The 288,358-nt window shown below is 39.0% G+C and overlaps 4 protein-coding genes and 2 pseudogenes across 10 annotated transcripts; 2 read left to right on the forward strand and 4 right to left on the reverse strand.

Moving 5' to 3' along the window:
* The first annotated feature begins 36,584 nt into the window (after nt 1-36,584).
* Nucleotides 36,585-58,597, forward strand: IVNS1ABP (influenza virus NS1A binding protein). Its single transcript, XM_053608245.1, has 15 exons — nt 36,585-36,974; nt 42,992-43,215; nt 44,662-44,790; nt 45,001-45,170; nt 45,456-45,531; nt 46,780-46,953; nt 47,250-47,375; nt 48,934-49,041; nt 53,740-53,869; nt 54,431-54,655; nt 55,070-55,191; nt 55,284-55,410; nt 55,486-55,617; nt 55,757-55,930; nt 58,053-58,597. The coding sequence occupies exons 3-15, from the start codon at nt 44,680-44,682 to the stop codon at nt 58,304-58,306; spliced, it is 1,929 nt and encodes a 642-aa protein (XP_053464220.1). The 5' UTR covers nt 36,585-36,974; nt 42,992-43,215; nt 44,662-44,679; the 3' UTR covers nt 58,307-58,597.
* A 5,884-nt stretch (nt 58,598-64,481) lies between these two features.
* On the reverse strand, nt 64,482-172,858 carry SWT1 (SWT1 RNA endoribonuclease homolog). Of its 6 annotated transcripts, none has more exons than XM_053608240.1 (19): nt 172,595-172,856; nt 166,939-167,028; nt 165,177-165,254; nt 163,704-163,762; nt 158,081-158,813; nt 151,299-151,358; nt 149,350-149,479; nt 147,770-147,871; nt 147,174-147,362; nt 142,814-142,907; nt 139,287-139,432; nt 137,132-137,295; nt 135,816-135,954; nt 131,455-131,603; nt 118,293-118,480; nt 104,932-105,063; nt 84,744-84,810; nt 79,539-79,603; nt 64,482-66,917 (listed from the first exon to the last, which is right to left on the reverse strand). In XM_053608240.1, the coding sequence occupies exons 1-19, from the start codon at nt 172,673-172,675 to the stop codon at nt 66,788-66,790; spliced, it is 2,796 nt and encodes a 931-aa protein (XP_053464215.1). In that variant the 5' UTR covers nt 172,676-172,856; the 3' UTR covers nt 64,482-66,787. The 6 variants fall into 6 exon arrangements, 5 of the variants coding, with proteins under 5 accessions (XP_053464215.1, XP_053464217.1, XP_053464216.1 ...); XM_053608242.1 differs by having other exon boundaries at nt 65,940-66,917; nt 158,348-158,813; nt 172,595-172,855; XM_053608241.1 differs by lacking the exon at nt 165,177-165,254 and having other exon boundaries at nt 65,940-66,917.
* On the reverse strand, nt 106,910-107,794 carry LOC128595604 (PRELI domain containing protein 3B-like; annotated as a pseudogene).
* A 245-nt stretch (nt 172,859-173,103) lies between the features above and the next one.
* TRMT1L (tRNA methyltransferase 1 like) lies at nt 173,104-213,547 on the forward strand. Its single transcript, XM_053608246.1, has 15 exons — nt 173,104-173,615; nt 178,054-178,164; nt 180,028-180,141; nt 184,141-184,205; nt 187,827-187,956; nt 189,882-190,005; nt 190,479-190,558; nt 192,179-192,431; nt 193,153-193,365; nt 194,832-195,022; nt 197,434-197,512; nt 208,393-208,559; nt 209,491-209,553; nt 212,263-212,389; nt 212,473-213,547. The coding sequence occupies exons 1-15, from the start codon at nt 173,375-173,377 to the stop codon at nt 212,723-212,725; spliced, it is 2,211 nt and encodes a 736-aa protein (XP_053464221.1). The 5' UTR covers nt 173,104-173,374; the 3' UTR covers nt 212,726-213,547.
* A 19,950-nt stretch (nt 213,548-233,497) lies between these two features.
* On the reverse strand, nt 233,498-281,743 carry RNF2 (ring finger protein 2). 2 transcript variants are annotated; one of them, XM_053607253.1, is made up of 7 exons: nt 281,430-281,743; nt 252,304-252,392; nt 250,319-250,479; nt 248,957-249,172; nt 237,697-237,969; nt 235,791-235,962; nt 233,498-235,431 (listed from the first exon to the last, which is right to left on the reverse strand). In XM_053607253.1, exons 2-7 carry the CDS (start codon nt 252,388-252,390, stop codon nt 235,330-235,332), a joined length of 1,011 nt encoding a protein of 336 aa, XP_053463228.1. In that variant the 5' UTR covers nt 252,391-252,392; nt 281,430-281,743; the 3' UTR covers nt 233,498-235,329. The 2 variants fall into 2 exon arrangements, with proteins under 2 accessions (XP_053463228.1, XP_053463229.1); XM_053607254.1 differs by lacking the exon at nt 281,430-281,743 and adding an exon at nt 253,365-253,382.
* On the reverse strand, nt 270,666-278,579 carry LOC128596440 (adenosine 3'-phospho 5'-phosphosulfate transporter 1-like; annotated as a pseudogene).
* Nucleotides 281,744-288,358: the final 6,615 nt, after the last annotated feature.

The raw sequence follows: 288,358 nt of genomic DNA on the forward strand, positions 1-288,358 counted from the left end.
AAAAGGCAAAGAGCCAACATCCCTAAAAAGAAAAGATCCAGGCCATCATCCTTCAGACAAAAAGGAAGACGTCAATTACATTAAATGCAAAACAATATTTAAGTGTTTCTTATAGTAGGATTATCTACACAAAACATCGTGACATGACTAATAGGAGCCCTTTGTTTTCTTATGCAAAAAAAAATATATGTAGGGTGGTGCCTGTGGCTCAGTGAGTAGGGCGCCGGCCCCATATGCCGAGGGTGGCGGGTTCAAACCCAGCCCCGGCCAAACTGCAACAACAAAAAAAAATAGCCGGGTGTTATGGCGGGTGCCTGTAGTCCCAGCTGCTTGGGAGGCTGAGGTAAGAGAATTGTGTAAGCCCAAGAGTTAGAGGTTGCTGTGAGCCATGTGACATCATGGCACTCTACCCAAGGATGGTACAGTGAGACTCTGTCTCTACAAAAAATATATATATATATATATATATATATGTATATGTATATTTATGAGGCTATATGCTATAATATTCAAAAGTATAGGAGCTGACTCGGTAAGACTTGAAGACTCAGCTCTAACACTAATTGGGAGACCTTACGCAAGTTACTTAATCTAAGTCTTGGTTTACTAACAGTACCTATTTCACAGAGTCGTGATGATGGGGTAAATGGAAGAATGGACCAGGCACAGTGGCTCATGCCTGTAATCCTAGCAGTCTGGGCGAGGCCAAGGTGGGTGGATTCCTTGAGCTCAGGAGTTCCAGACCAGCCTAAGCAAGAGTGAGATCTCATCTCTACTAAAAACAGAAAAAACTAGCCAGGTGTTGTGGTGGGTACCTGTATTCCCAGCTACCTGGGAGGCTGAGGCAGGAGAATTGCCTGAACCCAGGAGTTTGAGGTTGCTCTGAGCTATGACACCACAGCACCTACATAGGATGACAGAGTGAGACTATGTCTCAAAACAACGGAAGAATGGATGTAAAGTTCTTAGCACAGTGGATGGCACAATATTAGCTTTTGTTCTAAGTAAGCTTTTATTTATTTGTTTTAACAGAAATATTTTCTATTTTAAAAAGTGCATTTTAACACAAACATCCCAGGTTGGCAACTAACTTTTAATAATTGAAAAATCAGAATTTTATTTAGCTATAGTCCATGGATCAACAGAGGACACCTAAGCAATAATAATCTAGAACTCCCAAGAGAGTTCCTAATGTTACCTAGCCCTTCAATGGCAGTGCTGTCATCATCAGGAGCCGTCTCCTCCCAGAGTGAACCTCTTCCAAGAAATGCTTTTGTATTAAGAAGCTGTTTTCTCACCAGCAAGAAATGATTTGATTATCGTCTAGTGGAATGAGAAGAGCACTCATGTGATCAAGGCTAATGCCTACAAAACACTTTCTTTATAAAATCCAAAGCCCATCAGGATTTACCTTTGACATTTTTGTCTTCACCCATTGACAATTCAACATCAGACAATCTCTGGACAGAGAATGGAGGTGGCATGGTAGAAGATGTGTGGAAAATACACACACACACACACACAACACACACACACACACACACACACACTGAGAACATATGTAGCCCACAAAGACCAAAATATTTTCCATCGGGCCTTCTACAGGAAGAGTTTGTCAACCCCAGCTTTGAAATCTGAATGCTAGACTTTGAGAGCCTTTACGTTAAAGAATCCAAACTTGCAAGCAATCAGATCAAAACCTTGGTTCCTACGTAACTAATGATGTGAATTCTTCTAGACGTGAGTCTGCAATAATAAATAGAAAAGGACATTTTCTTTCTTGCATCTGTTCGCTTAGATTATTATGGGGCAATTGGTTTTGTGGCACAGAGGTGTCATACACTCAGAATCATGCATCATGGTTTGCTTTAACCACTGGGATTGGAACTGAGAGCTGGAACAGGAACGTTCCTAAAGCCAGCAGTCCTCCGGGTCGCGCAGCACGAGATTCACCACTCGGCAATAATATCCCCAGTCAGGAAAACACCTTAAAGGCTCTGAAAGTTGGGAATTTTTCTATGGGCTTGGCACCAAAACTCATTTTTGTGGAAAAACCTGAGTGCAACTGAAGTGGGCTATTAGCTGTCTTTAACCCACTCAGGATGGCAATGCACACCTTCCTCTGCAGAAGGGGCTCTTCCCTAGGGGCTGCTGAGTGTGCAATGGATAAGTCTTCACACACCACCTTCTAAAACCTGAACAAAAAACATCTGAATTCTGAACATGGCTATTCCAAAAGGTTTTCACTAAGGAATTGTGCACCTATATTCCATTTGATTATGATGACAGCAAACAGGGGACCATGCAAGTGCCACTACTCTGAAACCAGCAAATTGTTTATTCTACAACACTCCCCCATAATACCCGCTTCAAATTTTTAGTGTTTGCAAGTACTGTAAGCCTACTTAAACAACTGAAAACACTGTCCTAATAAGAGGTTTCTCTTTTAAGAGGATTGTGTACAAAGTAGTAACATTGGGGTTACAAACACTATGACTATAAACATAATTGTATTTAAAGCTTTACACACTTCTCTGTCTCCATTCTTACCACTGCTAATTTCAATGAATTTAATTCAAAAAATCATTTTTTGAGACTCTACAGTGTCAGGCACTAAGGTAAACATATTGGTAAACACATATTTTCTTTGATAAGAAAACAATGATTTGAAAGTGGATATACAAAATTCACCTATTTATTCAACAAACAAATTTACTGAGTATCTTCTACAAATCAAGCACTATTCTGGCTACCAAGGATAGAGAGTGAACAGAGAATAAAGCAGAAAGAAATTCTCTATCATCGCGAAATTTACATCCTAGTCAAGGAAACAGATAACAAGCAAAATAAGAAAGTAAAATAAATTCATTAATATAAAGCAGAGAGGAACATAGCAAGTGCCAGAGTGGGGGACACCGTTATAGACAGGGAAGGCCTCGTTAATGAGATGTCATTTGAGAAAACTGATAGAAAGGAGGAAGAGCCATGTCAATAATGGAAAGGAGGATTCCAGGCAGAGGGAACAGCAAGGGTCCTGCGGTAGGAGGGTGCCTGGCCATGCTGGAGGAATACAAAGGAGGCTGGTGTGGCTGGAGTACAGTAAAAAAAAAAAAAGATGAAGTACCAGAAGGCAAGGTCAAGGAGGTAGGAGGGGGTCACATAGGACCTTGGAGGCCGCTGTCAAGACTGGATTTTAGTCTGAATGAAATGCAGAGCCTTTGAGGGTTTTGAGCACTTCAGTGACCACTATGATATTTTTGAAGTTCCTTTCTGCTATGGAAACATTGAGCAAGGAAGAACATCCGGTAAAAGGATTCCCCTAAGCTAAGAGGTCGGCAAAGCCTCCTGGAAGAAGGGGCACTTCGGCCTGAAGAACTTACTCACCAAGGGAAATTAGTTCTGAAGAAAAGGAAGAAGCGTTCTCCATACAAGAGGACCAGCTAAGGGAAGGGAGAACAGAGCAAAGGGGAGCCTTTTAAAGCCACAATAAGATCTTGTATTTTATCTAAAGGTAACAAGTATAAAATTATTGAAAGGTTTTAAGCAAGAGAATGATGTAATCTGTCCAAGGTTTCATAGAGACGATTCCGGTTGCTATTTGTAAAATGGGACATGCAGGGTTTTTAAACTGCAGGTCATACCTCATCAACCCACCAACTAGCTGTGTTGTTTTTAAATGAAATAGAAAATGTCACAGGTTGTAAGGGTAAGCATAGCTGCAGGAAACTTGACCCCTTATATATACTTTATATCTAAAGTTTAAAAACTACTTGTATGAAAGAAAGGACATATAGAAGGAGACAGCAGTAGAAATATTGTGCTGTAATCTTAGCAAAGGTATTGCTGGTTGCTGAGACTAAAGAGGGAAGAAACAGGAGGGCCCAGGAGAACCTCCAGAGCCCTACCTAACAGGTGCAGGGCAAAGGGAATGTCCGAGGCAATTTCAAAAACTGGATGGATGGTGGCAACATTACTGAAATTGAGAAGATGGAGGGAGGAGATGAGAAGTTAGGTTTGCAGCATGTTGCCTGTAAGGCCTCACAATGGACATTTTCAGCGTAGAACAGTATCCATGGGTAATGAGATATGGAAGTGGTCGGCACTAACCATGAAAAAAAATTTCGAAAGATTTCATGACAAGTCATTCCATAATATGTTATAATCATCCCATGTAATATTTTGGGACAAACTTATACTAAAAATAAATGGTTGTTTATGTGGAATTCACATTTATCTGGAATTCTATTTATCTGGCAATCTTAATTAGTGTTCAAGTCCCCTGAGAACCAAGGCAAACGCACCAGTTAGTACACAACGACAGCAATCCAGGCAAGAGGTAAGAGAGAGAGCTCTAAAAGTAGTGTTTCATAAGGAATTCTTTGCATGACTAGTAAAAGTGCAAATTCTCAAATGTAAATTTGAATCATTGACCTTTGAATTAATTCTAAGCACAATGACATGTACAGAGTCCCTCTCTGTGAGGATCAGGATGTGGACCTGTGTCCTGCAGCATGTGGCTGACTCCAGCTGTGTGGCCCAGACACACATGGGCCCCACTGCCTACCACTTCCACTGGGGCCGTGGTTGCTCACAGAACGCATCGCCCTAGAGAGCAAGTTGAGAGTCAACACCAAGTCCGGCTGCCCTGAAAGGACTTATCTGTGGGAAGAAAGTTTGTTTACACTTTTCACATCAACAGAATTTGTTTACAGTGCTGAACTTGACATAAAAACAAAAACCGAATGGTCCTACTGTTGATAAAACTTTTACTTCTGAAAAATGTTTAAACCGCATAGATTTTCAATATGCAGACACTTGATTTTAGTAATTTGGCTTAACAAAAAAGCCACCGAAAAACAAAAGTAATGCAATATATCAAAACTCTTTCAAAATACATAATATTTTCTTCTTTCAGGCCAGCTGTGCCCTTACTCCCCTGAAGTTTCATGTAATATACACTATAAATGGAACTCCATGACCTTGATCTATCAGCAAACACCAAAGCTCATTGTGCCTGGGCTCTGACTCCAGGTGGATCCGAGGGAAGGAAAGAGCAAACAAGTGTACGCAAACCTACACATTCTCACGGGGGACTGGCAGGTCCCAGAAGGAGAGCTTCCTGGGTTTTGCCCACTGAAGCTCCATGAGCAGAAATGTCTATCACGGCACAAGAATTTTTTAAAACCAGTAAAGAGATGTGTAATAGAAACACAATTAAAGAAACATGAGCAACATCTGTGATTTAATCATATGACATCTTCAACGCTCAGATTCAAATGTAACTTTAATGAGGGCAATAACACTAGTCTCTGTTCTGTCTGCCAACATGACTTGCAAAAAGAAGCAGGAAGAGCCCAGTGTAACCAGTTTGAGGGAATGCTGAAAGTATTCAAAGATTTTTATTTTTAAGTGTATATCATAGGCAACTTGGTAACCAATGGCAGCCATTTCAATTCTTTCATTCATTCAATAAATATCTATTAAAAGACAAGAAAGTGCCAGGTACTGTGTGGGGCCCTGTCCTTCCAGAACAGAAAAGGCCATTCAGATTTGGGAGGCACAGAAAATGATTCCCCCAAATATGAGGAATATGACAATGTGCTATGATTACACCTGCGACTAGCCAGTACACTCCAGCCTGGGCAACCTAGGAAGACTCTGAAAAGTAGAGAGTTAGAGTATAATTAGATATTATTTCTTTGTTTTATTCAAGTGGATAGAGCTAGTAATCTATTTGAATAAAACAAAGAAATAGTATCTAATTATACTCTAATATAGGGCTCAGAATCAAAGACTCACTGATAATGATCTTCTTTCTCAAAGCACAAGGAGGACTTGCAGTGGGAAAAAGAAACACAAGTTTAAGACTCCTCCCTAGGAATCTCATCACATAACCAGGGAAGATGAACCTCAACCACCAGAGAAGAAAAAAGACTAGACGTTGTCACTGGGCCCAGACAGACTTTGCATTTTTTCTTCTGAGAGCAGCTCAGAGATTCTCCAGGGGATTTTATCCGCCTAATAAGATAGCCTTGCTCCTAGCTACTTCCACCTCTCGCCTTTCCATCCCTTGCTCCATCCAGCTTCCAAAGAGAGTCGCTTACAAAATAATGTCTGCCTATGAAGAGAGTAGTAAGTCTCCACCATTTGGCCCCTCTTTGAGTTTCATACTTTGTGGATGGCTTCCCTGTTTACGCATGTTAAGTAAACTTTGTATGCTCTTTTCTCCTATCAATCTTCCTCGTGTTACTTCATTTTCAGCAAACCTTCAGTGGGCGGAGAGGAAGTTTTCCCTCTGGCTCTATAGTATATAAACCAGAAGAACTATACTGCAGAAGTCCATGTTTTAAGAAAGTAGCCCTAGATGTTGTTAAACAAAACTGATGGGAGACCACAGTTTTGGATTGAGATTCTGTGTGAGGCTCAACAGACCAAACAAAAATGGAGTCACTCGTGCTGAAGTTCCATATCACCAAACCAAAACTAAGTTATTTATCTGATGTCTGAGAAATCAGGGGAGAGACAGAGAGAGAGAGAATAGCCAGATTCCCACATGGGGCAGGTTTAGCCCACGTGATAAGGAAATCTGCTTTAACTCTTACCAAGGAAGTAACTTGAAGTGATCTAAAGTTAACTGACAAGTCCAAGTTTCATTATTATGTTGTTTCCTTATTCCTGCTCAAGCTACCTTATAAAAATTGGTTGTTCTGGCTTGCCTAGCTTAATACCTCTCTATTTTTAGATGAGATGCTACCTGATTTATGAGTTGCAAATAGAAGCCAATTTGTTGAAATGTTGTCTTTTGCCAATGCTATCTTAAAGTCAGTATAGTAAAGACCACTGAACCGTACATTTTAAAAGGTTAATCCTATGTGAGTTATATTTCTATTTTTAAGAAGTCGTAAATAATAAAATGAGGTACAGTAGCACATACCTGTAATCCATCCGCTCAGGAGGCTGAGGCAGGAGGATCACCTGAGCACAGGAATTTGAGGTTATAATGTGCTATGATCACACCTGTGACTAGCCAGTACACTCCAGCCTGGGCAACCTAGGAAGACTCCAAAAAGTAGGGAGTTAGAGTATAATCAGATACTATTTCTTTATTGTATTCAAGTGGATAGAGCTAGTAAAACTAATAATTTTTAATTAACATAAAAACTAGAAATTGTCAAGTTAGCCTAAGATACTACCAAAAAACAAACTGTATAGTTAAAATTTTTAAAACACAAAAAGAGAGTGTCTTAATTTTAAAGGAAAAATGAATTTCTAACTAAAAAAACAAGTAAAATCACCGATTCCAGCTAACAGAACAGAAAAACAATAGGTAGAGTGATTCTCTAAAATGAACTTTTTCTGGATTCTTAGGCAACTCTTTTAAAAGGCAAATGTTTTTCAAAATACTTTGGAATAATCTGGAAAGAATTTATCTTTTTTCAAAATAAGGGCTATTTGGGTGGCGCCTGTGGCTCAGTGAGTAGGGCTCCGGCCCCATATACCAAGGGTGGCGGGTTCAAACCCAGCCCCGGATGAACTTCAACCAAAAAATAGCTGGGCATTGTGGCAGGCGCCTGTAGTCCCAGCTGCTCGGGAGGCTGAGGCAGGAGAATTGCGAAAGCCCAAGAGCTGGAGGTTGCTATGAGTCCTGTGACAGCATGGCACTCTACTGAGGGTGGTAAAGTGAGACTCTGTCTCTACAAAAATAAATAAATAAATAAATAAGGGCTATTTCAGAATTCTTAGATTTTTTTGTCCATTATTTAGCAAATTTTTAAAAACTAGAAAATCATTTTATGAATTACCAAGCCTATGATTTATGAATTACCACATCAAAATTGTATCATGTTATGCATGTCTCTCCAAGTAAATTGAAATGTTCATGAAGTTACCTAGCCCTCCTGGAGTATTAAAGAAAAAATTATTCATGACACTTACTAGGGACAGTAAGGAAGATTTTATTCAAGGGTGCTACTACAAGAAGGTTTTGTAGTAGGGGATAGAGATCAGGCTCAACTCCAAATACAACAAGAAAAACTGGGAATTTATAGCCAAGGAGCAGAGTGGATAGAAAAAAATATGACTAAGAGGAAGCATGAGGAATAAAGGGGAGTTGTGGCTAAACTGACCTAATAGGATTCTTGCTAAAGGCAGGTCAGGGTGGTCAGGGGTCTTCAAACTATGGCCCGCGGGCCACATGCGGCCCGCCAAGGACATTTATCCGGCCTGCCAGGTGTTTTTGCCACAGCTGCCTGTCTTGCTTAGCAGCCGACTTGTCCCGAGCCACAGTGGGCATGTGTGGAATGTGTGCCAACTCTCCAACTCCACTCCTTTTCTCTGTCCCTCCCCACCCCTCCTTCTCTCTGTCTCTCCCTACTGGGTGTTTTTGCCCTTCTGCTTAGCAGCCCACTAGTCCCAGCCCACAGTGCACATGTGTGGAATGTGCCCCACACTCTCCGACTCCTCATCTCAGTCTCTGGTGTAATCAGAGTCACCAGGTTGCCTGTGCAGAGCCTGCTGCTGCCTAAGGACCAAGGTAAGAACAAGTTAGGATTTATGGGTTTTTTTTTTTTGAAGTTAGGAGGTATTTTCTTTTTTTATTTTGCAGTTAGTAGGGCCTTTTTTTTGCAGCGAAGGGGGGGCCTTTTTTTCTGAAGTTAGGAGGTCTTTTTTTTGCAGATAGGGAGCGCCTTTTTTTTTTTTGAAGTTACGAGAGCCTTTTTTTAAAGTTGGTTAGTTGGTTGGGGGAGGTTTTTAGGGGGGGTGCATCACAGTGATAACGCAAATTGTCAGTGCTCAGAGCTAATGCAAATGGTCAGAGCTCAGAGGTAATGCAAATAGTGCTCAGTGTTAATGCAAATTGTTAGTGCTCAGTATTAATGCAAATTGTCAGCTGTCAGTGTTATTGCAAATGGTCGGCAGTGTTAATGCAAATGGACAGTGCTCAGTGTTATTGCATGGGGGCCCCAAACTGGTAATCTGCCTAGGGCCCCATAGGAACTTAATCCGGCTCTGCAGACAGCTGAGAAGTAGGAAACCCAATTTAATTGCCAGTAAGTGCATTTATATTCTGATTGCTATTCAGTTGTGTGTGATGTTGTATGTTGTGTGCTGTGTAAGCCCCGGCTCACACTGTTGCAATCTCTAAGCAGCCATACAAGCATATGGCTGAACGCACATTAGATTCAGAAGAAAAAAGGCATACATGCCTTCTTTTTTCCTGCAGTGGAATCTTATTGCATGGGTGAGAAGACCCACGCGATCAGATTCCTGTGCGAGTTCACAGATTGCAGTGCAGTTCTCATAGGGTAGTGTGAACTGGAAAGGTGGTAGAGGAACCAGCTCTGTAATCATGCCTGTTCCCCTACCGCACCAGTGTGAGCCTGAGGTAAAAGCAGAGTTCCACCATATGGGCACTGGTGAGGCTAAAATGATGTGGACTGGCAAGGCTGCATTGATGGACACTGATCAGAGTGCATTGATAGGCAGCGCAGTGTATATGTCTCTGTGTGGGCAAAGTTATTGCTGGTATATTGTTTTGGAGCGCTATATATATATGTATGTATGTATTTTACTAATAGCCATTTGGAATTCCTAGGAAACAATGATATCAAGAAAGTGAAAAATTGACTCAGAGTGTAGGATAGTCAAAGAATAGTGGACTTATGATTACTTTTTCATGCAGTACAAGGAAAGAGCTGTGTATTTGATATGCCAGAATATAGTGTCTGTGTTCATAGAATACAATTTGCATCGACACTATCAAACTCAATATAAAGATAAATATGATTGGTTGGTTGGAGAAGTGAGAAAAGATAAAATACTAAAACTGAAATATACATTGACAACTCAGCAAAATACTTTTCTGAAGCAGAAACAGCTAAATACTTCATCACTGTGAGCAAGTTTTCAAGTTGCCAAGCTAACAGCGTGCACTGGCAGACCATTCGTGGAGGGAGAATTTGTTTTTATTTTTATTTTTTTTTTATTGTAGAGACAGAGTCTCACAGTACCGCCCTTGGGTAGAGTGCCATGGCGTCACACGGCTCACAGCAACCTCTAACTCTTGGGCTTACACGATTCTCTTGCCTCAGCCTCCCAAGCAGCTGGGACTACAGGTGCCCGCCACAACACCCAGCTATTTTTCTGTTGCAGTTTGGCCAGGGCTGGGTCCGAACCCACCACCTTCGGCATATGGGGCCGGCGCCCTACTCACTGAGCCACAGGCGCCGCCCGAGGGAGAATTTGTTAAAGAATGCCTTCTTTTTGTTGCCAAAGAGATGTGTCCAGAGAAGGCTGATTTATTTAGTACAGTGAGTCTTTCAGGACCCTCAACTACATAAAGCATTGAAGAAATGGGAGACAATTTGCATCAGCATTTGCAAAACTCCGCAAAAAAACTTTCCTATTTTTCCTTGGCGCTCGACAAAAGTAATGATGTTTGTGATTCTGCACAACTTCTAATTTTTATTTGTGGGATGAATGACTATTTGAAGTCACAGAAGAGCTTGCTGCACTGCAAAGCATCAAAGGAACAACTACAGGACAGGATATCTATGAAAAGGTTTGCCAAACTGTGAATAGTTTGGAGCTGGACTGGGCAAAACTAGCCAGTGTGACAACTGATGGTGCTCCTAGCATGGTGGGGTCTAAGAAAGGAGTAATTGCTCACATTAACCAAGAGATGGACAAACATAACCATTCTCATCCAATAGCCATACACTGTCTCATCCACCAACAAGCACTGTGTAGTAAATCACTGAAGTGGGACTCTGTTATGAAAACTGTGGTATCTTGTGTTAACTTCATTAGAGGTAATGCACTAAACCACAGACAATTTCAGGAATTTCTGTCTGAGCTAAATGTTGCCTGTGAAGATGTTCTGTACCACACGGAAGTCCATTGGCTGAGTCAAGGGAGAGTTTTGAAACATTTCTATGACTTACTTCCACAGATTACAGCTTTTCTGCTTTCAAAAAACAAAGAAGTACCAAAGCTCAATGATGCTGAATGGAAATGGCACCTTGCCTTTCTGACAGATGTAACAGAGCTACTCAACAGTTTCAATGTGCAACTTCAAGGAAAGGGGAAGCTCATCTGTGATATGTAATCACATGTGAAAGCATTTGAAGTAAAATTAGGCCTCCTCATCAAACAAGTGAAGGAGGAAAATTTTTGCCATCTCCCCACAACTCAAAATCTGTTAGCGGAAAATCCATTGGTTGCATTCCCAAATAAAACACGTGTGGATTCACTGGAAAAGTTGCAAAAGGATTTCCAATTTAGATTTAAAGAGCTTCATCTCCATGAACAGGACATACAGCTTTTCCATAACCCATTTTCTATTGACATTGAACATGTGGATACAATTTACCAAATGGAACTGGCTGAACTGCAGAATTGTGACTCTCTGAAAGACGCATTTAAGTCAAGTAACCTTCCTAATTTCTATGCATCTCTCCCCTCTGAGACATATCCTAATCTCAGGAACCATGCGCTCAAAATGGCAACCATCTTTGGCAGCACTTATGTCTGTGAACAGACTTTTTCCAGAATGAAACATCTGAAATCTCCAACCAGATCTAGACTAACTGATGTACACTTGCATCACTTGTTACGACTAGCAGTGACAATTATGGAAGCGAACATTGACCATCTCATTAGCCAAAAGCAGGCCCATAGTTCCCATTGAAATACTGGTAAGTTTGTTGATTTAACTTTACTTGTTCTGCATTTTAAATATTGTATTTGTTCCCATTTTGTTTGTTTTTTTTTTACTTCAAAATAAGATATATGCAGTGTGCATAGGAATTTGTTCATAGTATTTTTGTTTTGTTTTTTAATTATAGTCCGGCCCTCCAACGGTCTGAGGGACAGTGAACTGGCCCCCTGTTTAAAAAGTTTGAGGACCCCTGACCTAGGGGATGGTGGAGTATGAGGACTGGATCAGATTATGGAGGGATCAGATACTGAGGGGAGAGAATCTGCTAAAGTGATTTAGCAGGACCCTTGCTAAACGATGGGGCCTGGAGCCTGACAACAATTCAGCTCAGCAAAGACTCTGAACCCCAAATATAGCTCTAGAGGAAGTTCCGTTTCTCTCCATAAGTATCCACAAGTAGGAAATGCTCTACAAAGGCTGAGGTTTCCTTTGAAATCCTCCTCTTCACTCACACATTCAGCTGACCACATCTCATGTAACTAAGAAAGCCTTTGTGGGAGGCACAAAAGTCAATCTAGGCATTAAGAATACCCCAGTCTGGCTCTTGAGTCTGCTGCAATAGGACTTTGGATAACACAGTTGATTACTGTAACACGGTCTTCAGAAGACAGATGGGTAAATTGCCTGGTACTTTGCAGATACTCAACAAACTTGAAGACCTAAGCTAAGAACTACAAGCAGACCTGCTGGGCATGCCCCAGATTCAACTAGCGGAAGTAAGGGAGTCTGAGGCACTGGTCTTCAAATGGGGTACCCCTAACCCTGGGGTAAATAAAGACTGTCCAGGGGTTCACAGGCAGGGATAGCTTTAACAGAATCAAGGTCACATCCTCAACTCCCATGCGTGCATTCATAACGCGGCTCTACTGAAGAGAATGCTATCATGGCCTGCGGTTCCCTTTCCCACATCCTCTTTCCCAAGCAAAGGCCCTGCACCCACTTTATAAGAGGAAGTGAAAGCAAAATTTTCTGTGTGCTTGCTCCAGGGATAAAACACCTTTTAGCCATGAAACAGAGAGATTGGGGTCAATGGAAATTTTAGGAGAGGGAAAGCAAAGTTAAGAAAACCACAGCCAGGCACCAGCCAGGCTTTCTCTCATTCTCCCTCATTCTCCACCCCTGTCACTTACATTCAGAAGTGAGATTGCACAGACATGCACTTAATTACATTTATTCGCAGTTTAAAAAAAATGAAGTCAGCTTTTTCCTGAAACAATCATCTTAATTTGGTCATACAGTTTACTTGCTCACTTTATGAACACTGCTGACCTGAATGAGGCAAACTTGGAACCCAATGATTTTGAGAAAAATGTATTTAAAGCCTAAAGATAATACTTTGTTGTTGTTTTAGATGGGATCTTGGATTGTACCCAAGGCTGGAGTACAGTGGCAGAATCATAGTCCTCTGTAGTCTCAAAACTCCTGAGTCGAACGATCCTTCCACTTGAGCCTCTCAAAGTGCTGATATTATGAGTGTGAGCCACCACACCCAGCCAATATTGTTAAACAATAATCATCAGAGGCCATGGCTTTGGACTAAATCTCTGCGCTAGACCCCAACAGATCAGACTAAAAATCAGAATGGAGTCACCCATGCTAAAGTTCCCTGTCACCAAATCCAAACTATGTTGTTACCTGACATTTCAAGAAATTAGAAGACAGATGTTCCCAAACAGGCCAGCTTAAATCTTTAATTGCCCTAAAAATAAACTTATTTTTGCATTAATCTTTACACGAAAGAAGTAACTGAAGGGAGCTGATGTTTTGTTTTGTTGAGACAGAGTCTCACTCTGTTGCCTTCGGTAGAGTGCCGTGATCATACTCATATCAACCTCAAACTCTTGGACTCAAGCAGCCCTCTTGCCTCAGACTTCCAAGTAGCTGGGATTACAGGTACCCACCATGATGCCCAGCTAGTTATTCTATTTTTAGTAGAGATAGGGTCTCCCTCTTGCTCGCTGGTCTTAAACTCCTGAGCTCAAGCAATCCACCCACCTCAGCCTCCCAAAGTGCTGGGATTACAGGCATGAACCACCACGCTCAAGTCTAGGAACCTGATGTTAACTAATTAACTATTTTTCTATTTCCCTGTCCCGACTTAGAAGAAAAGTAGCTTTGGAATGACTAACATATTCTTGTTTACTTCTGCTTTTTTTAGCCATTCCCTGTCTACAAAGCCAATCCTTTCTGCTCAGCTCATTGGAATATTTATTTTATTTTATAGAATGAAGTGTTACCCAATTCTAGAAGCCAACCCTTCTAGAATTGGGTAAGACTATAATTCTATAAGGCCAATTGAGATCTTTAAACTAAATTTGTTATGATTTTATCCTTTGACATTATAAAACAGATCCTTTGCACAAAATGTTCATGTTGACTTGAAAATGTGCAAAGAAATGCAAAGTTTTATAAGTCGTTTAAAACTTTTGAGATTGGGTGGCACCTGTGGCTCAGTGGGTAGGGGGATGGCCCCATATACCAAGGGTGGCAAGTTTGAACCTGGCCCCGGCCAAACTGCAACAACAACAAAAAAATAGCCAGGCATTGTGGCAGGCGCCTGTAGTCCCAGCTGCTCGGGAGGCTGAGGCAAGAGAATTGCCTAAGCCCAGGAATTGGATGTTGCTGTGAGCTGTGATGCTACGGCACTCTACCGAGGGTGACAAAGTGAGACTCTGTCTCTAAAAAAAAAACAAAAAAACTTTTGAGATCAAAAAGTTTGAAGACTATTGATCTAAGGAGTTTTACCTAAGTAAGGAAAGGTCTACGGTGGCTTATACACATGATTTAATGACAAACACGGCCTTCTTAAGGAAAAATATTTTTGAATGTGGTTGGATTATTCCTAGCCCAATCCTTGGGAACTTTGGTCCACCCCTGGAGAAAAGAGGCCTGCAGTAGTGCTAGTAAATAACATGGAGCCACATCACCCAGACATCTGTGGGAAATGGTTCAAAGCAGCACCGTTGTAAGGCAGACTGACACAAACAAGGGGCAGAGGCACTCTCTTCATCACGGTGCCCTTCTTAAGTTCTCTTCATCATGGTTCCCTTCTTAAGAGCCAATGAACACAAGAAATATCTGAAACCAGACAGGGTAGCCAGAGACCACAGACATTCCAAATCATTTATCCAACAAACCTTGGGAACTTCCTGCAACAGTTGGGAGGGGTAGGGGATGGGGATCCAGCTTCCTTTATTTCATATGACCTGTAGAATCGGCACATCCCACTGCTGTTCTTGAGAGCTCATTGTTTGGGGTCTGGGGAAATGCAGATTAACACTTCAGATAAAATGTCTAGAATCCATAAACTGGAAACGCCTTTCTTCGCTGTCTCCACCTCTAGTCTCCCGCTCTCCCCAATCAAATACATGAAGAAACTGAGGCCCAGCAAAGTTGAGCTGTCAAAGATTCTGAATCAGTACTTGGTCAAACCTTGGAAGGGAACACAGATCTTTCCATTTGCATCTTTACTCAGCTCTCCTTTTTGCAAGTCCTGAATTTTAGCCACAGACCAGACACTACTGCAAATAGACTGTGTCAGAAGGGCATTACTTTATATTTTTCCCAAGTTGTTTTTATGTTGTTTGGCCAAGAAGCAGAACTGGCTTGAATTCAGGCAGCCAGCTGGGTGTGAAGCTGTGACTATTGCTGACTCACAGGTGCATCACTCCTTCTGGGCAGTAGTTCACCTACTAACAGTACAAGCATACTAGGAGATGATGGGCCAGGATTGGTTTAGATGCTGTGTGATCAACAAGGATACAACATTAGTATTTTTTCCTCCTTCACTCCCAGTAAAGTATCCCTCTCTCTCATATGGTCACCCATTATGAGACTTTGGGGATCCCCACAGGTAAAAGAGCCCACATTTGCTAAAGGAAAATAAAATTCTTTGCTCTTCATATTGGGAACTTTAGTAAGGATTTAATTCAAGATGAATGAAAAACTTAAATGTAAGGCATGAACCACAAAAATTCTATAAGAAAATGTACAGAAGAACCCCTCCAGACATTGGCCAAGGCAAAGTATTTATGACTAAGACCCCAAAGGCAAATACAGCAACAACAAAAATAAATAAATGAGATTTAATTAAATTAAAAGACTTCTGTGCAGCTAAGGAAATAATCAATGGAGAATATAGACAACCTACAGAATGAGATAAAATTTTCTCAAACTATATATCTGACAAAGGGCTAATATCCAGAAACTATAAAAAAACTCAAACAAACGAGCAAGCAAAATGTAAACAAGCCTATTTAAAAGTGGGAAAAAGACATGGACAGAAGTTTATCAAAAGAAGATAGACAAATGGTCAAGAACCATACGAAAAAATGCTCAACATTGTCATTCATCAATGAATACAAATTAAAACCACAATGAATGGTCATTATTAGAAGGTTTAAAAAAAAAAGATACTGGCATGGATGCAGAGAAAAAGGAGTGCTTATATACTTTTGGTCAGACTGCAAATTAAATTAGTATAACCTCTGTAAAAAACACTATGGAGATTCCTCAAAGAAATAAAAATATACTTACTATTTGACCCAACAATCCCTCTGTTGGGTATCTACCCACAGGCAAAGAAGTCATTTTATCAAAAAGACACCTGCACTCACATGTTTATCACAGTACAATTCACAATTACAAAGATATGGTATCAATCTAAGTGTCCACCCAGTCATGAGTAGGTAAAGAAAATGTGAGATACATATAGATGTGCGTATACACACACATACATACAGATCTATACACCATACAGTACATCAGCCATAACAAGGAATGAAATAATGTCTTTTGCAGCAACTTGATGGAACTGGAGATCATTAACCTAAGTGAAATATCTCAAGAATGGAAAAACAAACCCCACAAATGCTCACTAATAATTGGGAGGTAAACGATGGATGCGCATGGCACAAAGAGATATCAAAGAAACTGGAAACCAAGAAGAGGAAGGCAGGGGAGGGAGGTGATGGGTAAAAACTTACCTGTCAGGTACAACGAACACTTTTCTGGTGACAGACAAACTATAAACCCCAACTTAAGTGTTATACAAGTTATCCACATAACAAAAATATTTGTACCCCCTTAATGTTTTGAAATTTTAAAAAAGTCTTTATAGTCCTGCTTGGCAAAGTACAGTTATTAATATGAATTTGATATAGTCCCAGGAAAGATTAACTATATATTAATAGTCTCCAGCAGAAATTTTTATATAGACACTTTACAAAATTTGAAGACTTAATACTTCATGTGCTAAAAGAGATTTGTACTTCTTTGTCAAGGACTCTTTTTTATTTATTTATGTATTTTTTTGCAGTTTTGGCCAGGGCAGGCTCGAACCCACCACCCACGGCATATGGGGCCAGCGCCCTACTCCTTGAGCCACGGGCACCGCCAAAGGACTCCTTTCTATGAGGTCCCACATTGGAACACATTTCCGCAAAGCTCACATTTCTAATCTACATCAATGAAAACATGGCTCCTTTGTATACCAGTTTATTTTAGAACTTTAAGGTTATAGTCTAAATCATTTTTGTAATAACCTGTATTTCTTAAATTGTTGTTTCTGACCCAATCCTGCTCACTGGTACTATTCATGAGCTAACATGGCTCCAAGAATAACTTAGGGAAGACATGGCAACTACATGGATAGGGAGCTTCACTCTCACTTCTCCCACATAAGGCTGATTTGAGACTTGGTCTCAATGCTTCTCAACCTAATACTCTAAGCAACACCACCCACTAATTGTAAATGACATCTGAATATCAAATTGAAATCTGTTGCAATCCTAGGATTAGATTAACTCACTAGAAAATCTAGTTTTTTGTTGTTGTTTGTTTTTTTGAGACAGAGTATCACTATGTCACCCTCAATAGAGTGCTGTAGCATCACAGCTCACAGCAACCTCAAACTCTTGGGCTTAAGTGATTCTCTTGCCTCAGCCTGCCAAGTACCTGGGACTACAGGCGCCCGCCACAACGCCCAGCTGTTTTTGCTGTTATTGTTGCAGTTGTCATTTTTGTTTAGCTGGCCTGGGGCCAGGTTCGAACCCACCAGCCTGGGTGTATGTGGCCAGTGCCCTACTCACTGAGCAATGGGCACCCCCCACTTTGTTTTTAAGAGATGGGATCTCAGCTGGGAGTGGTGGCTTACGCTTGTAACCCTAGCCCTCTGGGAGGCTGAGGCGGGTGGATCACTTGAGCTTAGGAGTTTCAGACCAGCCTGAGCAAGAGCAAGACCCATTGCTACTAAAAAAAAATATATATATATAGAGAGAGAGAGAGAGAGAAAAACTAGACAGGCTTTATGGCTGGCACCTGTAGTCCCAGCTACTTGACAGGCTTAGGAAAGAGCATCACTTGAGCCTAGGAGTTTGAGGTTGATGTGAGCTATGACACCACAGCACTCTACCCAGGGTGACTGAGACTCTGTCTAAAAAAAGGGGGGGGGTCTCTCTATTTTTCCCAGGCTGGCCTTGACCACCTCCTGAAGCTCAAGCTATCCTCTCACTTCAGCCTCCGAAATAGCTGGGATTATAAGACTTTGAGTTTTTAGAGCATTCCAAATCTTATTCCTGGCACTCCAACGTAACATTCCCAATGGCTATGTCATGAGATGACTCCAAAATTCTCTCTCTCTTTGAACTACACATTAGAATATAATTATCCTTTCTGAATTTTGACTTGTATTAGGAAATATCTTCAGTGGGGAGTTAAGGGACAGCTTATCTGCTCCTTATTTTCTTTTAATTCTTTGAAAGGAATACACCTGTAATTTCCCAAATTTTCCACTAATTTGGCCTTTAGGATTTTAGTTGAATATGAGTTTAAGGCAGTCCATTGCATCTAATGGACTCTGAAAAATGTTCACTTTTCAGTTATTATTAAATACTGACTGACAGACTTGAGAACTTTAAGATTATTCACTTTAACAGAAAAGCACTATGGAAAAGCAATTCCAAATCTTAAACACTTTTTAGGATTTTAGAAGCTAATGGGAGACTCTTATAGTTAGTAACAAAATCAAATGCATCTGTTTCAGTATTTTACCACACGTGTTCTTTAGAACAGAAGAACATGTGTTCCCTCTACCAAAGGGATCCTGTAATCAATTAAGTTTGGAAACTCTGAATCCAATGTTTCACTCAAATATTCACAGGGAGCATTAGATGTTAAATGTAAAAAAAAAAAAAGTCCTGCAATAAATAGGCCTATTCAGTTGTGCTAAAGCTAAACTTTTAGAGAGCACTAAAACTTCATTTTCTGTTCATTTCTTAATAGATGAAGAAACTCTTCCCAAGAGCACACCAGAAATATAACTTAAGGTGTGAAAGAAAATGACCACCCCTTGTAAAGAATCTTCAGTTCATGTGAAGAGCCTACCTGTTCCTTCACAATTTCTGCCTCATTCCCCACAAGGTCAAGTTCTTTATCTTATCAAACTCTTTCTTGTAACGATCCAATCCTTGCATTTCATCTTTTCCCTCTTATAGTTGTGGATATGGGAACTCATCAGCTTTCTGTTTATGAAAACCCTCCACCATGGCCTTTTTTAAAGCAAATACAATAATGTTCCTCCCTAGATTAATTAGTTCCTCATTGCCATCAAGACGATCCAAATTCTAAGGACTAATGTAAGGCACTTGCTTTCCACCGTGGTGGGTGGTTTTTAGTTTGTTTTTTTTTTTACAGACAGGATTTCCCTATGTTGTCCAGGCTCTTTGTCAACTCAACTCCTGGGCTCAAGGGATCCTCCCAGCACAGCATAGCTGGGATGACAGGCCCACACCACAGCCCCAGCTTCACCAGTCTCTCTTTTGTTATCCAGCCTGCTCCCTCCTTACCCTCTTCCTATCATTTTACTTGGGAATCCTCAGACAGTTTTATTTTGCATGTGGTCTCTAAAATGCCTTCCTGTATGTGCCAGGAAAGCTCATGTTCATTTTCAATTCTCAGGTCAAACTCACCTTCTCTGGAAGCTTCCCAGGTCACTGGCCTCATAGGCTCACCTGCTCTTCTTCCAGGCTCCCACAGCATTTAGAACCTATTTCCTTTCCCAGCAATTATAGCCATTTATTTCAATATCGAACTCCTACTCCTTACCACAGTACCTGGCATATAGTAAGCATGTGATAAACGTTCACTTAAGGAATTAAACAACCAGACATAAGACTTTGAGGTTGGCATTTCCTTTTTCAAAAAAGGAATCACCATGCCTTTCCTTACTTACCCTAAATCTGTTCCTGTTTTTCCCAGGAAACTCTGGTTTCTCTGTATTCCTATCAGAAGGAGGAAACCCCCCAAACTGGACTCTATGCAGTATTTTATGACATCCGGAGCCTCAAATTTCTTTCCCATGGCTGAAGCTACAATGAATTTGATTTCACAACTCATATCAAATGTTGATATTTCTGCCAAAGAGCACTTTATTTTTAAAAATAAAAGTAGGAAATTAAAGAACTTTGGACAAGGAAAGCCACTCTTACCAGAGGTGGACCCGCAGTGATTATCTCCTATCACCTGCAGCAGCTCCCCTGCCCAGCTTCGCGCATGACGTGCTCAGACAAGACCTTTAAGCAGTGTCCTTCCAACAAGGGTGGATGCTGCATCCTACTAAAATCCTGTGATAATAGACCAATACAAAGGTGAAAAGCACCTTTCTTTTCTGGTTAAAACCAAGTTCCTTATACATGATCAGGTCAATAGGAATAAATTCATCAAGGTAATTAGAGGGTGCTTAGGGCTCAGTGGTAATCAAGCCTTGTTCCTGTAGACACAGCTTGGTGAGTAGCATGTTTCCATGCTAATTTCTCAAGTGTATGAAAGTGAGAGGGTGAAGATGGATTCCTGTATATGATAATAGGCCTCTCAGGAGACATTTGGAATGAAATTGTCAGTGTAAAATAGAAAAAAAAATGCATATAATCTAGAATTTTCCAAGCCCTTACCAAGAAAAAAAGGGATGCTACTGAGATTGATCAGTTCATTTAAGCACAGATCATCACAAGAGTAGTGTTCCCACCTGAGAGTTTCAGGGGTTGTTTTTGCATTTCAAGCACCAAAACTGAGTTCCAAATGAGCACATTCAACTTTGAAAAACTATAGTATTTAATCTAGGCTATCTTGTTTTCAAATTTTATAAGTTTAAAAATAAAATACTTTGCACTGGAGGCTGCCAGTGAAGTAGACCTTCCAGTTATTTTAATGCTTTTTCCCTGATAGGAACTTGCAATTTCAGCTATAACTTAAAGGCATTCAGAGAGAGACACTCAGTCTTCTCTTAAGATTCATAGAATCTGCCACCTTTTTCAAGGGTTTTCAACCCTTTTTTAGAGGGTTTCCACTTAACTAGGGAAATCTCCCGAAGGATCTTTAAGTAGAAGTTGTCAAGCATAACCTGCCAAAACACATTGGCCATAAGAGCTTGCCCAAAGCAGAGTAAATGAAGGTGTACCGGAAAACAACCCTGATTATGAACTGCTGGGCATGGTGGCTCATGCCCGTAATCCTAGCACTCTGGGAGGCTGAGGTCGGTGGATTGCCTGAGCTCACAGGTTCGAGACCAGCTTGATCAAACGTGAGACACCCCCCCCCCTCTAAAAACTAGCCAGGCGTTGTGGCAGTTGCCTTTAGTCCCAGCTACTTGGGAGGCTGAGGCAAGAGAATCTCTTGAGCCCAAGAGCTTGAGGTTGCTGTGAGTTGTGATGCCAGAGCACCCTACGGTAACAAGTGAGACTCTGTCTCAAAAGAAAAAAAAAAGTCCCCTATTCCTAATAGAGATATACCAAAAGTTAATGCTCTTGCAGTATCAGAAATTTCTTATTTGGTTTGTCCTCTAGACAGTTACAGAGAAAAACACCATTGCTCAATAGAAACCCGGAATAATTTACCATTTTGGCCTAGTTTCTTAAAAAGCCCTAGAGAAAAAAAAAGGGGGGCATTTCTTGTTTTATTTTTTCCCCTAATCCAAGAGATCAAACTAGTACCTGCTTTGGTAAATAAAGAAGCAGTACTATCAGTCCCATTCTTTAGGACAGCAGTAGAAACTACCAAATACTAAAACGAAAAGTGTTAAAATTCAGATGTGCTCCTTTCTACCTCTTGGTGTAAAGTTGTAGATGACCCATGTTTTATGTTAAGCATGTGACTAAAATATGTTATCAGAAAGCATTTCAAACCCAGTTACAACCTAAGACTAGGGGGAAGGGGGAAAGGGAGGGGAGGGGGGAGGAGGGTAGAGGGAAGGGGATTGGTGGGATTACACCAGCGGTGCATCTTACAAGGGTATATGTGAAACTTGGTAAACGGTCTGTGAAGCTAGTGAATGATGCCCCATGATCATATCAATGTACACAGCTATGATTCAATAAAAAAAAAAAGAAAGCGGGCGGCGCCTGTGGCTCAAGGAGTAGGGCGCCGGTCCCATATGCCGGAGGTGGCGGGTTCAAACCCAGCCTCCGCCAAAAAAAAGCATTTCAGTTTTTACTGTTAGGTCAAAGAACCATCAACATTGTCCCACTCATGAGAGTTATGAAGAGAACAGCAAAAGGAAACATATACTTGTTACAAATATAAATCCCAAGATTTAAACATCTTTCGAGTCCAAAGTAGAATAAACTACCAATGTTTCCTGTATCTGCGTGTGATTCATTACTTCACTACTTACTATTCTCTTGGGAGTATCACTGAAGGATCACAGTTAATACACCCATGGATGTTGTACTTGTATGTGTTTTTGGGTTGGGGGGGGTTTTGAGACAGAGTCTCACTATGTCACCCTCAGTAGAGTGCTGTTGCGTTATAGCTCACAGCAACCTCCAACTCTTGGGCTTAAGCAATTCTCTTACCTCAGCCTCCCACGTAGCTGGGACTACAGGTGCCCACCAAGGCTATTTTTTGTTGCTGTTGTTTAGCTCGCCTGGGCCAGGTTTGAACCCACCACCTTTGGTGTATGTGGCTGGCACCGTAACCACTGTGCTACAGGCACTGAGCCTTGTATGTGTATTTGTACGTGTAAGGAATGCTTATATTTCTTAATGAAAGTTAGTGACTGCATATGAGCCCTTGACGGGTCATTAAGGGGTTGGTCATGTCCTCGCTCTGCTGCATGCCATCCATCCACACGTCTAACTTTTCATATGTACTATATTTTTATATTATGTAAATTCTTAATAAGCCTCCTTATTTAGATTATAAACATCAGCATATCTACGCTCTTATAACTACTGTGTGATTGATAAGATTCCTATAAGAAATGCTGCTTTTTTTAAAGGTCACACTGAGCGGCAACCCATAGTCCATATTGGTGGGTGGTCACATTATTTATAGGTTCTTTAAAGCAAGTGCATTTTAAATGAACTAAGGTGAGAAAAGGCACAACTAAAAACTGTTAAAAAGGTTCTAAAGTTATAACTCTGGTGGATGGGCAGCACCTGTGGCTCGGTGAGTAGGGCACCGGCCCCATATACCCAGGGTGGTGAATTTGAACCCAGCCCCGGCCAAACTGAAACAAAAAATAGCTGGGCATTGTGGCAGGTGCCTGTAGTCCCAGCTACTTGGGAGACTGAGGCAAGAGAATTGCCTAAGCCCAAGAGCTGGAGGTTGCTGTGAGCTGTGACTCCACAGTACTCTACTGAGGGCGAGAAAGTGAAATTCTGTCTCTAAAAAAAAAAGAAAAGAAAAAGAACTCTAGTGGATGTATAAAATTGCAATATCAGGGATAATTTGTGCTTTCTTCCAGAAAATTAATTTTCCCAATAATAGCATTGCTAAGAATTCTCAAAGATGGAAACCACTTTGGGCTATATGAGGTCGGACAGTTAAGTTCATGAACTCACCCTGGAAAAAGTGCTTTGAAGGGTAAACTAGATGCTGGCATCAGTGCACAGCTTCCCGAAGGGAGTGCTTTGATAGTGACTGTAACAACACTCAGCAGTGAGGGCATTTTTTCTAGGGTGAGTTCAATTAAGTTAATTGTCTGAATTCGTATGTTGTTATTTTATAAATCTTATTAGGGGAATATGTTTCAGGTGCTACAGGGAATACAGTCTTTTGGATGTTAAAGGACCTCTAGGTCCCTTAAAACATCTTTAGTACTTCTGGAGTTAGGCATGTAACTCATATTTGAACAAAAAAGATTAATCACATACTTTCTTTAAAGACTGACTAGTGAAAATGATGAGTAAAAGTAATGTAAGCCTACTATTTTAGTCCATTATGGAAAACAAATAAGAAAATATCTCCTTCAACTATATACAGAACAGTAGAACTCAGAATCCCAAACACAACCAGGTATCCAAATATAACATTGCCAGGCAGGCAAAGTGGCCCATGCCTATAATCCTAGCACTCTAGAAGGCTGAGGTGGGTGGATGCTTGAGCTCAGGGGTTCAAGACCAGCCTGAGCAAGAATGAGACCCCATCTCTACAAAAAATAGCGAAGCTAGCTGGGCATGGTGGCACATGCCTGTAGTCCAGCTACTTGGGAGGCTGAGGCAAGAGGATCACTTGAGCCCAAGAGTTTGAGGTTGCTGTGAGCTATAATGATGCCATGGCACTCTACCCAGGGTAAACAGAATGAGACTCTGTCTCAAAAAAAAAAAAAAAAAACAAGAATGGACCAAATATAACATCACTGAATCTGTCAAAAGTTATTAACAATATTTCTTACATTGTTCCTGGTGTTTGGAATAGGGCATTAATCAATTCTTTCAATTATCAGCACTCACTGGAAAAAGTCCATCTTGAGAAAATATGCCAACATAGTCGTTCTGTTAACAATACACAGGTAACAGTTTAAGGTGAGAAATGGCACAGCAACAGCCAGGACTGCTGGGTTGCACATGATGGAAAGCCAAATGACCTCGCTTAAGAAAAAAAAAAGGAAACTGACTCATGGAAGTAGAAGTCTAGGCACTGGCTTCAGTCAAGGCAGGATCCTGGGACAGTATCACCTCTCTAGGTTCTGGTGATCTCTCAGCCCCACTTTCCTCTTTGCTGCTTCACTCCGAGGCAGGTGTTCTCCATCTAACGGCTCCAGCGACACAAGGCATCTATCTTTCAGGTTCCTATCTAAAAGATTGCTTCTAATTGGACCCATTTTGGTCACATATGCGTCGATGAATATTCATTGTGGCTAAAGGGTACCAGTCCAAGAAGGAGGAGCAGTGAACATAGACAGAAACAACGGATTTCCACCATAACTGCCTAACAAATTTTATCTCGCTTTGGAGCAATAAAAATAAATATGGAGGTTCCCATTTCTTTTTTTTTTTTTTTTTGAGACAGAGCCTCAAGGTGTCACCCTGGGTAGATGCTATGGCATCACAGCTCACAGCAACCTCCAACTCCTGGGCTCAAGTGATTCTCCTGCCTCCGCCTCCCAAGTAGCTGGGACTACAGGCGCCGCCACAATGCCCGGCTATTTTTTGATTGTAGTTGTCATTGTTGTTTGGCGGGCCTGGGCTGGATTCGAACCTGCCAGCTCTGGTGTATGTGGCTGGCGCTTTAGCCACTTGAGCTACAAGGCGCTGAGCCAAGTTTCCCATTTCTTACAAGTTAGGCATCCTGAACTCATAGAGCCATGTGCTTTATCATAATGGTCACCTCAAACTCAAGTGTTCTTTTTGTGACAATTACACATGCTAGATTGTGAGAAGGTCCTTATTTAACAACACGTTGAAGTTTTACTTGTCTTTATAGTTTAACTTAAGTCTTAAAGCTGAGAATAAGAGACAATTATCCCCATATTCTATTTTTTTCTTTTTTTAATTGAGACAGAGTCTCACTTTGCTGTGAGCTATGATTCCTAGGTAGAGTGCCAGGGCGTTATAGCTCACAGCAACCTCAAACTCTTGGGCTCAAGCAATTCTCTTGCCTCAGACTCCCTAGTAGCTAGGACTACAGGCGCCCACCACAACACCCAGGTATTTTTTCTTTGTTTAGCAGGTCTGGGAAGGTTTGAACCCTCTAGTCCTAGAGCATGTGGCCAGCGCCCTAACCACTGAGTATGGGCGCCCCATATCCCCATATTCTAAAGAGACACATTCATGTCACTTAGTAAAAAACAAACAAACAAACAAACAAAAACAACAAAAACCACAGATCAGTCTGTGTTATCTATGAAAACCTCACCTCCAGCTTCTACGTGACAAGGCCAAAACGTGAAGCAATTGAAGAAAGGCAAGGAGAAGAATTCAAAGTAATAGTGTTTTGGCCTTTTTTCAGCCCTTCCCATTGAGAAGAGAAGGTTGTATTACCTCCCAATCTCCCATAAAGATGGGGGATATCTGCAGAAGGGGAGACAGATAACTTACTTCTCAGTTGAAGTGTAATTTATCAGATGGCGAGATGAAGGAAAAAAGCAGAGTAAAGAGTGACGTGCACATGTGCCACTTGAGATAGGGTAATCAGGGAAGGCCTCCCTGATAAGGTGACATTGGAGCAGAGGCCTAAAAGTGAATGAGCATGCCGTGCAGAGAGCTGGGGTCGGGAGAGTGTTTTAAGCAGAGAGAACAATAAATCTAAAGGTATTTGATGGGAACAGGTTTAATATATTCTGGATAGAAAGAAAGCCAGTGGGACTGGAGTGAAGTAAGCAACAGGGAAAGGGGTAGGAATGCAGGGGTGGCATTCCTAACTCTATTAGAATAGAGTTGCCATCTATCACCATGGGTTAAAGTAAGAGTGTGAGAAAGATCACATCCGCTAGGCCCACTGTGGGTACCTGAGCCTCAGAAGATGGGGCAGGCTAAGAGAAACTCTGAAATAGCTGTGAGATTAAAGTTTCGGTTTAGACGGAACTATACTTGTCTTTTAATACCTGAAAGTGAGCTTTAAATATCCAAAAGGCCTAAAAATTTATGGGCTCTGAGAGGTCATCTCATAAAGGGCAAAAGTAAGACAGTTTGTGAATGTTTGAAGGTTAGAAAAAGCGAAACTCATTCCCTGTTTATACTGCACAGATTCTACCCCATTCAATACACTGGTTACTTTCTAAAAGAATCACAAACTTGACAAACCATCTGTGAACATCACTGTATTCAGCACAATGTTTCACACATAATAGACACAGTAAATATCTGCTATTATCCATCAAGTATGCTAATATGCTATTTTGAAAAATAAAAACAGTGCAGCACAAGATCAATGGTCAGATACAAAAGAGCTGAGGAAGGACCTGATTTTTTTTTTTTTTACATTGCCATGCTCAATTTCAATAGGACCTGATCTTTTAAATTGCATAATTCAAAATTGGATGTTATAGACGTTTCCATTTTTGGTTTAAACAGGATGAAACTTTGTTTCCTTTTCACATAGAGGATAATTGCCTCTTACTATTTCACATGTCTCCAGCTTGGCAGTCCAGAGCAGGTATGGCAGTTCAAAGGTCACTGGGAACTAGACTCTTCCTACCTCTCTGACCTGGTCATCCTTGGTAGCCACTTCATGGTCCAAAATGGCAATTTGAAATCAACCCATCAAATCTGCATCTCAGCCAGCGGGAAGAAAGAAGGCACTGTGAAGAATACTTCTATGAGTTCCTCACACAATGCTTCAGTTTACCAAAACCAGCTGCCTGGGAGGTAGTAATGGTGGGCATGGAGTTTCTAAGAAGGAAAAGGAGAATGCATCAAAGACATGGGCAATTAGCTCTTTCTGACTCACTTGGTTTCTGTTAGAGATCTATTCCTGGCGTAAGGTTGATGCTGTTTATCAAAAAGAGTTACTCCATTTTTTTATTTCTATTATACAAATGCATGACTAGGTCTTTATTCACTCAAAGTAGACTTTGAAATGTAGACTGGGATGTAAATATGAACAGGATGGCATGTGTCCTCCGGAGCCTAGCATACATAGGCAATACAGAGAAGTGAACAGTACCTTCCCTAGTGTGTGATTAATGCCGCAAAGAGGGGAGATGTCTCAGATGCTTTGTGAGTTCACAGGAGGGACAAACAGGCCATTTCCATTGGCAGGCCAAGGAAAGTTGCCTGGGGGAAGTGGGTGTATACTCTCTGGCCTGGAGGATGAGTAGGAATTAACCTGGCGGGGGATTCTTCGGTAAGTGCTATAGGTAAGTGCTAAGGGCATTGCTGTATTAAGGAACAGAAGGGATCTGTGTGGCTGCAGAGGACTATAAAGGATGACATTTGCTAGGGCCAGCTCTTACTTTGTTGTATAGACACACACAGGGAAGGACTTTATTCCCCACTGTGATTCGGGTCATGGGCTTCTCTCAATTTTCTAGAAAATGTAAATGGGGAAAATAAGGATTAATTTTGTTACAGAAAAAAAAGTTATATAAAAATTTCAGGAGCTGCAACATAGTGACACTTTTTCTATCAGTTCATTTGGAACAAACACAAGAGGTGGTGTAGTCTTTCATTTACACATATATATTCTTTTAATTTATTTTTTATTTCAAATTAATGTGAGGGTACAAATTGTTACGTTACATTGTTTTCACTTCCTGGTATACACACATATTCTTAAAAGTTTTTAATTCATGCTAAGTGCCATAACCGTTCAATAACTTAAGTTTCATTCTTTATACCACTCTAAATATAATGATCATGATTCTTTGGTATTTTTGAGGATTTTCTCAACTTACAGTCAGTTAGATTTTTTGCTGTTTGCCCTAAAAGAAATTCAGGCTAATTATAAGGTATATCTCTTTTACTGTGCCTTTGCCGGAGAGTACGTGACATTTTAAACCTAGTGAGACCAGTAAGAATTGCTGCAACATTAAGAGATTAGCTAGAAATTTCTATGTATAGTATTGATAATGTGGTCAATTAATAAAGCTAATTTCTCAATAAGCAATCCAGTACCTTTAAAAGTCTATGTATACATGTTAAAAGGATTTTCTTTTTCATTATTATTTAATATGCAAATTGGATATCCATAAATTCATTCCAGAGAGTAAAATTAATACAATTTTTATAATTCAGAAGATCTTAAATCATGTAAGACATTACAAATTATTGAAAAAAGCATTTTAAAATTTCACAAGATTCCCTTAATAGCAAAGAAAATGTTAGTAGTTTACATTGAGAAGAAAATTCTTCCCGAATTTCCTATTCAGCTGACATAAAGAAAATTACTCCCCATAGTTCAGTTAGCTGGATATGTACAAAAACACTAGGCTAGGAATTATGGTCAGATGAGAAATGAATCATGGGGTGGGCCTGTGGCTCAGTGAATAGGGTGCCGGCCCCATATACTGAGGGTGGTGGGTTCAAACCCGGCCCCAGCCAAACTGCAACAACAAAAAAAAAAACAAAAGAATCATGGTCTTTATCCACAGAGAGCTACAAAGCAGAATACTTACCTTTTCTATTCCCACAACAGTATGGGTTTCCATGTTCCCCTCAGGAACATTCCTTGAGTCTGGACTTGATCATGAACCTGGGTGAGGGGAAGGAGGGACTGAGAATCCGATACCCTTCAGCATATTCAGGATCTCTTTGAAAAAGATAAAATTAACCAAGAAGATTCAACTTGTTCTAAGTCACTTGAGGTATCTTTATTCCCTCTAATGTTTGATATTAGGCTCAATCCACCCTCCTTTCTTATTTTCCTAGTCCTCTATCACTCTGGCTTCCTCCACCACTTAATCTTCATTATTTGGAAACACCAATTCAACAGAAGGGGCCACAAGAGGCACATGGGATTATGACATTCAGTCACCCAACACTTCTAAATGTCTGAGGGCAGAGGAACAACCCATTTAAGAGACTTAGTTGCTGCTATCTACTCAAAGATTCCAATCATTCAATTCTTAAATTAGCAAGTACAAAACTAACCGGGGTGAATGAATTGTCAAATGAGTAGTACAAGTCATGTGTCAGGGTTTGGAGAGCTGAAAGAAAAGTTATATATGCTGAAGCAGGGGGAAGCCTTAAAATAAACAACAAATATTCCCTCATAACACTATGTGTCAGGTACATAAATTCTGTGAGGAAGGTTTTGTTTTTCTGTTTTTTTTTTTGAGACAGAGTCTTACTATGTCACCCTAGGTAGAGTGCTGTAGCATCACAGCTCACAGTAACCTCAAACTCTTGGGCTTAAGCGATTCTCTTGCCTCAGCCTCCCAAGTAGCTGGGACTACAGGTGCCCACCACAATACCCGGGTATTTTGTAGTTGTAGTTGGCCTGGGCTGGATTTGAACCCACCAGCTCCGGTGTATGTGACTGGCGCCCTAGCTGCTGAGCTACAGGCGCCAAGCCTGTGAGGTAGTTTTTATTGTTCCCATTTTGAAGATTAGAAGTCACTAAGAAGAGAAGAGATTTACCTTAGACTGTTGAATAAAGAGGCCAAATTAGGAATCATGCCTTGAAGTCTAGCACTCTTTCTATTGTACTAGCCTGCTTCTTGGAAGGGGCAAGGTACTGACTGGATCCTGAAGTACAGGTAGGAGGTAGATATTGAGAAAAGTGTCAAAGTAGGAGAAGGAGGTGGGGCACAGCGGCTCACATTTGTCATCTTAGCACTCTGGGAGGCCGAGGCAGGTGGATTGCTTGAGCTCAGGAGTTCAAGACAAGCCTGAGCAAGGGCAAGACCCCATCTCTACTAAAAATAGAAAAATTAGTCAGCCATAGTGGCAGGTGACTATAGTCCCAGCTACTTGGGAGGCAGAGGGAGGATCACTTAAACCCAGGAGTTTGAGGTTGCTGTGAGCTGGGCAGATTCTATAACAAGATAGCTTGGGTAACAGAATTGAGGTTCTGTCTCAAAAAATAAAAAAAAAAGTAAAACATTTAGAAGAGAGGGAGGAGAGAGGAGAATTGAGTGCTCTCACCCAACAGGCACACCTCCTGGGTAAGGGGAACAACTACAACTTGGACTCTACCTAACAAAACACAAACAATGCAACCTAATTGTCTATACTATATATTAATCTTTTTTTTTTTTTTTTTTTGTGAGACAGAGTCTCAAGCTATCACCCTGGGTAGAGAGCCGTGGCATCATAGCTCACAGCAACCTCAAACTCCTGGGCTTAAGTGATTCTCTTGCCTCAGCCTCCCAAGTAGCTGGGACTACAGGCGCCTGCCACAATGCCAGGCTATTTTTTTTGTTGCAATTGTCATTGTTGTTTAGCAGGCTGGATTTGAATCCACCAACTGTGGTGTATGTGGCTGGCACCCTAGCCACTGAGCTACAGGCACCAATCCTATATATTAATCTTTAAAAAAAGGTGGGAGAAAGATGATTGGGGCATGATGACCCAATAGGGAATCCTGGTAGCGTATGTCATCACCCATAGTTTTTCTTTCACATTTTTGTCTCCAGTAAGACATTAGAGAAGAGATGATTGGGAAAGAAAAGATTTCACTTAATCTAACCCCAAGGGCACTAATTTGGGGGGAAGCATGGCAAGAAGGCGTTACTCAGAAAGGGTAGAAACCTTTAGATAAGAACATTGTGACTTTTTGTCTTCAACAGTTAGAATGCCCAGTTCACTAGAATCTTGTAAAATTTCATCATTTTCTCATTGTACTTCACTTTAGTCTTTTTTAGACTAAAGGAAACATTATAGAAAGGAGAACTGATTCTACAACCCGTATGCTCTATTTTTTCTGCTTTTTTCTTTGCAGTAGTCTCCTTACTTCCTATGCTAAGGGATCAGTTTACACTACCAACAGTTGGTTAGCTAGTCCAGATGAACTGTATCATGTAACTTTTATTTACCAAGTATCAGGTTTTAAATGTGATCACAATAGATCTTTCTAGACTGAACCAGATAGATTATGCTATATGGTACTGCACTTTTGTTTATACCTTCGGTTTTAGTGATTACATAAAAAAAACTCTGCTTAGTATAAATGCTTATTTCATGCTTTGCTTTCTCAGCAATCAAGTTGTTTTTTTCCTTTTATGGATGAAGGCTTTCAGAAAGACTAGGCTGCCCATAAGAGTTCAAGAACTAAATATAACATGTCCAAAGAGGTAACAGGCTTAAAAGCTATACAGTGTCGCAGGAAGAATGTCTGAAGGACATGAGCAGTTTTAATTCGTAAGGAGCTGTTGAAAGAGAAAGAAACTGTTAGGTAATTCTGGTTGTTAGAAGAGGAGGCTAGAGTTAGTCTCCAAAATTTTAGCATTGATGACTTTAGAAAACCAGCAAAATGTCATTAGCAAAACAGTCTGCTTGGATAATGCGATAGCCAGTAGGGATAATTTAGCACTAAAGCATTCTGAGGAATGTATTTGGAGAGTTTTACATGAGATCCTTGTTAGTTATTTTTTTTGTTTGTTTGTTTTTTTGATCTGAAGTTTGCCTACACGATATATAGTCTCTATAGAAGTATTACCAGCATATAGAAGATGATTCCCTTGAAAGGCAATACTTATAAAGGAAACAATATTTTAGAAAAGCAACAAGTTCTCGATTTGTTATGCATTGCAATATATAATAATTTCCAATGACCTACTTCAGTGGAAGTGAGCATGGAAGTTTTAAGATGTTTTCTAGGCTTCTTGTGCCTTTATGACCCTACCATTTTCTTGTTTCTGCTCTAAAGACTCCATTTATATACCCATGCATATTTTTTTTTTTTTAAGACAGAGCCTCACGCTGTCGCCCTGGGTAGAGTGCTATGCCATCACAGCTCACAGCAACCTACAACTCCTGGTTTTTTTTTTTTTTTGTAGAGACAGAGTCTCACTTTATGGCCCTCGGTAGAGTGCCGTGGCCTCACACAGCTCACAGCAACCTCCAACTCCTGGGCTTAAGAGATTCTCTTGCCTCAGTCTCCCGAGTAGCTGGGACTACAGGCGCTCGCCACAACGCCCGGCTATTTTTTGGTTGCAGTTTGGCCGGGGCCGGGTTTGAACCCACCACCCTCGGTATATGGGGCCGGCGCCTTACTGACTGAGCCACAGGCACGGCCCCACCTCCTGGGTTTTAAGCAATTCTCTTGCCTCAGCCTCCCAAGTAGCTGGGACCAAAGGAACCTGCCACAATGCCCAGCTACTTTTTAGTTGTAGTTGTCATTATTGTTTGGCAGGCCCGGCTGGATTCGAACCCGCCAGCTCTGCTTATATGTGGCTGGCACCTTAGCCGCTTGAGCCACAGGTGCTAAGCCCCTAAGCATATTTCAAGGGCCAAAAGGAAAAAAGAGAAAGGAATTGAGAGAACAGCAGCATTGATTGTAAAGGATGAGAGGAATATATGAAACAGGCAAGTCAGTCATTCAGAGTACAGGAGAAACTAGTGGTCCGGAGGAAGCCAAGCCAAGTCAAGCCATAGATTGGCAACAGCTTTCATTAGGCAAAGGACATATAGAAAATGGAGACAGTTGATCCAAAATAATATAATGTCTCTTACTGGATTAAAATTTCAAAAATTTTTTTAAATAATGTAATGTGGCACTGAAGTTTTAAAATATAAATAAGGTTCCATCTTAAAATTAATGTTAAGACTGAATTGCTAAGCAATAATATATAATTAAATTTACTTATAAATAGCATGGTTAATAAATAAAAGATGACTCATACACACATATCTGGGGAGAAATGGAGCATGTTCATATGCCTAGAAAGTGCTTTTTTTAAATCTCCAGTAGTCTTCAAACTTTGGTGTGGGTTTTGTTATTGATACAATAAAGTTTCCCAATCTTGGCAGTTTTGAAATTTCAGCTAGGACCATTTTCTGTTGTGGGAGACTGTCCCAAACTCTAAGATGTTTGGCAGCCTTCCAGGCTCACTAGACACCAGTAGCACCCCTTCCCCCGTCGTGTTTCCAGGTATTGCCAAATGTCCTTCGGGAACAATCACTCTCTCCTTTGAAAATCACTAGTCTAGGGTAAAATTCAGAGACTTGCCTTTCTAGTAAGAATACCTAGGTGATTCTAATAAATACGGTCAATGGACCACATTTGAGAAACACAGAACTAAAGTGTTATGAGTTGAACTCTGTTCCCCAAAATTTGTAGGTTAAAGTCCTAACCCTCAGTACCTTAAAATCTAACCCTCTTTGGGAACAGAATAATTGCAGACTTAGCTAACACGAGGTCATTTTGGAGTAAGGATGGATCCCTAATTCGTTTTGACTGACGTCCATATGAAAAGGGAAATTGTGGATAACAGACACATGCAGGAAGAAAACCATGTAAAGAAAGGAGTGATGCTGCCACAAGGCAAGAACTACAAGTTAGGAGAGAATCCTGGTACAGCTCCTTCCCTAGAGCCTTCAGGGTGGAACATTGGGGTGCCAACACCTTAATGTCAGACTTCTAAATTATTACGCTGAGAAACAATAATTTCTGTTACTTAAGCCACTCAGTTTGTGGCACTTTGTTATAGTAGCCCTAGCAAATGAATACATCAAGAAAAAACAAAACACAAGTCAGAGTTTAGGATGGGGACATTTGAAGAAGGATCAGGAAGAAAAATGAAAAGATGGCAAACTGGTCCCTATTCCCAATTTATCTTTCTCATAGTCTGAGAAAGACATATGGAGCCTAAATAGGCACTCAAGAAATTGGTAATTTTTTCATGAAGCACTCTTCAGATATATCTTGTCTAATTTGAATAGTGTATTCCCCCTTATCTTTGGAGGGATATGTTCCAAGACTCCCGGTCCTAAAACCACAGAAATACTGAATCTTACATACACTATGGTATTTCTATATGGATAGGAATCCATATGTACCTATGATATAGTTTAATTTATATATGTGTTGCCAAAGCGAGCACGATATGGTTTAATTTATAAATTAGACACAGAGGTTAATAATAAAATAGAACAATTATAATATACTGTAATAAAAGTTATGAGTATATTCTCTCATAACATCTTAAACTGTACTCATTCTTGTCATGTGTAAGATGATAAAATGCCTATGTGATGAAATGAAGTGAGGTAAATGACATAAGTATTGTGACATAAATGGAAAATTCCAGAAATAAATAATTCCTAAGTTTTAAATTTTCATGCAGTTCTGGATAGCACAGTCACACTCCATCCCTGCCCGGATTGTCTTTAGTCAGCAGCTATCTCAGATCCAGTAGCGTGGTGAAGCAGTGCACATGTTTAAATAATTCTTATTTTACTTAGTAATGGTCTGAAAGTGCAAGAGTAATGATATGAAATTTGCAGACCTTGGTTGACCAAGGAAATTGAAACCTCAGAAAGTGAAACCTCAGGTTTAAGGGAGGACTAACATAGTATATTAAGAGCAAAACCTCATAATTTGTTACTTTAAAGTGTTGAAATTACCCACCATCTTCTGTTTTCAAGCTTTAGCTGGTATTAAATAGCAACTGGATAGAGTTGCCTGGAAGACAAATGGAATGCATAAATTATGCCATTATTCATAGAGAAGGTAATATGTAAGTGTGAAATTCCATACAAAGCAAAAATGCACTGACTGTGATCACACTGTAGCTTTAAGTGTTGACTGTTTCAGGTCACAAAGGCACTGTTTAGAGAACAGCAAGTGAGACTATGTGTCCAGCAGGCTACACAGTCATGTGCCTACTACCCAAAGGGGGCAGTTCACACATTCTCACTGGAAGGATTAAAAGAGCTTAAAAGGTATGAACTCTAACAGTTTCATTTGTAATGAAGGTGAACACTGTTGGCAAATATTAGTCTTTTTTTTCCTTGAGAAAGATAAAAGATCTTACTACCAGGGTTCTTAGTTCCTGTTTCCTCCTACAATTGAAGGGAATGAAAGGAAACAAGTCTCCTTGTCTCAAGATTTTAGAATAAAAAGTTGTAAAGCTCCTAGTGCAGTGAAGCCCTCCCCCGATTTATTTTTCCTACTCCCATAAGCATAAACTGGTTAATGACAAAGAATGGTAGGAGGAGCCCTCAAAGAGCTACAATGTCTATAATTAAGTCAAGTGATCAAACACAGACAAGGTTAAAACGCCTAAGTGCCCTTTACAAATCAGGATAAGCTAACAGAACGTTAACCTGGACGCCTCTGCCAAACTCTAATTTGGATATAATTTTACCTCACTAAATCCCTTCACCTTCAATCAAGGAAATATTCCAGTGCCCTTCAGAGTCACAGGAAGTTGCTGCCAGATCCCAGCTTAAATTAACAGATTTGTCTCCTGGTGGACAACGTGGTGGAGGTGTATAATTAGGTTTGGCACCTGGTCTAAAAGGCCCCAGGAGCTTAGGATAGAGACTACCAATTCTCAAGTCTATTTTGTTTTTTCTCCGAAAGAGGGCAAGACCAGTAAAGAACAGACTGTGTCTCTGAGAGGAAGAGCTGCAGGCAGACAACATAGATACCCAGGGGGTGAAAAGTAGAATCGGTTTTTATGGCAACGCTGATAGTATTATGCCTTCTCCGACTTCTCCAATTTTTTTTGCCCCAAATTATTGAATCCTCTCACCCAAACCAGGCTAAAGGAGGGGGTAGTTTTTCAATCCCTTTGAGTGCCTCTCTTCTTCCTCACAATCTCCACGCTTCCTCCTCGCACACTGCTATTACCCACCCACCGCCCCAAAGGTAAGGGCCAATGCCTAAATACAGACTCTTAAGGTCCAGTGTGGGCAGCTCCGGTCTAGGGCTGTTGCCCAGAAGAAAGTCTGACGCCGAGAAATCTAATCTCCCACGTCTGATCTCTGTAGCTATTGTGCCTCTAGGGGAAGGCAGAACAGGTGAGGGCGGCTGGAAGGAACCAGTTCCGCGACAGTCCGAGAGAGCCAAGTGAGGGTACCGCGCGCGGGAGGGAGGGCACCACCGGAGCGCCACCTCTCTCCCCGGATCACCTTGCGCTGACCTAGCAGAACCGGGAAGGAAGGAACCTCAGCCGGCGAGGACGGGCTGGGCGGGCGGGGGCGGGGCCTCGATCCGGATTTTTCTGGCGCTCGCCTGTGATTTGCCAACGAATTCGAGCCGGAAGCGGGCTGGGAGGTGTAGGCGGCGGCGGCGGCGGCGCACGTGGTGACGTGCGAGGGGGTGCGGCGCGAGCGGTTGGCGGCGGCGGAGGCAGTGTGTCCCGGTCGCGTGTGGAGGTCGGTCGCTCGGAGCTGCTGGGGGCACTTTCTCCGCCTGCTGCTGCGACGAGCGAACAAGCCAGCGAGCCAGCGACCGAGTTCCCGCGAATTCTCGGTGGCGCTCCGCCCTCGTCGCTGCCTCCCCTCACTGGCCGCTAGTCCTCCCGCTCGATCGCTTCCTCCCTCCGTTGCCTCGAGGCGCTTTCCGTTGGGCCGATTCCCGCCCGCTTCCTCCGCTCCCCGTCGAAACTCTAGAGATGAATTTTTCCATCTCTTCAGGGATGAGCCAGGTAATAAGTGCTGGTTCTACAGACCGTAGATCAGGGGCTGGCACGGGCGGTCGGGAAAAGGGGGAAGGCGCGAAGCGGCGTCTGGGTCTCCAGGGAGGATGCCCCGAGCCGCCGTCGCTCTTTGGGACGAGAAGGTGGCGCCGCGCTGGGCCCGAGTGCCAGGCGCTGCCATGGTTGCCGAGTTGCGTTGGCGGCCGAGGGAGGGTGCCGGCCGCCTCGGAGAGCGCGGAGACTCAAGTCCCTTTTCTACACCGGGGCGGGGGAGGTAGGGTGGTAGGAACCAGAGGTTTTTTGCTTGAGGGATCCTTGGAAGCCACCGGGGGCGCCACCGGGCGGGGGTGACCCGCCAAAAGGAGGGCGCGGGACCCAGGGTTTTCGCAGTCAGGGACCGACGCCTCGCAGTGGGTTTGCCTGGGATCTGTTTTCTCCTCTGGGAGACCTCCCGGGATCTGTCGCGTGTAGGCGGGCAGTCAGCCCCGGGCCTGCAGTGGGGTGGTACCGAGTCCCAGATCGCCGTGGGCCGCGGGGTCCTTTGTTCCCCGCTCCACGTTGCCCGCTTTTCTTGCCAAGCGCGGGGAGAAGGGGGGCGGGAGGAGGGAACGGCTGCCCTGACGTGTCGGCGCTGAATGACTGTGGGGCCGGCCAATCCCGGGCGGTGCTGTGCGGGCGCCGGGCGCCTGGCCTCCCAGCCTTCGAAACGGGCTCTGGCCTGGCAGTACAAGGAGGAAGGCCTGGGGCTGCAGCACTGGCCAGTGACTTCTGGGCATTCTTTTTTACTAAAGAAGTAGGTGGCGAGGTTTGCTCTTTTTTCGTTTTGACCCGCTTTTTTACTAGGGGTCTCTGGTGATAATCGGAAGGTATCAATATCAGGTTAGGGTTGAACGTAGGGGAGAACTTGAACTACTACTTTAGAACTGTGGCACCCCCTCCCCAATACGTAGTAGACAAATCTGTTGGTTTGAGACAGCTGACATTTCAAACAAGGAGCAGTCAGATGGCTTAAAGGGCGCTTTCCTAATGCCTATTGTCAAGGACGGCAAGTTAGAACATCAAGCTCTTCTTTGAGTTCTTATGTATTATGATCTGTCTAGTAATACGTGACAACTCTAAAAGCCTGGTATTATTAACAGTTGTTTGCACAAGTACAGCATAAATTAGACTACCAACAAGACATATTTTCTTTTAATAATTCTAATACCAGCAGTTGGTTTAGGAATAAAAAATACTGATGAATATTTTTAGGCTGAATCCTCTTGAAACTTCTGTCCTTCAGGATGCTAAAGGAGCAGTTGTGTTTGTACGTCTGGACATGAGATAAACTGACTTTAGAATTGGACTGAAACCAGTATCATTTATTAGTTGAGATAAACTGTACTTGAGCCAGTAACCAGAGACAGACCGGGAATGGTTTTCCTCTGTATTTTCATAATAGATGAAATCTCTAATTAATATTGATTTCTATAGTCTTTGTCTTAATTTATAATTACGTATTTTTAACTTTTCCTCCCATAACAAAGCATTTCAAATTTTGGTCATAGTATCTTTTGGAAGGTGGGGTTTTGTTTTTCTTGCTTAAAGGATATGTTAGATGGCAATTTAATGTGTTTTTGCAAATAAATTTTTTATTTTAAGATCTTCCTGTTAGGGAGATAACTTTTTTTTTTTTTTTTTTTTGAGACAGGGTCTCACTCTCTTGCTTGGGCTAAAGTGCAGTGGCATCTGGAACCTCACACTCTTGGGCTCAAATGATCCTCTTGCCTCAGTCTCCTGAGTAGCTGGGATTACAAGCACCCACCACCATGCCCAGCTAACTGTTTACTTTTTGTAGAGACAGGGTCTCACTATTATTGCCTAGGCTGGTCTCAAACTACTGACCTCAAGCGACCTTACCCCCGGCCCCCAGTCTCAGCCTCCCAAAGGGCTAAGATTTACAGGCCCTATTAGTGAAACAGGGTAATCATTGATTGTAAGGTGAAGTACCTCTAAAAAATAATTTCATCGACTTTTTAGCAGTATGATCGTACAGTTAAATCCTACAAGTAGAAATTCTTAAAGGTTAAGGGTCTTCCCACCATGTTTTCTGCTAATATAACATTGATGTGTATTATGAATAAGGTGATTTCTGGGTTTGTTAGAACTATAAAAAAAAAAAATGCTTATTTTATAAACTTAAGTTACCACCTTGGTGAATGATTTTATACCAGTACCTAGATCGGTATTCTTAGCACTTTCCATATTACCCTGAATGCCTAACAGGTACCTCAACTAGAACATCACAAACCAAATTCTTACTTTCCTTTCTTCCTGTCTGTCTGCCTGCAGCAAATAGAAAATGACTGTGTTACACTTCTTGGAATCCTAAATTAAGATATACATTTGAATAATACAAGCTAAAGTATCTTAAGTCTTCACTCTCTTAGTGACTTAACTGAACAGTTTCCTCTTACCCATCCCCCATGTCTGTTATAATGGCCTATCCTTCCTTCCTTAAATCCTTCATCTGTTCCCCATACGCAGCACTGTTTAAACGTTGGAATTAGTTTCTCTTCCTCTCCTACTGTTTACCATGTGAATCTGCAAATCTACAAAAATTCTACTGAAATGAAATAGCTGTACTTTCTGGAATAAATTTCCTGTCATACCTTTTTTTCCCTTTTGTTCAGGTGTTTTCACTGCTTGATTTATCTGTTTTCCTGGCTTGCCTGGGAAGTGTTTAAAGGATAGGGAATTGAATTAACTCCATTGTGTTAACAGCATTCCAATTCACTGTGCCTGCCATATGTTTGGTGCCACAAGTGTTTGTTTTGTAATGAAAGAATTACAAAACCATGAGGTAAAAGCTTGGCGCGAATAAATGAGTTTGGTGAGTTTTGATGTATATAAATGGATGGTGATAGTGATTTTCTTAGAGGGGATATTGGTAAGCTGAAACAACATCTGGTTTTAAAAAAAATCTGTTGATTTATTTTGCATTATGAAGTCTCTCCTTTTAAAATGGAGTGAATTGCTATTTTGTGGGAATTGACTGTCCTCAAAAGATTGCCTTTACGCTTAAATATTTGTAATTTGTTTTGAAATTTTAAGGATGCTTTGAAAGTTTAATGATAACATTTTAACTTGTTATTAATGAAAGCCAGAGAATTTGCAAGAGGCCATATTTTTCCTACCTATCTTATAACTGTGTTAAGATTGGTTGAATTGTATTTCACTTAAGCTAATCTTTCTGGGGTACAGTAACTTGTGAACTTCTGGGTGTTAACTAAAGCAGTTTAATTACTCATTTATGAACTGTCTATCTCCTTTTTCTTGATCTAACCATACAATGGAAATATTGTATTTATCAGAGCATACTGTATTTGATCCCAGTTTTAAATAAAGGGGGATTAATTGGAAGTATATTTTAAATACCAAACAAAATTCTAAGGTTTTTTTTTTTTTTTTTTTTTTTTTTTTTGTGTGTGTGTTTTTGGCCGGGGCTGGGCATACGGGACTGGCGCCCTACTCACTGAGCCACAGGCGCCGCCCCAAAATTCTTAAGTTTTATACTCTTATAAGACTCTGCGATATTTGGGCTTTTGGTTTATATTTTCAAAGAAAATATCATGTCCATTTTTTTCATTCCTCTAGTTACTGTGCTTGAGTTTCATAGACCACATAAGATCCTCCAAGAATTTCAGGGGTAGTTTTGAAATCTCTTGATTTGCCCAAGCTTACTATTATGGAAGTGATTGTGAACTTTTAAAAACATAGATTTGTTGTTATGAGTTGACCTGACTCCCTCACAACTTAAGGGAGGTCGGAAGTAAGAACATAAGTGTATGAGGGCAGTAATTGAATAAAATAAGTTCACATTAACTATTAATGTCATTTGGACTTGGGCTATTTTTTAAAATTAAGTAGGGTTGTACTAATCAGTAGACAGATGTTAAAGAGATGAGGTTCTCATTAAGACCTCGATGAACTAAATGTAGTAGGACTCATTCTATCCCAGGTTGCTCCAAAAATTCTCCAGTATATTCTCCCAAAGGACATGGAAGGATTCTTTTTCTTTTCTTTTTTCTTTAAAGAGACAGTCTTGCTCTGTTGCCCAGGTTGGAGTGCAGTGGCTTGATCATAGCTCACTGCAGGCTGAAATGCCTGGGCTCAAGCCATCCTCCCGCCCCAGCCTCCTGAGTAGCTGGGATTGTAGGCTCCTGCCCAGCTATTTTTTGGGTTCTTCAGGATGGTGTGTTCATGCTGTATATATTTGTGTGTATTTAGGAGAACATTTGTTTTCTAATTTCTTAGGAAGAACTCAGTTAACCAATCTATATAAAAATGTAGATCTGAGGAAATCAGTATTATGTAACTGTTTGATATATCGGTAGTTCAGTGCAGAAGTAAGCATCTGCAACAATCTCAAGCTGAGTTGAAATACTTGAGTTTCCTTGAAATGAAATGTAAATGTTGGAGGCCTATGAGATCAGCTCTTACAAATTTTGTCAATATGTTGAACTTAATACAATTGGTTTGGTACATCAGAACTGAACGGGCTTACATTGGAGTGTGTGGTAAGTGTTATTCACTTTGGCATAATTGTTAGATTTAGAACTTTGGGTTTGCTTGATGCATGAGGCAAATCCAGGTAATTTTAAGATATCCATGAAAATTGATATATTTGCAGATATTTCAAATGCACATATTTCAAGTAATTTCTTATTTATTTCTGGTTTCCAGAATTAACAGTGGTGTAACAGGAGTTCAGGTGATCAAAAAATGAGTGTCATATGAATGATACTAGTAATTGATGACATTCGAAAATGAGGGGGAAAGACTAGGTAGGAATACTGATTACCTTGAAGATTCAGTTTGAACCAGACATTCTGTTGGTACCTATTACTCTGTAGGAGAAAAATGGTCAGGCAAAGCACAGATATTATTTTCCCTTTTGTTTATTTAGTTTTGTTTCAACAAATTATTCATCTTCAAGTTCAAGTTCCTGGGTTAGTTCTGGTAGGGGTAAATGGGTTTGGATGCAAAAGATGAACAAGATAGACAGGCTTTGCCTTTATGGGGTGTTGAATCAAGGAAGATAATCAGGTACATAGAAGCATAGCACAGAGTATACGGGCTGGAATAGCATACCTACCTTTCAGAGAGGATTCTGTGTGTGGAGGATGAGGAGAAACTGCTTACCAAAGGGAGGATTTCCAGGAGGCCTTATGGTGGAGCCTATTTCATCTGGCAAAGGTTGGGTTAAGGGCATTCAAGGTAGCAAGAACAACTTGAACAAAGTTGTAGAGACAGGGAAGTAGAGAGCACATTTTGAGTATCTCTGGTTTGTAACATATGTGTGTCTGGGAATAACACCTTTAAGTCACTTGCTAGCTCCAAATAACAGATCTCACATGTTTGTATGTTAGTTGGAATTTAATAGTAATGATGGTGTGGCGCCTGTGGCTCAGTGGGTAGGGCACTGGACCCATATACCAAGGGTGGTGGGTTCAAACCCAGCCCCAGCTACTCGGGAGGCTGAGGCAAGAGAATCGCCTAAGCCCAAGAGTTGGAGTTTGCTATGAGCTGTGTGATGCTACAGCACCCTACCAAGGGCAGTAAAGTGAGACTCTGTCTCTATAAAAAAAAAAAAAAAGACCAAAAAGAAAATTTAATAGTAATGAATATTGAGGTAACAGTTATTTATGTTTGTTCTGCGATTCTTAAACTGTAAGTCATTAGCTCCTGCCCCCAGGTGAGGTTTTCTCTTTTTATTGTTTGCGATTCATTGAGGTTTTTTTTTCTTTAACATTTTTTATATCTGGATAAGGTTTTTAAAAAGTATTTTATCACCTACATAGTTGCAAGTTAACTTTAAAAAGTTTATGTATAGTTACATTTGTATTTTATGTAGTGTGAATATTTTTGCCATTATCCTCAAAATCAAAGATCAGGACTTGTTTTGCATGATCTGCTCTACCTAGTTGAGTAACAGTCTTTAATCATTCTGAATATCTAACTTAAATTTGTCATTGTTACTACAGATTATGATGTACCATTATCACAGAAGAAATTTGTGTCTATAGCTTTTAAGGACTTGATTACATCATTTTCAAGCCTGATAGTTTTGGAATCCACAATTGGAGCTTAAGACACATCTGCTTTTACTCTGACCACCTGTCTTTGTACCTTGACAAACTGCTGCGTTTTAACACTCCTTTGTCTCAGGATTAAGGGTTCTCAGAAACATTCGTCACCAATATAGTAGGTAAGTGAATCTTTAGTGCACAGTCCAGTATTGCTTTATTGTTTTTTAGAAGACTGCTAGTACATGAACAGTTTCATAATTTTTAAAAAGGCAGAGAACCTGTAATCCCAGCTACTTGGAAGGCTGAGGCAAGAGAATCACTTAAGCCCAAGAGTTTGAGGTTGCTGTGAGCTGTGACGCCATGGCACTCTACCGAGGGCAATGTAGTGAGACTCTGTTTCAAAAAAAAAGAGAAGCCAGTAACTATTTGATATGAATATGAAAAATATTTTCCTTTCTATGGTTTGACTTTAAATATATCAGTGACTTCAAACTGAAATATATTACTGCTTTTTAATGATATATGTAGTTACGGTGATATGCAGAATTTTTTAAAGTTATGTAATCTTATAAGTGATTTATAATACATGAAACTTACAAAGGGAACAGACCATAAGTTTATCTTTTTAAATTTCTTTACCTTATATACATATACATATGTGTTATATTTCAAAGCATTTAAAAAATCAGTTAGCAGATACAATGAGACTTACTTATCAGACTTACTTGTGTTTTAGGCAAGAGAAGAAAAAGGCAATTTTCTACATCTAAATTGTGATTGTATATAATTTTGAAAGATAGAGTCAAATAGGGGCTCTTTAAGGAAACTGAAAAAGGGTAGGATTGAGATAAATACGTTTTTCTCATTTGTGAGTAAAGGAATGACAGGAGCCCCAATCCAAGGAAACCTGTAAGTGATGGTTACTTTACATCCTTAGGTTGCTCATTGTATGAGTTTGGACAGGACAGAATTTCATTTCCTTGCCTTCAGAATGAATGTGCTAATAGGCATGGAAACCTGGTCAGAATTGTCAAGATACCACTACTGTATGAATCCTTAAAAAGACTTAGGACTGGCTGGGTGGCTCAATCCCGTAATCCTAGCACTCTGGGAGGCTGAGACAAGTGGATTGCTTGAGCTCACAAGTTCGAGACCAGCCTGAGCAAGAGTGAGACCCCCATCTCTACTAAAAAAAAAAAAATAGAAAAACTAGCCGTATTTTGTGACAGATGCCTATAGTTCCAACTACTTGGGAGGCTGAGGCAAGAGAATCCCTTGAGCCCAGGAATTTGAGGTTGCTATGAGTTACAGCCATGGCACTCTAGCTAGGGGCAACAGAGTGTGGCTCTGTCTCAAAAAAAAAAAAAAAAAAAGACTTAGGATCAAAGTATGGGAGTACCAAGACTTGTACATTCAATACCAGTGTTGTTTTCAGCTAAGTTTTTGTGAAATAGCATTTTTTTTTTTAAGTACATACAAGGTCTCACTATGTTACCCAGGTTGGTCTCAAACTCCTGGCCTCAAGGATAAAATTTTACATGTTATTTATGGGATGGAATTTGAGAATAAAATTTTACTCTAAAAAAAGCCACCATTAGCAAGTAAAATTTTTTTCTGCTTTTTAGCCACATTTAAAAGGAAAAATGATTCCCAATGGATATTTGATGTTTGAAGATGAAAATTTTATTGAGTCTTCTGTTGCCAAATTAAATGCCCTGAGGAAAAGTGGTCAGTTCTGTGATGTTCGACTTCAGGTATTTAAAACTTAATTGGAAATCTATAGTATTTACTTTTTGTTACTAAAAGATAATTATCTTTTTCATAGGGATTTAATGAAATGACTTTTAAAAAGAAGCTTAACCTAGAAATATGGAATACAAGAGTCTGATGTAATTAGCTAGAGAAGTACATAATCCACAATACTTGTGATTTTACAAGCACGTTTTTATTCTTTATAATTTTAGGTCTGTGGCCATGAGATGCTAGCACACAGAGCAGTATTGGCTTGCTGCAGTCCCTATTTATTTGAAATATTTAATAGTGATAGTGATCCTCATGGAATTTCCCATGTTAAATTTGATGATCTCAATCCAGAAGCTGTTGAAGTCTTGCTGAATTATGCCTACACTGCTCAGTAAGTACTTAGAAGTAGACCACATCAGAAAATTCCTGATCTCTCTAAATACATTAAATTAAGTATCTGTTTTAAAGTTCTAGTATCATAAATAATAAAGAATTTTTTTTTTTATTTTTTTTTTATTAAATCATAACTGTATACAATGATATGATTATGGGGCATCATACACTCACTTCATAAACCATTTGACACATTTTTATCACAGTGGTTAACATAGCCTTTCCGGCGTTATCTCAGTTACTGTGCCAAAACATTTACATTCTACATAATTTTTTTTAATAGGTTGAAAGCTGATAAGGAATTAGTAAAAGATGTTTATTCTGCAGCAAAAAAGCTGAAAATGGACCGAGTGAAGCAGGTAGAGTATTATAAATAATATTCAAGGAATTACTGTTATTTATGGAGACTTACTTTGTGTGATCAGAATATAGAATTTGTCACAAAATATTCTGTTAGTCTCAAGAACTTGAAAATACCCCGTCTCTCCCCTCAGAAGTTAATGTGTTACTTGAACTGTTTGGCTGTAATAAGGTAGCAAGATGGCACTATCACTCAGAAAGATAATTTGAGCTAATGTCTCTTTCAACAGTCTTCTCTGGATGAGAGGCTGTGTCAGTCTCTGATAGCATGAATTAAAATATTCATCTGTTCTGTAAAGAGGGCTTTGAGTGAAAAAAAGAGAGCAAAAAAAATTTTTTTTTAATTCATCTGGGTGTTTTATTCCTCTTCAGTTCTTAATGATTCATCTGTTTTTATCAAGAGTGAGTCACATAATTTATATCGCCAGTTCTCTGGTCTCTTACATTTCCTGGGTTCCTCTTCAAAGTATTCCTTCTGGAATTTAATACCAGTGGGAAGTACTTAATAATTCATAGGAAAAAGGGCATTTAATTCTCAAATTGGGGGGGAGGGGTTAGTAAACTGTAGGCCACAGGGCAGCTGTTTTTGTAAAAAGTTTTATTGGAACACATCCATGTGCATTCGTTTGCATATGATCTGGCTGCTTTCTAGCTATGGTGACAGAGTTGAGTAGTTGAGTTAAGACAATATATCCCATAAGCCTAAAATACTTAATATATCTGGCCCTTTAAGAAAAAGTTTGGTTCATTGGCCCTCTCTCTGCTCAAAAATCCTTTATGATTTATAGCACATATCCCTGAGTTTAGCATTCCAGGTTCTTCCCAATATGGTTGCTCAGTTTCCAGAATTGTTCCTAGTTGTCTTATTTTTCTCCAGCCAAAGTAAATTAATTGTAACATCTTTACTATGTGCTCTCTGCATTCAACATCATGACCCTTCCTATAGAGCCCAGTTCAGATATTTCCTTTCACAAAGCCTTACTGAATTATTCTAGTTGAAAACTTTTCTGAACCTACAAGGCATTTCAGTTTGTCGCATCTCTTCTTAAACAGCTTATACGTTTGTGCAGCATTCTTTGGTGTTTATCATTTGTGTGTTTGTTTTTCCCACGATTTAATTTGTTGTATTAAGACAAGTGACTGTTGAGGCATCGTTATATCTTCCCATGGTGTTTATACATTGAACTTTAAGTACTTTTTGAATAAAATATATATAATTACTGGCACTCATGTATTTCTTTTCCAAGGTTTGTGGTGATTATTTACTATCCAGAATGGACGTTACCAGCTGCATCTCTTACCGAAATTTTGCAAGTTGTATGGGAGACTCCCGTTTGTTGAATAAGGTCGATGCTTATATTCAGGAGCATTTATTACAAATTTCAGAAGAGGAGGAGTTTCTTAAGCTTCCAAGACTAAAGGTAAGGAGTGTACCTGTGTACAGATTTATACTATCTGGTTTAAATCTTTGTCCATGTGTCAAGCCAGTAATGGTTATGAAAACAATAATATGTTGAAATTAGAGGGTAGTTGTTAGCACATAATGTGTTTCTACCTACCAGTTTGTTAATTTTCTTTGTTTTTGGTTACTGGTTTCCCTACAAATTGGAGGGAATGTATGGAATGCAATTTGGCATCTATGACAACTTTATTGTGAAATTGAGAATTAGAAGCTTAACACTGATGTGTTTTATTGTTTTTTTTTTTCTCAATTCAGTTGGAGGTAATGCTTGAAGATAATGTTTGCTTACCCAGCAATGGCAAATTGTATACAAAGGTAATCAACTGGGTGCAGCGTAGCATCTGGGAAAACGGAGACAGTCTGGAAGAGCTGATGGAAGAGGTTAGTTTTAGAGTAAATGGGATTCAGCAGTTCTTAAAAATTATTTTGCTATAACATGAAGGATTCCCTTTCACTTTTATTTTATAACCATGACCCTAAAGAATTTAAATTTTGCTATAGGTACCCCTAAGCTGAGAAACAGGGGGGGTGTCCAGGTGAGCTGAATGAACTGTTCAGTTTGGTCTTCTGCTTTTCTTTTTTTATTTCTTTGCTTATTATGTGCTATTAACTTTCTTTAAAGTAGCATGTAATTTGCTGTAGAAATGGGAGGTGGTACTGAGATTTTCTGTAGATTCTTAATTTTTCTTCACAGGTTTTTGCTTTAAATTTGACAAGTAGGTAAAAGCTTCTAATGGTTGTTCCTCCCCATTGATTTATCTCCCCATAGGTTTATTAACAAAACTAGGATACCCAAGACTGAAGAAACAAGAAGAACCTCAAGTGTATTGACACGTACAGAAGCAGCAGTCCTGCCCCAGTTCTCCTAAGAAAAATCCGCTGTGGGCAGAGAACGATGATGATTTAATGGTGTTTACTCCTTTACAGGATTCTCATCTTTAAAGCTTTGTGTTTTTCAATGATGTTGTTCATACATTTAGTCACTCACTTAATTTGAGCTATTTTTAAAAATACATAAGACAAAATCTGTGGAAAAATGGTGGAAATTAAAACTATGCATGTGGAGCAGTAGTGTAACCTTGAGTTTGTCACTCCACTTAAGCCTTTCAGAGTCTCTAAAGGCTTACCAAATCCATGAGGCCTATAAAAACACTGTCACTTTATGTTCTAAAAAGCCTAACGGATCTCTAAATTCCATTATGATTTCCCACTTGAAAATCAGATGCTGGATTCCTGTAGAGTTTTCAGCACTTTGGATTGTCAATCCACAACCTAAATTAAGGCCCAGCCTTTTCTGTTTATCAAAAGGAGGCATGGCTCCCGACGCAGTGCCCTTGTCTGTTCTTAGTGGGCCGCAGATTGTTTACTGAAAACTTTATGTAAAAATAAAGGATTGCTCCATCATAAAAAAAAAGAAGAAAAGAAAATTTGATGCATTAGCTATGCACTTGCATCTGTCAAGGGAGATATCTCTACAGCTTACCTGAATTTTTGCATTTGTTCTTTTGAAGTTTTTCTTGACATTGCCTACAGGAGGGAAATATTTATGCAAATCAGACCACTTCATCTTCAGACATATAAACTATGTTCAGTTTCTACTGTAAATATGTATATTCTTTAAGAGTCTATATATTGTACTAGTGCCCTTTTTCTTAGTGCTATAATAGAAGCTGTGAAAAAAGTGAAGATTTCTTTCAAGCCAATGAAGCCACGGACCCTTCGGCCAGTAGTGGAAGATTTTGCATTTGATTTGGTTTTTGGTTTTTAAATTTTTACCACCATGACGTGTTTTTCTTTACTTCGGGATCCTGCCAGAGTAACATGTAAAGAAGCACAAGAAGCACACTGGAGGTTACCTTGAGGCGTTTGTGTAATCTGCTTACTAGTGGAGTAGCCATGGTGACCGTAGCCACATGGGTGTTCTGTTGCTGTTTTGCAGGTTCAAACCTTGTACTACTCAGCTGATCACAAGCTGCTTGATGGGAACCTACTAGATGGACAGGCTGAGGTGTTTGGCAGTGATGATGACCACATTCAGTTTGTGCAGGTACACATTGCACAGTCTGAGGTAACCTCAGGTTAAAATTTGACTAGAGAATTTTACAGCATACTTAAATTTTCCTTTAATAAAGGAAAGTAGACCAATTTCATTGGTGTAACTGGACAAAAACACATTTTTGGGAGAAAGCAAGCTTACCTTAGAGTTACTAGTATTTTTCCCCATGAAAGGAAGTTAACAAATTAGTAAGCTCTGTGTAGATTTTTTTTTTTTCTAAGTAGGATTTACAAGTAGTAAGAAAAAGGGCCAGGAAGATGAAACAATGTAGAAATTATGTTATTGTAGTAAGATTGTGAAAAAAATAGTAGTTGTCTGCAACAGGCATAACTAATAGACCCACTTTTTTTTTTTTTAAGTGCAAAGGAACTTAATAAATTATTGGTGGCTATGAAAGAAATTTTGAGTATTTCTTTAATCACTGGGCTTTCTGATTTCAAATTAGAAATTGTGTAATTAAGATGGACTATATACAATGTAATAAATTTTAAAGTAGTTGATAATATTTTACAACCTGATCTAGATATTTCTTGAACAAAATGAATTAAAACGTGAGTTCCATTGCACCAATTGAGTTACCTGGCCTTTTATGAAATCGAATTTATTTTTTTCCCTATGTTTAGTGGGGTAAATATACATATTCAGACACATTACCAACAATTTATACAGAACAAACATCTCAGGTATAAACTTTTTTAGTTTATGGACAAATACAGAAACATTTGAATGTTACATATGAATCGTAAGTACCACATAGAACCCAGGTCAAGAAGAGATTTCTAACATCCTTACAGATTTCCTTGTGCCCTTTCTCAGTCACTGCCCTACACTGGCCCCAAAGAAACATTCCAACTTTCTGACAAAGTCAACAAATTTGCCTGTGTTAGACAAATTTATATAAATAGTCATGTAGTATTTGGCTTTTAACTCAGTATTATATTTGTAAGCGATAAGCTATAAAGTAGTCAAGAGTCAACCCATATTAAGGGGTGTTTTTTCCTAAAAATGAGAAGGTAGATGGTAGATTCAGTCATTGCCTATTTAGTTATGTTATCAGGGCAGAGGTTGAGTACCTGAGTTGCAGTCCATAATGTTCAGTCTGGGGTCACAAATGTGTGAGAGACAGTTTCTGCTTATAAGACAGTTTTTCTTATAAGCATCTTGTAAGAGAAATAATACAGACTTTTAAGAGGTATCTACAAAAGGCCTAAAAAGGAGGGCATAGTGGAGATGAAAGAAAACCAAGGATATTTCACAGAGGTGGAAACTTGAATAGTCTCTAGATTTAGAGGCATTTGTCTGGTACAGAGAGGGAGTAGCAGAGAATATCTGCAAGGATGATATTCTTGGAAAGGCAAGTCAGAAGACTAGAAAATTAGGTAAATGCTACTTGAATGGGGCTCCTACTTTATCCTACAGACAGTGGGGAAGCCTTTTCAGGATTTTTTTTTTTTTTACTATGATAAAAGTAGGATGATATGAACAGATACATTCTACAACTTTAGTAATGAAAAACTAGGAAACAGTGTTAACTATTAGAGCTCTAACTTCAATAGTCTCCGGATTAGGAATCTCAACTAATTTGTGATTTATTTTTCAAAATTTTTAGTAGACTCTAACCATGTTGTAAAAGCTACTTTGGAAGTAAAATAAAGTTTGAAGGAAACGGTTAAATCCTTCTCTGGGAGAAGGGATAATCTCTATACTGCTTGTAAGGGAGTTAACCAACATTTCTCTGTTAGGTGTGCTACCTTCAGAGTTATAGTGCCTTTCTCTTCCACATTTTCCTCTCAATTTTAGTTTGCACATTACAACTTTCTTACTGCAGTACAGTCTCAATGTAAGCATTGTTCATTTGTGATACTTTGGACCCCTTCCTCCCACAGAATGGGATACGGTTTCATATACCTTGTAATGCCTAGTAGCAGATAAAGTTAGGTATCTCTTATTTTTTATTCCTAGTATTTTTATATTGTAACACATTATATCATAGTATAAAAAAAGTGGGGTTTATTCGGAAATCCTAATCTCTTACAAAAATATTTTGTTTGTATATATTTACGGAGTATGAGTGCAATTTTGCTACATTGGTCTATTGCATTGTGATCAAGTCAAGCCCTTCAGTGCATCCATCACTGTAGAAACACGTTGTACCCCAAGCAACTTCCCATCATCTCTCCCCAACTTCCAACTCTCCCTTGTCCATCATCCCACCCTCTGATTCCATGTGTACATATTATTTAGCTAACACTTGTAAGAACAGGTGGTATTGTCTTTCTGTGTCTGAGTTGTTTCACTTAGATATTGGCCTCTACTTCCATCCATGTTGCTGCAAAAGACATGATGTATTCTTTTTGTAGGTGAATAGTATTCCCTTGTGTATATATACGTTTTCTTTTTCCAATCCTCTGCTGATGGACACTTATGCTGATTCTACATCTTTGATATTGTGCATAATGCTGTGATAAACATATATAAGTACGGCATCATTTTTATATACTGACTTTTTCTTTGGATAGATCCCTAGTAGTGGGATTGCTGAATCATACAGTAGTTCTATTTTTAGTTCTTTGAGAATTCTCTGTTTTCCATAGAGGTTGCACTAATTTACATTTCTACTAACAGTATATAAACGTTCTCTGTTCTCTGCATCATTGCCAGTATCGTTTTTTGTTTTGGGTTTTTTGTTTTTTGGGGTTTTTTGTCTTTTAAAAGAATATTTTAGCTGTATTGCCTCAGGCAGTGCATATCTTCTGAGTTTTAATATTTTTATCTATAAAATAGGTAGATAATAACACATTCACTGGATTAAAAGAGATGATGTGAATAAAGTACCTAATATACTTCAGTACATAATAAATACCTAAATAGAATTAAATGATCATCATTGACATTCATTGCTTTTTCTCAAAATAGCCTGCCTGTACACATTTTTGCTATGACCACACTGGCTGAATGGCCTGGCCAGGTGTGGGGAACTTGTGGCCTCCACCCAGACCCCGAGTACAGTCCCTCAACTGAATCCAGAACAATAAAGAACAAGTCCCTTTATTAAAAGGATTTGTTCTGTAAAATTTGGGTTCAGTCAAAAGGCTGGAGTTAAAGACCTAACCTTTGGTATTTTTTTTTTGTAGAGACAGAGTCTCACTTTATGGCCCTCGGTAGAGTGCCGTGGCCTCACACAGCTCACAGCAACCTCCAACTCCTGGGCTTAAGCAATTCCCTTGCCTCAGCCTCCCAAGTAGCTGGGACTACAGGCGCCCGCCACAACGCCTGGCTGTTTTTTTGGTTGCAGTTTGGCCGGGGCCGGGTTTGAACCCGCCACCCTCGGTATATGGGGCTGGCGCCCTACCGACTGAGCCACAGGCACCGCCCCACCTTTGGTATTTTTTTTTAATAGCTTCAAGTAACTACCACAATCCTTTTTCTCTATTATTTGTTATATGGCTTTTTGCTTCCATTAGCAACAGAAATTTCCAGTCGAAATCTTACCTATCCATGTGATGTGGCCCTCTAGAACAGTAAGTGGATAAGTGTACTAGGCCAGCTACGAAAGGTGGTACCGGTTCATTTGGCAGTTCTCAGAGGTTTTGACTTCCTTGGTTCTACACACCCTTGGGAAGTGCTAAGGGCTAAAGTTACTGGAAGGAGGCCATCAAAGAAAACTTACACATGAGAACACACATATGTGATTCTCTCACAGATGTGTTTGAAAATGGACAGCTTTGTTTTTCTCTTAGTCTTCTATACCACTTTTGCAAATATTTGGTTCTTTTAGTAATGTTTCATTTCTGATTGCTATTTTTTATTTTTGTGTTTTGATGTAGTTTTGTCTGGAAATACCTATAAGGTAGCCCTAGAGTATTACCTTTTAAGTGTTTCTTTAATCACTATTTTTTCCTGTTAAGTACTTTGAGAGTGACTGGATGACTGCTCAATTTTTATTGGCATCCTATGAAGGATACCTATACATAAGATTTAGTCAGGTTTGACAGTTTTGTGGAGACAGTGGGTTTAAAATGTATTTTCTGTTAATTCATGCCATTTTAAAATGTTAACATCTTTTGGAAGATTGTATACTAAATGTAAGAATCTGTGCACTTATGTGGATTATAGGGTTTTTTTTTTCATTTCTTTGAGATACCGTTCTGATGCTTGATTTGCACTATGATTTTCACATTATTTAAATGGAATTTTTTCTGACCTGGATTTTTTTTTTTTTTTAAAGAGAGAGAGTCTCACTTTGTCACCCTCAGCAGAGTGCTGTGGCATCACAGCTCACAGCAACCTCCAACTCCTGGGCTTAGGCAATTCTCTTGCCTCAGCCTCCCTAATAGCTGGGACTATAGGCGCCCACCACAACACCCGGCTATTTTTTGTTGCAGTTTGGCTGGGGCCAGTGCCCTACCTGCTGAGCCACAGGCACTGCCCTGACCTGGCTTTCCGTATGGGTGTAGTTGTTTAATTTTTAAGTGGAGACAGAAGTACGTCAGTAATTCTGTCAGTTGGAAAGTGGTGGTTTGTGTCAAATGTGGTGTTCTATAAACATCACAAATAAATGAAGGATATTCAGTGTTTTTGCAGTGAGGGTTGAAAGATAACTCAGTGCTGTGGAAAAGCTCAGGAACAAAAAGGTACAGCAGGTGTGGTCTTTGGCTAGGTTTCTGTAGCTACCTTTTGATTTTGCAGAAAAAGCCACCACGTGAGAATGGCCATAAGCAGTTAAGTAGCAGTTCTACTGGATGTCTCTCTTCTCCAAATGCTACAGTACAGAGTCCTAAGCATGAGTGGAAAATTGTTGCTTCGGAAAAGACTTCAAGTAAGTATATAACATTTGCCAGATTATCTTTTTTTTTTTTTTTTCATTTATTTATTTATTTTTTGCAGTTTTTGGCCGGGGCTGGGTTTGAACCTACCACCTCTGGCATATGGGGCTGGCGCCTTACTCCTTTAAGTCACAGGCGCCGCCCTATTTATTATTTTTTGAGACAGAGTCTCACTATGTCCCCCTCGATAGAGTGCATCACAGCTCACAGCAACTCCTGGGCATGAGCAATTCTCGTGCCTCAGCCTCCCAAGTATCTGGGGCTACGGGCGCCCGCCATAATGCCTGGCTATTTTTTGTTATAGCTTTCGTTGTTTTAGCTGGCCTGGGCTGTGTTCAAACCTACCAACCTTGGATGTGGCTGGCGCTGAGCCATATTTATTTTTAGAATAAATAAAAATACTTTTAAATTGACTATTTGTGGAAAAATCTTGGAAGCTGTTAAACTTAGAAAATAATAGATTGTTCCAGTATGGCATCTGGAGACTGGAGTCCAGGTCAGCAACCAGAAGTGATGGTAATTACATCTTAAACATGGAACTCTTATGCTTACAGATAACACTTACTTGTGCCTGGCTGTGCTGGATGGCATATTCTGTGTCATTTTCCTTCATGGGCGAAACAGCCCACAGAGCTCACCAACAAATACTCCAAAACTAAGTAAGAGCTTAAGCTTTGAGATGCAGCCAAATGACCTAGTAGAAAAGCCCATGTCACCTATGCAATATGCACGATCTGGTCTGGGAACAGCAGAAATGAATGGCAAACTCATAGCTGCAGGTAAGAACAAAAGGATGAATGATTTATCTGAAGCATTCAATTGGCTAACCTTGTAAATGGGTATTTATTTACACTGCATTTTACATGCAAACTTTGGAAGAATGTTTAACGTGCTTTTATTCTATGGTATTCCAAGAAGAGAAGGAAATAACAATGTAACTGAATATGTCTAACCTTCAGTTCATCTCTTCTACTTTAAAAAAAAAAAGCAAACTATAAAGTGGGTGCATTTTTTTCTCCTAATTTTCAAGCCAGGGCTAATTAGTATACTCACACAAGTAATGTTATTTTTCCAGGTATTATTAAGCACTTAGTTAAAACATCAACTAATGGGTCCTTGAAAGGTTTTAGTACTTTAGTACTTTTGTGTTCCATTTTAATATTTTAAACATAAATCTGTGGTTCTTTTACTAGGTGGCTATAACAGAGAGGAGTGTCTTCGAACAGTTGAATGCTATGATCCACATACCGATCATTGGTCCTTTATTGCTCCTATGCGAACACCAAGAGCCCGATTTCAAATGGCTGTACTGATGGTAAGCACATTATGTTGGAGAAGTAACCCATATTTAGCTTTTTTCTCATAACTTCAGAATGGCAGAAATTCTCATCTCTCACTTTGGCATAGGGCCAGCTCTATGTGGTAGGTGGATCAAATGGACATTCAGATGACCTGAGTTGTGGAGAGATGTATGATCCAAACATAGATGACTGGATTCCTATTCCAGAATTGAGAACTAACCGTTGTAATGCAGGTAATATACTTTTATTCTGACATAGCCAATATTGTGATAATTATCAATATATAACTGTATTTAAAATTTATGCAGGAGTGTGTGCTCTGAATGGAAAATTATACATCATTGGTGGCTCTGATCCATATGGACAAAAAGGACTAAAAAATTGTGATGTATTTGATCCTGTAACAAAGTCATGGACAAGCTGTGCTCCTCTTAACATTCGTAAGTTGATTTTTTTTCCTTTAAGTTGGGTTTTCTAAAGAAGACTTGTGAATCAACAGTGTTTGTAATACACACTTAAAGTTTTGAGAGATGTGGCAATAATCTCGGTTTGACTTGATTTTGTTTTTTTTTTTAACAGGTAGACACCAGTCTGCAGTCTGTGAGCTTGATGGTTATCTGTACATAATTGGAGGTGCAGAGTCTTGGAACTGTCTGAACACAGTAGAACGTTACAACCCTGAAAATAACACCTGGACTCTAATTGCTCCCATGAACGTGGCCAGACGAGGAGCTGGTGTAGCTGTTCTTGATGGTGAGTTTTAGGATCTGGAGAGAAAGAACAGTGGTGAAGAATCTGCTCTAAAATCCTACGAAAGTTTCGGTGATGGCTGTACAGTTGTGTAATTAAGAATTCAGAACCAGCCATCTCTTTTGATGCAATGGGGGATTGGTGGTTTGTGCTTTAGAAATTTCTTTTCTCATCAGAGACTCATAATACTTGATACATAATTTTTTTTTTTTTTTTTGGCCCTATCTTCTAATGACATCACATTGATACATAACCAGTCTCCCTTTGTTTGGCCGGGGCGTTTGAACCTGCCAGTTCCGGCATATGGGGCCGGCGCCCTACTCTTTGAGCCACATGCGCTGCCGGTTCACCAGTCTCTTGATGGGAGCACTTCATGCAGTTCCAAGTCATTGTCTTCCATAAACCATACTCATAATGCATCATCTTGGATTTTGAGTTTCTTTCTTTTTTTCTTTCTTTTCGTAGCTGGGACTATAAGTGCCTAGCTAACTTTTCTATTTTTGGTAGTGAAGGGGTCTTGTTCTTGCTCCGACTGGTCTCAAATTCCTGTCTTCCCACCTCAGCCTCCCAGAGTGCTAGGATTACAGGCCTAGCCCCCAGCAAACTACCCTGCTATATATCCCTTTCTTCTTTATTTTTTTATTTTGAGACAGAGTCTCACTTTTTGCTTGCAGTAGAGTGCCCTGGTATTATAGTTCACAGCAACCTCAAACGCTTGGGCTCAAGTGATCCTCTTGCTTCAGCCTCCCAAGTAGCTGGGACTACAGACACCCACCAGAACACCTGGTGATATTTTAGAGATGAGGTCTCTCATTCTTGTTCAGGCTGGTCTTGAACTTGTGAGCTCTGGTGATCCACTTGCCTCAGCCTCCCAGAGTGCTGGGATTACAGGCATGAGCCACCAGTGCCCAGCCTCCCAGTTTCCCTTTCTTTTTTTTTTTACAGTTTTTTGGCCAGGGCTGGGTTTGAACCCACTACCTCCGGTATATGGGGCCGGCACCCTACTCCTTGAGCCACAGGCACAACCCGGTTTCCCTTTCTTTAGAGCAAGAATTCAAGAATTTGATTTGTAGAACAAAGCAAATGGCAAATCCCCTTTTTTTCCCCTTTATTTTTCCCTGACCATTAGACAACTAGGACAAATTCCTAGTCTTTTTCAACTGTCTATAGTATACCATACCTAATTAGAAATACCTGTAGACTATTGTCCTTCCAAAGCATTAAACCTTGTTTTATGAAGACAGCTTTCTTTTCACATCCATTTTATTGACTGACTTAATACCTTAATTATATAATTATAATTAAAAAGTTAGCATTGTTTTGGGAACCAATCTTAGTAGGCTGTGGCTCAAGTAGTAAAAGTTTTAAGTGTAGAACAAGTAGCCTACTGGCCTGGGGCTGGCAGCTTTTTGTGAACCTTGTCAAGTGTGTTTTACAGATAAATGGACACAAGTTGGTTAAGTGATGGTGAGAAAATAATGAATTTCAGAATCAGTAATATTTTCTGATTTGAACATAATTTATTTACTGTTTTCCATGTTTGTTTCCAAAAGAAATTTCTGTACCAGAATCATTTCATATAGTTGAAAAGCTCTCGAATTTTTCTGTTTTCTGAAATCTGCTTTCCTGTAACTTTTGGAGCCTTAGTTTTGTGCACTGTGCTAATAACATAGAAAGTCCAGTGCACAGAACTACTTTGGTTTGCAGTTGAGTAGTTGTATCTTTATGCCAGTTGTCTGATTTCTTTGTGTCTCTTGTTTATTCATCTGTGAAATGTACTTTATTTAAATGTTGCTCTTTCATTCCCTCCCCATTTTAAGTTGCCTAGTTTCATGTGGGAGGTTTTTTGTTTCTTTTTGCAGTTTTTGGCCCGGGCTGGGTTTGAACCCGCCACCTCCAGCATATGGGCCCAGCACTACTCCTTTGAGCCACAGTCACTGCCCCATGTGGGAGTTTTTATTGATTTGATCAACTTTGTTTCAACAACTTCTGGAGGGAACTTGCCACATTGATAGGCATTTAGTACTTTAAACGAAGTGAATTTTAAGAAAAGACAGATTTAGGGTTTCTTTCCATTGTTGTACTTTATCCTCTTTAAATTTACTCTGTCTCATTTCTCTTTTAGGAAAACTGTTTGTAGGTGGTGGCTTTGATGGTTCTCATGCTATCAGTTGTGTGGAGATGTATGATCCAACTAGAAATGAATGGAAGATGATGGGAAATATGACTTCACCAAGGAGCAATGCTGGGATTACAACTGTAGGGAATACCATTTATGCAGTGGGAGGATTTGATGGCAATGAATTTCTTAATACGGTGGAAGTCTATAACCTGGAGTCAAATGAGTGGAGCCCCTATACAAAGATTTTCCAGTTTTAACAAATTTAAGACCCTCTCAAACTAACAGGCTTAGTGATGTAATTGTGTTTAGTAGAGGTACATTTGTGAATAAGGAGGGTGGGTGGGTATAGATGTTGCTAACAGCAACACAAAGCTTTTGCATATTGCATATTATTAAACATGCTGTATATACTTCTTGTGTTTATTTGGAAAGGAATGCAAAGATGAAGGTCTGTTTGTGTATTTTTAAGACTTTGGTTATTTTACTTTCTGGAAGTTGGTATTATAAAAGAATAAACCAAGAATTGATTTGGCACATCATTTCAAGAAGTCCCCTCTCCTCCACATTTGTTTTGCCAATATGCACATTAAATGACTTCCTTCAAATATGTATTAAGGGGAAAGAGGGGTAGGGTTTAAACATGTAGGCAGTTGGGTTTTTTAAGGGCCCTTTTTCAGTAACTGGAACACTGCATAACAAAGCATACTTATTTAAAAAGAGGACAATGACTATTTTTGTTTTTATTAAGAGAGCCAACTTGCCTACCAATATTTAATCTTTTATGATTGCCTTTTTATAACTTTTTATATTCTCAGCAGAGTGCTTTACCTATTAAAGTAAAATGTGGCAGACTGAAGTACAGTGGCAACCTTAAAGTATACAAAGTAGGGTGTTTACTTTAAAATGCCAAAAATATAAACTTTGTTTTTGCCACAGCTTTTTTTTTTTTTTTTTTTTTTTTTGAGAATGGAGTTGCTGAACAGTAACATAGCTGTGATTTTTGGTATTTGAAACACTGGTTTAAATATTTTGACTTTTTGAGGGTACATTTCATATAGCAAGACATTTACTGTATAGTAGTATAGAACAGTAAAGTACTTTATCTGCTAAATAATTATTTTTATTTATCATTAACAAAACAATCCTAAATGGCAACCCTCAATTGTGAAGAAAAAATATAGGGTTTGAGAATGCAGCCTTTATCAGAACTATATTTTTGTTCAGCTTTTCTATTCATATAGATAAATCCTGCTAGGAATGACTTGGTGTCTGAGGTATAGTGTCACACACCTAACTTACGGTGCCAAAATCAGCACACCCTCATACTTCTGCTGATGCAAACACATGAAAGGCACTTGGCAGGAAATCCTAGCACCATTAATATCCAGCATTTGGATATTAATTCCCACAATACAAATTTGTGTACTTGTTCATTGCTAAAAGTTTTGGGGAAAACTTTTTTAGTAATGATGAGCTTAAGGTTATTTGTGAAAAATATCTACCTAGCATCTTTAATCTGAAGTGAGGAATGATATAAGGTTTTTCTCACAAGATGAAGGACACAGGAATCTGATTGGCCAGTTGAAGTGAGATGACTCTTATTTAGTGACTAACTTGGGTTAGGAAGAAAATTAGGTATTTTCTCTAAATGTTCACTGGTACTTTGCCACCTTATTTCTCATCTGTTCCACAAAGATTTACCAAGAAAGGAAATCAGTTCACTTGATAACTATGTAGTTTCTGATTAACAATAACTGGCTTGGTTCTGGACTAAAAACTAGATTGACAGATTTGAATTTGCCTAATATGATGACTGTTTTTAATATGGATGTCTACGTGTTCTATTCAGCACAAGGAAATAAAGTTTTAGTTGAGGATTCAGCACTAAAATCCTTGAACTCACTTCTCATTTCATAAGTGACATAATTAATACAAATAATGTGTGGGAATACTTGGGGTCAAAGTTCTCCTGCATTAGTCGGGAAGCCAAACAGGTAGTTTGGTAGCTAAAAGTAATTTTTTAAGAAGGTATTGTCTTCTTGAAAGTAAGTTTCCATAAAGGGAAAAAAACACCATGCTCAGTGGCCATTGTTACCATGTATCCAAACCTAAAAGGTACACCTTTTCTTCAGGGAAGGAAAATATGTAGCATAGCTTTAGTGTAATTAAAACAAAAATTTTATCTTTATTTACCAGAGTGAGTTTGGGGATTTTTTGTTTGTTTTGGTTTTGTTTTTGAGACAGTCTCACTCCTCTGTCCGCACTACAGTGCTATGGTGTCAGCCTAGCTCACAGCGATCTAAAACTCTTGGGTTCAAGTGATCCTCCTGCCTCAGCCTCCCAAGCAGCTGAAACTATAAGCACTTGCCACAACACCTGGCTAATTTTTCTATTTTTAGTAGAGACAGGGTCTCTCTCAGGTTGTCTCGAACTCTAGGCTCAGCCTCCCAAAGTGGTAGTATTACAGGTGTGAGCCCAGAATGAGTTTTGGAACAGTTTGGAAATAGTATTGGTAATATTGAACCTGCAGTCAGTTTTAGTAGTGCATGAGACAGGCTCAGAGGTTCACATCTCTAGTCCCAGCTACTTGGGAGGCTGAGGAGGCAGGATTGCTTGAGCCTAGGAGTTCCAGGCTGTGGTGAGCTATGATTGGACCGCTGTACTCCAAAGCCTGAGTGACAGAATGAGACTCTGCCTCTTAAAAAAAAAAAATTGCACAAAACACATACTGTATTTCCTAAAACAGTAGCAAAACTAGAAAGTATCTGCTTTTATTAACCAAATACTGGTTACACTGCTCATGGATTTGATTCAGAACTTTCAGCTTAGGGATTTTTTGGCTTCTTCACCTTTGCTCCAAATGCTTTGGAATTTTCTAAATAATGATCATGTTTTATGGGAAAGCATGGATTTGGTTATGTTACAATGCTAGAATCCTTGCTTAATTAATAAATTATAAATTTAGATTTGTATAGCCTATAATCTCTCCTGAGCTCAGAATTCCTAAAATTGAAATAGGTAAAGGAGAACAAATCCCAGTAGGACAGACATTTCTATGAAGAGTTCCTTTTAGAACTTGTATGAGTCACAGCAAACTCAGTCTCTATATGTTAGTAATTTGTATCCTAGTTTGTTTCAGAAACTATGAAGTCAGTACTGAGTGAGACGTAAACATACAAGGTAAATTAGGTGAAAAGGAGAAAGAAAAGCAAACACCAATACATGCATCTTAAATAAACTCGGTAAGACAAGCCAGAAATTTATCCTGTATGTAGGTCTTAAGTTAAATCAGTGTCTAGGTTAAAAAGGGATAATTGCAGTGAAATGCAAATATTCTTTGTAATAAAACCAGAATTTTGTTGCATCTTAAAATGACAGACTGAACTAAGGTTTATAAGGGGACAGATATACTCAGGTGAATGTCATGAGTTTTCAGCTAGCACACCAGCCAGGAAAATACTGAATTTTCACTATTAATAGCTCCATACCGTACTGGGGATTGAAAAAGCAACACAGTGGGGTCAGGCTGAGCATGTTGGGTTGGTATCTTTCAGAAGCAAGACTAAAAAGGGCTTATGTCTGAATAGATGGCTACACATTTACTCAGAGTAAGCAGAAAGAGTAACATAATTTTAACCTGGAAAAAAAGACACATCAGAACACTTGGAGCAATGAAATTTTTGAGATGAACTGTGATGTTCAGGGTAAGAGCAGCCATGAGTTGCTATGTTTGTTAAAATTTGGAAGGCATCTACCAAGTGTAACTAGTCCAATCAATTAACAGGGCCAGCTATCCACTGAAATTATTCCCAAATCCTAACTATCTTAACTTCTATATTAAAGTGTTTTATTCCCTTTTAAACCAGAAGTGGTACAGGCTTAAAAAGATAACTGATGAAGGATTTGTATCCAGAATTCTCAAATCTCAGTAAAACATGTTTGAATGAATAAGATATTGGAACAAGACCCTTTACCAAAAGTAAGTGGGGCCAGGCGCAGTGGTTCACTCCTGTAATCCCAGCACCTTGGGAGGCCAATGTGGGCAAATCACCTGAGCTCAGTAGTTCAACACCAGCCTGAGCTAGAGTGAAACCCTGCCTCTAAAAAATAGCCAGGGCTGTGATAGGCACCTGTAATCCCAGCTACTTGGGAGGCTGAGGCAAGAGAATTGCTTAAGCCCAGAGGAATCTGAGGTTGCTATGAACACCATGGCCCTCTACCATGGATAACGAAGTGAGACTCTGTCTCCAAAAACAAAAAAGGTAAGTGGATGCCAAGAAGAACATGGAAAGATGCTCACTATCATAAATCATTAAGATCTAAATCATTGGTTCTCAACCTTCCTAATGCCATGGCCCTTTAATACAGTTGCTGTGGGTCATGACCCACAGGTTGAGAACTGCTGATCTAAATGAAAACCAAAATGACATGTACCTTTTAAAACCAAATATACCAAATTGTGGTTAGGATGTAGACCTAATGGAACTCAAACTGTTGAAGAAACTGCAAAGGTGTATGGCACTTTGAAATAACAGTTTGGCCATTTCTCATACCCTGTAACAAAGCAATGCCACTCATAGGTATTTACCCAAGCGACATGGACATTGTTCACATAAACTTGTATATAGCAGCTTAACTCATAATCACCAAAAAACAACGGAGTAGCCTTCCAACTAGTGAATTAATAAATTGGTACATCCATGCAATGCTATACTATTTGGGAATAAAAAGAACGAACTGCTGATGAACAATGTGGATAAACCTAATGCATCATGTTAAATGGGAAACCAGATTCAAAAGTCTCAGTTTAGCCAGCTACTTGAGAGGCTGAGGCAGGAGGATCAGATGAGACCAGGAGTTAAAAGGTTTGTAGTGCCCGTGAATAGCGCCACTGCACTCCAGCCTGGACAACATTGTGAGGTCCCCTCTGTCCAAAGTAAAGAAGTCTCCATTTATATAAAGCATTCTGGAAAAGATAAAAATACAAGGATAGCAAACATATCATTGGTCTCCTGAGGTAGGGATGAGAGTTTACAGGGGATATGAGGGGATTTTTAGGGGTGATGTGACCTATATCTCAACATTGCTAGTGATTACACAATTACATGTTTGATAAAACTCAGAACTCTACACTAAAGTAAAAAAAAAAAAATTGTCTTAACTGAAAGTGGTACTTAGTCTTTACAAGAAAGAGAAGGTTTAAAAGGTTAGGAAAGGTCCATATTTTATCTCACTAGAAATAACATCAGGAAACCACTCCCACTGACCTTGCAAGGGTCTATGTAGTTTAGCCCACAACCATTAGCCTAGGATAGAATTGCAAAGAAAGACTGAGAAAAGATAAGATTAGAACATTACAATTGGTTTATACTGAGGAACACTGAACCAAGCTGATAGCTGAGGCCTGGGTGTCCACACCTCACCTTCCGGGTTTAAATGGTAATTCTGCTCAACAATCTGTCCTCATTGTTGACAGCATCCAGAATTGAGGCAAGTTACATCCTGTTCACAATCAGAACTAGATCATAATTAAAAAGAACTCTATATGGGCCAAAGAACGTGTTCAAACTCTTCAGGAGAGCCTACTGCTTTCACCAACAGCCAAAGACATTAAAGAGTAAAAGTCAAATATAGAGAAATGGCTATTTTGTAATGCAGTCATATGTAAAAACCCACAGGCAAGCCAACACTTAAGGTACTCTGGCTCCAGAAGAATCTGTTTTTGGGCTCGGCGCCTGTAGCTTAAGCGGCTAAGGCGCCAGCCACATACACCAGAGCTGGCGAGTTTGAATCCAGCCCAGGCCTGCCAAACAACAAGTACAACCAAAAAAAAAAAAAACATAGAAATAGCCAGGCATTGTGGCAGGCACCTGTAGTCCCAGCTACTTGAGAGGCTGAGGCCAGAGAATCACTCGAGCCCAGGAGTCGGAGGTTGCTGTGAGCTGTGATGCCACAATATTCTACCCAGTTTAACAGCTTAAGGCTCTATCTCAGGGGAAAAAAAATCTGTTTTTGTTGAGAGGGGGGCATTCCAAGATTATTTAAAAATGATTTATCAGTCTGAATACTGAGTGACTTTCCACCTGATGGTGCCCACAAACTTAGCTTTTAAGTCAAACTTAGGTAGGCAAAGGGAGTATATCCTTTTTTTTTTTGGTAGAGACAGAGTCTCACTGTACCACCCTCGGTAGACTGCGGTGGCGTCACACGGCTCACAGCAACCTCTAACTCTTGGGCTTATGCGATTCTCTTGCCTCAGCCTCCCGAGTAGCTGGGACTACAGGCGCCCGCCACAAGGCCCGGCTATTTTTTTGTTGCAGTTTGGCCGAGGCTGGGTTTGAACCCGCCACCCTTGGCATATGGGGCCAGCGCCCTACTCACTGAGCCACAGGCGCCGCCCCGAGTATATCCTTTTTTTAGTAGGGGAGCCTTTAGGACAATTCATCAAAATACTAACTGACCCAACTACGAGTTAGACCCTAGAGATAGTATAGTTCCTACCTTCAAGGAGCTCCTGCCTTCACTGGAGGTTTTATTAGCAAAATAGCCAGAAGTGTCAAATAGGACTGGCCTGTCTAATCTCTAAATCAGAAAAGGGGCATGGGCAGCATCACATCCCCAGGTCGAAGTGCATGCAATGATTCAGTAGAGGTATATTCCCTTTGAGGAATGAGAGAAATTAATCCCAACCCATATGCCAGGGAGCTAGGGAGTTGCCCTAAGTTAGGAATGTGAACATGACTTGGGTTTGGAAAGGTGACCAAGATACCACTTAAATAAACCTAGATGGACCCTGAAAGAAATTTTGTTCTCCCTTAAAATGTTTGAAGTATCAAGGACTAGAATTTCAGATCCTTCATGTGACAGGCAAAGACCCATAATGTAAGAGTGAATTTAACCCATCTGTGAAGTTCTAATCTGTACAGTCATAATTGCCCACTGCAGGTCCTAACAAGAAACCCTGGGGGCACAACAGACCTCAATTCTTTAGCCAGCTTTTCCTTGCCTGTAATGTGGGAAGAGCTAGAGACTCTCCAAACCAGTGGATACTCCCTGGTCCTCCCAAGAGGGAAAAGGACTACCATGTTTTGGAAATAAGTTGGAGAAGGCTAATAATGTAAGGCAACTCTCAACCCCTGCAGTGGACAATTAGGAAAACAAGTATAAAAGATCAGAAAAGAAGACAAAAAAGGGAAAAGGAAAAAAAGCTCTGACATTTCAAGTGAAAGAAATAGAGGCTAATATAAAAACATTTAAATAATGTTTTTAAACCAAAAAAAGTAGAAAGAAAAGAACATCTTCATGTCTCAATAAAAATTTTTACAAGTTTTTAAGCTTCAAGTAAAATAATGTACAAAGTAGAGGACATATAGACTTAAGATACAATTAAAACCCACATTTATGAAAGAATAAAATATGTGAACTGCAGGTGATAGAAATAAATTTTACAAAAATTACAAAGATAACAAAAGGAGGCAGAGGTAAGCAAGCCAGAGCAGAGCAAAACAAAAACCCAACAACTAGAAATTGAGAGATAAAGAATTGAAAAAAGGCCTTTTGTTCGTGGTCTGGTGGTGGTTGCAGTTATGAACGCATTTTTGGCTCCTGAAGGAAGGAAAGGAAAGTAGTAGAGAGCACGGACGCTCTCTGGAAGCTTCTCCGTTTACCCAGAGGCTCACATCTCAGAGGGCACTTTTAAGCCCCACCCAGGCAGTCAGTGACATAGTTTCTAATCTGGCAAACAGTAAGTGTCCTGTACCAACTAGTTACTAGTGAACATCCTAACAAGTTCTCTTTTATTGGTGAAGGTGACGTTTATAATCATACCCTATATGCACTTTAGAAACATAATGTGGAAGTAAAATGAAAAGTGAAATCTTAATTAAAAGTTATTTATTGCTTTAAAAAAACATAATAGAGTACCAAATTGGATTTACTCTTATGTATTAACAAAAGCATAATACATGCCAGTAAACAAGGACCTCCAACTTACTGGGTAACTAAGAAATAAGTCAATTAAACTCTTGGTTTTAGTCAGTGGCAGACATTATTCATCTGCCACCTAATTCCATAAATCCGTGCTGCTTCACATTTAAAGAGAAATTAGGCAAAGAGGTGATCCTGCTCTTTCCGATTAAAAATACAATGAAAAGTGCCAAACCCAGAGAAAAACAGAAGAGGCTGTATAGGAAGTAGGAGCTAAAGTAAAATTCTTTCCTTATCTTGAAGGAGGTGATGATGGTGGGTATTATTTTCTCCAGTTCTACATACATCAGTTTGATCATAAAACAGGAAGATTTCATTTATGAAATGTGGTGAGCATAGTCATGTCCTAATTCTTTTTTACAGTTTGGCAATGTCCCTAGTCACAAACCCACATTTAGGGTTGAAAGAAATGCTGATACTATGCCATAGGCCTTCCTCGGATGCCACAGTGGCTCCTGCCCTAGGAAGACTTAAAACAATAGCTTTCCTTTCCTTAGAGATACTGGCTGGGTATCAGGAGTGGGGTAGGGAAGTATTGTCAACTCCAGAAGAGGCGAGTCCACAGTTTATTGCACAATGGATGCATCAGGCTAATTTTTAGCTTCATTGAGATGGTCAGTAATAGGCCATCCTCCTTTTGTACTTATGAAACATTTTTTACAGTTCTCTTAGGTTTGCCTCAAAAAAGTGACCAGGTTGTAAGTTACTCTGTTATTCTTGAAGACAATTCCTTTTAAGTTACAAAGCAGCACTTATGTCCTGTAGCTGAGCATGTCTTCACACCATCCCCTCTTTGTGGCCTCCATGTAGACAGAGGCTTTGCACTGCTGCATGGTATAGTCCATCTCAACCAGCTGGCAGCATCCGATGGTTAACTTTTCCCTAAGAGAAAAGAAATGTTCAATCTCTGCAAGACAGCTGGACAGATAAAAACTTTCTTTTGTTTTGCATTCCTTAATTGACAAATAAAAATTGTATATACTTATTGTATACAAAATGTTTTGAACTATGTATAAATCGTGGGTTAGCTCAATTGAGCTATTTGGTGAGAACTCTTAAAGTCTACTTGGTGATTTTCCAAACGTAACGCATTGCTGTTAACTAAAGGTTACCATGTTGTACAATAGATCTCTTGAACTTATTAGAAGTTGTATGTCCTTTGATTAACATCTGTGAGTCCCCCCAAGCCTTTAGGCCTTGGTGACCACCATTCTATTCTCTTACAAGCATTCAACTTTTTTTGTTTTTAATAGTCTCACTTTGTCGCCCTGCGTAGAGTGCAGTGACGTCACAGCTCACAGCAACCTCAAAATCTTGGGGTTAAGTGATTCTCTTGCCTCAGCCTCCCAAGTAGCTAGGAATACAGGTGCCCACCACAACACCCGGGGAGTTTTTAGAGACAGGGTCTCCTCTTGCTCAGGCTGGTCTGGAACTCCTGAGCTTAGGTGATTCACCTGCCTTAGCCTCCCAGAGCGCTAGCATTACAGGTGTGAGCCACTGCACCAGGCCCTGCATTCAACTTTTTTAGAGTCCACATATAAGTGAGATCATGTGATATTTGTCTTTCTGTGCCTGGGTTTTTTTCACTTAACATGCCATCTTCTAAGTTCATCTGTGTTGTCCCAATGACAGGATTTCCTTTTTTAAGGGGGAACAGTATTCCACTGTGTATGTGTACTAGTTTCTTATCCATTCATCTGCTGATGGACATTTAGGTTATTTCCGTATCTTGGCTATTGTGAATAATGCTGCAATGAACATAAGAGTGCAGATCTCTTTGAAACACTATTTTCATTTTTTTGGATATATTACAAATTCTCAATAAAATGGCATAATGCTGGGATTTGAAATACATTCTTCAATATTTGAGAGAGAAAATCCAATAATTATGGTTCCTTTAGCACAGCAAAACAAGATAAGAACATTTAATGGCACAGATTCTTACACAGCCAACATGGAGAAGACCTTGGCTTAATTCCTAAAATTCAGGAATAAGGGTTCCCTGGAAGACTTGCACAATCTACTACTTTGCTGTCTAACGTCAGAGGTAAGCCACATTTTGGGAAAAGGCAGCTATTTATCTGTTATTTGGTTTGGGAATTAAAGAACAGGTGGACTGGCAGATGCTAAGAGGATGTACCTCCTGAAATGAACACACTTGAGAAGCGACATTAAGTTGAGAGTTTTGACTCTTAAAAAAGATGGCTGAGACAAGTTACCTAGCAGTTAACACATGAATATTAGGCAATAACCTAGAACCAAGCGTGGAGAAGCAGAGAGTAATGCCTATCGCATTCCATGTCAAGGTCACAATTTTACCTTAGGTGAAGCCAGCTGGGCTTTCAAAAGCTGGAGTCTATTTGTGGGATCTCAAGCTGGTGTCCAGAATTGAAATCTTAATAAATACATATTTTAACGTACCAAGAGATGGTGTATGTAAGTTCATGAAGAACACCCAATATCTATTACAGTGCTTGGCATGATAAGTGTTCAAGAAATGGAAGTAGGAGAGCACCTGTGGCTCAGGGAGTAGGGCACCAGCACTATATACTGAGGGTGGTGGGTTCGAACCCGGCCCAGGCCAAACTGAAAAAAACAAACAAAAAAAAAGCCAGGTGTGGTGGTAGGCGCCTGACTTCCAGCTACTCGGGAGGCTGAGGCAAGAGAATCACCTGAGTCCAAAAGCTAGAGGTTGCTGTGAGCTGTGACACCACAGAACTCTACCAAGTGTGACAAAGTGAGACTCTGTCTTTAAAGAAAAAAAGAAAAAGAAATGGAAGTCATTTTTATTATTACAGTTAGACTTTATTTCCTTGGCTTCTTAGATAATTCTGAGCCATCTCCACAGGAAGATGTAAGGCATAATGGGAGAAGCTGTTATCAAAACTCAGGGGATGGGATAAGAGAAAAAACAGTGGCAACACCAAAGTAAATATATGATTAATTAATAATAATTAAATAAACATATTTCAAACCTCACTTCCTGAGGATGTGTGGTTTCTCTGAGACTGATTAAAAATCGACTTTTGGCTTTCTGTGATTCTAGTCTCATTTTTAAACTGTAAAATTATATTGCTCAAAACATGACTCAAAACATCCTTAAGAGATTCAAAATAACAGAGACATGATTTCTTATAAATTTAAAAAAATAAAGCAGAGCAGCTCCCGTAGCTCAGTGGGTACGGCACCAGCCACATATACCAAGGCTGGTGGGTTCGAACCCGGCCCGGGTCAGCTAAACGACACCTGCAGCAACAACAACAAGAACAACAATAGCTGGGTGTTGTGGTGGGCACCTGTAGTCCCAGCTACTTGGGAGGCTGAGGCCAGAGAATCTCTTAAGCACAAGAGTTTGAGGTTGCTGTGAGCTGTGGTGCCACGGGACTCTACCCAGAGAACTCTAGCCAGAGCGACACCTTGAAATTCTGTCACACAAAAAATAAAAATGAAAATAAAGCAAACAAAAAAGACAGGCCTCTATTTCTGTCCTTAATTATTCCATATGTGAAAAACAATCCATTAGTTAACTAGACTTTTGAATCTATTTCTGGGTCTTTTCTTTTGCGACCTACCAACGTCATTGCTAAGGGGTGAGTGCTATCTCCTCTTTTCATCCTAGGGGCATTTGGTATCTACTCATGTGAGGCAGTATTCTGACCAAGGGATTATCACCTACAGATTGCTCGTCCTGTAGCAAGTTCCATCACTGCTGACTGAACAAAGTATCAGTTATTTTTCATAGTGTTTGTTTGGTCTATACTTTATGTGAGATCACGATGATAGGAACTCTTAGCTCCTTTTCCTTGCCACTTATATGCAGAGTGACAGACTATCAGCTGTGGGGCCCCCCTTTGGCCCTCTGCTTACTGTTCTGCAGCATCCCCAGTGAGTCATTTCACCTCTTGGTCATGAGATTAAGAGAGGTAGCTCATTACATTTTTCATTGTCTCCTAATTGCTAGAAAATTTTTACTTTACCTTGGGCCTATAAAAACCATCTGTCTGACCTGAGTCTACCTTGAGTCAAAACAAAATAAAAAGTCTTTATCTCTTTTCCTCTGACAGTACAAGTACTTATGTCCCTTACTTTTTCAAACTAAACCACCCTAATTTCTGATCTTTTCTTTTTTTTTTTTTTTTTAAAACTCAAAACTTGGAGGCTGCTTCTAGTTCTGTACTTCTATGTTGTTTGAGAGATTTCTGCAAAAACAACAGCCAGTGTTTCTGTAATTCCATACTTTGGGTATCAAACTTGCTTTGACTACATCTTAGGTCAAAATAACTGGAAGTTTGATCAAACAAATTAAAACATAGTTTCATCTGCTTAGGTGGTTCATTTCCATGACCAGTTTTCTCAAAATGGTATGGCAGTAATGAATGTAAGTGACCTAATTCCAATATTTGATGAAATTTTTCCAAAATCCTTTCTAGATATAAAAAAAGCCTGTAACAGATACTTGTTTTACAAATTTTTGAACTTTCTGTGCATTTGCAACATGTAACTCAAATGAAAGAAACAAAATACAATGTAATGTTAATATAAAAGTAGTAAAAAACAGCTAACATTATTTTCCATAGTGAAAAACTGAAAGCTTTCCCCCCTCAGATAAAGAGCAAGACAAAGATGCCTTCTTTCACTATTCCTTGTCAACATTGTACTGGAAGGCCGGGTGGGTGGCTGACCCTGTGATCCTAGCTCTCTGGGAGGTTAATGTGGGCAGGAATTGCTTTGACTCCATATTGCTTTGAGGAGTATTACCATCTTACTGAGTCTTCCATTCCATTAACATGAAGTGCCTTTTCATTTATTTAGGTCTTCTTTAATTTCTTGCAGCAGCGTTTTTGGGTTTTTAGTGTACAAGTCTTGAACCCCTTTGATTAAATTTATTCCTTAGTAGTTTATTCTTTGTGATGCTAATTTCAGTGGAATTATTTTTTCCATTTCTTTTTCAAATTGTTCATTGCTATTGTTCTTTTTTTTTTTTTCCTTTTGTGGTTTTTTTGCCCAGGATGGGTTTGAAGCCGCCACCTCCTGGCATATGGGGCAGGCTCCCTACTCCTTTGAGCCACAGGCACTGCCCTGTTCATTGCTATTGTTTAGAAATATAACTGATTTCTGTGTGTATTGATCTCTTACTCTGTAACCTTGCTGAAATAGTTTATTAGCACTAACAGCTTTTTTGTGAATTCTTAGGATCTACAAATAGAGATTATTTTGCTTCTTTGTTTCCAGTTATAATACCTTTTATTCCTTTTCCGTGCCTAACTGTTAGGGACAGAACTTCCAGTATAATCTTTTTGTTTTGTTTTGAAACGGAGCCTAATTCTATTGCCCTGGGTACAGTGCCATGGCCTCATAGCTCACAGCAACCTTGAACTCTTGGGCTCAAGTGATCCTCTTGTCTCAGCCTCCTGAGGCTGGGATTACAGCACTCACCACAACACCCTGCTATAGTTTTCTTTCTTTTCTTCCCCCCCCCCCATTTTTAGTAGAGATGTGGTCTTGCTTTTGCTCAGGTTGGTCTTGAACTCCTGAACTAAGGAATCCAATTGCCTTGGCCTCCCAGAGAGGATTGCAGATATAGAAAAGCTGATCCCAAAATTTTCTATACTTTTTGCAGATATATTAAAACTGATTCCAAAATTTTCTATACTTTTTGCAGATATAGAAAAGCTGATCCCAAAATTCATGGAGAAATGCAAAACCATCATAGCTAAATCTTAAAAAAGAAAAATAATGTTAGAAGACTTATACTTTCCAAGTTCAAACCTTACCACAAAGCAACTGTTATCAAAACAGCATGGTATCAGCATAAAGATAGATACTTAAGCCAAAGGAACAGATTTCAAAGTCTAGAACACACTTTGGGAGGCTAGGGAGGAGGGTTACTTGAGATCAGTTCAAGATTAGCTTGATCAAGAAGGCCTGATCCTGTTTCTACAGAAAATAGGAAAATCAGCCAGGTATGGTGGCACACACCTGTAGTCCCAACTACTCAGAAGGCTGAGGCAGGAGGATCACTTGAGCCCAGGAGTTTGAGGCAGCAGGGAGCTGTGATTACACCACAATACTCCTGCCTGGATGACAGAGTGAGACCCTATCTTAAATAAATAAATAAATCCAGAAATAAACTCTCACATACATGGTCAACTGATTTTCTTTGTCTCTACAAAAAAAAAAAAAAAAAAAAAGAGTCTCACTTTGTGGCCCTCAGTAGAGTGCCATGGCGTCACACAGCTCACAGCAACCTCCAACTCCTGGGCTTAAGCGATTCTCTTGCCTCAGCTTCCGGAGTAGCTGGGACTACAGGCGCCCGCCACAACGCCTGGCTATTTTCTTATTGCAGTTCGGCCGGGGCCGGGTTTGAACCCGCCACCCTTGGTATATGGGGCCAGCACCTTACCGACTGAGCCACAGATGCCACCAGTCAACTGATTTTCATCAAGGATTCCAAGGCCATTTAATGGGAAAAGAATAATCTCTTCAACAGAAGTGGTACTAGAACAACTTGAAATCCACATGCAACGGTATGATGAATACGTGAATTAAGCTGGACCCCTACCTCACGTCATAAACAAAAATAAACTCAAAATGCTCCAATGACATAACTATAAAAGCTAAAAAGCTATAAAAATCTTAGAAGAAAACAGTGGGATAAATCTTCATGACCTTGGGTTTGGCAATGGATTCTTAGTCTCAAAAGAACAAGCAAGGACTTAATCAAAATTAAAAAATTTTGTACAGGCTTGGCACCTCTGGCTCAAGTGGCTAAGGTGCCAGCCACATACACCAGAGCTGACGAGTTTGAGTCCAGCCTGGGCCCGCCAAACAACAGTGACGGCTGCAACCAAAAAACAGCTGGGGGTTGTGGCAGGTGCCTGTAGTCCCAGCTACTTGGGAGGCGGAGGCAGGAGAATCGCTTGAGCCCAGGAGGTGGAGGTTGATCTGAGCTGTGATGCCATAGCACTATACCCAGGGTGACAGCTTGAGGCTCTGTCTCAAAAAAAACAAAACAAAACAAAATTTTTATACATCAGACAACTTATAGAAGGGGTCCTCAAACTTTTTAAACAGAGGGCCAGTTCACTGTCCCTCAGACTGTAGGAGGGCCAGACTATAGTTTAATTAAGAACAAGTAACAAGCTTTTATCCATTTACTACACCAGTGTAAGCAAGAGGCAAAATGAGAGGTACCACCTCCCCAATGAATGGAACCCAATGAGGTTCCATTTACCTCCCAGAAAAGAGCATAGGCAAGTGTGAGATGACGTGCAGTGTGGGCGAGGGGTGCAGGAGCGCACACTCTCACTGCTGAGCAGCCCTGAACTGAAGCTGCTGTCCGTGGACTAGCAGGTCTGTAGGAAGGAGAAGAGGAAGAACTAGGAATGAAAAAGTATTGAGTCAGAATCAAGAAAAAGGGGGCAGGAGGAGGGGGAGGAAGAGGAAGAGAAGAAGAAAAACTTTTTATGTAAAAAATGTGACTATCTTGGCTCAGCGCCTATAGCTCAGCAGCTAGAGCGCTAGACACATACACTGGAGCTGGTGGGTTCGAACCTGGCCTGGACCTGCCAATCAACAATGGCAACTACAACCAAAAAACAGCCGAGCTTTGTGGCAGGTGCCTGTAGTCCCAGCTACTTGGGAGGCAAGGGAATCATTTAAGCCCAAGAGTTTGAGGTTGCTGAGAGCTGTGATGCCACGGCATTCTACCCAGGGCAACATAGTGAGACTGTGTCTCAAAAAAAAAAAAAAAAGAGTATCTTTGAATTGTCAGGCTCAGAGAGGCATCAGAATGAAATGGGTCACATCACTCCCCTTTGAGCTAAATATTTATCTCTTAAAGACATTTGCTATGTGGGCTGTAAACTGACTGATCCCAAGAAGCCATAAAATGCCAAACACAGTACACACAGCTCGTACTGTCTTAGTTAACAGTGTATATCCAATCACCAGTTGATGTTATCTCTGTAAACCTGTATCAGCTCCTTGTTCTGAAAGCCTTTAGAAACCTGCTTGTAACCAAGGCTGAGGGAATACTCCCCAAGGCAACTTGGACCAGTTTCCTGGACAGCTTTTCTCCTCTTGGCTCAAGTAAACTCTTTAAACTGTATTTTGTGCCTCAGCCTCTTAATTTTAGGTTGACACTGGTTTGGTGTGAGAAAGGCAGTTTTTCCAAACAGAGCTTGCCAGATTAAGTTTTGCAATTGCCTTCAATCAGAACAAAGGATTTTGGCCTGCAGCCAGACATCTCATAAAGAATTCCGGCTCGGCACCTATGGCTCAAGGGGCTAATACACCTGAGCTGGCAGGTTCGAATCCAGCCCGGGCCTATCAAACAACAATGACAGTTGCAACCAAAAAATAGCCAGGTGTTGTGGCGGGCGCCTATAGTCCCAGCTACTTGGGAGGCGGAGGCAGGAGAATCGCTTGAGCCCAGGAGTTGGAGGTTGCTATGAGCTGTGATGCCATAGCACTCTACCCAAGGTGACAGCTTGAGGCTCTGTCTCAAAAAAAATTTTTTAAATTAAAAAAATAAAGAATTCTAACAGCTCAACAACAGAAATGGAAAATAGCAAAAATTATAAGAACAGAAAATAACAAAAACTGTTGAAGATGTAGAGAAAATGGAACCCTCATATACTGCTAGTAGAAATGTAAAACAGTGAAGCTGCTGAGGAAGAGTAAGGCAGTTCCTCAAAAGGTTAAACAGAATCATCATCTCACCCAGGAATTCTACTCCTAAGTATATATTCCTCCAAATTGAAAAGAATTGTAAGAATGCAAACAAATATCTGAACACAGCAGCACTGTTTACAATAGTCAAAAAGTGGAAATAAGCCAAATGTCCAGCAGCAAATGAACAAATAAACAAAATGTGGTGTCACACATGGACACACACACAATGGAATATTCTTTAGACATTAAAAGGAAGAAGTACTAGTAAATCCCACAGGGTGGATGAACCTCAGAAAACATTACGCTAAATAAAAGAAGCCAGATACGAAAGGTCACATGTAATGTGATTTCATTTACGTGAAATATCTAGAAGAGGTAAATCCATAAAGACATAAACCGGACCAGAGGACCCCAGGTCTGGGAGTGCAAAGGGAGTGGTGCTGAGGTGACGGAAGGATCCTGGATGATCCACTGATAACAAAGTGAACACACTAAATGCCACTGACCTGTACACTTTAAAATAGTTCACTATTAATTTTATTTTGTTTTTGTTTTGTGTTTTCTTTTCTTTTTGGAGAACAGAGTCTCACTCTGTTGCCCTGCGTAGAGTGCTGTAGCGTCATAGCTCACAGCAAACCCAATCTCTTGAGCTCAAGTGATCCTCTTGCCATAGCCACGTGAGCAGCTGGGACTACAGGCACCCACCACAAGGCCTGGCTAGTTTTTAGAGACAGGGTCTCACCTTTTACTCAGGCTGGTCTCAACCTCCTGAGCTCAAGCAACCCACCTGCCTTGGCCTACCACAGTGCTAGGATTATAGACGTGAGGCACCACAGCAGCCCAGGAGAAACAATTTAGTTTGGTACCTGTTGCAGAGTCAGGCACTTTAAGGGTGATGTCATAAACTAGTTTACATTTCATGCAGAAACAATGACTCTTAGAGACTTACCTAGCAAATATACCAGAATACTTTTTCAAGAAAATCCTGTTTCCTACAAATTTCTCATATAGGTAGAAGATACCATAAGAGATTTATTTGATAATCTGTATGATGATCTTATTAATTTACTGTCCTGGATTTTCTGAGCAAACTCTTCCTCTACTCAGGGAGAGCAATGCTCATACACTCTACTGGCAAGAGCCAAGTTTGATTCATTTGCTAAAATGGCTCATGAAACTCATGGCTCAGTGTTACAGGAAAACACTGTACTTATGTCTATCTATCTATCCATCCATCTATTTACTAATTTATTTCAAGACAGTCTCATTTTCTCGCCCCCAGCAGAGTGCCGTGGTGTCATAGCTCACAGCCTCAGACTTCGGGCTCAAGTGATCCTCTTGCCTCAGTCCTCCAAGTAGCTGGAACTCACGCACCCGCCACAAGATGCAGCTTTTTTTTTTTTTTGCAGAGATGGGGTCTCATTCTTGCTCAGGCTGGTCTTGACCTCCTGAGCTCAAGTGATCAACCTGCCTTGTCCTCCTGGAGTGCTAAGATTACAGGCTTGAGCCACTGCACCCGGCCTATTTACCCATTAATAATTAATAAAGGATATTACAAAAGATACAGGTGAGGCGATATATAGGGCAAGGCACATGGGAATGGGGTCAAAGCTTCTGTGCCCTCTCCAGACACCTCCCAGTATCCAGCAACCCAGAAATTCTCTGAACACACAGTTCAGGAATTTTCATGGAAGCTTCATCATGTATGTATAACTAATTATTATTTTTTTGTATATAGAACTTAATTTTTATTGTAAACAAACAAAAAGAGAGAGAGAGGAAAAGAGCGAAAATGGTCAGAAGCACAACATATACCATTAAGAATTTAAAGCAGGGCGGCACCTGTGGCTCAATAGGTAAGGCGCCTGCCCCATATACCGAGGGTGGCGGGTTCAAGCCCGGCCCCGGCCGAACTGCAACAAAAAAATAGCTGGATGTTGTGGAGGGTGCCTGGAGTCCCAGCTACTCGGGAGGCTGAGGCAAGAGAATCGCTTAAGCCCAGGAGTTGGAGGTTGCTGTGAGCTGTGTGATGCCATAGCACTCTACCAAGGGCCATAAAGTGAGACTCTGTCTCTACAAAAAAAAAAAAATAAGAATTTAAAAGCATCTTACATGCTACCCTAATGGCAGCAAATTAACAGCAACAAATGGCCTTCTTGCTGCCTGCCGCAGCCAGAGGGTATTTTCACAGATCTGATGAGCAAATTTTGTGAAATATGAAGGAAGAAAGCTTGGCAGGTCTTCACTGCAGACTTTTGCCTCCCAGTGTTTCGGACTGGTGTCTCCTGCATTGTGTGACTAATTTTTAACTCAATCTCCTACCCCTCTTCCCTTCCAAGAGGACAGGAGAGAGCTGGAAGTACCAAGCTTCTAATCATGGCTGGCTTGGTACTTCTGGTGACCAGCCCCCACCCAGGAGCCCACCAAGAGTTACCTCATTAGACCAGAGATGCTCCTATCTCCTTGGAAATTCCAATGGATTTAGGAAGTCTATGTCAGAAATTCAGGTCAAAGACCAAATACTAGAAGAAAAGATTCTCCCAACAACCCTGTCTATAAGGGTTTTAAGAGCACTGTCTCAGGAACCAGGGACAGATATATATATATATATGTATATTTATTATTATTATTTCGTATCTCCCAACTGCAATAAATATGATGTGGCACATCAACAGTTTCCTCTTAGATAAATAAAAAACAAAGATTAGCAGATTCAGATAATTAAAGTTCATTGTTTTAACATTTCCAAAGATGCGCTAGTTACATTACACTTCTGTTTTCCTCTCTGAATCACAGGAAAACTGTGCAACCTTTCATCTACAGCAATTGGCTGTGTCTAGCCTGAACCACTGAAACCACTTCTCTCTCCTGCGGCAGCATATTTGAAAATTGTGAGGTATGGAACACACCAAAGACCCATATGGAAGATACTGTTCACTCTATATTGGCAAATAATTTCACAAGAAACAACAAAGTAACAAATTTAAATGTTTTTAACAGAAAGCTTGCAGAGTAGTAATCATTTTCAATGCACTCAAGATACTAAATACTATTATTTGATTTCTCCTCAAAATCACCTTTTTTTTTTTTTTTTTGAGACAGAGTCTCGGTTTTGGCGCCATAGCTCACAACAACCTCAAACTCCTCAGCTCAAGTGATTCTCTTGCCTCAGTCTCCCAAGTAGCTGGGACTAGAGGCACCTGCAACAATGCCTGGCTATTTTTAGAAATGGGGTCTTGCTCTGGCTCAGGCTCGTCTTGAACTCATGAGTTCAGGCAATACACCTGTCTCGGCCTCCCAGAATGCTAGGATTACAGGTGAGATCCACCACACCCGGCCTCAAAAATCACCTTTTGGGCATGAGAGATTGCTTATTAATTAAAGAAAAAGAATAGGTACAACTATTTTAAATATGAATACTTAACTTAGCTCCTAAATCTTCCTCTTCTCCCCCTGAAAAAAAACTTTCAAAGGCAAATTGAAGTCAAAATAATTCTAGACATCTGGCTAGACCATCCTGCAAGAGACTTCTGCCTCCAAGTAATATACAGGGAGCATTTTACATTTTCAAAACTATGACTAAGGTTGAAAGATGTTATTTTTTGATACAAATCTCACATAAACTTTTTTTTTTTTTTTTTTAGAGACAGAGTCGCACTTTGTCACCCTTGGTAGAGTGCCATGGAATCACAGCTCACAGCAACTTCCAACTCCTGGGCTTAGGTGATTCTCTTGCCTCAGGCACCCACTACCACACCCAGCTATTTTTTTGTTGCAGTTTGGCCGGGTTTGAACCCACCACCCTTGGTATATGGGGCCAGCGCCCTATTGACTGAGCCACAGGCTCCACCCTCACATAAACTTTTAAACATGGATTATCTGTAAAGACCTATATGTAAAAGTACAATTGCTTCATTGATAGTCTGAAAATTAGGTTAAGAAATGATATGCTCCCCCAACTATAACACATGGGGGGAGAATACAGCTAGAAATGGGTAAAGGTCTACTTTTTTTAAGTATACAAGTTATTTTTTTTACCTCAAATATAATATTTATTGTTTCTTTGACCACAAACAGCTTTCAGAGCTTCCAAATTATGCCAAACTATTAGTCATTGGGCCCTACAGCACAGGGATGGGGTTATAATTGGTGGATCTTCTTTGTTTTCTTCCATCATGATCAGTCCTCTCCTGAATCCTCACCATTTCCAGCCTGAACACATATGAGCTGTATCCCTGGCCTGCTTCTCACTCATCCTCCAAGTGAGGAGGATGTTTACAAGAACAGTGTGTTTATAAAAAGTGTGCAATATGCCTGTGCAACGTAAAGGTCTGAGTGGCATGGAGGTATTCTTTATACCAGTTGTTTTTTAAAACATGGTCTGGGAACCCTGGGAATCTAAGATTCTTTTAGAGGATATATAAGGTCAAAGAGGTCAAAGGTATTTTCATTCTAAGACATGATCTTCCTTTCACATTTTCATTCTTGAAAAAGGGAACAAGCGCTTTCCAGCAATACATGATATGATTACTGCAACAGACAGAATGTGGAAACAAAGAATCCTGCTGTCTTCCATTAAGCCAGAAATAAAAGATTTGCAAAAATGTAGAAAATTCCAATTTTAACAATAATAATTTTTGTTTGGGAAAAAAATTTCATAATAATATATTATTTATTTTAACATGTAGTTATTTTTAATGAATTAATAAAGGTTAAAAAATCATAGAACAGTGAAAAGAACTAAGAGCATTTACCACCAACCTCAAAGGGTGCTTTATATGGTAAAAGGTTATTATAACAGTGTATCTATATGTAGATGTGACTTACCGATACTCAGTTTGAGAAACACAATCATAAAGTTCCTGGGCAGTAAATGTGACATTTTTATTTACCTGAAAAGAACCAAAAAATGTAGTTATTAAAAGTATATATTAAGTCAAATGAGTGATAAGAGCACAACCTGAGTAGCCCATATTCTGAAAGAGTGGTATTTCAAGTTTCTGATTATTGCACTAAATAGTAACAATAAGTAGTTCAGGCTGGCGGGTGAGGAGGCGCACACCTGTTAACCTAGTGCTGAGAGACAGAGGTGGGTGGACTGCCTGAACTCACAGGTTGAAGACCAGCCTGAGCCAGAGTGAGACTCCACCACTAAAAATAACAGGGCATTGTGGCAGGTGCCAGTAGCCCCAGCTACTTGGGAGGCTGAGGCAAGAGACCCACTTGAGCCCAGGAATCTGAGGTTGCTGTGAGCTATGACACCAAGGCACTCTACCAACGGCAACAAAGTGAGACTCTGTCATCAAAAGAAAAAAAAAAAAATAGTTCAAGCCAGGAGCTGTGGCTCATGGCTATAATCCTAGCACTCTGGGCGGCCAAGGCAATAGTTTTACTATTGCTCCACATGCCAGAACCTACAACATATCCATACTTAAACCAACAAACGTCCATGCAATGGAGATGTTTGCTCCGAGATGAAGGTATTAACACAAATCCTACCAACTGTTAAGAAAAGATGAACTGACTTTGAATCTGATACAATTTTTTTAAGTATTTACATTATCTTTACTTTTATGCAACCATTCACATACATTTAGACATTTATCCAAGAATACAATTGGCATATAAAGGTGATATGGCTCCAGCTTATAGGAGATAACTTAGAAAGTTGGCAGTTAATTTACTACTAAAGAAACGTTGAAGCAGAAATTCAAGATGGTTTAGCCTAAAATATCTTATTTTATCATATCCATTAATTTTGACTATTAAGAAAATTTTATTTACTTTAGGACATTTAAATTACACTATTAAATATCAACTCCAGGTTTTTGTTTTTTTTTGAGACAGAACCTCAAGTTGTCACCCTAGGTAGAGTGCTGTAACATCACAGCTCACAGCAATCTCCAACTCCTGGGCTCAAGCGATATTCTTTCTCTTTCTTTTTTTTTTTTTTTTTGCAGTTTTTTGCCAGGGCTGGGCCTGATCCCACCACCTCCAGTATATGGGGCTGGTATCATACTCCTTGAGCCACAGGCACCGCCCCATCAAGTGATTTTCTTGCCTCAGCCTCCTAAGCAGCTGGGAATACAGCACCCACCACAACGCCTGGCTATTTTTTGGTTGCAGCCGTCATTGTGGTTTGGCAGGCCCAGGCTGGATTCGAACCCTCCAGCTCTGGTGTTTGTGGCCTTAGCTACAGATGCCGAGCCAACTCTAGGTTTTAATCCACATTTTAATTTCCAGGGAACAAATAGATAAAGATGCCTTAACCACTAAACATTAGAGTTGTGACCATAAAGTGGATTGTGTAAATGATGTCATTACTTGTTTAGCTGCACTACTTACATTACAATGAAAGCCGAATATTAGTAATGGCTCAATTATTTTTTAGTAAGAACAAAAGGCAAAAGTTAAATATAAAAATAGGCAAACTTCTTTTTTTTTTTTTTGAGCCAGAGTCTCAATATGTCGCCCTTGGTAGAGTGTTGTGGCGTCGCGGCTCACAGCCACCTCAAACTCTTGGGCTTAAGCGATTCTCTTGCCTCAGCCTTCCAAGTAGCTGGGACTACAGGCACCCGCCACAACGCCAGGCTATTTTTATATTTTTGGTTGTAGTTGTCATTGTTGTTTGGCAGGCCCGGGCTGGATTCCAACCTGCCAGCTCCTGTGTATGTGGCTGTTGCCCTAGCTGCTAAGCTGCCAAAATAGACAAACCTCTTAAAAGATTTAGATGTTCCTATCACTATTTTTAAGGTTAACATCTACAATGCCTTCAGTAGAGTAACATGGCGTCACAGTTCACAGCAACCTCAAACTCTTGGGATTAAGCGATTCTCTTGACTCAGCCGCCCGAGTAGTTGGGACTACAGGCGCCCATCAGAAGGCTCGGATTTTTTGGTTGCAGTTGTCATTGTTGTTTAGCAGACCTGGGCTGGGCTCAAACCCACCAGCTTTGGTATATGTGGCTGGCACCCTAACCACTGAACTACGAGCACCAAGCTGGGAAAGAAATTCTTCTTTTTTCTTTTGAGACAGAGTCTCAAGCTGGGTAAAGTGCTGGGTAAAGTGCTCTGGCGTCGCAGTTCACAGCAACCTCATACTCTCAGGCTTAAGCAATTCTCTTGCCTCAGCCTCCCAAGTAGCTGGGACCACAGGCACCTGCCACAACGCCTGGCCATTTTTTTGGTTGCAGTTGTCACTGCTGTTTGGCGGGCCTGGGCTGGATTCGAACCCGCCAGCTCAGGTGTATGTGGCTGGCGCCCTAGCCGCTTGAGCTACATGCGCTGAGCCAAGAAATTCTTTAAAGAGAAATGATTGTAGAAATCTGATAATCAGCTGGGTGAACTGCTGTATAATTGTAGTCACAGCTATGAACAGCCATTGCTCTTCAGCCTTGGCAACACAGTAAGAGACCGATCTCTCAAATTAAAAAAAAAAAAAAAAAAAATTGTTTTTTTGATAATTAAAATCAGACTGCCATATTCTTACAAATAATAAGTATTTTTGGCCAACACTCTTAGCAATAGATAGTACTTGATTCAAAAAGATCCATGCCCCAGGCTTTTCTAGGGTATATGATTTTAAAATTGTCCCATTCTTTCTACTAATACATTTTTTCTTTTTTTGAGACAGAGCCTCATGCTGTCGCCCTAGGTAGAGTGTCATGACATCACAGCTCACAGCAACCTCCAGCCAGGTTCAACCAATAACCAAAAATGTTCTACCATACCACCCAACTCGCATACAGAAAATGGCCCCCTGAGAGGAAGAAACACCTTTAGTTGAGAACCACTAATGAGGCTGGCACAGTGTGGCACTCACACCTAGCACTATGTGGGGCCAAGGCAGGAGAGCAGCTCAGGAGTTTGAGACCAGCCTGAACAAGAGCAAGACCCCATCTCTTTAAAAATAAAAATATTACCTGGGCATTATGGCAGGCGCCTGTAATTCCAGCTATTGGGGAAGTTGAGATAGGAGGATCACTTGAACCCAGGAGTTTGAGGTTCCTGTGAGCTAGGCTGAGGCCATGGCACTGTAAGCCTGGCCAACAGAGTGAGATTCTGTCTCAAAAAAAAAAAAAAATCGACTCGGCGCTCACAGCACAGTGGTTATGGTGCCAGTCACATACACCCAGGTTGGTGGTTTGTACCCAGCCCGGGCCAGCTAAACAATGACAACTGCAACAAAAAATAGCCGGACATTGTGGTGAGCACCTGTAGTCCCCGCTACTTAGGAGGCTGAGGCAAGAGAATCACTGAAAAGCCCAGGACTTTGAGGTTGCTGTGAGCTGAGATGCCATAGCACTCTACTGAGGGAAACGTAGTAAGACTCTGTCTCAAAAAAAAAAAAATAAAAAAGAAATGGTGTTACAGCTGGGCATGGTTGCTCATGCCTGTAATCCTAGCACTCTGGCAGATGGGTAGATTGCTTAAGCTTAGGAATTTGAGACCAGCCTGAGCAAGAGTGAGACTGTCTCTAAAAAACAGCCTGGCACTATGGTGAGTGCCTATAGTCCCAGCTACTTGGGAGGTTCAGGTAAGTAGACCACTTGAACCCAACAGTTTGAGATTGCTGTGAGTTGAGGGTGGCAAAGTAAGACTGTATGTCAAAAAAAAAAAAAAAAAAAGTTACCATATTCTTATTGAAGCAAAGAATGGAGTTCCTATGTGCTTTTAAATTATCTGCCTTGTCACAGTATGTGATTAAGATTTCTTCTTTTGAGATGATTCATAATTATTTTATCTTACTGAGTTTTGAATTAAGTCATTAAATTTAACAATAAAAATGTATTAGTAGAGGGTGGCGCCTGTGGCTCAGTGGGTTAGGGTAGCAAGTTCAAACCCGGCCCCGGCCAAACTGCAACAAAAAATAGCCGGGCATTGTGGCAGGCGCCTGTAGTCCCAGCTACTCAGGAGGCTGAGTTAAGAGAATCGCCTAAGCCCAAGAGCTGGAGGTTGCTGTAAGCTGTGAATCCACAGCACTCTATTGAGGGTGACAAAGTGAGACTCTGTCTCTAAAAAAAAAGAATATTTTTTGTTGTTAATAACCAGGATAGCTATGGCATTTAGTACCTGTGGTTCAGGGACATTACATGTCCTGCAATGTTTCACAATGAAGAGGGAACATGTCGAATATGCCATAGTACCCCTGATGAGAAACAATTTCATGTTGGAGAAAGTATATTATTTTAGGACTCTACTGCATTTTTACTTAGGGAACAAAATAAAGACTGTCACTGGCAGGAAAGAGGGGAAGAAATGGGCAGATGTATTTCAAAGGATATAAAGTTGCAGATAAGTGGAATGAATAAGCCAAAAGTTTGTGCAACATGAAGACTGCAATTAATAAATAATATTCTACTAAAAACAATAATAATAATAATAATATTCTACAATAGTTGGGAATTCTGGGAAGAATGAATTTCAGGGACTCTGCTCACACATGCTAAAAGGATGACTATGTGAGATGATAGATATGTCGATTTACTTAACTACAGTGACCATTTCACAATGTATAATTATGTGTATCAAAACATCATGATAAGCTTGGCGCCTGTAGCTCAAGCAGCTAAGGTGACAGCCACATACACCAGAGCTGGAGGGTTCGAATCCAGCCTGGGCCTGCTAAACAACAATAATAACAACTACAACCAAAAAAAAAAAAAAAAATAGCCGGGTGTTGTGGTGGGTACCTGTAGTCCCAGCTACTTGAGAGACTGAGGCAAGAGAATCACTTAAGCCCAAGAGTTTGAGGTTGCTGTGAGCTGTTATGCCACAGCACTCTACCCAGGGCAACAGCTTGAGACTCTGTCTCAAAAAATAAACAAATAAATAAAACATCATGATATACACCTAAAATATATAGAATTTTTTAAAGGGGAGAAAAAATTTCACCAACACTATGGCATTCAAGAACTTATAAAACAACACAAATTAGACAGCATTCCTTTATTTTATAACTCTACTATGCTTATTTACATTAAAATTTATTTATAATGGAAATGCGATAAACATTTTAAAATATTTCTCATACCTCATACTTGATTAGGAAGTTATAGAGGGTCTCAACATCTTGAAAATTACTGTTAGGGGCCAAAATTCTAAAAAACAAAATAAAATAAAACCAAAGGAGCAGGAATCAATGATTTAAGAACATAATACCCTGACCTTTCTCCCAAAACATACTTATACTGTGAGAAAGAACTTATCATTTAATAAGGTTAAAGGTTTACAATGCTTTTTTGTCAATTAAAAATCATAAAACCACAAGCTTAATTCAAAAGAGATCAATTTACTAAGATGTGTTCAATTATTTAAATTGATACAGCATCAAGCAACAACCATGAGCATTCTTACATGTGAAATTATAGTTCATATTTTGAGTTCACATAGTACAAATTTCTCAAAAAACAGAAATGTGAAGTGCGTTTATACTCCATATCTTTTAATTGGTAGATAAAGCTTAAAGATTTCCCATAGAAATGTTCAACCAATATAAATGGACAATTGATAAAACTATCAGACCCTTAAAAGAGATCCTAATAAAAGACCAACCAAAAAACAATGTTTGAAGCCTAGGACTCTATGAAAAAGGTTATCATACGATGTCAACTACTGGAAACAACACTTGTTCATAAAAATAACAAATGACGGAAACAAAATAAAAATATATCAGGTGTGGTGGCTCATGCCTGTAATCCTACCACTCTGGGAGGCCCAGGCAGGAGGGTCCCTTGAGTTCAGGAGTTCAAGACCAGCCTAAGAGTGAGATCCCACCTCTACCACAAAAAAAAAAAAAAAAAAAATTAGGTGGGCCTCATGGCAGGTGCCTATAGTCCCAGCTACTTGGGAGGCTGAGGCAGAAAGATTGCCTGGACCCAGGAGTTTGAGATCTCACCTAATATGAGGGTGTTCAGCATGCTCCCTAAGTGAAGGGCCCAACTACAACTTGAACTTTACCTTAGAAATGAAAACAATGTAACCTAAACATCTGGACCCTTATATCAATCTGAAATTTAAAATAAAATAAAAATTAAAGCAAGCCACAAAACAAACAAGCCTGAGGATAATACATTGGAGAAGGTGAAGGTCTATACATAATTTGCTTACGAACATGAAAACAAAACTATTCAGGTTAAGGTAAATCAACCCTCCAGAAAGGCCATGAGAAACAATCTAGAGTATATTCTAACTTTGCAACCCAGTGAAAACAAATATAAGCATCGTGGAATACTTTACACCTATTCTTTTTTATGGCTTTAGCAATAATCTGAACTGTCCACACAAGAAGGTGAGAAAATTAGATGAAACAAGATGTTCTATATTAAGGGACTTACAAGTTCAAATTTCCGATATCACAAAAGAACATACTTTACTAGAGAATAAAATTAACATTCCTTTGTTCTTGGCGGAGTCAGGTACTCTGCATTCTGGGTTCTTGGGGTGCTCTTGGCCAAAGAACGACCAGACCCACTAAAGCAAGACAAGCATGAAATACTGAAGAAGAGAAAGATTTACAGAGCAAGAGCAAGGTATAGGTTTACAGAGCAGGGTATGTTTGCCATGGACAACTAATGGATCGAAACCTGTTGTGAAGACAAATAAAAGGGCACTAATAATGTTTGGGGTTTGTTTCATACTGTCTGGACTGGCCCCTCCTCATGGTTTAGATGTTAGCATTAAACCACACTGATGGACAGTAATGACACAATAATTAGCTCTAAGTCACTTTCCAAATCCTGTATGCCTGGGTTGTCTTGCCAGAGAAGTCTTCCTCCTTCCCCCAAATGTGATAGTTGTTTGGGGTAGGATTTAGTGGGACAGCACTAGAATGGACTGCCCTTGCTCTTCCCAGGTTGGGACATTTGCTGGAGACAGTATCATGGCAAAACACCCACTTTGTCCCTTGTTGGGAGAGTGTAGGAGGTCCCTTGCTATCAACCTAACATAGGTAAACCAGTTGTACATTTACAGCAACAAGTCATAGCCAAAGTAAAAAATTGTTTAAAAATTCTGAGGGACTTTACCTAACAATTGCAATCAGTGTAACCTGGCTTATTGTACCCTCAATGAATCCCCAACAATAAAAAAAAAAAAAAAAAAAGGAAAAAAAATTCTATCATCGGGGCAGTGCCTGTGGTTCAGTGAGCAGGGCGCTGGCCCCATATACCGAGGGTGGCGGGTTCAAACCCGGCCCCGGCCAAACAACAAAAAAATAGCCGGGCGTTGTGGCGGGCGCCTGTAGTCCCAGCTACTCGGGAGGCTGAGGCAAGAGAATCGCCTAAGCCCAGGAGTTGGACGTTGCTGTGAGTTGTGTGACGCCACGGCACTCTACCGAGGGCAATAAAGTGAAACTCTGTCTCTACAAAAAAAAAAAAAAAAAAGTCTATCATCCGGCCAGGCGTGGTGGCTCAGGCCTATTATCCCTGCACTTGGGAGGCTGAGGCGGGTACATTAGCTGAACTCATGAGATCAAGACCAGCCTAAGCAAGAGCAAGACCCCATCTCTAAAAAATAGCCGGGCATTCTGGCCAGCGCCTGTAATCCCAGCTACTAGGAAATCTCGGGCAAGAGAATCACTTGAGCCCAAGAGTCTGAGGTTGCTGTGAGCTGTGATGCCAAGGAACTCTACCCAGGGCAACAAATTGAGACTCTGTCTCCAAAAATAAAAATAAAAATAAAATAAAAATAACATCATCCTACTTTTCCAATCTGCAAAATAATTATTTTTTTAACTCTTACCTTGTTTTTTAAAAAGCAGTTTTACTGAAATGTAATTTATGTACTATAAAATGCAATCAGTTTAACAACGCAATGATTTTTTAAAAATAAATTTACAGATCTGTGCAACAATACCCTATTCCAAGGGTAAAACCTTTCCATCACCTAAAAAAGATCCTTTATCTGCAATGATTATTCTCAGCTCCAACCACAACTCCAGTCACACCACTAATCTACTCATCTCTACAGTTTCCTTTTCTGAACTACATTGATTTGTAAGTTCTTTTCCTCTTAACCTCACAAAAGCATAACTGTAATGGCAAATAATAGCATACTATATTAGAATTCAGAGGATGAGGCAAATTCCAGTGGATAATATCCAACCCCCACAACGTATCTGATGAGTAAATTAAAAAGTAAAATGCAAAGTAAAGACACCCAGATCAGTACAAGAGATCCTTATTCTTTCATGCAACACAATTTGAGACCTATGAGCCAAGCAAGCACTGTTCTAGACCCTCGGATCCAACAGCAGACAAAAAGACAAAGATCCAGAGTAGAATGATGTATCACAGTTTTAGAGCATATGCAAGAAAAAATCCTGACCAACCACAGAGAGATAATGAAAAAAGAAAAATATCTCATTGACGTCCATTCGGCAGGCTCTTCCCACTTTAAAATCACTATTTGCAAACAAAATAAGAAACACAGGAATCTTAAGTTTCTAAGAAAGAAGGCATTTGTTCCAAATGCAAATACTTATTTCACAAAATGACAGAATCATATTTCTTCTTTTCTTGAGATAGAATCTTACTATGTCGCCCTCGGTAGAGTGCCATGGTGTCACAGCTCACAGCAACCTCCAACTCTTGGGCTTAAGTGATTCTCTTGCCTCAGCCTCCCAAGTAGCTGGGACTACGGGCGCCTGCCACAATGCCTGGCAGTTCGGATGTATACGGCTGGTGCGCTAGCAGCTGAGCTACAGGTGCTGAGCTGACAGAATTATATTACAATGAAGACAGGTTTATTGATACGTCAACATCATTCACAGATATGTTACTTTAATAATCAGAATAAAACTATACCCCTATTTTTTTAAACTAAGATATACATTATTAAATATTATTTTGTTAACATTAAAAAATGTTATTTTGAGGGCGCCGGCCCCATATACCGAGGGTGGCGGGTTCAAACCCGGCCCCGGCTGAATTGCAACCAAAAAATAGCCAGGCGTTGTGGCGGGCACCTGTAGTCCCAGCTACTCGGGAGGCTGAGGCAAGAGAATTGCTTAAGCCCAGGAGTTGGAGGTTGCTGTGGGCTGTGTGATGCCATGGCACTCTACCGAGGGCCATAAAGTGAGACTCTGTCTCTACAAAAACAAAAACAAAAAAAAAAAGTTATTTTGAAAGAATGGTTTGAGGTAAAGTAAGTCCAAAATAGACGAGACAACCTTTACTGAAATACACTCAACTTGGGGTTGTAGTTAGATTTCATTACATCCTATGAACTCTGAATATAAGAGAATGGAATTTGATAGGCTCGGGGGCTTGCACCTGTAATCCTGCAATTCTGGGAGACAAAGGCAAGAAGGGAAGATCACTTGAGATCAGGAGTTCAAGACCAGCCTGCGCAAGACCAAGACCCAGTCTCTATTAAAAATAGAAAAATTAGGGGCAGTGCCTGTGGCTCAAAGGAGTAGGGCACGGGCCCCATATGCCAGAGGTGGCGGATTCAAACCCAGCCTAGGCCAAAAAAAGAAAAATTAGCTGGGCCCCTTAGCAGAAGCCTGAAGTCCCAATTACTCAGGAGGCTGAAGAAGGAAGATTACTTGAACCAAGGAGTTTGAGGTTGCTGTGAGCTAGGCTCACACCACGGCACTCTAGCCTGGGCAACAGAGTGGGTCTTTGTCTCAAAAAAAAAAAAAAAAAAAAAGAAAATCACAAAAATTTTTACTCGCTCAAAGTACAGCTTGTTGCAAAAATACATAAAAAAATCAAATAGAGAAAAATGGCTTATGTACTTGAATGCCTTAGTAATTCCCCCCACAAAAATTCTTGCGAGGTCAACTCTCTAAAGTTTTCTCGTTCTTTGTTTTTGTATCAGTACAAAGACAAAAGACTTTTACAGTGAAAGTCCTAAAATTACCCTCCAATGGAAACTTTTCAAAAGAATGACAGAATAAAAGAATTAGCACTTGGGGAAAATGAAATATTTTCCAGAAAATGGCTGTTTTTAATTTATGAATATGTTCACATTTGTCCCTTCAAAAGAAACTCATAAAAATCAGTAAGTATATGCATACTATTTGCTCGAACGCATATTATACAAAGACCTATGGAATATATAAGAAAACCGTAGGACGTGGTTCCTTATCTTCAGGTTGTTTATAATCTTGAAATTTCTCTCTAGAATTCTGGAACGAGTTTTGAGGAACAAATGTTGAAGCAGGATTTAATCAGCAGCTCACAGCTGAATGTGCTTTGCTTCTCTTTATAATGGCATTGATAATAACACATAATGACTTAGTGAACACTTATCTCCCTAAATTTAGTTAGGTGACCTTTAATTTAGTTTTGTGATCTTGATTAAGTTACCTACTTTTCTGCACCTCAGCTCCTCACCTGTGAAATGGGGATATGGTAGTACCACCTCATAAAGTTACTGTTTGAAATAAACGCTATCATCTCAAGTGTTTAACACAAGATCTAACACAGTACAGTACTGTAAATATCAGCTATGATATAACAACCAGTTTTCACACATAGAAACGAAAGTTCAGAGTTTGTTTTTTTTTTTTTTGTAGAGACAGAGTCTCACTCTATGGCCCTCGGTAGAGTGCCGCGGCCTCACACAGCTCACAGCAACCTCCAGCTCCTGGGCTTAAGCGATTCTCTTGCCTCAGCCTCCCGAGTAGCTGGGACAACGCCCGCCACAACGCCCGGCTATTTTTTTGCTGCAGTTTGGCCGGGGCGGGGGCTTGAACCCGCCACCCTCGCGGTACATGGGGCCAGCGCCCCACCGACTGAGCCATAGGCGCCGCCAGAAAGTTCAGAGTTTTAAGATACTTACCCAAGATTATACAGTAAGTTGTGGAGCTATTCTTTTTTTTTTCTATTTTATTTATTTATTTATTTATTTATTTTATTGTTGGGGATTCATTGAGGGTACAAGAAATCAGGTTATACTGATTGCACTTGTTAGGTGAAGTCCCTTTTACAATGGTACCATGTCCCCAAAAGGTGCGTCAGACACCAAGACCCCACCCCCTTGTCTCCTTCCCTCTCTGCCAGGCCTCCTCAAACTACAGCTCGCAGGCCACATGGGGCAGTGTGATAGTATTTGTTCCCCTTTTGTTTTTTTACTTCAAAATAAGATGTGTGCAGTGTGCATAGGAATTTGTTCATAGTTTTTTTTTAAAACTATAGTCCAGCCCTCCAACGGTCTGAGGGACAGTGAACTGGCCCCCTGTTTAAAAACATAGCCTGCTCTATGCTCTTCCTTTTGGTGGGAGCTACTCTTACCTCTACTGTTTCGATCTGGAGCTCACGCTTTCCCCACTAATAAGGATAATCACTATGTTCTTGCCTTTAAATAATTTCACCAAAGCAAATAAAATAAAGTCTTTTTAAAACAATTAAACTACTGCTTCTAAATGTAAGCAAAAACCCCCAAAAAACAAAAAACAAATGAAACCTCTTTTCCTTTTTTTTTTTTTGAGACAGTTTCACTATGTTGCCCTCAATAGAGTGATATGAAGTCACAGCTCACAGCAACCTCAAACACTTGGGCTCAAGTGATTCTCTTGCCTCAGCCTCCCAAGTAGCTGGGACTACAGGCACCCACAACAATGCCCGGCTATTTTGTGGTTGTAGTTGTCATTGTTGTTTGGCAGGCCCAGGCTGGATTCGAACCTGCCAGCTCGTGTATGTGGCTAGTACCCTAGCCACTGAGCTACAGGCGCTGAGCCAAAACTCTTTTCCTTTTACCAAATGCTCTGACAAATTATTTCATGCATGTTCAAACACTAAATCTTTGTCGTGGTTCTGTCTTTATCAAAACCACAAACCAATACTCACTAGAAGTCCTGATGCTGTCACACAGGCACTCTGAGTTCTTTATCCATGAACAGTAAGCATGAATGTTAAAACAAACTTCATAAAATATACTTACTGCGCTTTGAACTTCTTTTGAAAATAATTTAATGATTTTTTTTAAATTTTCAACGTACACCTAAGATCCTCTCACAGCACACCAATTGAAATTCACTGCTTTAGAGTAAAAAACAGAGTACTTTGTCTTGAAGTCAATATTCCCAAGAGTCAGCAAGAAAATTTTGATGGTAATCTAGTTTGTAATGCAAACTTCCCTCTAGGAGTCACTCAATTTATAAATATTTTGGTTCAGCTGACAGGTGAATATGCTGAACTCAATGTAATATGTTAGCCTCACTTTCTTCTAAATTTAGTTAATGTGAATCTTTATGTTTTCAGTAAACTGGTAAAATAAAATTCCTAAACTTGCAATTGGGAGGACTAAATTCTGTACCTGTAACTATGCAATCACAGTGTGAATAATCAAATGACCAGGTAGTTTCTTCCTCCCTAATTATTCCTGCACTCACTGATTGCTTATTATATGTTAACTACTGTGTGAGATGGGGATATATCAAAAAATAAAAGAGTTCTTACCCTTAAAGAGCTTACAGGCTAGTTTCTGCTTACCACAGGTAGTACTGGCCAGGTGTGGCTCAAACATGTAGTCCCTAGTATTTTGCAAGGCAGAGACCCCAGTTCGAGAATAGCATGAGTAACATCTCTTAAGAAAAAAAAAAAAAAATAGGCCAGAAGCAGTGGCTCACACCTATAATCCTAACACTCTGGGAGGCCCAGGCAGGTGGACTGTTTGAGCTTAGTAGTTCCAGACCAACCTGAGTAAGAGCAAAACCCATCTCTACTAAAAATAGGAAAACTAGCTGGGTGTTGTGGTGGGCGCCTGCAATCCCAGCTATTTGGAAGATTGAGGCAAGAGAATCACTTGAGCCCAGGAATTTGAGGTTCCTATGAGCTATGATGCCATGGTACTCTACCCATGGCAACAAAGTAAGACTGTCTCAAAAAAAAAAAAATAAGAAAAAGAAAAAAAGAAAAATTTTCTGGGCATGGTGGTGCATGCCTACAGTCCCCCCACTACTCAGGAAGCTAAGGCAGAGGGGATCACTTCAGCCCAGGGGTTTCAGGTTGCTGTGAAGCATGATGATGCCACTGTGCTCTAGTCCAGGCAACAGAATCAAGACCCTCTCTCAGGCGTCCTCAAACTGCGGCCAGGGGCCACATGAAGAGGTTTGAATTGTGTTTGTTCCTGTTTTGTTTTTTACTTCGAAATAAGATATGTGCAGTGTGCATAGGAATTTGTTCATAGTTTTTCTTTTTAAACTATAGTCTGGCCCTCCAACAGTCTGAGGGACAGTGAATTGGCCCCCTGTTGAAAAAGTTTGAGGACGCCTGCCCTATCTCAATCCAGCCATCCTTCCATCCATCACAGGTGCTATAAACGAGAAAGGCAGCACATGAAATGAATATTGGCTGTCTTTGAGAAGAACAGGTGATTGAGGTGAAAAGAATTTTTGATGCATATCCTTCTTCACCTTTCGAATTATTTTTAAATAACATGAAGGTATTAAATGTATTTTAAATGATCAAAAATATTTAATTGGGAAAGACAATTAGTAAACCAGAAAATAAATTTGAGGAAACTATCCAGAATCCAATACCCAGGAATAAGAAATGGAAAAAAATAGGGCGGCGCTTGTGGCTCAGTGACTAGGGCGCCGGTCCCATATGCCGAGTGTGGTGGGTTCAAACCCAGCTCTGGCTGAACTGCAACAACAACAACAAAAAAATAGCTGGGCGTTGTGGCAGGCACCTGTAGTCCCAGCTATTCGGGAGGCTGAGGCAAGAGAATCACCTAAACCCAGGAGTTGGAGGATGTTGTGAGCTGTGACACCATGGCACTCTACCGAGGGTGATAAAGTGAGACTCTGTCTCTAAAAGAAAAAAAAAAAAAGAGATGGAAAAAAATAAAAGAATAAGCCAAAAGATATGGCTGATAGAACAGGGAGAGCCAGGAATAGGAATGACAAAAGAAGAGAATCAAGGAGAATGGGGAATTGGCAATATTTGGAGACATTATGATTGAGAATTTCCAAAACTAAAGATACGAGAATCCTCAGACTGAAAAAGCACACCGTATCTTAAGAGAGATAAATGAAACAAAATCCCTAGCTAGATATGTGATAAAATTGTCAAACCTAAACATTAAAGGGAAAAGTCCTCAAAGTACTCAGTACTCAGGGGGAAAAAGGACAGATTATCTACCAAAAAAAGCAGTATGCTGACAGCAGACTTCCCATTTCCAAGATGACCAGAAATAATGAAATTATATTTCCAAAGTGCTTAGGGAAAATAATTATCAACCTAGAATCTACACCCAGATAAATTATCAATCAAGAATAAAAGCAAAATAAAAACACTTCAGTAAGAATTAGAAGTTACCATCAACAGATCTTTGCTGGAGAAAAACTAATAACTTACTTCATTAAATAGGAAACAAGCTCCAAAATGAAGAGTAGAATGAAGAAAGTAATGAATAATTTTTTTTTTTTTTTTTTTTTTGCAATTTCTGACTGGGGCTGGGTTTGAACCCACCACCTCCAGCATATGGGGCCAGCATCCCACTCCTTTGAGCCACAGGCACTGCCCACAATAAATAATTTTTTAAACTAAGATGATAAAGCCAAAAACAAAAACTATTTTATGCAATGTCAAATAATCTGGAGTGGCCCAGTGATGAAACTGCCTAACAATACATTTCTAAAAACATGTTTCTCCTTATTTAAGAGATGCATGACTGGGTGGCACCTGTGGCTCAGTGGGTAGGACGCCGGCTCCATATAACAAGGGTGGTGGGTTCGAACCCAGCCCCGGCCAAACTGCAACAACAAAATAGCTGGGCGTTGTGGTGGGCGCCTGTAGTCCCAACGACTCAGGAGGCTGAGGCAAGAGAATCACCTAAGCCCAGGAGTTGGAGGTTGCTGTGAGCTGTGATGTCAGAGCACTCTATCAAGGGCGATAAACTGAGACTCTGACTCAAAAAAAAAAAGAGAGAGAGATGCATGACTATCTGCCACTTCTGCTAGGATATAGGCAGCTTGGGAAATGGATGTAAGTCCCCTTGGAAAAGCCTGACTAATACACCCCTAATACTAACTCACACTCCAGTAGTATATAGAAGTGCTCACACTGTTTTGTTTTTTTTTAAGAGACAGAGTCTCACTTTATCACCCTCGGTAGAGTGCCATGGCATCACACAGCTCACAGCAACCTCCAACTCCTGGGCTTAAGCGATTCTCTTGCCTCAGCCTCCCAAGTAGCTGGGACTACAGGCGCCCGCCACAACGCCCAGCTATTTTTTGGTTGCAGTTCAGCCGGGGCTGGGTTTGAACCCGCCACCCTCGGTATATGGGGCCGGCGCCTTACCAACTGAGCCACAGGCGCCGCCCGTGCTCACACTTTTTAATCAATATTATTGATAAGGTTTAAATAAAATCTGCATAAATTGCTATCTTTAGTAATAAAAATATAATTTTGATTATTTTACTTGTTTTAGCTCAACAATTAGGTTGGGAAAAATATATAGCTACATGCCAACAAGAATAATTAATTACATAAATTAAAAATATTAATAGGTTATCTTAAGAATAGTAAAAAGAAAGACTAATTAGAAAATTTAAATTTATAGTTCCAATTACACTACTGTTAAGTTTAAGTATATGTTGAATAACAGGGATTCTTGGCGCATCAAAATGTTAATTCCAGGGGTTTCTGACATATAATAAATCATTTTTAAGTGTCTCCCATGTAGAAAACATTGTCCTGAGGTGGATTCAACCTTTTCATATTATTGGAAAACACCCTGGAGGATGCTGATCACATCACTTTTCACTACTACCCTGTTTCCCCGAAAATAAGACAGTGTCTAATTTTAAGGTGTGCTCCCAAAGATACGCTAGGTCTTATTTTCAGGGGACGTCTTATCTTTCCTGTAAGTAGGTCTTGTTTTCGGAGGATGTCTTATTTTCGACCCTTAGATAATTAGACTTCACCTCCCACCCTTCATTTAGTGTTCCCACGGCTCCTCACATACTGCTGTGCCCTCTTTATCAGACTTTCTACATATCCCCTCGTCCTTTCATCATCAAGTATATTGGTTGCTTTGGTGAGTAAGAGAAACTAATACAACTTACTGTTTAAAAATGCTTTGTTCTCCATGCCACCATTTTGTACCTAACTTTATTTTTTATAATTTATTTTATAAACAGCCCCCTAAGCCTTTGAATGCCTCTAGGGCAAAAACTATCTTTCTTTTCACATAGTAAACTGTGAACAGACGTTTTTATATTTATTTATTTATTTTTGAGACAGAGTCTCACTTTGTTGCCCTTGGTAGAGTGCTATGGCGTCACAGCTCACAGCAACCTCAAACTCTTGGGCTCAAGTGATTCTCTTGCCACAGCTTCCTGAGTAGCTGGGACTATAGGCCCCTGCTACAAAACCCGGCTATTTTTAGAGATGACCACCCTCTGGCTTAGGCTGGTCTTGAACATGTGAGTTAGGCAATCCCATCTGCCTTAGCCTCCCAGAGTGCTAGGATTATGTGCATGAGCCACTGCGCCCCGCCAATAAATGTTTATTTTAATGAGGGTTTTTAGTCTTTCTGATAGAGGGCAACTTCTTTTAAGGAGTGCATGGTGGTAATAGTTCTGCATGATGACATTTGATGACTAGTTAATGTAGAAGTTTTAAAAGAGAGGCATGGAAGAAAGGAGTACAAAGTAAGAAAGTTAAAGACTAAGGAAATCAGAAGGAAGGAGACAGACTGGAAGAGAGAGATTGAAGACATATGAAAAGCATTTATATCTAGAGCAGATGATGGAGCCTCCAGTAATCCACCCAAATGGCTCTTCAGGTTACATGTTATTCTTGATTGCTTAATCCTAGTCTCTTATATCAACTGTGTTTATTAGGGTTAGTAGAAGGAATGTGGGGTCTAATGGAAGAGATTAATATATAAACAGGAATTATTTTTGTAAGACATTATAGATATAAAATAGAGTTAGTAAGTTTTTGTGGTATCTGTATCACAGTTCAATATGCATTGTTTTAACATTTATATCACATTTTATATGTATATATAAAAAATTTATTAGTTGAGTCATGTGCCCGGCTGTAAATTCACTTTTGGATGACAGAATTAAATGTCTTCCATCATACTTCTTTGAATATTAGACCAGAATTATACAATCAAATATAATATGAAGATTATAGAGATAACAGATACTTGTTTGTTTTTAGAGTTGTTTTTATTTACGATAAATATTTTATTTAGATTTACCTGTTTTATAGCTGATTAATTCTACCTAATGATTTATTGGTCTCTTAATTAAAATTCCCTGCTTTAGCTAAAACTACTTAGTTACCTTTTTAGTGATGTAGGTGGAATAATGATTAGATAAACCAGTGGGGTTAAACACCAGTAAAATAAATGAAACTGGGAAGAAATTAAGGTTCTGAATAGGGCTATGTAATGTAATTTTAACTTAAATAACAAGTATATAGTAAGTACATAGGATAAAGCCAGACGATCAATCGTAATTCCCGATGACAGAATAGTTATACAAAAGTTTAGAGTGTACCTTATATTCTAGGATTAATTTCATCTATTTTGAGAAATATTCTCTTGTGCCTCTAAAGAACTTGCAACACCTCAGTTGAAAGTTCACCAGCCAGGGCGGCGCCTGTGGCTCAGTGAGTAGGGTGCCGGCCCCATATGCCGAGGGTGGCGGGTTCAAACCCAGGCCCGGGTTTTTTGCAACAACAACAAAAAATAGCCGGGTGTTGTGGCGGACGCCTGTAGTCCCAGCTGCTCGGGAGGCTGAGGCAAGAGAATCGCGTAAGCCCAAGAGTTAGAGGTTGCTGTGAGCCGTGTGACCCCATGGCACTAGGCACTATACCCGAGGGCGGTACAGTGAGACTCTGTCTCTACAAAAAAAAAGAAAGTTCACCAGCCAGCTACTACCCTGTTTCCTCGAAAATAAGACATCCTCCGAAAACAAGACCTACTTACAGGAAAGATAAGACGTCCCCTGAAAATAAGACCTAGCGTATCTTTGGGAGCACACCTTAAAATTAGACACTGTCTTATTTTCGGGGAAACAGGGTAGTAGTGAAAAGTGATGTGATCAGCATCCTCCAGGGTGTTTTCCAATAATATGAAAAGGTTGAATCCACCTCAGGACAATGTTTTCTACATGGGAGACACTTAAAAATGATTTATTATATGTCAGAAACCCCTGGAATTAACATTTTGATGCGCCAAGAATCCCTGTTATTCAACATATACTTAAACTTAACAGTAGTGTAATTGGAACTATAAATTTAAATTTTCTAATTAGTCTTTCTTTTTACTATTCTTAAGATAACCTATTAATATTTTTAATTTATGTAATTAATTATTCTTGTTGGCATGTAGCTATATATTTTTCCCAACCTAATTGTTGAGCTAAAACAAGTAAAATAATCAAAATTATATTTTTATTACTAAAGATAGCAATTTATGCAGATTTTATTTAAACCTTATCAATAATATTGATTAAAAAGTGTGAGCACGGGCGGCGCCTGTGGCTCAGTTGGTAAGGCGCCGGCCCCATATACCGAGGGTGGCGGGTTCAAACCCAGCCCCGGCTGAACTGCAACCAAAAAATAGCTGGGCGTTGTGGCGGGCGCCTGTAGTCCCAGCTACTTGGGAGGCTGAGGCAAGAGAATCGCTTAAGCCCAGGAGTTGGAGGTTGCTGTGAGCTGTGTGATGCCATGGCACTCTACCGAGGGTGATAAAGTGAGACTCTGTCTCTTAAAAAAAAACAAAACAGTGTGAGCACTTCTATATACTACTGGAGTGTGAGTTAGTATTAGGGGTGTATTAGTCAGGCTTTTCCAAGGGGACTTACATCCATTTCCCAAGCTGCCTATATCCTAGCAGAAGTGGCAGATAGTCATGCATCTCTCTCTCTTTTTTTTTTTGAGTCAGAGTCTCAGTTTATCGCCCTTGATAGAGTGCTCTGACATCACAGCTCACAGCAACCTCCAACTCCTGGGCTTAGGTGATTCTCTTGCCTCAGCCTCCTGAGTCGTTGGGACTACAGGCGCCCACCACAACGCCCAGCTATTTTGTTGTTGCAGTTTGGCCGGGGCTGGGTTCGAACCCACCACCCTTGTTATATGGAGCCGGCGTCCTACCCACTGAGCCACAGGTGCCACCCAGTCATGCATCTCTTAAATAAGGAGAAACATGTTTTTAGAAATGTATTGTTAGGCAGTTTCATCACTGGGCCACTCCAGATTATTTGACATTGCATAAAATAGTTTTTGTTTTTGGCTTTATCATCTTAGTTTAAAAAATTATTTATTGTGGGCAGTGCCTGTGGCTCAAAGGAGTGGGATGCTGGCCCCATATGCTGGAGGTGGTGGGTTCAAACCCAGCCCCGGTCAGAAACTGCAAAAAAAAAAAAAAAATTATTCATTGCTTTCTTCATCCTACTCTTCATTTTGGGGCTTGTTTCCTATTTAATCCAAACAAACAAAATGACAGCTAGGGGAAAAAAAATAAGTTATTTAAATTTAAGGGACATCCTTTAATGGAAAAGCATCCCCTCAAAATGTGCCCAGTTATTTGTAATAGTAATTCCCTCTTCCTTTTCCACACCCCACATATAACTTATGAAACTGAGAAGACATTATCTCACTTTATCTAAAGCTACTAGAAATTTAAGAGTTCATGAAACTGACACAGAAATGTAAAGTTCTACATATTCAATCAAACATACTTGGTCATGCTCTAGTTGTATTTTTGTAAGGCAGATATGCTCACTACTATACCAACCAACTCACCTAGTTACGGTTTTGGATTCAAAATGTTATGGTATGTTTTCAACCTTATTTTATTTTACAAACACATCATAAAACCTAGGCAGGTTACAATTTCCCACCTTCACCTGTCCCTTTGCTTGCCTCAGCTTCTAAACCAGAAACCTGATCATCTATTTCACAGATTTAAAAAAACCTAACACACTTTTTTCACTGTTTTGAGTATCAGCTTTCAAGTTGTAGCTGCACAATTTATAGTGTGCCTCACAACTAAACTACACGACCTGTTAACTTTGGAGAGAAGCCAGTTTAAGTACAAGACACCTGTAGACATTTACTAATGTTTTTTAATGAGTGTACAAGTAACAGAACTTTATTTTAAGAATTTGCGATTCAACTCTCCAATTAACTGCTCCAAATGAAACTTCATCATCTTCATATACTAAGCAAAAGGGTTTTGGATTTTTGTGGTCTTAAGAGTTACTTGATCAATTTAGATATAGTTTATTAAAGTATAAATTGAGACTAGATAGGATTGATTTCAAAAATAAATCTTAAGTTTTTTTTTTTGTTAATCAGGCTCGGACGAGGTTAAAACTCTCCCCTGCTGGTGTTGAGGGGCCAACATGCTATGGAGCCCAGCTCTTAAGATATTTTTGTCACTTGGAAAGAAAATAGTCTATGTTGCCCCTGGTTCTCTAGGATTCAGATAAGGCAACTAGTAAAAATGCTCAGGGCAGCACCTGTGGCTCAGTTGGTAAGGCGCTGGCCCCATATACAGAGGGTGGCGGGTTCAAACCCGGCCCGGCCGAACTGCAACAAAAAAATAGCCGGGCGTTGTGGCGGGCGCCTGTAGTCCCAGCTACTCGGGAGGCTGAGGCAAGAGAATCGCTTAAGCCCAGGAGTTGGAGGTTGCTGTGAGCTGTGTGATGCCATGGCACTCTACCGAGGGCAACAAAATAACACTCTGTCTCTTAAAAAAAAAAGAAAAAGAAAAAATGCTCACATTAATTCTACATACACATAAAATGAAAGATAAAGAGACAGACGCAATTCCTAAACCAATAGTAAATAAGCCAATTAAATTTCCTCTCCTCCTATGTATAAATCAGCCAGGTGTGGTGGCTCATGCCTGTAATTCCAGCTTCTAGGGGAAGATCACTTGAGGCTAGGAATTTGAGGCTGTAGTGAGCTATGCTAAACTGTTTCCTGGGAGTAATTAAACCTTTTGCCACTGCCATAGCTATTGCTACTACCAATAAAACCACCACAGCCACCTTAGCTTTATGGTTTGGCAAAGTACTGGCTGCCATCACCACAGAGGCCAGACTTTCTACATCTAAAATTTCCTCCCTACGCGGGTCCAAAATTTGAAGACTGTTGTAATTGCCAAAATCATTATAGCTTCCACCACCCCCCAAATTGCTTCCATTGTTACCAGATCCATTGTAGCCATCCCTACTGCCACCAAAGCCACCTCGACCACTGAGGTTTCCTCCACGACCAAGGCTGTCGTTCCTACCAAACCACCTCCACAACCCCCACCACAAATCCCAGAACCACTCCGACCTCTGTGGCTGGATGAAGCACTGGCCATTTCTTGCTTTGACAGGGCTTTCCTCACTTCAGTTGTACCATTCAGGTATGGTGTTTCTGAATGACAGTCTGATCCACAGAATCATGGTCACCAGACATTACAAAAGCAAAGCGCCTCTTCTTGCCACTGCCTCCATCAGTCATTTCAATCACTTTAATCTTCCCATATTGTCCAAAATAGTCTCTTAAGTACTGCCATTCAGTATCTTCTTCAATGCCACCCACAAAGCTCGTTTTCAGTTAAATGGGCACCAGTTCTTTGAGAATCTTCTCTGAAAACAGCTCCCTTTGGTTCCACAACTCTTCATCCACCTTGTGTGGCCCTGCATCAATGGCTGCGCCCACCTCCTTCAGGGCAGTGTATGTGACAAACCCACAGCCCCTGGAGCGCTTGGTGTTGGGGTCTCTCATTACCACACATTCTGTGCGCGTCCCCATTGCTCAAAATGGCTCCTCAGACTCTCATCAGTCATTTCAAAGCTCATGCCTCCAATGAATGGGTTCTGCAGCTGTTTAGGCTTTTTAGAAGACTCTGACTTAAACATGACGGCAGTGGGAAGATAGAATTCCAACCATGCTTCCTCAGCAGCATCCACAGGCAGAAATGAGTAAGCCTTGGCCTCCCAGAGTACGAGGATTATAGACATGAGCTACCATACCTGGTCTTAATTTCCAATGTTTAAAAAATTTTAAATCCATATTTAAGCAAAAGAAATTTCTTAAGCAGAGCTTATTTGTAATTTAACATGATTCTGTTTCTTGAAAGATTTTAAGTACCACGTGTATACTTGAAAAAATAATAATCATTTACTTTTATTATTTTACATTTTTATTTGAATGCCTATTGTTTGAAGGGTTAAAAAAAGAAAACTTTGCAATTGTGTAGTTTCCAGATTAATGGTTAGCTGAGCAAACGGTTTTATTCACATCGCCCCCTACTGGTAACTCAAAAGAAAACCTTTCTAATGTTCCATGAAGTTGTATTTTTTTTTATTTTAATTTTAATTTTATTTATTTATTTATTTTATTGTTGGGGATTCATTGAGGGTACAATAAGCCAGGTTACACTGATTACAATTGTTAGGCAAAGTCCCTCTTGCAATCATGTCCTGCCCCCATAAAGTGTGAGGCTAGGAATTTGAGGCTTTACACCAAGGCCCCACGCCCCTCCCTTCGTCCCTCTTTCTGCTTCCCCCCCCCCCCCATAACCTTAATTGTCATTAATTGTCCTCATATCAAAATTGAGTACATAGGATTCATGCTTCTCCATTCTTGTGATGCTGAAGTTGTATTTTTAAGTGTGGACCCTCACCATTTGCATACAAACTCTCTGGAAAACTTGTTAAAAATACAACTTTCCTGCTCTACACAATACCTACAGATACCCTGATTTCACTTAGCCTAGGGTAAGACCTTAAAATTTACACTTTTAAAAAGTTCCCCAAAAAACAAGTTGAGAAACACTGGTTTGGTTAATAATACCAACACTTTACTTTCGACACACAGTAACCCTATAAAAAGCTCCGGGGAGGTATTATGATGCCTGTTTTGTAAATGATGACTAAGCCTCAAGACAGCGTCAATAATCTACCTTAGGTCACATGCTAAAAGGCAGCAGAGTCATGGAGGTTTTCTTATTTCTGGGGTTATGTGTCCTTAAGAGAAAAGAATAAGAAAATTTTTCACCCTTGAAATTTCAGATACAGCCTATGTACGCAATACAGGCTATAACTTCTCAACCCTGGCTCCACACATATCATGTGGGAAATCTGTAGACATGGCAATGCCCAGGTGCAACTTCTGTTTTTTTTGTTTTGTTTTTAACTCCCGGGTGATAATTTAAACCCTACCAGTGCTGAGAACTAGTTAGCTCAGCCTTTACTTTGCACAGAATCACCTAGAGGATGACTGCTGGGCCTCACACCCAGAGTTTCTGATTGAATAAATCTGAGAGGGCCTGAGATTGTACTTTTGACAAGTTCCAGCCAGTGACAATGAAGATCTTATGACTATGCTTTGAGAATCGCTAGATAAGCATATTGGCTAGTGGTTCTCAACCTTGTCTACCTATTAGAATCACTTGGATAAACTTTCAAACTCTTGATAGCCAGGCACACCCCACACCAATTACATCATAGTCTAGGATGAGTCTCTAGGCATCAATTTGTTTTAAAGCTCCTAAAAAGGTTTCTCTATAGCAGAGAAAATATACCTTGTTTAGTATGCAAATATTCCCAAAGCTTTCTGAACCAGGAACACTTCTGTCAAGTCATAATTAAACTAAATATGTGAAATATTAGCCATAGGGCTAAAGTAAAAACTGCTCTGTATGCTCTGAGACACTCTCCTCCAGCCTCATCTTTTGCCAAATCCTTCCTCCCTCCATGGCATATATATCCCTATTAAAATACTAATAGTTTTTATTGTAATCATCTCTTTTAAAGTGACTGCATTATTTCTTGTTTGGAGTCAGAGGTACATCTTATTTATCTTTGGTTCCCCAGTGGCTACCATGATACAAGCATAGCTGGTGCTCAACTAACATCTGCTGAATGAAGGAATACAGATTTATATCCTTACTTTCTGAAGAGAAGTTATTATATAGAATGACTTTAATACAATCTAGCGTGAACAAGTTTTTATACAGCTAAAATCAGAACTGAGTATTTCACTCTCATAGAGCTACTCTTATTGTTTTAAGTTACATAAAGGGACTATTTGCGTTTAGAGGTTAACATTTAAGTTGCCTTAAGATCTGCCATATTTTCAATTCATTAATAAATTAAGGATGGCAAAGCCTTTGAAAATTTTTTACTTAAGAATCATTTAGATGGGTGATGCCTGTGGCTCAGTGAGTAGGGCACTGGCCCCATATACAGAGGGTGGCGGGTTCAAACCGGGCCCCAGCCAAACTTCAACAAAAAAATAGCCGGGTATTGTGGCAGGTGCCTGTAGTCCCAGCTACTTGGGAGGCTGAGGCAAGAGAATCACCTAAGCCTAAGACCTGGAGGTTGCTGTGAGCTGTTACACCAAAGCACACTACAGAGGACAACAAAGTGAGACTGTCTCTAAAAAAAAAAAAAAAAAAATCATTTAGTCTAGCTGTGATCTAAAAAGAGGTAAAAAAAATGCCTTTTAAATTAACAATGAAATGAAGTTTTAAAAAACCATTGAGAGAAAAGTAAAAAAGGATTTTCTTGAAAGTCCATGTTTCTCAAACTTTTTGGACATAGTAAAAATCAATGCAGTTTTGTTTTTGTTTTTTAATTTGTTAGAAAATTGTTTATCTAATTCAGGTCAAGCAATTTTGGTATATACCAATACACATAAACATGCAAAGTTTAGAATACTTTTCTTTAAAACCACAAAAGAAAGCATTTGAGTTCATGACATAAAGTGCTATGGTCCATTCTATAGCTTTCTGGCACCATGTTTTCTACATGCATCATGAATATTTAAATAATCACACATAAATCTCAAAGCATCATAAAACTATGCTGCTTCTCAAACTTTCTTTGTAATTCTGTGAAAATGTATTGGAGGAAATAAATTATGTGATAAAGTATTAATGTATATTCATTTTAAAGGGACAGTGATAATTACCTTAACATATATTTATTCATTAAGTAATTATTAAGTTCCCATTAAGTACCAGGTACTGCTCTAGGGACTACAGTTACACAATAAAGAAAATAAAAGTTCTTCATGAAGATTACAATCTGGAATTATTTTTGTAGAAAGGGAAAAAGGTAGAAACATTCTTGTGGTCTAAACTAGAAATAGGAGTTCTTTGCAGGGGAAGGAAAAAGTAGAATCTAAAGCTATTAATTTATAAAACTGGCTAGAAGACTCCCAGTGACTCTGAAAAAGCTGAAAAGCCTGAAAGAGAGAAAGAACAAATAAATAAAACTTCAAAATTGTGTTTACCTCTGAATTCCTTCAAGGATATCCTTCACAGCTGCCATTAACTTTTGAAGGTAAATAAAAGCTTCTTCAAATGATGCTATTTTTGAAGTAGTCTGAGCTGAATTTGAGCCCAATCTTTCAAACACATCCATGCTAAAATAGTGAAAAAGAAAAGATATTCATGGGTACGCATGCATATATAGCGAAATAATATTTATTAGAAATCATCTCTCATTTAAATTTTGACTTTTTGTTTGTTTGTTTTTTTTTGTTTTTGGCCAGGGCTGGGTTTGAAACCACCACCTCCGTTATATGGGGCCAGCGCCCTACTCCTTGAGCCACAGGTGCCGCCCAAATTTTGACCTATTTAAATTAGAAATAAAAAAGAGTGGCACATGGTATGTCAAAGTCTAGACTAACACTCATGCAAAGGCTCTAGGTCAGACACTATACAGGTCCAATTAAGTATTTCTGAAAAAGCTACATGAACAATGTTTCATTCAAAGAGACTGTAGGAGGGGAAATAATACCATCAATCTACATTCAGGTCAGTATTCCAGAAGGATGAACAAGAAAATCTGATACCAGATTAAGAATCTGTTGAAACTAGAAGTTTATCCTAGTAATTCTACTTCTAGAAATCTATTATAAATTAATAATCAGTTATTCACAATTGGGCAACACTTAGTAATAGCCCAAATGTCCAACAATATATAAAGTGTTAATAGTAAATTAGCCACTAGATGAAATACCAAACTATTAAAATGAGGCTTGTGCCAACTATGAAACAGAAAAATAAAAGTATAAAAAACTTATTGACATAAAATAACAACCATATTAAAAAAAAAAAAAAATACTGTCATGGGGCTGAATAGTTTCCACCCCAAATCTGTGTTTATCCAGAACCTTGGAATATAAATTTATTTGAAATAGTCTTTGCAGATGTAATTAGTTAAATTAAAAAGAGGTTATACTGAGTTAGAGAGGGCCTACTCTATGTGAAGACAGAGGCAGGAGCTGGAGTAATACATGAGCAAGGCGAGGATTGCTGGCAGCCACCAGAAGATAGGTGGAAAGGCATGGACCAGACTCTCTCTCAGAACAGCCAGAACTACCAAGCCCGCAGACACTTGATTTCAGATATTTGGCCTCCAGAACTATAAATAAATTTCTGTTGTTTTGAGACACCAAGTTTGTGGTAGTTTGTTATGGAAGTCCTAGGAAACTCATACAGGTGCCTAAAAACAAAACTAAGCGTACTTAATTTAATAAAGAGTAACAGTGTTAACTATGATTAGGAAGCAGTACTCAAGCGAATTTTCTTTCTTTTTTTTTTTTTTTTCCCAAGGAAGGTAACACGGCACCTTTACTAAGTCAGAAAGCAAATCGATACAGTACCCTTTAATACAATAAAATCATACTTTTGTTGGAGCCATGTATTACTTTAGAGGTAATTTTCATGCCAAAAATATTTAAGTACAAAACTAAAACACTGTGATTTTTAATGATGGTTTATAGCAGAGCAAGTTATTTTATACAAATTACTGTCTTTTAAAAGTCCATAATTTCTCCTTTAAAGTGAGTTCCCTCATGCAGCTGCTGAAGTTTCCAGCAGCAGGGTGACTGTGTGTATGGAAGAGGTGGCTCTGCTTTCTTCCGGGGTTGGTCCAAAGCCAGGTACAGCTCCAGTGCATAAAAAGCCTTAAATTCTACCTTAGGAGATTCAATGTCAACAGCAATTTCTAAGTACTTAAAAAAAAAACAACATTAAATTTTAACATAAATACTAGAACCCTCAAAATCAGACAGTCATTTCAAACACTAATTCCAGATGATTCCTTTGATTTAGGAGCATCTGTTTTGATGAAAAGTCATCGAAACTTACATCAGCTTATAAAAAATTTATACCTAAAATATAGTTGTATTTTTTTAAATACAAAATAAATATATTGCCAGTTTGTAGAAACCTGGGGGACCCAATGTTGCCTACAAACTTTTATTATCGTTTTTCTACAAATGCTGCTGCCGACCTCAGAGTCCTTATGCTTCCTCTTGCTGAAGCTGTTAGTTCTTCAATCTCTGCATTTAATTTATGTATTACCCATTCCATTGCTTCTCAGCCTTTACTAGCATTTGAAGATATGGTACTTGCCATCAGTCCTTCAAAGTAACTGCTAAGGCTGACTCCTTTCACAGTGATTATGGCTTCTTTTTTTTTTTTAGAGACAGAGTCTCACTTTATCACCCTTGGTAGAATGCCGTGGCATCACATATCACAGCAACCTCTATCTCCTGGACTTAGGCGATTCTCTTGCCTCAGCCTCCCAGGTAGCTGGGACTAAAGGCACCCGCCACAACACCCAGCTATTTTTTTGTTGCAGTTTGGCCGGGGTCGGGTTCGAACCCACCACCCTCGGTATACAGGGCCAGCGCCCTACTCACTGAGTCACAGGTGCTGCCCAATTATGGCTTCTTGAGTCAAAATGGTTTTTGCTGGGTCCTGAGGATGTGGTTTATATATAATAAGTCTCTCATTTACTGAAACCATTTTTGTAAATGAAATATTAGCAGATTTAAGTTCCACTATCTTCTCTCCAGGATCAACTACAAAATGTTCTTGCACATGCGTTTTGGTTCTTGCTGCACCAATAAGAGACTTCACAATGAAAAGCAGTCCCCACTCTGTGCTGAGAAGTCTATGTCTGTGCAACTTTCCAGAGTGATCTTTATGTCTGTCCAACACATCACCCCCAACCATACTTAGATTCATGGAGTTTGGGTATTTCTGCATGGCAGCTGTTTGTAACAGTTGCCCACGGGTGGTCAAAGACGTGCTCTGAAGTCCAGATCTTCATGGTGCCGGCAGCAGGGGACAATGAAGCAAAGAGGCTAGCTACACCTGCCCCCGCCCCACTCCCAGCACCCCATCAAGCCAATTTTCTCCCCTATTTTACATTACTTTCCAAACTATTATTTTTATGATTATGACAAAATACACATATCATAAAATTCACCATTTTGACCATTTTAAAGTGTACAATTCAGTGGCATTTAGTACATTAACAGTGTGTAACTGTCCTAACTAGTTTGTTTGTTTTTTTTTCTTTTTTTTAAAGACAGAGTCTCATCTTGTCACCCTCGGTACAGTGGCGTCATACAGTCTCATCTTGTCACCCTCGGTACAGTGGCGTCATACAGTCTCATCTTGTCACCCTTGGTACATGGCGTCATACCTCACAGCAACCTCCAGCTCTTGGGCTTAGGCGATTCTCTTGCCTCAGCCTCCCAAGTAGCTGGGACTACAGGTGCTTGCCACAACACCCAGCTATTTTTTGTTGCATTTTGGCCGGGACTGGGTTTAAACCCGCCACCCTCAGTATATGGCACCGGCACCCTACTCACTGAGCTACAGGCACCGCCCAATGTCCTATCTAGTTACAAATCATTTTCATCACTCCAGAAGAAAATCCTTAATCTATTAAGCAGTTACTCCCATTCTCCCCACCCACCAAACCCCTACCACCGCTAATCTTCTGTATTCTGAATATTTGCACATGTGCATTTTTATTTTATTATTAGTATTTTTTAATTTGAGATAAAGTCTCATTCTGTGTCCTGGGTAGAGTGCTATGGCGTTATAGCTTACAGCTTTACTGCAACCTCAAACTCTTGGGCTTAAGCAGTCCTCTTGCCTCAGCCTCCTGAGTGACTAGGAATACAGGGACCAGCAATGCCCAGCTGTTTTTATCTATTTTTAGTAGAGAAGGGGTCTCACTCTTGCTCAGATTGATCTCGAACTACTGAGCTCAGCTTCCCAGAGTGCTAGGATTACAGGTGTGAGCCACTGCACCCAGGCAGTGTTATTATTTTAAAAATAAAAAACATAAACTTATTTTATTTTAAAAATATTTGACATTTTAGGTTCTGCACCCGAAGTACAGTGGTTACAGCATCAGCCACATACACCACGGCTGGCGAGTTCAAACCCAACCAGGGCCAGCTAAACAAAAATGGCAACTACAACCAAAAAAAAATGGTCAGATGTTGTGGCAGGCACCTGTGATCCCAGCTACTTGGGAGGCTGAGGTGGGAGAATCATGTAAGCCCAGGAGTTTGAGGTTGCTGTGAGCTTGTGACGCCATGGTACTCCACTGACGGCATAGTGAGACTCTGTCTCAAAAACAAAAATTTAACACTTTAAGATTTTTCTACATTTAAAGCCAATATATTGTAGAAAATGTGAAAATAAAGAATCTGAAAAGAGAATATATAATACATATAGTGTACCCCCAGAGATAAGCATTATTAATATTCATGGATTCTATCTTCATCTTTTTCTGGGTATACATGCAAATTGTGGGGGTGGGGAGAGACTGAGAGAAAATAGAAAACATTTTCCAGGAAAACTATCGGTAAATCAAAATCTTCAGGGGTCCTCAAACTTTTTAAACAGGGGGCCAGTTCACTGTCCCTCAGACCATTGGAGGGCCGGCCTATAGTTAAAAAAAAAAAACTATGAACAAATTCCTATGCACACTGCACATATCTTATTTTGAAGTAAAAAACAAAACAGGAACAAACACAATTCAAACCTCTTCATGTGGCCCCGGGCTGCAGTTTGAGGACGCCTGAGATAGGGTCTTGATTCTGTTGTTTTTCTAATTTGTGTAAAAGTTATTTAAACAAAAAGACTTTGCTCCTTAAAAAAATGTAACCATAGTTCTTATGGGACATAAAGAAAAAATCACCTAATCTTTCTGAAACTCATTTTGTTCATCTAAAATCAGAGACTAGAGCTGGGGGTGGTGGCCCACTCCCCGCATCGTCCTACACATTGGGAGGGTAAGATGAGAGAATCACTTGTGGCCAAGAGTTTGAGACCAACTTAACCGAACTAGTGAGACCCTGTTTCTACAAGAAATAAAAAAACTAACTGGGTGTGATGGCATATGCCCGTAGTCCCAGTTACTCAGGAGCCTGAGGCAGGACAATTGCTTGGGCTCAGGAGTTAAAGATTGCAGTAAGATATTATGATGCCACTGCACTCTAGCCTGGGCAACAGGGTAAGACCTTGTCTCAGCAAACAAAAAGTAAAATCAAATAGTAGTAGATAATTTTTAAGGTCCATACACATTCTGAAATTCTACTAGTTTTGGAATTTTGAAAATTTATAGATAGAAAATATATTTCTTTAATTTGATTTCAATCCATTGTCGAAGAATGTTAACCTTGCCTCACCCCAATCCTAGCTATATTGTAATAGAACATTTAAAGTTTACCAGTGTTTTATCTACAGATTTAGATTGTATGTTGCTTGTGGCTGGCTCAGAGTGAAAGTGGTTAATTAATTAGTTCTCTCCTGCTTTAGCTGTGATGAGTTGATGTAAATCTGTATTCAGAGATTAAGTACTGGTAAGCTTTTTAATCTCTCCTTAGGCTAAATGTTGATGTTCTATAATATAGAACATGCTGTTTAATGTGCCAAAATACTTTTCCTTTAGTAAGGTCAAAATATATTTATTTACTAGTCCATTTCTACAGATTTCCTCTGTTTTCACCATACTTTTATAGACTTGTCAAAATGCTTTACCTCTTATTATTTTTATTTGTTTTTGTTTTTTTTGCTCATTAGTATGTTGTTATTATATCTTAGGTCTTATAACATACTCAGGGCCTGGTATTACTATCTGAGATAGCTTTTTATAGTTTATTCTCTTATCAACAAAGCAGAAAATATATGAACATGTTACATTAAAACTGCTATTTTGGAAGTTTTAAAAAGCCCCTTGGGAGGGGCTTTCAGTTTCTCTAAGACTGGCAGTTCAAACTTAGCTCTAAAAAGTCCTGTATGAGAAATTTGAAAAGTTCCCACCCTTACATTTAGAGACTTGTGAGTTTTCTCAATTAAGTTAGGGCTGGGCAAGGTGGCTCACGCATGTAATCCTAGCACTGTGGGACCCGAGGCAGGTGGATCACCTGAGCTCAGGAGTTTTGAGACCAGCCTTAGAAAGAGTGAGTGAGACCTTTCCATCTCTAAAAATAGCCTGGTGTTAGCCGGGCATTGTGGCGGGCGCCTGTAGTCCCAGCTGCTCGGGAGGCTGAGGCAAGAGAATCGCCTAGGCCCAGGAGTTGGAGGTTGCTGTGAGCTGTGTGATGCCATGGCACTCTACCAAGGGCCATAAAGTGAGACTCTGTCTCTACAAAAAAAAAAAAAAAAATAGCCTGGTGTTATGGCAGGCACCTATAGTCCCAGCTTCTTAGGAGGCTGAGGCAAGAGGATCTCTTGAGCCTGGGAGTTTGAGGTTGCTGCAAGCTATGATGACATGACACTCTATCCAGGGTGACAGAATGAGACCGTCTCAAAAAAAAGAAAAGAAAGAAAGAAAGAAAGAAAATGTTAGGCTTGATTAGGTAATTTGTCTAGTATAATCCTTTATAAATTTCCTGTTGAAAAGCAAGATAATTATGATGATTTGAGAGCAAGAATTCAAAATAAAACGTGTGAAAATCCTCTTTATTTTCATGATCTAAGTTTTTGTGGTAATAAGTAACTTATGCACTTACTTTACAACAGATTGTTTCTTTGATTTGTTTTTTTAAAGAATTGGATTTTACTAAATTGCTATTGACATTGAATCTCCTAAGGTAGAATTTTAAGGCTTTTTATGCACTGGAGCTGTACCTGGCTTTGGACCAACCCCGGAAGAAAGCAGAGCCACCTCTTCCATACACACAGTCACCCTGCTGCTGGAAACTTCCGCAGCTGCATGAGGGAACTCACTTTAAAGGAGAAATTATGGACTTTTAAAAGACAGTAATTTGTATAAAATAACTTGCTCTGCTATAAACCATCATTAAAAATCACAGTGTTTTAGTTTTGTACTTAAATATTTTTGGCATGAAAATTACCTCTAAAGTAATACATGGCTCCAACAAAAGTATGATTTTATTGTATTAAAGGGTACTGTATCGATTTGCTTTCTGACTTAGTAAAGGTGCCGTGTTACCTTCCTTGGGGAAAAAAAAAAAAAAGAAAGAAAATTCGCTTGAGTACTGCTTCCTAATCATAGTTAACACTGTTACTCTTTATTAAATTAAGTACGCTTAGTTTTGTTTTTAGGCACCTGTATGAGTTTCCTAGGACTTCCATAACAAATTACCACAAACTTGGTGTCTCAAAACAACAGAAATTTATTTATAGTTCTGGAGGCCAAATATCTGAAATCCAAGTGTCTGCGGGCTTGGTAGTTCTGGCTGTTCTGAGAGAGAGTCTGGTCCATGCCTTTCCACCTATCTTCTGGTGGCTGCCAGCAATCCTCGCCTTGCTCATGTATTACTCCAGCTCCTGCCTCTGTCTTCACATAGAGTAGGCCCTCTCTAACTCAGTATAACCTCTTTTTAATTTAACTAATTACATCTGCAAAGACTATTTCAAATAAATTTATATTCCAAGGTTCTGGATAAACACAGATTTGGGGTGGAAACTATTCAGCCCCATGACAGTATTTTTTTTTTTTTAATATGGTTGTTATTTTATGTCAATAAGTTTTTTATACTTTTATTTTTCTGTTTCATAGTTGGCACAAGCCTCATTTTAATAGTTTGGTATTTCATCTAGTGGCTAATTTACTATTAACACTTTATATATTGTTGGACATTTGGGCTATTACTAAGTGTTGCCCAATTGTGAATAACTGATTATTAATTTATAATAGAAAAACAATATGCAAAAAATATATTATTATATGAATTTTTATGTTAGGTGGTTTTAAATATAAATATTTCAAATTAGAGCTATGAATGATGGTTGCAATCTACTGTCTAGACTCATTAAATTCTAGAATCTAGATTATTGCATAAAAGTTACTAAATTGGTGAAGTCAATTTACAGAAAATTACCAATAAATAGATTGTCATAAACAATTTTTTACTGGTTCTCACTTCATAGTATTAATAAAATTCTGGGTCACAGAGAAAAGTAATGGCAAAATAATGAAACATTTTAATTAAAGGTCTCACTGCAAACACAAAATACACAGTTTTGCAAAAGTCATAAAATCTTGAATGAGAAATACCAAGAAAAGGGTTTTTTTTATTTGAATCATTAATAGTATCTAACACTTAACAAAATTCCTTATAAATAGAAAAGACACTAAAAACCTGATGTGCTATAAATTCACAACTGATTATTAAAACAATGGGGCAAGAAAATGGCATGTACAGTTGTGTGAAAGCAAACTCACAGTTTAAATGAGTAATTGTACATAGATCCTACCAGACATCCAAATGAAGATCATTACAGGAAAGGTTCGTGCATAATTGTGTTGAAAAAGTTCTACAGGTCCAGTGAGGTGGATCACACCTCCTAGAGGCTTTTGCCTCCCAGAGTAATACCAGCACTCTGAGAGGCAGAAGTAGAAGGATCCTGCGAGGTCTGGAGTGTAAGACCATCCTGACCAAGAGTGAGATCCCATTTCTACAAAAAATACAAAAGTTAGCTGGGTGTGGTGGCACACACCTGTAGTTCCAGCTACTTGGGAGGCTGAGGCAGGAGGATCATGTGAGCCCAGGAGTTTGAGGTTGTAGACAGCAATAATGATGATGCTACCACACACTAGCTAAAGCAACAGAGCGAGACTGTCTCCAAAAACAGAGGAAAAAAAGAACACTTCTACAATGACTCAGTACACAATGAGAAACAATGAAAAAGGCTTAAATGTGTATTGATAAAGCAATATAAACATTTTTTGCTTAGTGAAATGCTATTATGTAAAGTCTATCATCCAGAAACTAGGTAGAATTCTCTGTAGTATCCAGCACAAATGCGCATGTATTGTAGGTCAACTCTAAGGCCCATAAAGTACTCAAAATGTTTTCAAAATGAAAGAAAAACTAAACTATCTTAGATATGGCTTATCTATTTTATTTTAAAAACACTAATCCCTGCCTCATATATGGTAACTTTCTGCCAACCAGAAAACTTTTGTTTTATATGAAAATATAAATTTATAAATACTGTCTTTTTTAGCTTATATGCCCGGTATAGTTATTCTTTGGTCTGATATGTTATAAAGACAGGAGATATGCTATAAATTTGTTGGAAAACATTTTTCTTTCTTTCTTTTTTTTGTACACACACACTCACAAAAGTGTAAGAAAAAAAATTTAAATTATAGCCAAAAATTAAAAATGAGCCCCACTTCTACAATGTTATAACAGCCATTTGAGAATAGATGCTTAGGTAGAGTGTTAATATTGCTTTTCTGTTCTTATGAACATCTAGCCCAGTGTTTTCCAACCTTTTTTATTTCATGGCACACTTGAATCTATAGTTAAACCTCCACAGCACACTTGTATTATGCTGACCAAAAAGAGTTAAATAAAAAAAAAAAAAGCATATACTTCCTGTGCTTTGCACGTCTTCTAAAATTAATTTAATTAATGATCTTTAAAAATATTCATGGCACACCTAAAATCCTCTAACAGCACACCAGTTGAAAATCACTCATCTAGACCAAATAATCGGTCTTAACCCAAGAGAAAAATCACACTGGACCCTTGAATCAAAACCATGTGATAAAGCCTTGGTTTAGAAAATTAATCATATAGAGATTATGAGCCTGGGGGAAAGTTTAAGAGGGAGTGGAATATTCACCTACTTTAAAGTCAGTAGTTTTACTTTATTTTTAAAGCTATCTAAAGTCCTTTAAATGGCTTATCTTTTTTTAAAAAGCTACCATACAGCAGCCTATTTAAAGAACTACTCACAAAGGATCCCTCTCTACATTTGACCAAGACTATAGTATTTTATGTTTATGCATAACAAATATAAGTATTTTTTTAAACAAAAGTATTTATCTTCCTTCAAGAACATCTAACATAAATTTTCCCTAACAAAGACTGATCTTCTCTTAAATTATTTTTAATTTTATGAAGGCCTTGTATCTTGCTAGTTTGTTTAGCGCACCTAGCTGACTTTTCATTGGTTTTGACAAATATAGGCAATACTTTTCATCAGTTTCAGATCTGAATCACCAGTAGAGATTTTTCTTTTTTTTTTTTTGAGACAGAATCTCATTATGTCACCCTTGGCAGAGTGCCATAGCATCATAGTTCACAGCAACCTCCAACTCTTGGGCTCAAGTGATTCTCTTGCCTTAGCCTCCCAAGTAGCTGGACTATAGGCGCCTGCCACAACGTCAGGCTATTTTTAGAGATGAGGTCTCCCTCTGACTCAGGCTGGTCTTGAACCTATGAGCTCAGGCAATTCCCCCACCTTGGCCTCCCAGAGTGCTGGGATTACAGGCGTGAGTCATTGCACCCGGCGTCTAGAGACACTCTCTTGGCTTCACCTCAGCCCTACTAAATCATAATCACTAGGGTTACAGCTTGGGCATATATATTTTAAAAATTATCCAAGTAATTCTTATGTGCATCCCCCCCATTTAGGCATAACCATTTCTATGATACCAACTTGACAAAACGTTCAAATCAGCAAGATCATTCACTATGATTACAGGGATTCAACCCAGAAATGCAAGAGTGGCTCAACTTAACACAAATCAATAAATGTGATATGTCACATTAACAAAGAGGTAGACAAAAAACACATAATCAATTCAATCTATGCAGAAAAGCATTTAACAAAATTCAACATCTTTCCATAATAAAAAACTCTGAAGTACAGAAGATTATGTATCTCAGTATAATAAAGGCAATATCTGACAAAGCCACAAGCAACATCGCATGGAAGACAAGGATGCCCACTTTCCTCACTTCCATTCAACATGGTGCTGGAAGTCTTAGCCAAAGCAATTAGGAAAGAGAATGAAATAAAGGGCATCCAAATTGGAAAAAAGGAAGTCAAAATGTTCCTTTTCTAAGACAAAATAATTTTATATATAGAAAACTCTACAACTCCACCTATTAGAATTAATAAACTCAATACAGTTGCAGAAACAAAATCAACATAAAAAATCAGCAGCATTTCCATATGCCAATAACAAACTATCTGAAAAAGAAATCAAGAAAGCAATTCCATTTACAATTGCTACAGAAAGTGAGTAAAATAGGAATAAACTTAGCCAAGGAGGTGAAAGATCTCTACACTGAAAATGATAAAACAGCAATGAAAAAAACTGAGGATACAATAAATGGAAAGATATCCCATGTTTATGGACTGCAAGAATTAGTATTGTTGAAATAACCATATTACCCAAAGTGATCTATATATTTAATGCAATCTCTATCAAAATACCAATGACACTGTTCACAAAAACAATAGAAAACAATCCTAAAATTCATATGGAACCATAAAAGAACCCCAATAGCCAAAGCAATTCTGAGCAAAGAAGAACAAAGCTGGAGACATCACACATCAAAATATACTACAAAAATACAGTAAACAAAACAGCATGGTATTGGCATAAAACAGACATGCAGACCAATGAAACAGAATGGAGAGCCCAGAAAAAAATTAACACACCCACAGCCAATTTGACAGAGGTGCCAAAAATACACATTGGAGAAAATACAGTCTCTTCCATAAATGAAGCTGGGAAAACTGGATATCCACAAATAGAAGAATGGCATTAGAAACCTACCTCTAACCATAAAAAAAAAAACCCAAAAAACAAAACAAAACCAACTCAAAATGGATTGAAGCCTTTAAGGTAAAATATAAAACTATGAAACTACTAAAACATAGGAGAAACACTGCATGACAATGAGCTGGGAAAAAATTGTTTAAATAAGATATCCGAAGCGCATGCAACAAAACCAAAAATAGAAAAATGGGATACATCAACTAAAACCTTTTGCATGTCAAAAGAAACAAGTGTGAAAAGACAATCTACAAAATGGAAGAAAATATCTGCAAACTAAACACTGGACAAGGGGTCAATATCCAGAATACACAAGGAACTTAACATTTAAAAAAAGAAAACCTGATAAAGAATGGGAAAAAGAACTTAATAAAGATTTTTCAGGGCAGCGCCTGTGGCTCAGTGAGTAGGGCGCCAGCCCCATATACCAAGGGTAGCAGGTTCAAACCTGGCCCCAGCCAAACTGCAACAAAAAATAGCCAAGCGTTCTGGTGGGCACTTGTGGTCCCAGCTGCTCAGGAGGCTGAGGCAAGAGAATCGCCTAAGCCCAAGAGCTGGAGGTTGCTGTGAGCTGTGACGCCACCGCACTCTACCGAGGGTGACAAAGTAAAAAATATTAAAAAATAATAAATATTTTTCAAAAGAAGAAAAATGCAAATAGCTAAAGATTATATGAAAAAATATATAAATCAAAACCACAATGCAATACCAGCTCATTCCATTTAGAATGGCTATTTTCAAAAACACAAAAGAAAGTAAGTGTTGAAGAGGATTGTGAATTAATACAACCATGATAGCAAAAATTATGAAGGATCCTCAAAACATTAAAAATAAAACTACCATATGATCCAGTAATCCAACTACTGGGTATACATCCAAAGGAAATTAAATCAGCTTGTCAAAGAAATATCTGCACTCCTGTATTTATTATAGTATTATTTACAATAGCCAAAATATAAATTCAACTTAGGTGTTCATTAACAGGTGAATGAAGAAAATGTGATATACAAACAATGGAATTCTTTTCAGCCATAAAACAGAATGAAATCCTGTTGTTTTTTGTTTGTTTTTTTGACAGAGTCTCAAGCTGTCGCCCTGGGCAGAGTGCCATAGCATCACAGCTCACAGCAACCTCCAACTCTTGGGCTCAAGCGATTCTCCTGCCTGAGCCTCCCACATAGCAGAGACTACAGGTGCCCACCACAATGCCCGGCTATTTTTTTTTTTTTTTGGTTGCAGTTGTCATTGTTTTAGCAAGCCTGGGCTGGGTTAGAACTCACCAACCTTGGTGTATGTGGCCAGCACCCTACTCACTGAGCTACAGGGCCGCCAGAAATCCTGTCATTTTTGACAAGACGTATGAACCTGAAGACATGTTAAATGAAATAAACCAGACACACAAATACGAACATCACAATACTGCATAATGTCATTTTGGTATAATCTTAAAAAAAAAAAAAAAAATTTCATGGAGGCCAAGAGTAGAATAGTGGTTACCACAGCCTGAGGAGGGAAGGATGGGGAAGAGGTTGATCAACAAGTACAAAGTCACAATCTTAATTGTAAGTGCTGATGTTTAAAGTAGCACACGTTACACATTACACAATGGCTAGAAGAGACACTTTTGAATGTTCTGACTACAAATAAGCATGAAATGATGGATACTGATTTGATCATTATACAACACATATGTATCAAAATGTCAAACTGTACCCCAGAGATATGTACAATTTATATGATGTCAATTTTTTTAAAAACAAATTTAAAAAATATTCATACCTGTTCTGATATATTGTAATCCAAACATTTTCTAGGATAGACCAGATTTCTTGGTGTCTGTTGGGCTGGGGAAGATGAGAATCTGAGAAAACAGCCATTTCTTGGTTATGAGACTTCACTGAAGAAGTATCTTCCTGATTTTCACTCACTGTATTTTCTGAAGAATTTGGCTTAGGTTTTGTCTTGACCTAAAGAAATAAGATTACATAAAATGCAGCCAGTTCTTCACTAGTAAATAGGAAAACAGAATGCCAACTATGCTTACAAATATTCTAGCTTTCTATGAAGTGCAGGTTATTCTTTATCCTGTTTTTTTTTTTTTTTTTTTTTTTTTTAGGCAGAGTCTCACTTTGTCACCCTTGGTAGAGTGCCGTGGCGACATAGCTCACAGCAACTTCAAACTCTTGAGCTCTAGCAATTCTCTTGCCTCAGCTTCCCAAGAAACTGGGATACAGGCGCCCGTCACAATGCTGGGCTACTTTTAGAGATGGGATCTCGCTCTTGCTCAGGTTGGTCTCCAACCTGTGAGCTCAGGCAATCCACCCACGTTAGCCTCCCAGAATGCTGGGATTAGGAACCCAGCCTCTTTTTCTTTTATTATGTACAGAAATATTCCTAGTGGGAGGCCAAGTGGCTCACACCTGTAATCCTAGCACTCTGGGAAGCCAAAGCAGTGGAATGCTTAACTGTTAAATCAAGCAGGAGTTGGAGACCAGCCTGAGCAAGAGCTAGACTCTGTCTCTACTAACAAAAAAAAAAAAAATAGAAAAACTAGCCAGACATCTTAGTGGGTACCTGTAGTCCCAGCTACAGAGGCAAGAGGATCCCTTGAGCCCAAGAGTTTGAGCGCTCTACAGGGCAACAGAGTGAGACTCACTCTCTCAAAAAAACAACCATTGTTTTTATGGTCTTGGCTCTTTGTAAACTTAAATAAAATCACTCCATTTCTCTGCGCTTAAATTCCCTTGTTGACAAAAGGATTATCTCAAAGATTAGATCCATAGATTGTTAGTGTCCTGCTCTTTAAATTTTAAGGAAATGCAGGTATGCCTCCAGAAGTAAGGAAGTGGCTTCTGGAATCTGGTACCCCTTTGGCTCCTGCACTAGACACCAAACTGGGGTCTCTTCTCCATTTTTCAATCTCCAGGAAGGTCCAGGTGTCTCTGCTGCACCCTGTCACCCAGTAACCTGCAGGAACGGGGGGACCTTGGAGAGCATCTCCTCACCTCAGCACCTCAAAAGTTGGGCAATGTTGGGCACACCACCTGCTGTGCAGACTGAATCCATGTGAAGGTCATTTTAAGCCCCAAACTAGAGTCAAAGAAGAACAAAGGAAAGGAGGAAAAGAGAAGAAAGTTGAAGAAATAAAGAAGAAACTGCACATGAGGAGAAATCAGCAAAAAAACTCTGGCAACACGAAGAACCAAAACATCAACTCTGCCAAGGGATCACAACTGAGCTAGCACAGAAGATTCCAACTATAAAGACGGGGAAATGACAGAAATGTGATACGGATTATGGATGGCAAATATGCATGAAGGGAATGGAAGGAAAAGTGGAAAACCTGCAAAAAGTTGTATAAAAACAATGTCCTAAGAAATTAACAAAAGTAAAGACAAAGTCTCCAATAATCCTGATAAAATTAGAAAGATGATAACAGCTTAAAGAATTGAAGGAGGCACTCAGGGAGTTTCAAAATATAGTAGAGACTTTTAACAAAAGATTAAACCATGGAGAAGAATCTTAAAGCTTGAAGACAAGGCTCTCGGGCTAAGCCAGTTATTTAAAGAAGCCAAAAAGAAGAGAGTAAAAAAGAGTAGTTTCTTAGAGAATTATGAAACTATATGAAGTGTACAAAAATACGAATTAAAGGTATCCTCAAAGAATAGAGTCCTAAAAGCATGGGAGCCCTAGTTGATGATGATATAGCTTAACATCTCCCAAAAAAATCTGTGAGATACTGCAAAAGCAGGCCTAAAAGGAAATTTATCACATTAAACACCCACATTCAGAAATCAGAAAGACTGCATATCAACAATCTAATGAATCATTTCAAGAAACTGGAAGAAGAGCAATATAATCCCAAACCCAGCAGAAGAAAGGAAATATCCAAAATCAGTTCAGAACTAAATGAAAATCAAGAATAAAAGAATCACTCAGAAGATTAACAAAACAAAAAGTTCTTTGAAAAGATAACTAAAGGTCAGGAGCGGTGGCTCACATCTGTAATCCCAGCACTTGGGAGGCCATGGATTGCCTGAGCTCACAGGTTTGAGACCAGCCTGAGTCATAGTGAGACCCTGTCTCCATAAATAGTCAGGCATCGTGGTGGGCGCCTATAGTCCCAGGTACTTGGGAGGCTGAGACAACAGAATTGCTTAAACCCAGGGGTTTGAGTTTGCTGTGAGCTATGAAGCTAAGGCACTCTACCAAGGGCAAAAAAGTGAGACTCTGTTTCAAAAAAAAAAAAAAAGATAAGTAAAAGTGATAGATCATTTGCCATATTAATAAACTCAACCAAAAACAACAGGGGAAATAACAACAGATGCCACAGAGATATAAAACATCATCACTGAATACTACAAAAATCTCTATACCTAGAGATTGCCTCCATAGACTCAACCAGGAATAAATAGAGGTCTTGAACAGACCAATATCAAGCACCAAAATGGAAACAACATTTAAAAAACCTTCAACCTAAACAAGTCCTAAACTAGATGGTTTCACACCAAAAATCTAACAAACCTTCAAAAAGAAGTCTTGTACCTAGGGCGGCGCCTGTGGCTCAGTCTGTAGGGCGCCAGCCCCACATACCGAGAGTGGCAGGTTCAAACCCAGCCCTGGCCAAAATGCAACAAAAAATAGCCAGGCGTTGTGGCAGGCGCCTGGGGTCCCAGCTACTCCAGGAGGCTGTGGCAAGAGAATCACCTAAGCCCAAGACTTGGAGGTTGCTGTGAGCTGTGATGCTACAGTACTCTACCGAGGGTGACAAAGTGAAACTGTCTCTTATAAAAAAAAAAAGTCTTGTACCTAGATTGTAGAACCTATTTCAAAACATTGGGAGAGGAGGAACCTTCTCCAGTTCCTTCTACAAAGCAAATATGACCTTGATACCAGGACCAGGAAACAATACAACAGAAAGAGAAAACTACAGACCAATTATCATTTATGAATACTGACACAAAAATACTTCACAAAATCTTAGCAAACTGAATTCAGCTACACATCAATAAAATAATTCATCACAACCAGGTGGGCTTCATCCAAGGGATGCAAGTCTGGTTGAACATGCACAAATCCATAAATGTAATACACCATGTAAACAGAAGTAGAGACAAGGACCAAATGGTCCTCTCACTGGACACAGAGGGAGCATTTGACAGAATTCAGCGTCCTTTTTTGATAAGAACACTTAATAGAAATAGATGAGACATTTCTTAAACTGACAGAAGCTGTCTATGACAAGCCATAGTCTACATCATATTGAACAGAGAAAAACTGAAAGCATTCTCACTTAGAACTGAACAGGACAAGCATGTATAATATCACCACTACTACTCAGCACAGTGCTAGAGGTCCTAGCTAAGGGCAATCAGACAGGAATGGGGTATCAGGGGTACATAGGTGGGGTCAAAGGAGGTCTTTTTTTTTTTTTTTGAGACCAAGTCTCACTTTGTTGCCCTTGGTAGAGTCCTATGGTGTCACAGCTCACAGCAACCTCAAACTCTTGGGCTCAAGCAATCTTCTTGCCTGAGTTTTTCATTTTTTATAGACACGGGATCTCACTCTTACTCAGGCTAGTCTTGAACTCGTGAGCTCAAGCAATCCACCCACCTCGGCCTCCTAGAATGCTAGGATTGCAGGCATGAGCCACCACACCTGGCCAACAGAGGTAGCCTTATCCCTGGAAAACCCCAAGGACTCAACCATAAGACTCCTGAAATTGATCAGGAAATACAGCAATGTCTCAGAATATAAAATCAATGTACACAAATTGGTAGCCTTTATATATGCCAATAACAGTCAGCTGAGAATCAAATCAAAGATATAATATCCTTCACATAGCATCAAAGAAAATGAAATGCCTTGGCTATGTTTAACAAAGGGATCTCTGCAATGAGAACTATGAAACACTGAGGAAAGAAAGTGCAGAGGATGTTAACAGGTGGGAGAACATACCATTCTGATGGTTTGGAAGAACCAGCACTGTAAGGATGTCTATACTACACAAAGTGATCTACAGATTTAATGCAGTCCCCATTACAATACCAATGTCATACTTTGAAGATCTTGAAAAACTAGTGCTATGTTTCATATGGAACCAGAGAGGACTCTGAATAGCCAACGCAATTATACAAAATAAGGACAAATCTGGTGGCATCACTTTAGCACATTTCAGGCTACAGTACAAGTCTGGTGGCATCACTTTACCAGATTTCAGGCTATACTACAGCGTATAGCAATCACAATGCATGGTATTGGCATAAAAACAGAGCTATAGATAAATGGACTAGCATAGAGATCCCAAAGATGAAGCCCACTTCATATTGCCATCTGATCTTTGATAAAGCAAACAAAAACATACAGGGGGAAGGGAATCCTCACTCAGTAAATGGTGCTAGGAGAACTGGTTAACCACATGTGGAAAATGGAAACTGGGCCTGCGCCTCTCAGCATTAATAACTCATGATACTATAAAAAAAACCCTGTAACATATGTTAACCAGTTTGATGAAAATATTTCAAATGGTATATAAAACCAGCACATTGTACCCCATAGTTGCATTAATGTACACAGCTATGATTTAATTAAAAAAAAAAAAAACCTATAAGAAAGTGTGGGAAAAACTCTTAATCTTATTGGCGTAGAAATTATGGCCTAGAATTCCAATCTTATTGGAAAGAAAATATGAAGAAGACCCCAGGGCAACAGCAGTAACAAAAATAAATGGGGCCTGATCAAGTTAAAAAGCTTTTTGCACAGCTAAGGACACAATCAACAGAGCAAAGGGATGACCTATAGAATGGGAGAAGATATTCGCACCTTACGCATCCAACAAAGGGCTAATAACCAGAAATCTACAAAGAACTCAAGCAAATTGACAAGGAAAGATCAAACAACCCCATTAAAAACTGAACAAGAGACATAACTAAAACTTTTCGCATGAGGACAGACAAATGGCCAACAAATGCATGACAAAATACTCATCCTCCTTGACCATCAGAGAAGTGCTAATCAAAACGACTCTGAGATACCACCTAACCCAGTGAGAATGGCTCACATCACAAGGTCCCAACGCAACAGATGCTGCTGTAGGTGCATAGAAAAGGGAACATTCACGCACGAGTGGTGGGACTGCAAACTAGTACAACCTCTATGAAAACCTACATTTGATCCTGCAATCCCATTACTAGGTATCTATCCCAAAGGGGAAAAAAAGACATTTTACCATAAAGACATTTACACTCAAATGTTTACAGCAGCACAATTCACAATTGCAAAAATGTGGAAACAACTCAAGTGCCCTTCAACATATGAATAGATTAATAAATTGTGGTACATGTACAGCATAGAATACTATTCAACCATAAGAAAGATGGAGATTTTGTATCTTTTGTAACAACTTGGATGGATTTGGAGGACATCCTCCTAAGCAATGTATCACAAGAACAGAAAAACATGCATCTCATGTACTCAGTACTAAATTGGAACTAGCAGATTAACAATTATATGCTTACATGAGAGGAAAAACTCAATTAAATTCAAGTTGGGGGGGAGGGTTGGGTAAATTCCCACCCAACAGATACATTGCATGGGTATACTGCACACTTAGTAGATGAAGGACACAACTACAACTTGGATTTTAACCTTACAAAAGCAAATTATGAGGCCAGCCATGGTGGCTCATGCCTGTAATCCTAGTACTCTCGGAAGCCAAGGTGGATGGACTGCTTGAGTTCAGGAATTCAAGACCAGCCTAAGCCAGAGCAAGACCCCATGTCTAAAATTAGCCAGGCATTATGGTGGGTGCAATTTCAGCTACTCAGGAGGCTGAGGTAAGACAATCATTTAAGTCCAAAACTTTAAGGTTGGGCTCGGCGCCCATAACACAGTGGTTACAGCACCGGCCACCTGCACTGAGGCTGGGGGATTCAAACCCAGCCCAGATTAGCTAAACAACAACTGCAACAAAAAAAAGTAGCTGGGTATTGTGGCGGGCGCCTGTAGTCCCAGCTACTTGGGAGGCTGAGGCGCAAGAATGGCTTAAGCCCCAGAGTTTGAGGTTGCTGTGAGCTGTGATGCCAAAGCACTCTACAGAGGGTGACATAGTGAGACTCTGTCTCAAAAAAAAGAAGTTGTTTAAGGTTGCTGTGAGCTATGACATCACAGTGAGGTGTCCACCAAGGGTGATAAAGTGAGTCTCTGTCTCAAAAAAAAAAAAAAAAAAGAAAACCAGGCAAATTATGTAACCTAATTACATGTATTCCCATATTAATCTGAAAAAAATTCAGAAATTAAGGCTTCACTCCTTATCTTCTGAATAAATCTGCATTTAAAATAAAGTTTTTAAGGAAATGACATTTCTGATACTACCACTAATAATAGTTAATATTTACTGAGCATCTGTTATGTACTTTTAAGGAATTCTGTATCTATTAACTCATTTAATTCTAGCAACTACCCAATGGAACCGATACTATGATGATCCATAGTTTAACGACTAAGGAGTCTAAGGAATAGAAAGATTAAGTAACTTATCCAAGGTTACAAAGATAAAGACATGAACAAGATTTGGACTTCAGCAATCTGACCACAAATGAGGTTATGATCTCTCTCCAACTATAAAAGTAAATATTACCCTTCTTCATCTTCTGGGATAAGAAGAAAAAAGAAAAAGATAATTCTTCCCATTTTTGCATACTTACATTAAATTCTGAACTTAATAAATATGCATAAATGAAAAGATATTTTATCCTAAGACAATTTCTTTATACCACCACATATAATTAAAATTAAGACTAGTATCTACATAATGTCTTTTTTCTTCTGCTCTTAAGTACCAGTGTATATACTATGCAAGTGGATTTCCTTATCAAATAATTACATAGCACTTACAATACACTAGGCATTAAAGTCTCTACAAAGAATAACTTTTTTAATTCTTAACAATTCTGAGGCAAGAATTATTATACTCATTTGACAAAACAGAGAGAATTAAGTTTCAGAGAGTTTAAATAATTAGAGCTTAGGACCCTGAATCACACAAGTCTAAATCTTACTAAAAAGAACTGACTTCAATTATTCTACCATTTTAGTAATTTTAGTAGAGAGCAAATTCTCTTTTTTTTATTTTTTATTTTTTTGAGACAGAGTAGCAAGCTGTTGCCCTGGTTAGAGTGCTGTAGCGTCACAGCTCACAGTAACCTCCAACTCTTGCGCTCAAGCAATTCTCTTGCCTCAGCCTCCCAAGTAGCTGGGACTACAGGTTACCGTCACAATGCCTGGCTATTTTTTTGGTTGCAGTTGTCATTGTTGTTTTAGCAGGCCTGGGCTGGGTTCAAACCTGACAGCCTTGGTGTATGCGGTCAGCGCCCTAATCACTGAGCTACGGGGTGCTGCCTTTTTTTAGAAGGCTTGTAACAAATATGTGGCTGCGTACAGTGGCTCATGCCTATAATCCCAGCACTTTGGGAGGTGGAAGCAGGAGTTCAAGATCAGCCTGGGCAACATATTGAGACCCCCATCTCTATAACTAAACTACAAAAAAAACCCAAAAAACTGGCTGAATGTGATGATATGCAACCATAGCCCCTCTACTTGGGGGGCTGAAAAGAGGAGGACTGCTTGAGCCCAGAAGTTCAAGTACAGAGTGAGCTATGACATCCACTGTACTCCAGCCTGGGCAACAAAGCAAGATGCTATCTCAACACTTAAATAAAAATTTCCACCACACTTAAATAAAAATCTAGAAAATGATTATATTATCTTTCCATTTTAGTTTCTTCTTAGAAGACTTTCAGAACCAAATAATGAATATCCCTCTTTCCCAACTTTCTACACTTGATAAATTAAAATCAGGTAGATTTTTTCATAATTACTATATTGAGATATGCTATCTTTAGAGGTACTCTATTACTGCTCAAGCACTGAGACATAACTAAGTATTTAAGACATATCAAATCTCATGGATTCTATAAAACTCCTATTAAAAGTTTATTATAAAGGACTAAGCCTAATCACAACATTCTTGGCTTACTTAAACAATGAATTGCTTCTAATATGAAAGCAACGCTTGGGAGCTCTAGTTCAAGTAATCACACCATGGCAAATGTTGAGGGAATAGCACTTAGAACAGCGGTTCTCAACCTGTGAGTCCCAACCCACGGGAAATGTATTAAAGGGCTATGGCATTAGGAAGGTTGAGAACCACTGACTTACAAGGACGCTAGATTCTTTGCTACTCAACTTTATGAATCTCCTGCTAACTTAACAAATGAAAACTCAAGATATAAGAATAAATAATTTACTAAATAACAATCCAATGATCTTAAATATTTGGTGGGCAACATAGTAGGAATACCATTAACCGACAACACCATTTCACATCGTATTTTCATGGTACCTCCCAGTTCTTATTGAGGAAAACAATGAAAACTTGATTATCATTATTATCTCAATCCTAAATTTTATTTCATTCTCAATAATCTTAATTCAAAAACTGTTTCCGTAAGTATCCTGAACTTTCCATCTTGTTCACTGTATTTGTTTCATTAAAGGTACGTTCTCTAATGGAAAAAGACAATATCTTTCCAAACTAAATCAAACTACAATACTCAAACTGCAACCCCCTATATCCGTAGGTCCATTCTTTACTACTAGTAGTAAAGATCACTCTTTCCTAGTAGTAAAGATCACACTTGCCATAAAAAAATAAAACTACCAATGTTTTGGGCATCTTAAACCAAAAAAGATCATTTCATTCCTTAAATCAATTATTTTCTCAAGAATCATCACACATTTCCATTTAGTTTATTTTTTTAAATGCTCCTTTTACTCCATGAGATATACCCTCTTAGCAAGTAAGTTCTTTCCTCACCAACTATGAATAAGATTAGTATCATCTAATCCTTTAATTACTGCATAGGGAGTGGGCCTTTCTGACCATGGGGGGAGGGGAAATCAATAAGAAGAACTTGGTCAATTCATTTACTAAGAGAAAAAAAGAACATTGACGCCTATACGAATAAAGTTCCATTAATATCTCTTCTAGTGGCTGCAATGCTAAGATTTTTTTAACTGTTCCTGGTACAAAAAACTCACAGACTTTTCTATTACAGATTTGAAATTAGAAAACTATAGAATGGGTATTACTGGGGACAAAATTTACATAAAGTTCAAAGGGGGTAAAAAAGCATTAGTGTTAGGATAGTTGCTTAATCATCACACTAGCAGACTTGTTCAAAAAATTCATAGGTCAGTTGGTGAAGTCTGAATAAAGTCCACAGATTAGATAACTATTATATCAATGTTAATTTCCTGATTAATTATACCATGGTTACATGAGATATCCTTATCGTTTAGAAAATACATATGGAAATATTCAGAGGAATATACTCATACAACATACTCTCAAATAGCTCAGAAAAAAATGTGGATAGGTAGACAGATAAGCACGCAGCTAGACAGATAAGAAAAACAATAAAGCAAGTATGATAAAAAGTTAATACCTGAGGAATCAGGACAAAGGATACATACAGGAATTCTTTGTACTGCTCTTACAAGTTTTTCATAAGCTTGAGATTACTCCAAAATAAAAAGTAAAACAAAACATTTTTGAATACCTCTACCAAAAATTAGGCTTTGTTGTTGTTGTTTTGGGAAACAGAGACTCACTTTCTTGCCCTTGGTAGAGTACTGTGGCATCATAGTTCACAGCAACCTTAAACTCTTGGGATCCAGTGAACCTCTTGCCTCAGCCTCCAGAGTAGCTGGGACTATAGCACACACCTGGCTATTTTTATTTTATTTTTTTATTAGATCATAACTGTGTACATGACTGCAATTATGGGGTACAAGTACTGAATTTATCTACAATTTGGAATGTTTACATCAAACTGGTAACACAGCCTTGACCTCACTTATTAAATTTCTGTGTTTAGACATTAATACTCTACTCTTAATATATTTGACATGTACCCTTGAAATATGCATAATAGGTGAGGTCCCATGGATTAACCTCCCTCCACCCTTCTACACCCCTCCCTTCCCCTCATCCTCCTCTCTCCTTCTTTCTGGGCTATAATTGTGTTTTATCATTCGTATGAAAGTGTGGGTAATTGTAGATTGGTTTCATAATTATACAGAGTACACTGGACATTTTTTCTTCCATTCTCGAGATACTTTACTAAGAATACGATCCAGCTCCATCCATGTAAACATAAAAGAGGTAAAGTCTCTACCTTTTATGGCTGTATAATATTCCATGGTATACATACACCACAATTTATTAATCTACTCATGGGTCGATGGGCACTTGGGCTGCTTCCATGACTTGGTAATTATGAATTGGGCTGCAATAAACATTGTTGCACGAATGTCTTTGTTGCAAAGTGATTTTTGGTCATCTGGATATATATCTAGTAGAGGAAATGTAGGATCAAACAGCAGGTCTACTTTTAGTTCCGTAAGTGTTCTCCAAACTTCTTTCCAGAAGGAACATATAAGCTTGCATTCCCACCAGCAGTGAGAAAGTGTTCCCTTCTCACCACATCCATGCCAGCATCTGTAGTTTTAAGATTTTGTTATGTGGGCTAATCTTACTGGAGTTAGATATATCTCAAATGGTTTTGATTTGCATTTCTCTGATGATTAAAGATGATGAGCATTTTTTCATGTGTCTGTAGGCCATATGCCTGTCTTCTTCAGAGAAGCTTCTGTTCAAGTCTCTTGCCTACAGTGAAATGAGATCACTTGTTCTTCTTTTTTTTAATTATAAAATTCTATTTATTTGAGGTTGAGGTTACTATTTCTAAATGTTTTGCTAACTTTATGCTTTAATATACTTTGTGATTACATATAATTTGAATTGAAAACTCAGGAAATACATAAATTTTTGTAAAACCCAAAAAGTATTTTTCTCCGGTGTTTAGGACACTTGTTCTTTTCTTATTAATAAAGTTTGAGTTCTCTGTGGATTCTGGTTATCAAACCTTTGTCAGAAACATAACCTGCAAATATCTTCTCCCATTCTGAGGGCTGTGTGCTTGCATTACTTACTGTGTTGTTGGCTGTGCAGAAGCTTTTTAGTTTGATCAGATCCCAGTAATGTATTTTTGGTGTTGCTTCAATTGCCCAGGGGGTCCTCCTCAAAAAAGTATTCTCCCCGGCCAATTTCTTCAAGTAATTTCCCTTGCACTCTAAGAATCTTCATAGTTTCATGTCTTAAGTTTAAATCTTTTATCCAGTGAGAGTGAATTTCTGTTAATGGTGAAAGGTGTGGGTCCAGTTTCATTCTTCTACAAGTTGCCAGCCAGTTCACACAGCACCATTAGTTAAATAGGGAATCTTTCTCCCAATTTATGTTTTTGATAGGCTTATCAAAGGTCAAATGATAACTGTCTGGGTTCATCTCTTGGTTCTCTATTCTGTTCCATACATCTATCTCTCTATTTTTGTGCCAGGACCATGCTGTTTTGATAACTATAGATTTATAGTACAGTCTGAAGTCTGGTAGCATGATTCCTCCTGATTTGTTTTTATTTCCGAGCAATGTCTCGGCTAGTAGAGATTTTTTTCTGATTCCACATAAAATGAAGTACTATTTTTTCCAGATCTTTAAAGTATGACAGTGATGCTTTGATAGGGATTGCATTAAAATTGTATATTGCTTTGGGTAGTATGGACATTTTAACAATGTTGATTCTTCTCACCCATGAGCATGGTATGCTTTTCCATTTGTTACCATCTTCAGCTATTTCTTTTCTCAGAGTTTCATAGTTCTCTTTATAGAGATTTTTCACGTCCTTTGTTAGGTAAATTCCCAAATATTTCATCTTCTTTGGCACTACTATAAAAGGAATAGAGTCCTTGACTGTTTTTTTAGCTTGACTACTGTTGGTATAAATAAAAGCTACTGATTTGTGAGTAATGAATTTGTATCCTGAGACATTGCTATATTCCTTGATCACTTCTAAGAGTTTTGTAGTTGAGTCCCTGGGGTTTTCCAGCTATAAAATCATATCATCTGTGAAAAGTAAAAGTTTGATCTCCTCTGACCCTATCTGGATACCCTTGATTGCCTTCTCTTGCCTGATTGCTATGACTAAAGGCTTCCATTACAATGTTAAATAGCAGTGCAGACTACGCAAGATAAAAAAAAATCCTTGCCTAGTTCCTGATCCGAGAGGAAATGTTTTCAATTTTACTCCATTCAATCCGATATTGGCTGTGGGTTTGCTGTAGATGGCCTCTATCAGTTTAAGAAATGTCCCTTCTATACCTATTTTCTTAAATGTTCTGATCATGAAAGGATGCTGGATATTATCAAAAGCTTTTTCTGCATCAATTGAGAAAATCATATGGTCTTTGTTTTTTATTTTGTTTATGTGATGTATTATGTTTATGGATTTACATATGTTGAACCAGCCTGGCTCTTTTTTTGGAGATGGGGTCTTACTCTGGCTCAGCCTGGTCTCAAAGCTGTGAGCTCAAACCATCCTCAGCCTCCCAGAGTGCTAGGATTATAAGTGTGAGCCATCACAACCGGCCTTCTACCAAATATTTGATATAGTAAGGCTTGAGAGAGTCTTGGCATCTTCATGTTTAAAAAAGTTTTAAGTATTTTTGATACATGAGATGTTTTGGCCTAGGGCACTGCAAATGTGTAGTCAAATCACAATGCACAGCTTTCTTCTATCCATACGTGAAACAACATAAAAAACCAAGAACCACTACAACAATGCTTCCATAAAAGGATGTATGATTTGTAACTTGTAAAAGAGTTGTTTACTCTCCATTCAATTCACTTAATATTTACTTATTACCTTTAGCATGTGAGAACAAGTTAGAATTAAATTATCCTTTACATACTTGTTGTCTACTATATACATTTTTAGAACATATGTAATTAGCTACTTTAAATGGCATTCCAAAAGTATCTTACCTTTGCAAATGTTTGGAGCAGTTTGTTAACTTGAGCAAAAGCCTGTGGAAGAATACCATCATAATTTGACCTTCTACTGAAAGCATGTAACAAACTTTTAGAATCCTGTAGCAGGAATTTTACTGTTGTAAAATCCACTGTATTATTAGCTGGTAACAGAAAATTAAGAAAGAAAAATACGTCAGAATGAGTACACAACATCAAAATGCTTTTAGAATAATGTTGAAATTTAAGAAGAGTACACATTTACATCTCCACACCAATCCTGCTTTATCCTTCTGGGGTACAAAGCAACAACTAAACAGACTTAGTTACAGACAAATTCTTCAGTTGAGTCTGGTATTCTGCATTCAGATTCCAGGAGTTCCCTCAACACAGTCTACTTCAAGTTAAAAATAAAGTGAAAGAATATCACTTTCATAGAAAAAAGACGTCTATCACCAAATGAACTAGCCAAACCACAGATTTTCAAAGATGAGGTTGCTTCACATACAAACTACTATGGAGGCATCAGAAGGGTTACATTTTAGTAATAAGCTTGTAAATTGTATGTGGTACCTCTCACAATCAACTCAGTCATCAACGTAGTGATTTACCTTCAATTCCATTACATCAGCGGTTCTCAGCCCTTGGGTCACGACCCCCAGGAACTGTATTAAAGGGCCACAGCATTAGGAAGGTTGAGAACCACTCTATTACATGAAGCTTAACATTAGATTTATTGAAAAAATAAATGTTATCTCTGTGTACACAATAAAACTTCAGCAAAAAATAAACAATTTGGGCAACAGTGAGAAACAGGAGAAGCCTGAAGAACTTTTTTGCCTATAAATTAAGGTAAGAAAATCTACAAATAGTAATTTTGAGGTGTAACAATTTTCTCTCAAGGGGCTAAAATTACTTACATTAAATTCTCAAACTAGTTACAAAAGATGGTGTTAATTTCAAAGATTTTAAAAGTTATGAAAAATGAAAGTAAATAACTTTCTACTGTCACAAAACACAGAACAGAAAAATTATTTCCATATTAAAGCAGAATTTTGTATGACAGTTACCAAAATAACTATGCTACAATATGTTTCCTTTGCTTTTGTTGTAATGTTCAGTTTCAGAGACTATTGTATTCTGAGATATTAGCATGGTTATTCACTGGCACTATGAGTTAAAAAATAAACAGTTCCTCTGTATCACACAAGAACTTGCTTGTGACATCTTCGAGGGTCAAGTAAAATTTTAAAAGTACATTTTAGTAATTAATTTTATAATATTCAGAAACTCTAAACAAATGTGACTGTTATAGCCAAGCCAAGGCTTATCCTTTATCAAATTTAAAATAATCCAGTACTGGGGTGGCGCCGGCCCCATATACTGAGGCTGGCAGGTTTGCACCCAGCCCACGCCAAACTGCAACAAAAAAATAGCTGGGCATTGTGATGGGCGCCTGTGGTCCCAGCTACTTGGGAGGCTGAGGCAAGAGAATCGCCCAAGTCCAGGAGTTGGAGGTTGCTGTGAGCTGTGTGACACCAGGGCACTCTACCAAGGGTGACAAAGTGAGACTCTGTCTCTAAAAAAAATCCAGTATTCCCTGCAAGAATACCTTTAGTACTTTTCAGAATCAATGACTAGTTTAAATCCTGTGAGAAAAGAGAGATGAATACAGGATGCTACACACAGGACAGACTGGATTTGCTTAAATATGCAAAGAGTAATGCTGAACTTAAGGGTTTATATGCAGATTCTCGGGTCACTAAGCATATCCCAGGTAAACAAAGCACCCAAGATGCATCTCTGAACTCACAGCGCTCATGGTCACATTAACCCACACAAGAGCTCCCCTGCCACATCAAGATGATCCTTACTGAAAACTGTTACAAAACCGGAAGTGGAGGGTGTGCAGAAGAAAAAGATATCCCAGAAGAAACTGAAGAAACAAAAACTTATGGCATGGGAATAGATGCAACATAAAATAAATGAAAAAACAGTATAATTCAACAGCCAAGGATGCTATTACAAGGCAGTAATATCATTTTTTTCTAGCTCAAAATTATCTTAGATGTACTTTCATAATCCCATTACATACTCTTCACAAGTCACTTAAACATTTGGCATCAAATTCTTCTGGATCAAGGACCAATAAACTGTGCACTAAAGGAATGCAAAAATGATTTTTAGCAGCAGGTACAGTTAGCACATTTTCACTTCTTTCCCTATTGCTTGTTAGAGCTGCCACCTGCCAAACTCAGCTGGGGAAGATGGCAACTAGATACCCCATTTTAAAAACTAAACTTATTTGAAATCACACACAGTTAAAAGACTTTATCTTTTAAAAAGAATCAACTAAATTATTCCCCTGGTAAAAGATATGAAAAATGTTTCCACGTGTTTTATAAAAGTGCTTTGAAGATATGTCCACTATGTTGTTCTAAGCCTCCTACATAATAATACCCCTAATAAATAACTTCTCCAATTAAGGGAAATGCTGGGAAAGTTTCTTTGAAAAACTGGTAACTTAATTCATCTAACATCTACCATGTGTAAAATGTAGTAAGGTACTGACTAGGTGCTTTAAATTCCATAGAAGAAATTTTTATTTGTTGATTTATTTATGATTGATACATAATAACTGTACATATTTATGGAGTACATTGTGAGGTTTCTTTCCTTTCTCCCTCCCTCCCTTGTTGCTGTGGTGTCATTATAGCTCACAGCAACCTCAAACTCTCGGGCTTAAGGGATTCTCTTGCCTCTGTCTCCCTAGTAGCTAGGATTATACACATGTGCCACCACACCCATCTAGTTTTTCTATTTTTTTAGTAGAGATGGGGTCTGGCTCTAGCTCAGGCTAGTCACAAACTCCTAAGTTCAAGCCATCTACCCACCTGGGCTTCCCAGAGTGCTAGGATTACAGGCATGAGCCCCCCGGGCCTGGCCACATGATATGTTTCAATACATATACAGATTGTATAATGATTAAATTGGGTAATTAGCACATCCATTATCTTAAAACATTAATCATTTCTTGGTGATAAGAACATTCAAAAACCTCTCTTCCGGCTACTTTGAAATGTGTTATATAATACATAATTGTTAACTCGAGTCATCTTACTATGCAATAGAATATCAGAACTTATTCCTCCTATCTAACTCTATACCTACTGATCAACCTCTCATGATGCTCCCACTTCTCCCTTCCCCATCCTCTGGTAACTACTATTCCACTACTCTTCTTCTGTGAGAACAGCTTATTTTCAAAGAGTTTACATGTCAGGGAAAAGACAGAGAATAAGGTACACCTATCACAGAATACGCGTCTCTTCTTTTGTCTTAGCCTCCAGGAAGTTTAGTTTTAAAATCTGTGCTCAAGTGTTATATTATTTGCATACGTTTCATGGTATATCATCTTGTTCTTTAATACCTGGATTTTGTGTCTTCAAATCTAACTTAATGGCACTCTTGTATTCAGGTTATTTGTTATAACCTACCCCAGTTATTTTTTTTACAAACAGACTTGATATAACTAATACATAAAATAATAAACAGAGTTTTTAAAAAGTTAAGAACTAACTGAAGCCCGAACAACAGTTATACTTTGCCTTTTAAAGGTACAGAAAGAAAAATCTAGCTGTTTGACTATGGACAAGTTACTTACCATCTCAGGGCTAGTTTCCTTGACCATAAAACATGGACTTTAATAACATTAGATCAGTGCCCCTCCACATTTTTTTTTCTTAGCACAGAAACTCTTTTTCCAGTCTTACACAGAATCTCCATTTGGACTACAGTTACAGTAGAGAGCCAAAGGCATCAATCCTTCTACCCCCAATCTGCAACAGCAGAGACATTTCAAGAAACCCAAAATTCCATTCAATATATTTTTAAAAACCCCAACTAAGTGCTTCACCACAGTCTTTTCCAGTTCTAAAATTCACTGTGCACCAAAGCTAAATGTGTCCTATTCCTTACCCACATATTTAGATAGAAACCTTGATATATATACGTAATTTTAGAAATAAATACATGAAACATACTTAACGTTTATGTTAAACAGTGAGAAATGAAAAAAATCTAATTCTATTTGTGTACCTGAATACACTGTAAAACATAGTTTTAAAGTTTTCAAAGTAAACAAGATTAAAAACAATATATTTATAATATCCAGGAAGGTGTAATATCAACATTGATATCATTTATACTCACAAGTTCTATGAGCTGTACTCATTCACCTAGCTGTCACAAATATAAATGATTAAGGATTGATAAATTTTTCATTAATTAATCTTTATATCACATGAAATATATCCACTAATGTGACTTAATACTTTAATACAACACTGTTAAAGAGAAAAATAAAAGAAACATACCTTTATGGAGATTTTCATATAAGCTTTCAACAGTTAAAAGCAAGTTCTTTTCCATAACTAATCCAAATACAGCTAACCAATGTTTTTTAAAGCACTGTAATAAATGTATTAGAGTCCATGGTGGTTTCAAGTACAGCATCTAAAGAACATTTAGGAAAAAATTAACATCTATGGATTTATCATGTCAATTTTATTTTTTATCTCAGATTATTATGAGGGTAGAGTTAGGTGACAAAAACCTGCATTTGTCAGGTGTAGGATAATATTTAGAAATAAATGTATCCTACTTCAAGCACACAAAGTGAATTCAGTGTGAGTTTAAAATGACTTGCTTTTCTTCCACAGACTTAAGGGACTTTGACCCCCCAGGATTACACGCAGAGTTAGGCTTTTTTGGAGTTGTAAAATTCCTTAGGCCTTTTCTCTGAAGCTGTATACCCAGTGAAGCCTGAGATCAAAGGGCATGCCGCCCATCCTCAGAGATACGGGCCAGAGGGTTGACATATGTTAACAACATATTGTCAGAGGTCTATAGGTGCTCTGCCCTGAAGGAAAGACACAGTCATTACTTCATACTGAGTAAACTGAGTGAATGCTTGAAGATATTCTCCTATTAACTCTGTTCCCCTGTGGCTACTTTCTTCTTTGTGATTTTCCTTTAGATACCTGCTCAGAAATTAGTCAATGTTTAGAAGAAGAGGTTTACTACAAAGTTGATTGTATTGATATGATAACAAAATATTTCAAGTTAAATTTCAGATAAGTAAAATAAGATAATGATAAAACTAACAGATAATAGATTAAGTGTGTACATGACTGGAAGAGTATAAAACTAAAACTTGGAATAAAGATTTTTGCTATATGCCATCCCACGGTGTATAGTCTGTTTCTTGACTTAATAATTACAGGAGCGAGTTTACACCCGGCAAAGCTGCTGTTCGTTCCCGTCTCCGGTCACGCAACATTAGGTAAGGTCCCTGTTGTAATTGTGCCCCTCACCCAGGAGGTGTGCCATAAACCCTTAAATGGGGCCTATTAGGTGAGAGCACACCAAGCTTCCTCTGTCCTTCTCTCCTCCGACCCCCCAACTTGAGTTAAATTGAGTTTTATCTTATCTAACATATTCCTAACCTTTAAGAAATATCCATAATTAAACTGTCAAAAGTTATTTCAAAAACTTGAAGAAAATACTTGATGTAATATAAATTATTATAATGAAGCTCACGTATCGTATTTCATACAAATAACATTTCTTAAGATAATAAATCTTCAGCAAAAAAAAAGAAATTTTCAAACAATAGAGCTGAACTGATCACCTCCATCCAGAGGTTCCCAAAAGCCATTTTCATTTCTGTTTCTAATATTGAAGATAAAGCTGTTCCAAGAGATTTTTCAAGATCAGAAACGATGCTTTCAAGCAGAATAGACAATCCAGAATTTGTAGATTCTTTCTCATAGCTCTCTTCCAAGAGTGTTGCTTCTTTAAGACAAATAGTTATAGGCTTTATTTAGAGCACTAACAATAAATATTACATACATATTTAATTAGTATTTTGGCCATTAACATTAAACATTTTATGTGTTAATTAGTATTGAATTACTCACAAAACAATATTTTCAAAACAGTACTCAGAAACATCAATCTCTACACTAGTTGTTTTAGACGCAACATAGATACATTAATTTAGCAAATGTTTTATCTTTGTGACAAAAAGCAACTATTTTTACTCAAATAAAAATGTAACAAATGTTGAAAACAAAAAATAAAGAGAAAAGAAGAAAAATATAAGAAATGTGTTATTTTAACTACAATTGAATTTTAATATTTTTAAATAAGAAGAATTATAAGAATGCTTCAGATTTACAGTGGAACCTCTGTAAAGTGGTCACCCAAGGGACTGCAGCAAACTGGTCAACAAAAGGAACGAGGCCTACTGTGTTGATAGATAAATATGGTAAATGTCTGTTCTATGAACATTGAGGTGGTCAATGTAGGAGGTGGTCAACCATGGAAGTTCTACTGCATTTATAACAGGAAAGGTCTGTGGATCAAAATGGTTTTTTTCCCTGAAGTGGAGTATCTTTCTAAACTAAGCACACATCAATAAATAGTTTTCAAGGGACCAAAATTTTCAGTTTAGCCACATTCATGCCTTCCCCTTTTGAAAAGAGCTTTTATTATTTTAAGTAATTTCTTACGTCAAAATTCAAACTATGAAATGGCTTATCTCTACAAACACAAACTAAGAATTTAAAATGACAATAATATGTGGGGGCCAGTCTTTTTTCAGATTTGGGTGTACTAATAAGAATATTGACATGTAGAAAGTAAAATCTTAAAATTAAAAAAATGAAAATTTAGAAAAAGTAAAATAAAATTACATTAATGTAGTGGGCAAACTGAAAACACACTATCCCTGAAAAGGTATAAACCAGAATATCCTTACAAATACCATTTTGAATATCATGACAAAAGATATGTTATTTCCAAAAAGGATAAATACAGAGCATATGTTTATGTATGAATACTTCTACAATTATATATAAAATGCACATATAATTATTAGAGAATTCAAATATTCTGCCCACAGAAGGAAACGTAGGATACATTTATAAATAATGTCAGATTTAATATAATAGTCCATCAAATATCAAGCTATAGACCAGATTACTACAGTGGAAAAAAAGAGACGAAGTAGTAGTATTGCCTTTACCTCCCCCTACTTACTAATTTAAAAATAGAAAAATATTACTAGAGTCCCATAAGTTTCTCAATTACTAGAGAAACTTTTTACTGTATTAATAGAAGGTTGTAAATAAGAAGCTAATTTTTTTTAAAAACTAAGAAATTCTATTTCAAATGAATATTTCTTATAGCAAATATTAATTTAAAAGGGATACTCTGCAAGGTACAAATCAGCATGTATATGGTGATTATAAATGTGAAAATATATGGAAGTATACAAACAAAAATCAAATTAATTTGTAAAAGTACATGTAGAATGCAATGTTAATTATGTTTTATTTTGGATTACTGTTATAACTTTCACTTGTTTCTATGATTTACATCCCAGCAAGTATTCCAAACTTGGTATCATTTAAAGTGCACAAAATGAAAATGTATTATTAATTCCAATGTTATAAATACTCTTAGTGCGTAAAAATATATTTCTAGTTATCTACAGAAAGAATACTACCTGCTTTTGGGTGGCACCTGTGGCTCAGTGGGTAGGGCACCGGCCCCATAAACCAAGGGTGGCGGGTTCAAATCAGGGCCCGACCAAAAGGCAACAAAAAAATAGCCGGGCGTTGCGGCGGGCACCCATAGTCCCAGCTACTCAGGAGGCTGAGGCAAGAGAATCGCCTAAGCCCAGGAATTCGAGGTTGCTGTGAGCTGTGTGATGCCAGGGCACTCTACCTAGGGTGATGAAGTGAGTCATTGTCTCTACAGAAAACAAAAAAGAATACTACCTGCTTTCACCTGTTGCTTAGAAATACAAAGCTGATGACATGCGTCTGTATTCAGAGATAAGTTTAACAACTCTGCACTCAATTCTTCTTTACTGAGTGACTTCACACCACTTATTAGGCCTTTGTTTCTCAAATTTCTATCATCCCTAAAGTTGGGGTTAGGAGAAAAAAACATTTTTTATAAGGTAAACCACATGGCAACTCAAAACACATGAGATCTAGTCAAAGGTTGGTGATTCTCAGCATATATATTAAACAGGACTATGCACATATACCAGAATTAAAAGTAAGGTTTAGCTACATATTTTTAATCACTAAAAAAAAAGTTACATCTGTTAATTCCCAATAATGGGGAGTAATAAATAATGGAGAATCAACAAAGTCTTACTAATTTAATTTCCATTCCAAGCTGAACTAAAAAAATAACAATTACATAACAAAGAATGACTTCTCAAATTTCTTTATCTTAAATTTCAAACTGGTTTAAATATTATTAGTTCTATTCCAATCTTCAACAAACTCTAGTAAGTCCTAGATCAAAATGTAATTTAAAACCTATACATATAAATTTCTAATATATCATTTAATAACAAAAAAACCATTATCTTTGGAGATAACTAAAATAACACTGACCAAGCCCCTTTACGAGAACCACCTTAGGGCTATTGATTTCTATAACTATTTCACATAGAGAATGGCAGCATGATCACGAAACGGTAAAAACTTCATTTAGCAGTGAATAAAATACAGACTAAAACTGCAAATTAAAATTGTTCCGTCACAGCCTTCAGAGTCTTTTCTCATATATGATATACACAATTTTGCTTAGCATTACATTAATTTTCTTAGAACTATGTGATGAAAATATAGGGAAGAAGTGAGAGGGAGAAGGAAAAACTCTTGCTGAGAGTTTATTATGTACCAGGCACTATTCTAAATCCTTTACATCTATTATTTTATTAAATACTAACAATAACCTCATCAGGTTCCCTCTGTTGTTATTATTCCATTTATCAAACATTAGGAATCTAAGTTAAGCAACTTGTCCAGGATCACAAAGCTGAATGAAGGATAGATCCAGTACTCCAAACCAGGCAGTCGAACTCCATAATAAGTTTCCAGAACACAAATGCAACATTAACTATACCCCCGCCTCACAAATAATCTTCTTATCTCTACATCACTCTGCGATGTTTTGATTTTTGAACTATTTTGGAGGGATACAAGTTAATTTACCTGGCTTTTTCAAAAGTCTTCTGAATAGCATATGAATTAAATTCAAATGAAACTTCAGCTATTTGAGATCTCATTCTTTAGAGCTCATATATTATAAGACTATCAGATATAGATATGTTTACTGGCAGGTTTTAAAATTATGATTTTTTGATACTTGGTATGATGGATACAGTAGAATGATTTTTAAAAATTCTTTAATAAAGGGCCAAGCACGGTGAATCACAGCTGTATCTTAGCACCCTGGATGGCTTAAGCTCAGGAGTTCGAGTTCAGCCTGAGCAAGAGACCCTGTCTCCACTAAAAATAGCTGGGCCAGTACCATGCGGTTTTCATCACTATAGATTTATAGTATAGACTAAAGATTGGTAGCATGATTCCTCCTGATTTGTTTTTATTTCTGAGTAATGTCTTGACTATTCGAGGTTTTTTCTGGTTCCATATAAAATGAAGTACTATTTTTTCCAGATCTTTAAAGTATGACAGTGGTGCTTTGATAGGGATTGCATTAAATTTGTATATTGCTTTGGGTAATATGGACATTTTAACAATGTTGATTCTTCCCAGCCATGAGCATGGTATGCTTTTCCATTTGTTACCATCTTCAGCTATTTCTTTTCTCAGAGTTTCATAATTCTCTTTATAGAGATTTTTAGGTAAATTCCCAAATATTTCATCTTCTTTGGCACCACTGTAAAAGGAATAGAGTCCTTGACTGTTTTTTCAGCTTGATTGTTATTGGTATATATAAAAGCTACTGATTTGTGAGTATTGATTTTATATCCTGAGACGCTGCTGTATTCCTTGATCACTTCTAAGAGTTTTGCAGTTGAGTCCCTGGGGTTTTCCAGCTATAAAATCATATCATCTGTGAAGAGTGACAGTTTGATCTCCTCTGGTCCTATTTGGATACCCTTGATTGTTTTCTCTTGCCTGATTGTGATGGCTAAGACTTCCATTACAATGTTAAATAGCAGTGGAGACAATGGGCAACCGTGCCTGGTTCCTGATCTGAGTGGAAATGTTTTCAATTTTACTCCATTCAATACAATATTGGCTGTGGGTTTGCTATGGGTTTGCTATAGATGGCCTCTATCAGTTTAAGAAAAGTCCCTCCTCTACTAGGAATATATCCAAAAGACCAAAAATCACTTTATAACAGATATTTACACCAAATTATTCAATGCAGATCAATTCATAATAGCCAAGTCATGGAAGAAGCCCAAGTGCCCACTGACCAATGAAGGGATTAATAAATTGTAGTATATGTATACCATGAATATTATGCAGCCTTAAAAAAAGATGGAGATTTTTACCTCTTTTATATTTATATGGAGGGAGCTGGAACATATCCTACTTAGTGAAGTATCTCAAGAATGGAAGAAAAAGTATCCAACATACTCAGTACTATTATGAAACCAATTTACAATCACTCACACTTTCATATGAAGAATAGATCACAACTATGGCCCAGAATGAAGGACGGAGAGGGGATGGGAAGGAAGGAGGGAAGTCAGATGGAGAGGGGGTGAATGGTGGGATCACACCTATGGTGCATATTGCAAGAGTACATGTCCGAACTATTAAGTATAGAGTATAAATGTCTTATCACAATAAAGTAAATGAGGTAAGGGACATATTAACCAGTACAATATAAGCATTCCAAATTGTATATGATATCAGCACACTGTACCCCATAAATGCATTAATGTATATATGATCTACCTCTTTATGATTTAATTAAAAAATAAAAAAAAAATAGCTGGACGCTGTGGTGGGCTCCGATAGTCCCAGCTACTCAGAAGGCTGAGGCAACAGGATCTCTTGAGCTCAAGAGTTTGAGGTTGCTGTGAGGTCTGATGTCATGGCATTCTACCCAGGGCAACAGAGTGAGACTCTGTCTCAAAAAAAAAAAAAAAAACCCCACACAAAAAACAAAATTCCTTAGTATAGCTTTTTACTTTCTTCTGAGACAGATCTCATTTCACTGCCCTTAGTAAAGTGCTGTGGCATCATAGCTCGCAGCAACCTCAAACTTTGGGTTCAAGCAATCCTCTTGCCTCAGCCTACCAAGTATCTGGGACTACAAGCATGCACCACTACACCTGGCTAGTGTTTTCTATTTTTACTAAAGATAGGGTCTCATTCTTGCTAAGGTTGGTCTCCAACTCCTGAGCTCAAGCAATCCACCTGCCTTGGCCTCCCAGAATGCTAGGATTACAGGTGAGAGCCACCAGGCCCAGCCATTATAGTTTATTTCTTAAAAAGAAGAGTAAAATGACCATGGAACTTACGTGCACAGAATAACAAGAGAACAAGGGAATAATTCTTGGTGCTGAAGACAGCATTTTAATACTCGGTCATCATTGTTTTCATCACTCAATCCATCTGCAAATTTAACAAAAGTATCTGTCAATAAGCACACTCAAAATCTTTTTTTTTTTTTTTTTTTTTTGTAGAGACAGAGTCTCACTGTACCGCCCTCGGGTAGAGTGCCGTGGCGTCACACGGCTCACAGCAACCTCTAACTCTTGGGCTTACGCGATTCTCTTGCCTCAGCCTCCCGAGCAGCTGGGACTACAGGCGCCCGCCACAACGTCTGGCAATTTTTTTGTTGCAGTTTGGCCAGGGCTGTGTTTGAACTCGCCACCCTTGGCATATGGGGCCGGCGCCCTACTCAATGAGCCACAGGCGCCGCCCAGCACACTCAAAATCTTGATGCAGTTCTAAATCAAAAATATTCTAAAATTTCAGGGCACTGAAACTACTTTACATGTCATTATACATTTGCCCAAACCCAGAGAATGTACACCAGGAGTGAACCCTAAGGTAATTAGAGTCTGGGTGATAATGATGTGTAAGGGTTCATCAACTGTAACTGGTATGGGATGTTGATAATAGGGAAGGCTCTGCAAATACAGGGGTAGGGTATATATGAGCAATCCTTGTACCTTTTGTCTATCTTTGCTGTGAATTTAAAATTGCTCTAAAAAAAAAACTGTATTAAGGGCTCGGCACCCATAAGTAGCTCAGTAGTTCAGCGCCAGCCACATAGCAGGCAGGGTCAAACCTGGCCCTGGCCTGCTAAACAACAATGACAACTGCAACAACAACAAAAAAATAGCCAGGCATTGTGGCAGGCACCTGTAGTCCCAGCTACTCAGGAGGCTGAGGCAAGAGAATCACTTGAGCCCAACAGTTTGAGGTTGCTATGAGCTGTGATACCACAACACTCTACTGAGAGCGTCGTAGTGAAACTCTGTCTCAAGAAAAAAAAAAACTGTATTAGGTAAGAGAGCAAAACAATGTTTTGAAAACTCTGGATACAGAATTCATATAGCATACAGTGTGGACTTAAAGCGGTTAGGTTAGTCTACTACTACTGCTATGGACTAAAACCTGGTTAGTAGTAAATTCAAAAGAAAGAAATGTGGTGATTGGATTAAATGTCACACTAAAAACCCAAAAGTGCAAATTTCAGTATTAATTCAGTCTAGTACAGTATAAGTAAATTGTATAAATACATCATACTTAACATTTTCTCAGCTTAAGATGTCTGTGAACTAATGGGCACTTTATCTACCAGCAACAGAACCAGTTTCTTGTGTTCACCCTGAAGTAGTACATTTAGAGATGTACAGGAGAAGGAAATATGGGTCTTAGGCAAAAAACACAAGAAGTATCTGCTTTTTGAGCCAGGGTCTCACTCTGTTGTCCTAGCTGGAGTGCAGTGGTGTCATTATCACTCACTACAACCTCAAATTCCTGGGCTCGAGGGATCCTACTGCCTCAGCCTCTTGAAGAGCTACTACAAAAAGCCTGAACTGCTAGGCCCAGATCATTTGTTCAAAAAAAAAAAAAAATTTTTTTTTAAGGACAGGTTGTGTTATATTGATCAGGCTGGTTTCCAAATCCTAGACTCAAGTGGTTTTCCTACCTTGCCCTCCTAAGGTGCTCAGATTACAGGTGTGAGCCACCACCATACCTGGTCTACAAGTAATTTCTAACATATGTTAATCAATTGCTGACAAACAGGTTCTCAACCTTCCTAATGCCACAATGTATTTTCATTGTTAAAAAGGGCGGTGCCTGGCCGGGCGTGGTGGCTCACGCCTGTAGTCCCAGCGCTGTGGGAGGCCGAGGCGGGTGGATTGCCTGAGCTCAGAGGTTCAAAACCCATATGAGCAGCAGTCAGCCAGAGTAAGACCCCGTCTCTACCAACAACATCAAAAACAGCCAGCACTGCAGGAGAAAGAAGAAAATCAACAAAAAAGGAGTACTTAGAACAAAGAAGAATGAACAAGCACACTGAAATTAAAAATAAAAAAAAAATTAAAAAAAAAAAAAAAAAAAAGGGCGGCGCCTGTGGCTCAGTGAGTAGGGCGCCGGCCCCATATGCCGAGGGTGGCGGGTTCAAACCCATCCCCCATCCCCAGCCAAACTGCAACCAAAAAATAGCCGGGCGTTGTGGCGGGCGCCTGTAGTCCCAGCTGCTCGGGAGGCTGAGGCAAGAGAATCGCGTAAGCCCAAGAGTTAGAGGTTGCTGTGAGCCGTGTGACGCCACGGCACTCTACCGAGGGCGGTACAGTGAGACTCTGTCTCTACAAAAAAAAAAAAAAACATGTAGTAAAACTTCCATTTTTATGAAAATAATGCATTTGTAAAAACAAGACCAAAGACAATGTTTCACACAGCATATAGCAATAGTTAAGTGCTTATAACTATCATGTATTTATTATTTAAGGTGCAGCTTAAATGGCACCGCAAAAGCCATGGCCTTTACTCACACACAGTACAAATATTAATTCTACATACAGTTAAGATTTTCAATATCTAGTAGAATTTAAGTTCCTCAATAGAAGGGTTATCTTTCTTATCTAGTGTTATAGCCCCCAATACTTTGACAAATAAACGAATGACCAAAAATATACTGAAATAAAATTCAAAGATACGGAACAAACATCTCCAGTTGTTATACAAGTTATTTCCAATTTTTCTGCTGCACAAATAATGCTATGATAAATATTAGTTATATAAATCACTATGAGCATCTTCCACTGGTTTTTAGAATAAATTTCTAAAAAAAAGAATTATGCCCTATGTTCTTTAATGAACACTGCTAAATACAGCTCTCCTAATAAGTTATAAATTCATATTCCCAAAGCAGTCCAACACTGTGAGTGTAGGGAAAGAAACTTTCTAAACTTAGAAGCAATAAAAAGATAACACACCAAAAAAAATGTGATAGATTGTTTTCTCTTATCAATCTGTATAAGCTTTTCATACAATAACCAACACAAGAGAATTGTTTCCTTTTCTGAACCATAAACTATTAAGTAGCTTAATAGATTAACTCAACCAATCTTTACAATCATTTCATGACATGGAGATTATCTCCTCCCCATTTCACTTATTCAGTTTTGTCTCCTTTAATTTTCCCCAGCTTAGTTTATAAACCCAGGTCAGTCAGCTTTCAAATCCTATACTCTCCCCACTATAATAGATACATACTATCTCAAGTAAATGCAATTTTGAAATAATTAAGAACAAGGCTAAAATTACAACCAAGTAAGGCTTTCAACACAGATTATTTACACTCAAAATGAGTATTATATCTGGAATATACTAAGACCTAATAAATATTTGTTAAGATAATGAGTAAATGAATGGTAGAGGCCATTTTTCTTCAAATATTTAAGATTAAACAGCTATACCAGCTATTAATCGTGGGTTAATACCATGATTAGATTCAATGTAAGATGAAATCTTTTAAAACTTCCGGTGAGTATGGGTACAATGGAAAGTATAAATCCATGATATTTAACATACTGTAAATCTACATATATAAAAGATTCTGGGTTTGGAAATAACACGTTTACTGTAAAAATGCCTCTGTAATACAGGTTCTGCCAAACAGGAAAATAACATCTATCTCTGTAGTATACTCATTGTATACAGTGATAGAACACCTGTGTACCTCAGTGAGTAGGGCGCCAGGCACATAAACCAAGGCTGGCGGGCTCGAGCCTGGCCTGGGCCTACTAAACAACAATGACAACTACAACCAAAAATAGTCGTGCGTTGTGGCGGGTGCCTGTAGTCCCAGTTACTCAGGAGACTGAAGCAAGAGAATGGCTTAAGCCCAAGAGTTTGAGGTTGCTGTGAGCTGTGGCACCATAGCACTCTGCTGAGGGCAACATAGTAACGCTCTGTCTCCAAAGAAAAAAAAAAGAAAAAAGAAACCTAGATCACTTACTGGCCTCATCACTCAACAATAGTAGTTAAAGAAATCCAATGTCCTATAATATAGACAACTATGGGGTGGTGCCTGTGGCTCAAAGGGTAGGGCGCCAGCCCCATATGCCGGAGGTTGTGGGTTCAAACCTAGCCCTGGCCAAAAAAAAATATATATATATAGACAACTATGCATATAGAACTATACAGTCACTACCTGTGAGACACAGGCATAACCTGAGAAAAGCTAGGAGAAGCAGAAAAATAAAAATTAAAGACTCTTAAACTAAGCCACAAACCATCATGATGCCATTTCCATTTCACATTCCAATGGCTATGAACGTTTTAAAAGCTTTGTACCAATGAACCGGCCCCCAAACAAGTCTTTATCAGAAAGCACCATGAGAAAACAATACTTACAAAGTTTTTGAGATGCAAGTTGAATTGACTGACCCCATAGCTTTCTATCTTGATTTTTGAGACTGTCATTGATAAAATGAACTGCAGGTATAGCCTTGTGCTGGGCATGTTTTAATAGTTTTCCTGCCTTCATACGATCTAGCTCTTGCATAACAACCCAGGGAATTATTAATACAAGTTTGTCGAATCCTAAAACATAAGAAGATTTCTTAGAACTCAACATTTATTGAGCTACCAAACTACACTGATATAAAACTGAATATTTTTTCATTTTTTATTTTTAAAATTGATGTTTTAAAGCACATCATCCTTACCTTTAAGACATTCACAATGAATAGTGGCACAATACATAAAAAGTGGAAATTAAAAGGGTATGTGTCAAAAGAATATTAAAAAAATAAATAATGCCAAAGATCAAACGAGTGTGGATTGCTAGGCTAACCTGTGAAGTTTCTTTTTAAAACTTCAGTTGATTAAGCTTATATTAATATATACACATAACAACATATCCAAATGGAGATGTTTTGGGGGGAGGGATCTCCTATCACGATTAATATAAAATATTAACTCAAGAAATCTGTCAATATGATTTATACCTGGCATTTCTGTTGTCTTCAAAACTCTAACAAATTTGAGATGATTCATGAGAATATTTGTGTCAATAACAATTAGAAGCTTTTTGTCTAAAGGAGTATTTCCTAGAGAAAAAAGAGCACAGTTAAGACTTTATGACACTTGATTACAGACTTATTCAGGGACTAAAACTGTGATATCACATCAATTCGATTTAATTTCAAATGTGTCTTACAAACTTAGGTGTATCAGAGAATCACATAGTTGACTAGACTCTCAAGCTGTTAAGTACCTTCCCATCTTTTTGTTGCCAAGTAAATTTCTTCCCAAAGAATCACTTAGTGGTCTGCAACCACTTTAGGGGTGGGTGTAGGATGGGGGCTTATCTAGATTCAAGTAGCAAAGAAAGCCAAGACTACGGAAAATCACCCCAGGAGAATGTTTTTGATAGCATTCTTAAAAGAAGTCTTTTAGATAACAAAAACAAAATACTATTACTCTACTTCCTAAGACAAAGTTAATCAATGTTTAATTATACACCACCAATAGAATATTAATTGCTTATAGGTGGACTTTAAATCATAAGTTGACTTTTCCTTTCAGAAAGTATGTTTTTGAGTCCTGTTTTGCATCTCTGATAGTTAATGCATAGTAATACAGCAAATTAGAAATGCAATGTGAATGTAAGGTAGCATTGCTACTATTACAAATAGAATTCAAAATAGTATACTAACAGATTTGGTGTTATCTCTATCATCTTCTCTCAAGAGTAAAAAATTATCAAAGTGTTACTATATGAATAAGAAATCTATGAATACCTTCAAGCAATCTGCATCATTTCTGATTAGTGTTTCACATAGCTGAAGTTATTAAAAGTTATGATTAAGAGCAAAAATAAAAACCAACTCATAATTCTGATTACTGCCTCTTAATAAAAAAAAAGTCTGTCTAACTATTAATGTGAAATATATTTTTAAAAATATCAAATCTGATTTCTATTGTCAAAAAAACTATTACTTTGTCATTTAAAAAAATGAGCACATTTTAACATTTTTCATGTAAATATTATAAAAACTGAATGTTGGCACATTAATTCTTAAGAAAGCTTAGATCGGGAGGCACCTGTGGCTCAAAAGAGTAGGGTGCCGGCCCCATATGCCAGAAGTGGCGGGTTCAAGCCCAGCCCCGGCTAAACACTGCAATAAATAAATAAATAAATAAATAAAATTTAAAAAAAAAAGAAAGCATAGATCAAAAAAAGATGGAGACTTTACATCTTTTGTATTAACCTAGATGGAGGTAGAATACATTCCTTTTAATAAAGCATCACAAGAACGGAGAAGGAAGAATCCAGTGTAGTCGATTCTAATATGAAGGCAGCAGATGATCTAATACATCTATCACAAGGAATCAGGGAGAGGGGAGGAGAGAGGGGGCTGAAGGGTCACCGTGTATGGCACACCTCTTAGGGGCAGGATACAATTACAAGAGGGACTTTACCTAACAACCACAATCAGTGTAACCTAATTCTTTGAACCCTCAATGAATCCCAAACAATAAAAAAAGAAAGCATAGATCATAAATATTAACACATAGGATATACCAGCAGAAGAATGTACATCATCTTCCACCAAATCAATTTCCATACTCATTAACTCTCCAGAAGGAGGAACCAAAGGTAAATCCAAAGATTTTCCCACACGTGCAGCATGAAGCTCTTCTACTATCTGCATCTAAATTGCAAAAGACCCCAGTGAAATATTTTGAGTTATTTACTTTGCAGATTAATACAAAGCAATTAATTCATTAATTCACTTGAGATGATTCATAGAAAAAAATTGCAAAAACATATGGAGACAACATAGTAAAAAGACAGATTTATAAATATACACATAGTTTTTTGTGTTTTTTTTTTTTTTTTTGAGACAGTCTCACTCTGTAGCCTTGGGGTAGAGTGCCTGGCGTCATAACTCACAGTAACCTCAAACTCTTGGGCACAAGCCATCCTCAGGCCTCAGCTTCCCAAGTAGCTGGGACTACCGGAGCCCGCCACAACACTCAGCTAACTTTTTTTCTACTTTTCGTAGAGATGGAGTCTCTCTCTTTTTTTTTTAGAGACACAGTCTCACTTTGTGGCCCTCAATAGAGTAGCGTGGCATCACAGCTCACAGCAATCTCCAACTCTTGGGCTTAGCTGACTCTCTTGCCTCAGCCTCCCGAGTAGCTGGGACTACAGGCGCCCACCACAATGCCCAGCTACTTTTTTGTTGCAGTTTGGCCGGGGCCAGGTTTGAACCCACCACCCTCGGTATATGGGGCTGATGCGAGCCATAGGCACGGCCCAACATACATATAGTTTTCAAAAAAGTTCTCTTATTACTGTAGCCTTAGGAAAACAAATTATCTAACAACTTTGGGTCTCATCTTGTTCATCCATAAAACAGTAATACTAAATACCTATTTCCCTTCAGGATTTTTGTGAAGATTAAATAAAATAAGCTACGTGAAACTCCTTGCACAAAGCCAAGCACATAGACATAAAAATAACTTTATTCTCATTCTGATTCTCACTGTAAAGTACTTTAAGAGTCAAATTTTTTTTCATGGTAACAAGCATTCTTCTTGAGATTTCTGAGATTGCTTATGAACCACCATAAACCAAAATCTAGATCTTAAGACCCTTTTTACTTGTGTGAAATACTGATGTACTTTGATGCCAAAAAATGAAAATATAATCTACATTTAGAAATCCCTCATCTATCAAAGAACATTTACCCACCAGACAGAAAAATAAAACTGTTACAAATAAAATACACTTAATATAGTTTAAAAGTCTTCTTTAAATTGGAAAATACAAAGTATTCTATGAATCGAATCTTAATTTAGAATCAGGGAACATAAAATTTTATGAAGATCACTCAGGAGATTCTAGCTGGGAAAAGATAAAGCATTCATAAAACTCTCATTTTCACTGAATAACATTTTCATCTTATTGCTGATTAGAAAAATGAGACAAAACACGTTAATGTCCTACTGCATTTTGGGAACCTTAAGCATAAACATACTGCAGTGTGACAGCATTAAAACAAAATTGAGAAAACTTGTGGGCTATAGACTCCATGCTCTTTGTTCAAAACAGATTAGCTTATTAGAAACAAAGGTAATGGGGCTGGGGGTGGGCTGGGGTGGGATGGGATCGGTAAATTCCGACCTATTGGGTACAATTTAAAGGTATATGGCACAATTCCTGGGTGAAAGACTCAACTACAACTCAGACTTTGGACTTTACCTTGCAAACAAATAATGAAACCTAATTATATTAACCCAAAAGAAACAAACAAAAACCTCATAGGTTAAAAAGGTAAATGAGTAAGTATAAATACTTGTTCCAAATAGTTTATTATTTCATAAGAACATATATTTAAGTAGAGAATTCACTGTTTTCATATTATCTAGGATTTTATAGTCTTTGTATTAAAAAGCTATCATTTCATTTGATTATTTGACTTAATTTCATTTGAAATATTCAAAGTAAAGAAGTTTATCAGTAACCTCTTGATCTGTATCTTGAATATTTTCAGATGACCCTGAAGAACATGGTGCTTCAAAACTCTGAAATGAAAGTAATTTTTATTAGTTAATAATGAAGGATACACCTAGAAACAAGTTTTTCAAGCTTGGCCTACGTATTAACATTTGAGGTCAGATAATTCCTTGCTTTGGGGATTATCCTGAGCAATGGTAGGGTATTTATTTACCAGGATCCCTGACCTCTATCCACCAGATGTCAGTAGCACTACCCACATCCATCTCAATCTGAACATTGCCCAATATCTTCTGAGGGGCAAAATTGTCTCCAGGTGACAAACTACTGGTAGAATAGAAAAGCACCATTCTATCAGGTCATGATACGTGGTAAAACTTAAGGTTTACTTATTCAAATATACATTCCTAAAAATATTCACATTCTAAGAATAAAACTATATGCTGCCCTGAGAAATACGTGTAGAACTACGGCAAAGGTAAGCAAGCTGACATTCAGTAGCTTTTTATTCAAGAGTAACTGAGCCACTTCTGAAGTTGATATGACAAAACAAAGGAACTAGAGGATTATAATAAGGCTAGGGAGAAAAAGCTGAAAAAATTTTTATCCAAGAGTAACTGAGCCACTTCTGAAGTTGATATGACAAAACAACAAAGGAATGAGAGGATTATAATAAGGCTAAAAATAAAAAATAAAAATAAATAAAAAGCTGAAAAAATACATGGTTGTGTTTAGACCATCAGATGTTTGTGTTTTATTTTTTTGTCTCCTACCAGAGATTAAAAATCTCTCTATAAATTCCAACTTTCCAATGGCACTTCTGCTCAGTGGATGAGACCTACCTGACCTTGCATACAGATCACCAGAAGCTCAGCAAAAGCACTACTGAGCCAAATCATCTTGTAGAAAGTCTCCAAGATAACTCCAAACTCACATGTATTTTACAGGAAGCTATTTATGGTATAAAGTACCCTCTTTAAACAAGTACATTATATGTAGGAAGCTATTTATGGTTTAAAGGCCCTCTTTAAATAAGTATATCATATGTAGAAGTGATTTAATGGGAATTCAGCCTCCACCCTAACTTTCTAACATTGAACTTCACATGGTATGACACCAGATACATCACACAAATCGGCCCATTATAACAGTTTTACTATCCCATAACCTGGGGATGTATAATCCCTTCTTCATTTGACTTTAAATCTTATTAGATCTTTAAAGTTCTTTTAAACTAAGAAGTGCCAAACAAGTCAGAAATTCCTGTGGCTTCTAAGTATCTTTATTCTCTTCCTTAGGTCACTACTACCCTCATGCTCTTTAACCACAAGGCACTTCTGATGATTTCAATAAATTTTCTATCACCCAGCAATCCAAAAAAGTTCATGTCAATTTTCCTTGAAAACCTTAAACCTATTACAGTTAAATAAAAGCATTTAACTGTTTGCCTTCTCCTATCACACTTTATTAAATACATGGATTGGGATGAAGCCTTTCCTGGGGATGATTAAAAGAAATATCAATAATAAGGGAAATAACTGTTTATCCACTGACGTGATTCTAAATGGAAAACAGTTATACTGCTTCCCTGATTAGGTTCAATGCCTCTCTTCCATCTACAAGACACAAGATAAAATGCCAGTCTTTCCCAGGAGATAAAAAACCACCCATTGTCTGGACCTTGGCTTCGATACCAACTTCCTCTCCTGTAGAGTCTCTACACAACTCCAGCCATACTGAACAATCTATATGCCCACGTACCTCCCTGCCATGGAATTTCACAACTCTATTCCATTACACACACTGGCCCTCTACCCTGACTAGACAGCACTCTATTCTTCACCCTACATACCCTTAATGATGGAATTTAACAATCTGCATCTTAGTGAAAACTTCATTAAATCACCCAGAGATTTTACTAACACTGCACCGAGTTCTTGGGACTCTGACATAATTATAATTCTTATAATTATTTCACTAAAGTAAAGGTATATTTGTTTCCTCATTTGCCTCCCTGGTAACTTCTTTTTACACACAGTTATACACACACACAAGCATATACATATTCTTTACTACTGTAAGACATTTCAAGCAAAATTATTTTAAAAATTACCATGTATGGCCAGATTCTAAATAGAATACCAGTAACATCCTTATTTGGACACTGAAACTAGCATATTTTAATTTTAAATTATATTTCACAAACTATTACAACTAGACAAAAAAAAATTAAGGGAATTTATTCATAAATATTTATCTGAATGTACTTTTTTCCCAGTATCATAACATTGTCCAGAAAAACTATTTTCAGAAATAATCCTGAATTCCATTTACAAATTTGGATTTGCCATTAAGGCAGTGATTCTCAACCTTCCTAAATGTCGCAACCCTTTAATACAGTTCCTCATGTTGTGGTGACCCCCCCCAACCATAAAATTATTTTCATTGCTACTTCATAACTGTAATCTTGCTACTGTTATGAATCGGAAAGTAAATATCTGATACTCAGGATGGTCTTAGGCGACCCCCAAAGGGGTAGCAACCCACAGGTTGAGAGCCGCTGCATTTAGGATAGATGAAACCAAAGGAATGGAGGGCGGCGCCTGTGGCTCAAAGGGGTAGGGCGCCGGCCCCATATGCCAGAGGTGACGGGTTCAAACCCAGCCCCGGCCAAAAAATAAAAACTGCAAAAAAAAAAAAAAAAAAAAAAGAAACCGAAGGAATGGAAATTGTAGTGAAGCTCAAACTTCAAGAATCAGGAAAGGATCTAGGTGGAGCGTCACTCATTGTTTTCATCACTCAATGAACCAGAATACTTCTGTTGTTGTTGTTGTTGTTGAGATTTTAAACAACAGATGTATAACAATGCATAAATATATAAAAAAAGTTTTAAGAGTGCTTTTTTCTTAACAAACTATGTTTCCTTTCTCTCTCCTCTTTTTTGGCTTTCTCTTCCTCTTTTTTCTTACCTTCAAAACAGCACCATTCTGTACCTCCACTCCTCTCAGGAACCTTTTACCACCTAGTATAAACATGTCTTTCTTTTTTTTTTTTTTTTAATTTTCTTTTTAATATTTATTTATTTTTATTTTATTTTTTCATTCTTATAGCAAAGAAGAAAAAAGGTTGGACACCCCAGATTGGATTCATTAGTCACTTTACAAAAAATGTAATCAAATTATATTCTACTACACTTTTCTTTTTCACCTATGAGCACTTCCTAGCTAACACTTTGAGATTGCTTTTATAGATCCAGTTAATTTTTTTTTTTTTTTTTTTTTTTAGGGGTCTTGCTCTTGCTCAGGCTAGCCTTGAACTTTTTTTTTTTGAGTGAGTCTCTCACTTTGTCACCCTCGGTAGAGTGCTGTGGCATCACAGCTCACAGCAACCTCCAACTCCTGGGCTTAGGTGATTCTCTTGTCTCAGTCTCCCAAGTAGCTGGGACTACAGGCGCCCGCCACAACGCCTGGCTATTTGTTGTTTGCAGTTTGGCTGGGGCCAGGTTTGAACCCGCCACCTTGTCAGGGGTCGGGGGATGCCACCATGCCCATTGAGCCATAAGCATTGCCCCCAGTTAATTCTTTTTAATGGGTACATAATATTCATGCAACAAACGTACCCTGGAAACCTCCTGAAGGTAAAGATCATCTTAATAATCTCTAAATCCCTTCCACCTAGAACAGTGCCCAATACATAATAGGTACCTTTAATTAATATTTGATAAACTAATGAATTCCTACCTCATACCCTTATAAGAATTCAATGGGATGCTATTTTCTGGTTTGTTTGTTCTTTTTTTTTTTTTGAGACAGTCTGACTTTGTCACCCTTGGTAGAGTGCCGTGGCGTCACAGCTCACAGTAACCTCAAACTCTTGAGCTTAAGCGATTCTCTTGCCTCAGCCTCCCAAGTACCTGGGACTAGAGGCGCCCAACACAACTCCCGGCTATTTATTTTATTGCAGTTGTCATTGTTGTTCACCTGGCCTGGGCCAGGTCCAAACCCACCAGCCTCAGTATATATGGCTGGTGCCGTAACCACTGTGCTATGTGCACCGAGCCAGAATGCTATTTTCAAAAAGTGGCCTATAAACCATAAATCTCAAGAACTGGCTGGGCGCCCATAGCTCAATGGTTAGGGTGCCGGCCACATGCTCTGGGGCCGGTGGGTTTGAAACTGGCCCAGGTCTACTAAACACACACACACAAAAAATCTCAAGAACATTAATTTGCAGTGGAAGAGGTAGTAAACTGAGAGGGTTCTTCATAAAAGGATTATAAAACTTAAGATGAGGTATTTTTTTCTTTAGAAAGCATTAAAAGAATTACTAAATAACAGGATTACTAAGAAAATATCCTTATTTCCTTGTAAAGTACTCTCTTTATTGTAAGAAAATAATTATCTATTGAGGTATTAATATGTAAGACAAAATAACAAACATGGTATTAAGGTGATTATCTACTGTTAGTAATACACTAAATTGGCTCGGTGCCTGTAGCTCAGCTGTTAGGGCACTAGCCACATGCACCAGGACTGGTGGGTTTGAACCTGGCTTGGGCCTGCTAGACAAAAAACAACAACAAAAAATAGCTAGGCGTTGTGGCGGGCACCTAAAGTCCCAGCCACTTGAGAGGCTGAGGCAAGAGAATCACTTGAGCCCAAGAGTTTGAGATTGCTGTGAGCTGTGACGCAAATGCACTCTTGACATAGCAAGATTCTATCTCCAAAAAAAAAAAAGCTAAATATACTTAAGATAAAGAGAATATTTACTTGCTGCTCTTATGTCTAACTGACTTTAAGTCAGATAATTCTGCTCTCAGAGGAACAGTTTATAAAGAGTTAATTCAGATAACTGAAATTAGCCATGAAAAAATTGCTTCCCTTACAGCTTAATATTCTTGCTATGTACCTCTTTTGGTTTGTGTAGTAATTCTATACAGAGACCAACAGAAACTATACAATGCACTGTAGAAATTTTGCATACTGTTTCTTAGATGGACGGCACAAGGGAAACACCAAGCAACATAATGATGATGATCACTGAACACAGTGGCAACTTCAAGTTCCTTTCTTTCATTCTATTCTAGAGAAGTGATTATAACACAAGAGGAATAACTGGAAGTTCTTTCCTTTAAGAAAGCAGTGAGAAAAACAAATTCAATTCTTTCCCTCTTTGGAACCCTTCAAGTTCACTTGAACTAAAAATACTCCCTCTTGGCTAGGTGCACACCAATAATCCCAGCATTTGGGAGGCCAAGGCAGGTGGATTGTCTGAGCTCACAGGTTGGAGACCAGCCTGAACCAGAGCAAGACTTAGTCTCTAAAAACAGCCTGGCATTGTGGCAGGCACCTGTAGTCGCAGCTACTTGGGAGGCTGAGGTAAGAGGATCGGTTGATCCCAACAGTTTAAGATTGCTGTGAGCTATGACACCATGGGTACTCTACTAAGGGTGACAAAGTGAGACTGTCTCAAAAAATAAATAAATAAAAATACTCCCTCTCAAGCTCTTCTGGCATCTATAGTTATAAACCTTCCATTTTTCCTAAGAAATACCTTGCGCTACTGCATGTCTATTGTCTCAATACCTAAAAAGAGATTTTTAGACTAAACTACTCCTGTGTATAAGCAGTTTCTAAATGTCAGAAATTCTGAAGTTCTAAAGCTCTAAAAGTTCCCTAGAAGGTAAACAATTTTATTTGCCATAAAAACAAAGCTATAAAGATTAGGTTCTCAGAGTAGTCCACAAGTACTAAGTTATTACATATTTTACTTTTTTTTTTCTTTTGAGACAGAGTCTCACTTTGTCACCCCTGGTAGAGTGCCGTAGCATCATAGCTCATAGCAACCACCAATTCTTGAGCTCAAGTAATCCTCTTACCTCAACCTCCAAAATAGCTGGGACTACAGGCACCCGCCACAATGCCCAGCTAGTTTTAGAGACAAGGTCTCACTCCAGCTCAGGCTGGTCTCGAACCTGAGAGCTCAGGCAATCCAGCCACCTCGGCCTCCCAAGTGCTGGGATTACAGGCAGAAGCCACCAGACAGGGCCTATTACATATTTTAAAAGCAAAATACATGTTTCAAATTCTCTATCCTGGATCTCTATCCTCATATAGTTATTTCCCTTTACCCAGAATATCCCTGCTTCTCCCATCACACCCCACTTCACCCAGACTAGGAGTAACTCTCTCTTACTCATTACTTAATGTTTAAATGTTACTCTCCCCAGTAAACCTTTCTTAACTAATCCCTCCAAAGCATACAAAGCTATGCCAATACCTGCTTTATATTCTCATAGTAAGTACTTTGTCATAGTTAAAGAAACTGCTTGTATCTCTTCTTACATGAGTAAGTCTCTGAAAAAAGACTGTGTTGTCTCTTACAAACTGTTTCACTGCAGTGCCTGACAAATAGTGGCATAATAAAAAGTAACCTGTTAAAGGAATACACTATGCAGAACATTGACCTCTCAGTCTTCTCCAGTATCAGGCTCTTGAAGAGCCTAAGAGACTATTACAGTGCTTTTTACAAAGGACTCCCTACAACTGCTTCTTTTCACATTTTTATACATTCCGTTCTATCATGATTCTTTGCTATCTCCCAAGCTATCTTTCTAAGGAATCTGGAATTAAAGAAAGTAAAATAAAGAAACCAACACCTATCTTCATAAGTAAATTTGAGTCAACCTGCTGTAATTATTACTGATAAGAGAAACAACTAAAAACCCAACTATGTTAATAAATTCATTGCTGCAATGCAATACAACATTCCTCATTTTGTATTACCTTACCTGGGTTAGGTTTTCACTACAATTTGAATCATTACTTCCTTGATGCTCACAATATTTTCCTTTCCACTTATGAGTCCACTTATACATGGAATCTGAAAATAAATGTTCCATTTTGTGCCTAGACAAATTTAATGAAACCTCAGAACTTTCCAGGTGCTCTTTTTTTTCCTGCTTAGTCTCTAACTTGTTAAAATCTAAATTGAAGACATTTTCTTCTACAGGCTTCTGGAGGGAATCACGGGATTTCACTGGGATTTTGGCACTAACCTTCCTTCTAGATTCGAGGTGTTCCTTAATTATCTTGTTGGAATTATAATCCTGAGAAACTTGATTTTTCTTGCATTTCTCCAAGACATATTTTTCAGAACTGTCTCTAAATCTACGGTTCCTTTCTTTCTTCAGTTCTTTCATCTTCTCCCTCTGAGCACGTAAATGCATCCATTTCTTTTCATCTGCCTGGCCTTCAGCTTGAGGTTTCACATCACTAGCAATCATAGGACTGCTAAGGTTTTTAATTCCATGGTCAAACTTACTCCTAACATTTGTGAACTTGATATCTTTAAGTTTAAAATCTATACATTTACTTGTATCTTTTTTATTTCCATTTGAAGAAGGACTCTTTGAAATAATTTGATTATCATTTGAATATGATGTTTCTTGGAATTTAACAGATCCTTGGGATGAAGAACTGATTTTTGGTCTCTTTTTGAGAGCATCAATTTCAACATTCAATCTGTAAAGCAGCACAGAAACCTAGGTTACAATACATTATGCATAAAGTAGCATCATATCATATTAGTTAGGAATAACAAAACTGGTGCAACATTAAACTTCATAAAAAGAAAGACATGGCTACCCCTAAGAATGAAGTAGAAAGAATTACTCCACAAATGGCATTAGAGTAATTGGTTTGCTATTTGGAAGAAAAATCGACCAATTTACAGCCATATATGATACATAACAACATAAATTCCAAATGGATTAAACACTTTAGTATAAAACAATTATCACAATTACTAAATTTCATGTTAACCCCTTAAAAACCAGAAGGGAAAAAGGGAATGTTTACCTGATTTCTTAGTAGAGAACTTCCTAAATTTAACAGAGAGAGAAATAACAAAGGACAATACTGGCAGTACATGACTATTTCCTTTAAAATTTTAGCATATTAAAAAATTAACAATAAATTAATAAAAATTAAAAGAACGCAGAAGTAGTATTTGCCACATATGTGATAGCTTATTAGCCTTAGCAGATTACAAGGTCTTCAAAAAGTACTAACAGTCTAGATTAAGGCATAAACAGAAAAATTAATGAGAAAAAGGGAACAGCTAAAAAACATTTTTAAAAAAGTTTGACTTCTGGTGGTGCCTGTGGGTCAAAGGAGTAGGGCACCGACCCCATATGCCACAGGTGGCGGATTCAAACCCAGCCCCAGCCAGAAACTGCAAAAAAAAAAAAAAAAAAAAAAACCACATTATTAGTAACCACAGACATAACGGTAACATACCACTTTCTTCTATCAAATAAGCAGATTTTATGATAATGGTAAACACTGGCAAGGGGATGTAAAATGGACTCTCTTGTATGTTTCTGGTGTAAATGCAAAATGATATAACTTTTCTACAAAGGAATTTGACAATGTAAATTAAAAGCTCTAAAAATGCTCGGACTCTCTGACTTCTCTAATTCCTATTTTAGCAATCTATACCAGGGTAAAAGAAATCAGAAATGAACTAAAAGAACATATAAGAAGATACTCAATACAGAATTGTTTATAGCAGGAAAAAATCAGGTAGAATACCTCTTACCAATTAGTTTTGTCAAATGCTATATTGAGATAATGCAGTTTTATATTTGCAACCCAAAATGTTAAAAGTTTTGAGGTCTTTTCAGATAAAAGACATTTAGTAAACATTTATTCTTTGTGAATGATTTAGCATTAAAATCAACATTTGGCTGAAGCTAAATATCACTATCTTACACTGAATTCCTGGGATATAAAAATAAATGTGAAATTTTGTCAAAAATTTAATTATCATTAGACTATTTAAAAATTTAGTAACAAATATTTTAGCATATGATACCACAGAAACAATAATTTCTTAACATCATCTGTTGTCAGACTGCTTTATTGATCATCATAAAACACATTTACAATACTAAATTATATATACACTTTCAACTCAGGTCAATTTTTTTTTTTTTTTTTGTTTTTTGTAGAGACAGAGTCTCACTTTATGGCCCTCGGTAGAGTGCCATGGCATCACACAGCTCACAGCCACCTCCAACTTCTGGGCTTAGGCGATTCTCTTGTCTCAGCCTCCCAAGTAGCTGGGACTACAGGCGCCCGCCACAATGCCCAGCTATTTTTTGGTTGCAGTTTTGAACCCGCCACCCTCGGTATATGGGGCCGGCGCCTAACCGACTGAGTCACAGGCGCCGCCCAACTCAGGTCAATTTTTAAGAATAAGGTATTATTTTGGCTACTTCTGCCAGTAATGAGTACTGCTGATGGAATATTACCATCTCTCTAATAGTAACTGAGGTAAAAATTTATTTCCTCTTCAACTCTTAGACTTAATGATTTAACTAATGATAATGATATACCTTTTTATCAAAGAAATCCCAAAACATGAAACTGTGCATTTACCAACTAAAGAAATGCTTTCCAAATATTGAAAGCACTGAGTATTGAAAACTTTCTGAATTTGAAAAGCAGACTTCAGATTGTTATCTTGGCTTATATTTTTACTGCTAATACATTGTGTGTGTGTGTGTTTGTTTTTTTTGACCAGGGCTGGGCTCAAACCTGGTTTGGCGTAGGGGACGGTGTCCTACTCCTTGAGCCACAGGTGCCTCTCATCATTTTTTTTTTTCTTTTTTTTTAGTGACAGAGTCTCACTTTGTCGCCCTCGGTAGAGTGCCGTGGCGGCACAGCTCACAGCAACCTTCAGCCCCTGGGCTCAGGTGATTCTCTTGCCTCAGCCTCCCCAGGAGCTGGGACCACAGGCCCCCCCTGCCATAATGCCTGGCTATTGTTTTGTTTTGCAGTTTGGCTGGGGCCGGGTTTGAACCCACCACCCTCGGTATGTGGGGACGCCGCCCAATACATTTATTTATACTTAAACCATGGAACAGAAATTATGGTAGTAGTGCAGTAAAAAATCAAAATTCTTTCCAATTTTTTTCATCTGCGTCTTAGCTTTTACTGTTTGCAAGCTTCCCAGGAACTGAATTACAGAGAGATTTTTATGGAAAATTCTATAAACCATTTAAGACTTATAACCTTGAAGGAAATATTTGTTTACTTATCCAACAAGTAAACAACAGCAGCAAATGAACCACTTTCTCTGTAAGCTAGCAGTGGCTGTTAGAAATGCTGCACTGTTGGTATCAATGTCTATAATGCACAGTATGACAGCTTCCTTTTGTCCAAATTATCGTTTAAATATGTAATAGTTCCCACCATACTTTTTGAATATTTTGTATAAATACATGACCAGGAAATTCTAAAATATCTTGCATTTCATATAGTTTTCTTTGGCTAAAGAAAATTTTCACTAAAATTTGCATCTAGAGTACTTACCAATGTCTGAAAGTGAATATCCAGATATTAACAACACGCTTTGTTCATATTACTGATGTTGTTAGCATAGTATGGTATGATGGTAACCCACAAAATGGCATGAACACTGATCACACCTGGGTTTCAGGCACAGTAAATGTTACTGAGGTAAGCATGCAAAGATTCGGTGCTCCAGTGGCTGAAGCCAAACAACAAATTTTGAATACTGAAGCAAAGCTAAACTTCAATGCACCCTTAGAAAACTTTAAATTCTAGTCTTGAAAGAATTCAATAACATTATTTCTTCTTATTTCCAAAGACTATATGACAACTGTATATAGATCAAAAGTCTATTTATACTTAACTCTTTTATACATGGATGTGTGATCAAGGACTTAAAGATGTGCCTTTAAACAAAAAAGTAACTAATGAAAAGTTGAGTAGTGTTTCAGAACTTAAAATGTTTTTAAAGAGGCTCTCAGTCCAAAAGGCATCAAAAATCTAGTTTAAAAATTTAGCAAGTGATAGTCAAGATAACATGAAATTTGTGATAGAATATACTTCAACAGGCTCAGCACCTGTAGCTCAAGCGGCTTGGGTGCCAGCCACATACACCAGAGCTGGCGGGTTCGAATCCAGCCCAGGCCTGCCAACCAATGACAACTACAACCAAAAAATGGTCAGGTGTTGTGGCAGGTGCCTGTAGTCCCAGCTACTTGGGAGGCTAAAGCAAGAGAATCACTTAAGCCCAAGAGTTTGAGGTTGCTGTGAGCTGTGACGCCACAGCACTCTACCCAGGGCAACAGCTTGAGACTCTGTCTCAAAAAAAAAAGTAAGTATCTTACACACACCCAAAAAAAAAAAAAAAACCAGAAGGAGATGATTAAAAAGAACTGAAGAACCTTGGTGTGTGTCACACTTTATGGGGGCAAGACATGATTGCAAGAGGGACTCTGCCTAACAATTGCAATCAGCGTAACCTGCCTTATTGTACCCTCAATGAATCCCCAACAATAAAAAAAAAAAAAACACAAAGAAAAAAAAAAGAACTGAAGAAGAGTCAGAAGTAAGTTGAATTTTTATTGTTTTTTGTTTTTAGCAGATACTGAACTGAAACTGGGAATGCCATTTTAATTGTTATAATTGTTTTCCCTAACTCCCTATTTTCAGGGAAGCCTTGATCTTGCTTTTGATCAAAGCCTTGATCAAACTTTTGGCACATATTATACATCTTATACTTATTTAACCCCTTCAGTGGCAAGAAATTATTTTACCACAAAATCCTTGAAAATTATATAGGAAAAAACCAGAATTAGAGAAAAATAATTTACAGTATTCCTACCATCATTCCCCAAGTTCTCTAACTACATGCTGGATAATTAATACTCTTTAAAGCCATATTAATTCAATAAGATACATATTCTTTTCACAGGTAGTATATAAAAATGATGTATACAAAAACTTCCAAGCCTCACAAATTCTTTTACTAGCATATGTAATGAAGTTATGTACCTTATGTGCCAAAATCAAATCACTTGAAATAAAAATCTACATTTTATTTGATTGGTTTTTTTTATTTTTCATTTTTTTTAAGAGACAGAGTCTCACTCTATCGCCCTTGGTAGAGTGCCATGGCGTCACTGCTGACAGCAACCTCCAACTCCTGGGCTTAGGAGATTCTCCTGCCACAGCCTCCCAAGTAGCTGGGACTACAGGCGCCCGCCACAACGCCCGGCTATTTTTTTTGTTGCAGTTTGGCCGGGGCCAGGTTCCAACCAACTACCCTTGGTATATGGGGCCGGCACCCTACCCACTGAGCCATGGGCGCCACCCCTATTTGAGTGTTTTTTAAACAAGAGAGTTTTGATAGATTTTTGTTCTACTCACTTTTTCTTAAATTTATATCAAATTTAAGAAAAGTCAATTATCATAATCTGTGATACAGATAGAGATATCTGCATGCAAAATAGTGCTAATCTAAGCGAAAAAAATTTTTTTCAAGTCTAAATATTTTCTAAACCCAAAAAATAAAGATAAGAAAAAGGGAAAATTTACCTTTTCAATTCTTGTCTCCTATTTGTTCGATAGTACAGAATATCTGTATGATCTGAATTCTGAAATTTAAAAAAGTCTATTATTTAGAAAATATAAATTGTACCTCGAACTTTTGTTACAGACAGTATTTTTTTTTTTTTTTGGTAGAGACAGAGTCTCACTGTACCGCCCTTTGGTAGAGTGACGTGGTGTCACACGGCTCACAGAAACCTCTAACTCTTGGGCTTACGCGATTCTCTTGCCTCAACCTCCCGAGCAGCTGGGACTACAGGGGCCCGCCACAACGCCCGGCTATTTTTTTTGTTGCAGTTTGGCCGGGGCTGGATTTGAACCCGCCACCCTCGGCATATGGGGCTGGCGCCCTACTCACTGAGCCACAGGCGCCGCCCTACAGACAGTATTTTTTTCACAGCTCTATCACTGAGAAAGCTGACATAATTTACTTAATCCTTCCAATAATTTTGTGAGGCAGATTTATCATTATCCCTACTTTACAGCTAAAGTACCCAAGGCTACAACTGAGCAGGGTATTTCCCTGAATGTCACAAAGCAAGTTAGTAGCAGAGCTATCATCTGAAACCGGATTTATCCGAGTATCAGTCTGTCTATGTACTCTGGGAACACAAGGCTAGGCACAAGAAAGATAAGAGACACATAAGATAGCAGTCCCTGTTCTCAAAAGCTTAGAGCAAAGTAAAAAGACATCCCACTGTGTTTGTAAAAAAAACAAAGTAAAAAGATAAAGACGAAGGAAGAATATGGATATGTACAAATAACCTAATATAAGGACATAACTCAGTGTCCATGAAGAATAGTAAATAAGTACTAAAAGAGTTCAAAATTTCAACCACCAAACGATGAAAGGTGCCCAGAAAAACAGGTAGGCAAAATATATCCTAAAGACTGATATATGGGTTAAAAATAAAAGAAGGCATGTTTAGCTAAGAAAGCTTAGCACGTCTAAGAAGCTGAGGATGACTAGTATAAAGTCAGCAGAAAGAAAATAAACCTGCCAAGCCTGGCTCGGACAAGGCCCTGGGTCAGGGCCAGAGACATGGCATCGCAGGCCCGGACACTTAGCTCTGCTATTGTATTAAGTATTGTGTCCTTGGATAATTCATTTAACGTTCTGGATCTCAATTTCCAAATGTGAAAATGCAATTGGAAATCTATCTGCCTTCACTATCTCAAAAGGAGACTTATAAAGACATACAACTTAAAAACTGTCTAAATTTATACCCATGCTGTCTAATCTCATACGGTAGGGTCTACCAGCACAAGAAATAAAGAACTTAAAAGCTTTTTAGTGAGTTGAAGAAAGAAAAACTCCAACATTGGTTTTCATTCTATTGGCTATCAAAAAGCAAGGATAATAGAAAGAAAAAATTATGGAAAAGTAGTGGGAGGAATCCTAATTGTAAATTAAAATTTTAACACAAATAACATAGTTGGTTATGGTATCTAAACACGTACCAGTTTTCTCTTCTCTGATGGAACTGATCTTAGAGCTGAACTAGCAGAACTTGCTGAGGTCTTTTTCTCTTTCTTGTCCTAAGAATGTCATGGTGGAGGGGAAGTTTAAAAAAAAGCACTAAATAAAGTAAATAAAGTACAGTATAAAAATAACATTATTTCATCATTATTATAAATCAACATTCCCATTTAATAATGAATTTTAATGGTCAACAATGTTTAAAGATACACAAACTTTGCCAAGAGGAAGGGAGAGTCAGCTAGAAATCAGAAGCCTAGGTGCTCAGAATCAGAGTCGAGCAGGAAGAGGATAAGGGGTGAGAAATAACTTAAAGGGTACAAAGTGCACTATCCAGGTAATGGGTAAACTAAAAGCCCAGAATTCACCACTAGGCAATATAACCATGTAATAAAACTGCACTTGTACCACTTAAATTTATACAAATAAAAAATGTTAATGAGAAAGAATTGCAAACAGCTTGCTAGTTATTAATGGCAAATTGGAGGAGGGCGTTATATAAATAGTACAAAGTACCATATGGCCATGCTGCAGAGTCCCTTTTCCCATTATCGTTGTACTTGGAAGACAAAACTAGTAACTATAAAGTTAATAAGAAAAGGAGCTGGGTAGAGTGGCTCATGCCTGTAATCTTAGCCCTCCGAGAAGCTGAGGTGGGAGGATAGCTTGAGCTCAGTTTGAGATTAGCCTTAACAACATAGGGAGATCCGATCTTTACCAAAAATAGAAGAAGTAGCCAGAGGCAGTGGCATATGATTGTAGTCCCAGCTAACTGGGAGCCTGAGGCAGAAGGATCACTTGAGCACAAGAGTTAGAAGTTGCGGTGAGCAATCAAGACACCACTGCACTCTAGTTAGGGCGACAGAGTAAGACTCTATCTCAAGGAAAAAAAATTAATAAGCAAGGAATAAATACCAAAAGGTACTATGATATCCAGAATACTTTACCCAGGTCATGAAAAAGTCTTATAAACTAACCTGCTACCAAAGAAACTTCTTTGTCAATACTACTTCTTTAGTGAATATTCACCTTTGCCAAATTAGTCTCTCATCTGAAGGTGGTAACATAGCACACATACTATCTAATTCTGAGAATGAACTATATAGACTATTCAGAAAGTATATAATACAACAGATTACATGGTTTTTTTGTTTGCTTTTGTTACATCAATCACATTGCAGTTTTCTTTCTGGAGACAATACCCAGCTGTATTAATACGATATCCTAAATTTCATCTCCCAAGACACTTCTTAAGGCAGTGTGCTGATGGTAATAGAGAAAAGAACATGTTAAGTATGTCTTCCCTACTATTAGCCTTCCCCACATACTGTTTTCCATTCTGACTGAAGAGAGGGCAATCCTAGCCAATGCTGAGGAAATGAAAAAGGAAGAAAATGTGGAATGTGGTTCAAAGGTGAGTTACTACCAAGAATGAGAGGAAGTGGGCGGGGTGGGTGGGGCGGGACCGCGTAGAACTGAAGTCAGGAATGCTAAGCAAATTACCTCTGAGAAACTATACTCTAAGCCTCCGGTTCTTCATCTATTTGATTTGGATAATAATACCCACCCTCATAAAACTGCAAGGAATAAATAAAATACAAAAAAAGAACAGGATTTCTCCTGGGTCAGCTGAGTAGAACAAAATATTTACATAACTTAACACTAAAGTATATTTTCTTAATAAACAAAAATAAACTGTAAAAGAAAAAAGGGATCTTTAGGTCAGTAAATCAAAATGCTTACTTTTTCACCAAAGTAGGGTGATGAAGTGGTGCCTTTTCTCGGAGACTTCTCTTTCTTCCCACAAGATTCTTTGCAGAACATCTTGAAGAGCTAAAATAAACAGTTACATTATAGCCAGGCACATGAGGCTCACACCTATAATCCTAGAACTCTGGGAGGATGGATTGAGACCAGGATTTTTGAGACCAGCCTGGACATCAGAGCAAGACACCATCTGTACAAAAATTAAAAAAAAATAGTTGGTGTGGTGGTGCACAGCTGTAGTCCTAGCTACTGTGGAGGCTGGAGCAGGATGAGCTATGATTGTGTCTCACTCTAGCCTGGACAACACTGAGACACTGTCTAAGGAAAAAAAATAAATATGTGCTTTTTTAGCACAATAAAAAAATAATTAGATATTTTCTGCTTTCAGTTTATATAAAGATTAGAATTTAACAAAATGATTTCCATTTTTTCAACATTCTCAAGATAACTCTCATTGTTCCAACTTTCTTCACTTACATTCTCCTTCCTGATGATCTGTTCCCCTACTTTAGCTTCATCTATCACCTTTTCAGAAATTATTACTTTTTTTTTTTTTTTTAGAGACAGAGTCTCACCCTGTCACCCTCAGTAGAGTGCTATAGCATCACAGCTCACAGCAACCTCCAACTCTTGGGCTTAGGCAATTCTCTTGCCTCAGCCTCCCGAGTAGCTGGGACTACAGGCGCCCACCACAACACCCGGCTATTTTTTTGTTGCAGTTTGCCCAGGGCCGGTTTTGAATCCACCACTCTTGGTACATGGGGCCCATGTCCTACTCACTGAGTCACAGGCCCCGCCCTCAGAAATACTCTTAACTACGCCTTGAGCAGTGACCTCCTGTAAGCATCAGACCACCATTTTCAACTGTCTGTGAAGACTACTATATTGTATCTTACCTACATTTCAAAACCAATTAGTCTTTTCGTTTTTCCCAACACACCATCTGTAACTCAGTGAATAAGCCTTTGGACAAATCTCATACACTTTTTGAGCCCCAGTTTCATAATACATAAAATAGATAATCTATCCCTGAGGGTTTTTGAGGGATTCAAATGAAATAATGTATATACAAAACACCTTGCACATGATGCTACATAGCAGGATCTAAATAAATACTTGCTTATGTAATTGTCTTTCTACCAGATCCTGAGCACCTTGAACAGTATGCTGTATTAAAAACTTAAGAAGGTGGGGGCGGCGCCTGTGGCTCAGTCCGTAAGGCGCTGGCCCCATACACCGAGGGTGGCGGGTTCAAACCCGGCCCCGGCCAAACTGCAACAAAAAAATAGCTGGGCATTGTGGCGGGCGCCTGTAGTCCCAGCTACTCGGGAGGCTGAGACAAGAGAATCGCTTAAGCCCAGGAGATGGAGGTTGCTGTGAGCTATGTGAGGCCACGGCACTCTACCCAGGGCCATAAAGTGAGACTCTGTCTCTACAAATAAAAAACTTAAGAAGGTGCTTATAGATGCCTGATGAATAAATGAATGAGAGAATTCTTTTTCCTTAGAATATTCACTCTTTCATTCTGAGCCACTTTCAATTCTTGCTCTTTGCAGTTCTTCTGTCCACCTCCTATCTAGTCTAAATTTTGCAGCCCAGCTGTGGACCAAATAAATACAGTTAGTTAACAAGAGAAAAAAAAAAAAAAAAAACCAGTAATACAAACATGGCCACACCCTATAGTCAAAAACACTGTTCAAATTAGTGTGGGCCAGCAGCATCCTGTGCTGGGACGCAGTAACCAGAGACTGGCAATACTGCTAGGTCTGCTACGGCAGGAACATATAAAGGGGATCTGGAAGCAAAGCCCCCCCAAGAAGAATCAATCGCTGGTAATGGCCCATATTGCAACTATGAGTCTAACAAAGGCTAGAAACCAACCAATTCCAATTATCCCTGGTCAATCATAATCGGAGTAAATAAAGTCCTACAAAAGAACTGCAACCAAAAAATAGCCGGGTGTTGTGGTGGGCGCCTGTAGTCCCAGCTACTCGGGAGGCTGAGGCAAGAGAATCGCTTAAGCCCAGGAGTTGGAGGTTGCTGTGAGCTGTGTGAGGCCACGGCACTCTACCAAGGGCCATAAAGTGAGACTCTGTCTCTACAAAAAAAAAAAAAAAAAGAATGATCAACTATACTAAATCAAACATTTAGAATGCTTGGATGATTATGAGGAGAAAAAAATGCCAATAGCTAACAGGAAATCTACTAACAAAAATTAATAAATCAATGTTCAAACTAGACTTCTGTTGTCATTCTGCTCCTGGGGTGAAACAGTGAGAGCAGCAAATCTCAGTCAATTATTTTCAAAGACATAACCTATGAGGCTCTGAGAGGCAAGCAGCTTCACAAGCCAACAAATAGCAAGGAAGTGCCCCACCCCAAGAAGACCTCAGGGGTCTTTGAGCTGCACAAAGTGTGTGCGAGCAGCAAGCAGGGAACATTCAAACTTAGTAATAGGTAACAGGAAACTAGGACCACATTGCCAAATTCAAAAGGTGTTTTACAAAGTCAAAGGAGGAGGAAATAAGGGAAAGACAAACAGAAGAAACATCAGGGGATCGAAAGTAAAAAAAGAAAGGGGCATAATGCTTGGGGGTAAACTTTAACTTCCCCATTCTAAACTGCTAATCTACCTAACCATCAAACAATCCCAACCTTGAGGCTGTTTCCAGCACTGGTTTGGTAACCTACTGATCTGTATCTAAACAGCTGAACATTCCTGACCCTGGTGGTGTCCCACAGGTACCGTGTTCAGTACTGGTGGGGGTTGAGGAATCCAGGCTGTTGTCAATGGACCCTGCTCAGGCATGTCATCCTACACTAAACTCTAACTTACAAACTTCTAAGAATAGATTCTAAATTACCAAGAAATTTTACTTTGTAAGATAGTTTATGGAAATAGTTAAATTCACAGTTGGGATCTCAGAGTAGTAATTATCTTTTTCCTGTCTTGTTCCAAGGATTCCATCCCAGAGGGGAAAAGGTATGACAAAATATAAGAATTTCCATGAAATGCATTGTTTAGAGGCAACTAACTGGTTATATCCTTTTACAATTTAAACTGATCCCTGTTGGCCTACAGATGATGTTGTTTTGAATACAAAATAATGCTAATTTAAAGCTCTTACCCACAGAGATATTGAAAAAGTACACAGAAGATAGTAAACTAAGGGAAAACATTTATACATTTGCTACAATTTTTTATATTTTTTACAATTTTTAAAATTTTTTATATATTTTATGGAAATCAAAACAAATGAAATGAGGGAAGAATTCCTGTGCTGGCCAGTCTTTAAGACAGCTCCAGATGATCCTGCTGCATGGTAATCACATTCATTATGCAAGCAAAATGAATAGGACTGATCTGTGTAACCAATAGGATATTGCCATATAGTAGTAGGAGGCTAAATCATATAAAACATCAATATTTCTGCCTTGTTCTGTTTTGGATTGCTCTTTCTAGGCAAATCCAGCTGCCCTGAAGACACTTCAACAGCCAATGGAAAGGCCCACGAGCAAAGAAGTGAGGCCTCTTTACCAACAACCAGAACCAACTGCCAAGCATGTGAATGAGCTACTTTTGAAGCTGACCTTGTAGCTAATTCCTAGTCAAGACTTTATCTGGCACTAGCCATGGCACTGCAACTTCATGAGACCCAGAGCAGACCAAAAAGACATTTCTGAGTTCCTGACCCACAGAAACTGTGAGATAATACATATTTATTATTGTTATAAGTCACTACCTTTTGAGATAACTATGCATCAGCAATAAACGAGAAATATATTCGATTAACACAATTCATCAGACTTTAAAGATAACTTCTTTAGGATGTCTCAAGAGCAAAAGCCATGCTTAGAAAATCAGGCTAAAATTCCCATAGAATCCACATGCTAAAATCTAACCCTTTTTGTCTTCTGGCTTCCATATGGTATTAAACGATGAGGTAAACATATCGCATATAGCTTTCAGTTGAACCATCTAGTCTTTCAGAAATAAAAAAATCAATGATTCTTATATGATGCACGAATTCTAATTTCTAGAATTTCTAACATACCAGGCTCCTTTCTCTTATTTTGTACTATTTACTAGAATAATTTCAATAAGTACATCTTTATGTAGTGCTATTTATCTTGTTTTCACATAGATCTTTGAACAATGGAAGCCAAAAGCCTTTACGATTACCAATTAGATAGGTTGGTTTATACACATGGATTCATTTTCTGAATATTACTGTCTGATCTAGCGATTAAAAGTTTTTGATCCAATGGGGAAAAATTTTACGTATTTATAGAAATTAAATCTCATCTTAACTCATTTGAAGAATATGTAGTTTAAGAAGTTCATATTGGTTGCTTTTTGTTTTTGCTCCTTTAAAAATAAGGTGAAAAATTATCTTTTAATAAATCTGAGCAGGAATATCTGATAGTGCTCAATTGGATTCTGAAATTACTGACACAATATTCTAAATTCTAGAATTCTTCATAGAATTCTAAATTCTAATTTCTACAAATTAGAATTAGTGTTATTACCCACTTTTAGTCGACTGTAAAGCTGTTGTTAATCCAGAACCAGTAGTTAAAAGGTGGGGCACTAAAATGCCTTTAGTACTATAATTCACAGAAGCTTCACAGGCATAATTTGTTTCTCTTTCAACAGCAGAGAGGTTAAAAAAAAAACAACCCTCTAGATATACTTCCTAACTATGAGGAGGGTAAGGAGAAGTTAACTTCCAGGTAAGAGTTTCAAAGTGCCAACTAACTAGATATAACCAGTTAGTTGCCTCTAAACAATGCATTTCATCGAAATTCTTATACTTTGTCATACCTTTTCTCCCTCTGGGATGGAATCCTTGGAACAAGACAGGGAAAAGATAATTACTACTCTGAAAGCCCAACTGTGAATTTAACTATTTCCATAAACTAGTGGAAAACAGTTTTTCATAAACTTCTCCATTTCTACACGGAGAAGACAGGTATTTACCAGTTTTATTAACTAAGAAAACCAAATAAAAGTGTATTGTACCTGAGACTAAAGGGGGCTTCCTTCCCCCGCCTTCTCTGCTCCCTGTATTCAGACAAGTCCCAAGCAGGGAAGCCAGAAACCTCGAGCCCCCACCACCACCAACACCATTGCCCTAGGGGGTTTATCATCAAAAAGTACAGGACACAGAGAGCGGGGTCCAAGGAGAGAGAAAAAAAGAAGAGAACAAGAGAGGCTTGAGTGCAAAATAAGCCCATAGAATGAAGGCGAGATAAGTACAGGTGTCAATGGATTCACTGGCTTCTGTCTTGGAGTATCAGAAACACAATTACCAAGTGACCCGAAGCTCTACACGGTCAGCGCTGTGGTTGTTAACAGACTGAAGACACCGCAAAACTGGGCAAAAAAAAAAAAAACCACAATTCCTGTCCACCGGATGCTTACAGCCACACCACTGCGCTACCAATACTAGCAAAATGAAGGCTAAAGCAAAAACAAAAACAAAGGAAAAGAGTGTTCCAGTGCGGTGTTGGCGACGGTGCGAAAAGAACAGCAGACCTCAACTAAGTCGGCGGGATGGACAGGCAAGCTGCGGAGGCTCGTAAACCGCCACCATCCATCAGGGCCGCAAGAACCGAGCCAGATACTTACGCTGGGCGAGGGGCAACCACGGAGACAGTCCTGGCCAAAACCACACCCGCCACCGAGCCGGCTCGACCCGGATCCGCTCATACAGTCGCGCCGCTCAGGCTCGAGTGACTCCCGAGCCTCTAATCTGGCGGGCCGGTCGCCTGTTTGGGTATTCGGGGCGGGAGGAAAGCGAGCACCGGCCCCCGCCCAGTCGCTACCTCATCAGCGCCCACTAAGGTGGCGATTCCAGAGAACTAGGCCACGTGTAAGGGCCCCCTGAACCCGACGCCCGCTGGGAAATGTAGTTCCGCGCCCCGGTCCCGCCTGCCGCTGAACGCTCCGGGGCGTTTGTTTAGTTTGGCATTTGCTTCCCCCTCCTCGGCCCCCGAGGACTCGGAACTTAGGCCCCGCCCCGGGAGGTGCAGTGCACTCTGGGCATTGTAGTCTTGTTCTGTTCGGGGGGGGGTGCAGTACGAGTAGAACGGAGACGCACCGTGGAAACGGAACTCTCTTACCCCATTGGACGCCCCAGTACGCTTCTACGCAGTTTGGGGCGGCGTCGTAACGCCTCGGGGAAGGGGAAGCGGACGGGGACCTGGAATCGCTGCATCTGACTTTCTGCTGTACTACTAGCAGGATTTGGTCACTGGTTCTTCACCTTTTGTCTGTTGCACGCATCCCGCCTTCCCCATTTGTTTTCCCACTCCTTGGATCCAACCCAGTGGGCATTCACGTCAGTCCTCTCACCCCGCCGTGGCCCCCTCTTGGTCCCTGGGAGGGCCTGGCACGGAGGCGGTAACTATGGAGAATATGGCGGAGGAGGAGCTGCTGCCCCTGGAGAAGGAGGAGGTGGAGGTGGCCCAGGTCCAGGTCCCGACCCCGGCCCCGGACTCGGCTCGGGTCCCAGCTCCGGCCCCGGATTCGGCTCTGGACTCGGCTCCGGCTCCGACTCCGGCCTCGGCTCCAGCCCCAGCCCCTGCCCTGGCCCAGGCTCCGGCCCTGTCCCCGTCCCTAGCCTCTGCCCCTGAGGAGGCTGAAAGCAGTAAGTGCAGGAGGCCCAGATTTTTCTGCCTCAGGAGAAAGGAGAAAGTGCGCCTTGCTGGGAAGTAGGAGAGGCCTTTCTTCACAGGGATGGTTTTTACGGGGAGAGGCAGGTTTAGGGAAATGGAGGGAGGAAGGGGGGACCTGGGTAGCGGGTAAACAGGCATGTAGAGTGGGAGAAGGCATCTCCCATCACGGTGAAGGTTATGTGGAGGCCACGGGTGCTGCAGATGGAAATAGTCAGTTTAAGGGTTTCTTGGTTAACGGAGGTTTTTTTATGGTCCAGAAATAGGAAGTTACACCTAATTTGGTAGTTTCCCTCTCGACCCAGTAAGCCATAGTTAACTGTGTCCTTCAAATGTGATATACTCACCGAGGCAACCTGTTTATGATACTAGATCCTAGCTTCCAAAATTAAGAAATCATTACTGTCAACTGGCTTTTTTTCTTCGACATACACAAGAAATGGGTTTTTCTCGTTTTATTTCCTTTAGCAGCTTGCTTGCAAAAATAATTTGAGACCGATAAGTAGTTTAAGAAAGAATTGACTAAATTTATGGATATCTTCCCCCATGCGTAAACACCAGTTCAGTTTTGTACTCCGTTCCATCTGAACTTGACGGTTGAAAATTAACAACCCATATAATTCTGCTTCTGAATGTGCTTGCATGTTTTCTAAATACTAAGAATATAAAATATGGATGAGTAACACTTAAGGAACTTCTGGACATTTTTAAATGTAAGGTCTAAAAAAGATTTCATGAAGTTCTTGTAACAAATTATTCTGAGGTCGGTAAATTGACCTTTATGCTCTTTCTGAATTATAACTACAAATATCTTAATCCATTGCCCTTCCTACTTCTAGACTGGTTTTGAGTATAACGTTAAAACACTCAGATAGTTATAGTTTAATGTTGTTTTGCTACTTCAAAAACAACATATTTTTATTACAGATTTAAAAATAGAGCTGATCATAGGAAAGCCAAAGTCAGTATGTAGTCCCCTTCTCATCATAAAAGCTTATAAATGCAAAATATGGCCAATTATTGCTTTGCTCACAACTACAGTCAGTGGGAAGGGAAGTGATGGTATTAAACTTTTCTAAGTAGCCTCCTACCTCACTTCCAGAATATTATCTGTTTACATTAATCAGAAGTGGTTCTGCAGCTTTAGGGAATGCATGCTTTTTTCATCTCCCACCAGCAAAAATACTTTTGTTTGGAAAGATTTATTCATATATTCCGAAATTTACAAATACATAATTTGAAGAATGTATACTGTTTAAGAAGCCTGCAAGTGTATTAATAGGACAAACATGTAATGATGGAGAAATCTGAAATGCATTAAAATCATATTAAAAATTATTTTTAGATGATTTAGTTAGTCTTTTGCAGTCAGTGGTAAGTAGGCAAGATGAAGATGGCCTTCCACTGAGGAAAAAATAACAGAAGTTGTAAAAGACCCTCCTAGCATCTTCTGATTTAGTAAGAGGTTTGGTATTGACTTCATTAGCATGTTATGAAAAGTAGGTTGAGTGGTTCAAACACAGATTGCCTAATATCTACTATCTTGAACCAGAAAGTGATTTCAGAAATATTTATAAGTATACATGAATTTTTAGACAGATCTTTCCATTTTCTTCAATAGTAGAACCACAGGATTTTTAGTTTTCTAAATTACCAGGCTCCTTTCTCTTATTTTGTACTATTTACTAGAATAATTTCAATAAGTACATCTTTATATAGTGCTGTTTATCTTGTTTTCACATAGATCTTTGAACAATGGAAGCCAAAAGCTTTTACGATTAGATAGGTTGGTTTATACACATGGATTCATTTTCTGAATATTACTGTCTGATCTAGCGATTAAAAGTTTTTGATCAAATGGGGAAAAATTTTACGTATTTATAGAAATTAAATCTCATCATAACTCATTTGAAGAATATGTAGTTTAAGAAGTTCATATTTGTTGCTTTTTTTGCTCCTTTAAAAATAAGGTGAAAAATTATCTTTTAATAAGTCTGAGCAGGAATATCTGATAGTGCTCAATTGGATTCTGAAATTACACAATATTCTATTGCATCCAAAAAAATGTAATGATAATTTTAAAAAATGATTGCTTAACAAATGTTAATGCCTACTGTGTGCCAATTACTACACTAGGCATTTAGCCTTCTTACTGCTTATTTCTGGGGGAGACAAACAAGAATACAACTAATACAAATAGGTGAACAGATAAACTGACAGTGAAGTTCAGAGAGGTATTAATAGGAAGTTTGCAGTGTCAAGAATTCAGTGTAAAACTCTTAAGGTTTTAAATTGTTTAATAACATAACAAGTATTAGAAATAGGAGTTGCTGGTTTATCCCATTTTCTCCTATCTCCTTGGATCTTCATCTGTCAGTTTTCCTTGTCTTAATATATTCAGTCCCCCACTTTGTAAATGTTCTTTTCCTTTGGGATACACATATATCCTATCTCTCCATCTTTAAAAAAAAAAAAGACATGCATGCACATGCATCCAGTCCCCTACTTTGTAAATATTCTTTTGCTTTGGGGTGCACATATATTCAGTCTCTCCATCCTTAAAAAAAAGACATGCGTGACATAAGTTGCAATCCTGTTCATCTTTTTTATGCCTCCAGACGTCTTGAAAAAAAAATCTACAATGATTTTCTATATTTTCTTTTCTACCTCCTAATAGCACTGAACCAACTTCTTAAAGGTCACCAGAGACTTGCACCATATGAAATCCAGTGGCCTTTTCTTGATGTCTACAACTGTTTGTGATACTTAGTTTTGAGCTTTTCTCTTTTATAGATTCTTCTTCCTTGGCTTCCACATTATATTGATCCGCCTTACCATTTATTCTTTCAGAATCCACTTTCCTGATTTTTTTCAGCCAACTTCTCTTAGAAATAACCTACATCCCTTCATATCACTTCCAGATGTGTCTGTTTATAAGATGAGTAGTTGTGTGATCGCTAGGTCTAGCAGCATTGAGGAATGTATCCTCTCAACCCAATCAAGAATATTTAAAAGGAAAAAATATTTTAAAAAGACTTATGCATGTACTCTCAAATTTACAAGTATTTAATTTAAAGACTGTGTCATGTGTGAGAAACCTGAATATACGTTACTGGGACAAAGACATAGTGATTAAGAAATCTGAAATGGATTAGAATTAAAGTATGTATTAATCACATTTTAAAATTAATTTTAGGTGCTCTAGATCGAAATCACTTATAACTAGGCAAGACTGGGTCTAGACGTTTTTCTTCTCTTTTTCACACTTTTATCTTAGGCTTTCTTACTCATTCTCATAGTTTCACCTAACGTGTTACTTACGATTTGTATCTCCGGAATCTTCCTGAGCTCCCAAAGCAAATTGTCAACTGTCTACTGGCGATTATTACCAGAATACTCTACCAATAGTACATTTAAACATACTATGTCAAAAACTAAATTTCATTTTCTCTTTCTTCTTCCTTTCTGCCAAAATAATTTCCTCTACCTTCTTTAGTTCATGGTACCAGTATTCTCAACCACATAAACTCAAAATCATAGAATCATCTTTGATTTTACTTTTCATCCTTCTCTCATCTCAAGTTCTATTGTTTCTTTTTTTACTTCTGATCTCTTATACTTTCCCATTACTAATTTTCTCACCTTTCTTACAAAACCTTAGTACTATTGCCAGAAATACTCTACTGAAATGCATTCAAATCATATGATTCACTTCTTCAAAAACGTACGAAGACCACTGCCTGAAGAGTAAAGTCCAAAATTTATGCCTTCTGTGATCTGTAATACCTTTTTTGCTCCATATTTTTCTTCTTACTCCATCTCCTCAAACGTATTACCTTCTAGCCAAGGGTAAGGTAGGGGTGGCTATATATTTTATACCGCATGCCTTTATTTATGAGGTAGTTTGAATTTATCAGGACAATCTCCAAATCTCTATTTAGTCCAATGGCCCTTTAGTAGAGACATGCTCAAAGTTACTTAGAATTACTCCTTCCTGTGTCTGCCTGTATCATATTTCCTGTACCTCTAGTGTTCATTTCAGCCTACTTTGTATTTAGATAGAAGTTAACATATTAACCTCTCTCACCTGGCAGTTATTTGAAGACAGGAAACATGGCTTATATTTCCTTCTCCGATATTTTCTGCAGGATGGAAACCATTTTTGTAGAATTATGTTGACCAATTAGATAAAATTTTAAAGCCATAAAGTTATTCATTGGGGTCTTCCCCCCAACTTTTTGCATTCTGAAGCATACTTGTTATTTTGTACACTGAATTGTGGCAGTATTCCAACTCTAGGTATTAGGGCAGGAAATAAAAGGGTAAACTTCTATGTAATGTGGTAAAATAAAAATGCAAGTACAATACAAATTGTTAAAGCGTAATTTTCTAACTCTTAAAATTGCCTTTCAGAGAGACACTTCTCAATTCAAAGGCAGCTTGCTGATCTAGAGAAATTAGCTTTTATAACTGAAGGGGATTTTAAATCTGCCAGTTCATCAAACTCAGATAATCTTGATACAGGTATTTCCATGTTTTTAATTTCTAACAATTTATCATCTTTCAGTCTGTGAATATAATTTGCTAAGGATAGACATATTTATTCCTATTGAACTAGAACTGTAGTAAACTAGAAAATTTTATTTAGGAAATTGAGAGCTTTCTGTGTGCAAAGGTGCTATGGGAATAAATTATTTTATAATTTCTCAGGGAATTATAATCTCATGGATGTCTAAGGGCTGCGTATAGTATAAGTTAGGAATTGCATTTGGCTATGCGTAACAGAAATTAAAAAAAAAAAAACAGTGTCTTCAATAATATAGAGGTTAATATTCTATCATATAAAAGAAATTCCAAGATAGGCAGTTTAGAGCTGGTGTAAGAGTTCTACAGTATTGTCAATGACCAGGCTCCTCTCTTTGTGCTCTGCTATCTTTAGTGCTGGGTACCATCCTCAAGATCACCTCATGATTTTTTTGAAGTAGACAGTGTGCATAAAAACATAAATTGAACCTATCTGGTATTGTTCTGCATGTGAAGGGTATTTGTTGAATTAAAATTTATTAAATGAGTTATTGATTATTGCTATATATTTTATTGTTTTAAATTTGAATTTGAGCTTCTAATACTTCTATATACTTTTTTCCCCAAAACACGCTCTGTAGAAAAGTAAATGGGATTTGTTCCATCTTGTTCTGTTGGCTTGTATTTGAGACAAGATCTCAGAATGTTGCCTGGAAAGTGGCCATTCATGATAATGATCAAAGCACACTGTAGCCTTGAACTCCTGGCCTCAGGCAATCCTACCGCCCAGCTTCCCAAGTACCTGAGACTATAGGCATGTGCCACTGTGCCTAGGTCATACAGTATTTATCACAGTTTTTATTTGAAAGACATTATATTTCTTATTATTATCATTATTATTATTTTGGCTTGGGACAGAGCTTTACTCTGGTGCTCAGGGTAGAGTTTGCAGTGGCATCATCAACTCGATTGCAACCTCAAACTGCTGGACTCAAGCAGTTCTCCTGCCTCAGCTTCCTGAGTAGCTGGGACCACAGGACATACCACCACACATGGCTAATTTTGGTTTTTTGTTGTTTTCTTAGATAGGATTTTGTCATGTTGCCAAGGCTGGTCTCAAAGTCCTGGCCTCAAGCAATCTTCCCATCTCAGCCTCCCCAAGTGCTAGGATTACAGCCATGAGCCACCATGCCTGACTTATATTTCTAATTAAATAAGACTTCTATTTTGATCCATAATCTTTTGGGGAGTATGGTAATAAAGAAGAAAGAACTTACAAATTCAAGTTGAATACAGAGGTTCTACCAGGTCCCCCGTCTCAGTATAGCAATTATGTTGGATCTCATCTACTCCTTCCACTTCCTTCTTCCAGATTCCACATGTTAACTATTTTTGTTGCTGCAGATTAGCAAAAGAATATATAGCAGGAACTTACGCTGTCTGCTTACTTACTTACTTACGCTGTCTGCTTACTTGTACTTACGCTGTACAAGTTCTTTTGAGAGTATGATAGCTGCTGTCCTTTTTCCTATTCAAAGTGAAGTGGTGCTTTCTGTGGCAGGTTGTTTGGCTTAAAGAATATCATAGTTTATCACTTCCTCAACCTCTCTATTCCCAGTGGCAACAAGGGCATTGGATAGCCACAGAGAAAGTTTTAGGGTAAAACAACAATCACTGGTCAGATGCTATAAGAGTTACTGTTAACTATCCCCTGGTTCAGTGATAATGACCTCCCCCTACAGTTAAGAAAGACTTAATCTAAGAAGTGAGAGGGGGAGCCCCCTGTTACCTGTTGTAGCTGAAACTTAGCATTAATAATTAGTCTATTCTGTATACTTTATGGATTCTTTTTTTCTTTTTAAGGAAACAAGCAGATGTGTCCTTTGTGCCCTATGGAAAAATTCAGAGCTTGTAATAGCCATAAGCTTCGTCGTCACCTTCAGAATTTACACTGGAAAGTCTCAGTTGAATTTGAAGGTTAGTATTTTTATGCTTGCAAAAAAGCAATGTATGTGAAATTCAATATTTGTTACCAGTTTTGGGATTTAATTATGAACATAATCAAATATTTTGAGTTTAAAATTACGAGAGATTTAATGTCCTCACTTCTAATACATTTAATAAAAGAATATATAGCTCCAGGCTATATATAGATGTATATGACACAAGTAGTTTAGTTCAGCAAACATTGTCTATCCTGATACTCTGCTTGCGCTTGGAAGTCCATGTTGCTTATTGAACAATGTTTTGGTAAGTTAACTTTTCCTTTTGCAGTAGAATAACTACTATTTTACACATATTTTTGAAGGTGTAGTAAAATAAGAAAATAAACTAATTGATATGAATATTGGGAAAGATGTGATGACGTCTCTTTTTCTGCTGATAGCTTAAAAAAAATCCTAGAGGGCGGCGCCTGTGGTTCAGTCAGTAGGGCACCGGCCCCATATACCGAGGGTGGCGGGTTCAAACCCGGCCCTGGCTGAACTGCAACCAAAAAATAGCTGGGCGTTGTGGCGGGCGCCTGTAGTCCCAGCTACTCCGGAGGCTGAGGCAGGAGAATCGCTTGAGCCCAGGAGTTGGAGGTTGCTGTGAGCTGTGTGAGGCCACGGCACTCTACCAAGGGCCATAAAGTGAGATTCTGTCTCTACAAAAAAATCCTAGAGTTATGTGTATTCAGAATGGTGGTGGGATATAGTATAAATATTCAGAAATTGTAGTCTTTCTTTAGATAAATGGAAATTAGGAAAAAATACATCAATTACAATAATAGCAAAAATAACACAGTTTCGGGAAATAAATTTAACAAGCGGACTCACAATGAAAAAAAGTTGGAAGGATTAAAATAAGATCTTTTCTTTTTCTTTTTTTTTTTTTAGAGACAGAGTCTCACTTTATGGCCCTGGGTAGAGTGCCGTGGCATCACACAGCTCACAGCAACCTCCAGCTCCTGGGCTTAAGCGATTCTCTTGCCTCAGCCTCCCGAGTAGCTGGGACTACAGGTGCCCGCCATAGCACCCGGCTATTTTTTTGTTGCAGTTTGGCCGGGGCTGGGTTTGAACCCGCCACCCTTGGCATATGGGGCCGGCGCCCTACTCACTGAGCCACAGGCGCCGCCCTAAAATAAGATCTTTTCAAGTTAAAAGACTTCCTAGATTCTGAGATAATGATATATGTGAATTATTACAGCATTTTTGCAAAAACATCTGGCAGAATCTTTTAAAATTTAAAATGTACGCATCCATCCATCCGACACTTTTCCTCCCAGGATGCTTTAGAAATAACAGAATCAGTAGGCAAGGATATATATACAAGGATATTCATTGCAATATGCACTTAGTAACAAAACCTAGAATTTAAATAAAGAGCTGATAGAACAAATAATGGTACATGCATACCATGAAATAATATGCAGCCACTGAAAAAAGTATATACCAGCTTAGAAGTTATTTCCATGGTAAACTAGTGAAAACAACAGTGTACAGGGGACATTTTATGATATTCCATTTTGATAAAACAAAGAAAAAATCCCTCCTCAACAAAACCCCTAAGTATCAATCTTAAACATATGCATATGATAATGTAAGCATAGAAATTGTTAAATATGGTTGTCTGGCATTTCAGACAACCTCCTGCCTCCTGGTTGAGGCAGCTAGTAAGAGACACGAAGAAAAGAAGCCAGAGCTATGCCTGACCTATTTTCTTAGTATTATTGGTAAAAGGTTATCATTAGTTACTTAGGGAAAGGGGAATTAGGCTAATTCAGGGGCCATCCTCTTTTAAGTTTAATTTTATATAAGAGTATATAGCAAACCATATTGACTTTTTCTTAAAAAATAAAGGTCTCATTTTAATTAAAAAGATCTCTTTCATATTCCTTATTTAGGCCATCGTTCAGCCTTTAGGTTTGTTCTCTCTCTAGCCAAGTTACTCTTTTCTTAAGTGTTTTCTCATATTCCTTTGCTTACTTCTGGATATGGTTCTCTTCTCTGTGTACGTTAGGCTGCTGGGTCTTCTCACCTGGTATCGATCTGGTAAATGGTGAAGATATGATAATTTCTGTCTTAGTGAGCAGGCTTCAAAGTAGTTGACAAATACTTGAAGTCAAGTAGAAGCAATGACATCTGCTGAAAGAATGGATGTGAGATATAAGAGAAAGAGAACCAGGAATGCTTAGATTTGGAACTTGAGCAACTAGAAATATGGAATTGGCCTTTACTGAACTGGAAAAGACTATATTAGGACCAGGTGTCTGAAAGAAAGCCAGGACCAGAGAGACTGAGTGTGTAAAGATTGAGATGCATCTAAGTGGAGGTGTCAAGTAGCCTGTAGGCTATATGGTTCTGGAGTTTTGAGGAGCTAGAGATACACATTTGAGAGTTGTCAGAATACAGATGGTATTTAAACCCACGAAAGTAGAGGAAATAACTATAGGAGTACATATTGATGGAAAAAGGAAGCCATACAGGGCTGAGGGCTAGGACATTTCAACATATTCAAGGAAACAATGATTGGTACATCCTCTGGGTGAAGGGCTCAACTACAACTTGAACTTTACCTTAGAAATGAAAACAATGTAACCTAAACATTGGTGCCTTCATATTAGTCCGAAATAAATTTTTAAAAAACTAACAAAAGAAAGATTACATCTAAGGTAAGAAGAAAGGAATTAGAGATGATTTTTTTTTTTTTTTTGTAGAGACAGAGTCTCACTGTACCACCGTCTGGTAGAGTGCCGTGGTGTCACACGGCTCACAGCAACCTCCAATGGGCTTAAGCGATTCTCTTGCCTCAGCCTCCGGAGCAGCTGGGACTACAGGCGCCCGCCACAACGCCCGGCTATTTTTTTTGTTGTTGTTGCAGTTTGGCCGGGGCTGGGTTTGAACCCACCACCCTCGGCATATGGGGCCGGCGCCCTACTCACTGAGCCACAGGGGCCACCCATGATTTACAGGTTTTGAGTTAGGAGCAATTATAAGGCATTTCTATTTAGAAAAATAACATTAAAGAGATCTGGTTGAGAAAATGATCAGTTTAATCTTGACAAATAGTTTTTAAAATGTTGACCAGATATTTGGTTATATTTCCTTAGGCAATTGGAAATAGGGATCTGGCTCTCAGTAATGAGTTAGTAACAGAGCTATAATTCAGGATTCCATCCCACAGGAAAGATAACTGGAATTATGAAAGGAGTTTAAGTTACCAAGGAAATTAATTTAAAAAGTCTTGTGGCCAACCAAGCCTAAGTAATATCTGTATTTCAGGATAAGGCTCTGTAAAGATGATCAAGAAGGGTGGAAAAAGAATCAAGATAGTGTGATATCATAGATGAAGAAGCTTCTGTCTAATAGCAAATGTAGCATGAAGCAAAGATGATGAAGCCTAAGAAAAAGTCACAGTGGCAAAGAATCGATTGTAAAGCTGAGTCCCAGAGAAGCTAAATGACTAATCCAAAAATAAAACAGCCACAGCAGAACCAGAATTTGAACCTGGGTCTTCTTGCGTACGCATAGGAGAAAATATACATTTGTGTGTGTGTGTGAAATGTATAAAAAATTATAATTTTATCTATAACAAAAGTATATAGTATAGCAGTTGCATTTGAGTAATTATGATATTACAAATATATAAAAATAATCCCAATTCCTTTTTTATTTTTTTTAGAGACAAAAGTCTCACTTTTTGGCCAGGCTGGAATATAGTATTGTGATCATTGCTCACTACAGTCTTGAACTCTTGGGCTCAATGTCCTACCACCTCAGCTTCCTGAGTAGCTAGAATTACAGGTGCACACTGCCACAGTGGTAGAAACAGAGTCTCACTATGTTACCAAAGCCGGCCTCTAGCTTCTGGCCTCAAGTGATACTCCTGCCTTGGCCTCCCTAAAAGCACCACTGCACCTGGCACCCAATTCTTATAAAATAAACTTTGCTTATAATTTTTAATGATAATCGAACATTTAATGAACCTTCATTCTAGGTTACAGGATGTGCATCTGTCACTTACCTTGTCGACCAGTGAAACCAAACATTATTGGAGAACAGGTAATCAAATATTATTGTTGTTTTTTTTTTTTACTTTTAAATTTAGTCCTCTGTAAAGAAAGAGCAATATTTACTTACTTTAAAATTTGCATGTTCAGCAATGTAGTTTACTTTAAAATTCTGTATTTTTCAAATTATTATAATAGGAAGAATATGAAATGTATTGAAAAAAGGATTGCTATATTGAACTTCTCATTTTATAGTTTTTAATTTCTCATATATTTAAAATTAAAATTAACCATTTATTTATTTTGGAATGAAAAATTTAAAGAGTATTTTTTTCTTTTAAAATAACTTTTGATTATGGAAAGGAGCTTTAATTACTATGATTTAGTAAATAATTTGTTTTGATTTCATATTAGTCCTCTCCAAGTTCTTCCTTTTAAGTTTAATTTGACAGAATCAAAAACTTTCTGAAATCTTCATAACTCAAAAAATGTGTTTATTTTTAGGATATATTTGACCTAAGGAGAATACAAACTATAAAACTTCTTAATTTTTTTTTTTTTTTTAGAAACAGAGTTTCACTTTGCCACCCTTGGTAGAGTGCCATGGCGTCACATAGCTCACAGCAACCTCCAACTTCTGGGCTTAGGCGATTCTCTTGCCTCAGCCGCCCAAGTAGCTGGGACACCACAACCCCCAGCTAAAAATATTTTAGTAACACTATCCTGACTGCACATTAGCTTAGTGAACCCTCTTTATCAATTTTTCTTTGGGTCATTAAAACCAGTAAACTGTTGAGAAGGAAGTGTTCTGTGAACAGTAGTTAGGACAGTACCTCATCTGTTAATCCAATCTAAGATATTCTTCATATGATAACCATAGTACAATAATAAGATAAGGAACGCTGTGTATGGTTTTACTATTCTCACAATAACATCCCAAGTAACTAGGGGGCAGCAGCAGTAAGAGGTATCAAAACTAAATATTGAAACAGTATTTTTTCTCACTAAATGAAAAATTATGAAGTAACAGTCTTTTTACTTAGAAAAACAGACTTCTTATTATGTCTCTAACATTCTTTGGGCTGCCAGAGGTGACTCCAGTTTTCAGAAATCTTTTGAGCTGATTGTTAAATGTGGCCATCATTAAAAATAAAATGATATAAACTTAAAAGGGACTGAGTTATATTAAAAAAATCCAAAGTAATGACTATTCACCATTTCTAATTATTGTATAACTCTTTAACATTATTGGTACAGTTCAGGTTATTTGCGTTTATTATATGGGGTACTTGCGTGGTGGCAGTGCTCTATAGTGGTGCAAGACTGCTTATCACTTTCCGAATTTATAGTTAGTGATGTCACACTGGTTGCTTGAAATCTATAATAATTTGAAATGGCTGTGATAGAGTATTTTTACTATGGAAATCTGCAAATACTACAAATTAAGCTCTACTTTTCTGGAGCGCCAGTTGTTAAACGTTTACCAGCACACCACTGCTAACATTACCCCATTTATAAGTGTACCCTGTACAAAATACATATGGGCTCCGCACCCGTTGCTCAGCAGTTAGGGCACCTGCCACATGCACTGGGGCTGGTGCATTCGAACCCTGCTGAGCCTGCTAAAACAAACAAAGACAACAAATAGCTGGGTATTGTGGCATGCGCCTATAGTCCTAGCTACTAGGGAGGCTGAAGCAAGAAAATCGCTTGAACTCAAGAGTTTGAGGTTACTGTGAGCTGTGACGCTACACTCTGCCGAGGGTGACATAGTGGGACTTTGTCTCAAAAAAAAAAAAAAAAAAACCCACATTACAGTTATATGCTCTTATAATGAATGTGGAAAACTAGGAAATTAAATTTGTGGCCTGTTATTAAAGTAAGACTAAAAAACGTGTAAATATAGGTAAGGAATTTAAAATCCTTTCAAAGTCACATGGCAAAATTAATATTAGCTTCTGCAGGAAGAATGGGAACCAAAGACCCCCAGAAAAGGGGAAAAAACAGAGAAATAAGCTGAGCAAGGTGAATAAAAACAGTTTATCTAGCTCACTTTTAAAAGTTGAATTACTTATCTGGGCAGTTTCTGCTTTTATTGGAAGCCAGGGCTGTAAGGGATACAGCTAACAAACACCCCAGCTGGGTCTGTGAACACGCTGAAGAACAATGGCCACAGCAGAAGCTGCGTGCAGGGCCTGGGAAGGAACATTAACCAGGCCAACCCCTGCCTAGTCAGTAGTCAACAGCCTTCCAGAAGCAAATACCCATTGTGGAGATTTGTATAATGGCCAGGGCGGAGATCAAGGGAACAGCTCAATCCCTGAGATAAGGGCAGAAGGGTTTGTACCCTAACCACGGATGGAAACACCTCTAGGTAGAGACAGGGGAAAATTCCTTTTTTCCACTGTTTCTTCGGAGGAGAACTGATGCCACCGCATCTGCTCCACAGAGAAACTAGAGGGGTCTAACCTCCCTGAAGGGATCTGTGTGCGTGACCACAGACAGGAGGCTGCCCCCACACAAGGCTCAGGTTCCGGATTTCTCAGCTCTGCCCAGATCCTTAAAGTTAATGATTATAGATAGGATAAGAACTAACATGCTTGCTCACAGAAATTGCTGACATTTTTGTTCCCTTCCTCAGCTTACCCCCTCAACTAAGTAAGAAAATAGCCTTCAATAAAAGCTGGGTGGAAAAAATAAATAAAAGCTGCATGGGACAAGCACTCAGGGCCACTCGGTAAAGCTCCACAAGCTAGCGGTGGTCCCCTATACCTACTCTTTTTTTTTTTGTTTTTGTTTTTGTTTTGTGGTTTTTTTTTTTTGGCCAGGGCTGGGTTTGAACCCGCCACCTCCGCCATATGGGACCGGTGCCCTACTCCTTGAGCCACAGGCGCCGCCCTTTTTTTTTTTTTTTTGAGACAGTATCACCATGGAGGGGCTATGCCATCACAGCTCACAGCATCCTGAAACTCGGGCGTAAGCGATTCTTGCCTCAGCCTCTCAAGTAGCTGGGACTACAGATGCCTACCACAACGCCTGGCTATTTTTTGTTGCAGTTGTCGTTGTTTAGCAGGCCCAGGCCAGGTTCGAACCCGCCAGCCTCGATGTATGTGGCTGGCACCCTACCCCTCCGAGCTATGGGCACTGAGCCCCCTATACCTACTCTTTAAAACTATTCTGTGTAGGGGCGGCGCCTGTGGCTCAGTGAGTAGGGCGCGGGCCCCATATGCCGAGGGTGGCGGGTTCAAACCCAGCCCCGGCCAAACTGCAACAAAAAAGTAGCCGGGCGTTGTGGCGGGCGCCTGTGGTCCCAGCTCCTTGGGAGGCTGAAGCAGGAGAATCGCGTAAGCCCAAGAGTTAGAGGTTGCTGTGAGCCGTGTGACGCCACAGCACTCTACCTGAGGGCGGTACAGTGAGACTCTGTCTCTACAAAAAAAAAAAACAAAAAACTATTCTGTGTATCCTGTCCCTTTATCTCTCACCGCTTTTACTTTCATTTTTCCCAGGCAATTGCTGCCATTTCCTTAGATCTTGAAGGACCCTCCCCATAGGGCAAGACTCTGGTGATCTTCTGTACCATTAAACCCTAGACGCAATTAACATACTTAAAATTGCAAACTTATACTTCTATTTCATTGTCTTAGCAACTTACTTATATTAAATTCTCTGACAGATATCCAGTAAAATGGGTGGACATTATCACTGTATCATTTGTTCAGCAACTATCACCAGAAGGACTGATATGCTAGGACACGTTAGGCGCCATGTGAATAAAGGGGAGACTAAATCCAGGTATACTGTTGGTAAGTTGAAAAATCTCATCAAAATATTACTAAGTAAATACTTAAATAATGGTCCCATTGTTTTGTTTTGTTTCGTTTTATGAGACAGAGTCTCACTTTGTATGCTGTGGCGTCATAACTCACAGCAACCTCAAACTCCTGGCCCAAGTGATCCTTTTGCCTCAGCCTCCCAAGTAGCTGGGACTGTAGGTGCCCACCATAATGCCTAGCTATTTTTTTAGAGACAGGGTCTTGCTCTTTCTTGCTCAGGCTAGTCTCAGGCAATCTACCTGCTGGCCTTCCAGAATGCTAGATTATAGGTTTGAGCCACCACGCCTGCGCTGGTCACATTATTTTTTAAAGACATCAGGCAGATAAAATATACTGATTTAATCAAATAAGTTGGTAGACTACAAATCCATTAATTCAAGTTCTGGGGTTTTTTTTGTTTGGGGTTTTTTGAGACATAATCTCAAGCTGTCACCCTGCGTAGAGTGCCATAGCGTCATAGCTCACAACAGCCTCTTACTCGGGCTCAGGCAATCCTCTTGCCCCAGTTTTTCTATTTTTTTAGTAAAGATGGGGTGTCACTTTTGCTCAGTCTGGTCTCAAACTCGTGAGCTCAAGCAATCCACCCACCTTAATCTCCCAGAGTGCTAGGATTACAGGCATGAGCCACAGCGCCTGGCCAAATTTTGATTTCTTGCTGTGAGATTTCCAATAACATCAAACTGTTCTCATTTTAACATATATTTAATAAATGGTGAAGAAAAAATCAGTGACACTAAAGTAAATTTAGGCATTTTAATGTAAAGTTATAGAATTTTTCATAGTGATATGTTTGTATCAGTAATTTTGTTATTGATAGAAAACACTGGGAAAAGAATGTAGAATGAAATGAAGTCAATTCATTATCCTGAGACATATTAATCATTAATAATTTGTTATTACTTAGGAATGCCTTTTCAAGAATTAAATTAAGCTCTGGTGGCCTAAAGTATCCATTGTATATTCAGTGATTAACTTCTGTCCTCTACACCTAGAATGATGCTTTGTACTATTCTTTTAAGAATTATAAAAACATCTATTTTAAGAACTGAAAAAGCAGTCACAGAGCCAGTTTTCTAAAAAGGTTAATTTTCTCACCTTTGATTTGAGAAAGGTTGAGGTGACATGCCTCTTCAGTGGGAATAGAAGGATATATAAACTATGGTTGGGGAGGGTTACTGTTATTTGCATTGTAGGAGGAGAAATATGGTTGCCATATAGTTAACATTCTGATTGTATTATCAAGAAATATAAAGGATCTTGATTGTTTGTCCCTACACATACTATATATGTCTCATTTCTTAAATATTTAAAACACATACATACAAATCAGTTATTTTATTTGAATGTATAACTAAATGATTCTAATAGCTATTAAATGTAGAATCATTTTTCATTACTTTATAGCCATTTGAATGAAATTTGTGATTTAAAATCACACCTATGAGAAAGTATTCTGAAATCCAGCATGTTTAGGAAGGCATGCTGGCTAAGAGAATCATACAGAGATACTTATTTTCTAATTATTATACCAAATAAAATATACTTAGAACCCAATCTGTGCAACACAGTGTATGATGTTTGATGAATCATAAAGGATAGTTTAGGATTTTGTGCTATTTTAGGGTGATTGTTCTTATATATCATAATACAGATGTATTAATGTGTTAGGCAGCTGAGATTTCAGGTTAATAAACTTTCTACCATTCACAAAATACCTGCGTGCTACTATTTTCCAGATACAGTCCTAAATCAGTTCTTTGGTTCTGGATTTTCTCATATCTACCTGTTTACATGAACACAAAATAATAAAAAATTATTTTTCAAAATGTGTATTGGTTTAAATGTTTAGAATTATTTTGCGTTTCCCTGGGAATCTTTTCTTTTTTTCATCTTAGCTTCTACTGCTAAACCATCTAAGGAAATTTTGAAAGAGGCAGACACGGATGTACAAGTTTGTCCCAACTATTCTGTACCTCAGAAAACAGATTCCTATTTTAATCCCAAAATGAAACTAAATCGGTAAGATAAATTGAAAATAGGGGTATGGGATATTTCAAATAATTGTAAATGTATGTTCTTTTAATCTTTGTGTTCTAATAGATTAAAATTTAAACCAGGGACATATTGAAAAATCATCTATTTTAACATTTTCTCAGAATGATTGTTTCTTTTTTAAACCAAGCCAGCTTCTCTATCAGAGAGTAAAACAGGCCTACCTTTATGTAATTACTAACCAGCATGGTGTTTTAGTGGGCAAGTTTTACTTTAAATGAATGAATGCTTGTTAATAAAATCCAATTAGATTTATAGTTTAACTTTACATATTTTTAGTTCTTATAGTATTATATTGGGACTATGTTATTATATCTCTTTTCAAAATAGTTTGTATAGTAACTAGGAACCTCAGTTCTCACTATTCTTACATGAAATAAAATCTACAGTGAAGAAGCCATGGTGAAATAAAATTATTTCAGATTGTTACTTCCTTCTAGGCAGCTAATATTCTGTACACTGGCTGCTTTGGCTGAGGAAAGAAAACCTTTGGAATGTCTAGATGCCTTTGGAGCCACTGGTAAGTTAGGAAGCTTTTCTAGAATCCCATTAAATATATTAGATTTTTATGGTATTTTTTTCTTAGAAAATATATGTGGATATTATAGTTAACGAAATGTTTTGATGTAAAAAGTTGAAGGATCCAAGGTTAAATTTTTTTATTGTGAAAATTTCAAATATATACTAAAAGGGCATGATAAATGAATCCCTATGTATCCATCACTCACTTGAAAAATAAGCAGCTTTAGCTACAGTCCCAGCCACATACACCTGAGCTGGCAGGTTCGAATCCAGCCTGGGGCCCGCCAAACAACAATGATGGCTGCAACCAAAAATTAGTTGGGTGTTGTGGCCAGTGCCTATAGTCTCAGCTACTTGGAGGCAGAGGCAGGAGAATCGCTTGAGCCCAGGAGTTGGAAGTTGCTGTGAGTTGTGATGCCTCAGCACTCTACCCAGGGTGACAGCTTGAGGCTCTGTCTCAAAAAAAAAGAAAGAAAAAGAAAAAGAAGCAGCTTTACGTTCAGTGTCATTTTGTTTATGTCCCCGTACCTCATACCCTAGTCTACCCATACCTATTAATTTGAAACAAATCACATACAGCTGTATACCATTTCATCATGAATATTTCAGTTGGATCTCTAAAAGGTAAAGACTTAAAGAAAATAAAACCATGTTAACATTATCGCACCTAAAAAAGTTAAAAATTCTTTAATGTCAATTATTTAGATATGGCCATTTATCTCATAATATTTTTAAAATTTCAAATCAACACCTCTTGGAGGCAGGACACAATTATAAGAGGGACTTTACCTAACAAATACAATCAGTGTAACCTAATTCTTTGTACCCTCAATGAATTCCAAACAATAAAAAAAATAAAATTTCAAATCAGAATCCATACAAAAATTCTATTTCAGTTGTTTGATAAGTCCCCAGTGTTTTCCTACACATAATCTCTTTCTTTTCTCATTTTTTAATCTGAAATCATTAAAGCTGACGTCTAAAGAAAATACTTCCATCCTTAAATGAGGATGTTAGGATTTATCTTGTGAAAATAAGAAAAATATAGATGTGATGTTCATAACACACAGTAAATAATGATTTTTCCCATTTATGAGACACCTGCATGAAAACAATGGTCAATACTTTCAGTACATAAAGGGGTTTTCTAATCCATATTGGCTGGGCGTATGTCACCATCTCCCCTTTTGTAATTAACGTCTCTTATGGTTTAAATCCAGTAAGATTTGCTTTGAAGAAAGTATTTTATTATAAGAATGTAAGAAAACCAAGAAAGGAAATAACAACTACCTACTATCCCACAAAATAAACAACCTACTGTGCCACAAAAAAAAATACATATTTTATTTGAACAAGGACCATAAAAATAGTTTTTAAGAAGTATTAATGAAAATCTATTAGGCACATTTTCTTCAGAAGCTTTGTAGTGAGAAAGTAAGATTTACAAAAATATTAAAATTATGGGGCAGTGCCTGTGGCTCAAAGGAGTGGGGCACCGGCCCCATATGCCAGAGGTGGCGGGTTCAAACCCAGCCCTGGCCAAAAAATATTTTTAGTATTATGGTATTGTTTTCATTGTTATGATTTAAAAGTGTACTTTCTTCCTCATTTTTCCTAGGGATAATGGGATTACAGTGGGCAAAACATCTTGGAAATGCAGTCAAAGTTACAATCAATGACTTGAATGAAAACTCAGTGACATTGATTCAGGAAAACTGCCATTTAAACAAATTAAAAGTGGTGATGGACAGTAGTAAAGAAAAGGAAAAGAATGATGATATTCTCAAAGAAGAAGAGGAAAACCTTGGTAACGTTAAGGTGACCAAAATGGATGCCAATGTACTAATGCATCTGAGATCTTTTGATTTCATGTAAGTGGAAAGGATTCATTACATCACCTTTTTTTGTTATTTGTTTGTTTTCTGTTTTTGAGGCGGGTTTCATTTTGTTACCCAGGCTGGAGTGCAGTAGTGCATTCATAGCTTACTATAGTCTCGAACTCCTAGGCTTGAGTCCTCCTGCCTCAGTTTCCTGAGTAGCTGGGACTACAGGTACAAGCCACCATGCCCAGCTAACTTTTTTATTTTTTGTATAGATGAGGTATCATAGTGTTGCCTAGGCTGGTCTTAAACACCTGGCCTCAAGCAGTTCATCCACATCACCCTCCCAAAAGCACTGGGATTTCAGGCATGAGCCACCACTTCCAGCCTGCTGTGTCACTTTCTAAACAGATCTGATCATTTCAGGTGTAGAAGTAGTTAAAAATTAAGGCAGTTTCTTGTTGTCTACGTATTTAAATTAATAAATACAGTTTTTTGACATTGGCCTGCAGTATGAAATAAGCAAATTTTTAGCATTTGAAATAAAATGCCCGGGCATGACACTTTTCCTCTGAGCCTGACTTATTTTTACATGTCTTAAATATCATACTGTCATTTTATTGCTTACTTCAAATACAGAATTATCTATGTAAAATACATTTGCAACGTACTTTTGAATCCATGGAATTTTATCTTTAGAAATAATGATAGAAAATCATATAACCTTGTTTACTAATATGAATTTCCATGTCTGTATTCTTTATGATTTTAGACATCTAGACCCTTTTGGAACATCAGTGAATTATCTCGATTCTGCATTCAGAAATATAAGAAACCTTGGCATAGTGTCAGTGACTTCTACAGATATCAGTTCTTTATATGCCAAGGCACAACATGTTGCCCGGCGTCACTACGGGTGTAACATAGTTCGAACGGAGTATTACAAGGAACTAGCAGCCAGAATTGTTGTAGCTGCAGTGGCAAGGTACCAAATTCTGCCTAATATGTTTTAGCATATGATAAAAAGAGATAACGTTACCAAGAACTGCTTGACTTACTTTTCAAAATATACATGAAATATAAATTCTGTATTTGTAATCTTTTTTTGTTTTTAATTTTATGTTGTATCCGTTAAAATCTTTAAAAGCTTGTCCCTGGAATATTCAGTTTATTTTCTAACTTAAAAAAAAAGAATAAGAAAGAGAGAAAAAAGTGAAAATTAATTTCAAGTCAGTTTATTTCACCAATATAGGATAGATAAGGGATTGCAACATGAAAGGAAAAGCAAAAACTGTTCTTAAATTTACAAACTATTTGTTTTGTATGCATTCCATCTTTATTTATATACTTTGAATAAAATGATGGCTTATAAACTCGATTCTTCAGAATGATCTTATTTACAAAACATGAAGTTCTCTCTCATTTCCAGACATATTTAAAACCAGAATTATGAAAAAAGGAAGACTTTGTTGCGTACCTATTACATGCAGGATATGGTAAAATAATAACTTAATAACACAAGTGAATAGATAATAGATGATCCGCCAGCTCACTTACTAACCCTAACACTGGTTTCACAGTATTTAGGTGGAAATTCCTACCTTGGCATAAATACAGATTTTTTTTTTTTTTTTAAACATTTGTCAACTCTTTATTTGTTTTTTTGTTTGTTTGTTTTTGGCCTGGGCTGGGTTTGAACCCGTCACCTCCAGCATATGGGGCCAGCACCCTACCCCTTTGAACCACAAATGCCGCCCCATAAATACAGATTATTAAACATCATAGACCTTAAGGGTTATTTATAATTAACTGAAACTGCAAGGGACCTTCTGCACTTACTTAAAAATGTTTGTAATGTAACATCAACAAATTAAAATTATACATATGGACTAAATGTAGTAGATGACAGCAGAAGGAAAATTAAGTACATAAATGGTATATCCAGTAGAACTTAATTTTAAAACTCTGACTGTAAAATTAATGGTGGAAAGAACTTTGACTATTGATTTTTCACTGAATATTCTGCCACACGCACACTTTCCTGCATATAATCATTACTCAGTAAGTATGTATTATTTGGAAGAAACTTTTATAGAAAAAAAGAGGTAAAAAGGAAGAAAGGTGGTGGTGGTGACTAGAAACAAAGTGGCACTGAAAACCAGAGAGTATAGTGCTATAAAGAGGATATCATAAGGGGAAATGTCTAGAAACTGAAGACCCTGCCCAACATCCTATATTTCCTGTATTTCAATTTCTGTAAAAGTTATAGTAATGATCTTTTTTAAAGCACTCTTACTAAAAGTTGAATTTTTCTTCATTTCCCATAACCTTTCCAGCCCCCATAGTTTACTGTCCAGATAAGTATTATCAGTATAATGCCAAACAAGAGAAATGATAAGCCTCCAAATAAATTTTTTTTCCCTCCAAATAACTTTTAAAAATTTGTTACAGAGCTGCAGCACGATGCAACAAAGGCATAGAAGTACTATTTGCCGTGGCTCTGGAACATTTTGTGTTAGTAGTTGTCAGAGTTTTGAGGGGACCTACCTCAGCAGATGAAACAGCCAAGAAGATTCAGTACCTGATCCATTGTCAGTGGTGTGAAGAGAGAATTTTTCAGAAGGATGGTAATATGGTAGAAGGTAAATTCAAGTTGCTCTTAACTATATGTGTTTATCTATAAGCCCCCAATGAATAAGCTTTTATCACATCCCTAATCACATATATATATAGTCCTTTAGTTGTAAAGGTTACAGTGCTAATTTTGTTATTTACTGTATTGGATTTGCTTTCATCAACAGACAAGATATTCATGCTATACAGTTGATGCTCTCTAGCTCTGTCTTCTCTTGAAACATCTAGAAATAACTTATTTTCCACTCTCAACTAATTTTAGGAACATAATCAGATTACCTCTTAATCTAGGCTGTTACAGTCATTAATTTAATTTCTTAAACGTAAGTTTCATGTTTCTGGCTCAATATAAAAGCCATCCATTATAAAATTCATTCAGCAAATGTTTATTGAGCCTCTACTATGTCCTAGGCCTGGGGGTACAAGCAAAAAGCTGTTGCTTGTGCCCTTATAAAGTTGTTTTTGTTTGTTTTTGTCCTGGGAAATAGAAAGAGTTGCTCATTGTTTGCTATTAATTTCTTGGTATTTTTTAATATGAATTTTTAAGAACTCTGTATATATTAGAGTTTAGCCCTTATTATATGAGTTGTAAATTTCTTTTTCCATTTTGTCATTTTCATCTATTTTTCTTAATCTGCGATGCCTAAGTTTTTTGTTGTTATTATAAAGTTAATTGAAATGTTATGTATTCTGGATTTTATCTACCGTTAGAGCTTTCCTATTCCTAAGCTATTCTACCTCTTCTTCTTCACTGATATGAAAATACCTTCATTTTATCCTAAAGTTCCACATGTATTTCAGTTTCTTCTGTTCTGTTCCAGTAGTTGGATATCTATCTATTCACGTACCTCTATTGTACTATTTTCATTACAGAGGCTGTTTAGTGTTGTTTAATATCTGTTACAGCAGTCCTCCTCAAAACTCTTTTTTTTCTTAAGCCATGTTGCCAGTATTGGATCTTTTTTCCCTAAAGAAAAAGTAAATAACGCAATTTGTGTCTTATTTTGATCACCTTAAATTAGGGAGGATAGAAGGTGTGATTTTGAAGTTTCCTGTACGCATAGTGCTCTTCATTTGTTCAGGGACTTTAGTACAATGCTAATTGATAATGGTAATGATGGGCATCTTGTCATGTTCCTCACTTGAGTTCCCCCTAGTGCTTTCTGATTCAACAGTGAAACTGACTTTTCATCTGAGATACCTGTCATTTATCATATTAAGGAAGTATTCTTCATTTCTACTTTCATTTTTATCAAGATGTTGAATTTTATCATATGCATTTTCAGTATGCATATGTGAGACAATTATATGGTTTTCTTCTTTAGAACTACTAATTTGATTAATTACACTATGATTTCCCAATATTGGACTATCCCGGATTTCCTAGAATAAACTATTGTCAAGAAATATTCCATTAATACGTTCCTAGATTCTATTTTCTCATTTTCTTAAGGATTTTTTGTTTTAATATTCATAAATGAGGAGATATATAGTTTCCTTTTTAAACATAATTTTAGTTGGTCTTTGATGTCACCTATCAAAAAAAATTTGGAACTTTTCGCTTTTTTTCAATTCTTGGGAGCAGTGTAACTAGTGTTAGAATTATTTGTTCCTTAAAATTTTCAGTATTCACCTAGCATTTCTATTTTATTTACATAAGGCAAACGAAACCTTTGTTGGTTAATAAAAGCAAATGTTGCCTAATGATTCCTTTTTATTTCCTTGGTTCCTATGGTTATATTCCCCTTATCATAGATATAAATATAAATTTTTTGTTTGTTTGTTTGTTTGTTTGTTTTTTGTGGTTTTTGGCCGGGGCTGGGTTTGAACCTGCCACCTCCGGCATATGGGACCGGCACCCTACTCCTTGAGCCACAGGCGCCACCCATAAATATAAATTTTTTTTTTTTTTTTGAGACAAAGTCTCGTTGTTTAGCTGAGAAATGTTTGTATTTTGATTGGGATGTTGGTTATGTGGGTATATACATTTGTTAAAATTCACCAACCTTTTCATATAAAATGTATACATTTTATTGCATATAAATTATACCCCAATCAGTAAGTATTAAAGTACGGTCTCTTTTGGACTTCACAAGACTTTCTCCTTGTTATATTATTTCATATAGTATAGTAACTAAAAGTTAGCATCAGTTATGCCTGTACTAAGTCATTTGGCATGAATTTCCACAACCTCTTTGAAGCTTTAATCCTCTTACCTATATAAATGACATTTTAGGAGTACTTACTTCAGAGAGCTGTAAGGATTTAAATTTTGAAATGTATATATAAGACTTAGTGTAATGTTGGGCACAGGCACATAGTAGATCCTCAGTGTATAGTAGCTGCAAATTGTTACTAATATAACAATTACTGTTACTTAGTCATTTTTCCTTTGATTTCTCTTGTTATCTTTTTATAGAAAACCCATATAGACAGCTGCCCTGTAACTGTCATGGAAGCATGCCTGGAAAAACAGCAATAGAACTTGGACCTCTGTGGTATGTGCCTAAGCATAATTACATATTCAGAATCATTTTATGTATTGATTTGTTAATTGCTGACTTTTGACTATATGGTCATTTAAAATGCAAATTTAATTTCAATTTTTAAGTCTAGGCAAATAAGTATGACTGCTTCCCCTGTGAACCTGAGGTGTTTTCTATTTTCAAATTTTTCACTACCATTATTCTCCCTAGCTTATGACAAAACTAAAAGACGGTGGGCTCAAAGAGGTCTAGATCCACACACAAACTAATTCAATTCTGAATAGTGACAAAGGCTTTCAGTTGATCTTTCTACAACTAGGATGTGATTGAAAATGATTGTAATGAAAAAAAAAAAATGATGGTGATGGGTCAGTGTCCGTGGCTCAGTGCATAGGGTGCCAGGCACATAAGCTGAGACGCTGAGGCTGGCCGGTTCAAACCCAGCCCAGACCTGCTAAACAACAGTGACAACTGCAACCAAAAAATAGCCAGGTGTTGTGGCAAGCGCCTGTAGTCCCAGCTACTTGGGAGGCTAAAGCAAGAGAATTGCTTAAGTGCAAGAGTTTGAGGTTGCTGTGAGCTGTGACACCACGGCACTCTACCAAGGGCAACATAGTGAGATTCTGTCTCAAAAAAAAAAAAAAGAAAAGAAAAGAAAATGATTGTGATAACTTTTTATAGAAGAGCCAAATAATATAAAAGAGCTTACAAGGAGATTGGATTAAAGATGGCGACCTAGTAACAGCTTCCCTGCAACTGGGCATGGTGAGTCTGGAGAGATAAGATTCCAGGCATCTCTGGCTGGTGAGATCAGCCTATAATCTTCCCTTTGAGGATACAGGGAGTCAGCAAGGGACTTCTGGACCCCAAGAGGAGGACAAAAGCAGTGGGAAACTGGCAGGTGGTTGCATGTGTTCGATCGACCTAATCACACCGGCAACTGTGAGTACAAGCGGCAATGAGACTGCAAACCAGAAAGGCCTTACCTATGAACTGTTTCAGTGTTTTTGGACTTGGCACTCAGTTGAACTGCCTTAGGGAGAGCTTAGGCAGGAGTGCGGAGAACTTTGGGCATTGTCTGGGGCCCCAGACAGAGCCACTGAGCTGGGCTGCAGGGAGCCATTGTGTGAGAAAACTGCCCCGGCAAGCTCCACCCTCAGGGTCCCAGAGCAAGGAACGGGCAGGACCTAGTAACCTAGCAACTGAGCAGCCTAAAGGCGGGGACTGAGCTGCCCTACAGCCTTAACCCTTAGGGGCAGAGTGAGACGGTTTTGGCACACTGGAGGCTCGGGCTGTTGCCCTGGATAGAGTGCCGTGGTGTCACAGCCCATAGCAACCTCAAATTCCTGGGCTAGGTGCTGCCTGGACCACCATAAGATCTGTGCCACGACCCTGCACCAACTGGGCCTCTGCATGCCCTGACCAGGAACTGCGGGAGCCGTGCAACCCTGCGTCCTCCCTCCTGTGTCCTCCCAGCCTCCACGCTGGCCCACTCGTCTGGCCAGGGATACTGGTAGCTGCGTGCCCTATGGAGCCCTCCCTGCCTCTACGCAGAGCCCTTCTCCTGGCCAGACACTGCTGAAGCCTTGGGCTCTCTGTGCCAAAGTCACTGGGTGCCAGGCACTCCCAGAACCGTGCGCACCACCTCCCACCCTGTTGCTGGATCCGGGTGTGTCACACGCCGGAGCTGCTTCCACAACCAGAACTCCCTAGCTGGAGCAGCCCCAGAGGAACTACACAGGGTCACTCCCTACAAAGATCAAGCAACAATAGAGTGTTCCCGCTGGGATCTAATCTTGGAGAGACACCTCCCCAACTCTGAGGACGGCCAGAGGCAACGGTGAAAAACAATCATGAGGGAAAATCAACAGAAAAACTCTGGCAATATGAATAATCAGAGTACATCAACTCCCCCAAGGATCAATGGGGCAGACACAGCACAAGATCCCATGCGCAAACAAATAGCTGAGATTTCAGAAATCGAATTCAGAATCTGGATAGCAAATAAGATTGAATTAGAACTCCAAGCAGTAACCCAAAAGATATCTCAAGAATTCAACAAATTCAAAGACCAAATGACCAAAGATTTTGACACATTGAGACAAGAACTTGCAGCCCTCAAAGATCTGAGAAACACAGTAGAATCCCTCAGTAACAGAATGGAGCAAGCAGAAGAAAGGATTTCTGACATTGAAGACAAAGCTTTCGAACACTCCCAAGCTCTCAAAGAGGATGAGAAATGGAGGGCAAAAACAGATAACTCTCTCAGAGAGCTCTGGGATAATTCAAAGAAAATCAATATTTGTCTTATAGGGATCCCCAAAAGCAACGAAGTGGCTTCACAAGGCACAGAGTCTCTTCTCCATGAGATTATGAAGGAGAACTTTCCAGACATGCCAAGAGATTCTGAAATTCAGATAGCAGACTGTTTCAGAACTCCAGCACGACTCAACCCGAGTAAGACATCCCCCAGACACATCATAATCAATTTCACTAAAGTTAATATGAAGGAGAAAATTCTGAAAGCTGCCAGATGAAAGAAAACCATTACCTACAAGGGGAAGAATATTACAATAACTGCAGATCTCCCTGCTGAAACCTTTCAAGCTAGAAGAGGATGGTCATCGACTTTTAATCTCCTAAAACAAAATAACTTTCAACCCAGTATCCTATACCCAGCTAAACTGAGTTTCATTTATGATGGAGAAATTAAATACTTCAATGACATTCACATGTTGAAGAAATTTGCCATAACTAAACCAGCTCTCCAGGATATTCTCAGACCTATCCTCCATAAAGACCAGCGTAATCCTCCGCCACAAAAGTAAACTCACCCAGAAATTTTTGATCAAATTCCAACTTCCACAGTTGCAAAAGGATTAAAAATGTCCACTGGACTCTTGAAAGGTTTATCAATATTCTCAATTAATGTGAATGGTTTAAACTGTCCTCTAAAGAGGCACAGGTTGCCTGACTGGATACAAAAAATCAAGCCAGATATCTGCTGCATAGAAGAATTGCATCTTACATTAAAACACAAATATAGATTCAAGGTGAAGGGATGGTCATCTATATTCCAGGCAAATGGAAAGCAGAAAAAAGCAGGTGTTGCAATCCTGTTTGCAGACGCAATAGGCTTTAAACCAACCAAAATAATTAAGGATAAGGATGGACACTTCATATTTGTTAAAGGTAATACTCAATATGATGAGATCTCTATTATTAATATTTATGCACCCAACCACAACGCACCTCAATTTATAAGAGAAACTCCGACAGACATGAGCAACTCAATTTCCTCCACTTCCATAGTAGTTGGAAATTTTAATACTCCTTTAGTAGTGCTGGATAGATCCTCCAGAAAAAAGCTAAGCAAAGAAATTTTAGATTTAAACTCAACCATTCAACATCTGGACTTAACGGACATCTACAGCACATTTCATCCCAACAAAACTGAATTCACATTCTTCTCATCAGCCCACAGAACATACTCCAAAATCGACCACATCCTAGGCCACAAATCTAACCTCAGCAAATTTAAAAAAATAGAAATTATTCCTTGCATCTTCAGGAACATGCATACCCATACAAGAACATGGAAGCTAAACAACGTTATGCTGAAGGATAGATGGGTTATTAGATGAGATTAAGAAGGAAATCACCAAATTTTTGGAACTAAACAACAATGAAGACACAAATTACAAGAACCTCTGGGATACTGCAAAGGCAGTCCTAAGAGGGTAATTTATAGCACTTTCCTCAAGAAAATGGAAAGAGAGGAAGTTAATAACTTAGTGGGACATCTCAAGCAACTGGAAAAGGAAGAACACTCCAACCCCAAACCCAGCAGAAGAAAAGAAACAACAAAAATCAGAGCAGAGCTAAATGAAATTGAAAACAAAAGAATTATACAACAGATCAATAAATCCAAAAGTTGGTTTTTTGAAAAGATCAATAAAATAGATAAACCTTTGGCCAACCTAACCAGGAAAAAAAGAGTAAAATCTCTAATTTCCTCAATCAGAAATGGTAATGATGAAATAACAACAGACCCCCCTCAGAAATTCAAAAATCCTTACCGAATACTACAAGAAACTCTACTCTCAGAAATACGAAAATCTGAAAGAAATAGACCAATACCTGGAAGTATGCCACATACCAAGACTTAGCCAGAACGAAGTGGAAATGTTGAACAGACCTATATTAAGTTCTGAAATAGCATCAACTATACAAAATCTCCCTAAAAAGAAAAGCCCAGGACCAGATGGCTTTACGTCAGACCACGTGACCTGCCCAGCAGGTCAGTCGACAGGGATACCAGGAGGAAGGGGTGAGAATGGGAAGGGGCAGGGGGTGTGAAGAATGGAGACAAGACAGGAGTCTGATCAAGTCTCATTTATTGTACTTCTCTCCAGGGTAAATATAGGCATTGCAATGCAGAAAGAGCTTTGAGCTGTCATCACAAGGTCTCCAGGCAACCTAACCGCAGTGGAAAGCCCCTTGCTGTAATTAGAACGAAAAGAGCAGACAGTCCCCAAGCAGTTGCTTGTGGTTTTTGCGAAAGGTCAGAGTAGTTTCTTGTTAAACAGTTCCTTATATAATGAGATAAACAAGTTGGCCTTTTGTTCTTATTTAAGATGGAGACTGTGTTGTCAGTCCTCCACAGTCAGAATTCTACCAAACCTTTAAAGAAGAACTAGTACCTATACTACTAAACCTCTTCCAAAATACAGAAAAAGAAGGAATATTACCCAACACATTCTATGAAGCATACATCACCTTGATCCCCAAACCAGGGAAAGACCCAACAAGAAAAGAAAATTATAGACCAATATCACTAATGAATATTGATGCTAAAATACTCAGTAAGATCCTAACAAACAGAATTCAATAACACATCAAAAAAATTATACACCACGACCAAGTGGGATTTATCCCAGGGTCTCAAGGCTGGTTCAATATACGTAAATCTATAAATGTAATTCAACACATAAACAAACTAAAAAATAAGGACCATATGATTCTTTCAATTGATGCAGAAAAAGCTTTTGATAATATCCAGCGTCCTTTCATGATCAGAACACTTAAGCAAGTTGGTATAGAAGAGACATTTCTTAAACTAATACAGGCCATCTACAGCAAACCCACAGCCAATATCATATTGAATGGAGTTAAATTGAAATCATTTCCACTTAGATCAGGAACCAGGCAAAGTTGCCCATTGTCTCCATTGCTCTTTAACATTTAATGGAAGTCTTAGCCATTGCAATTAGGGAAGAAAAGGCGATCAAGGGTATCCACATAGGGTCAGAAGAGATCAAACTTTCACTCTTCGCAGACAATATGATCGTATATCTGGAAGACACTAGGGATTCTACTACAAAACTTTTAGAAGTCATCAAGGAATACAGCAATGTCTCAGGCTACAAAATCAACACCCGTAAATCTGTAGCCTTTATATATATACCAACAATAACCAAGCCGAAAAAACAGTGAAGGACTCTATTCCTTTCACAGTAGTGCCAAAGAAGATGAAATATTTGGGAGTATACCTAACAAAGGATATGAAAGATCTATACAAAGAGAACTATGAAACCTTAAGAAAAGAAATAGCTGAAGATGTTAACAGATGGAAAAACATACCATGCTCATGGCTGGGAAGAATCAACATTGTTAAAATGTCCATACTACCCAAAGCAATATACAATTTTAATGCAATTCCTATTAAAGCTCCATTGTCATATTTTAAAGATCTTGAAAAAATAATACTTCATTTTATATGGAATCAGGAAAAAACCTCGAATAGCCAAAACATTACTCAGCAATAAAAACAAAGCAGGAGGAATCACGCTACCAGACCTCAGACTGTACTATAAATCGATAGTGATCAAAACAGCATGGTACTGGCACAAAAGCAGAGAAGTAGATGTCTGGAACAGAATAGAGAATCAAGAGATGAATCCAGCTACTTACTGTTATTTGACCTTTGACAAGCCAATTAAAAACATTCAGTGTGTAGTCCCAGCTACTCGCGAGGCCGAGGCAAGAGAATCGCTTAAGCCCAGGAGTTGGAGGTTGCTGTGAGCTGTGTGATGCCATGGCACTCTACTGAGGGCCATAAAGTGAAACTCTGTCTCTACAAAAAAAAAAAAAAACATTCAGTGGGGAAAAGATTCCCCATTTTAAGAAATGGTGCTGAGTAAACTGGCTGGCAACCTGTAGAAGATTGAAACTGGACCCACACCTTTCACCATTAAATAAGATAGACTCTCACTGGATAAAAGATTTAAACTTAAGACATGAAACTATAAAAATACTTGAAGAAAGTACAGGGAAAACTCTTGAGGGAATCGGCCTGGGTGAATATGTTATGAGGAGGATTCCCCAGGCAATTGAAGCAGTGTCAAAAATACACTACTGGGACCTGATCAAACTAAAAAGCTTCTGCACAGCCAGGAACATAGCAAGTAAAGCAAGCAGACAGCCCTCAGAATGGGAGAAAATATTTGCAGGTTATACCTCCGATAAAGGTCTAATAACTAGAATCCACAGAGAACTCAAACGTATTAGCAAGAAAAGAGCATGTGATCCCATCTCAGGGTGGGAAAGGGACTTGAAGAGAAACTTCTCTAAAGAAGACAGACGCACATTCTACAAACACATGAAAAAAAGCTCATCATCCTTAATCATCAGAGAAATGCAAATCAAAACTACTTTGAGATACCACCTAACCCCAGTAAGAGTAGCCCACATAACAAAATCTCAAAACCAGAGATGTTGGTGTGGATATTGAGAAAAGGGCACACTTCTACACTGCTGGTGGGAATGCACACTAATACTTTCCTTCTGGAAGGATGTTTGGAGACTAGAGACCTAAAAATAGACCTGCCATTCGATCCTATAATTCCTTTACTAGGTTTATACCCCAAAGACCAAAAGTCACAGTATAACAAAGACATCTGTACCAGAATGTTTATTGCAGCCCAATTCATAATCGCTAAGTCATGGAAGAAGCCCAAGTGTCCATCGACCCATGAATGGACTAGCAAATTGTGGTACATGTATACCATGGAATATTATGCAGCCTTGAAGAAAGATGGAGACTTTACCTCTTTCATGTTTACATGGATGGAGCTGGAACATATTCTTCTTAGCAAAGTATCTCAGGAATGGAAGAAAAAGTATCCTACGTACTCAGCTCTGGTATGAAGCTAAATTATAGCTTTCACAACTATAGCACAAGGCTATGGGGAAAGGGCCAAGGAAGGGGAAGGGAGGCGGGAGGTTTTGGTGGAGGGAGGAAAATGGGTGGGGCCACATGTACCGTGCATTTTAGAATGGGTAGAGGCAAAACTTACTAAATGCAGAATACAAATGCCTACATACAGTAACTAAGTAAATGCCATGAAGGCTACGTTGAACAGTTTGATGAGAATATTTCAGATTGTATATGAAATCCGCACACTGTACCCCTTGATTGCACTAATGTACACAGCTATGATTTAATAATTTAGAAAAAAAAAAAGGGCTTATAGGGATTACTTTTTAAGTGAGCAGGGCATGTAAAAGTCTGCCTTTGTTTTAGTTAAAGCTTGTTTAGGTGGGACACAACTGCATATATTTAATATATGTATGTTTTTGTATTATTAGTATCAAGTTCTTGTGTTCTTAATGCCTTAAAGTTGACTTGTTTTTAATTAGAGTCCTTAAGCTTGTTTGCTACTGGAGATTTTTGTAGGAATTTGAGATTCTTAACAACACTGTGACAGGAGTCATTGCAGATTTGTTCCTTGTTACTTTACAAGATCGAGGCTTTAGCCATCTACTAAACCCTGAAATTGACGTAGGTGGTGAATATATTTGTGCTGATGCCCATTTATTTGTCTTCATCCTATATAAATACTCTTAGATTAAGAATGACCTGGCCAGCTTACCTTCCAGTTCTCTCTTACCTACATTATCTGCTACACATCAGTCCTACACATTGATCTTACTCAGTAATGTTAGAATTGGGGAAATTAAGAATAACAGATTGAGCTAAGCGCAATGCTCACACCTATAAATCCTAGAACTCTCAAAGAACTCAAAAGGCAGGAGGATTGCTAGAGCGCAGGCATTTGAGACCAGTCTGAGTAAGAGCAAGACCCTATCTCTGCTTTAAACAGAAAAATCAGCTGGGCATTGTGGTGGGAGCCGGTAGTACCAACTCCATGGGACACTAAAGCAGGTGGATCACCTGAACCCAGGAGTTTGAAGTTGCTGTGAGCTAGGCTGATGCCACAGTCACATCACTCTAGCCTAGGGCAACAGAGTGAGACTATGTCTCAAAAAAGTAAAAAAAAAAAGAAAAGAAAATTGCTGGACCTCCTGTGGCTCAGTGAGTAGGGCGCTGGCCCCATATGCCAAGGTTGGCGGGTTCAGACCCAGCCCCGGCCAAACTGCAACAAAAAAAAATAAAATAAAATAGCCGGGCGTTGTGGCAGGCGCCTGTAGTCCCAGCTGCTTGGAAGGCTGAGGCAAGAGAATCGTGTAAGCCCAAGAGTTAGAGGTTGCTGTGAGCCGTGTGACACCACGGCATTCTACCCGAGGGTGGTACAGTGAGACTCTGTCTCTAAAAAAAAAACAACAGATTTTGTAGCCCAATTTACCAGTCGCACAGAAATACTAGTTTTCTTTTCTTCTTTACCTCTTCATTTTTTATTGCTGGTGACTTAAAATGATAGCCCCGGCCCCTCAAAGCAGAAATTTGGTGATACTGACATAGATCTGAGAAGTCTTAGCCAAGGGGCTTGGGAAAAGATAGTTTTATATGATGGGAGCATATGTAATCTGTGCAAGATTTACAGATGAGGAAATGATGATATATTGTTTTTAAGTGATTGCTAAAAGTGACCACAGTCAGGGCCAGAACTTAGGTTTTCTGGCTTTCAGGGCTGAGTTCTTAGTTATGCCTTATGATTTCCTCACTCAAAGCCATTGTTGCTGTATTTACCTCTCATCCAGAATACCTTCTCCTTCTCTCACACCCCCAGTTCACATTATACTTCCTTGAAATGTTTCTTTAGTGCTTCAACCTAGAAAAATTTCTAAATTCCCTTTAGTACATCTTATATTGATCACTCATTTTGAAACTTTGAAATCATATGTCCTTTCATATGTATTTGCTAACTCTAATAATAATAGGTACCATTCATTGAGGATATACTTTGTATAGGCATTGTACATACGCTGTCTCATTTAATTCCCATAACAAAGCTTTTAGAGAAGTTTTATTTTCCATTTCATGATAAGGAATAAAAGCCTGAAAAGCAGCAATTACTCAAGATTCCATAGCTTATAATATTGAAGCCAGGATTGGAATCCAAGTTTATCTTAGTTTCATATTTTTTCCATTATACCTGTGATTCTCAAATGGGAAGCATATCGGTGACCACAGGGTGACTTTCGAACGACGTGTAATTTTAATATGTGTCTCCTCTCACCCTACCCCACCACCATAAACATACTGGAATTAAGATTTACTACTGTAAATAGAATGCGCACTGTGAAAACCCCTGCATTATACCATTTTCCTGTCTAGATTTGTAGGCTTTTTTTAGGGTCAACATTATATTTCGTATTTTGGTATATCCTTCACATACCTGCTACATGTCAAAGTAGGACTATACACCTTATGAGGGCTCCATAAATTGTTGTTCATCTATTTCTTTTCTTTCTTTTTTTTTTTGGTCATCATTTGATGTAGCAAGAGAATTCTTATTAATATATATGAAATTTCCTTGTCTAATCTTAATAGTTTAGAGAATCAGCATAAGAAAAGGAGTAGGCAAGTAGAAAATTAAACTTTTTTTTGAGACAGAGATTCACTTTATCACCCTCAGTAGAGTGCCATGGCATCACAGCTCATAGCAACCTCAAACTCTTGGGCTTAAGCCATTCTCTTGCGTTAGCCTCCCAAGAAGCTGGGATTACAGGCACCCACTACAATGCCTGGTTTTGTTTTTTTTTTTTTAGAGACAAGTCTTGCTCTGGCTCTGGCTCTGGCTCTGGCTCTGGCTCAGGCAATCCACCCGCCTCGGCCTCCAGAATGCTAGGATTACAGGTGTCAGCCACCACACCCGGCCAAAATTAAACATTTTTTATTTAATTCCAGATGCATGCTGGGTGTAAAGAAAAAAACTTACTTATTTCATAAACTCTTTTTTTTTTTTTGGTAGAGACAGAGTTTCACTTTATTGCCCTCCGGTAGAGTGCCGTGGCGTCACACGGCTCACAGCAACCTCCAACTCCTGGGCTTAGGCAATTTTCCTGCCTCAGCCTCCCAAGTAGCTGGGACCACAGGCGCCCGCCACAACGCCCGGCTATTTTTTTGTTGCAGTTTGGCCGGGGCTGGGTTTGAACGTGTCACCCTTGGCATATGGGGCCAGTGCCCTACTCACTGAGCCACAGGTGCTGCCCCCTATTTCATAAACTCTTTTTCAAGTTCAGTATTACTCTATCCTATAATGAATTATAGTATATCTTAGTTGTAGTTAAATTATGGGACTTTTTTTTTTTTTTTTTTTTTTGTAGAGACAGAGTCTCACTTTACTGCCCTTGGTAGAGTGCCGTGGCGTCACACGGCTCACAGCAACCTCCAGCTCTTGGGCTTATATGATTCTCTTGCCTCAGCCTCCTGAGCAGCTGGGACTACAGGCGCCCACCACAACACCCAGCTATTTTTTTTGTTGCAGTTCGGCCGGGGCTGGGTTTGAACCCGCCACCCTTGGTATATGGGGCCGGCGCCCCACTCACTGAGCCACAGGCGCCGCCCGAGGGACTTTTTTTTTTTTTTTTTTTAAGAAAATTAACCTTTCTTAAACCCAGTTATACTTATATTCTTTTCTTTTCAGGTCAAGTTCCCTCTTCAACACTGGATTCCTCAAAAGAATGCTGTTTGAATCTCTTCACCATGGTTTGGATGACATTCAGACCCTAATAAAGACATTAATCTTTGAATCAGAGTGTACTCCTCAAAGTCAGTTTTCAGTTCATGCACCTTCAAATCTCAACAAGCAAGGTGACTAATTCAACCCTAACTTACTAGTTTACAAATTGGTTATCAAAAATACTATGCATTTTTAATCTTAATTAGAATCAATATAAATCATCTCTAATGAATCTAATCGTTATCTGGTTGTTAACAGCTTTTTTTAATTGCATAGTTTTCTTCTGTTTTATACTCAGAGGCCTAAAATGAATACTGATTTCATTAAGATATTCTCTATCTTACTATTTTAAATTATGCTCAATTAAAAAAAATCAGAATCTTTTGTGATTTTGTTACCCTATTTCTCCTTGAAACAGAATGGTATTTCTAGGAGTGATGTGGCCAGAAATTTTGGTAATGTCCATTGAGACAAAAAAACTAGATTTATATTTACCAATCAGTAAAGCTAAGCTTTTTCTCCTTAAGAGAAAGCCTAAGTAGGCTTTTGTAGTTTTATCTAGTTAACTTGTGTAAGGGTAAGCCTATTAAACATGCCAGTATTACCATAAGTAATTAGAAGAAGCTGCTATCATGGAGGGTTGAAAAATACAATTCTTGGGTGGCGCCTGTGGCTCAGTTGGTAAGGCGCCGGCCCCATATACCGAGGGTGGCGGGTTCAAACCCGGCCCCGCCAAAACTGCAACCAAAAAATAGCCGGGCGTTGTGGCGGGCGCCTGTAGTCCCAGCTACTTGGGAGGCTGAGGCAGGAGAATCACTTAAGCCCAGGAGTTGGAGGTTGCTGTGAGCTGTGTGAGGCCACAGCACTCTACCGAGGGCCATAAAGTGAAACTCTGTCTCTACAAAAAAAAAAAAAGAAAAATACAATTCTTACAGCCTGGTTTGGCCACAGAATCGCCTGTATAGTCATAAAAAACAATGTGGATTGAATTTCATAAATTTTATTTAAACTTTGAATTATTGTTTAATGTCATTCTAAGGTATTTTAATTTTTTTGTTTTAGAAGAAAACGGTGTATTTATTAAAACTACAGATGATACCACAACAGATAATTACCTTGCACAAGGTATGCATGTGTATATATGTACGTTTGTATGTGTTAGAGGAAAAAGGCATGTAGTAGAAGGGCAGGAAGAGAAGAGATTGCCTTGCAGCCTGCTTAAAAACACATTTCATCATATGCTGACAACCAAACTAGTAAAACATTCATCAAAATTCTCACAGTTCAAATTTTCTATTAATGTATGCTTTGTTCACAGATGATGATCCTTTGAAAGAACTATACAATCTCGAACCATGTAAATCAAAATAAGATCAAATTATATATGAGAATATTATAGAGTTAAGATTAAATTTTATTCTAATTCTTTTTTAAAATGCTCATAAGGAGCCGGGCATGGTGGCTCACACCTGTAATCCCAGCACTTTGGGAAGCTGAGGCAGGCAGACCACCTGGGCTCACAGGTTTGAGACCAGCCTAAGCAAGAGCAAAATTTCATCTCTAAAAAATAGCCAGATGTTGTGCTGGGAGGCTATACTCCCAGCTACTTGGGAGGCTAAGGCGAGAATCGCTTGAGCCTAAGAGTTTGAGGTTGTTGTGAGCTATGATGCCATAGCACTCTACTGATGGCAACAAAGTGAGACTGTGTCTCAAAAAAAAAATGCTCATCAATATATGTTCTATAGCAGTTCCATTTGATTAACCAGAAGACTGTTCTTCAGCCATAAGAATTTATTATATTACCTTTCTTATAATTTAAATATGTATATACTTTAAAATATAGTTGTATTAAACATTTCAAATTTATATCAAAGGAGTGTTAAAATTTAAATTGTCAGTACCTTAATGTGTAAGGTTTTGTTTTGCTTTTTAAAAACAGCTTTAGATTCCAGATGTGTTTTTAATACAGATAAAAAGAATATAGTGTTAAGATTTAAAGAGCAGTGGCCTGTAATTACAAGCTGTAATTTTTTATTTGTTGCCTAACAGTTTAGCGTTGACATTCAAAAAGGAGGCAACTTAAACCCCTGTTAAAACATATGGTTTAATTACTGCATGGTCTTTCCATTAGGCACATTCATGTGGCATCTTCAACTAATTTGTTAACATCCAAATCACTTAAAATGATATATTCTACTTAATTTCTCTGTTGGAGGGAAAAAAAGAGGCATTATGAGGTATTAAAAAGATTATATAGATTTAAGAACACTATTCTACTTCCTTGTGTTACCAGTTACATAACCTCATCTAGGTCTCTCACCTTCAACAGAATTCTTAAATCCTTTTTAGAATAAAGACATGAATAGGCTTTAAAACTATTTTAAATCTCTGGGCCTTTCTTATGTATAAATTAAGAAAACTAGACCAATTTCTGTGGGCTCTTCTATAACTGTAACATTATATGATTATTCTTAGACTGGTCCATCAACACATAAAATCTTCCATGATAGAAAATACCAGGCACAAAAATTCATGTACTGCTGATGATAGTCACTGTTTAAGGTATTATATTGGACTTTTTTTGTCGCAGACTTTTCTAAAACTTGTACTAAATCTAGGTATGTATCCTCTCACTGAGTGCCTTGTTAGACTTCATGCAAAGGTATATCAAATTTTAATTATCTGATTAAAATTTAATTATCTCATGGATAGGTCCCAAGTTGTCCTTTTTGTTTTCATTTTTATGTAAAAAGGCAATAATTCAACAGTAATTGATATTTATTTGTGAATGTAATTTATCATTTTCATGCATGCAATTTGCCTTCGGAATACTTTTGCTTAAGCAACTGTTAATTGTTTTTCCTGAAGAAATAAGATTTGACCATAGTATTTATACATAAATAATCAAGGGTTGAACATTCAGGCAAAATGTCTTGTGGTATTAGATATCTCAGTTATTGTCAGTTATTTTCCTTTTGTGATTTTTAGAAGGATAGATTCCTAGAATCTTCCTGGCAAGCCTCTTTTCGCTTAAGGTGGAAATACTAAGTACTGTGGTAAGAAGTAGGCTTTGAGATCATACATTGTACTTTTATGAGTTTTTATATTCAAGCTTTGAGACTTTTTGTGGCATTTTCTTTTTGTGTTTACTGAAAACACTATACAAAGTCAGACAGTTGAGTTCTTGAACTCATCCTAGAAAAAGTACTACGTATCTCATTTCTGAATATCACTAGGTCATCTTCGAAATACTCCCCTTGGCCATCTGTTGACCACAGTGATATTCAGAAATGAAGTATGCAGCACTTTTTCTAGGATGAGTTCACAAACTTAATTATCCAACCTCATATATCCAATACTGGGCACTTAGTAGAGACTGCACATATAAGTGAAGGATAGTGTCCTCAGGACTTAGAATGTAACTTAAAAAGAAAGGATTTACATGCATAAACAACCTACATACATGGAACAGGAAAGTAAGAAAATGGCAGAACTTAATCAAGCTCTGTGTAGTACAGGTTCATCAATAATGAAATCTATGAAGTGACTGGCCCAGGATTCGTAAATGGCTTCCTACAGGATCTAGGAACGGAGTTGTGGCTTGAAGTTGGAAGAAAGTAGAAAGGAAGTTCTGACTCAGCAAACAGTTAAATATTAAAATTACATGAGTGAGGGGCAATGAAAATATTTAGAATAAATTATCTTATTGTAAGAATTTAAGATTGGATAAATAGGTTGAAATGGTGTCAGAGATTTAAACTTGAGACAGTATATATTAAAGTATTTGGCTTATAATTTTTAAGGAAATGCTAACTTTGTTTGTGTGTGTTTCAGGAAAGAGAAAAACTAATGAAATGATCACAACTTTAGCCAAGAAGCAAAAGACTGATGTCAGTACTGAACATCCACCCTTTTATTATAACATCCACAGACACAGTATTAAAGGAATGAATATGCCAAAGTAAGACAGCCAGTGGATGGCGAAGTTGTGATTTAAGTAAAAATACAAGATCCTAATTATATGTTTTCCTTTCTTCATTGCAGGTTAAAGAAGTTTTTGTGCTATCTATCTCAAGCAGGTTTTCGTGTAAGCCGAACTCATTTTGACCCAATGGGTGTTCGTACAGATGCACCTCTGATGCAGTTTAAATCTATCCTTTTAAAGTACAGTACGCCCACCTACACTGGAGGTCAGTCAGAGGGCCATGTCCAGTCAGCTCCTGAAGACACAGTGGCTGACAGGGTGGAAATGTCAGTGAATGACAAAGCAGAAGCAAGTGGCTGCAGAAGATGGTAAATGTGAAGAACAGTTTGTTCTCAGGTGTCTGTATAGATGGCCTAATCATTCTCTATACCAACTGAAGTTCTTTTTCTATTCTTTCCATTCAGTGGTATAAAAATAAAAAACAGTATTGTTTTCATTCAGAAAATTAGCAGTTTCTAACTTAGCTGGTTTGGGAGCTTTGCTTTTCAGGCTTTTCTTATTTTAAAGAAAACTTTAAATTTTAATGGAACCATATTATATGAAGCCAAGTTTCTGAGATCACCCTACTGTTTAATAATTTGGAATTTTTTCACATGTGAAGTGTTTGGAATTTTATGTACATCATGGAAGCTGTCTTTTGCTCTTCTTAATCACATCTCTACTTAAACTGGTTCATGATGTTTGTTTTTCTGTTTATAGTGCACAAAATGAAGGTAACGCCTATGAAAATCACTCAGAATACTAAGGAGGAACAACGTTTTTCCAGGTCACTATGTATGGCACAATTAGAAAGCTAAAATAATGTTCCTATTTTTTAGAAATCATACTTTTCCCCACATTGCTCTTTTAATTTATTACTGGCTTTTGAGAAACTAAAAACTTGCCTCAGATAGAAATACATTGTTTTTTAAGTTGAAGGTCTTGATGACTAAACTTTAAAATTTTCTCAACATAAATCAAGACTGTTATTCTAATGCAATAATTGTTCACAAGCACTGACATCCTAAAGAGGAAAGATTTTGTTACAAATTAAATAGGTTGGGTGATCACAGGTTCCTCCTCAGTTAATGCACGTGTCATATTCATTTGCTTGGTTGTACTACCTCTCAGAAGTAAAACTTGTCACCTTATGAAGTGAGGGTTTTTGGTTTGTGGGTTTTTTTGTTAGTTCTTTTGTTTGGTTTTTTGGGTTATTGCGAGTGTATATAAATTTTTTGTGTAAGTAGCCCAGGCTAAGGTAACTATAAAAAACAGATGAAAAAAATTGTGTTTCCATTAATGAGTATCATTCTTGCTTCATTTAAATTTAAGATTTTGTATGAAAGGATTTGGTATAAAGTTCAGGGTTTTGTCTCAAAGAATTAATCCATTTACCCTAAAGTATTTCTCGGGGGACATAACTTTTTACAACATTAAAGGTGAAGTGGGGGGCGGTGCCTGTGGCTCGGGGTAGGGCGCCAGCCCCATATACTGAGGGTGGCATGTTCAAACCCAGCCCCGGCCAAACTGCAACAAAAAAATAGCCGGGCATCGTGGCAGGCGCCTGTGGTCCCAGCTAGCTACTCAGGAGGCTGAGGCAAGAGAATCGCCTAAGCCCAGGAGTTGGAGGTTGCTGTGTGATGCCACGGCACTCTACCCAGGGCGATAGAGTGAGACTCTGTCTCTACAAAAAAATTTAAAAATAAAGCTGAAGTGGGACTCGGCGCCTGTAGCTCAAGCGGCTCAGGCACCAGCCCCATGCACCAGAGCTGGTGGGTTCAAATCCAGCCCAGGCCTGCCAAACAACGACAACTACAACCAAAACATAGCCGGGTGTCGTGGCAGGCATCTGTAGTCCCAGCTACTTGGGAGGCTGAGGCAAGAGAATCGCTTAAGCCCAGGAGTTGGAGGTTGCTGTAAGCTGTGATGCCACGGCAGTCTACCCAAGGCGACACCTTGAGCTCTGTCTCAAAAAAAAATAAAAAATAAAGCTGAAGTGGGAGTGCAGGGTGCAGTTATAATTGGAAGGTTTAAATACACTACATAAGCATGGCATATACAGTACAGAAATCTAGGGGATATAGGTTAGGTGAACATAGAATATTAATTTAGCAGAAATAAGGAAAATCTGTCTGTTATTACAACATATTCCCAAGAAGATTCTTTTCCTTTCTCCAATTAATCATACATGTTCAGTAAACCATAGAAATGGACAAAAGGCAAGTTGGTTTCTATAATAACCATAAAAAATTCCACTCTATAATTCTTTTCAGTTAAGTTTAATTATAAGTAAGCACACACAAAAAAAATAAAGTTGTTAGTTTTTTGTTTGTATAATTAAAAATTACTATCCAGGAGATAAACCAGGACTCAGATTGCCTGAATTAATATATATTATTCAATTGAATATCAGTCTCAACTTTTGCTAAATGCTTATCAGCATGACATTAATCAATGAAGAGGTGGATTTAATGTAAGGAGCCTAATATAATACAGCAACATAAATTACTATTATCTATATATGTAGCTGGGTGCAGTGGCTCACACCTGTAATGCTAGCACTCTGGGAGGCTGAGGCAGGTGGATTGCTTGAGCTCAGGAGTTCAATACCAGCCTAAGCAAGAGTGAGAGCCCGTCCCTAAAAATAGCCTGGTGATGTGGCAGGTGTCTGTAGTCCCAGTTACTCGGGAGGCTGAGGCAAGAGGATCATTTGATCCCAAGAGTTTGAGGTTGCTGTTGAGCTATGACGGTAGAGCACTCTACCAAGGACAACAAAGTGAGACTCTGTCTCCAATAAATTAATTAATAAAATATATATCTATGTGTATTAATTTCACATATAAAGGTAGATTTTTTTGAAGAAAAGTTTCATAGGAAGTAGTTTGGAACTCTGTGATACAGTGCATCAATCTAAAACTGAAATGACTTTAAAAATTCCATTTAGTTCTATATTAGCAGCCTTTCCCATTAAAGTAGTAATCTGAGACATTGCAAATGTTAACTACATCATAAAGTGACCTTATTTGTATCCCACCATTGAAATTTGGTAAACAAAAGAAACCAGACTCTGCTAGTTATTTATGTTAATAATATACTCAGGAAATGGGAGAAGTAACTAAGAGAGAGAGACGGCTTAGGGGATCACTGGCGGACTTGAGTCACAACTCATTTATCATACTGACTTCCATTCAGACTCCACTCTCAATAAATTGTGTGATGTTCTGACTTCCTCAAATTAGAGCCAAAGACAAATTCAGTAATTCCAGAAGATCTAGAAATTTCTTTCTACATTACATAATGGCTCTGGTAAATTGCCACAGATTTCTTTGTAGAAGGTGAAGACGTATATATAATGCGTATTTGTTATGTCAGAGTTCTTTCTCAGAGGGCTCCAGGAATAGAGTAAATAGGGCATGAGAGCTGTGTGAGGGCTTAGTAATATGACAGTAGCTCCAGGCAGACCTATGGTTTTCAGTTACATGAATTAAATAGGTCCATGGACATTATTCATTTTGATTCTTGAGATTACATAATCAATTAGCCAAGGCCAAAACTTGTGGTATACTGATTATGCTCTCCTGCTGCTTGTTGTAGCAACCAGGCCCAACTTAAAGCAGCATTTAAGTTGCATTTATGTATGCATTTATGTAGCATTTAAGTAGCATTTATGCTCTCCTGCTGCTTGTTGTAGCAATCATGCCCAACTTAAAGTAGCATTTAAGTGAACTACTGTGTCTCTGACATGATACAATCTTTTTTTTTTTTTCTTTTCTTTACTGCCCTCGGTAGAGTGCCGTGGTGTCACACGGCTCACAGCAACCTCCAGCTCTTGGGCTTAAGCGATTCTCTTGCCTCAGCCTCCCAAGCAGCTAGGACTACAGGCGCCCGCCACAACGCCCGGCTATTTTTTTGTTGCAGTTCGGCCGGGCCTGGGTTTGAACACACCACCCTCGGTATATGGGGCCGGCGCCCTACTCACTGAGCCACAGGTGCCGCCCTGACATGATACAATCTTGACAATGCCCACTGAATAAACTGAAGCATCTCCCATTGGCACATCTGGCCTACAACACACTATAAAGCTTTTCAAGAGTGCTGGTGCTGTGCTCTCTCGTGCTTTTCTCAATATCTTGGTAAAGACAGTTGACTAGACTCTCATGAGGTATCTAGTAATATGGATGACACATATTAAATCCTCTCCAGCATTCCCTCTCGTCTGTCTTTGATTTCCTTTTTCTGCATTATACCAAGGAATCTCTAACATACTACTTCCAATTTAGATGAGCCTTGCTGAGTCAAAATGTCTTTCAACCAAATAAAAAGGACTGTTTCAGGCTGCTGAAGCTGACACCTGAACCAGAATCTCTTCTGTAGGTATACCTATATTGATAACTTGACACAATTTAAAATTTTACTTCCTTCAAGGTCCTACATACTCAGAAACTATTTCCATGGCTATTCTTTACATAGCAATAGACAGTAGAACTTCTGTCATTGATCACTTCCCTACATGTACCAATACCTTAAGTTGACCTAATTTTCATAGACTGGATATACCGTATGTACTCAATGGAAATCTGACCTCTATATTTTGACCACCTCCATAGGGTATACCTTGACCACTTGGACCATGACACACAATATTAATTTACCTTCTGTAACTTGACTAGTTGAGTCCACTCTCTACAAAAGTGTAGAAAGTATGGACTTTGCCCCACAGTTGTATTTTTTTCTTTATTATTAAAGTTCTTTATTCACGTTTTATTATTACCACATGTTGGATTAGTCCTAATGTCCTGTTGTTTATAATGCATTGCAGACGATTGTTTTCAACATGAAGGACTGGTCTGAATTGTAGGCAAATCATACAACTGCTGAAAAAATTCATAGTTAATTGAAACTTAATGGCCCAAAGGAAAGAATTCAATGAGCTAACATTGAAAGAAAAGGTTGATCTCCTGGAAAGCAACAGCTAAAGAAAGATGGAGGAACTTTTGGGTGTTAGCAAGACCACCATTAACAACATCCAAAAATGTAAACATGAGTATTTGGAGAGATATGATAAGGAAAGCAGACACCTACAGCAAAAAAGGACAACTTCCCTCAATGAAGTCAATAAAGCCACATTAAGCTGATTCAAACAAGTGAAGGAAGTGAACACATTGAATCTCAGGGTAGATAATCCAAGAAGTTGCCCAAAACTTAGCACAGAGGCGGTGCCTGTGGCTCAGTGAGTAGTGCACCAGCCCCATATACCAAGGGTGGCGGGTTCAAACCTGGCCCTAGCCAAACTGCACAAAAAATAGCCAGGTGTTGTGGTGGGCCCGTTTGGTCCCAGCTACTCAGGAGGCTGAGGCAGGAGAATCACCTAAGCTCAAGAGCTGGAGGTTGCTGTGAGCTGTGATGCCACAGCACTCTACTGAGGGCAACAGAGTGAGACTCTATCTCTTAAAAAAAAAAAAAAAAAATTCGCACAGCAATTATGGGTGGCAGATTTCCGAGCATCAGGTGGCTGGCTTGAGAAATGTAAACTGTGACACAAAATCTCCAGAAAGTCTTGTATGGTGAATCCAGTGAAGTTCCAGTAGAAGTTGTGGAAGAGGTTGAAGTTCTTGGAATTCTCCAGACACCTGAAATATGACACCTTTAATGCCAGCAAGTATACAGTTTTTCAAGGTTATACATGACAAGACTCTGGTCATGAAAGGTGACAAATATTTTTTTTTTTTTTTTGTAGAGACAGAATCTCACTCTACCGCCCACGGTAGAGTGCTGTGGCGTTACACAGCTCACAGCAACCTCTAACTCTTGGGCTTACGCAATTCTCTTGCCTCAGCCTCCCGAGCAGCTGGGACTACAGGCGCCCGCCACAATGCCCGGCTAGAAAGGTGACAAATATTAAGAGCCAAAAAGTTTACAAAGAATATTTCAGCATTCTGCTTTGACTAGCTAAACTGAAACTAAAACCTTAGTGACTGGTAAATCAACAAACCCATGTGCATTCAAGAAGCTGAAGGGGCCAGGCACCATGGCTCACCCCTGTAATCCTAGCACTCTGGGAGGCTGAGATGGGTGGATTGCCTGAACTCACAGGTTCAAGACCAGCCTGAGCAAAAGCAAGACTCCGTCTCTAAAAATAGCCGGGTGTTGTGGCGCGTACCAGTAGTCAGTCCCAGCTACTCAGGAGGCTCAGGCAAGAGAATCACTTGAGCCCCAAGTTTGAGGTTGCTGCAAGCTGTGACACCACGGCACTCTACCCAGGGCAACAGAGTGAGACTCTTATCTCAAAAAGAAAAAAGAAATAAATGCAACCTCTTGATCAAGTATCATCAAAATGTTTAAGTGGCCGGGCATGATGGCTCATGCCTGTAATCCTAGTGCTCTGAGACAAGTGGATTGCTTGAGCTCAGAAGTTCTGGCTCAGAGCATATAGTGCAGTGAATAAGGCACCAGCCACAAACACAGAGGCTGGCAGATTTGAGCCCCGCATGAGCCAGCTAAATAACAATGATAACACCAACCAAAAAATAGCCCGACCATATGGCAGTCGTCTGTAGTCCCAGCTACTTGGGAGGCTGAGGCAAGAGAATCACTTAAGCCCAAGAGTTTAAGGTTGCTGTGAGCTGTGACACTATGGCACTCTACCGAGGGCAACATAGCAAGACTCAAAAAAAAAAAGAAAAAACAAGTTCAAGGCTTGCCTGAGCAAGAGTGAGACCCCATCTCTTAAATTAGCTGGGCATTGTAACACCCATAGTTCCAGCTACTTAGGAGGCTGAGGCAAGACAACTACTTGAGCCCAGGAGTTTGAGGTTGCTGTGAGCTATGATGCCATAGCTCTATCAAGGGCAACAAAGTGAGGCCCTGTCTCCAAAAAAAAAAAAAAAAACCGTTTAAGAGCCCTACTGAATCGAGCTCCTGCAGTGGTCTGGCTGGGGAAGCAACTTCATCCGCTGCATCCTTTAATGCTCTGGATGCTGTCCTCTTGATCAGTTCTGCTTGGAATAACATTCAGCCAGAAATGACACAGAAGTGTTTTCAAGAAAGTTCGATTTGGGATGGGTGCAGTGGCTCACACCTATATTTTAACACTCTAGGAGGCCCAGACACTGGTGGATTACTTGAGCTCAGGAGTTTGAGACCAACCTGAGCAAGAGCGAGACCCCATCTCTACTAAAAATAGAAAAATTGGGGCAGTACCTATGGCTCACAGGTACTCAAAGGAGTACCTGTCGCTGACCCCATATGCTGGAGGTGGCGGGTTCAAACCCAGCCATGGCCAAAACCTGCACCAAAAAAATAATAAAATATATATAGAGAGAAAAAAATAAAAAATACATATATATAGAAAAATTAGGCAGACATTGTGGCAGGCACTTGTTAAGTCCCAGCTACTTGGGAAAGTGAGGCAGGAGGATTACTTGAGCCCAAGAGTTTGAGGTTGCTATGAGCTAGGATGATGCCATGGCACTCAACACAAGGGCAATGAAAGTGAGACTCATCTCAGAAAAAAGAAAATTTGGATTGGATTTGTCACAACCTGAGAGCACAATGTTATGAAACCAGAGAGTCCATCTCCCATGGCAGAATGTGAGGGAGTAGGTTTTGAAGGTTTTGTTGCAGTGGACGACAAGATGGCAACCTGTAACAAACCTGACCTAAACCTGACCAATCCAAGCAATGTTGACCAGAGTACAAACAGTATAAAAGTGCATGAGGCAGGGTGGCACCTGTGGCTCATGTGGCTCAAGGGGTAGGGCACCAGCCCCACATATCGGACGTGGTGGGTTCAAACCTGGCCTGGCTGAAAACTGCAAAAAAAAATTAATTAATTTTTTAGCTAGGCGTTATGGTGGGCACCTGTGGTCCCATCTACTCCGGAGGCTGAGGCAAGAGAATCACCTCGGCCCAGGAGTTGGAGGTTGCTGTGAGCTGTGTGACGCCACGGCACTCTACTGAGGGTGATAAAGTGAGACTCTGTCTCTAAAAACAAAAAGTACATGGAGCAGCTCGTGAAGTAGAAGAAGCCAGTTTAGGATGACACCTAAACTGCAGACTCCAAAAGAGTAGGATGAGCTCGGGGCCTGTGGCTCAAGCAGCTAAGGCACCAGCCACATACACCTGAGCTGGTGGGTTCAAATCCAGCCCTGGCCCACCAAACAACAATGATGGCTGCAACCAAAAAATAGCCGGGCGTTGTGGCAGGTGCCTGTGGTCCCAGCTACTTGGGAGGCGGAGGCAAGAGAATCGCTTGAGCCCAGGAGTTGGAGGTTGCTGTGAGCTGTGATGCTACAGCACTCTACCCAGGGGGACAGCTTGAGGCTCTGTCTCAAAAAAAAAGAAGAAGAAGAAGAGCATGTCAGCAATCTGATAATGCAGTTGAGGTCATTTGCTGTTTAAAAATGCTCAGGTGTGCAGAGTGGTGTAGCCAGCATTCCACGTATGTTTGTAATAAGAATAAAAAACAGCCGGGCAGGGAAGCTCACACCTGTAATCCCAGCACTCTGGGAGGCTGAGGTAGGTGGATTGCCTGAGCTCACAGGTTCAAGATCAGTCTGAGCCAGAGCAAGACCTTGTCTCTAAAAAGTAGCTGGGTGTTGTGGCGGGCACCTATAGTCCCAGCTACTCAGGAAGCTGAGGCAAGAGGATCACTTAGGCCCAAGAGTTGGAGGTTGCTTGAGCTATGATGCCACAGCACTCTACCAAGGTCAACAAAATGAGACTCTGTCTACAAAAAAAAAAAAAAAAAGAATAAGAGGGTAGCGCCTGTGGCTCAGTGGGCCAGAGCGCCAGCCCCACATACCGAGGGTGGCAGGTTCAAACCCATCCCCAGCCAAACTGCAACAAAAAAATAGCCAGATGTTGTAGCGGGCGCCTGTAGTCCCAGCTACTGGGGAGGCTGAGACAAGAGAATCGCCTAAGCCCAGGAGTTGGAGGTTGCTGTGAGCTGTGTGATGCCACGGCACTCTACCGAGGGCAATACAGTGAGACTCTGTCTCTACAAAAAAAAAGAAGAGAAAAGAATAAGAAATAGACCCAGATTAACTCTTTTTTCAGAAAGAATGATTAAACCATGAGAAAATAGTAAATGTATTGATTTTGTATGATACAGTATGTATGATTTTACTGTGTTTTGATTATGTGTGATTTCATATGATGTTCTCTAATTAAAACTATACAAGAAAGTCAAGTACGTATGTGTATCAGTACAGTAGGCCTACTTCCGTATGTTGACCACCTCTGTATGTTGACCAGTTTGTTACAGTCCCTTAGGTCTTCAACTTAGGGGTTCTCCTGTATGTTTTATGTTCCAAAAAAGCATTATGTTTTGTATTTGTCCCCCTGGAACATATTGGGGTTTGACTCAAACTGTGTCTCTTAATAAATGAAGAATTATAGGGATAAGACAAATAAATGGACTTCTTTTTGCAAGATAACACCTTTAAATGAGGTTATTAAGGGTCATCAGCCAAGGTAACAAGCATATCTACAGGGTTCCTTCCACTTCAACTGAGGACCAAGGATTTAGAATACTCATTCACTCAAGACTTTTTTTTTTGAGACAGAGTCTGACTCTGTCACCCTGGGTAGAGTGCCTTCCCATCATAGCTCACAGCAACCTTAAACTCTCAGGCTCAAGTGATCCTCGTGCCTCAGGCTCCCGAGTAGCTGGGACTACAGGCACCTGCCATAATGCCTGGCTAATTTGTTTGTTTGTTTTTTTTTTTCTCTTTTTTAGTAGAGATGGAGTCTTGTTCCTGCTCAGGCTGGTCTCAAACCTCCTGAGCTCAGGCAATCCATCCACCTTGGTTTCCCAGAGTGGTAGGATTACAGGTGTGAGCCCCCGCACCTCGCCTTCATCCAAAACTTTGTAAAAGTCTTAGTCCAATTCTCAAAATACTGCTCTTTTCTGACCGAGTGTCTCCGATCTCACAATACCCAACAAATAGGGATTCAGCTAGTTTGCAGGATCAAACTGTGTTTCCAGCTGTCTCAACCTGTAAGCTACAAGGGAGGCTGGAAAAGTGAACATCTCACAATTTTAGTCTCCATAAGAGTTTGTTCTTCATTATTAGGAAAGGGAATTCCCCAAGTCCAGGATGAAGTTGTAAAGGATGAACATCTACAGACAGTGTCTCACTTGTCTACAGTGCCTCATAACCATATGATCCCCTTCTCTGCTGCCACTCTTTCTTATTCTACAAGAACCACCCCTCTTCCAGGCCAAAGATCTTTTCCTAGCTCTCCTGAGAAAATGATATGACTTCTAATGTTAAAATGTGAGTAAATCATAAATGAGCTATCCCAAAGCTGCAAAATTCTTCTCTTTTTTTTTGCAGTTTTTGGCCGGGGCTGGGTTTGAACCCACCACCTCCAGCATATGGGGCCGGCGCCTTACCCCTTTGAGCCACAGGCACCGCCCTCAACCTAATCTTATGTGAGTGAAGTGGACCAAGAAAATGCAATTTTATTTTATTTTTTATTTTTTTGCACTTTTTTGGCCGGGGCTGCGTTTGAACCCGCCACCTCCGGCATATGGGGCTGGTGCCCTACTCCACTGAGCCACAGATGTCACCCTTTATTTTATTTTTTTTACGAAAAAAGCAAAAGGTTTTATTTGAAATGCCAAATACTTTTCATACTTTCAGACTAATAACATTCCAATTGTAATTAAATAGTACAAAAATGGTGAAGTTGAAAATACACTGGCAACTATAGCAAGAATTAGACACATACATTTTTAAATAGTTTTATGACTATTAGTGCTTGGTCATCCATACTTAAGAAAATGGAATTTTAGATTGAGTAGGCCCAGGAATAAAATTTACCAAGTAAAGACATTTCCTAGGAAGTGGAGTATTAATCATAATAGTTCATATTTATATGAAACAGTACTACACAGTGCTTTTTATACATAAATTATATAAGCTATAATAGTAGTTTGAAACTGCCCTTTATAAAATTAATAAAGGGTCATAAGGTGGGAACTGTGGTAGGGGTCAGAACTCTGCATAGTTAAAATATATATAGAAGGTGCTAAAAAAAAAGTATACACATTTTAAGAAAGGAAAAAAAATATAAAAATTGTAATACCTGGGCGGTGCCTGTGGCTCAAAAGATTAGGGGGCCGGCGCCATATGCTGGAGGTGGCAGGTTCAAACCCAGCCCCAGCCAAAAACTGCAAAAAATAAAAATAAAAATAAAAATAAATTGTAATATCCAATACTGATAACAAAAGATGAATACGAGTCATGAGTGAGCACCTCTTATAATTACGGGTGTCAAACATGACTTGAGTATTACAATGTTTTTTTTTTTTTTTTGAGACAGTCTCACTTTGTTACCCCCAGTAGAGTATGGTGGCATCACAGCTCACAGCAACCTCAAACTCTTGGGCTCAAGAGATTCTCTTGCCTCAAACTCCCAAGTAGTTGAGACTACAGGCACCCACCACAACACTGGGCTATTTTTAGAGACAGGGTCTTGCTTTGGCTTAGGCTGGTCTCAAACCTGCGAACTCAGGCAATCCACCCGTCTCGGCCTCCCAAAGGGCTAGGATTGAGTATTACAATTTTTTTCCTTTCTTATAATGTGTATATATATTTTTGGCACCCTCTGTATAAAACTAGCCAATGTTCCCTTAGCTTTCTTCATTGCTCCCTTAGATAACAATAGAGGCTTTCTGTGTTTTCTTTTAGTAATTGTATAGTTTCAGGTCTTCTATTTAAGTCTTTATTCTGAATTGAATTTTGTATACGGTGACAGATAGGGCTCCAGTTTTATTCTTAGGCATGTAGACATCCACTTTTTTCCAACACAATTTATTAAAGATACAGTACTTGCTCCACTGTGTGTTCTTAGCACCTTTGTCAACAATGGACCATAAATATGTGAATTTATTTCTATTTTATTCCATTGGTTTATCTGTCTCTTTTTATGTTTTGATTACCATAGCTTTGTAGCATATTTTGAAATCAGGTAATGTGACAACTCTAGCTTTGTTCTTCTTGCTCAAAATTGCTTTTGTTACTGAGAACTTTTTGCAGTTCCTTACAAATTTTAGGGTTTTTTTTCTGCAAAAGATGCCATTTTTATAGGGATCACTTTTGGTAATATGGATATTTTAACAATATTAATTCCTCCAATCCATAAACATGGGATATCTTTCCATTTGTCTTTCTTCTCCTTTATTGTTTCATAGTTTTCAGTGTACAGATCTTTCATTTTCTTGTTTAAATTTATTCCTAGTATATTTTTTGTGATGTTATTATACGTAGGTTTGTTTTCTTAATTTCTTTTTTGATGGTTCATTGTTAATGTATAAAAACAGGTCATTTCCGTAGATTGATGTTATATCTTGTAATATTACCAAATTTATTAGTTCTGATTCTTTAAAATCTTCTAGATGTAAGATCATGTCATCTGCAGAGACGATTTTACTTCTTCCTTTCCAATCTTAATGCTCTTTATTTCTTTATCTTGCATAATTGCTCTGGCTAAGACTCCCAGTACCATGTTGAATAGACAGGGTGAGAGTGAGCATCTTTCTGCTATTGTTTCTTGTTTCTGCTATTAAAGGAAAAGCTTTCAGTTTTTTCACCACTGAATGTAATTGATGTTAGATGTGGGCTCCATTAGTTTTATCTATTGGTTTCAAGCTCTTAATGTCTTGATAATTTTGTCTGGATTCTCGTATTTCAATAGTTTTGTATATAAGGCTACGGTCTGTTGACTGGTGGACCCCACTGCAAATTGGTCAGGTAGAGTGTAACTTTTTTTCAAACATCTTTGTTGGTGTCTCTTTGACAAATCTTAAAATGTTCTACCCAGTAGTCATTAGGTCTAAACCTCACTGCCAGCATTGTGGGGATTTTCTGTAGGAAGGATACAGGGTCATCCCATCATTCAGTGTTGCCTGGTGTCCCCAGGCCTCACACAGCTCTGATTAATTTTCTGGAGACAAATTACCCTTCTACTGGAAGAGAAAAGGGAAAGGGATACTCATGCAGTGGTGAGGTATGGTTCTGTGAATACAAACCATTAACCTATCTCGTTTTCATGCCCATTTTTCACCCTTGTCTTGCTATCTCTAATTGTTGGGTATTGGGGGGATGATTCTGACAAGAACTTGTGTACTACTTATTGGTACCCCCTTTATAAAAACTTAGCATTTAAAGTTACTATTGGCTTTTCACACTCTATGTGAAAACATCTAACCCTCCAATGTGTTAACATCTGCTATCTCCACAAGTGCAAGAGGAAAATTTCTCTATATTCTTACTGCCTTTTTATTTGAGCCATCCTAGTTGGTATGACGTTGCATCTTGTGTTTTGATTTGCAATTCTCTAGTGATTAGCCACGTTGAGTATATTTTCATGTATATATTGGCCATTTGTATAGCTTCTTTGCTGAAATGTCTATTCAGAGCCTTTGCTCATTTAGGAAATTGGTTGCCCTTTTATTGTTGAGCTGTTGAAATACTCTGGATACAAGCTCCGTGCCTGTGGCTCAAGCGGCTAAGGCGCCAGCCACATACACCTGAGCTGGCGGGTTCAAATCCAGCCCAGGCCCGTCAAACAACAATGACGACCGCATCCAAAAAATAGCCGGGCGTTGTGGCGGGCAGCTGTAGTCCCAGCTACTTGGGAGGTGGAAGCAGGAGTATCACTTGAGCCCAAGAGTTGGAGGTTGCTGTGAGCTGTGATGCCACGGCACTGTACCCAAGGCAACAGCTTGAGGCTCTGTCTCAAAAAAAAAAAAAAAAAGAAAAGAAATACTCTGGATACAAGTCCCTTATCGGATACATGATTTGAAACTACTCTCATTATGTGGATTGTCTTTTCATTTTTTATTGTTGTTGCTATTGTTGCAGTTTTGGCCAGGGCCGGTTTGAACCTGCCACCCTCAGTATATGAGACTGGCACCCTACTCCCTGAACCACAGGCGCCACCCTCTTTTCACTATTTTGTCCTTCTAAGTGCCAAAATTTTTTTTGGCGGGGGCTGGGTTTGAACCCGCCACCTCCAGCTTATGGAGCTGGCACCCTACTTGAGCCACAGGCGCCACCACAGACGTTAATTTTCAAGTCCAATTTACCTATTTTATCTGCTGTCAGTAGTGCTTTTCATGTCACATCTAAGAAAGCATTTCTAACTACAAGGTCATGAAGATTTACTCACAGCTTTTCTTCTAAGAGTTTTATGCTTTTAGAGCTTACATTTTGGTAGTTGATCCATGATGAGTTAGTTTTTATGTATGTGTGAGGTGTGGGGGGGTCCAAATTCATTCTTTCACATGTGGGTATCCAGAACTATTTCTTGAAGACTTATTTTCCCCCCAATTGAATTGCATTGGCACACTTACCAAAGTTAATTGACCATAAATGTGAAGGTTTCTATCTGTACTCCCAATTCAGTTACACTTACCTTACCTGTATGTCTATCCTCATGAGAATAACCCTACCTTATCTACTGTTCATTTATAGTAAGTTTTCAAATCGCTAAGTGTGAGTCCTCCAATTTTCTTCTTTTTCAAGATTATTTTAGCTATTCTGAAGTCCCTTCCAATCACATATAAATTTTAGGATCATTTTGTCAAGTTCTGAACAAAGCAGCTATTTTGATGGGGAGTGTGTTGAATCTGTAGATCAGTCTGAAGGGTATTACCATCTTAACGATGTTGAAGAATGCAAACCGTTAACATAAAATGTCTTCAATTTATTTTGGTTTTTATTTTTGAACAAAATTTAAAAGGATGTCTTGTAATTTTCATTGTACAAGTCTTGCACTTCTTTTATTTATCCTAAGACATTTTTCTTCATTTTCATATTATTCATTGCTAGCGTGTGACATTTGATATCTATTGGTTTTGTATCCTAAAAATTGGCTGAACTCAAGTTATTAGTTCAATAGTTTTTGGCAGATTCCTTAGGACTTCCTAAATACAAAATAATGTCATCTACAAATAGGTGTAGTTGAACTTCCTTCTTTCCAATATGAACGTATTTTTAATCTTTCTTGTGTTTGTCTTTCTCTTGTCCAGCTAGAGCTATCGGTACAATAGTGAACAGAAGTTGAAAAAGAGCAGACTTTCCCATCTCATTCCCATTCTCAGCAAATGTGATATTTTGTTGTCAACTTAGTTGACTACAGAACCCGCTACAATCAAGTACTACCCTAAGAATTTTGGTATGAAGATATTTTGAGGTGTGGTTAACATCTACAATCAGAGATTGTCCTTGATAATGTGCATGGACCTCGTCTAATCAGACAGCCTTAAGAGCAAAACAAGTTTCCTTGAGTAAGAAATTTTGGATCAAGAATGCAGCATTACCCCATCCCCAGGAATTGCCTGTCTTGAGCCTGCCCCACAGATTTCAGAGCTGCCAGTTCCCATAGTCACGTGAGCCTATTCTTTATACACATATTTATCTAAAATTCAATGTAATTCTATACATATAAATATGTAAAATATTTATATTCCTGTACTGTTGTCCCTTTACTGATTATTTCTCTGTAGAACCCTAATACAGCAAATTTTTATACTTGAAAGTGGGGTGCTGTGGTAATAAATATTTAAAACAGTGGTTCCCAACCTTCCTAATGCCGTGACCCTTTAATGCAGTTCCTCATGTTGTGGTAACCCCCGACCATACAATTATTTTCGTTGCTTCTTAAAAGTATAGAAATGCCTTTCAAATTGGATAATAGGTAGAGGCTGGAAGAATTTTGAGGCACATCAGAGAAAAAGCCTGAATTACCTTGAAGAGACAGTTGGAAGAAATATGGATACTAAAGGTGATTCCGGTGAGGACTAAAAAAGGAAGAGAAGATAGGACAGAAAGCTTCTTAGAGAATAAGTATATTGTCATGAACAGTGTTAACAGAAATATGAATGTTAATAAATGCATCTGGTGAGGTTTCCAAAGGAAATGAGGAAAAGTCAAAACTGGAGGAAAGGTAATCTTTGGTATAAAGTAACATGAAATGGCTGAATTAGCTGGTCCAAGGTTCTTGAGGTTCCAAGGTTCCTTCTATTATCATTTTCCTCCCATTTATAGAATTTCCTTTAGCCACTCTTTTAGAGTAGGTCTGCTGGCTGCAAATTTTTTCCTTCATCTGAGAACGTCTTGATCCCCCTTCACTGATGAAGCATATTTTTGCTAAGGTAGCTGGATTAGCCATTTTTTACTTTCAGCACCTGAAAAATATCCCACAACTTTTTTGGACTTGCCCACTGCTGCTGCCATCTGGTCTATGGTATTATAGTAGCTTGAGCTAATACATTTATACTATCTTTTAAATGTATTCAATTACCTTTTGTGCTATTTCTTTGTATAGATTCATGTTACCTTTATTTAAAAACTGTTTTCTCCAGTCTGAGCAAGAGCGAGACCCTGTCTCTACTAAAAATAGAAAAACTAGCCGGGTGTTGTAGTGGGCATCTATAGTCCCAGGTACTCGTTAAGGCTGACACAAGAGGGGTCGTTCAAACCCAAGAGTTTGGGGTTGCTGTGAGCTATGATGCTACAGCACTCTACCAGGGTGACACTGTCTCAAAAAAACTTTTTTCCCCAAGATCTCATCTGGCAAATGACGTTACTATCTAATCTTTCATTTTAGCCTAGACCACTTTTAGTTTTCTTGCAGGACAGGTTTGCTAATGACAAATCTTTATGTTTCTATATGGAAGTATCAATTTCTCCTTCACTTTTGTGGAGTAATTTTACTAGATACAGAATTGTTGACCATATTTTCCTTTTAAAAGCACTTTGAACGCCATTACATCTTGGTCTCTGTAGCTTTTCCTGAGCTCCTAATCTCATTTAGGACCCTTTGTTATATGATGAATTGCTTTTCTCACTGCTTACAAGTTTCTCCCTTACTTTTGTGCCTGACTTTACACTAATTTATTGTGTGCCTTGGATGTATACTTCTACATGAAATTTCAAATGTTCTGGCATTTATTCATTCAAACATGCTTCCTGTTCCTTTCTCGTCTGCCCGGAACTCCTATGTATGTTAGTACATATGATCGTGTCCCACACATCCATGAGACTCTGCTCATTTTTTTGACTCTTTTATCTAGACAGGATATTCTCAACTGGTCTTTTAAGTTCACCAAGTATTTCTTCTACCAGTTTGAATCTGCTGGGGAGACTCTCTAGTGATTTATTTTGGTTATTATATTTTTCAACCCAAATCTCTATCTGGATTTTTTTTTTCTTTTTTTGGCCAGGGCTGTGTTTGAACCCGCCACCTCCGGCATATGGGACCAACGCCCTACTCCTTGAGCCACAGGCGCCGCCCTCTATCTGGATTTTTTTAAATAATCTTTTTCTTTATTGATGAATTTTATTTGGTGAGACAGTTCTCTAGTATTTAGACATGTTTTCTTCTAGTTCTTTGAATATGTTCATAAAGGCTGACTTGTTTCTTCACATGTCTTGGATTTTTTTTTTTCTTTTTTGAGACAAGAGTCTCACTCTTTGCCCAGGTTAGAGTTCCATGGTGTCAATCTACCTCACAGCAACCTCAAACTCCTGAGTTCAAGCAATCCTCCTGCCTCAGCCTCCTGAGTAGATGGGACTACAGGTATCCACCAAAATGTCTGGCTGCTTTTGTATTTTTAGTAAAGACATGGCTTTCACTCTTGCTCAGACTCTTGAACTCCTGAGCTGAAGAGATCCTCCTGTCTCAACTTCCCAGAGTGCTAGGAATACAGACATGAGCCACCACACCCAACCAGAATTTTTTGTAGAAAACTAAAATGTTTTAAATATAGCAGTTCCCCTTTTATTCTTGGGGGGATACATTCTGAGAGCCCCAGTGGATCCTTGAAACCATCGATAGTTTAATTGACAAGTTAGGCACAAAAAAGATTAATAACTAATAATAACATAGAGCAATGGTAACAGTACACTGTTCACAATTTCACAGAAAAGATTCTTTCTATAGATCTTTGCAACCTCAGCATACGATTTCTCACTTTCCTTCTTAAGTAGAGATCTTTTATCTTTCACACTTAAAGGAAACTTTTTATAACTTTTGTTTGGCATATCCAGATTGCCGCATTACTACCCTTGCACTTCAGGTCCACTATTAAGGTAAGGGTTACTTGAACACAAGCACTGCAATACCGTCAATCTGATAACCCTGACAGCTACCGAGTGACTAATAGGCAGGTAGCACGTACAGTGTGAATATGCTGGACAAAGGAATGATTCTTATCCTGGGTGGAATGGTACAAGACTTCATCAATGCAAAATTAAAAACTTTTGAATTGTTTATCTCTGAAATTTTCCATTGAATATTTTCGGGTCATGGTTGACTGCAGGTAGTTGAAACCACAGAAAGCAAAACCACAAAGGGGAGACTACTGTAATACAATGTGGCAACTCTGTAAATGAGAATCCCTTCACCTCCCCAGTGTTTGTTATGTTTGCTGTTTGCTTAGCGACTTTCCTGGATTAATTCAATTCTGTAAAGCATATATTCTTTGCTGTATGTGACCACTGAAGTGTCTGCTTCATTAGCTTGCTGGTCAGCTATAACCAGACAGCTAATAAGTGCTCTTTGTGTTGGGAAATGCCTTCAACACTACAGCATGAAGTATGTAACCACGCCTTAGCCTTAACGTTCCACTTTCACAGAGCCTCGAGGTATACCGCAGGTGAGATTAGTGCCTTCTTAGAACTTTGCATATGTCTGTGGCCTTCTAGATTTCCAGGAATATGCTGAAACTTTTCAAAGTCCTCAGCAGACATATCTTTCCTCATCTTTTCCCTTTTGGACAGCCTTTTTAGCCTCAACTGCCTTCAAAATAAAGACAAGCTCTGAAGACAGAGCTTTTCAGTGAGGTGCCAGACAGGTCAAACAGTGAAAATTCTCTGGAGTGAGATTTTTGGGGCTTTTAAAGATAGTTTCTGGGCTTGGCACCCGTAGCACAGTGGTTATAGTGCCAGCCACATACACCAAGGGTGGCGGGTTGAAACCGAGCCTGGGCCAGCTAAACAATGACAACTGCAACAAAAAGTAGGCAGGCGTTGTGCCAGGGGCCTGTAGTCCCAGCTACTTGGGAGACCCAGGCAAAAAGAATCGCTTAAGCCAGCAGTTCTCAACCTGTGGATCGTGACCCCTTTATAACAATGAAAATGCATCCTGCCTATCAGATATTTACATTACAATTCATAACAGTAGCAAAATTACAGTTATGAAGTAGCAACAAAAATAATTTTATGGTTAGGGGTCACCACAACATGAGGAACTGTATTAAAGGGTCGCAGTATTAGGAGGCATTAAGAAGGTTGAGAACCACTGGCTTAAGCCCAAGAGTTTGAGGTTGCTGTGAGCTGTGATGCCACAGCACTCTACCGAGGGCGACATAATGAGACTCTGTCTCAAAAAATAAAGCTTTGAACTTTTTTTTGTGGAGGGGAGCTTCCTGTACTCTCCAGTGACTGGTAGGCTACTGGTTTTCACTGTTACCATAGTTGGGAGACTATTCATTTTCAAGGTCATTCTGGGGATAGGGAAAGGGGAAGCTTAAAATACTATAAAACTGTTAAGGTTTTAAGTGAATTAAAGTTCTTTTGATTGTTGGTAACTTAGTTAATTTTAGAGTCCTGAAAAAGTTGATTTTGATAGTTTGACATTGTTCTTGTTGCTTTTATAATAGATTTTCAAAAATCCTTATTTCATTATAAACAAGGAGTACTTAATGAAGTTGTTTTCACAGTTAACAAATGTATACTAGTATTTTCTTAAAATTCTGCTAAGATTAGCATACAAAAGGTAAATACAGTGCCCAGAAATAAACCCTGAAATATGCTCAACTGATTTAAGACAAGGGTGCCAAGATCATTCAGTGCAAAAAGGGGTGAGAAAACTGGATATCCAAATAAAAATAAAATTGGACCCTGACCTTTCACCACATACAAAACTAAAAATTTATCAAACTAGGTAAGAGCTAAATAGAAAACTCTTTAAAATAGGAAAATCTTCCTGACAGTGGATTTGGCAATGACTTCTTGAACATGATGCCAAAAACACAGCCCAAAGAAAAAAAAACAGATACACTACATTTTGTCAAAATTAAAATTACATCAAAGAACACTGTCAAGAGAGTAAAAAGAAAATCCAAAGAAAACATTTTCAAATCATATATCTAATAATGGATTAATGGCCAGACTATATAAAGAACACCTATAACTCAACAACACAACCTAATCAAAAATGAATATACCCTATTTCTACAAAAAATAAAATTAGCTGGATATGGTAGGACACAGCTGGAGTCCCAGCTACTCAGGAGGTTGAGGCAGGAATGCTTAAAAGCAGAGGAGTTGGACATCGCAGTGAGGTACGATGATACCTCTGCACTCCAGCCTGGCTGACAAAGTGAAACTGGGTCTCAAAAAAACAATTTAAAAACCCACAGAATTATATGATCCAGCAATTCCACTACTGTGTTCATCCAAAAGAACAAAAAACAGGAACTCAAATACTCACACAGTAATGTTCATTGAAGTACTAATTACAAAAGCAGAACGTGTCCATCAAACGTACACACACATATAATGATGTTAGTCAGCCATACCATAAAAATGAATGAAATTCCAATACAGGCTATTACGTGGATGAACCTTGAAAACAATTTATGATTCCATATGGATGAGACATCTAAGATAGTCAAAGAGAGAAAGAATACAGGTGACCAAGGGCTAGGGAAAGGAGTCAACTGGGAGTTATTGTTTATTGCATATAGAGTTTCTCTTTGAGAATAGGAAAAAGTTTTGAAAGTAGATGATCATTACTCAAACTGTGAGTATAACTGATGCCACTGAATTGAACACTTAAAAATGGCAAATTTGGTTATGTGTCTGCTACAATATAAAATTTACAAATGATAATGTATCATCCAAAAGCTTTCACATTTGGTGAACCTTTTGTTCAAGTGAGAAAGTGTTTAGAAATTACTCGAATATTTTATGAAATATTGGTGTCCTCCAACACACACATACACACACTCTTTCTCTCTCACACAGCAGTCTATCAAATACCTGTAATTGCATTTCACAAAGGATTACACATCCACTGACTTCTCTAATGATGCAGTTTATATCCTCCCATACTGACAGATAAAAACACATACATTCTCTAAACACAAAGCTTATATTCACAAATAACTCTTTGCTTAAAGACAAAATTTCAATAATCACAATGGGAATGTAGTTATTTAATGCAACCACTAATCTAATGTCACCAACAAAATCTAAGCAGTTTTATCACAAAACGAGGGTTATATTCAGTGGGCATGCATTAATCTATACAACTTAACACTACACCAGAAAAGGAATTGAATATAAAAGTTCCCTTGACTTTTGGTGGTTTTCAAATGTCCTGGCACGCATTACAAAAAAAACTGTAAAAACAGATTGTAAATATTTTCAATAAAGTGATAAAAAACTGAGTAAGCTTTTAAGTTTTCATATTGGGCTTAAAGATTTAAAACATCAGCTGGCCCCAATCTGTCAAAATTGACAGATAAATATTTACAATGACTGGACAGACTTTAGTTACAACGGTACCGAAAGTCTACTCCCTCCCATCTAAAAATGCTTTGGGGCTACTTTTTCAATGCAAACATGTATTTTTAAATACTGTGATAATATAAACTTGGAAACACACCTAGACTCAGGACAAGGACAAAAAATAACACACAAGTTGATCTTATTTCTGACCTGTCAGCATACAGCCTTCTGCTTCCCAAACATCCAACACTGTCCCTCGAATATAAAAATTAAAGAGTCCAATGATTTTACTCTACTGCCTGGCATTCTTCTATAGAATTGTCTTTCGCTACCTATCAAGGCAGGGCTCAAGCTCCATTAACCTGCTTCTAGAGTGTAATTAGCAGAGCACCAGATTTATAAACTGATAATGGCAACACAAAATGCTAAGCACACTTTTCAAATGGAAGCAAACTTTTCTCCACTGTTCTATTTGCCATGTTATTCTCGAAACTTATGTGGCTATCAGTAAGAAAAGAATCAGGGAAGCTTTGAACATATCTTATACTTTTATCAAGGCTAAAGTGCAAAATACCCCCTTATCTCTGGTATTTTAATAGGAAAAACATCAAACGCATAATAAAGGAACTGAAGTGACAGCAGAATACCAAAAAAAAGCACTCCTAAATATACATTTGAAGACTACATATTACTACCAATTTAATTTCTCTTTCTTTAGCAAAATCTGTCAATGATTTAAGTTCTCACAGAACTTAAGATTTTGTTTGATTCTTTCCAAGACCAAAAATTAGAAAATTATAGGGAAAAAGAATGGAAAAAAAAATAACATTGCATGACAATGGACACTAAGTTCATAAAGAACTTTCTTTAAATGAGATATTATGGAGGAAAATACCATGAAAGGAACAATCCTATGAGAATTGTTTAGCACAGTAAATTTGAGCCTTGGTCTTTCTTCATGAAGATACTACAGTTTATATAGAAAACTATAAATATACATGACTCCAGGGAAAAAAAGTCAGAATACATATTATTTAACATTCTTTAAGCCTAAAAAACTTTTGAAGAGACAGGGAAAAGGATGGTCAACTGAACCTTTCCTTAAGAATACAGAACTATGAAAAATTCCTGGGCCCAAAAGGTACTCCAAATGGAACCACACTTTGTGAATACAACTTAGATAATATTTTTTAAAGGAACAAAAAGTACTGAATAACTGCAGTCCCTTCCATAAAGGATATCTTAAATTAAGGGAAAAAGATTTGACTAGTGTAAACGAGTCTGGCTCAGAAAGAAAACTGAACAACATATCCAAGATCTGTCCATAAAAGTAATGACAGTACATCTTTAATATTAAAGAAATAAGCTATAAAAAAGTTCAGTCTCAGAATTGGTTTTAAAGGCTTATTTGTGCTCCTTTGTGGGTGCGTAATAAAGTTCCATGGGTTTGTTTACTTTCCAGTATTTCTCACTGACCAATTCCAAAGAAAAAGAGCCATTTAATACCTAAAACGAAAAAAAGAGAGAAAAAATTATGAGAAGTACAATGAAAGAAAAACAGAAGTCCACAGAATCTTCTTCTTAAAAAAATCTCAGTAATAACTACTTGTCATTTACACTGTTCATAACAGAACAAAGAGCTTCAAAAAGTTAACTTACCTATCACAATTTCTCTCTACACTGTCTTGTTAAATCCCTCCCCACCACTTGCCACTCAGCGGATCCCCGTGCTCCAAGTTTTGCAGTTTTTGGCCGGGGATGGGTTTGAACCCACCACCTCCGGTATATGGGACTGGAGTCCTACTCCTTGAGCCACAGGCACTTGTGCTCCAAGTTTCAACAGTCTATTATTTTAAAATACTCACGGTGAACTGGCCACTGGCTGTTGCTATGTAAATGGTGTACTGCTTCTCACTGGCTGTATCAAGGTTCATCTGGTTTGACTCGCCTTTGCTTCGAAGTTCTTCTAAAGCTAACCTCACAGCCAGATACTTGGATAAGTGATCAACAGTGGCGTTTCCTGAAGTCTTTATGTATCTGGAAGAATAAATCATTAAATATTTCACTTCTAATACAACATACTAATGACATAAATTTATTGAAATTATGGAACTAATAATACGTTTTTTTGGTTTTTTTTTAAGATACCAGGTCTCACTCTGGAGTGCAGTACAGCACATAATCATAGCTCGCTGTAACCTTGAACTCCTGGGCTCAAGTGATTCTCCTGCCTCTGCTTCCTGAATAGCTCAGACTATAGATGCATGCCACCACAGATAGCTAATTTTTTTTTAATAATTTTTTTTTGAGATGAGGTCTCACTATGTTGCCCAGGCTCGTGTTGGCCTCAAGCAGTCCTCCACCCCAACCTCCCAAAGCACTGGGATTACAGGCATGAGGCACTAAAAGCTGCCCTGAAACTAATACATTTCTTAAAAGCTAAGTAAAATATAAATGTCTCAATTTTTTGTTGTTGTTGTTGTTGTAGAGACAGAGTCTCACTTTATCACCCTCGGTAGAGTGCCGTGGCATCACATAGCTCACAGCAACCTCCAACTCCTGGGCTTAGGCAATTCTCTTGCCTCAGCCTCCAGAGTAGCTGGGACTACAGGTGCCTGCCACAATGCCCAGCTATTTTTTGTTGTTGTTGTTACAGTTTGGCAGGAGCCAGGCTCAAACCCGCCACCCTAGGTCTATGAGGCCAGTGCCCCACCCACTGAGCCACAGGTGCTGCCCCAATGTCTCAGTTATTAACAAAAGAATATCGGAAACTTTATCGCTTTACAATCTAAAAATTTCTTATTGAAAGGTAAGAAAAAAAAATACTATCTGACTACTGGGCTATGAATGTTTTTACTTATCTTGGCTTCTGTGAAATATGTTATAAAATGACCAAAAAAAAAAAAAAATTAAACAGAAAAAACCACTTAGGAGAGAAAAAGAACAACACATCCCTCAAACCCCAATGATCAAAATTTGCTCGCTGTAACAGGAAGAGGAAAAGTTAGAATATGAGCAAATTTCTTGGTATCTAAGAATTAAAATATCTGGGTTTTTAAGACTGAGTAAACAGGCTCGGCACCTGTGGCTCAAGCGGCTAAGGTGCCAGCCACATACACCTGAGCTGGCGGGTTTGAATCCAGCCCGGGCCTGCCAAACAACAATAAGGCTGAGACTAACAAATAGCTGAGCATTGTGTTGGGCACCTGTAGTCCCAGCTACTTGGGAGATGGAGGCAGGAGAATTGCTTGAGCCCAAGAGTTGGAGGTTGCTGTGAGCTGTGATGCCATAGCACTCTACTAAGGGCGACAGTTTGAGGCTCTGTCTCAAAAAAAAAAAAAAAAAAAAAGACTGAGCAGACAGGTGTCAATCTCCCGATTTTTAAAGCATGGAGTACCATTCAAATCACTCATTCAATAAATATCTGATGTTTACCTGCCTCTAACAGCAGACAGTATGCTGGAGATAAGAGTAGTAAAGCAATGATGCTTGCCAGCACGAATTTCGGAGCCTAGTGGTCCTCCAGTATCATTGTCTAAAAACGTGAATGGCTCTTTTTTCTCTTCTACCTAAGACATTCATTCCTTGCAGACATGCAACTTCAGGTGGAAAGCACATGAAGAAGTAAACAACAATATAGGCAGCTAATATGTCCCAACTGAACCCCAACAATCAATGGAATAAGATATACTGCCCCTACTTCTGAAAAAGTGCCTTTTCAATAAAATTAAATATTCTGATTTAGATAATGTGAAACTAACACATGCTTACCTTGTCTGTGCACTGTCATCTTTTTCCATAAGTGTGGGATGAGGCCTGAACACTAATTCAATTTCACTAGCACCATCCATGACTGGATCAATTGCCACTGTTGCGTTGTTATTATCAAGCTCAAGCCCAGAGTCATCAGATGTTTTGGTCCGTTTGTTACTAGGGCCTGCTTCCTGGTTGCTATGTGTGGATGCATTACTACAGTGGGAACTGTCCCCGTTGTCTTCTGCTCCACTGCCATTTTCAATCTGTTGTTTCTTGCCTCGCTGTAATCTAGAGGGGGAAAAAATGCTTAGGTTTACTTTTAGGCCTATAAAGCCAACAAATTTGAAGCATGTTTGTCCGCTACTGAACTTCAGAATTCTAAAAAATCATGACAACTGAATCTGCTCCAAGCTGAATAATGGCATTGTTTCCTACTTGTCCTTGAAAGAAAATTTCTCACACACACACAGGCAAACAATGGTTTAACAAGTGTTTCTATCCACTTAACACATTTCTTTATTAAAGACTATAAGAATTATTGACAAATCCTTACTTATATTTTCATCATTTTGTTCATTATGAGATTATGTCTAAAGAAAAGCATGATTTAAGAAAAAAAAAAAGAAAAGAAAAGCATGATTTAGATATGAAAATGTAAGTCCTGGGGCGGTGTCTGTGGCTCAGTGAGCAGGGCGCCGGCCCCATATGCCGAGGGTGGCAGGTTCAAACCCAGCCCCGGCCAAACTGCAACAACAACAACAACAAAAATAGCCGGGTGTTGTGGCGGGCACCTGTAGTCCCAGCTGCTGGGGAGGCTGAGGCAAGAGAATCATGTAAGCCCAAGAGTTAGAGGTTGCTGTAAGCCGTGTGACGCCACGGCACTCTACCCCAGGGCGGTACAGTGAGACTCTGTCTCTACAAAAAAAAAAAAAAGAAAGAAAAAGAAAATGTAAGTCCTGAAGGAAGATATTTATGTCTCTTTAATTAGAAATTTTTAAGGAAACACTTTTTTTTTTATTAAGTCATATACATATAGATCATGAATACACTTATGCATATGTGGGGTACAGTGTATTGATTTTTTTATATAATTTGACATGCTTACATCAAACTAATTAACATAGATTTCGCCTCATTTACTTGATTATTATGCTAAGACATTTATGTTCTACACTTGATAGATTTCACTTGTATCCTTGCAATATGCTTGCTCCATAGGTGTGGTCCTGCCGTTTACCCTCCCTCTGTCAAAACTTCCCTGCTCCCCTCCCTTCCCACTCCATTTCTCTCCTTCATCCTGGGTTATAGTTGTGTTCTATCTTCATAAGAAAGTGTGAGTAAATATAAGTTGGTTTCACAGAAGTACTGAGTTCATTGGATACTTTTTCCTCCATTCTTAGATACTTTACTAAGGAGAATATGTTCCAGGTCCCTTCATGTAAACATAAAAGAGTTAAAGTCTCCATCTTTTTTAAAGGCTGCATAGTATTCCATAGGTTGATGGGCACTTGGGCTTCTTCCATGACTTGACTATTACAAATTGAGCTGCAATGAATAATCTTGTGTAAATACCTTTTTTGCAAACTGATTTTTGGTCTTTTGGATATACTCCTAGTAGAGGAATTGCAGGATCCAATGACAGGTCAATTTTTAGACTCCTGAGTTCTCCAAACTTCTTTCCAAAAGGAACTAATTATTAGCTTGCATTCCCGCCAGCAGTTGAGAAGTGTTCCCCTTTCTCCACATCCATAACAACATCTGTAGTTTTGGGATTTTGTTATGTGGGCTACTCTTACTGGAGTTAGATGGTATCTCAAAGTGGTTTTGATTTGCATTTCTCTGATGATTAAAGATGATGAGCATTTTTTCATGTGTCTGTATACCATGTGCCTTTCTTTGGAGAAGCTTTTGTTCAGGTCTCTTGCCCACAGTGAAATGGGATCACTTGTTCTTTTCTTATTAATAAGTTTGAGTTCTCTATGAATTCTGGTTATCAGATCTTTGTTGGAAACATAACCTGCAAATATCCTCTCCCATTCTGAGAGCAGTCCACTTGCTTTACTTACTGTGTTCTTGGCACTGCAGAAGCTTTTTAGTTTGTTCAGATCCCAGTAATGTATTTTTGGTATTGCTTCAATTGCCCTGGGCATCCTCATAAAAGTTTTCTCCCAGACCAATTTCTTCAAGTGTTTCCCCTGCACTCTTTCCAAGAATCTTTATGGTTTCATGTCTTGTTTAAGTCTTTTATCCAGTATGAGTCAATTTTTGTCAGAGGTAAAAGGTGTGGGTTCAGTTTCAGTATACTATAAGTCGCCAGCCAATTCACCCAGCACCATTTATTAATAGAAAGTCTTTCCCCCAATTTATGTTTTTGATAGGCTTATCGAAGATCAAATTATGATAAGTGTCTGGATTCATCTCTTGGTTCTCAATTCTGTTCCACGTATCTACCTCTTTACTTTTGTGCCAGTATCACACTGTTTTGATAACCATAGATTTATAGCATAGTCTGAAATCTCGTAGCGTGGTTCCACCTGATTTGTTTTTACTTCTGAGTAACGTTTGGCAATTCGAGATTTCTTCTGTTTCCATATAAAATGAAGTACTAGTTTTTCCAGATCTTTAAGGTATGACAGAGGTGCTTTAATGGGGATTGCATTAAATCTGTAGATTGCTTTGGGTAGCCTGGACATTGTAACAATGTTGATACTTCCCAGCCATGAGCATGGTATTTTTTCCATTTGTTGACATCTTCGGCTATTTATTTTCTCAGAGTTTCATAGTTCTCTTTATAGAGATCTTTCACGTCCTTTGTTACGTACACTCCAAGATACTTCATTTTCTTTGGCACTACTGTAAAGGGAATAGAGTCCATAACTGTTTTTTCAGCTTGACTACTGTTAGTATACATGAATGCTACTGATTTGTGAGTACTGATTTTGTAGCTTAAGACGCTGCTGTATTCACTTCTAAGAGTTTTGTGGTTGAGTCCCTGGGGTTTTCCAGGTATGTGATCATACCATCTGCAAAGAGTGAAAATTTGATCTCTTCTGACCCTATACAGATACCCTTGATTGCCTTCTCTTGCCTGACTGCAATGGCTAAGACTTCCACTACAATGTTAAAAATCAGTGGAGACAGTAGGCGATCTTGCATGGTTCCTGATCTGAGTGGAAGTGTTTTCAATTTTACTCCATTCAATATAATATTGGCTTGTGGGTTTGCTGTAGATGGCCTCTATAGTTTAAGAAATGTCCCTTCTATACCTATTTTCTTAAGTGTTCTGATCATGAAAGGATGCTGGATATTATCAAAGCTTTTTCTGCATCAATTAAGAGAATCATATGGTCTTTGTCTTTTGTTTATGTGACATATTTTATTTATAGATTTATGTATATTGAAGCAGCCTTGAGAGTCTGGGATGAAACCCACTTGGTTGTGGTGTATCATTTGATGTGTTGCTGGATTCTGTTTGCTAGGATCTTAATATTTTTGTATCAATATTCATTAGAGATATTGGTCTAAAATTTTCTTTTCTTGTTGGATCTTTTCCTGGTTTGGGGATCAGGGAGATGTTTGCTTCATAGAATGTGTTGGAAGTATTCCTTCTTTTTCCATGTTTTGGAAAACGTTAAGTAATATGGGTACTAGTTTGTCTTTAAAGGTTCGGTAGAATTCTGATGTGAAGCCATCTGGTCCCGGACTTTTCTTTCTGGGAAGATTTTGTATAGCTGATACTATATCAGAACTTGATATAGGCCTGTTTCAACATTTCCACTTCTTCCTGGCTAAGTCTAGAAAGGTGGCGTGATTCCAAGTATTGTTCAATTTCCTTCAGATTTTCATATTTCTGAGAATAGAGTTTTTTGTAATATTCATTAAGGATTTTTTGAGTCTGTGGTTATCTAGTCTTCCTCATTTCTGATTGATGAAATTAGGGATTTTACTCTTGTATTTCTGGTTAGGTTAGCCAAAGGTTTATTTTATTGACCTTTTTAAAAAAATCAACTTTTTGATCCATTGATCATTGCTTTTTTTTTTTTGCAGTTTTTGGCCAGGACTGGGTTTGAACCCGCCACTTCTGGCATATCGGGCTGGCACTCTACTCCTTTGAGCCACAGGCACCACCCGATTCTTTTATTTTCAATTTCATTTAATTCTGCTCTAATTTTGGTTATTTCTTTTCTTCTGCTGGGTTTGGGGTTGGAATATTCTTCCTTTTCCAGTTGCTTGAGCTGTCCCTTTAAGTTGATGTTCTCTTTCCGTTCTCTTGAGGAAGGCTTGCAGTGCTATAAATTTCCCTCTTACGACTGCCTTTGTGGTATCCCAGAGGTTCTGGTAGTTTGTGCTTTGCTCCAAAAATCTGGTAATTTCTTTCTTAATCTCATCTATGACCCAGCTATCATTTAACATAAGATTATTTAGTTTCCATGTCTTTGTGTGAATTTGCAGCTCCTGTTGTTACCGAGTTCAACTTTTATTCCATGATGGTCCAAGAAGATACAAAGAATAACTTCTATTTTTTTTAACTTGCTGAGGTTAGCCTTGTGACCTAAGATGTGATCAATTTTGGAGGATGTTCCATGTGCTGATGAGAAGAATATGCATTCAGTTTTGTTAGGATGAAATGTTCTGTAGATGTCTATTAAATCCGATTGTTGAATGGTTAATTTTAAGTCTAAAATTTCTTTGCTTAGTTTCTTATTGGAGGATCTATCCAACACAGCCAAAGGGATGTTAAAATCTCCGACTGTAATAGTGCTGGAGGAAATCAAGTTGTTCATGTCAGTTATAGTCTCTCTTATAAATTGAGGAGCATTCTGGTTTGGTACATAAATATTAATAACTGAAATCTCATCGTGTTCAGAGGAAACACTATTTTAAAAGGGTAGTAAGCACCCTTACCCTGCTATCCTCCCTCAAAGTCTAATTCCTAATGCAATGCAAATTGATTCTGATGAGGAAAATGGGATGGTATCTAAATAACCAGAATGGATATGGAAGCAGCTCTTTAACAAGCTCAGAGATTATTAACCAATTAATGTTACTTTGTTTATAAAGTGTGGACATAAAGTTCATGTGCAATTTAAAATAGTTTAACATAGAAAATTGCACGGGAACTTTATGGGCATCCTGTATAATCTCATTTACTCTTCAAAACAACCTGTCAAGGCAGTCAGCATTACCACTATTTTATAGTTGAGAAAGTAAAGAAACTGAGGTTCAAGATGAAATAATTTACCTGTTTATCCAACTAGTAATGCCAGAGCTAGAGCTTAAGGATGTGAGAGCTTAACAAAACTACGTTGTTTCTTTCTTTTCTTTTCTTCTTTTTTTTTTTTTTTTTGAGACAGTCTAAGCTGTCGCCCTGGGTAGAGTGCCATGGCATCACAGCAACCTCCAACACTTGGGCTTAAGCAATTCTCTTGCCGCAGCCTCCCTAGTATCTGGGACTACAGGAGCCCGCCACAACACCTGGCTATTATTTTGTTGCAGTTGTCATTGTTTTAGCTGGCCCAGGCCAGGTTCAAACCCACCAGCCTTGGTGTATGTATGTGGCTGACGCCCTACTCACTGAGCTATGGACACCGAGCCAAAAACCATATTCTTTCTACCACATCACCTGTCTACACACACACACACACACACACAAGGTAAATATGATGTAAGAAAAGGTATGAAAGGGCAACATGTACTTACACAGATAGTGTTACTGTCACTCTGACTGTCAGAATGATGCTTAAGAACTCTTGCTTTAAAAAAAAATTAAATGCTGCTCATAAAATCTAGAGATCATTTCAAAATCAAGAGAAGATTGTCTAACACATTAAATGACAAACTATGATTCAAAAAGATATAGATACATGCACTGGAATATTATTCAGCCTTTAAAAGGTAGAAAATTCTGCTGCATGCCACAATATGAACATGTTAATAGCATTATACTAAGTGAACAAAGCCAGTCACAGAAGTACAAATACTCTTATGATTCCACTTCGTAGAAACAGAAAGTAGAATGGTAGTTACTAGAAGCTGCAGAGGGAAGGAATTGGGACGTTCTTGTTTAATGGGTATAGAGTTTCAATTTTATAAGATGAACAAAAAATCCTACAGATTAGTTGTACAATATGAATGCCCTTAACATAAAAATGGTTAAGATGATAAATTTTTATGTTACTTTTTTTTATACCACATTAGGAAAGAAAAGGTATGAACAGGCAAAATAATGGAGCAAAAAAACTTGGGACTGGATACAGTAAGTGGCTTGGACCTGTAATTTTAGCTACTCAGAAGGCTAAGGCAGGAGACTGCTTGAAGCCAGAGGTTAAGAACAGCCTAGAGAACATAGTCAGACCCTGTCACTTAAAAAGAAAAAACAGGGTGGCGCCTGTGGCTCAAGGGGTAGGGCGCCGGTCCCATATGCCGGAGGTGGTGGGTTCAAACCCAACCTCGGCCAAAAATAAACAAAAAAAAAAAAAGAAAAAACAATTAGCCCAGGCCAGACCCAGTGGCTGCTCACGCCTATAATCCTAGCACTCTGGGAAACCAAGACAGATGGATTGCTTGAATTTGAGAGGTCCAGACGAGCCTAAGCAAGAGTGAGACCCTGTCTCTACTAAAAACAGAAAAACCAGCCAAACATGGTGGCACACACTTTATAGCCACAGATACTTGAGAGACTAAGGCAAGAAGATTGCTCAAGCCCAACAGTTTGAGATTGCTGTGAGCTATGATGTCACAACACTCTACCAGGGCACGGAATGAGACTCTGTCTCTCAAAAAAGAAAAAGAAGGGGTGGCGCCTGTGGCTCAGTGAGTAGGGCGCCGGCCCCATATGCTGAGGGTGGCGGGTTCAAACCCAGCCCCAGCCAAACTGCAACAAAGAAAATAGCCGGCGCTGTGGCGGGTGCCTATAGTCCCAGCTACTTGGGAGGCTGAGGCAAGAGAATCGTGTAAGCTCAAGAGTTAGAGGTTGCTGTGAGCCCTGTGACGCCACGGCACTCTACCCGAGGACGGTACAGTGACACTCTGTCCCTACAAAAAAAAAAAAGAAAAGAAAAAGAGACTGGCAGTGGCTACAGTGCCAGCGAGGCTAAGACAGGGGAACCACGTGAGCCCAGGAGTTTGAGGCTGCAGTGAGCTATGATAGAGGCACTGCACTCCAAGCCTGAGTGGCTAAGTCAGACCCCTATCTCTTACAACACAAAACACACACCCTTCCCCACCCCCAAATGCTCAACAATAACAATAAAAGGACATTTAAGTATTTGCTAAAGTCCACAATCAAAGCAAAAGTTGTTTTAGTTGGCTATAAATTATAGAGATCTTGCTTTTATCCCACACCTTTCCAAAAAAGGCCTGAAGTGACAGAGCTAGACAATGTGAATGCAGACAGCATGTAAAGAATAATGTTTAGAGAAAGGGAGATTAATAGCCTAATACATCTTACGTTAGTCAAAGGACATCTATTACATAATTCTGCAAAATGTCCTAACAGTAGCACTTTAAAGAATGACACCAATAAATCTTGAATGTCATGTGAGGAACAATAAAGAAATTAAGAATATGAAGGCTTAGCCTTTAGAGAGCATTTAAGCGCATATATCTATATTAAAGTACTTTATTTGGAAAACTAGACATAGAATCTGAAATACATGTAGAATACAACTTAAGTACTTTGACAGAAGACAGGCCCAGACTGCTACACACAAGAGACTTTTTTTTTTTTTTTTTTTGAGACAGAGTCTCACTTTATTGCCCTAGTGCCATAGTGTCATAGCTCACCCAAGAGCTCAAGCGGTTCTCTTGCCTCAGCCTCCTGAGTAGCTGGGACTACAGGCGCCTGCCACAATGCCTGGCTATTTTTAGAGTCAAGGTCTCACTCTGCCTCAGGCTGGTCTTGAACCTGTGAGGTCAAGCAACCTACCCACCTCAGCCTCCCAGAGCTTACAAGCATGACCCACTGCTCCTGGTCATACAAGAGACTAATTGTAATTCAATATAAAGGAAACACTCAGAAACAAAATTTATATATTCAAAACTATTTACTAAGCAGCTGCTTTAAGCCAAACATGGTTCTAAGTACTGGTCTTGTAAAGGTCAATGATACTGACACGGCCTCTTTCATCTTGGGGTTCATATTCTGATTGCAGCAGGTACACATGTCAAAGAACAGTAAGTAGTGTGGGGAAAAAATGCGGCAGGGAGAGTAAAGAAGTTTGGAGTCCTATACTGGGGTAGATGATGGGAATTCAGCAGACGTCTGGTAAGAAATCAAGGAACGGTGCCATGAGGAATATGTAAAAGAACAGTGTTTGTGAAAGGGAAAACAGTAAGTACAAAAGCTCTGAGGCAGAAGCATGCTTGGTGAGTGTGAAGAACAGTAAGGAAGCAGTAATAAAGCTGCCAGCAGGCCAGGCGCAGTGGCTCACGCCTGTAATCCCAGCACTGTGGGAGGCCGAGGCAGGAGGAACGCTTGAGTTTAGGAGTTTGAGACCAGTCTGAGCAAAAGCAAAGACCCCATTTCTACTAAAAATAAGAAAAAGTACTCAGGCATTGTGGTGGGTGCCTATACTTGGGAGGCTGAGGCAGGAGGATTACTTGAACCCAGGTGTTTGAAGTACTACCAGCTATGACACCACAGCACTCTAGTCTGGGCAAGAGAGTGAGATGCTGCTTCAAAAAAAAAAGAAAGAAAAGTTGCCAATATATGAAAGGTACTCCTGTCACACAGCCCCACTCCTTTCTAGTTTCTATGTTCAAGCAAAACAAAAGACTACGCATATTTGTAAAGAATTTTGTAAAGGGGATTCTTACTTCTGGTAAAAGACTAAATTGAACATTAAAAAGTCCTACCAACTGATAGGAATATACAATTCTTTAAACATAAATACATTCCACATTTAATACTTTCTTTTATTTTGATACATAGAGTGGTCAGTGTAACATATTTAGAATAGAATACACCTTTTAGCCTTTAGGTCAGTGGACCACAGTTGCACTCTGGAATCACCTATGGAACCCAAAAAGCAGTAATGCCTCCCATTACTCGGTCTGCGGTACTACCTAATGCTCTCCAAGTCATGTTCAGCCAAGGTGAAAATCACTAGATTGAAATGGGGCTTTACTGGCATCCACTACTTCGGAAAATGATATTTCTCTCTGAGGCCTGAATACATTAGAAAATAACATCAAAGAGGAAAAGAGATGGAAGTAAGGAAAGTGCCCAGATTACACTGGGTTAGCTACGCATTGGGTACAGCAGTTGATATTAAAGTCTTTGGTTTTTAACATGAAACTATTATAGGGTTTTGAGTAAAGAACTATGATCTTACATCTAATTTAACAGAATCTCTGACTGCTGAAAATAGACTAAAGAGGTAGGTAGCATGGGAAGTAGAAAGACCAGTTGGAAGGCTATTTTATTACGTCAAATGAAAGACTGTGGTGGCCTGGACCACTCTGGACATACCATGGAGAAAGCTAAAAATATTGATTCACAGACTGAGAAAAAGAGATTTTAGAGTAATGTCAAAGTTTTTGGCTTAAGCAAGTGAAACAATGGAGTTGCCATTAACCGAAATACGCAAGAATGAGAGAAGTAGGTGGTAAGAATTGTAAGTTCAGTACTCAGTACTACTATGGAATCAATATATAACCACCTACACACTCATACGAATGGCAAAACAGAACTACAGTCCAGAAAGTAGAACGGAAGAGAGAGGGGGGAGGGGAAGGGGGATATGGGAGGGTTTTTTGGGGGGCCTCAACCTAATGTGCATGATGCAATGGTACATTTCAAAACTATTAAGAAGTGAGTATAATTGTGATGAATGTTACTTAGTTCAATGTAAGCATTTCACATTGTATATCAAAGCAGCACACTGAACCCCATAAATGCATTAAGGTACAAAGTTATGATTTAATAAAAAATAATAAAAAAATAAAGTCATCTTGCAAACTGAAAAAAAAAAATTACAAGTTCAGATTAATGTTACGTTTGAGATGCTTATGAGATATCAAACAGGAGATAAGTCTAAAATTCAGAGAAGTCAAGGCTGGATATATAAATTTGGGAGTCATCAGCATACAGATGGTAATTAAAACCATGAAACTGAATAAGAAAATCTGGAGACAACCTTCGTATTGCAAAGAGAAAATCTGGCTCAGCACCTATAGCTCAGCAGCTACGACACCAACCACATACAATCAGGCTGGCGGGTTTGAACCCAGCCTGGGCCTGCTAAACAGTAACAACTGCAACAAAGAAATAGCTGGGTGTTATGACGGGCGCCTGTAGTCCCAGCTACTTGAGAGGTTGAGGCAAGAGAATCGCTTAAGCCCAAGAGGTTAAGGTTGCTGTGAGCTGTGACGCCACAGCACTCTACCAAGGGTGACACAGTGAGACTCTGTCTCAAAAAAAAAAACTAAAAAGAAACAGCTAATGAGGTGGCACCTGTAGGTCAAGCGGCTAAGGCACCAGCCACATATGCCAGAGCTGGCAGGTTCGAATTCAGCCTGGACCCAAACAACGATGACAACTACAACCAAAAAATAGCCGGGTGTTGTGGCGGGCGCCTGTAGTCCCAGCGGGGCTGAGGCAAGAGAATCGCTTAAGCCCAAGAGTTGGAGGTTGCTGTGACACCAGGACACTCTACCTAGGGCGACAGCTTGAGGCTCTGTCAAAGAAAGAAAAAAAAGAAAGGAAAGGAAAGGAAAGAAAAGAAAGGAAGGAAAGAAAGGAAAGAAAGAAAGAAAGAAAGGAAACAGCTAATGACATATAAAGGACACCAGGAGAATATAGTCTCTTGAAAGCCAGATGAAGAAAGCTATTCAAAGAGCAAGAAGAAACTAATTGTGTCAAACGCTGCCAGGTGAGGTCTGAGAATCAGCAGTTAGGCTGCAAAATGTGGAAGTCACTGGTGACTTTGACAAAGGCAAAATGATGGGGTGGTGTGGATAAAAGTCTAACTGAAGAGGGTTCAAAAAAGAATGGGAAAAGAATTGGAGACAGACATAACAACTGTTTCAAGGAGTTTTCTTTGAAGAAGAGAAATAAGAATGGTAAGTAGATAGAGAAGTAAGTACAATAGAAGATTCCAGAACTTTAGTTAAAAGGAATACCCTCTTACGCCTAGAGGCATATATTATACCGTATGAAAAGGTCATCATGATACTATTTGTTACTGTATTTTACCTTTTTCAAAAACTGAATGCAATATTTAATGACGTGTTCAGAAACACAGCTCCTCTGTCTGGCCCTCTTTACACGCACCTGTTCATGGCTTGTATCTTCAGTCCCTCCTCAATGCTGTGACTGAGTGCTTGCTGATTATTGTGCTTGTTGATCCTGGCTAACACTCTCTCTTGATGAGCTTCATATTCATCACGACTTGGATAAATTTTACTGATGAGCGCATCAAAGTTTGGGTCTGGCCTTAGTGATCTTTTGGAAACTAGCTTTTTCCGGCAGGTAGGACATTCTTTGTTGCTAAAAAAAAAAAAAAAGGGAGAGCAAATGTGAATAATGTCATTATCTCTGGGCTAATGACAAAAATAACCAGCTTCTAGAGAGTTATCTTCATTCCAATACTTTTACCAAGTCACAGAAACTTAAACTGATCAATGTGAATTTACTTGAATTTGATTGTGAGTAAAAGCATGATTTTGGAAACCTCAGACACACCACCCCAATATACTGTCTGACAAAACAGAAAAATTTCAGTATTTTTCAATAATTTATATATAACAATTTTAGAAATAAAGGTCTACTCTCTACTGATTTAAATTTCCCCTTTCTGATATCCATGCCATATAAGGAAAAATTACCCACTAATACGTATTAATTTACATGTTACCAATTCTTTTACTGAAATAACATTTTAATAAGAGTATTATTTCATATACTTGAGAAGCAGAAAAACCATGGTGGAGCTTAGTAATTTCCTCAAAACAAATACTCATCCCACACAACTTCTAAAATTATATAAAACCAACTATTTGAAAACAAAGATTCTGGCTCGGCACCTGTGGCTTAAGTGGCTAAGGCGCCAGCCACACACACCTGAGCTGGCGGGTTCGAATCCAGCCCGGCCCGCCAAACAATAATGACGGCTGCAACCAAAAAATAGCTGGGCGTTGTGGCGGGCGCCTGTAGTCCCAGTTACTTGGGAGGCGGAGGCAGGAGAATCACTTGAACCCAGGAGTTAGAGGTTGCTGTGAGCTGTGACGCCACAGCACTCTACCCAGGGTGACAGCTTGAGGTTCTGTCTCAAAAAAAAAAAAAAAAAAAGAAAACAAAGATTCTCCAATAATTAAAACATGGACTTTATATAAAACTTCTAGTTCTGAACTAAATACTTGCAGGGGTCCTCAAACTTTTTAAACAGAGGGCCAGTTCACTGTCCCTCAGACCATTGGAGGGCCGGACATAGTTTAAAAAAAAAAAACTGAACAAATTCCTATGCACACTGCACATATCTTATTTTGAAGTAAAAAAAACAAAACGGGAACAAATACAATCACACCGTCGTGGGCCACAGGTTGAGGACCCCTGCGAGAATAATATATTTCTCAAGCCCCAGAGAGCACCGTCCTGGTACAGTTTAAGTACCTAATATAACTTTTTTCCACATACCCACTTCTAAGGGCTGTGATGATGCAGTCTGCACAAAATCGATGTAAACACTCCTTTGTAGTCATGGTATTCTTCAACATATCCAAACAAATTGGGCACATTAATTCACTGTGTAGACTTCGAGGTGAAACCACAATTTCCAAGCCATCTGTTATTGCCTCCTGTAAAAAAGTCACTTTACAATTAAATCTACTTAATTTATTTTATTATGGTCAAGTTCAAACATATAAAAGTATAGGAAATGGTAAAAATGAACAGATACATATGTACCAGCTCTACACTATTTTATACCTTTTCTTCTATCTGCAGACTTTTTTCCACCTGAAGTTTCAATAGATTACCTTAACTTATATTTCACTAAAACAGAGTTCCCTCATTTCATCTCTACCAAATCAATAAATCGTTATCTTCTTATTCATGGAGAAACTATACCTCTTCCTATCAAAGGTACATTCCTTTGTACTTCTAAAGATATCCTGCTTTTCATTATTCTACTTGCTCTCAGACTTTAGCAATCTATCCCTCTCCATTGAATCAGCCTAGGAGACAAGTATCTCAACTGAGCTGCTGCACAGTAAATTGTGAATGATGCACTTTGTCTCCATCTCACAAATGTAACAAATTCAAAATTTAACTTTTCATTCCCCTCTTCAGTTTTTGCTCCCTTCCTCTGCTTTCCTGCACAGCCAAATTTCTTTGAACAATCATCTATCCACCTTTTTTTCACTGCTGTCCTTTTACTAGACCACATAGACATATAATTATCATCTCCTTGGTTCATGCTTGGAACCAATGAGAATGCATCATGATTCCATTTAATCTTCAACATAGTACAATCTGCTCAAATGAATTGCTCTTGTCAAGGTCATTAAATATAGAGCCATCCCTCTGTATATCCACATGGGACTACTTCTAGCAACCCTCACAGAGACTAAAATTCTTGGGTGCTACGTCCTTCACATAAAATAATGTAGTATTTCCATATAACCTATGCATACCATCCTCCTATGTACTTTAAATCATCTTTAAATTACTTACAATACCCAATACAATGACTGCATCACTTCATGTGCATGGATTTAATGCAGTACTCCACAGATGGCAAATTCAAATTTTGCTTTCTGGAACTTTGTGCACTTTTCGCCCAAAATATTTTCAATCTATAGTTGGTTGAATTCACAAGACATAGAACCCATGAATACAGAGGGCCAAATGTATCCCCAAATCTAATACACACTTTTCTCAATCTTCATCTTACTTAATCTCTCAGCAGTGTTGAACACATTAACTCTATCCTCCTTGAAATACTTCTTTTAGAATTTAAATCCTCCTTCTTTCCCACTCTCCCATTATTTTCCCCCTTTACTCTGATGGTCCCTCTCAGTTTCCTTCATGGGTTCCTTGTCCACTACCAAATTCCTAAATCTTGAAGCACCTCTGGATGAAGTTATAGGTCTTCTTCTCATCTCTCTGGGTGATTTTACCCATTCCCACTGCTTAAAATGTGCTGACAACCTCTAAAATTCTATATTCAGTTCAGCTTCTCGTTAGCATCTCTCCCTGTCATGTCAGTCTCAAACTTAAAATGAGTCCAGTTTTATGCATGTTTGTAGCCTTCTAACAGCGTGCTTCTCTCCGGTCTTTCCTGTCTTGACTTTCTCAAAGTAGTCTTCCCTAGTACCTGGTATTACGTTACAATATGGAGGACTTGCTGTTTACATAATTTCTCATGTGTAATTTTAGGCATATTTACTCGCTTAATGCCTATAAACTCCATGGGCTGGTACCACATCTATTTTATTCACCACCTTTCACCTCGTACTTAACAGAGAATTATGCTAAATTACTGTTGAACCAAATGAAGTGTCAGTCAGGACTGCTTGTATATAAACGTACTATTACTTTATGTTCTGTGTAAGTTTTCATTTTCTGAAAATGTATCTCATGTCTTATATTCCCCCTTAAGTCATCTTAATCTGTATTACCTGAGGTGTTCGCTGTAATTCATACAAACTGAGTTCCCATGTTTTGCTTAATGGCTGAGTTCCGTTGGTCTGCACAGCCTGAGACATCACTAGGAATAAAAAGGAGACAAAAACAATTTCAGAAAGTGAAAGAGAAAGCTAAGGTCTGAATGCTTGTGTACCTCCAAATTCCATATGTGGAAACCAAATCTCCAATGCAATAGTAATAAGAGGCGGGGTCTCTGGGAGGTGATTAGGTCAGAAGGGCTTTATGAATGGGATTAGTGCCCTTATAAAAGAAGCCTTTTCAATCTTGTAATCTGTGAGGACACACAGAAAGCACTACCTAGGAAGACAGGCCTTTACTAGACACTGAATCTGCTGGTGTCTTGATCCTCACAGCCCCAAGGCCCTCCTACCTCCCTTAAACTCCTCCTGCAGCTTCAGTGATGCCGCCTCTTAGCCACTCACCTTGGATACTACGTTCCCATCCTAGGAGTGCACTAGTATTTCCATCAGAACCGCCACCTGCCAGATCAACCTAGAGCTCCATGTCTCCTTACATGTACTTGTCCATGTCTTACTATTATATTTTGTCCACAGTGATGTGGTTCTGAAGAACTTTAACATGTATTTTCACCAATCTATGAGAGGGGATATGCTGACAAAGTGATAAAGCTACACAACCAACACAGGGGCCTAATCTTCTTCAGGATGTCAAGAAACCAGACCATGACAACTGGGAAGGCAGACTGAACATAATGGAGTATGCACTACACTTGGATAAAAGCAGGAATTCGTCACTACTGAAACTTTATGATCTGGTGACTGACAAAAACAACACCCACTTGCATGAATTCATTGAGACCCGCTAACTGAAGGAGCAGGTGAAATCGATCAAAGAATTTGGTGACCACGTCATCACTTGCCCACGATGGAGGGTCCCTGAATCTGGCGAGGCAGAGTACTTCTTCTACAAGCACATTTTGGGAGACAGTAATGACAAGAGCTAAGCTGACTTTCCCACAGCCACAGAGGGGACTTCTCTGGTCACCAAGGCGATACATGCATGTTGGCATTACCTTTTCTGTAAGTTGCACCCACTTAAGTTCCATCATTTGTATCATTCATTCGAATAAAGAAATTTGGTTTAAAACAGCAAACTAAAACAAAACAAAACATGAGAAAAGCCAAGAAAAAATATTAAACTGTGTGTCAAATATTTTCTATGTGAAAAGAAAATACATTTATGTTTCTGCATAGTCGGGGCTTCCTGAGCAAAGAAATCTATACCTGAAACAACAGGTTTCCTATACCTAGGAAACTTGAAGATAACTAAGCAGATGACTAATAACCAAGGTTCCTCCTCCTCCTTCTGTTTCCAAGGATTATTTGTTTATATTAGAGAGCAATTATCTGTCTTCCTGTCTCAGGAAGGGGACTGAACACGGACTCAAGCTCCCGGATTCCTACCTTCCTGTCTCGGGAAGGGGACTGAACGTGGACTCAAGCTCCCGGATTCCTACCTTCCTGTCTCGGGAAGGGGACTGAACGTGGACTCAAGCTCCCGATTCCTACCTTCCTGTCTCGGGAAGGGGACTGAACGTGGACTCAAGCTCCCGGATTCCTACCTTCCTGTCTCGGGAAGGGGACTGAACGTGGACTCAAGCTCCCGGATTCCTACCTTCCTGTCTCGGGAAGGGGACTGAACGTGGACTCAAGCTCCCGGATTCCTACCTTCCTGTCTCGGGAAGGGGACTGAACATGGACTCAAGCTCCCAGATTGCTATTTTCTGGTTTCTCACATACTAAATGAATATCCAGCTTTCCTCACACTGCTCCAGGGGAAGAACTAGACAAAGGTGAATTGATACAATTATCACTATAATAATTAATATGCCCCTGGTCCAGAAATTTTATGTCTACTAAAAACTAAAATTTTAGGTTAGCAACTAGCAACTGAAATTTTCATTTGAAGTTTGCCCATTAAAAATGTACCAATTTAGTGTGTTGTTCAGGGTCTTAGAGAAAAAACATAATATGTCTGAACTATTGAAAATTTGTATTTGCATACTAGTTCAATAACATTCTAAGTTAATCTTTGGAAACTAGAGACCTAAGCACTAATGTGAACACTCTTTCTTTCTTTTTCTTTTTTTTGGAGATAGTTTTGCTTTGTCACCCTCAGTAGAGTGCCACGGTATCACAGCTCACAACAACCTCACACTCAGGGGCTTAAGTGATTCTCTTGCCTCAGCCTCTGGAGTAGCTGGGACAATAGGCAGCTGCCACCACACCCAGATAGTTTTTTCTATTTTTAGAAGAGACAGGGTCTCCCTCTTGCTCAGGCTGGTGTCAAATGCCTGAACTCAGGCAATTCACCCACCTTGGCCTCCCAGAGGGCTATGATTACAGGTGTGAACCACTGGGCATGGCCCTAACATTATTTCTATACAAGTATTAATTTTATAATACTGGTAAACAAAGTAACGTAAAGTCTTCCTAAAATACAATTTCTATCCTTTTTCTAAGCTATAATCCTTAAAATGGTTGACAAGAGTGAGAAAAACTGTAGTCAAGTCTAAGCAGCATTAAACAAGGTTCATATGAAAAAAAATTAAAGACAGTATTAGTACAGGTTCCTATTCAAGTCTCTGAGTCCCTAAAGACTCTCAATCCCCTGACTGGAGCTACATTTGTCCCCAAGCCCATTCAAGTAAAAACAGATCCACTAAACCATAGATTCCTCAAGAATAAGGGCAGAAAACTATTTTAGGGATATCCTTAGGTTATAACAACACAACAAATGAGACAGCTAGAGAGCATGAGAGGTGATCTTTGGATCGGGATCAGCTTAGGTCTGCATCCTGCTTCTAATAGTCACTAGTGGATTCACAGGCAAATTTCTCAGTCTCTCTAGGCATTTTTTTTAAACCTGCAAAATGGTAAAAATGTGCAAGTTCACTGTCAAAACTCAATGAGACAGTCATATGAAGTACCTGGCATGTTCCATAACTGACAGCCATAAAACTTGAGAGGATACTGTCTTCTTTATTCCAGTTAAAAGAAGCATTCTATTTCCTAGCACCGCAACACATAAAAGACTAGGAAAAAAATTTAGACCCTCCCTAACTTCTCAAAAATTTTACATTAATCCTCTTTAAAAAACAGTAGTTCTTTTAAAGAAATATTGAAAAGAAGTCTTAGAATCTTGGTTACGTGCCTCATGAAAATCAATTAGTAGGCTGATTCAAGATTAGTCAGTTAAAGCTTATTCTATAACAAAAATTGCCAGATACAGCAGATTTCCTTATTAATTCTCAACTTTTAGTAACCTGTATGTGGTTAAATACTCAGTTCCTAGAAACTTAAGGGAAAACATAAAACCATATTGGACAGAGATGCTATTGAGCCCATGGGCTCACTACTTGATGTGCCCAAAAGTGATGGCACTGACTTTGGAGAAAAGAAAGGCTTTATTATAAGACCGGGCAGAAAGGAGAAGGGCAGTGAGCTCACATCTCCTTGATTTACTGTCTGGGGCAAGTTTATGGGCTTAGGGGGCAACAGAAAGAATTTAGGAATATTAGCTTGGCAGGGCTTCAAATTTGACGATTTGGGATATTCAACCTGCTACCCATACATAGGCTGATTTTTTGAGGACTTTTTTGCTTATTTGTGGTGTTAGATATCATGAAAAGTATACATGGAACTTTTTTTGCTAATCAGTTTTTGTTAGTGTTTGTATATTTAATGTTAGCCCAAGATTACTCTTATTCTTCCAGGGTGCAACGGAGAAAAAAAATAGGCTGGACACCCCTGGTACAGTAAGGTATGTTAAGGAAGATTTTTAGACCCAGATCCTCTAGCCAAAAGACCTTTGCTTCTGAAAAGAGTTCCAACCATGTTGCCCAGTCTTCCTGGTGCCAAGAGGAAGGATTCACTAATTGTACGTCAAATACCTAATTCATTATCAGAGCTCAAAGCTTTTTCTATTGTGCATGCTTGCACTACGTGACTTGTACCTTTTAGTTCTCTATTATACTTAAAAGGTAACTTGACATTTTCTTATCAACAGAGGAGGCCCAGTTTGGGCTGATCCCACGGTTAGAAGACATGTCTGGCTCAAATTTCATTAGAAATTTGTGGATTATCATTCCATTGTACTGGAAGCTTTCCTATCCTCTCTAAACTATGGCTTTCACTCAAAAAAAAAAAAAGAAACTGTAGATCATTTATAAAATTTTCCTTGTATTATCCACTCCCTTCCCTGGTACCAAACACACATACAATCTTTATTTTTTTTTTTATTACTTTTTATTTTTGTAGAGACAGAGTCTCACTTTATGGCCCTCGGTAGAGTGCCGTGGCCTCACACAGCTCACAGCAACCTCCAACTCCTGGGCTTAAGCGATTCTCCTGCCTCAGCCTCCCGAGTAGCTGGGACTACAGGCGCCCGCCACAACGCCCGGCTATTTCTTGGTTGCAGTTTGGCCGGGGCCGGGCTTGAACCCACCACCCTCGGTATATGGGGCCAGCGCCTTACCGACTGAGCCACAGGCGCCGCCCCACATACAATCTTTAAAAGGATTAAGATTATATACAGGGTAGGTAACACTGCTGTCTAACAATTAAGGATCAGGGGCTAAAGCACAGAGAACCTATATGGTCTTTATTTTCATGGTGAGATTCTTCATAAACCAAAGCCTCAAGTGAGATCCTGGCACATACTGGATCATAGTAAACTCATAATTTGATTCTCAGATAAGAGCCTCAAGTATATACTTTCTATAGTATAGGTAAAAGAAGAATTCATAACAAATAGCAGATGTGCAGACAAAAGAGCTAAAATTTTCCTCAAAAATAAATAACTGTGGCTCAGTCAGTAAGGCGCCGGCCCTATATACCGAGGGTGGCGGGTTCAAACCCGGCCCCGGCTGAACTGCAAACCAAAAAATAGCTGGGCGTTGTGGCGGGCGCCTGTAGTCCCAGCTACTCGGGAGGCTGAGGCAAGAGAATCGCTTCAGCCCAGGAGTTGGAGGTTGCTGTGAGCTGTGTGAGGCCACGGCACTCTACCCAGGGCGATAAAGTGAGACTCTGTCTCTACAAAAAAAAAAAAAAACTTTAAATATAACATTTCAAGCTAAACTCTCAAGAATTCTGTAGCTAAAAAAAAATGTTTACCAGCTGCTTTAATCATAAAAATTGCCTGGGCTATGTGAAATGAAACCACAGATTAATACGAGTGAGCTATAAATTAAAACCTCCTGGGAGTGGGGAGGATGGGCAGAGGGAGGGTGATTGGTGGGATTACACCTGCCGTGCATCTTACAAGGGTACATGTGAAACTCAGTAAATGTAGAATATAAATGTCTTAACACAATTAACTAAGAAAATGCCAGGAAGGCTATGTTAACCAGTGTGATGAAAATGTGTCAAACGGTCTATAAAACCAGGGTATGGTGCCCAATGATCGCATTAATGTACACAGCTATGATTTTCTTTTTTTTTTGTAGAGACAGAGTCTCACTGTACCGCCCTCGGTAGAGTGCTGTGGCGTCACACGGCTCACAGCAACCTTTAACTTTCCGGCTTACGCGATTCTCTTGCCTCAGCCTCCCGAGCAGCTGGGACTACAGGTGCCCGCCACAAGGCCCGGCAATTTTTTTGTTGCAGTTTGGCCAGGGCTGGGTTTGAACCCGCCACCCTTGGCATATGGGGCCGGCATCCTACTCACTAAGCCACAGGCGATGCCCTACACAGCTATGATTTAATAAAAATAAAATAAAATAAAATAAAACCTCCAAGAAGAGATAGAATTTAGGTAAATGGGGTTATTTAGAAATGTCCATTTACATTTTGAACAATGCTTGCTATTTTGTTTCCTACGGCTGCTTTAACAGTACTACAAATGTGATGGGTTTTAAACAACAGTAATTTATTCTCTCACAGTTCTGTAGGCCAGAAGTCCTAATTCAGTATCACTGGGCCAAAATAAAGGTGTTGGTGGGAGTATACATCCTCCAGATGCCCTAGGGGAGAACCTGTTCCTCCCCCCCCCCCCCCCCCCGTTACCTTGAGGTAAAAGTCAGTACTCCTTGGCTTCTGGACACATCACTCCAACTGCCTATGTGCTCACACTGCCTCATCCTCAGTCCACATGTGGTAACACTTAGCACCCACTTGGATAGTCCAGGATAATCTCAATCATTAATTTAATTACATACGCAAAGACCCTTTTTTCCAAGTACAGTAACATTTGTAAATTCCAGGAATTAGAATGTGAGTATCGTTTGGAGGACATTTTTCATCCTACTCCAATTGCCAAAGGTAACAGTTAACCATAACCCACCAATGAACATAACCAACTCCCCACAGATAGTTAAGGTTTTATCCTGTATATAATGTTTCCTTAATGTGTTATTAGATTTTGCTTTGTTTCTGTGAAATACATACCAAAAAATATAATCACTCTTAAATTACTTAGATTATGCCATTTCCCTATAATGTATTTTTCTCCATTTGTTTTAGATATGCCTCCCTAAGCATTATGAAACAAAATTAAGAAGCTCTATCTCCTCTTTTTAATAAGATCGTTTATTCTTCCATGGTTATTGTCCCTTCTGAACAGGGTAAAATAAAGGTCACATCAAACTAACTCTACCCATCTTTAGCATTTTTCCTTTCTTTGTTACATTACATAACATGTGAATGAACAATTTCTTCTTTAATTAAAACATTGCTTGCTTACCAGAATACAGGTATTAGATTTTAGCAACTGACTCAAGACTAGGCAAACGAGGGAGCAATAATAATTGAGTAAGCAATCTAACTGCCAGTTTAATCTGAAACTACAGCTGTAACACAGACCCTAATTTCTATAAGCTTTTAAAGACACAAAGTGATCTTTATAGAAAAACTTGTCATTGTACTAAGCATCTAGAATATGCACCTAAATTATTCTTGGTAAACTAATAGCTTCTTTATTTAAAAAGTTAATATAATCAATTCCTAATTGGATTATGTCTTTTCTACACTGTGGGACATACATTATGACCCATGCAAAGGTGATTTGCCAAATCTTTATTACTCACAGTGATAAATCTTTGAGTACTGATAATAAATATAATGTTTCTAGTCTCCCTAGAAACATTTCCTGTAAAATTGTTACAGGGAAAATAAAAATTTAAAGTTGGCTCAGCGTCTATAGCTCAGAGGCTAGAGTGCCAGCCACATACACCAGAGCTCGCGGGTTCGAATCCAGCCCAGGCCTGCCAAACAACCGTGACAATTATAACCAAAAAACAGCTGGGCGTTGTGGCGGGTGCCTGTACTCCCAGCAAGAGAATCGCTTAAGCCCAAGAGTTTGAGGTTGCTGTGAGCTGTGACGCCACAGCACTCTATCCAGGGCAACAGCTTGAGACTCTGTCTCAAAACAATAAAATAAAATAAAATAAAAAAATAAAAAGAGAGATAGTAACTGCTTCTACTCAACGTATTAGTGGAAGTTCTAACCAGAGCATGTAGAGAGGGGAAAAAAACAAAAGAAATGGCATCCAAACCGGAAAGGAAGTAAAATTATGTTTGTAAATGACATGCTGTTATATGCAAAAAACCCTACAGACTCCACACACAACACACACACAACCTGCAAAAAGGTGAACACGTGAATTCAGCAAAATTGCAAGGAAATAAAAAAAAGAAATCAACATAAAAAAATCAGTTGCATTTCTATGTATTAGAAATGAACAATCTGGGGCGGCGCCTGTGGCTCAGTGAGTAGGGCGCCGGCCCCATATGCCGAGGGTGGCGGGTTCAAACCCAGCCCCGGCCAAACTGCAACCAAAAAATAGCCGGGCGTTGTGGCAGGCGCCTGTAGTCCCAGCTACTCCGGAGGCTGAGGCAAGAGAATCGCTTCAGCCCAGGAGTTGGAGGTTGCTGTGAGCCGTGACGCCACAGCACTCTACCCGAGGGCGGTACAGTGAGACTCTATCTCTACAAAAAAAAAAAAAAAAAGAAATGAACAATCTGAAAAGGAAATTAAGAAAATACTTCCATTCAGAATAGCATAAACAATAATAATACTCAGGAATAAACTAACCAAGGAGGTCAAATATCTGTACCCTGAAAACTATAAAATAATGCTGAAAAAAATTAAAGGCATAGGTAAATGACAAAAAGCCCACATTCATGAGTTGAAAGACTAAATATTGTGAAGACAACAGACAACACAGGTGATCTTGAACTTATGACGGCGTTACATCCTGATAAACCCATCATAAACTAAAAGTCAAAATTATTTCCAACTTACAGTGGGCTTACCCAGACGCAGCCCCATGATAAGAACCCCATACTTGAATGCATACAGTTTTCGCACCATTTTCAAGTAAAAAAATCCTAAACTAAGCCACTGTTAAGTCAGGGGCCATCTGTATTATCTAAACCAGGCATCCTCAAACTGCGGCCCCCGGGCCACATCAAGTGGTGTGAATTGTATTTGTTCCCGTTTTTGTTTTTTACTTCAAAATAAGATATGTGCAGTGTGCATAGGAATTTGTTCATAGTTGTTGTTTTTTTTTTTTTAACTATAGTCCGGCCCTCCAATGGTGAATTGGCCCCCTGTTTAAAAAGTTTGAGGATGCCTGATCTAAACCAATCTACAGATCCAATACAATCTCTATCAAAATCCCAATGATGTTTTTTGCAAGACTTGGAATAACTCATACTAAAATTTCACATAGAATCTCAGAGGGATTATCAAATAGCCAAAATAATCTTGAAAAAGAATAAAGTTAGAGGATTCATGTTTAATGAAAATTTACTACACAGATACAAAGGAGTAATGAGGTAATGGCATAAAGACAGACACACAGACTAATGGAAGGAAACATATACAAGGTCAGACAATTAAGTTTGCAAACTCACCCCAGCAAAGTGCTGCATACCTCACTAATGAACATCACTATTGTCACCTTTAAAGTACTCTCCTTAGCCATCTGGTGACCTTACGGTCAATTAATTTTCAATAAAGGTGCCAAGACCATTCAATGGCAGCGGGGGAGAAAGTCTTTTCAACAAATGGTGCTCAGAAAACTGAATTATCGGCAGCGCCTGTAGCTCAGTGAGAAGGGTGCGGTCCACATACACCAAGGCTGGCGGGTTCGAACTTGGCCCAGGCCAGCTAAAACAACAATGACAATTGCCAAAAAAAAAAATAGACAGGCATTGTGGTGGGTGCCTGGAGTCCCAGCTACTCAGGAGCTTAGGCAAGAGGATCACTGGAGCCCAGGAGTTTGAGGTGACTGTGAGCTATGATGCCAGGACACTCTAGCCTGGGGCAACAGAGTAAGACTCTGTCTCAAAATAAGACAAACAAAAACAAAATAGAAAATAACAAGCCTTTATGAGCACATGGACAAACTAGAACCCCCTGTGCAGTGCTGGTAAGGAACTGGTACAGCAGCTTTTGAATACAGCATGGCAGTTCCTCAGAATTACCGTATGATCCAATAATCCCAATTCTAGGTGAATTACCCAAAGAATTGAAATAATAGCATTGTTTATAATAGCCAAAGATATGGTACATATGTACCATGTTCATAATAGCATTATTATATTTTATTTTTTATTTATTTATTTTTTTTTTTGTAGAGACGGTCTCACTTTATGGCCCTCGGTAGAGTGCCGTGGCCTCACACAGCTCACAGCAACCTCTAACTCCTGGGCTTACGCGATTCTCTTGCCTCAGCCTCCCGAGTAGCTGGGACTACAGGCGCCCGCCACAACGCCCGGCTATTTTTTGGTTGCAGTTTGGCCGGGGCCGGGTTTGAACCCGCCACCCTCGGTATATGGGGCCGGCGCCTTACCGACTGAGCCACAGGCGCCGCCCCATAATAGCATTATTTATAATAGCCAAAAGATGTAAACAACTCAAACTTCCATCAACGGATGAACATGTGCTATACACACACAAAATACTATCCAGCCTCAAAAAGGAGCAAAGTTCTGATATGTGCTACAATGCAGATCAACTTTGAGAGAAGTATGGTAAGTGAAAGAAACCAAACATAAAAGCAGGAAGATCTACTAGTCAGATTCATAGAGGAAGTAGAACAGTGATTACCAGAGACAGGGCTATTGAGGTATACGGAGGTGCCGGGCCATTTAATGGGTACGTTTAATGGGTACAGAGTTTCAATTTAACATGATGAAAAAGTGCTGGAGACAAGACGGTGAGGTTGTGGGACAAAGGGAATGTACTTAATGCCACTGAACTCTCAAATGGATGAAACGGTAAACTATGTTATGTATATTTTAACCATAATAAAAAATACAAATTTAAATTTAAATTTGTTCTTATCATCTAGAGCTTTGCAACTTCAGCATATATTTTTCTTCCTTCCTTATTAAGTCAAGAACTTTCACTTTTTCAATGTATGAAAATGCATTTTACGACTCCTCTTTGGTTTATCCAAATTGCCAGCATTACTAACTCTTGTGCTCTGGGGCCATGATTAAGTAAAATAAGGGATTCCTGAACACTAACACTGCAATACTGCCAGTCAATCTGACAGCTGAGATGGCTACTAAGTGACAAAAAGCGGGCAGCACGTACAAAATGGATGTGCTGGACAAGGGGATGATTCTCGTCCCAAGTAGGACTGACATTCTACCACGCTTTTCAGAACAGCCTGCGATTTAAAACTATTTCTGGAATATTCAATTTAATGCTTCCAGATGATGTGGTTGACTATATCTAACTTAAACTACAGGAAGCAAAACTATGGATAAGGGAACTGACTACTATACACTTTCTAGGAAGAGATAAAAAGCTGAATTCACTTTTTGCTGTAAAGTACATGCAAGTCATCTAGAAAAATAAACATACCTGAAAGAATGAAAGGTTAACACTGTAAGAAAAAAGAGCAGGCAATTTGAAAAGAAAAAGTGGAATAAGCATCAAAGGAAATTCTGGGCTTTGTTAACTGAATTCACAAGATGTTGGATTAAGAGCCATTCAAAATTATACCACCATATAGCAATGTCCTACATTATCTGCATCTGATTTAAACACAACTCAATCAGCAACACTACTGAGTAGGAATAAATCTAGTGAACCATAACCTTGCTATATAAAATACTCTCCTAAAACATACCAAAAAAAACCAAAGTGTGAAATCCTGCCTGCCATTGTTACAATAAGACAACTATTACTAGGATTCTGTGAAGAATATACAATACCTATTATTGTTATTGTAATAAAAATGAGACCAGCCAGCCTATCCTACTGAACCTACATTCCTAACAAAAAAGGAGAAATTGCAGAGTGTTCCTAAGAGTTGTAATAAATGTTAATCATAATTTACCATATACAAACTAATTTATTTTGGGCTACAATATATCAATCTAGATACACTAAAATATCCCATCTATAAATTTTAAACAGTCTTTTCAATTAAGTCTCCAAATATGCCTCCCAAAGGTACAACATCTTAACTCTCAGAATTTTATCTTATTCATGAATGTTAATTTTATATGGCAAAAGGGATTTTTTTTTTTTTTTTGAGACAGAGTCTCAGCTCACAGCAACCTCGAACTCTTGGGTGTAAGAAATTCTCTCGCTTTCGCTTCCAAGTAGCCAAGACCACAGGCGTCCGCCACAACACCTGGCTATTTTTTTTTGTTGTAGTTGTCATTGTTGTTTTAGCTGGCCCAGGCTGGGTTTGAACCAGCCAGCTTCTGTGTATGTGGCCAGCGCCGAATCCACTGAGCTACAGGCACCGCCTAAATTAAGAATCTTGAGATGGGAAGATTAAACTAGATCATTCAGGTTAGGTCCAATGTAACTACAAGGGTCTTTATGAGGCAGGGATGATGTGATGAAGGAAGCAAGGGTAGTAAGTAGTCAAAGAAAGAAATCTGAAGACATTAGGCAGTTGGCTTTGCCACAAACCAAGACATTAGGCAGTTGGCAGTGCCACAAACCAAGGAATGCAGACAGTCTCCAGAAGAGAGAAAAGGAAAGGAAATTAATTCCCCCCCTAAGACTCCAGAAGAAATAGACCTTCTAACACCTTCATTTTAATCCCACAAAACTCATTTTAGACTTGTGACTACCACAACTATTAAGATAATTTGTGTATAAATCTATGTTGTTTCAAGTCAGCAAATTACAGTAATTTGTTACAGCAACAATAAGAAACTAATATACCAGCTGCACCCCAATTATCAGGAAAAAAAAACCTAAGGCAGAGTAGGAGAAAAATATAAACTTTAGTTTGTTTGCCCAATAGTCTTGTCTTCTGCCAAGAAAAATACATGCACTAAAAGGAAAGTATCTTCCACTATAATTCTCGAATTTGGCTGCATGTAAGGCATCATTTGGAGAGCAAAGCTCAGTGGCTCACATCTATAATCCTAGCACTTTGGGAGACAGAAGTGGAGGACTGGTTGAGTCCAGGAGTTCAAGACTAGCCTAAACAAGGGCGAGACCCTGTCTCTACAAATAACAGAAAAATGAACTGGGTACAGTTTGACTGCAGTCCCAGCTACTTAAGAGGCTGAGGCAGGAGAACTGTTTAAGCCCAGGAGAGTATGAGGCTGTAGTGAGTTTCAGCGAGCTAAATCATGATGATTCTGACATTGGGTCCCAATTCAGGCTGTGAATTGGTACTGTGAATCAGTACTATGAATCAGTACTATGAGGGTGGGGGTGGGCTGTATGTTTGAAAACCAGTCAAATGGTTTTTACAAGCAGCCAGGATTGAGAATCATAATTCCATCTAAAAACCAGTGTTTTAGTCACCCAAGAAACTACCAGCACTTCCAGATGTTACTAGAAGTTCCTGAAATCTTCCACCAATAAAAATGGGACCTTGAATTCATTCACTGGTTTAGTATATGTTTTGCTGACTTTAACAAGAAGTTATCCTTGGAAAAAGTTGTGGTGGAAATGGTCAGGCGGGGTGTGCACCTGTAGTCCCAGCTATTTGAGAGGCTAAGGCAGGAAGACAGAGTGAGCCCCGGAATGTGAGACTGCTGTTAGCTAAGCCGGCACTCTTGCCTGGGCAACAGAGAGAGACTCTGCTTCCAAAAAAAATTTTAAGAAATAGTTGTGGTAGGCAAATCCCTAGAAGTGGAATTACTGATCAAAGGGCAAGGGATTTTTGTTTTAACTGTGATAAATACTGCTAACTTGCTGTACAATTTCCATCTCTACCAATTAGGGATCAGCAAATTTTTTTAAAGCCTGCCTAATGTGATAAGCGGAAAATGACACTTCACTGCTGTTTTAATTTGCCAGCCTCAATCATTAGTAAAATAAAATACCTTTTCACAGTTTTATTGGCAATATTTTGGTCTGCCAATTACTTACTCATATCCATTTCTTTTCTTTTTTTTTTTTTTTTTGCAGTTTTTGGCCGGGGCTGGGTTTGAACCCACCATCTCCAGTATATGGGGCCACCACCCTACTCCTTTGAGCCACAGGCGCTGCCCCCCATTTCTATTATTTTTTTAAAAGTTAATTTTTAAGAACTTCTTCTGTTAAAGAAACTGACCTTTTGCCTGTCGCAAATGCTAAAATATTTTCTCCCAGTTTGTTGCTGTTATCTTTTGTCTCTGACTACTTTAGGATACAAATTTTATTTTTTATATATATTTTAGTGTACTTATCTTTTCTTCTATGGTTTCATTAGAAAGATCATCCACACTCTAAAATTATAAAAACATCTAACTCTACTTTTTTTGATCTCCCTGCACAGAGTGTCGTGGCATCATAACTCACAGCAACTTCAAACCCTTGGGCTCAAGTGATCTTCTTGCCTCAATTTTTCTAGTAGAGACAAGGTCTCACTCTTGCTCAGGCTGATCTCAAAATTCAGAGCTCCTGCCTCAATTTTTTAGTAGAGACAAGGTCTCACTCTTGCTCAGGCTGATCTCAAAATCCAGAGCTCTTGCCTCAATTTTTTAGTAGAGACAAGGTCTCACTCTTGCTCAGGCTGATCTCAAAATCCAGAGCTCTTGCCTCAATTTTTTAGTAGAGACAAGGTCTCACTCTTGCTCAGGCTGATCTCAAAATCCAGAGCTCAAGCAATTCACCCACTCTGCCTCCCACAGTGCTACGGTTACAGGTGCAAGCCACCACGCCCAGCCTAACCATACTTTCTTAATCTAATACTTTAAGAATTTCATTTTTTACATTTAAGAGGTCAGATTCTAGCCTTTACACCCCATATAAGTGGCAAGCTGTCCTGACATCATTTATTGCTTCATTCTCTTTTCACTGGTGAAGTCAGCACACTATCTTTTAACTCATAACAAATATGGGAAAAGAAGAAAAAATTATATATGTTATATATATGTTTATATAATGCAAGTATATGAAAATTGCAAAAGAACCCTAACACACTATAACTTCCAACACTGTAAACAATAAATGCCCAATTCAGTTACATATAGTATACAAATTCCTTAATAAGGTTATGAAATAAGAAAGTAAGCAATATCTCCACAATATCAAAGTATGAACACAAATACACGAAATATGAAAGGAAGCATACTGTCTCCACAATGCCCTTTGCAGAAGCAACACGGCTGTCACCAGGTTGGCTGATTTCCTCAAAAGCAGTGAAAAATTCTCCCTAGCAGTTTCCTCCCATGTTTGAATTCAGCCTTGTAAAATATTTGCTACCACAAGGTGGAGACAATTTGATAATTGGACTATGGGTTACTAAAACAGGAACAGCCACAGATATTCTACAAATACACTCTAATGGTAAAGAAAACCTGCTTCTAAATTCTTGGGTTTATAGGGGTTAGTAACTTCAGCTGATAATCCAGTTCCTCATTTGTAAATTTAAGGCTTTGTATTCAGCAGTCTCAAGAGCCCTCTTAACTCTAATATTCTGTAGATCAAAGCTTGTTTAAACATTCTTGACAGTACAGTGCCTAAAGACAGTATTGTTTCTCTTCAGCTAAAAAAACACTCTACCTTTAGCAACTTCTTTCAACTTGAATACTTACACCACCAACCACCACCAGTTGTTTCCTCCGATCTTTTCAAAGCAAGTCAGAAAGAGGCGTACTGCACATTAAAATCCACACATCTCACTTCCCGAGTCACAGCCAAAGCTTCCTGCCTTTTTCTACCTTGTCTTAAAATAGCTAACCCCATACTTCCCCACATCCACCTGCCTCGACTGAATATAGACAGAGAGTGCAAAAAACATGTATACACATTTTAAGAAAGGAAAGAACTATTAAATTTGTAATATCAAGTCACATTTGACTTCTGCAATTACAAGAGGCGCTCATGTGACTTTTGTTGTCAGGATATATTAATATTACAATACAGTTTTTTCCTTTCTTAAAATGTGCGTACATTTTTATGGCACTCTATATTTGAAACAACAAATTAGCTACAGATTCTCCTCTAAACTGGTAGTCTTAATGCTAAAGTCCGCATGTCTGGGTTTTTTTTCACCTTTTTGGTTGTTGTTGTCCAATTCTGTTTCTTTAGTTTTTAACTGTCCCTTTGATAAGACCCTTACACTGGTACTCATCAGTTCTAATACTTGTTCCTCCTTGTTCTCATCTCCAGGACGCGCGCGTGTGTGTGTGTGTGTATCAAAGAATATGAAGATTTTTCTGTCTCTAGCTGCTTTTCAAAAGGGCTATTCCAATTACTATTAGAGTCTGGCAGCATCAGCCTTCAACGTTTCCCTCTCTTGTCTTTTTTTTTTTTTGAGACAGAGTCTATGTCACCCTTGGTAGAGAGAGTGCCATGGCATCATAGCTCACAACAACTTCAAACTGTCTTAAGCAACTGTCTTGTCTCAGCCTCCCAATCAGCTGGGACTATAGGCGCCCACCACAACACTTAGCTATTTTTTTGTTGCAGCTGTCATTGTTTAGCTGGCCCAGGTCAGGTTGGAACCCACCAGCCTTGGTGCATGTGGTTGGCACTGTAACCACTGTGCTACGGACGCTGAGCCATCTTGTCTTTCTTAATTTAATTATTTTCTTAGGTTGCTACCTTGCCACAAATTTAATTTGTTAGCAGATTATGCCTTTTCTAGAAAAGCATTAGTGTATTTTCAGTGACACAAGGGAATACTGCTGTTACTTCCTATATTGTTAATTGCTAAAGTTAACATAGACACTTGGACAAATATATTTCTCTTCTCAGGAAAGTATAACAATTTTGGCTTATACCACTTTTCGAAAGTTGTTGACTCTTGGCATGTGTAGCCCCGGATGAATAAAAGTCAGTAGTTAGACTTCTCTTTTTAACTTTGTCATTAATTCTGCATTTCTTTAAATCTTTAAGCTTTAATTGTGTTTGACATCTCTCTCTCAAAGACACAGATAACTGATCTGTCCTGCTATTGTCTGCAGATATTTACTTATTTATTGGGGGGCCAACCACATAGGGTGATAACATGGAGCAGCAGTCAGTAGTAAGCTGGCTACTGTCACATTGGCATGCTCCCTTGTGTACAGATTCCCATGGTCTTGGCAGGGATATGAAATGAAGCTACTTATTGAACAAAGGTATTAAAACTAAAAACAATTCATATTAGAAATGAATGGTGGATCATTTACTAAAACTTTTTTTCTCACTGGCACACCAATATTGTCTTAATTATCCTAAATCAGTTATTCCAAAGATTGTTCAAAAGGTTAACGAAACTGACATTAATAATGCTATCAGTAGGCTGGGTGTGGTGGCTTGCACCTACATGTAATCCTAGCACTCTGGGAGGCCAAGGTGGGTGGATTGCTTGAGTTCACGAGTTCGAGATCATCCTGAGCAAAAGCAAGACTAGGTCTCTACTAAAATAGAAAAACTGAGGCAAGAGGATTGCTGGAGCCTGAGTTGGAGGTTTCTGTGAGCTATGATGCCAAAGCACTCTACCTACAGTGACAAACTGAGACTCGGTCTCAAAAAAAAAAAAGTTACCTGTAGCATACATAATTGTAATATTAGCTTTCCCCAACATGATGGAGACTTCGGAAAAAAAAAGTTTTCAGGAGACTACATTAGTAAATTATCACTGGTTATCCCCAACTCATAAATGGAACCTATACTACAGTACAACTATGCTTATTATAACATTAAGAACAGAGAACTACTCAATGTTTTATTTTTTGTGTATGTGTGGCAATTTAAAAAAGGAAAATTGTTGGCTTAGTGCCTGTGGCTCAAGCGGCTAAGGCTCCAGCCACATAACACCTGAGCTGGCGGGTTCGAATCCAGCCCGGGCCCTCCAAACAAAGACAGCTGCAACCAAAAAATAGCCGGGCATTGTGGCAGACGCCTGTAGTGACAGCTACTTGGGAAGCTGAGGCAGGAAAATCGCTTAAGCCCAGGAGTTGGAGGTTGCTGTGAGCTCTGATGCCACAGCATTCTACCCAGGGCAACAGTTTGAGGCTCTGTCTCAAAAAAAAAAAAAAAAGTAAAATTGTTAAGAGCCAAAAGTTGTATTTCCAAAGTACCCCAAACCTGCTACTGGCTCCTGGAACAGAGCCCAGGATCTATGAGCACTGGGTGGTGTTGCTTGGCAGGGTTCACCATCCCCTTCCTCAGCACAGTACCATCTTTTACCCTCCAGGAAAAGCAATGTTTGGAGCCTACATTATTTGTGTTTTTCTCACTGGAGTAAGAAATATAGGTGTGTCTGCAGAGGAAGGAGTCTGAGTGGCAAAGCCAAACAGTCAGGGTAAGACTTCAGGAAACTGGGGGGCTGTTCAAGGTACTTCTGCCCTTTTTTTCTTTGTTTTTTTATTTAAGTGGATTTAGAGGATAGAAATGATCTGTGTTACATGGATGAACAGTGGAGAAGTCTAGGCTCTGAATTTACCCATCACTTGAAAAAGTGCAATGTACCCAACAGGAAATTTTTCATGCTGCACCCCACTCCAATCCTGTCTACCCTCTTGACTCTCTACTTCCCACCCGGCTACAATGAGGACTGTCTCCATCCCAGTACTCAGAAGAACGTGCCTATGGGAGGATGAGTGACTCATGGCAAAGAGGAAGGCTGCCTTCTGGGCTCCCCACTCCCAGCTGCAGAGCTAGTCTGTGATACTGAGAAAACACCTGGTGCCAGGTGCCAGCATCTCTGGGAAGTTACAGAGGAAAGAAAACCTTCACAGGTTCGAGACCAGCCTGAGCAAGAGCGAGACTCCATCTCTAAAACTAGCTGGGTGTTATGGCGGGCACCTGTAGTCCCAGCTACTCGGGAGGCTAAGCCCAAGAGTTGGAGGCTGCTGTGAGTTGTGACGCCACAGCACTATACTGAGTGTGACAAACTGAGACTTTATCTCAAAAAAAAAAAAGAGAGAGAGGAAATCTCACTGCAAGGTGAGAAGGCCATCCCTCAGAAACCATCCCCCTTGCTCACACCTTCTATGCAGGGGACTGGCATGGCCTTTCTCTATTGCCCTAGCTGGCCCCAAGCATGTTCTCAGAGCAGGAGGGCAGTAAAGACACAGCACTTCCAGCCCTCCCACCACAGTGACAGTATGGCCATAGAGGAGGCAGGAAAGGAGGACAGCAAAAGCCAGGCAGAGGGTCATGATGATGATGAAGACATATCCCCAAACTGCCCAATGACATAGAAGACAAATAGCTGGCCGCATTCGGAGCAGATGGAGAGTAGCAGGGAGCAGGCAGCAAACTTGCTGTCATCCCATGACGCAGGTCCCCTCCAGGAGGGCTTCCTGCTCTAGCAGTGAACCTACTGAAAAAGCAGAAGAAACTGACCCCAAGTATCATCTACACCAATGACACAGGCAAAGAAGGCATGTTGCCAGTTTGAGGTAAAGCTGTCAAAAACAATGCAGACTTCCAATGAGGCCTAACAGTGTGGTGGCCCGGGAGCTACATGGATGGCTGTGGTCTGCTGGACAGCAGAAATATGATGACTCCAATGGAGATTAGGACAGCTGTCACATACTCCCAGGGCTTATGGCTGCACGGAGACAGCAGCTTTCCCATCAGTATTAACAGGGATCACCTTAGAGGCTTTGGCCGGTATTTGGGTGGGTAAGCTGATAAACTTGAGAACTTCATATTGGTACCAGCTGCTAAGTACATTGGACAGGCTGGCAAAGGAGTACCAGTACTTGGGTGCCTCATGCCAGGGCTGCTTGCAAAGGATGCAGGAGAGGAGTCACGATCCACGTCAGCACATGGTTCATTAGCACCAGAAACTGTGAGTCCATGAAGCACTCAGCTGGTGGCTATGGCCCAGAGCTGCAGGCCAACCTTCTTTCCTACAGCACACCCCAAGTGAGGGAGACACCCAGAGCTCTGCAGCACACCCTAAGTGAGGGAAGACACCCAGAGCTCTGCAGCACACCCAAAGTGAGCGAGACACCCGGAGCTCTGCAGCACACCCCAAATGAGCGAGACACCCCGAGCTCTGCAGCACACCCCAAGTGAGCGAGACACCCCGAGCTCTGCAGCACACCCCAAATGAGCGAGACACCCCGAGCTCTGCAGCACACCCCAAGTGAGCGAGACACCCCAAGCTCTGCGGCACACCCCAAGTGAGGGAGACACCCGGAGCTCTGCGGCACACCCCAAGTGAACGAGACACCCGGAGCTCTGCGGCACACCCCAAGTGAATGAGACACCCGGAGCTCTGCGGCACACCCCAAGTGAGGGAGACACCCAGAGCTCTGCAGCACACCCCAAGTGAGGGAGACACCCGGAGCTCTGCGGCACACCCCAAGTGAGCGAGACACCCGGAGCTCTGCGGCACACCCCAAGTGAGGGAGACACCCAGAGCTCTGCGGCACACGCCAAGTGAGCGAGACACCCGGAGCTCTGCGGCACACCCCAAGTGAGCGAGACACCCCGAGCTCTGCAGCACACCCCAAGTGAGCGAGACACCCAGAGCTCTGCAGCACACCCCAAGTGAGCGAGACACCCGGAGCTCTGCAGCACACCCCAAGTGAGCGAGACACCCGGAGCTCTGAAGTACAGAAGAGCAGCTTCAGGCCTACAACTTGGGGGTGGTCTCTGCTGTCTCTGTCCAAGAAGCCAGAGAAACACCATCAAAGGCCTTGGGCGCACTGCCAAACAAATAGGCTTTCACCAGGGGAAAGCAGAAACCCCTGCCTGTCTCCAGGCAGTTCTTCCACCTGCTGGAACTATTGCACCAGGAGGTAGCCAGGTACCATAAAGCTGGCAAAGCCAGGAGCATTCAACAAAAAACAGAACTATAGCTGGGCACATGACTTCAGAGGAGCTTGAGGAGTCTTCCCTTCTCCTCCCAGGCAGGAGTATGCATCCAGCACCACCATGCCCACCACATGGCACCCCTGGTCCACTCGCAGAGAATGTGAGCTCCAGGACCTTGCATTCCCTCCAGCGCCTCCAGGCAGTGTTAATGTGGTAGACAGTACTTAACTGTCAATACTTAAGAGCCTTTAACAACATATACTTTAATACTTTCCAGTCACATGAGGATGTTCCTAGAGGACAGTACCTCACAGCTATTTTGTTTTAAAGGCATCTTTACACTAACTCAAAGAGCCCTGCTTTGCTTACAAGTATACTAACTGAAAGTTTTAAGATAAAAAATAAAAGAATGGACTCATTAAAACTGAACAGATATAATTTCCAATCTTCTAAGTATGTTTTTAAAAACAGAAATTTTCTGAAACTAGTATAACTCTAATATAAAACAAAACTACAATAGTAATTTCCAGCCAAAATAGTAATACAGGTTTAGTAGCCCTAATCCAAAAATCTGAAAACTTTTTGAGTACCAATGTGATGTTCAAAGGAAATGCTCATTGGAACATTTCAGATTTCTGGATTAGAAATGCTCATCTGGCAAGTATACTGTAAATATTCCAAAATCCAAAAAAGTCTGAAATGCAGAACTTCTGGTTTTAAGCATTCTGAAAAGGGATACTCTACGGATAGCAGCTGTTTTTCCTATTCCCTCAGGCCCTTGTCATATAAACAATCTACAAAGTGCTAGTTTTGTTTTTACATACATAATGAAAGTTTGGGATAGTGTCTATAAAATATATAAATACTTAGCCCAGGTGGAAAAAAATTAACAAGGTATGTCACCCCTAAAAAAAATAAAATCAGGCTGCACAGTGGCTCACACCGTTAGTAACCCTAACACTCTGGGAGGCACAGACGGGTGGAATGCTTGAGCTCAGGAGTTTGAGACCAGCCTAAGCAAGAGCGAGACCCTAAAATAGAAAACTAGCTGACAAGTGATCCCACTGCAGGCTGGGCAGGGGACTTGAAGAGAAACTTCTCTGAAGTAGACAGGCGCACGGCTTCTCTTCAGAGAAGAAAATGCTCATCATCTTTAATCATCAGAGAAATGCAAACCAAAACTACTTTGAGATATCATCTAACTCCAGTAAGATTAGCCCATATCACAAAATCCCAACACCAGAGATGTTCGCGTGGATGTGGAGAAAAGAGCTACAGTGCTGGTGGGAATACAAATTAATACATTCCTTTTGGAAAGATGTTTGGAGAATACTTAGAGATCGAAAAATAGATCTGCCATTCAATCCTATAATTCCTCTACTAGGTATACCCAGAAGACCAAAAATCACATCATAACAAAGATATTTGTACCAAAATGTTTATTGCAGCCCAATTCATAATTGCTAAGTCATGGAAAAAGCCCAAGTGCCCATCAATCCACGAATGGATTAATAAATTGAGATATATGTACACCATGGAATATTATGCAGCCTTAAAGAAAGATGGAGATTTGACCTCTTTCATGTTTACATGGATGGAGCTGGAACATATTCTTCTTAGTACAGTATCTCAAGAATGGAAGAAAAAGTATCCAATGTACTCAGCCCTACTATGAAACTAATTTATGGCTTTCACATGAAAGCTATAACCCAGTTATAACCCAAGAATAGAGGGAAGGTGGAAAGGGAGGGGAGGGAGGGGGGAGAATGGGCGGAGGGAGGGTGATTGGTGGGATTACAGCTGCAGTGCATCTTACAAGGGTATATGTGAAATTTAGTAAATGTAGAATGTAAATGTCTTAACACAATAACTAAGAAAATGACAGCTGCAGTGCATCGTACAAGGGTATATGTGAAACTTAGTAAATGTAGAATGTAAATGTCTTAACACAATAACTAAGAAAATGCCAGGAAGGCTATGTTAACCAGTGTGGTGAAAATGTGTCAAATGGTCTATAAAACCAGTGTATGGTGCACTGGTTATGTACACCGCTGTTAATGTACACAGCTATGATTTAATAGAAGAAAAGAAAACTAGCTGGATGTAGTGGCCATCACCTATAGTCCCAGCTACTCGGGAGGCTGAGGCAGGAGGATCTCCTAAGCCAAAGAGTTCAAGGTTGCTGTGAGCTATAATGCTAGTAGCACTCTACCCAGGGCAACAGAGTAAGACGCTATCTCAAAAAAAAATAAAAATAAAAAAAGTAATGGGAGAGCGAGGCTGGAATGCTATACCATCAACCAAACTTGTGAAAACTAGGGTTACAGGACAGCCACAACTCTTCCCACACCATTATCACCCTAACAACTTTCTTTAAATACAGAGACTCAAAAACCTGAGACAGTAGACAAAAAATCATCCCTACGATCCAAGCCAAGATCAGTTCATCTCTCTCACCACTTTTCTTTCTTCACAAACACACCCCTTATATTTAAAATGTGCTCTATTGTTACAAAAATCCCTTTACCTAAATCACCTCTTAATGTCCTTTCAAATAATCAATAAGCGAGGGTGAGTTTTTCTTTTTCTTTTTTAATAGAAAACAAACTCAGAAAGGCCAAGAATCTTGCCAGTAGCGGAACCAGGCCTAAGAAACCACGTTAAGTCTCCTGCATTCAATTCTGCAGCTCCTCCTATGCACAACACTACCCCTTCTGGAATATAGTAAAGCCTTCTATAAAACATTCGGCTGGGTTCCAAGGCAGCGGTCCCAGACTGAATAAGTCTCCACATAGCAAACAGTGTAAATAGTGGGGTCTAATCCAATTACTGGCATGGAGGCATACATCTTTTTTTTTTTTTAAAGTGAAGAATTAGCTGGTTTTAAATTAAATCAACATGGTGTATGGTGGGAGAAACAAGCAAAACAACTCTTCTTAAAAGAAGCCAAAATGAAGTACTGTAGATTTGCACATTTCACAGTAGAGAAAGTGATAATACAGGGAGGAAGAAAAAGGGGTGGACAATTAAGAAACTTCATCATGATGTTTTATTTTTAAGAACTAAAATGAAGGACTTTCCCCAAATAACTGAGATTTTGAGGACAATAGCGTATAAAATAATAGAAGAGGCAGTGAAGAACTGTATTCACCCATCAAAAGGGATCACTCTCAAAACTGTTGGTTCTGGAATACAGATCAGATACCCAAAATCTCATGTCTAGATCTATTGGTGCTATGCAGTTTAAATTATGTGATTATTTTACCATTCACTTCTCACACCTACAATATCAAATAACTTCACCCAAACTATTTTCTAATGACCTTGAAAGAAGGAAACAATGTTTGCATTGTAATATCCATTGCAAAAACAAATTCTTTTCAAACATATGGGCACAGCGCTACGCTGAAAGTGTGAGAAAACGATGATCTTTATAAATCAGATAAAGCAGAGAGAAATGCTTATGGATAATATGACAAAATTTAAGCATCTCAGAGGAAGAGCTTCCAAAAAGGTGGGGTGAACATAGAGGACAGAATAAAGTTGGATTTGATCAGAATACAAGATAAAAGTAGTAGTCATTAACATTAGGTAGGCAGACTGGGTGCAGTGGCTCATGCCTGTAATCTTAACAACCTGGGAGCCCCAGGCAGGTGGATTGCTTGAGCTCAGGAGTTCAAGACCAGCCCCAGCAAAAGTGAGACCCTGTCTCTACTAAAAATAGAAAAACTGAGGCAAGATCTCTTGAGCCCAAGAGTTGGAGGTGGCTCGGTGCCCATACGACAGTGGTTACAGAGTGGCAGGTTCAAACTCAGCCCAGGCCAGCTAAACAACTGCAACAAAAAAACAGCCAGGCTTGTGGTGGGCACCTATAGTCTCAGCTACTTGGGAGCCTAAGGCAAGAGAAGTTCTTAAGCCCAAGAGTTTGAGGTTGCTGTGAGCTATGACGCCATGCCATGGCACTCTGCAGAGGGCAACATAGTGAGACTCTGTCTCAAATAACTAAATAAATAAATGAATAAGAGTTGGAGGTTGCTGTGAGGTATGACGCCACAGCACTCCATCCAGGACGACAGCTTGAGACTCTTCTCAAGAAAGAAAAAGATTAGGTAGGCAGAGAAGAAGTTAGGTTGGCCGACATGATGTCCTTGGGGCTCCCAAACCATATCACTCACCTGCATTTAAAGCACTATACAGTAGACTCAGCGCCTGTAGCACAGTGGTTACAGCGCCAGCCACATACACCCAGATTGGCTGGTTTGTATCCAGCCCAGCTAAAACGACGACGACAACTGCAACCAAAAAATAGCCGGCATTGTGGTGCCTGTAGTCCCAGCTACTCGGGAGCTGAGGCAAGAGAATTGCTTAAGGCTAAGAGTTAGAGGTTGCTGTGACGCCATGGCACTCTACAGAGGGGGACATATTGAGACTCTGTGTCAAAACACACAAACAAACAAACAAACAAAAAAACACTGTACAGTAATTTACTTGTCATCCCCACTTAGGCTATAATAAATCCCTTAAGGACAGAGACCTTGTTTGATTCATTTTTCTTTCGCTAATCCCTAGCACAGGGTCTGGTACACAGAAGACAATCAATTAATGTTTTCTGAAAGGCACAGTCAGGACAGAATGCTCTATTTATTATCTATATTTTAACCTCCACTATTTGTGTCCATCATTTACTCACTGTCTCTCAACAATGAATCTACTGTCTTTGTTTCTGTCCTGTGTTGTTGGGGCTGAGACTGTGCAACTTTATTTCACTAACTTCTCTGCCAGTCAGGTCCATGCTAAGTTTTGCTCCTAGAGGTAGTTAAATGGAGATGGGAAAACAGGAAGATGAGTGAGGGGACTTCCTTCCAGTTCCTGCCAGTAGTAACTGTAGTCCCTTGCTCTGGCAACAGCAATTGATTCACACTTTCAACTTCTTTCAGTTCTCCTAGAACCAGCCATATCACATGCCTTTATAAATACTGGCAGCAACTGAACAATGCTGACCTGACCTACTCAAAAGTCCAGCACCAGGTCCATGGAACCTCTCAGGTCTTAGGTTCTGATTACTGTAATGTTCCCTTTTTACTCTTACACTCATTCAACCAACTCCCTCTATTAAGTCCCCTCTGTTGAAATTCATATTGAAGTTTCTCTTTTCTCTACTGGACTCCAATACATTGTTAAATAAAGTGATTCTAACTATTCCCTTCTGAGATATCCTGCTGCTTCACTGAAGGGGAAAGTAAACAAAACTTGAGCTATTCTATAAATAAAATATATTTTATAAAGGATAACTTGAAACCTTCTAAATTTGTTTCTGTAAAGTTGTTTAAATGAGAGAGGAAATGAGTAATAAATAGTACAGGCTATTCCAAGCATCCACACCTACCTCCCTTTACTACAGCACATAACCTACAGAAAATGTTGAAATGGTAGAGTTGTTTCGCTGTTCCCCAGTTGTCTCAGTTCACATGTGTCTCTAACAGTGAGACTGTAGTGAATGCTGATTCTAGTATTTCAAGATACTTTATTTTGCTGTTGTTCAACAAGGTCCCTAAATACAAGCTAGCTTCTGTATCTAGTGTTTAAGGAAAGAAATGACAATCTGTTCCAACACCAAATCTCAGCTGAATTTAAAGGTAAGTTGCTCTGCCTTCTTAAAGGATTTTCAAATGTAATTTTTTACTGCATGTGACTGTCATTTAATGCATTGACTTTAGAATCTGACCTCTTCATAAAATACAACTTCGCTTACAGCAAAGAAACAAAAAAGAAACCTCCCTTGCAGAAGAGCCCATGAGCAACACATCTGCTGAAAACAAATTACCAAAATGCTTACCTGTTTTTTATTTGGCCTGTTACCTCACTTAACAGTATTCCCTCATTATATGACTTAATCCAAAGTTAATTTCAAAATATAATTTTTCACTATTACACTTAATACAAACTGATGTCTTAAAATTATAACAAATTGCACATAGAAGCAGCATGTTAATTCATTCTCAAAAAGAAACTAGAAAACATAAATTTAAGCAATAGGAATCTTTTCAGAATTTTTAGGAATCTTTTCAGAAACATAACACTAGGCCCAATCATACCAGTCCATTTCAGTCGCCTAACAACCATAAGGCAAAACAGAATTAAGAACACAGCTTTTCCTCCACACAGGATAAAACTGAATATGAACCACCATTTTCTTAGCACCTATCTCGTGCCTGGGAACACTGGAAAACACTCACTTATACTTAAATGCCAAAAGTGCCATGACCACAGTCAGCATATCATGCACAATCAACCAAACCATATTCACACAACTAGAAATACCAGGTAACAGTTTTAACCCCTAAGGAAAGTTACTTTCAAATAACTAATTTGCTTTTGTTCTGTTTCTGTTTTCTTCAGCTTCTTTCTGTCTAAAAAGCCAACTTCCTTTGTTCAGCTCCTAGGAACACTCAATTTTACAGAATGAGGTGTTGCCTAATCCTAGAATCACAAATAAAAGCCAAGTAAGAGCTTTAAAAAAAAATAATAATAACAGGTAATACATTAGGCAGAAAGAGTAGAAAACCAGTGGGAGAAGACAGGATAGCTACACCTTTAGGGAATTAACTGTTACTTGAACCTTTGCACCCCAATATTTTATGGGTACTGAGTTAAATGGAAATGTCAATAAGTTGCTCAACAGCAAAGATTTCAGAGAAACAAATCAGTTAAGAAATTAAACAACTGGTGTCTAATGGCAATGTCTGTCCACAAAGCATGTAACCAACACTGATTAAAAGTCAGTTACAGATATGTCTGTTTGTGCACAGTATACATAATCTCACAAATATTTTTCCTTTTCTACAAACTGCAAACTATGATGCATTTTCTGTTTCCCTAGAATCTAATAAATGAGTCATTATAAAAAACTATGCAGTGCTTTAAGTCATACTAGAAACACTGCCATAATTTTAATAAAGTGCATTTTAATGTTAACTCATCTCTCTTGCTGGAAGGAATTATGCGTCTCTGCTAATATATAGAAATGAAACTGTCACTGAAACATCTGGTTATATATTATTCATTAGGCATATATCACTTCTTCTCCAAAGACAGCATAAAATAAACACAAATCATGAATAAATCGGATTAAATAGACCTGACACCACAAACTGAAGGTCAGTAATGAAAATCCAAAGATGTTTGCTGACCTGGCCCATCCACTCAAACATGGGAACTTGTCTCAGTGTTCCACACACACACCGAAAAACTCAAAATTTCCAGTATTCTGAATATTTGCATTGTCTACATTATGTTAGTGATTCTAATTTGAAATTTTTCTGTGTGGAACACTGGAGGACCATTAGCTTACTTTCCAAATACTCAAATGGACTAGGCTCACTCAGGCAATTTTCCTTAGCAAATTCTCCACTTCATTCTCCATCTACTATGATTAACCTCAAACGTGGGTTCCCCGAAGGGTACCTGAGGGAAATAACTCAGATCCTTAGAAAAAGTGAAGGGCCATATTTGCTGTGCTACCCTTGGAAAATGGAATCTAACAACCCATAATTTTACTAAAAAGTAGGTTACGTGTGCCATCAAGACTTTAAAAAGATACCTGTTGATTGTAACAAGTATAAATTTCAAGGGGAAATGGAATAACCAAGAATCGTGTTGCTGCAATTTAAATTCTTTATAAATCTAAAGATCAAATTTCACTCTTAAGAACCAAGAACACCCATCTAAATTATTAAACCATTCAACAATTACACCAAATGCAAGCAGATTATCAACCTATACACTAAGTACACCAGCTGATCATCCTAGAACTACCAAAAGTAGATTATGTAATGCAAATCGCTCATACAAGAACGTCTCGATTTTTTTAATTTTTAAAAGACATAGCAGTATATTACTAAAACGTTAAATGTATAGCTATCCTTTTCACAGTAAACAAATTACGCACTGCAAAGAAACCTGATTTTTCAAACCCTTTTACAAAAATGTAAAGGCACACATTCTCTACATCTTCAGACGGGCTCACAAAAGATATACATAGGGGCTTCAAGGAAATTTAGTCTGTAATAAGTTTTAGTATGCAAATAATCGGAATGAATCTCAAAGTTTGAGACCAATTTTTACGAATACCATCTCGAGAGCAGGAAGGCAACTTCTGTGGGAGGGAAACGATCCTGCCCACCGGGACCAGGGCTCCCCAGCAAAACTGGGCAACAAGGGTCTCAGCGTACACCACCGGGTTCAAAACGCGGAGCTTCCACCACAAACAAGCCGAGACGCCCCCTCCCCCACGACTCCTCCGGGTAACCTCGCGGCTTCGCAAAGCAGCAACAGATACTGCCGAGCGGGAGGCTGCACTCCAGGAATGTTTGAAACAGGAGGGGTCTCCCCGCAGCCAACAAGCAACCCCGACGCCGAGCAACTCCTCTGCTCGCGAACCCGACTCCAGCCCCCGCGGGGGAAAGATCTCTGCACAAAGTGCCCCTACCCCACCCCCATAGTGAAGACACACATCCCCGGCTGCAAGGGGAAAGCCCAGAGAGGAAAAACCCGCATTCCGCTCCGTCCGCCTCCGGAGCGCGGCGGCCGAGAGGCTGGGGCCCCCGCCGGGGGAGGCGAAGGGCCCGCACCGCAGCCCCGGCCTCCGCGCTGGGAGCGCAGCGAGGGGTTCGCGGCGAAGAAGTCCTGGCGCACCGCAGGCTGGGTCTTTCGCAAACCTGGCTCACTCCCCTCTCATGACCCTCCAAGGAACGGGAACAATGAGAAGCCGCCTCCCCCGCCATGAGAGCCGCCGGGGGCGGCGGCGCCATCGCCCCTCACACCTCTCTGGACATACGCACACACACACACACCCCCCGGGTCGCCTGGCCGCCGGCAGTTGTCTGCACCCGGCCGAGCGGAGGCGCGTCCCAGCCCACCGCTGCCGCGCCCTTCGCCTGCCCACCCAGCTCACCGGCTCCTGCCCCAGCCCGGGGCTCCGCTGGCCGCGGCCGGAGCGAGACTCAGATCATCAGCCGCCGCGGCCGCCTGCGCCGCCGCACAATATGGCGAGCCTCGGCTTCCGCAATGGAGCTCGGGAAATACAACAGGGGCCGCTCAATATTCATGAGAGACGGAGGGGAAGCCGGCACGGCCGGCGCTGCGGGGAGGGCGGGAAGCAGCGAGCCAGCGAGGGGCGGAGGCGCGGCACGGGGACGTGCTCGGCGCCGGGAGGCCCGCGGCGAGGGGAGGGGGCGCCGCCGCGTGCCGGCCCGGAGAGCCCGAGCCAGCGCTCCGCCCCAGCCGGCCGGCCCCGCCCCCCGGCGCCCACCCCGGGCAACGCAGCCCCCGGGCAACGCCCCGTGACGCCGCCGCCGTCCGGTTCTCAACGTCTGTCTCCTGGAGCTCTTCTCGGTGCCCTCGCCTCGGCCCGCCCGTCGCGCCTCCTTTCCCAGTTCCAGGGCCTGGGGTCAGACTTCCCTCCCTCGACTTCGTTCTCTTTCGCCCCTCCCAACCGGTGGAAATCCTCATCTGCGGAGAGGCTTTCCATCTCCAGAACTTCACCTCAACTTTGCACCTTTCCACCCCTGTCCGACAGGCACATTTTTCATTCTGGCAGGATAAACCTGCAAGGTCTGATTTTTCCGGGGAAAATGACCTTCAGCTCCAGATATATTAGCATTCTGAGGGTACTCATCTCGTCGGCTCTCACTGTTTACCTTGCCCCTACTTTATTCCTACCTCTTTGGCCCCTTCCAGTATTATCTTCTGCTCCTGAGGGTGTAAAAAGTTACAGATTAAATAGATGAAACACAACCAATTAGCAAGAAATTATTGAGCGTTTAATGCATAAGCTGAAGAAGCGAAAGAATTCCCTGACCTCAAGATTTACTATTGGTGAGATGTCATGTTCTCTTAATAAGATAACAAACAATAGCACATGGCAGATCTCAGGCAATAGTGGCTTAAAGGAATGAACTGCAGTGGGAATTGGGCAAAGTAGGCTTACAGCCGCCAATGTGTGTCCAACTGTGTAACTTACTTAGATCCATAATTCCTCTGGACATTTCCCCCCTCGTCTGCAAAATGAGACTGTGTTGATTCGTAGGTCCTTTCCAGGTCTTGAACTCTCTAAAACTCTATAATCAATTCCAAATAAATGATATGAATTTACATAGGAATTTGGGAAAGAGAAATATCAATTCCAGCTGATGGGCACAGGGAGAATTTCCTAAGGAGCTAGGATTTGAGAACCATGAATGGGTGGAAGGAAAGGGGACAGGTGTCAAAATTCTAAAAACAGCACATTACATACACTACCTAACAATCCATCAAATAAACAAGAACAAAACATTATTTTTGTTTACCGTTGCTTGAAAATGTTTGCCTACTATTGATAGCTTTAAATGAGAAATGACAATTCTCTGACTCTACAAGTTCTTGGAAGTTAAGGTCTTCATCCAAAGTAGAAAAAATAAATGAAAATAATTAGGAACGCTCTGCTTCTCTCTTCTTGTGGGAGTCCACTTTCTAAAGGCCCTAAGTTGCAGAAGCGTCTCCCTTCTACATTCATGATGACTGCATATGTATTTCAATTAAAGGAAAACAGGGTGTTCATAATTTAGAACCTTTTTCTCTAATTAAAATGCTTTTGAAAATCATGATGTGTGGTTGTATTAAACAATTCATTTGATGCTGAGAAAAATGATCATTTGTAGAAAGCGCAGGAACTTTATGGATGAAAGTTAAATATAGTGCTTAAGAAAAACTCAAGAGAATTAGTAGAAAAATGGAAAACTTATGGGATATCTGGATTAAATGTGATTAAAAAGCTAGACCTCAGGCTAACATCCTTAATATGAAAAACTCTCCTGACAAATTAATGGAACTTGTTTTATCTATTTTATCTCTTACTCATAATTTGGCACTGAGAGTACTATGAATCTTCCCCGACTATATTAATCAGGAAAGGTTATGTTATGGTGTTGTAACAAACATCTCCAAAATCTGTCTGCCTTAATACAATAAAAGTTTCTTGTTTGCTCATACTTCATGTGGACCAGATTTACTCTGTTCCAGTCACTCCAGGAACCAGATTGACAGGCTCCACCATCCTGTAGCTATATCACGCTTGTCAACACAGCAACTCTATAGTACAGAGGAAGAAAGTGACATAAAATCCCCATTAATTTTTCATAGCTTTACCTTGGAAGGCTGGATCACATTGCATTGCTTAGAACTAGTTACATAGCCCCATACATCTACAAGAGGACTAAGTCCTTGAAATGAGTTCAGAAGGGGTGGGGAAATTGGTGAATAATACTAATGTCAGCCACCCTAATGCCAGGAGTTAGTTCTTAGATGCTAGGAAAAAATTCCAAGAAGTTTTATTCCATACCTCTGGTTCTCTTGAGTGACTTCAAGAAAGGTAAACTTTCAAAAAAAAACTCTCTGCAATATGCAATATGTTAAATAGATATAAACTCCATAGTCAATGTATCAATAGTGATTTGACATATCCAGACTATATGTTTTTCATATTTGGAAATAACATAAAGGATAGCACCCTGAAAAACATTTTGTAGTAACACTCTGCATGTTAAACTAACCGGAAGTGGTATTTTTTTATTTTAAGTAGAACATCAAATTAACACTACATAATTATAGGCTTGGCACTCATAGCACAGTGGTTACGGCCCCAGCCAAAAACACCGAGGCTGGAGGATTCAAACCCGGCCCGGGCCTGCTAAACAACAATGACAACTGCAACAAAAATGCCTGGGCATTGTGGTGGGCACTTGTAGTCCCAGCTACTTGGAAGGCTGAGGCAAGAGAACTGCTTAAGCCCAAGAGTTAGAGGTTGCTGTGAGCTGTGACGCCACAGCACTCTGCTGTGGTAACATAATGGGAGTCTGTCTCAAAAAAACAAACAAACAAAAAAAAAAAAACCGACATCACTATAAATGGATGACTAGATGAACTCTAGTTTAAAAAATTCTTTCTCTAGAGGCTTCAGAAGTAGTACCAGGTTAATCACATGCTGAATTGGGTGGGGATCTCTAGTCACAAAAATCACCTCTTCACTTGTAGCATTCTGCTCTATGGTCATGCTACAAAATTAGAGTAGCTCATGAGGTTCAGCCAATTTTTACTGAGTATCTAGTATGTGACAATCATTTTTAAGGACTTACAATAAAAATGTTAGTATGACTAGAATGTAAGTCCTTGAGAGCAGAAATCTTGTTCACCAGCATATACCTAGGGACCAGCACCATGCTTGGAACTTAGTAGCCACTCAATAAATACATGTTAAGAGAATAAAAGACTGGGATTCTTTGATCCCACTGTGTATGTGAAATAGAATAGAACATATGAGCTTGGTGTGCCTCACTTTTATAACTAGAAGAAATTTCTATCAAGATTGCATTCAGTCCCTCCAGAGGCTTTCCCTATTTAATCAGTGAGTTTTAAATGGAAATTCACATCACCTATTCTATAACCATTGTCTAGATTTCTTTTCAGCCTGTTCCAAGTACCTAATGTCATCTGTTCGTGTGAGATAAAGACTGCAGGCCACCAACAGCCCGTTAATACTACGTTATATTCTGTATGTATCACAGTTTATAAAGCACTTCTAGATCCATTATTTCACTGAAACTTCAGACAAGTTTCCAAAGTATTATTCCTACTTCATAGATGAGGGAATTTGACTTCTGTGGTTCAAAGACTCTCCCAAATACTGAGTTAGTAGGTTGCAGAACAGAGGCTCAAACCCTGGTCCTTTGGTTCTAAGGCAGGATATTTTCATTATGCCCTGTCTGCCTTTCCACTCCATCCTGTGTCCTGCATGTGAAATGAAGTATCTTTCTCCTTTCTAGTAAGAAGCATACGAGGCGATCATTTCCAGAGCTTCCTCTCACCGTTATTTATTCTGACCCTCAGTGTAGTCTATCTTCAAGAAGTTAGAGATGATGCTAGCTATAATAGTCTATGACCCTGATCTTTATTAACAGGAAACTAGCAGGCTTTGTTTTTGTTTTCCTGGAAAACTTAAAGAGAACAAAACAAAATTAAAAGTAAAAAGTAGACTAGAAGACTGAAGAGCCTGGGCTTTAACCACTCTCTATGTATACTATTTTCAAAATAGCATAGCCTCTACCAAAATCTTTATTTGCCATCTTTTACATATGCTGTGCTTTCTTTGAAAGAACCAAATTTAACAGGAACATTATAGAAAAGCCTAAAGAGACCTACAATTCAAGGTGGCCTCAGGAAGCAGGCAGCTCAAGATTTATGACCTCTTCAGCTGAGAAAACATAGCTGCGGCCACAAGCTTTAGTGAAGTTTTATTTGTGTTTCAGCATTGGGCATTTCTATGTGTGATGTATCACAAGCATTTGTGTTTGTGACGCTTCTCTTGGTGTTTTAGTTCCTTTTTATATTCCCAAGACAACCAAAATAATTGGTGCTACTCTCAACTTGTTCGCTATTAGACTTAAAAGGGTTAAACAGGTTAAATGATACGGGCTAGCTAGAAAGACTTTTAGGGAGAACTAAACAATATTGCTATTTCTCTCCTTTGGAGGCTTAGAATGGTATTTTATATGTCCCAGATGTGGCCACATTCTGCCTAACATCTGTTAGTGCATTTTATTGAAATAATGAACTAGCATGTGTTTGAAAAGCCAAAAAAACCAATTAAAGTTTTCATTCTGATGCAGCACAAATTGTTATTTCTTTTCTTTTTTTTTTTTTTTTTTGTAGAGACAGAGTCTATGGCCCTCGATAGAGTGCCATGGCATCACACAGCTCACAGCAACCTCCAACTCCTGGGCTTAAGCGATTCTCTTGCCTCAGCCTCCCGAGTATCTGGGACTACAGGCGCCCGCCATAACGCCCAGCTATTTTTTGGTTGTAGTTCAGCCGAGGCCAGGTTTGAACCCGCCACCCTCGGTATATGGGGCCGACGCCTTACCGACTGAGCCACAAGCACCGCCCACAAATTGTTATTTCTTTATAGTTCATCATGGAGTAAATATGTGGGAGATATTATTGTGATATCCATCTTCAAATATAAAATAAAGCATGATTTAATAATTACTGGATTTTCTTTTTCTTTTTTTATTAAGTCTTTTGTACATAGATCATAAATACATTTATGCTCATTTCAGTGTGCTAATTATTTGTACAAATTGGAGTGCTTACATCATACTAAACAGCATAGCTTTCATCTCATTTACCCAATTATAGCATTAGGACATTTGTGTTCTACACGTGATAGAACCAGCTTGTACTTGCAATGTGCTCCACAGTTGTGGTCCCTCTACTATCCCCTGCTATCCCTCCCACCTCCTCCCCATCCCTCACCCTCCCCTTTCCTCCTTCATCATAGCCTAGTGTTGTGTTTCATTTTTCATATGCAAGTGTGAGTGATTATAAATTGGTTTCACAGTAGTACTGAATACTTTGGATACTTTTTTTTCCATTCCTGAGACACTTTACTAAGAAGACTATTTTCCAGCTCCATCCATGTAAACATAAAGGAGGTAAAGTCTCCATCTTTTTTTTTTTTTTTACTGCTGGGATTTTAGTTTTCTAATATGAAGAAAATTTACTCTCTTCAAACACACCTTTGCAAGTTTATTTTTTCTTTCTTTCAAAATGTTTACTGCAAGACATAGGATTTGTGCCTGGGCGTTGATCTAGGAATATCAAGAATCATGTTGAAACCAATAAAGAATAGATAATTCAGATCAAAACTCAGAACCAATGTGGAAATTTCTCTAGAAAAGAAAGCTAGAGGATCCCAGTGGGAAAGGACAGATGAAGAGTGCAAACTATTGTAAATCAAGGTACAGTTTCCTCACCCCGCTGTTGTGTACGTTTTAATTTTTCACACTTAAGGGAAGCATGATGCTACGATGGTTTTGTGTTAGGTGAGACAGTGGAGCGTAAAGACATCTCATATCTAATACAGTTTGTATAAATGTCTTTAGTAAAGAATTTAAAAGAGCTGCCAAATTCCACCCATATAATAAAATTTTGTTTTCTTTTAAACTGTGTCAAGATTTAGAAACCTCTGCAGTATCCATCTGCTAAGACATTAGCATTTATTCTCCATGAAAACAAATCATTTGCATAGACAATGAATAACATACTAAAGTAGGTGTTAGATTATCTACAATTTAGATAAATCTGAATTGTCCATAATTTAGATAAAGCTGAACAACCATCCTGGTCAACCTAAAATCTGGCTTTATGTGTTACAGCCTAGAAGAGATATTTTCTAAGGATTTCTAGTATTTTTGTAGGAAAGTTTTGTTTTATTGCTTTTTTAAAAAATAAGCACATTTCATAGGTATGCTTGTAAGATAGAATTGACTGTGGTTTCCTATGTAATATGAAGATTGCTACACAGGAGTAGATGGGAGAAAGCTACAAACGACCCCTCAAACGTGAACTATCCTGTTAGGCAGCGTAGGTGGTCTAAATGACCTTCCCATGAACTTCTTCAATACTCACTGATCTAATTATAAGTGTTTATGTTCATAGTTACTGAATTTCCAATTCTATGACTTCTTGGCATGTACACATCCTTAGCTACCAGTCTTAACCCTTGGACTTCATCATACTAGCTGCCCTCGTTGAACCTTGCCTAAAATTTGAAAGACTGATATGGGCCTGTTCTCAAGGGAGCCGTCTCCTCTTCCGCACGACCCAATTTTTAGTTAGTTTCCAACCTATTCATTCTCTTACTTGGTCCTTTAATTAGGTTTGGCCATATCTTCAGCCCAGCCTTTAGCTTGGAACATGGCACAGAGTAAATGTGAACTGCATCATAAGGGAGCATCACAAACATAACCCACAGGCACCAGGCCATTCATGGTGCAGAAAAAAACTTTT

This window comes from Nycticebus coucang, chromosome 10, assembly GCF_027406575.1.
Source record: "Nycticebus coucang isolate mNycCou1 chromosome 10, mNycCou1.pri, whole genome shotgun sequence".
Taxonomy (NCBI): domain Eukaryota; kingdom Metazoa; phylum Chordata; class Mammalia; order Primates; family Lorisidae; genus Nycticebus; species Nycticebus coucang.

What these genes read in the sequence shown, in the direction of transcription:
- IVNS1ABP (XM_053608245.1), top strand. Translation starts at nt 44,680, where the DNA reads ATGATTCCCAATGGATATTTGATGTTTGAAGATGAAAATTTTATTGAG. An exon ending in TGGAAGAGCTGATGGAAGAG is followed by an intron (nt 47,376 to 48,933) that starts GTTAGTTTTAGA and finishes GCTGTTTTGCAG; the next exon opens with GTTCAAACCTTGTACTACTC. An exon ending in TGGCAAACTCATAGCTGCAG is followed by an intron (nt 54,656 to 55,069) that starts GTAAGAACAAAA and finishes TTCTTTTACTAG; the next exon opens with GTGGCTATAACAGAGAGGAG.
- SWT1 (XM_053608240.1), bottom strand. Translation starts at nt 172,675, where the DNA reads ATGAGCGGATCCGGGTCGAGCCGGCTCGGTGGCGGGTGTGGTTTTGGC. An exon ending in TCTCTTGTTATTCTGTGCAC is followed by an intron (nt 139,433 to 142,813) that starts GTAAGTTCCATG and finishes CCCCAACTTTAG; the next exon opens with GGATGATAGAAATTTGAGAA. An exon ending in TTGGGAACCTCTGGATGGAG is followed by an intron (nt 135,955 to 137,131) that starts GTGATCAGTTCA and finishes AATGTTCTTTAG; the next exon opens with ATGCTGTACTTGAAACCACC.
- TRMT1L (XM_053608246.1), top strand. Translation starts at nt 173,375, where the DNA reads ATGGAGAATATGGCGGAGGAGGAGCTGCTGCCCCTGGAGAAGGAGGAG. An exon ending in AGATGCCTTTGGAGCCACTG is followed by an intron (nt 190,559 to 192,178) that starts GTAAGTTAGGAA and finishes CATTTTTCCTAG; the next exon opens with GGATAATGGGATTACAGTGG. An exon ending in GTTGTAGCTGCAGTGGCAAG is followed by an intron (nt 193,366 to 194,831) that starts GTACCAAATTCT and finishes AATTTGTTACAG; the next exon opens with AGCTGCAGCACGATGCAACA.
- RNF2 (XM_053607253.1), bottom strand. Translation starts at nt 252,390, where the DNA reads ATGTCTCAGGCTGTGCAGACCAACGGAACTCAGCCATTAAGCAAAACA. An exon ending in AATTACAGCGAACACCTCAG is followed by an intron (nt 250,480 to 252,303) that starts GTAATACAGATT and finishes ACTTTTTTACAG; the next exon opens with GAGGCAATAACAGATGGCTT. An exon ending in CAGCCAGTGGCCAGTTCACC is followed by an intron (nt 235,432 to 235,790) that starts GTGAGTATTTTA and finishes TTTTCGTTTTAG; the next exon opens with GTATTAAATGGCTCTTTTTC.